Source organism: Diorhabda sublineata, chromosome 3, assembly GCF_026230105.1.
Source record: "Diorhabda sublineata isolate icDioSubl1.1 chromosome 3, icDioSubl1.1, whole genome shotgun sequence".
Classification (NCBI taxonomy): Eukaryota; Metazoa; Arthropoda; class Insecta; order Coleoptera; family Chrysomelidae; genus Diorhabda; species Diorhabda sublineata.
Window position 1 is genome coordinate 1,423,483 of NC_079476.1, and position 243,793 is coordinate 1,667,275.

At 33.1% G+C, this 243,793-nt stretch overlaps 1 protein-coding gene across 2 annotated transcripts; it reads left to right on the plus strand.

Moving 5' to 3' along the window:
* The first annotated feature begins 65,458 nt into the window (after window positions 1–65,458).
* LOC130441277 (nephrin) lies at window positions 65,459–242,804 on the plus strand. Of its 2 annotated transcripts, none has more exons than XM_056774879.1 (17): window positions 65,459–65,580; window positions 126,888–127,055; window positions 134,812–134,991; window positions 226,190–226,342; window positions 226,664–226,867; window positions 227,871–228,152; window positions 228,754–229,053; window positions 229,682–229,972; window positions 230,070–230,372; window positions 230,462–230,752; window positions 232,005–232,292; window positions 232,370–232,545; window positions 233,787–234,204; window positions 235,896–236,069; window positions 236,187–236,332; window positions 237,130–237,190; window positions 239,500–242,804. In XM_056774879.1, the coding sequence occupies exons 1-17, from the start codon at window positions 65,556–65,558 to the stop codon at window positions 239,841–239,843; spliced, it is 3,804 nt and encodes a 1,267-aa protein (XP_056630857.1). In that variant the 5' UTR covers window positions 65,459–65,555; the 3' UTR covers window positions 239,844–242,804. The 2 variants fall into 2 exon arrangements, with proteins under 2 accessions (XP_056630857.1, XP_056630856.1); XM_056774878.1 differs by having other exon boundaries at window positions 237,130–237,358; window positions 239,500–239,843.
* Window positions 242,805–243,793: the final 989 nt, after the last annotated feature.

Consider the following 243,793-nt stretch of genomic DNA (forward strand, 5'->3'; position numbering starts at 1 on the left):
TAAGATTAACTCCAATATAACAATTAAAGTCGTTCAAATCTATGCCCCAACAAGTAGTCATGAGGACGAAGAGATCGAGGTGCTGTATGATGAAATCACACAGAGCCTAACAGAAAATAAGACAAGATACACGCTGATAATAGGAGACTTCAACGCAAGAATAGGAGAGCAGTGTAATAGCTCACAGTATGTTGGACAATTTGGACTGGGGAAACGAAATGAAAGAGGGACGATGCTTGCAAATTTCCTGGAAAAAGAACAACTATACATAATGAATACGTTTTTCAAAAAAAGACCTCACAAAAAATGGACCTGGGCCAGCCCGGATGGAATTACAAAAAACGAAATAGACTACGTGCTGACACCAAATAAACATATCGTCCAAGAAGTTGACGTTCTTAATTCCTTTAATACGGGCAGCGACCACAGATTAGTCCGGTGCAGGATCGTATTAAACACAAAATTGGAAAGAGCAAAAAAATTCAACAGCACGCAATACCGTATAGATCCTGATACAATAAGAGACAACAAGTCAATATATAGCAAAAGATTGACAGAACGACTAACAAAGGAAACAACATCATCACACGAGAGCTTGGACGAAACAAATAATAGACTGGTAAAAGAACTGAAAGAAACAACTACAAGTTTAGTATCATCAAAAACTAAAAGAATAGAAAAGTTTACAACACAAACCAAACAGCTACTGGAAAGAAGGAGAGAGCTCATTAAAGACAACAAAAGGAATACAGTAGAGTATGCCGAACTAAACAAAACAGCAAGGAAAATGGCCAAGCAGGACATACGAAAGTATCAAGAAAATCGAATAGAGGAGTTGATACAGCAAAACAGAGGTCTGAACATCTTTAAAAAAGAAAACGCACATAAAAAAGAAATGATCAAATTGAGAGACGGACAAGGTAACATAACAGAAGATCGAAAAGAGATACTCAAGGTAACAGAGAAGTTCTACACAGGTCTGTACGAGTCCAAAATAGACAATGAGTATGTTAGAAAAGCAAACAGTGACCATAAAAACAGGATATGTAACGTTGGCTCCGAGGATCTACCTGAGATTGAAGAGGAAGAAATTGTAAAAGCTTTAAATCAACTAAAAAACGGAAAGGCGGCAGGTGACGATAACATCATACCGGAAATGTTGAAGGAAGGTGGAAGCCTACTGATAAGAGAGCTTAAATCATTATTTAATACATGCCTAACCGAGGGAAGAATACCACAGGATTGGAACACCGCGATAGTCATACTGATATATAAGAAAGGTGATCCAAGCAACCTAGAAAACTATAGACCAATCAGCCTGCTATCACAGATCTACAAGCTTTTTATGAGAATAATAGCAAACCGCCTTGAATCCAAACTCGACGCATACCAACCCTATGAGCAGGCGGGCTTCAGAAAAGGCATGAGTACAATAGAACATCTCCACACCGTAAGGACACTGAACGAAAAAGTAACGGAATATAACATCCCATTATGGATTGCCTTCATAGATTTTAGAAAGGCCTTCGACACAGTTGAATTTTGGGCAATTATCAGGTCAATGAAAAATGCAAGAATAGACCAACGATATATTGACATTATACAGACACTAAACGACAACTCAAAAATGAAAGTAAGGCTATATGAAGACACTGAGGAAATCATAATTAAAAGAGGCGTTAGACAAGGAGACATTGTGTCACCCAAATTGTTTACACTGGTGCTAGAAGACGTTTTTAAGAGCCTACATTGGGAAGACAGAGGAATTGATATATCGGGAGAAAAACTAAGTAACCTAAGATTTGCCGATGACATTACCATTTTTGCCCCAAACAGTGAAGAATTAGAATACATGCTTATAGAACTACAACAAGAAGCAAGAAAAGTAGGCCTAGAAATGAACATTTCTAAAACCAAATTCATGACAAACCAACGGACAAACAAAGAGAGTATAAATGTGCGAGGACAACAGATAAAGAAAGTGAACTCTTATATCTACCTAGGTCAAGAATTAACATTGGGTAAAACCAATCAAGAACTTGAAATTAACCACAGAATACATCTAGGATGGGCGGCCTACGGGAAGATGCGACACGTCTTCAACTCCAACCTACCCCTCAAACTAAAAACCAAGGTTTACATGGAATGCATTCTCCCAGTAACAACCTACGGATGTGAAACATGGGTCCTAACAAATCTTGAATAAATTAAAGGTACATCAAAGATCAATAGAACGGAAAATGATAGGAATAACGCTTAAAGACCATAAAACCAATGAGTGGATAAGAAATAGAACCAAAATCGAGGACATAGTGAGGCGAATAGGTAGTCTTAAATGGAACTGGGCCGGACATGTTGCTCGAAATAACACCAACTGGAGCGGAAAAATAACAAGATGGAGACCTTGGGGGGAGAAAAGAAGCACCGGCAGACCACAACAAAGATGGTATGATGATATCAAGAGAACAGCCGGACTTAACTGGTACCAAGTGGCACAGAACAGGGAAAACTGGAAAAATATGAGAGAGGCCTATATCCAAAGGATAGAAAACGGCTAGAAGAGAGAGAGAGAAGGCCTCCAATATTTGAGCAATTTCTCTTACTTTGCCATGGAAAACTGTGATAGAAGATGTTGGTCCTCGGTCATGCGATTTTAATCCCTTGGATTATACAGTTTGGTCGAATCTAAAAGAAAAAGTTTATGGTACAGAAGTAAATTGAAAGACTGAATTCCACGTCACCTCATAGCTAACTCCCAATCGTTTAGAAGATTAGAATGTGTATATTCAATGCTCTTTACCTTGAATACGGATGGCGCTACGAAAATTTTTTACTGAGAAAACTCCAGTTTTATATCTATCCTAGAGACGTGGTTCACCTTGTATAGTAGATTGCAATCACGAGTAATAGAAATATTTTTTCCAATGTTTGGTTTCTTCAGCTTCACATTTCAATTGCTTTACGAAAATGTGATAGAGACTTTGAGATTTTGTCGTACGTATTATTAATAATAATTCGACGGGCTTCCGGTGAATATACCTTTACAAAAAAGACGAACTTGATGACCAAGATGAGTTGGAAGCCGTAGTTACGATACACTGAGAAACAGGGCCGTAATCTTTATTATAAAGCAGAGGTGTCAAAATCAATTTTGCAGAGAACAATATTAAATTATGAATTCGTAGGTGGGCCAGATTGAAAATAAAAAAAAATTAACTGAATTATTCTATTTATTAAATTATATAAGTAGATAATATGCAGTTGTTAAAAGTCATATCAAAGTTATAAAAGATGGTAGGTAATTATGTTGATCATGAGGATCCAGATACCTGACTGACTGACTCTTGTTTTTGACAAGCTCATTTATGTCAGGTATCATATTAGTTGTAGTTATTTTAAGAATTGAGTGGAGATGTTTGTTCTCATTTATTTTCATGACGTAAATCATCTGCTCACATAAATAAGTGCTACCAAACATGCAGAGAATGCGTGCTGCATGCTTTTTTAATTCCGGGTAATTATCCAAACTCTTGTCTTGTATTGTGTTACAAAATGTAAGAGCGTTAATCTCATTAAATTTTTCTTTCAAAATATTGTCCGATTGAAGATCTATCAACTCCATTTGTAAATGACCTGGTGCCTGTGAAGCTTCAAAATTGAATAGATTGTTGAACATTGGGAAATCCATTTCATTCATTGTGTGAAAGTCTTTAAAAGGATTGTCGAATTCCGTTATCAAATTTTGCATAAGTTCATCCAATTTCTTTTGGTTCACTGTGCCAAATGATTTTAAAGAGATAAATGGTCGAAAGTTTGATTTTTTACCTGAATTTGTCACAGCCTCAACTTTGTTTCAAAGGCTTGAATATATGAATACATTTGAATGAAGATCAGATTTTTACTCTGTAACTTTATAGTTAGACCAGTCAAGTGTTTATTCATATCTACCAAAAAGGCACAATCAATCCACCAGTCATTGTCATAATCAATTGATTTGCCTAAAAGCTTGGGTTACGTAATGCAAAAATCTTTCTTAAATTGCTCCTCGACTTAGCCAACGAACTTCGGTGAAATAAGGGACATCAAAAAACTTTTTTCTGTCCAAATCTTGTAAAAATTGCGAATCCTGATGAAGTATACAGTGAATTCCTATAAAATTCGTTTTCTGTTTTAATTTTGTTACAACGCCCGAATGTTTGCCAGCCAAAACAGGAGCTCCATCCGCGGTTGAGCTGCTAAGTATATTCCAATCAAGTTCATATGCTGCTATCAAATGCTCAATATTTGCTGTTGTAGTACCTGTCAATTGAACGCATTTGAATAGTTCTTCAGTTATTTCAAAGTTACTGTTAATGCCTCGTATAAAAGCAACTAGTGAAAAGTTTGTGAATTTATTAATTTTCTACTTCAGTTGAAGAACCAAATTTTGAGATAAATCATTTATTCTTGAAGCAACAGTGTTTTTTGAGAGCGAAATATTCTGAATTATTTACTTTTGAGATGGAAATGAATCATTGGAAACTTTCAACATATTTAATAAAATCACCATCACTGAAAGGTTTCGATCTTTTCACGAATCATAATGCAATAATAAAACTTGATTTCAGGACATCATCGCTATCTGTATTAGCTTTAGTAATCATTAATTTTTGACCTTGAAGTTTCGATTTTAAACATGATAATCTGTTACAAACAACAACTATTCGACTACAATTCAAACACAGTGGTTTCCATTTCCATTCTGTGAAAAAATATACAATTTTCTATTTATAATGAAAAACTCCGCACTCACTATCAACTTTACGTTTTTGTGACATTACGCCAAACTCGTAATAATTACGGAACTCGACACAATTATGGATATCGCACGCGCACGACACAAACAAATACACAATACCTTCACAATCACTAGATTGCAATACAATTAAAATCCTTCTCCATCCGTATCGCTTCGATTACTCGACTCAACTGAGTCACGTCGCGGCGACGCACTCGTTTTATATGGTTAAGGAAGGTTCTAGTTTAGACTCGAAGCGCTTGGAATATTCTATCGTTCTCGACAAAAATAATAGGATATTTCCACTAACTGTTAAGAGATGGCGATACTGTCTCTCTGGCTTGCCTCAGCACACGCTGCCCTTGAAATTACTTATACACATCCGATAGAGGATAGTACTAGTATTTAAAACATCCGTAAAGGAATCGAATCAAGTCTTAAAGCTCTAAAAAACATTATTCTTCTTTTTGTGACACATTGCAATCGCGGGCCTTATTGATACGACCCAGGGGTCAGAAGCAGCCCGCGGGTCTTATCTTTGACATGACTGTTATAAAGGATCAACTAATATTTTGGTACTCGTTATATTTGTGTGAATACTGTAAATTCTATTTTTTGCGTTGTGGTACGATCGAATTTTGTTAATTTTGAACTTGTTTGTGCTATTTCTCTATTCGTATATATATTTAGTAGGTCTCACAGAAAGTAGTCAGTCATCATATAAGTTATCTTATTTCCAATGATATAGAAATTTCAACTAGTGAAACTAGTTATATAGGTAGTGAAATTTCAAATGCAAAATTTCGAAGTATAATTTGAAGTCATACTTTATTTTATTATGTAATCGAAATTGTTTATTAATACGAAAAATTGTAGATATTTACAAGTTATCTTCGTTGAGGATTTTAGAATATATCTACTTAAAATTTTTTTCCCGATAATATATACGTTAAGAACCGAAAATAATTTCCATCTGAATTCAAAACTTGCTAATTGATGATCCTTAAGATGTTCAGGTAATAATAATATTTGTCTTTAAAGTTTTGTTTGTTACACTTCAATTCCCAGGGATTATGACAATTTCTATTTCATATTGAACTCTGCTGTCTCAAATGTATTAATACAAGGATAATTTGTACCTACATCCAATTTGGGATCCCAGAAAAAGATTACAACAATACTAATTATTCATCGATATACTTCATATTTAGTTCTTCTAAAAATTACTGAAATTGTTTGATATTCCTTCTGAATGTTAACATATATTTTTAACACTGTTTCGAGCAGTTAGAAATGTCAATATATATTTTATATTGTTACAAAATACCAGTTTATTATATTTGTCCAGAAATAACAGCAGATCTTTTTTGATTGATTGATTAAGAGGTTCAAGTATGTTATAAAAAGATTATATTTTAAATTGAAACACTCCGTATATGTTGTATTTGATTAAAGTTTGCTAACGTGATCAATTTGATTTCTAATACCTAACAATTTGGGTTTTTAACACTTTGAGCCCCGGTGCGGTCCGTAGGCCGCAACAGAACTTTCCCCAGAGCCCAGAGCTATCCTTCACGACCTATTTTTTTTCAAACTTGTTCCTTGGCCCAATGGACTGTATTTAAATGTGCTTTACAGTTTAGGTGGACTGTCCTGGGATGATCTTGAAGCATTACTCTACACTTGGTCCATTTGCTTTTTTTGCATGATCTTCACCTCTATTGTAAAACAATTACGCTTGATGTTGTTTTCGAATAATATTTGACTAAAATTTTTCATCTGTGTCACCTTCACGTTACATTAATCTCATATAATATTTTTTAAAAAACATCGCACTTTTTGTGCACTTTACATAAAAGCATAAATCATCGTTCAAAGGATAAAAAAACAAATTTTGAAATATTGAAAATATTTATTTCGAGAGAAAAGTGCAATATAAAGTTTTTTGTATATGCTGCGGGCCCTGCGGAAAGTTTTGGTGATCAACTTTTAATTTCAAATAAATTTTCATTTGATTTTTCCATAAATCCACGCTCCATATAGAGTGTAAAAACACAAAAAAAATTTTGAGCCTATGGGAAAGTTTATCAAGTTTGGTTGGGACTCAACGTGTTAAGTAACAAATGCACATATTCCCTCATTTTTAATGTGTACTCTGGCCTTTTTTTGCCCAGAGGTGGGGTGGAAGCTAATGCCATTCTCACAACTGGCGGGTGCAAATGCTGTGAGTTTGTGTGGGACTCTCACCTACTAAACCACCCTCCTCAATCCTCGGGAGTGTCGTACGCCGGGAGGATTTTGGATTTTGGATTTTTGAGCTGTTTCTTAGCTTCACTCCTCTCCACCAGTCCGTCAAGACGGCACAAGAAGAGATAAAGTTACTGAGCCACTCCACCAACTTCAAGGTCTTACAGCTCCCAGGAGTGGGTGTACTCTAGCCTAAATACTCATTACTCCAAAGCGACAACTTTTTGTGATTTTTCTAAGGCTTTCGATTGTGTTAATCGTAATATTAATAACAAATTACAGTACTATGACTTCAGGTTAACACCTCTCTCATGGTTTAAGTCGTACCTTACCAAAAGAAGTCAGCTTATAAGGATTGATACAAAGATGTCTCCTTGCAATAGAATGTGGAGTGCCCCTAGACTCAGTACAAGGCCCTATTTTGTTTCTTTTGTTGCAGACGACAATAGTTTTTCTTGGAACAGCCCTGATATCACGGCACTTCATAGGACCATATCTAGTGACCTAATCTCCTTTAAATCATGGTGCGATTTTAATCTTCTCTGTCTTATCGTTTCTAAAACCAAAGTTTTATCATATAAAAATACACTGCAGCCTTTTGATTAAACAACACCACCATTGACGTCGTTTTAATCTGTAAAATTATTAGGGCTTGTTGTAGACAATTCCTCCTGTTTTGGGCTGAGTTCAGTTTCCAAAGAACTGAACTTATACACCTCATTAACAGTTTATGATGCCCTTATTGAGTCGAATCTTAGATATGCCCTTCCCTTCTGGGGTACGTGTGGTGCGTCTCAATTTGAGCGAATCTTCAGTCTACAAAAGAGAGCTGTTAGATATTTACTCGGACTAAACAGCAAGACTCACTGCAGGGACTCCTTTAAAATATTAAACTTGACATTTTCTTCCTTTTTCATCTTTGAATCCATTTGCCTAATTCGTAAGCACGGTTTTCCAATTTCAGAAAGATCGTTGCACGGCTATTAACTTCGCGGAGCATGACCTACCAATCTACCAACTCCACGTTCAGAATTAGTTAAGGGCTCAATATTTTAAAATGAAAAAAAATGCACAATCACTCGATAATTGAAATCAAATCGATTTTGTTACTCATTGTGGTTTTATTCTGTATATTGAAACTTTATTTTATTTGTATCTTTATTAAGTTATTTTTATGTTTGTTTTTTGGTTTTTAGAAGTTTTTGCTTTGCAATAAAGCATTTTTTTCTCTCAACCTTCATCGGATGATGTTTCCGTATTATCTTCAGGAGCTTAAAGAAGACTGCTAAGAAACGGAAAAGGTATTTATTTGAAATGCACTCCAAACCTATTGCTAGTTCAGGTTGTATCTATTGTTCTCATTTTTCCCTTTGATATTAACAATTACGTAGCGATTGTCATGAAACCTGAGACATTTCCTTTGTTCAATTGTCTACCATAGTAACATGTTATACATAAGAATGTTAGAGTTAGAAATAACTGTGCTGACTCTTTTAAACTGTATCCGCCTCATGTATTACCAAAAACATCGAGATGATTAAAACAAATTCACACGAAACTTCTGTTATCTATAATTCAAAAACTAGTACTGCTGAAAAATATATCGGCAATATATCCATTGAAAATGAGTTGTTGGTACAAATTTCTTTCTAATTGTGCTAAAATCGAATGTAACTCGAAGTAGACAGAGAAGGAGATATCAAAATTAAATCCATCCTCATAATGATATAATACAAATTCATATACAAACATAATCATAATTAAGCACGAAAACCAACATTATTAAAGTCAATAGACGCTATCGTCATTTTGGATTTAATAGTAGCGTGTAAGTTTGTACTACAGCTGTTGGTTCAATTAGATCTTGTTATGAATCTTGTCAATACTTTTCATTTAGTAGTAATTTGATAGTGATTTGAATTGATTATTTGAAATGATGTGAATATATGATATTTTTATATTGTTACTTTCAATGAACTAGTTACAACTGGTTACTAAGAAAATATTCATCAACCATTAAAGACGAATTAGATTATGAAATGAAAAAGCAACCAGACTAAAAAGTTTCGTCAACTTTGTATTCAATTAAATAGATACTTAATAATGAATAGAAAATCCGGTCAAACAAGTTTCAAGAATATGTTTTAACACGTAATATCTCAGTTTATGATCTCTGCGATCATCAACGTTGATACAAAACCTAGACATAAATCTGTGAACGTTTTCAAATTTTTATAATAATAATTATATAAGATTAATAATCATAAATGGATACAAAAGAAGCCCTTTATATTATTTTTCTGAGGAATAACAGTGAATGCAAAGTAAACACAAAGTCAGAAATCTACAAAGCTACATCAGTTTTGAGATATGGCAACACTGATGTGAATATGTCAGATCTGACATAAATGTCATAAAGTTTGACATTTTTAATGATGAACTTGTCATACAATTGCTATTTGAGTTGTTCATAGATACTCTTGTAGTATTTCAAGTAATTCAATCGCAAACAAGTTTGTGCAATGATTTTCTATGACTTTCAATGACGTGGATTAAACCAATAGAAGTGCTTCGATCAACTCACTTCGACTATTGGTAATGAAGCACCATCTCGAGCAACCGTCTTTCGCTGTTTTCGCAAATTCAATCCTGGTCGCACTTCGCTACAGAATGGATTTCGTTGGAAGTCGTCAAAAATCGTCTGTTGTACCAGAAAACATCGATGCTATGCGTCAACTGATATTGCAAAATCGTCATGTGACATACCGTGATTTTGAGGCATATTTGGGCATTAATTGCACTCGAATACATTCAATACTGCATGAACATTCAACTGTCAAAAAGATTTGTTCGCGGTGGATATCAAATAATTTTGACAATCGCTCAAAAGAGCTCGTACCAATTGGTGAATTACTGGTTATGTCACCGTTCCAATTGATCAACGTAGAACGGCAATTGTGCTTGTTACACCAGCATTTCTTTGCCAGAAATGTTTGGTAAAATCAGGGCTAGTGAGCTGGTGTATTGTCTTGATGAAACAACACCTTCTTCTAAGCCAAATGCAGCCGATTTTGCATGATTTCTTAGCTCAAACATTGCGCACTTTCAATCGACGATCATCCAGTACCGCTTTGTGGATTTTCTTCAACAATTCTGTAGTCGTCATCTCATTTGGTCGACCACTTCGATGCTGGTCTTCGCAGGTCGTACGGCCTCCTAGAATCTAGTTCAGCTTTTATACTAGTTGGGCCAATTTTTTAATGTTCACCGTAAACATTGACTATTGATGGCTGCCAAATAAATATTAAACAACGTAGCTTCTACAAACTTGAAACTAATACTGTATAGATTGTGTAATTTCGAATACAGTGGCATTTTTAAACCAACTACTACCATCTCTAGGTCAGGCAAGTTAATTCTGAACCATCATCATATATATAAAATTGCCAATATTCCACGGTGTGGTCGACTGTTAATTTAAGTTTTGCGAAAGGTCAAAGTCAATTTTTTTATATAGTTGCAGTTGCCTTATAAAAATTTATTTTTGTAATCAAATCTTAGCACTTCAAATCATTGAAACTTTCTAGAAACTTTTCTCAAGTTTCATTCATTTATTTTCTTTTTGTAAATACAACTGCCCAGATTTCTCAACTGTTTTTAATTAATAATGTTGAGTAAGTATCCAGATTTTGTCAATCTACATTAATTTCTGTTGGAATAGTATACTTACTGGTAATATTACTACTAGGCTTGTATTGATGAAACTTTTTTTCCGAAATAGTGTATCATTTAAACTGTTCATAGTTTCTTTGACGTAATTCCAGTAGAGACGGACCTGAAACAGATCCGATTGCAGAAAAATACAACAGCAGTGTTCCATTACAAGTTACCAAGAATCCGTTTTGAAGGAACAAATCTAATATGTGAGAAACAAGAATTCCCACGAAACAACAGACAATTAATATATCATTGAAGTATTTTACCTAATAAAAGTGTTAAATTAATGAAATTTTTTATAATAATACTCAAAATATATGTAAACAATGAAGAATTTTATTCATTTCATAGATATTATACGAGGATTGTCTAAAAAGTTTTCGATCTTAACCTGAAGTTGTCAGCCCTTAAAAATATAAGTTGGGAAATATATTTGCGCATGCGTTGAGATATTCCCACTGAAAATTCAGTCATTATAGACGTTTAATATCACCAAATCGTCGGCATATAATCTGCCTATGACTATCTCCGGGGGAGGCGGTCGATCACCGACCTTTTCGGGTCAGTCTTTAGTTTTATTGTTGATACATTAAATAACAAATTTTTTTGCTCATTATTTTTTATCTTCTTAATGCTATTTAAGGTTTTTGATCGAAAAAAATCGAACAACTTTAACGAATGACAGGTCTGATTAATAGCTTGAAACTGTTTTCTTTTTTGTAGTTCAAAAATGTAGCTCTCCGGCACCTAGCGTCCTAAAAATTTTTTTTTTATCAAAAGTGTGAAAAAACTTCTGGTCCTTTCAACCAGAAATTATGTTTGAAATCGTTATCGAAAAGCTTTGATAAAAAATACCACTTATCTTTCTGATCGAATATTAAAATATATTGTTGTTATAAAATAAAAAAGTTCCAACTAGATAAAGCGAAAGAACATAAAAATTTAACTAAATGAAAATTCAGTCAAGAGGTGTCAAAGAGTTTCAAGCTATTCATTAGACCTGTAATTTGTTAAAGTTGTTCGATTTTTTAGTTCAAAAACCAAAATGAATGTAATTTCATAGCATTTAATAAAAAAGAAGATAAACAATTATGAACAAAAAAAATTGTTGTATCAACAATAAAATTAAGGAAGAAATACTGACCTCAAAAAGTTCGGAGGTCGACCACCCCCCTTCCCCAGTGCCGGATTAAGCTAAGGGCTTCGGGGGGCTATAGCCCCGGGCCCCAGGTCCAAGAGGGCCCGATCATTTGGAAATCATTCTGTATTTTTGATGTGTTGATACCACAAATCTAACGTATTGATATTATTTTGTGAATTTTTCCGGGTTTTCGAATTCCTTAAGGGGGCCCCGTCATTATTTTAGCCCCGGGCCTTATAAATCTTAATCCGGCCCTGCCCTTCCCTCCCGAAGTTATCATGGAGTTTAAATGGTAACATGCTAAATCCTAAGGCCGGTTTCCTCAGAAACATATACGTGGAGCTTTAAAGCGCCTGACAAAAGTTCTGGTCCCTGGAAAGTATCTGAGACTTCATGATACTAGTTCGGAATAATATTCTACAAAATATATATAAATATCAGCCATTAAAATTCACGTCAAATTACTCTAGTTTTTAGTTACCTTTCCCACCTGGTACCTGCCCAGGTGTCACTCGGAGTTTGGTTATGAAGTTATGGAGTTTCATAAACACACAGGTATTTTAAGTACATGAGATACTACTGAGAACCTAAGGTTTCATCCATTACTAAAACCCTCTTGTCTGATCGCCCTGGGCGAAATATACATAAGTTATAACTATATTCTTTTTAAAACCAGGAAAAGCTCAACATCAATCGAAAATCTAATCATCCAAAAGCTTATCTACTTTTCCGAAGTGTAAAAATACTTTGACCTTGAAATTTTTGTTTCCCTTGGATGTTCCAAGAATTGAGAGTGTTGAAGGCTTTTGTGATATCGATAAAAGCTGCAAGATAATTTTGTTCATTCGCAAAAGATTCATGGATTTCGGATTCCAATTCAGCTACTTTAATCTTTTATTATAATGTCCATTAAAATATTTTGATTTATTACTATTATAACTATTTCTATTAACACATAACAGGTGCATGATGTACTAGCAAGATAACTAACATTTCCGTTTCCCTTTCAACAACTGGTTCTTTGCGTGACTGGTTCTTCAATTTGTTTCTTATTGATTATAATAAATCTGATCTCATTAACAAACACAAAACATTTTGTTTATTAAGTTCTCTATTGAGCAAAAGAGATCCGTTTTCATTTTATTTATCAAAATCAATCAAACTTTCCTATTGAACGATTTTTCTTTAGGTTCTAAATAGTTTTCAGTTTCATAAAATTTGATAATAATTCTCTACTTGTAACATATTTTCAAATTCGAAAGCAGATAGTTGTCGCTGGGGACCGGTTCTCAAGAAAAACACGGGTGCAAAATCAAATTCGATGTTGATTAGAGTTGTATGTAGTTTTTTCCATTTCTCTGTATCTTTTTCCATAGGTCCAACTATGTTATATCATAATGGTTGATTTCTCAAGATTTTGGTGTCGTTGGAAAGATGGTACTCCAAAATAAAAATAATAGAATTTGATGACCTCTATTCATCAGATCGTGGACTTAGTTCTACGCCTTATGATACTAGCAACTAATAAAATTTGAACAAAACAATTTGTTGCTCGTGAAAAGTATTCAAAATAACATTTATTGTTTGTTTAGATTAAGTTTGAGCTCGTTCCAAAGATTTTTGTAAATTTAGTACACTTCTGATGGTCCAATTTCCTTACATCCTGACTTAAGTTGCAAGGAATGATTTAACTTACTTTTACGATTAATTACTAAACTCGCATCATATTTTTTTTAGATTAAATGATTTTCATAAATGCCATATAGTAATAAATTAACATGAACCATCCAATTAATATTTAAACATTATTTTTTTTCTATTTCTGTGTAGCTTCATATGGTATGAGGACATGTTTAGGGTCTTTCTTATGGTCAGTCTATTAAAAATTAAGTTATTACAATAAACAGTGACGTAGACAGAAAATAAAATATAATTTTCGAACGTTTTAAATAAATCTGTATTGTATAATTTGAAAGTGATCAAAAGTTTTGTCTTTGGCTCATTTAGGGATATATAAACTGAAATATAAACCAAATGTTCAATGGTAACTAAGCCAGAAGTATAACAGGAAAACAGAAAGTGGTAACAACGATTCTTCAGAGCAAAATAAACCATGAAATACTAAAATTTCACTGTTTTATACACTAAGAAGCCTGAGTATTTCCTGTCAAAATAGTTGAGGTTATGAATTTGGTTATCAAAATTGTTAATAGCATCTTGTCAAAAGCCATCCACCATCGCCAGTTTAAAGAATTATTGAACGAAATGGAAATTCAGTATTCCCGCTTCCTTCATAATAAAGTGCGAAGGCTTTCCAAAGGTTAAGTGTTAAAACGCTTCCAACTTGAATAAAAGAAAAAATTGAGCATCCTAAATTAAAGAACGATAAATAGTTGCAAAATTTTAGTTCATAATGGATACCACAGCAAAATTAAATGACCTGAATCTTAAATTGCACGGAAAGGGGAACCTAGCCTATGTTTTGATAGAAAAATTGGTTTGTTTTCAAGAAAAATTGATAGAAGATAATAAGAGTTGTAAATTACTTCATTTTCAGTTTTTAAAGCAGTATCGCGATAAAATCAGTACAACTGTTGCCAAGAATTGCTTCAGCACATTTATAAAAGAAACTGAATATGAATTTGGTGACAGATTTGAGTGAATCAAAACCAACAAATCGACTTGAGTATTCATAGTAAATCCTCTCAACACAAATAGTAACGAAATATGTATTAAACTATTTGAAATTGAAACTGGATCTCTAGAAATGCAATTGATCGATTTAAAAAGTGAAATTTACAGAGTGAAAATTCAAGTTTGAAGAGCTGAAAGTCCAGAAATGTATGTACGTAATAAAAGTGGATAGTTTCTATATTCCAAAATCCTTCAGTGAAGTGAAGAAGTTGAAATTTGGAGTGTTAACTATCTTTGGATCTACATATTCGTGCGACGCATGAATATAATCAAAATTGAAGTAAAAATCAAACTAACAAATGAAAATTTGGAGTCATGTTTGAAACAAGTTATGCATGCAACGGGCCAACGGTCCCATTGTACTTGTTTGCTCCAATGTTTGTTTTTTGTTTTTTTTTTATTTTCAGTGAAAATTACATTGTTTAGTAAAGTTTAAATTTTCTTCTTGGACACCATTCAAAATCATCGCTCCCATTGAATTTATTTGCCCAGTTATTTGTTATTGTAGTACAAGTTATGTTTGTGAATAAATGTTAAATTTTTTAACTTAAATAATAGGTAATTATCTCATAATTAAATATAAATATATTTATTATCTAATTTGTTGTGAAAAACAATACAAACAAAACAAAAAAATATAAATAGAATAGAATATTTTTTCTTATAAATAAATGATTAGTTTTTTTTCCAAAAAAGTTTATTTACACAAGTACTGTTTCTAATTGGCATCAAAAAATTTAAACTCTATAAAAATTTTGCAAATTTCGTAAATTGTAATTTTTGGCTCTCAAAAGGCTGAATAAACTCAATCAATCTATTTGTTTCCAGACTTAACATATGTAGGATTATCTAAATAAATAATTATTGTTTCAGGTGAATATATATTCAGGCAATCAGTGATGCTAGAGCTGGGTAAGTTTAAATATTCTTTTTATTTAATTTATAAACAAACTGTTTTTTCCGTTATGTCAAGCTCTGTAATTGTGGGTGATGAAAATATTCATATGCCCTATTTATACAAATCTTCCAGTGAAAAATCTATTTATGAATACCCCACTCTAACATTTTTTAAAATACCAAGGTGCAACTGCTTCAAACACTTTCCTAATACGAATGTTCATATTATCAGGAGTAGTCGGTGGATTACTAATACGATACTTTCAACATGCCTTCATAAAACAAAACCATCAAAGTCAGATCTGGGGATATGGGTGGTCAACTACATGGACCTCCCCTTTCTATCGATCTATTTGGAAATTTTCTATCAAGACATTTTTCACAATTAACTGAAAATGCGCCATTTAACTGCAGCGACATATTCGCTTTAATACTTAAATATGCTTCAAGATATCCTGAATCGCCGATTCAAGAATCTTGGGAATTTTTATCTATTCAAATGCTACTAGAGATCGTATAAATACCCTGTACATCACATCTTGGATTTCCCAGGACGGTCCCGACTTCCATTCTCTTATCTCGTGTCCCGCTTTGTCTGACTTTGGGAAACGAATTGTCCCAGGTTTGGGAGATCAGCAGGTAAAGTGTTATTGAAGGAGACTTCGAGGAGGGATCCTAGATACAATAACTTGTACATGTACCAATTAGGTGGTTGTCATTAGGCCCAGCCCATGAAGAGATTTCCGAATTTTATCCCGCTCTCGTTTTGTATTTTCTTTATTCGAGACGATGCCCAAATTGCTCGGCTTGGAAGGTTTGGACCAAGATCAACCAGAATCAGAAACCGTTGTATGTCTAATTATTCTTGTTAATATATGCGCCATCCTGGAAAAACCGAATAAAACTTTTCAGAAAACATTATCGCTAAGAAAAAAAATAATTTTTTGGTTCCCATTGTCAAGAATTAAGCAGATGTAGACGTTTTTCAAAGAGCAGGTTCCGATTGAATTCTATCCTGCTCCTGTTTTGTATTTTCTTTATTTGGGAGACGATTTCTTAAATTGCTGGGCTTAGAAGGTTTGGACCAAGATCAACCAGAATAATTTCATCACTCAAAACCCTTGTATGTCTAATTTTTCTTGTTAATGTATGCGCCATCGAGGAAAAACCAAATAGAACTCTTCAGAAAAAAATATTGCTAAGAAAAAAAATAATTTTTTGGTTCCCATTGTCAAGAATTAAGCAGATGTAAACGTTTTTCATAGAACAGTTTCCGATTGAATTTTATCCTGCTCCTGTTTTGTATTTTCTTTATTTGGGAGACGATTTCATAAATTGCTGGGCTTAGAAGGTTTGGCTTTTTTCCTGTTAATATATGCGCCATCGTGGAAAAACCGAATAAAACTCTTCAGAAAACATTATCGCTAAGAAAAGAAACAATTTTTTATTTCTCATTGTCAAGAATCAAGGAGATGTAGACGTTTTTCAGAGTGCAGTTTCCGATTTCCAAATTTTTTATGACCACAATTCACACTGTTTAGACATTTTAGCATTTTTACTTCAGCAACGATAACTCTTTGAAGAAAATATCTTCTATTTATGAAAGAGGTTATTTCTTTTGAAATTCTTTTAGAGGCTGCCACTGCACTGGACATTGAGAGAGATCTTCTATTCGATAATCGTTTTGAATTGTCCTGTTTAGATGGATTTCTTTTGATCAAATCGATACAAAATGTCAGTTTGTTCTCCTGATTCATTTCTAATTCAGCTTAAACTATTAATTAGTCAATTTTTATTATGACCATTAATCTCATTGTGAATCCTTTATTACCAGAAATCCTCAGTGCCTTTGTCATTTATTGTGTAAACAAAAACTGTAGCATTCCTTTATCAAGTTGGGTGTGGGCATTTAATTTGAGGAACATGACGGACTTGATAGAATAGAAGATATATTAAGACACCTGTCGCTGGAAATATTCGAAAACCCGCCACTGGATACCTATAGAAGAAACGGTGCTCCGCTTCATAAGCTAAGATTAACATATATCTGTCTCCGTCTTTTCACCACAACTTCTACTGTGGGAACCCACTTGTGAATGAACCTTTGAGGCCACTTTTAATTATCAACCAGTTATTAAATATTCAAAGACTTGTATATATCGCTAGAAGTTGTATCAACGAGGTGGAAAAAAATTATGTGAAACTAGTTATCAATAAAAATGTCATAGTCGAGAGAAGCTGGTTTTTAGTGAGGATAAACGTTTATTAAAATATCATTGATGATCGCATTTTTCGTGATGTTTATTTTTCTTGATACTTCTTTGGTAAAAACTAGGTTTTAAGTACCGACATCAAGTCACGATTAGTTTATAAAAATGTAATAATTTTTTTTCGTTTGAAAGAAGTCACAAGTCGCAAAATTGATATCGAAAGTAATTTGTCTAAAAATTTTGCAACTATTATATCGTTTTTTTTTGTTGCAAAAACTTCCTCCATGGGTTATTTATAATTTTTCTATTTCTACACAAAAGCTTAAGTCTAAAAAGTACTTAAATTATTATTAAAGTGTTAAATATTCAGTGACAAAGAAACTCGAACACCCAGTAGTGTCATTTGGTACATTTATTAGAGATTTCATCTACTTCAATATAATAATCAGTGATTTTTTAAGAGGTGAAAGGATTTCATTTTGAAAAAACCACACAAAAATTTGAAAAAACTGCTGAAATCTTTTGGAATCGATAAAACGATCAGTATTATTAAATGTTTGATGATGATTTCATGCAAATGTTGACCGCGGATCCGCTTCAGATAACCCATGCGCAAGTTCCAATTTTTCACAATTTTTTTATTTCACGAATGAATGCTTCAATATTGGCATCCAGTGCGTCATTGGTCGCTGGTTTATCCTTGTAGACATTAATCTTAACATGGCCCTGCAAGAAATAGTCCAAAGGCGTTAAATCACACGATCTAGGCGGCCAATTGACGGGCCCCAAACGTGAGATGAACTGTTCACCGAAGGCGGCTCTCAATTTGGCCATTGTTTAGCGTTCCGTGTGGCATGTGGCATCGTTTTGTTGGAGCCACATGTCATGCATGTCCAATTCTTCCATTTTGAGCAAAAAAATCATCAATCATCACACGGTAGCGCTTGCCATTCACAGAAAGGGGCTGGCCATCGTCGCATTTAAAGATGATATCACAGGCTCATAATCCACACCAAACAGTGACTTTTTCGGAATACATTGGTAGCACGTGTAATGTTTCTGGCTGGTCTACACTCCAGATGCCGCAATTTTACTTATTGACGTATACATTCAACCAGAAATGAGCTTCGTCGCTTAACACAATTTTTCGATACAAAAATGGATCTCCCTCCAACTTTGCCAGCGTCTATTCACCAAATGCTAGGCGTTGTGGAAGATAGTGTGGCTTGACTCCACTCTAGTCGTTCTTTGCATCGCTGGAGACAATGTCGGTAATGTTAATGGAGAGAATCAACTGTATTCGGTATGGAAATAATACAAACCTACTCACCCGTCTAGGTTTTCGCTTTCCAAGAGCTCATTCGTGTTCTGTAAATAACTATTTGCTTCTGATGTCTTGCTGACATAATCTGGAAATAGTGGTCACAATTTTTCAGAATGATAATCCAATTTCTTTCGAAATAATTCAGATTTGTTTGTAAGGTAAGCATGATGAATAATAGTGAATGTTTGTACAGCAAGATTTCAATCCTCTTGAATGAATGTTTATAATGAAATTCGCCGATTCGGCCAATATTTATAAATTAGTAATTATCAAGTAAACGTGCTCAAATTCTAAATTTGTATCAAGACTGTTCATTATAATAAAAAATTTAGCATAGAGTTTTCAAAATAACCTGAAAATAACATAGATTCAGATTAGTTTACATGGAAAATACAAAATTTTAGTCAAGAAAAGTGGAAATAAAATAAACCTCGTCAATATAATCTTTCCCATACAAAAGTTTTTTGAGATACATACTTTCTTGTATTAATCTAAGATAGTACTACGTATTCTAAATGTATCACTCTTTGTTAAATGTTCAAGTTAACTACAATTCACGTTTCATTAAAAATACAGCTCGTAACTGCCCTTTCCACCAATCAAAACCAGCAATGATGAAGTTTATGTTTCCCTACCCTTAGAATGATATAAAAGAATTACTGGGACGAATGTAAATTCAAGTTTGTGGTATAATTTCCATTATTCTCTTTTCCTTCTTTTGGTTTGGGTCGGTTTAAATACAAAATTATGTACACTTTATTTTCATGTTTATTTTGTGAGGGCCGTAATGTAGAAAAGTGTGGTTTATAACTAGGGAAGTGAGGATTACACATTTGTATGCCTGTTAAATGTTTTCCATTGAAATATTATTTTTTTAAATTTTAACTTGTTTCGAAATAACTTGGAAGCATCATTGAAGATCTCATAGATCTATTGGACTTTTTGGAATTTTGAATGAATAATGTAGATGAAAAGTTTGATAAATTAACTTCTGAAGCTTTCAACGCAACTTAATTTTCATTCCACCTTAATATGCATTTTAACTTATGATAACTTTCAATAGTTTTTCTCAACAAATATCAAAAATTAATAATCTACGAGATAATCGTCTCGAATTCAAGAAAATATCAAGTGAAAATTCTTTCGGCAAAAGATGTTTTGAGGTGAATGGTGCTTGTTGAAAATATCTATTGAAAAACTTTTCTAGAGGAATATCATTGGAACAAGTTTTATTATAAAGTATCAAACCAAAATGAATAAGAGGATATTCTATTTGCTGATATAGGCACGTAGAGCTGCTGAAAGTAAATTAGTTCTGTAGTGAAAAACATCCCTTAAATTACGGGTACTATATAACTACTTTCTGTGTCTCTGGAACAACTTTATAACTAGGCCAGTTAAACAATATGATTATCCTAGGTTTTACCCTTCGCCTAAGTTGTTGCTAAAGTGGTATGGGGGGCCAGAAATGTACTCCCGAAGTGGTATTACGGTAATATCTCTTAAACATGGTTTCCATAAATGGTTTAGAACTTTAAATTCTGCATTTTCTTGACCACCACTGCACATCAAAGTTGGACCAGTTTTCCACATTTTTAAAAAATTATCGATTATCTTCAGGTTTTTGCTAATATCATCTAAGCCAATCCAACCGTTTCGTTTTCAATCCTTTAATGCAAACGTCTAAGTAAAGCCACCAAAATTTTTCACAACTTAATCACCTCGATTTTATCAGATTCTTTTATTATTAAATTTGTTATAATTGAATTTTCGATATGTTCAAAAGCTCTCGGAAAGAAATACTACGTCATAAGTCAACCAACTCCCCAGTCGCTTCTTTCTATAATTTCCTGCAAATGTAACAAGGGGTGTGCAGGTGGATGTGGGTGCCCTAACTCCCTACAACATGAAGATGTTGACGATCCAAAAGACCTGGACCACATATAAGATTCTACGGACTCCGAAGAAGATATTAATGACTTTGAGGAGTCGAGTGGTCTAAGGAATAAAACGTCGACGTTTATAATTTACTTCCCGTCAGTTTTTCATTTCATTTTTCCATTCATTTCCATCAATTTTTATTGTATTATTTATTATGCTGCTTCTATCTTATTATCAGTTTTAATAATATTAGTTTTGCATTAGTTTTATGTTTAAAATATTGAGCAAGAGCAGTTGAACGAACTGTAATCATTGATGATAAGTATAATAATAAATAGTCGAGAAATTTCACTTTTGGTTCCATTCTAAGCACAGTGTATTGCTCTTTAACTAACTCGAAGCTAAAAAGATAATTTCTCAAAAAGTGGAGAACTGGTCCAACTTCCATGTTTATAATATTGCGAGTCCTTTTTATGCGAAATTACCGTACATCCACAAAAATACCCCATCTAGAAGTAAATTCATCCCACTCCCATCACTTTAGTACAACTTCCCCAAGGGGGAAACTTAGGATAGTCATACTGGGGTAGAAATGAAGCTATTCGGGCAATAAAGCCTTTCAGAGCAATTATTTCCGATTTGAAGTTAAATCCTACTTGACTAAAATCTTGTTTGTTTGTTTGTTTTAATTTATGAGGGAGAAATTTGACAGTAAGCAGACAATTTAGATGGTTTCGTTGGTCTGTTTCTGTTGTTGATCTTGATGAATATCTTGAAAATGTTTTTAGATAATTTCGCGTCTTTTTGCGTGGTTATAACATTAACATCACTTTCTAAACTGTGAAATGTTTGTGACGGGATGTATTCAGCTGAAATAAATAAACTTTGACTCCACTTCCACTTTTCAGTTCTAGTCGTTAGTATAATAAATCTCCAACAGAGGGCAGACTGTAGTAAAATTCGATGTAAAGAGAAAATTTACATTGATAATTTCTACAAAAAATTTGCCACACGGGATTTAAGCCCACGACCTGAGAATCTGGAGGTTGACGCCTTAGCCAGCTCAGCTAACAAACGCAATTAAAGTGGTGGGATATACTAACAGTAATAAGTAGAGTTACAAATCCCACATACAAATGAAACGTGACGCCAAGAATCGAAGCAAAAAACTGTAAAAATGATCGAAACAAGGATAATTTCTTGATTCGAATTACGGATTGAGACAAGAAATTCATTAATCTATTCTTGTTTTGGTGATATACTAAAAATATCCGGATTTTGAAGAAAACCTTATAATTTATAGACCCAAAATGATCTTATATGGTAGTAAACAGACAGGAAATAGTAAAAACTGAATTATTATTTCAGATATGAAATTTTATAGCAATGAATAAAAAACCAGGTGTTCGAAGAATCGATTTAGACTGCTTTAATTTGTAATGTTACCAGAAATGAATGACACATCTTATAATTGGAATTAGTTCAATTTTAATGTCTTAATAAACTAAATTTTATGAATATAACTAATAAAGGAATTTTTCATTCCGAATTCGTCTTCGTTCATTTTTAGTACAACAATAAAATTTTTAATTAGTCTGTAGAGTGAACCACCATCTCTTTAGCATTATAAGTAATATGAATATTCATAAAATCTATTTTTAAAAAAGGTACTAAAGAGAAAATGAAATTAAATTTGATTCGTTATCACTCAAAGTACTGCCGTCGATATATTAATTATATGGCTGTAATCAATTATAAGTCTTTTATAAGTGGAATTCTAAAATAATTTTCACAGTTCTCTATTTATAAGGCAACGAAGGACATTTTGCTATTTATTGGGGATTTCTTAGTTCTTGAATCCACAAAGTAATGAAAATATTATTAAGCATCTCCATATGTTAATAATTCTGCTGTAATGTAGACCTATCCTGGTAATTTTTTAATGTTTTCATAGATTGTTTCATAATTATTAGCTAGCAATTTGCATCATATTTCGATGTCCTGGAAATTTTACGCTTTTTCGTCGCAAATATCTAAGAAAATATATCAGATTTAATTTTTTATGTTATATCACAAAATCGTTTCAGAGTCAAGTCAAGCATTTTATCAATTTCAATTAAGGAAAGAGTAAAACTAGAGCCACCATTTTTATAGGCAGTAAATAAATCAACGAAGAAGTTTCTTTATGATGACATTATTTATATATTCAAACATTTTTATCTCGGGTTTCAACCTCAAAAAAGTAGGAAGACTTTATATCGTATAGATTCCAAAGTCTTCTTGAACTAGTTAATCTGAAAAACATATTTCTGACTAAAATACTCCCCATTTTTGTTTTGGAAACTACTACAAATTTTACACGTTATGGAAAAGGTCGAAGAAGTGGCAAGGTTTCTTAAAATGATCGGAAAATAACTGCCAGAAAGACAGAAACCGTTTACTCGGGAAGTAAAGTTATGGTCCTATGTCTTGGGATTTGGAAAATTCAAAAAATGAGTCGCTATAAAACGATTGTTTTGCCGAACTGTGAGGAAGATTATGTCGAACAATAATTTTTTCTGTATTAGATATAATTGGTGATTATTTTATTAAGTCGTCCTCGTATAGTTTTTGTGTCTAGCACTTCATGCTGTTTACAATTTTTTCTCCCATGTAGACGCCCACATCGTCATACCTAATTTTTTGGTGGAATGCATCGATAATCACAACTTGCACTCTTTTCTTAGTAACTTCATGCACCTAATTATAATAAAAAAAATTTGGAAATTCAAATATTAATTTAAATTTCAACCACAATCTCAAGAAAAAGTCGATGAACTAGATTGTTTTATAACTACGGTTGAATAAGACATGCTTTTTGTTGAAGCCACTTTCTGATTTTATTTACTCAAGACAATTACTAATTTAAGTAAAGGCTGCTTCCTTTTGTTGTATGATTCTTGTTGAAATTGTTAATAATTGTCCAAATAAATGAATTGAATTCAAGGCAATTAAAAACGAAGTAAGCATTCTTCTTTACTAGTTTGAGAATATTGTTCCCAATACGATAAAAAGGTGGAAAGGAATTGGTCATCATTGGAAAGAGCACATCCAGTAGAAATGTTTTGAACAGAGTTGAACGTTTGCGAAGTATTTCATGAATTAAATTAATCATCTAAACCACAAACTGAACACACTGTTTGCACCAACACTCACAATTACACTGTCTGAGGCGCGTTTCGATAACCAATTTATCATCTTCAGAGTCTGGAGGTAAACATTTCTCTAAGCAAAGAGTATTTGGAAGAATTGGAAAGAAAGAAATGATTTGGTCATCATAGAAGAAAGGATCGTCCTATTTCCACATTAATGCCAAAATTGTGTACTTAAACAATAAAAGATGAATCAAAAATTTGAACTATTACACACTGCAGTTTTATTTGTTATGGATCAATATTTAGTTGAAGTCACGTCTTGAGAATAAAATTGATGAGTCTCTTGGATTTCTCACATTATTCGCAATAAGGACGATTTAAGGGTATACAGTTTGAAAAATAACATGATGTTTTTTGACCGATATGTTATTATTTGCTAAAACTATTTTTGTAATATTCACAATTACCCTACAATGGATTCCGAGAAACACCCAATTGAAAAGAAGCGAAGGCAGGAAAACCCTGATGGGATTTGTTGTATCAGCTATAGAACAATAGAAAAAGCATGGGAAAATAAGGTAGATGCGAGCAAAATCAATTATAGGGAAAACCTACAGGCAAAGAACTTCCTGGGAAACTATAACCAGAGAATATCTGCTATTGGAACACTGTCGACTCAACAGACACCTGAAGACGCCAGACTTAACAGATAATGCGGCGTGCAGATTTTGTTGCACAGAAGGCGAGACCTCCATTCACATTCTTTTTAAGTGTGAGACACTACAGAGCTCCAGAGCATTAGACCTGGGAGCATATGAAAGAAAAGACGAAGATCTCTGGCAGCAACGGCCATCCCACATTCTGAAAAGAGTGGAGTTAACAGATCAGTTGCAAACACAGTGTTCGCCAGTAAAATCCCAAATTCGTGACAGCTACATCCCAATAACAAAATGGTTAATATCTAGCGACGCGCAGTGGTTAAGTGAGTTGACAAGTTGACCACCACGAGAATTTACAAAAGATTTATTGAAGGACGTCAGAAATATCTCCAATATCATATGTCATAATGAAAATATCACGTTATGGAGTTGATAGTGGCAGACAATTGTTAAAATTTGAATGTGCAGATGGAGCATCAGAAACTGCTATCACAAACATGAACATTTTAAAATAGATCTTGATATCGTATTACAAGATTGTGAATACTAGACAAATAGTTAAAGATAGTTATTGGTCGCTCATACCATACGTTTTATGATATAAATAATTCCGACATCTAAAACTATCTGCGCGATGGTTTTAATGACATTTTCTTGGATTCTGTGATCCATCCATCACCAAAATACTTATTGAAGAGTGAGGTCTACAATCGCTTAAAAAGAAAGATATAATTCCAGGCGCTTATAATGACAATTCATTTCTAAGATCACGTAGATCGATATAAGAAAATGCCGAGGGACAACTCAGACATTGTAGTAGCTCAGGAAAACCTCGAATTAGGTGTGCCTTCACAATATATGCCAGATTTAGCACCCAGCGAAAACCTGCTTTTTTTAAAGGTCAAAGAACTCTTTCACGGTAAAAGATTTTCTACGGGTCATCAATGTACGATTAAATGATAGTTAGCAGATGTGGAGCAATTTTATTGAGGCGTATTATAAATGCGGATAGGGCGGGAAAATTTGTTAACCTTAATTGATACCAAACTGAAGGATAAAAATGATATATTTGCTAATTAGATATATTATAAATCGGATCGATCTTTGTATATACAATTAATTATTGCACCTTACATTTTTAAAAATATACAGGGTGTCCCGCAACGAGTTGAAACTATCTGTATTATGGCGAAATACTTATAGTAAAATTTCTACGTTTGGGTTTTCGGATACGATCTTTTTAACTAATATATTTTCAAAGGTTCTACCGGAAGTCGACTGTAGCTTTGTTATTTTAAGTAGAACACCCTGTATATTAATACATAATAATAGAAAAAACGGGTGGTGATTAAGAAATTTGATATTTAAACAGTGAAACTTTGAACACTTCTTACACACACCCTGTATAAAACGAGAAATTTTTTAACATAGATTCAAACACGTTCAACCTTTCTAAAAGCAACCGAATAGAAATCATTTTCATATCTTTAAGGGTATCCTCGTAAAAATATAACTTACGAGGGTCTGCGAGGGTTAAATTTTTTACAAAAAAATTAATAACTCAAAAAATATGCATTTTTCCAAAAATGTTTTTAGACAAAAATATACTAAAATTTTACGTTGATTTAAAAAATGTATTAATATACTGGGTGTTTTATTTAAAATAACAAAGTTGCGGTAGAGCCGGAGTTAAAAAGATCGTATTCGAAAACCGAAACGTAAAAATTTTCATATTTTACTATAAGAACTTTGCCATATGCAGATAGTTTTAACTCGTCGTGGGATACCTCTGTATATATCTACATATCATCAAGAGGTAGTCTGCTAAGAATTTCCAAAAAATAAACAGACTCATTAATTATGTCAATTTTATAATTGTGTATTGTTTTAACCTCCTTTTTATTTATTTTTGCGTTATTGTTTGATTTTTTTGTTCCACATACATAATAATGAATTGAAATTTCTAAAACTGTTGGTGATATTCATTCCGAATACATTATTTATAGTAACCACTACACCATACATACAGTTTTGAAATTTTTGTATTGAACTAACATCAATAATGTTTCGTTGAATACGTGAAGATCTCGTACAGTTGTAATTCACTGAAGATTGCGTATAGACTGCCAAGTTAATGTGTTACAATGGTGAGCCTGACTCTTCAAGCAGAGGAATGTGGCAGCTGAAGAAAACCTACCCTAAACCTAAACCAGTGGTCGACAAACTTGTTATCCAAAGTACCAAAATATGAAAATCACAACAATTTAATACAAACTAGAATTAAATATGCTTATTTAGTTAATTTATTACACCACAAAGTTGGAATTCCTGAAACCCTTGGTGATATTCATATGAACACACTGTTTTCAACACCACTACACCAACTGTCTTGGCCATCAAGAGATACAATAAGGAAAAGACCTTTGTTGAGGATATATCTGTACTTAACGGTTATGATAAAAACATTGTAAATATTAATTGATAGTCATCGTTAAGTTTAAAAAAAAAGAACTCTGGAGATATAAACGTAGCAAAAGGAAATAATGGCTTATCTACCCAAATTTTGGATTCAAGCGATCCGTCTTCCAGCATGGTCTAGGGCTGCAGACCACTTTTGGGTTTACCTGGGCAACCAGGCATGCAAACCAAGCGAGGGACATTGTCATCATCCCAGAGTCCCACCAAGTCTGGGCCAATAACGGCTTCCAAGCTAGGGCCAGAGAAAAATGCATGCAAGTGGTGATATGAATGAAATCATCTATAGTTTCTACCTGTTCCATAAGATAAAGAGAACTATAACAGGCCCAAACATAACACATGAAGGAGAAAGAAGAGCAAAGAAATACGAAGAAATAGAGAGAGAACTGGAGGAGGAGAATTTAGTGTGATACATAAAAGCACAAAGACCCAACTGGGCCGGGTACATAATGAGAAGAGAACCAATTGAAATGATCAAAACAATAACGCAATGGATCACATTGTGGCCAGGGAGAAGGCACAGACCGAGACAAACTTGGAGAAACGAAATAGAGGAGAGCATAAGAGCATTTATTAGTGAAAGCTGGAGAGCAAATTGCCGGAACCGAAAGTCGAGGAGTAATCCACCTCAAAAAAAAAGGATTTAAAGCGCCAAAAGCAATAGTCACAATCCACATGGGATTGAAAGGCTTGATGATGATGATGATGATAACCTCTTCCATATTTCTGTTATCAAAAAAATAAAAGTTTCGCGTTAATTGTCATCAGGAGTTTAGTTGGACGCTACCTACCTAATGTGAATAATATTATTTTAATCTTTGTATATCAAGTTATTAGTTTATTACTGATTTAAACAGCTCGTATATTTTTTAACTAATTTACAGTATGTTTCATTGACTAAACTCGTATAACTTTTGATAACTCGAGGTTTATTTTCTTGTTGATGTCAACGACATGTAAAGAGGCGTCGTGGGAAGGCAGACTATTCTTGAATTAAGTAAAATTCATTCTCCCATCAGAAGTTGTCCGATATTATTCATGAATCCCACTAAATTTTTCGATATTAGCAAGTCTAATTTCCTTCCTCAGTTTGAAAGATAATATGGCGTCGATAGTTATAAAATCAGAATTATAACTGGTTATAGATGTTGACGTTGAAAATATTGGCTTGTTGAATGGAACCAATAAAAATGTTTATATTTATAAAAAAATATTTCGGACTGATTAATAGCTGATATAATCGTATCGATAACTTTTTTATGGAAAAGTAAGATTTAGTTGAACTATTTAGAAATATATGTACCCTATTTAATATTTACATCATTTAATTATTTCATTAGCTAATAGCCTTGTTATATATTTATTCCATTTCAACTTTATTCAGGTTAATATATTGATCTATCAGATAATTTCTTTTCAACTATATATTAACCAAATCAGTGATAGAAATCAAATTACAACTGTGGTCACGATTCAAGTTAGATCGGCTAATTATTTCATCCGGTCATACATTTGAAACGGATGCATTTCGAAACCGAGAAAATAACATGAACTGATTGCTTATAATATAAATTCTTTTCAAGTTCACGTATTAGTATTTCTAATGCAGAGGCTTGCATACGTCCGGCAACGCTATGTTGACGAAATTCCAAAAATTTCCGGAATTTTCGCTATCAAATAATTCTACATTGTGTAAGACATCCCATAAGCTCTTAAGAACGGGCTCTGTTGTCGACGCGCCGCGTTCTGGACGATCGGTATCAGTACCAATTAAGAAAATATAGAAACAGTGGCATTGGAGTTAGTTGAGTGGACAAATCAATCTGCAGTGCGGCTATCGGGAAAACTTTAAATATATGATCGTTCTTTGAGGCGAATGCTGTAAAGCACGTAGTATCTCGAATACAGTCAGGATTATTTGCAATTCCAACATTCCATTTTGTGATCGTATAAAGCTGCGGTTAACTGCGTGTACTGAAAAGACCAGATGCGGAATGTCTGGAGGGTCACATTAGGGGCCAAAGTTACTTGGAAATTTTCAAAGGTTTCCGAGGACAAATGGACAACGATCCAACACTCACGAAGATCCGTTATTTCATGCAGGATCGATGGATCACCTTTATATTTATTTTGAAGAATGGATAGGCAGACGAGGATTCGTTTAGTGGCCCGCACGGTCATGTGACCTGGCACCATGTGATTTTTTTTGACGAATTTGAAATTTTTCGCGGACAATTTGAAACCTCAATTTTAATACTTTTTATAATTTCTTTTAACAAATTTTGACGCATTTTTTTCTCTTAATACAAATTTGTTGCCCGTCTTATTTCGACCTCTGTAATAGAATTTCGAATTTAAGTAGATAAGACAGTTTATCATCGAGAGAAAAGCAACTAAAAACTATAACTAATATCGAAAATTCCTGGTAATGACTTGATTATCTGAAAATAAAAATAAGACTATAGAATATATAAGTAAAGTTCGCTTTTTTTAATTCTTCCAAGTCAATATTATTTACGTATGAACAGTTTCCTTAATTTATTTCGAAAAGAAAAATTTCATTTTAATGTCTGCTTAAAATAGCTGCAAAGTCCATTTCACCATCTGCGACTCAATCTCGACAAACCACATTTGAAGATTAAACGGAAAAAATTAAAAAAACAGTTAGAGCTTTTTGTGCCCTCTCTATTGAGGTGGAACAATCTTTTAGTGAGAAATACTCTTGGTCCATAAATCATTTAGCGAACGAACGCTTCGAAGCGGTAATTTCAGTTTTCTTATGAAAGAAAGGTTCACAGAAAATAGATCAATTGAATATGATAGTTCATATATAAGATTTAGTGAACTTATGCCCAGAAATTGACTCACTGAATAATGCATTCCCGTAACGATTCAAAAATCAAATTGATTATCAGATAGAAATTGTTGCTGGTGATGTAAATCTTTAACTACATCCCAATAGTTCTGAAGCAGCGAACCTGAAAATAATTTTTAAAACTAACTAATAACTGCAAAAAGGAAATAAATCTACAAACAGAAGTTTACGTTAAAAACATTTGTTTATCCAACAAATTATCGTTTTTATATAATTTTGACAATTCGTTAGATTCACTAATTAGCTAGTTTGAGCACTTTCTAAGGGGTTGTTTGCCATTCTTTGAACAATAAAATATTAATATCAAAATGAATACGGGTATCAAAATGATAGCCCCTACTTCATCGATTCTTTACTTTGCTTTGTTGTTTGGAAATGAATCCACAATCTTGCGACATAATTTTAATTTGAGAATGGTGAAAATTCAGTACCTGTCATTAAATATTTATTCCAGAAACGTAAATAAAAAGCACCATCATAGAGATAGAAGAAGCTATCAACTTATCAAAAAAAGCCTTTGCTATATTCAGACTGCCATATTTAAGCACTTTGTACATTTTCCAGTCTTCATTGACGTGGTTTGAGCAAGATGTGTCCATTAATTAAGACAGTGGATTGCAAAGGGTGTGAAGGAAGACACTGCAAAAAAGCGATCAAGTTTGAAGGAGTTCGTACAATCACCCATAGTATTCACCAGATTTGGTTTCCAGCGATTTTTTCCTGTTTCCTAACCTTAAAGTTTCACTTATAAGAGAGAGATTTTCATCAAACGTGGACGTGATGTCATATGTTAACGATTAATTTAAGGAAACCCTTATTTGAAGGGATTAAAGATCTCAGATCATAGCTGAACTGATTGTATAGACTGAAAAAGAGACTATCATGAAAAATAAAATAATTTTTAAGTCTGAAATTTTTAAGAAAACGTACAACCAATTTTGGTAGATACCTCGGCAGGTGTCAATAATGACGCAGATTTATATATAATAATATAATAGGATATGTCAATTCCGTGCGAAAAGTTTATTAACACTAAGACTAGAAAATTCTGTTAGATAATACAACAATTCAAATGTAAAATTCAATATATTCAACTGATGTAATTAAAAAAATGCCTAATTTCAATAATAAATACTAGACCAGTCATTTTAGGTAGATTTAGGCAAGAATTTCGAAAAAATGAGATATCCAGCTATTAAGTCGTTTAGAATTGTTCATTTGACATCCTAAAACTCTTCTCAAAACTCACATATAATTCGATATGAGCAACTTTAAACATCGAGAGTCAAAAGTCAAAAAAATCGATTTTTTTAAAACATTTTTTACAAATAACTCGTTTCCTTTGGGATTAACGCTATTTGTATTTATTATCAATATTGTAGAGCATTGAATTCTCTACAAATTTTGATTACAAAATTTTTTCATACGGTGAATCGTTTGTGAGATAAAGGGCGGTTAGAATCCCGTTTGAAATCAACCGATCAAAATATTCTCTTATAAAGTTTATAAATTATTGCTGAATATACAATAATAGATAATTTTTTTTTTCATCAACAATTACATTATATTTAACTATTTTTTGTTTAATTACCTATTTCCAATCAAGTAAAAATTCATTCAATAGCACTTACCATTTAATCGTAGAGAGAAAATCACATTAATAAATTAAGTATTTTTGAATTCATAAATAAGTTCATTACTGAAAAAATATTTAAATATAATGTAATTGTTAATAAAAAATGGAAATTATTTATAATTATATATTTAGCAATAATTTATAAATTTTATAAGAGATTATTTTGATCGGGGCTACCAGTTGATTTCAAACGGGATTCTGACCGCCCTCTATCTCAGAAACGATTCACCATATGAAAAAATATTTCAAACAAAAGTTGTAAAAAATTTATTGCTCTACAATATTGACAAGGAATATAAATAGCACAAAACCCATAGGAAACGAGTTATTTGGAAAAAATGTGCAAGAAATCGATTTTTTTGAATTTTACCCCCGATTTTTGAAGTTGCTCACATCGAATTATATGTGAGTTTTGAGAGGAGTTTAAGGATGTCAAATAAACAAATTTAAACGACTTTATAGCTGGGTATCTCGATTTTCTTAGGTGAATTACCTTGAATGACGACTATACCTACTACTGTATCATTATCATTATACTGATAAAATTTCTTCTATCTGGACTACCGAATATATTGATTGAAACAAAAAACTAGACGTCTTTTACCGTATTTCCAAATAATCTTCTTCAATAGCCACTTTCTGGATCTAAATTATTAAATTTTTGGTTTTATGACTGTCAACAAAACATTTCCCAAAGTTCTCGCATCTTTTTTAAAACTATTAGAGTATTTTAGATCAAATTTCAATGGTTCATTATTCAATTTTCATAAATTTCCAACAGACAGAGTATAATACCGTCATTTCTTATTAATACCCACTAAAAAGCAAAGGAACTTACTACCATAATTTTTCATCCTCTCAATTTTGTTTAAAACTTTTTTCGACAACTGAACATAGAAATGCTCTCCAGAATTTTGCTTATAACTAACCATTATCCAATAATGACAACCTGGGATTGTTGATTTGAACGTCTCCCAATTTTTGCTTATTACAGAACAATTTAACTTGAACGAAAAATAATTTCAGTTGAAATATATACTGTGGATCAATTATTCAATTATAAATCAAATTATAAAAAGTAATTCGTTAAATCAAATACCTAGACTGACCTCCACAGTAGAAGCTTGAATATGAGTCACATATAAGTAGGAAAATTGATCATATCGATCTATGCGTGGTGATTGAATAGCTGCGTTTAAAAGAGTATCATATGACATAATGAAATTGCGATGTCGTGAATTTAAAATGGTAGACAGTCGTGTATAGACGATGACAAAGATGTAGCTAATGCAAGTATGTCACTATTAAATAGTTCAAGATACTGTTCTTTTATATAATGTGAACATAGCTGATCTGAAAATATTACCTGTTAACAGATAGGCATAAGTAAACTCGGTAAAACATATACACTCGTCTTCTAACGCAGTTTAAACACGTTTTACAATGGAGAAATTATCAATCCACGATAATGAACCAGAGGAGCCAAATGTCTGAGTGAGGAGTGGAAATATCGAGGGCCACCACAACCGAAAAGATTCAGCAAGAAGGTTTTGCTAAAAGGAAAAACATTTACAGTTGCTTGCTATGCCAATTTAGTGCCAAACTTATATAAAAAGATAAATGAAAAAATCTGGGGAACGAAACGCAAACACATTTAGGAACAGAAAGTATTCGGATTGAACCAGATTAGGTGATTATGACGTGGATACAATGAATTGTAACGATTTTCTGCATTAATATCAAAAGATATTGTATCGTATAGTAATTGACCAAATTTTTTTCTTAGATAAACTTCTTGTTGTTCATATGTTACCTTTTCATCAAAATAATACATACCGATCTATTTAAATATTTATTCTTTCACATAAATTCATTTGACTAACAATATAAACAGTTGAAATATAATAAGGGCTTCAACAATACGCTTATATTAACTTTGAGGTCGGTTTTTGAGCACATCAGAACGTCGGATTCACTTGAAACTTCGTATACTTTTTAATGACCGATGATAAAAAAATAATTTCCTTAAGACTCTTCACAGACTAACGAAAACGGCTTCCGAATATAGGTCTACGTGTTCAATGCATTCGGAGGTATTAAATATCTAATTACTTTGCTAATAAGCATGAAGCGCTTCTTGTGATTTTAAGGCGGTTGCTGACTAGTCGAGAAACCTCAAAGATGGTTACTATCGCAACATACATTGTTGGACTCACCGAAAAACCGAACTGATTAAATCACTTCGTCAAGCATATAATCGCTCATTTATATAGCGAAACTAGGATGAAATTATAATTTTTTTTGACAGTCTTGTCATAAATTATACAATCGCTATGCCAGCGCTAATCAAAACTCAATGTAAAGTAAACTATAGTGTGACGGGTACACAACTTCACGCTATCTAACGGCGCCCGTTATGATTTAATGTAATATCCAATGTACCATCCAAAATTGCGCATGGCTCTATATATAATACGGTTGCCATGAACTATGTTCTATATGTTTCTAAAAGACTAAGTTGATTTTAATTGTACAAAAGTTTCTAGAAAGAAATTGTCTATTACTATATATGTTAGAAAGTTTCTAGCATTATTTCACGAGCTTATATAACGCAGGAACTTATAGTTAGAGAAGTGGCAACGAAGTGATAAAACAGTAAATTATTAGTGACAAAGTGTTGTAATTAGTGCAATGAATGTTGTAATAAAGTTTAGAGTGTGAAATTGACTGAAATTTTATCCACGAATCCATCAATTTACTGCTTACAATAATTGCAGGATTTGAACAACTCCATTTAAAAAACTTATTACTTGAGCTGATGACCAAAAGTTAACTGTCACTTGCTTTGTAATACATCATTTTTAGTATTTTGAAAAATACGGCCCTGGTTGACTGTTTTCAACTCGAAGAACTACTTAAAAAGAGAGCCGGGAGAAGACATAAAGGGGAATTAGTAGCAAGTGCTCAAGTCGATTCCTGAAAATACATCTAAAATTGAACTGAATAAATGAATTATTTATCAGCGTAACTTTCGGAAGGGACTCACTTGAAAAGCGATATAAAGAATTTGGATAAAAATACATCTTACAATAAGTGCAAATCTTTATTTTCCATTATTTTGTAAGTGAACAGATAATTTTATTTTTATCTTATATTTTTTCATCGAAGTATTGCAGTCGGCCGCTTATATAATCAAGAAAAATTGATATTCTGTTCTCGGAATATATTTCTTCATTATGACTACATTCTGTATATTATTATTACATTTGTTCGCGGTAAATATCCTGAACGTGTTCGTGGAGCAAACATTTCTAATTCCTAACGTGTTTTGGATCCGCCAATATATCCTCGGACATGAGGAAGGATTTTTTATCTGGAACATGTGCATTCATCCTTTCTGTTATATTTACCACGAAGTAACCTCTAATCTATGTGGTTTTCTAAGTATTTGTTTAAAACAAAAAGTGGTAGAAAACTTTATACTTACAAATATCAAGAATAAATCCTCGACCATTTTATATTATATATTAAATACTTAGATCAGGAATCGTTCGTGGAGGATTGTATGTTCTGAACAAATTCTGAACAAAGCTGCGCGTTTGTCGCATCCAGTATAGATTCAGAATACATTCGGAATGTGTCTGAATTATCTACCGCGAACAAAACTATTGAAATTTTATACCGAATTCTGTGAAATGTAGAAACTTCTGTTGATATAAAGTTCAAGAATCGTTCGTGGAGGATTCTATGTTCTGAAAATATTCTGAACAAACCTGCACGTTTGATGCATCCAGAATATATTCAGAATACATTCGGAATGTGTCTGAATTATCTACCGCGAACAAAACTATTGAAATTTTATACCGAATTCTGTGGAATTTTGTAGCTTCTGTTAATATAAAGTTTAAGAATCGTTCGAGGAGGATTCTATGTTCTGAAAATATTCGGAACAAAGCATGCGCGTTTGTCACATCCAGAATATATTCAAAATACATTCTATGTATGTGTCTGTATGAATGTGTCTGAATTATCTACCGCGAACAAAACTATTGAAATTTTATACCGAATTCTGTGGAATTTTGTAGCTTCTGTTAATATAAAGTTTAGGAATCGTTCGTGGAGGATTCTATGTTCTGAAAATATTCGGAACAAAGCATGCGCGTTTGTCACATCCAGAATATATTCAAAATACATTCTATGTATGTGTCTGTATGAATGTGTCTGAATTATCTACCGCGAACAAAACTATTGAAATTTTATACCGAATTCTGTGGAATTTTGTAGCTTCTGTTAATATAAAGTTTAAGAATCGTTCGAGGAGGATTCTATGTTCTGAAAATATTCGGAACAAAGCATGCGCGTTTGTCACATCCAGAATATATTCAAAATACATTCTATGTATGTGTCTATATGAATGTGTCTGAATTATCTACCGCGAACAAAACTATTGAAATTTTATACCGAATTCTGTGGAATTTTGTAGCTTCTGTTAATATAAAGTTTAAGAATCGTTCGAGGAGGATTCTATGTTCTGAAAATATTCGGAACAAAGCATGCGCGTTTGTCACATCCAGAATATATTCAAAATACATTCTATGTATGTGTCTGTATGAATGTGTCTGAATTATCTACCGCGAACAAAACTATTGAAATTTTATACCGAATTCTGTGGAATTTTGTAGCTTCTGTTAATATAAAGTTTAGGAATCGTTCGTGGAGGATTCTATGTTCTGAAAATATTCGGAACAAAGCATGCGCGTTTGTCACATCCAGAATATATTCAAAATACATTCTATGTATGTGTCTATATGAATGTGTCTGAATTATCTACCGCGAACAAAACTATTGAAATTTTATACCGAATTCTGTGGAATTTTGTAGCTTCTGTTAATATAAAGTTTAAGAATCGTTCGAGGAGGATTCTATGTTCTGAAAATATTCGGAACAAAGCATGCGCGTTTGTCACATCCAGAATATATTCAAAATACATTCTATGTATGTGTCTGTATGAATGTGTCTGAATTATCTACCGCGAACAAAACTATTGAAATTTTATACCGAATTCTGTGGAATTTTGTAGCTTCTGTTAATATAAAGTTTAAGAATCGTTCGAGGAGGATTCTATGTTCTGAAAATATTCGGAACAAAGCATGCGCGTTTGTCACATCCAGAATATATTCAAAATACATTCTATGTATGTGTCTGTATGAATGTGTCTGAATTATCTACCGCGAACAAAACTATTGAAATTTTATACCGAATTCTGTGGAATTTTGTAGCTTCTGTTAATATAAAGTTTAAGAATCGTTCGAGGAGGATTCTATGTTCTGAAAATATTCGGAACAAAGCATGCGCGTTTGTCACATCCAGAATATATTCAAAATACATTCTATGTATGTGTCTGTATGAATGTGTCTGAATTATCTACCCCGAACGCAACTATTGAAATTTTATACCGAATTCTGTGGAATTTTGTAGCTTCTGTTAATATAAAGTTTAAGAATCGTTCGAGGAGGATTCTATGTTCTGAAAATATTCGGAACAAAGCATGCGCGTCTGTCACATCCAGAATATATTCAAAATACATTCTATGTATGTGTCTGTATGAATGTGTCTGAATTATCTACCGCGAACAAAACTATTGAAATTTTATACCGAATTCTGTGGAATTTTGTAGCTTCTGTTAATATAAAGTTTAAGAATCGTTCGTGGAGGATTCTAGGTTCTGAAAATATTCTGAACAAACCTGCACGTTTGATGCATCCAGAATATATTCAGAATACATTCGGAATGTGTCTGAATTATCTACCGCGAACAAAACTATTGAAATTTTATACCCTATTCTGTGGGATTTTGTAGCTTCTGTTAATATAAAGTTTAAGAATCGTTCGTGGAGGAATATATGTTCTGAAAATATTCTGAACAAAGCATGCGCGTTTGTCGCATCCAGAATATATTCAGAATACATTCGGAATATGTCTGAATTATCTACCGCGAACAACACTATTGAAATTTTATACCGAATTCTGTGGAATTTTGTAGCTTCTGTTGAGATATAGTTCAAGAATCGTTCGTGGAGGAATGTATGTTCTGAACATATTCTGAACAAACCTGCACGTTTGATGCATCCAGAATATATTCAGAATACATTCTGAATGTGTCTGAATTATCTACCCCGAACGCAACTATTGAAATTTTATAGTGAATTCTGTGGAATTTTGTAGCTTCTGTTAATATAAAGTTCAAGAATCGTTCGTTGATGAATATATGTTCTGAACATATTCTGAACAAAGTTTTGCGTTCAAAAGATATACCGTTGTGTTATACCGAATTCTGTGAAATGTTGAAGCTTCTGTTGATATAAAGTTCACCCCGTATATACCGTTTCGTTCTTGTCCGTACGTCAGTTGTGGGATTGCTCATCTGGTAGGCAGGTCTCTTGGGCTTCTCTCGACATCCTCTGATAACTATGCTAATAATATTCAAACAAGTGTATAGAATGTCGCAAATCTAAAGAGTTGTGATAGTTATTTTTAATAACAAATTAACAACGATACAGTTTTGTAAATTACTACTATCTATCTATGTATATATACGGAAAAATTGTTTTGTTGATAATATACATAACAAAATATGATTTCTAATAATGACTTATAGAATTATTTCGAAATTTAAATGATAACATATTTCATGAGTTCAGAATGTCTTGGCTCTAGAAATAGTAAATGTCGTTTCATAATACATTTTTAAACTAATTTATTTACGATTTCGTCGTCGTTGTTATCAACTACGTATTCAGATGGCATATGAAACTCTCTATTGATAAAATTGTTTTGATTTAGAAGAACAAATTTGGTGAAGGGGTTTTTAAGGCAATAGTGAACTTTTCGTTCCAAAAATTGATTTCTGCAAAGTATCAAACCGTTAAATAAATTTGCGGTGAAAAAAATTTCATGAAAGTAACATGAAAGTAACAGAAATGAAATGTTCCATCTCACCTCTACCAGATGTCTTAATCCCATGAGTCTATAGCAAACAGACATGTGTTTTTTGTATATTGTGTTTCATTAAATGTAATACTATATTTTGATAATCTCCCACAGAAGTAAAATCATACGTTCGCTAAAGATCTGCCCCCAGCTTTGCTGTTACGTTTATTTTTGTGGAATTCTCATACTGATTATTTTTAATTACGGTGAAAGATAGTTTACAAAGAATTCAACACTTGTGAACTAGGTTTCTATATACCAGCGGAATAGTTTTTTGTTAGTTGTCGAAATATTCTAATAATCTAATAATTCTAATAAAGAGATAGAGGAAAATGGTTTATTATCAAAAAATCTGTAGACAAAAAAGGGTTAAATTGTTGAGTAACTGATAAGCACAATACAGTAAGAGAAATAAAATAATAAAAACAACTTTATTTGACAAGGAAAGGTCACTAATAAATGGTACAATGATAATTCGAAAACAAAGTTTTAATGCTTGATAAAAAACTCTAATTCTCGAGAAATTCCAATGGACAACAGAATGTTTTTAAAATTAAAAACTCTTTCAATATGAATAAGAAATATGGAAATAAAAGAATAATAATCATTCCACTAGTCATACGGCTTTTGAAATGCTGAGCTTTTTTGTGATCGGTTCCGAAACGGTTTGGAAAAACTTCACGAATAAGGCAGGAATAAAGCAGTTACCCTAATGTGGATATCAAGACTCCCTGGGAAATGATGAAATGAAATAACTGATGAATTAGCTATGAGAGAGGACGAAACATCCTTTTGGACAACAAAAATTATTTATGGTATTGTTTCTAATAAGAATTGTTTGTGGAAAATTAGACAATCATTTTTCAAGGAATTGGCACACCTAACCTAACCTAACCTAACTTAAACTAAACTAACCTCACATAACCTAACATAATTTAATCTAACCATTATGAGACATATAATTTTCTAGATAGGTCAATGAGAGAACTATAACTAAAAATTTTCACATATAAAAAACATTAGTTCGTAACATTATTTAATAAAATTTTTGTATTTAAAGGATTAACGATCATAATGGATAAAAAAAGATGTTTCAATTATTAATTATAAGAAATCTAAGCTCCTAGTGAGTTGTCAAACAGACAGTTGCTGAAAAAAATGTGTTCTGCATAACGCCATAAAAGAAAATGAATGCCAAAATTCCTCGCATTCATCAGATTGCAGATACTATGTATGAATAATGAATAAATAAAAATAAATTGTAAATTTATAATAGATCAAATTATTTCCTATACAATCCTAACAACTATAATCGTACTAGAATGGATATAAGTTTTTGACTAAATATCGTCTCGAATTTTGAAAAATTTAGACTACGAAACAAGTGTCCTTCAACGTACGCCCCTAGCAATTAGAAACGTAAAAACGTATATAGAAGAGACGTAGGAGTCTAAGCTAGTGATTACCAAAGTGGTCCTGGTGAACCCCCAGGTGTCCACGCGTAGCTCTACAACAGGAGCGTACCGTACATCTTTTAACGAGTTGGTAATATCGTATAGTATCAACTAAAACTAGTAATAAATATTTTTGAAGTTGCTTTCGAGGAAAAACGTTTGGAAGGAGGAAAAACGTCGCTTGACATCCGTTCAGTTTGCTTTGAGTCTATCGTTTATATTGGAGCCCCTGGCTCGCGTTTTTACTATTACTAACTTTTATATTCAACTGATTTGTTCCATTTTTTAAACAATTGCAATTCATAATGTAATGAAGTAATTTCTGTTGAGTTATTTATCCATAAATTGAAAATCATATGAAGTAGTTATGCATTTTCCACATTTGCAAATTACTACAATAATACATTGTCTCCATTTCATAATCATAGTTTAAATTTTGATGGATTTTATCCATTGTATTCATATTCGAAATATTTTTATTCGCACTGGGTGCTTCATAATTGTACATTTGTTTCCATTCCAACATGTATTGTATCTAATTTTTTTTTTTTAATTCTAAATAATACTAGTAAAGAGGATCAGAATTGTATATTTGTTATATGTTTCCAAATTTGTCAAATTCCATACGCTGTGTTATTATATAAATAATTCGTCAATATCTGAAATCAAAGTGACAACATGAAAAAGCAAGGATGTAAATATATTTTCTAAAATTACTGAGCTTTTTATCTTTCTCAAATAATCTGATATTTCATAGCGTTTTTGGAAAGATATAACTTGCAATGAGACATTCACGATTTGGGTAACCAAGTCGGTGAGTTACTTTTTTGGTCCACTGACCATTATTTTTTCTTACCAGTGCGCAACGTCGCGTCTCCGTTAATTTTTCTGTTCATTCGTCGTCTACTACATTATCATGTCAGACAGCTGCTGTTGTCTCGGTTTGGGTTACATCACTATCAATATTCATCTGACTCGCTTTTACAGAGGTCTTTTTTTTCTAAATTTTATGAAGGCACCGTCAGAAGTCAAATTTTTTTACGGTTCACGGTCTAAAATCCATCATTAATCATCGTGTCCATTCACCTGATTTGTCTTCTGTCCACTGTTGTTGTCGTATTTTTCTAGAACGTTCGATGATTGCCGCATGTTGTCGTCCAAAATCCAAACTGATATTGTATACCATCCTACTCTAGAAATCCAGGAGATCCAGAGACAGTACGGTAGAAGCTGTTTCAATCCTCAGCGCAGTTTCTGTACCATCGTCATCACTTTGTAGTTTTTGGGGGCCTATGAACAAATCTTTGCACCATAAAGAGGAATCGAGAGGGTCGTCGCCATCAGTAGCCTTCGTGTAAAGGACCAGAAAAAATTCTTCTTAGCTAAGGTCGCATCTGGAGTCAATTCCGTCTGTTACTAACCTCATGAGCAGTCTGGTCTATATTCGTTTCGTCGGCTCATTTTGTTCTGTAGTAAGATGGAACCCGTGATCTATCATCTATCCTCCTTAGTCTTCACACCACCACCATATTATCGATGGCATTTTTACTATAAATTTAATTAAAAGTACCTCTTTTCACATTGACATTTTGTATCAAAGTGTAGTCTAAAACTGAGTTGGGCTGCAAAAAATGAAGTTTTTGGTAAAAATGGTAAAAAAGCCAAGTAACGCCTTCTTTTGTGTGAGCTATTGCGACCCATGCATTCTTTGATTCTAATTATGGCCTAGATTTTTGTCGAATAAGATTCTTCTCCTCTCCAACCAACAAAATTAATCACCAACTAAAGGAATAAAGGAGACATGAGAGAAAACATGTGTATGGAAAAAACTTTTATTAAACAAGTATTTAATTACAACTAAAACAATGAAAAATTGACCAATGAAAAGAGAAATTAAAAAAGAAGTTTTTTTCCATCGCTATAAAATCATTTCTAACAGTTTTAAGTGTGTATGATGAGTCAAATCGCAAATTTAATTTGCATATTTTTGCTTATTTTAGACATCTGAGCATATTTGGGGATTTTAAGCAAATTTATGCATATTTTTGATTTTCCACAATTAATGTAAAACTGATTTTTTGAGCTTAGGGGAGAGGAGGAATCTGGAGAACCTCGTTCGACAAAAATCTAAGTCAAAAATAGAATCAAAGAGTGCATGGGTCGCAATAACACACACAAAAGAAGGCGTTACTTGGCTTCTTTACCATTTTAAGAAAAATGATTCATCTTTGAGATGCTGTAGCTCGCTCCCTATAAAATTTGTAGGGAATTTAAAGCTCTACAACTTTGTATAGCAACTGTTTTTTGCTAGAACCATTTTTTTTCGAGATATTGCGAAAAAAACGAGAAATGTTTGAAAGTTTCAAGGTTTTTCGGCTACCGAAAGTTATGCCGAGCCCGAAATAAAAAAATAAAATCTTCTACCTCACCTTTTGTAAAGTAAAATCCTCTGGGAGCTGGACTACGAGTAATTCACTCGAAGAAATAAAAATAGTAAGCAATATTCTTGGCCTTTCAACGGAACTTGAATTTGATTTCTCTGCTCATCAAACATAATTCAATTTTTTAGTTTAAACTAAAACACTTAACAAAGGGACGAGGTGATATTTTTAACTTATCAATAACCATATATGTTGAAATATTGACATAATGACTAAAATAGTTAAAACTAAATCGAAATTACTTAAGTTATTAGTAATAAAGAACTGGTGAAGCTTTTGATATTGTACAATGTCGTGACTAATACCATGATAATGGATCTAGTGCTTATGAAAAAGTAGAGATGTCTGAGTATGTTCAATAATTTACCGAAACTAGTGGAAATTTTCTCATACAATCCCTCGTTTCTGACTTATTGGTCTTCGGTTATGCTAACCATCCATTACCGGGACAACCTGTACAATCTAAATATAGCAAAAATGAATTTATTATAGTTTTTATTTGATAAGTTACAGGCTAACCAACTAAGTTTTTCTACATGTCAATTTTTTCCTTATGTAAGCTTCAATTAACAATGTTTTATTGTATTTTAATACCCTCTGTAATAATTGAAATTCATGATAATTTTCTTCAGAATGTCTCTTTATAGCGAACGGTTTTCTTAGGATGTACAACGATTTACAAATGATATGAGTAAGTTTAACGCCTCATAACAAATTTAAACACGTAATTTGTAGAGTGGATTCAAGTAAAAATAATTATTTTCGTACCTCTGAACCAGGCTCAACACGCCTCGCAATCTTAGTAATTGAAAAGGCCTTTAACTTTGAAAGCACCATAGATTTGTTAAACGAATGGTTCCATTTATAAACTTGTACTCTCTATAATACAATAATAACTTATTAGTTCCATAAGTTCCATATTATAAAGACATGTATTCAGAAACAAAGTTTTTTCCTTTCAAAGGTACGTAGCAACTATGTTTATATAAATAAAGATGTAACCCTTATTCGTACAATCTATTCTAGCAATAATTATTGCCTGAAACATAGTGTTTTCACCCCTTGGTGAAACAACCCTTTACCTGAAAATTCGAAAAGATATACTACAACCTTCTTAAAACGAGACAAATACTCATTAGGGTTAATTTTCATATCGCACACCCTCTTAGAAGTGGTCGGTGCTGCAATTTTTTTGTAACCAGTTAAATTAGTCACCCAGTTGACCGTAGATAGGAAGTAAAACTCTCTTAACTACTCCAATTGTTTTTAAGGATCATTTTTACTCCTCATAATACAATTCTGAATTTGCGGGATCGCACACACTATCCAAACATGAGAAATGAATACAAAAAATGTCTACCCAAAATTGCAAGAACCCAATAATAGTGTTAAATAAATGTTAAAAAGTAGACAGGAAATCAACTTGATTCAATAATATATTGTCGAATAAAAAACTATCATTAATTATAACATCACCATCAGATAAATTATTAAATTAATTCTATCAATTAGCGAAACCTTCGAGCAATTTTTTCTATATAGTTTTATTTCGTTGGCTTGTAATCTTCACTATTTTGATTCTCTATTAATTAAATAATATTATTGAGATGACCCCATAGAAAAAGCACTTGATCTAGTAGACACAAAGGATCACAAGTGGCCTGGAATAGATATGGGTTAAGTGGATTCAATTATGCATACAAGCTACTTGGTCCAAGTATTTTAATACCACGTGATTTCGAGATAATTTCTTACTATGGTTCTGAATAGAAAACGAATTGTTCGTTGGACGTTCAACAGTTTCCCGACTTTATGCAAACTCAATTTATTTCCCAGTATGCAAACCAGATTATATAAATTGTTTTAGTGAATTTTTTGTGAGATATTTCGGACTGTTTCCAGGAAAATTCTTCGTATTGTTTTCTAGTTACTCTACTAAAAGAAAAAAATTGGGTCTTCATTTAACAATACCCATCTTTGATTTAGCAAAAGATTTTATCACCTACAATGCCAAAATCTTATTCAATCAGCTGTCTTTAGAATTAAATAGCAAATACGAGGATAGTCCCAGGAGTACCAGGCTTGACCTAGTGGTCAAGGTGGTAGACACTTGAATCACCATCTCACCATCTATAAAGAATTAGTTCCAAGTTTGAAGACAATACGTTTAGTATTTGTTTGGCAGCCATAATAGTGAATTTTAGAGGCCTTAGTCCAACCAATATGGAAGTTAAACTCGATTCTACTCTACTCTATTCTACTGGGTGAGACTGCTCTTTCGTTATTAATAGTAAAATATTGGTTAGCAGAGTTTGAACGAAGACCAGCTTCGTAGTGATCGACCAAATGAGGTGACGACTTGTTGAAAGAAATTCACAAAGTATTACTGGATGATTGTCGACTGAAAGTATGCGATCTAGCAGACGTAGTAGACATTTCAAAAAGTGCTGTACTTTCTGTCCACATTTGAATTGGAAATTTGGATATGAGAAAGCTGTTCACAAGTTGGATGCCGCGTTAACTCACATTGGAACAAAAACAGCGTCGTGAAGATGTTTCCATCGAGTGTTTTACGCAAATATTCACGCCGTTTCATGACCATGGGTCTATCATTACACACAAGAAATAAAAGAACCATCAAAACACTAGACTGGAAGAGCCGGCTCTAAATTAGGCATAGCGGGCAAGATAATGGCGTCGGTTTTTTGGGATGATTTCCATTCACTATATTGAAAAAGGAAAAACTATCATCGCTAGGAAAATTGCATGGAGCTCAAAGGATCATTCTTTACTATCCAATATACTTAAGTATAAAGAAGTGTTATTAGAATCAATATAAAAGCCAAAAGACTTTCAAAATACACTTATGAAACCAGCACAAAATATATGAATAGAAAAGAAGAAGGAAATCTTATTCATGTCGTAAACCGTCGTAAAAACTATGAAGATGAGCAAGAATTACGTATTCCAAATCTTGTGAATCGATTTATCGATTATATTGACAATCTGCTACAACTTCGGCTTCTGCAACTTCCCTTTTGTTAGATTATGTATAAAAACTTTTCCAATCAAATCTTTCATATAAATTATCATCGATAAATTCTGTTGAGTGGTAATTGATTGGTAAGTAGTTAGTATTTCACATTATCCTCAAATGTGCTATTTACTTTCCACTAGTAAACACAAAGTTCTCCCCATAATTTCTGCTTGCGTTGCTGTTGATCTATCTTTATGTATATCAGTCTTTAACTCCCAACAAAAGAGGAGATCGCTTCTATATTATCAAGGCTTGCGTTGGCAACGTTACAATCTGTCTACCTGTATTTATGGAACTTCATCTCAGTATATTTTTACCTAGTTTTCAGGACAGCTATTTGCCCTAAAACCTTATATATTACCTTACAATCCCGAAATTATCGGAAATTCTAGATAAAATCCATTTTCCCTCGTCTCTATGTTACATAAAGATGAATCGGTTCATTAAATATTGATTTGAAATTTGGTTAAAGAGTTTCTACGAGCTTTAGTTCGAAAATAGCTCCATAGATTACAGAGCATGGATGAATATCACATTCTTATTGAAATTATGTATAAAATTAGTTTTATTCAGATGAATTTTCCACTTTCATTTTCTAGTAATTAAATGGAAACAAATAGTTTTTGATTTTAGGTGTCTACTGATTTAAAATTAGTTCCATTTATAAGTTGAAAATTTGACGATTCGACTTCTTTCAGTCTTTATCAAAATATTTTAGATTAAGAAGCAAATATATATTTTCCTACAAAATCGATATTATTTTTTACTCCATAAATAAATGTAAATTGTATTCGTATACTCTAAATTTTAATTCATAAACTACCCTCATCCTCTTATCTCAGTTTTATGATATCCTCCGCTATAAGCGTAAAGTCATAGGTCTGGCAACATTGGTTGCCTATTCCCGAAAATATATTTTGTGAGTATTGAACTCTACCCTTCAATACTTTGGTAATTTTTAATACCGTACCAATTGGATTTTCAGCAGAATATTTCGAGAAGGCATTTGACATTAGTACTTCTAAAACAAAGTTCTTAATTTTTTCCAAAATTTGTCTTGCACAGTGTGGCCTTGCATGAACCTGGCAAATTGGCAATATACATCATATATTGATGATTTAGCCATGGAATGTACACCGATTTTTACCAATGCTAACGAGAATCCGATTAAGCATATTAATCATTATCACAAATCACAGAAGAGGATCTGCAAAAAGTTATAAAATACGTAATCAAAGAGGAAGAAACAATCTTAACATGATAGAGAAAACAACAACCAATTTGCACTTACTAATTAGTTGGAATTGATGACGTTTGGCCACTCCAATTGCAATAATTGTCACAAATCAGAAAAGAGGATCTGCAAAAAGTTATAAAATACGTAATCAAAGAGGAAGAAACAATCTTAACATGATAGAGAAAACAACAACCAATTTGCACTTACTAATTAGTTGGAATTGATGACGTTTGGCCACTCCAATTGCAATAATTGTCACAAATCAGAAAAGAGGATCTGCAAAAAGTTATAAAATACGTAATCAAAGATGAAGAAACAATCTTAACATGATAGAGAAAACAACAACCAATTTGCACTTACTAATTAGTTGGAATTGATGACGTTTGGCCACTCCAATTGCAATAATTGTCACAAATCAGAAAAGAGGATCTGCAAAAAGTTATAAAATACGTAATCAAAGAGGAAGAAACAATCTTAACATGATAGAGAAAACAACAACCAATTTGCACTTACTAATTAGTTGGAATTGATGACGTTTGGCCACTCCAATTGCAATAATTGTCACAAATCAGAAAAGAGGATCTGCAAAAAGTTATAAAATACGTAATCAAAGATGAAGAAACAATCTTAACATGATAGAGAAAACAAAAACCAATTTGCACTTACTAATTAGTTGGAATTGATGACGTTTGGCCACTCCAATTGCAATAATTGTCACAAATCAGAAAAGAGGATCTGCAAAAAGTTATAAAATACGTAATCAAAGATGAAGAAACAATCTTAACATGATAGAGAAAACAACAACCAATTTGCACTTACTAATTAGTTGGAATTGATGACGTTTGGCCACTCCAATTGCAATAATTGTCACAAATCAGAAAAGAGGATCTGCAAAAAGTTATAAAATACGTAATCAAAGATGAAGAAACAATCTTAACATGATAGAGAAAACAACAACCAATTTGCACTTACTAATTAGTTGGAATTGATAACGTTTGGCCATTCCAATTGCAATAATTGTCACAAATCAGAAAAGAGGATCTGCAAAAAGTTATAAAATACGTAATCAAAGATGAAGAAACAATCTTAACATGGTAGTGAAAACAACAACCAATTTGCACTTACTAATTAGTTGGAATTGATGACGTTTGGCCACTCCAATTGCAATAATTGTCACAAATCAGAAAAGAGGATCTGCAAAAAGTTATAAAATACGTAATCAAAGATGAAGAAACAATCTTAACATGATAGAGAAAACAACAACCAATTTGCACTTACTAATTAGTTGGAATTGATGACGTTTGGCCACTCCAATTGCAATAATTGTCACAAATCAGAAAAGAGGATCTGCAAAAAGTTATAAAATACGTAATCAAAGATGAAGAAACAATCTTAACATGATAGAGAAAACAACAACCAATTTGCACTTACTAATTAGTTGGAATTGATGACGTTTGGCCACTCCAATTGCAATAATTGTCACAAATCAGAAAAGAGGATCTGCAAAAAGTTATAAAATACGTAATCAAAGAGGAAGAAACAATCTTAACATGATAGAGAAAACAACAACCAATTTGCACTTACTAATTAGTTGGAATTGATGACGTTTGGCCACTCCAATTGCAATAATTGTCACAAATCAGAAAAGAGGATCTGCAAAAAGTTATAAAATACGTAATCAAAGATGAAGAAACAATCTTAACATGATAGAGAAAACAACAACCAATTTGCACTTACTAATTAGTTGGAATTGATGACGTTTGGCCACTCCAATTGCAATAATTGTCACAAATCAGAAAAGAGGATCTGCAAAAAGTTATAAAATACGTAATCAAAGATGAAGAAACAATCTTAACAGGATAGAGAAAACAACAACCAATTTGCACTTACTAATTAGTTGGAATTGATAACGTTTGGCCACTCCAATTGCAATAATTGTCACAAATCAGAAAAGAGGATCTGCAAAAAGTTATAAAATACGTAATCAAAGATGAAGAAACAATCTTAACATGGTAGTGAAAACCACAACCACTTTCCACTTACTAATTAGTTAGATTTGATGATATTTGACCACTCTGATTGCAATCATTATCACAAATCACAGAAGAGGATCTGCAAAAAGTTATAAAATACGTAATCAAAGATGAAGAAACAATCTTAACATGATAGAGAAAACAACAACCACTTTGCACTTACTAATTAGTTGGAATTGATGACGTTTGGCCACTCCAATTGCAATAATTGTCACAAATCAGAAAAGAGGATCTGCAAAAAGTTATAAAATACGTAATCAAAGATGAAGAAACAATCTTAACATGATAGAGAAAACAACAACCACTTTGCACTTACTAATTAGTTGGAATTGATGACGTTTGGCCACTCCAATTGCAATAATTGTCACAAATCAGAAAAGAGGATCTGCAAAAAGTTATAAAATACGTAATCAAAGATGAAGAAACAATCTTAACATGATAGAGAAAACAACAACCACTTTGCACTTACTAATTAGTTGGAATTGATGACGTTTGGCCACTGCAATTGCAATAATTGTCACAAATCAGAAAAGAGGATCTGCAAAAAGTTATAAAATACGTAATCAAAGATGAAGAAACAATCTTAACATGATAGAGAAAACAACAACCACTTTGCACTTACTAATTAGTTGGAATTGATGACGTTTGGCCACTGCAATTGCAATAATTGTCACAAATCAGAAAAGAGGATCTGCAAAAAGTTATAAAATACGTAATCAAAGATGAAGAAACAATCTTAACATGATAGAGAAAACAACAACCACTTTGCACTTACTAATTAGTTGGAATTGATGACGTTTGGCCACTGCAATTGCAATAATTGTCACAAATCAGAAAAGAGGATCTGCAAAAAGTTATAAAATACGTAATCAAAGATGAAGAAACAATCTTAACATGATAGAGAAAACAACAACCACTTTGCACTTACTAATTAGTTGGAATTGATGACGTTTGGCCACTGCAATTGCAATAATTGTCACAAATCAGAAAAGAGGATCTGCAAAAAGTTATAAAATACGTAATCAAAGATGAAGAAACAATCTTAACATGATAGAGAAAACAACAACCACTTTGCACTTACTAATTAGTTGGAATTGATGACGTTTGGCCACTGCAATTGCAATAATTGTCACAAATCAGAAAAGAGGATCTGCAAAAAGTTATAAAATACGTAATCAAAGATGAAGAAACAATCTTAACATGATAGAGAAAACAACAACCACTTTGCACTTACTAATTAGTTGGAATTGATGACGTTTGGCCACTGCAATTGCAATAATTGTCACAAATCAGAAAAGAGGATCTGCAAAAAGTTATAAAATACGTAATCAAAGATGAAGAAACAATCTTAACATGATAGAGAAAACAACAACCACTTTGCACTTACTAATTAGTTGGAATTGATGACGTTTGGCCACTCCAATTGCAATAATTGTCACAAACCAGAAAAGAGGATCTGCAAAAAGTTATAAAATACGTAATCAAAGATGAAGAAACAATCTTAACATGGTAGTGAAAACCACAACCACTTTCCACTTACTAATTAGTTAGATTTGATGATATTTGACCACTCTGATTGCAATCATTATCACAAATCACAGAAGAGGATCTGCAAAAAGTTATAAAATACGTAATCAAAGATAGAGAAACAATCTTAACATGATAGAGAAAAAAACAACCAATTTGCACTTACTAATTAGTTGGAATTGATGACGTTTGGCCACTCCAATTGCAATAATTGTCACAAATCAGAAAAGAGGATCTGCAAAAAGTTATAAAATACGTAATCAAAGATAGAGAAACAATCGTAACAACATGATAGAGTAACTACAGTCACTTTCCACTGATTATATCAGTTGGAACTGATGATGTTTCAAGCAAAGATAATTTCAACGTAATTATAAATATTAATATGTCGAATAAGTGATTCGATTTCTTTTAAATGAAATTTTTTGTGTTACTGATGAGAATAGATATCATCGTTGTTGTTTTATTAGAGATAGATAATTTGCTAAACGCGCTCTAAACGACTAAACAATTTTGAAAAGTCAATTTTGACAACAGATGAAAAAACATATAGACTTTTGATTGTTTGCATTTAATCAAATTTGAAAATAAACTTAATATTGTGATGGTATATCAAGTCAACCTATATGGCATTGTAATCTTTCATCGGAACTGTCATTTGATGAAAAATAAACAGAAAATATGCAAATAAGAAATACAAAACTCCCAACTCCAACTGACGCCGAAGTCATAATTCAAGAAATGAAAAAACAAACACATGTGTATAATATCCAGCGCCAGCTTTACACAAGCAGCAAAATAAACACAAAAGCTTTCCGGGAGGTCGTATAATCCCTTAGTCACAACTGAGCTAATAGCAGTTTGTAATATACAATGTGATTAAATCGTCCGTTTATATAATGATGACGAATAAAAAAATATTTTTTATTGTTATGTTTTCCAAGCTTCAGGAAAATTGAGCGTTTTGTTTGTTTCCACACGATTTGCTAAACCAGGTACAATTCTACTAAAATTATAGTTTCTTGGTAGACGATTTAACAAAAAATAAAACGTGGTGTTTGAAACTATGCGAAGATTTCATCAGAAACGTGGTGGATGAGAATTTTTATTTAAATACAATGTTCACCATTATTCACTATTTCCCCAGGTATTCTGGTATTAACCGTAAGCAGCTTCCAACGAATATCGATTGGTTTTGAGTGATTTGAACGAACAAGAGTTGCCTTAATCGCCGGACGGGTTCATCTTGGATCATACTTCTAACTTTTTCAATATTAAGCAGTAACTTAAGTGTAAAGCCTACCAGCACTTGCTTTAAGACAACGTGCAATGCAATGCAAGACGCAATATTTCTTGATCAAAAGCATACGCAGATGAAGTTATGTTTCATGTAAGATCTTGCACTTTATTGCAACATTATCGGTTTGGTCTTATTTTTATTTCGTACAAGCTGCAATTCTAGTGATAAATCTAGTTACTTTTTGCTTAAAAACCAACCTGTCCATCATGGTACAAAAGAAAGACAACAGCAGATATAATTATTGAAAGCGATTGAACAACAATTGAGGAGCATTTGTTCGCTTTTACTAATGGAATTTTTGTTGGTGGCAGCCATAATGCAATGGAAAGAGACTTGCATAATATCAAGCCACGTGCAATGTCTTGCATCATCTCAAGCGGTCTTTACCACCAAATGTGCGTTGCAACTGTTCAAGACCATCCTTGAAATCTCTTGAAAACATCGTATTTCGATGTCAATTCATATGTACGACTTTTACATTGTTCGCATGTCTGAAATAAAAACAACACAGAAAAACAGCAGAAATACGGAAAACGGTCGTCAAAACTACAAATTCTAGTTTTACAATGGTATTTACAATACTATTGATTCATTAAAATGGATATAACAACAAAACAAGAGCGAAATAAAGATGGAAAAAACTTGTTACGATAATATTGAATTTATCATTCACGAATGTGTATAAAGAGCCACTACAATCGTGATTTTTCCTTCAGCATAAATTGTTCAGGACTAAAACAGTCAAACTGCTTGACTGTCTAATAAAGCGTATTATTAAGATTTTTACAAATTTGAAATTATTTTAATTTTTCTACTTTTCCGTAGTTGGTCTTCTGAAAGACCAAGAAAAACAAATTTTTTTAACAAGAATCGATTTTTTTATTCATTGCTTCTACAATTGAGATCAATTTCTAACCAGCGAGCCTTTTTTTAGATCATCAAATAGCCAGTAGTCACTGATTGCCAAATTTGTGGCTAAGGAAGTAATTTGGAATGTAATTCTTTCAATTTAACCATCGTTACCAGCGACTTGTCAATCGGTGCATTGTCTTGGTGGAACTTTGGATTTTTCTTTGATATATGAGGCCATTTTTCCTGTATTTTTGCCTTCAAACGACCCAGAAACTAGTAGTATATAGTATTTGCTATTGATTGTTTCTTTTTGGACATAGTCAACGAACAATATACCAAAATACTGAAGTTATAACCTACCCAGCTAACTGTGGTACATTTGGACGCTTCGGACGTAGTTCACCGGCTGCAGTCTACTCAAATGTTGATGGTTTTGATTCTGGCATGAAATGATGGATCCATGTTCAATCTATTCTCACATATCGACGCAAAAAATCTGATTTATTACGTGTAAACATGACCAAACACTGATCTGAATCAACAACAAGTTGTTGCCTTCTGATATCTTTATGGTCTTCGCTATCTCACGCAATTTCAATTTATGATCAGAATTAGACAACCAGAACGCTCACCATCATCATTGTTTGTACCACCAAATGCGAATCGCTTTAAAACAATAAAAAAGCAAAGTTTTTGGACTGTCTGCATTCATATGACCATGCCTCTTTGTTTTCTCACAGAATGATCTCGTAGTTGGTACTCTAGTCCTTCACGTTCTATTTTTATAATAATCTAGACAAAGATGTTGAGGTAACGGCGACATTCATAACACAGAAAAACTAAGTTAATTAGAAAAGTTAATAAATGGACTTCTACTTTGATATTTTGCAAAGTAGAAATGTTATATTCGTTTCGGAATTAATTAAATGAGTGAATATAGACTGCTAATATTCAGATGCAAATTAGGAAACTACTAATATATAAATTATACAAGTTTCGGTAAGTCATAAAACTTATTTCCATTATTATAAGTTGCTACTCCATTTCCGCTGTTTACTTTCACAAGTTGTCATTTCAAAAGTAGATGATGCTCCGACTAACTTTTAATAAATAAAAGATAACATTGGTGCGAAGAAAATGGAATCGAAACAATATGTTAAAGAAGTACCATCAAAAGTTTGAAATCTGGTTTCACATAAAAACATTTTCGTGTAAAACATCAAAGAGCAATATTGAACTCGATGCAAACAAAAACATTTTTAAATACGATAGTGCGGTCTTGAATAACAGATAAATTAGTTGAAGTAAAAAACTTTGAAAAGGTTTGTATATTATATTATATAATATATAAGAACGAGAACTTTTGTTCGTTTTATAAAGAAATTGAAACATGTTAATTGTGATCTCAGTAAAAGTCTCTGTAAATTAGTTTTTGATTCTTATTATTTATCAATAATCATAAAAATAACGGTGAAAATATTTATAAAATCCAGCAATCGTCAATACGGGGTCTAGAAAAAATTGAAAATCAAATTACCGCCTTTTCCTGGCTAGTTTTCACATTTTCCCGATTGGAATTGCGTGAATTACATTACAAGTGTAATGAAACACTTTTAATTTAACTAGTTCTTGCTCCACTGTTGCACGCTTTCTTATAGAGATTATTTTCTCTCTGTTTTTCTAGTTTCCAGCAAATCTAGTGATTTTTTGTCTTTTTGTACTCCATCATATCGTGATTAGGGATTCCTCATAAACACTAAACACTAAACTTTCGCCTACAAGTGATTCTTCTTGTGAATTATCAACCGAAATCTTCTTTTTGACAGAAAATCCTCCCTCTCTTTGCTGTCACTTTACCGTAAAAAATTATTAGAAGAAGTTGTATCACTTTTTTTAAAACACTGTTTTCAATTTCGATAATATCCAAACATCATCGACTCTATCACATCTGGAATAGTTTTTTATCTTATTTAGAGTGATCTGATTCTGTAGAATATCTTTAAAAGTCATGTCTGCTTCTTCCGGTATAGTGACGTTGCAATGTTTCCAGTCAACAAAATGTCAAATGCTTCCGGCATCAGTTGCACGGATTGTTCTGTATCGTTTTTGAAATTAAGTAAACTTATTGTTTCAGTTAATTTGACTGCTAAAGGCCATTTTTCCAATAGTTTATACATCAAACAGTTTCTACAATCCTTGCGAAAAATCAAAATTTCCTTATCTTTCACCCCAATGCATTTTTCCAAGCCGCATATTCTAAATCGACATCTTGCATATTTTTGAAGTTGCAGAAGAAACCATTGGCATTATCCAGAAACGAAATGGAGTTAGTTTTAAAATTTTCAAGGAATGACTCTAGTTCTTCGGATAAGGACTGAAAGAATGGTAGTTCAGCCAATAATAGTTTATTATCCAAACATTTTTCCACGGTTTCAAAAATTTCGTCTGAATTTTTTGAGAAATGAGTGTGTTCTATAGCCATCGTACAAAATAGAATTTTGGAGAAAAATCAAAACAACCAGTAAAGGATAAAAATATTCCTTTTTTGTTTTAAACGACTTTTTAAAAATTACTTCGAAGTAAATTCGTACTCAAAACTTTTGGAAATTTTTTCTTAAAATACTCATTTAACAGAAAAATGGTACTTACGTGATGTATTGCTTAATGGTTGACTATGATTTTTCCTTTTAAGAGCAGAGTTTGAGAGAAAACTTCTGTTTATTTGTTTGTCATGACACAGAAAAAAACATTTCCAGGAACCACAAATGCTACTGACGTTCGAGGTCACTTCGTAGAAATGGAGTAAATCCAGAGCAAGATTAACATAAGTTGCTGGTCGGTGAAACAGCGTTAACGTTCCAAAAAAATTCAAATCAACCTTTATACAAAGAAGAAAAAATATTTTAGCGGTAACCGGATATCCAGATCTCAAACCTTGTATTTTGCTTCAATAGCTTCAAGAAACCTTATGAAAAAAAAGTCATCAAAGCTACAGAGAAGAAGAATTATTGAAGGTAGTAGTGCGTCTTTTATTAACAATACGAGGGTAGTTCCAGAAGTACCTGAAACAAAAAATTAAGTGTAAAAACTGCTGATATTATCTCTTCATTATTGAAAAATCTTCGACCACCGAGTCAGTTTTTCAAGATAATAATCCGAGGTTGCTGAAGCTGGCAAGTAGAATGCATGAGGTAGCAATTCATTGATTTGGCTATTGCAATAACGGCCGTTTTTGCTTGATTTCTTCGCTAAAATATTTGAAACAATAGGTTGGCATAATATTAGCCGTTGATAGTTCTTCCCTTTTCAAAATGAACCCAAACACATCCCAAAAAACCGACGCCATGAACTTGCCTGCATATGGAACGATGTTTACCTTCTTTGGAGCCGATTCTCCCTTTTCAGTCCATTGCTTTGATTGTTCTTTTGTTTCTGGTATGATGTGATAGACCCACGTTTCATCGATGGTTATGAAACGGTACAAAAATTCGACTTTATCTTTTTTAATACCTGTATCTATAATTTTCTTCTAGTATTATAGTGAATAGATTTTTTCACATATAACTTCTAGTATCCAGTTTTCTTATAAAAGTTTTCTTTTACTTCTTCAAACCTAAACCTTCATCTTCACTGTGTGCTTGCTGTTTTATATTTCTCATTGTTCAAATTATGTTGGTAATTAATCTATTGAAAATTAAAGGGCTCCTACTCACGAAATAAGTTGAGGCAACACGGTCTGTGTGAGCAAAAAAGTTTAATAATTTCCTAATTCGACGCTGCTTTGCGACTGCTTTTAATTCATTTAGGTGCACTATAATTTAAGTTTAAGCTAAGAGTTTTAATAGTACAGTTCAAACAAGACTCGAGTATACAATGAGTTTCAAGAGAAGTTGACAGAACGTAAACAGTAATTAAAAAAACAGTCTTGGCACTTAGCATTTCGTTAACTTTCTCAATTATTTAACATTTTAGACAGAGATATCCTATTTAGCACATCACGGTTCATTTGAAGTAGATACGGATTTATAATTAGCAATACGATACGTAATAACAGCATTATAAGATGATTTTGAGTAAATAATAAACTGGAAAATTTAACATCAGTAGGCTTGGCAAGGCAATCTTCTATATAAATTAAGGTTGAACGGTTTGTCTTCCTCACTTATTGACTGACTTAGTAGCGTTCTCAAAGATCGATCCATCCAGGTCCTATCGATGAACACACCAACACACCTCAGCAAGGTTTGAGATCAACGCTGGTATCCCCAAACATACGTAGATAGCAACAGACCATTATCATCAATTCTGATCTTGAAAACAATCTGAACTGATATGGAAGCGATCCGAATGAGTTGAATGCAGCTTTGCAGTCTACTAGTTCTACAAAAAGGTTTTCAACTCTGGATTTGGACATTTGTGGAGATGAAATATCACCATCACCGCAAATTCGTTTTTTTGATATTGAAACTGGGAGCAATTTTTGAAGTATTGCTCCCAAAAATACCGTTGGGATGCTTAGCTCAATACAAAACAGAACAATTCGACTTATAGGCGATCCAGACTTTTTTACGGATACCTTCCAACATAATCTCATTTAGAACATTGTTTCCAAGACCTACTCCATAGGCAGACGTTGTTCATGATCACCAGGTTCGCCAGAAATTCGATTTCTCTGGAGAAGTGTAAGCCTGTGAAATAAGCTATTAATGCACGTCTTTTCCGAACACTACAGCCTAGAGATCAAGCTCAATATCCACACATTCGAGTGTAAAAGGGTTTGTCGTCTGGTGCTCGCTTTCTACATGAAAAAATATGATTCGACGAGCTTCAAGTACTTCGGTATCAACATTACTAGTAGCAGAAATATATATATATATATATATATATATATATATATATATATATATATATATATATATATATATATATATATATGGATTTTTGCGAGAGATTATTTAAAGGAATGAGTAAGAGCAAAGTATGAGTTTATAGAGCCTGTGTGAGACGCCTACTTCGAACGGGTAAAATGAGAATATTGCAAGTTATAACAATCCTTTTACGGCCTTCTTGATCCAAAGATAGATCGATCCAAAACTGTAGTTAATGTCGGCAGAACGAAGAAAATGTTGCCAAATACTACAACAACGTATATCACGTCATATCACCAAAAATGTGACATAAACAGAAAATCTGCAACCACCATTAGATATTATAGAAATGACACAAATTCGGAGTTTCGCCTTTTATGTCCGACCTTGTATATCGCGATCAAATAAACGCTTGGTCTATGTACCACAATGTAGTCGTCAATGTTGATAATTAGTGTTTTTAAGGATACAAAATTTGTGACATATCCTGTACTTCGTTGTTGATATGAGAATGTACTGAATTCATATATAAAAACCTGAATGTCTAATTTATATATTGAACATTAATGATCTGGCACTGGTTCTCAGGTCTTCAATAGAACCGGTTCAGATTGTTTATAACAACTGTAGGACATCCGGGCCTCTGGCGTTATAGTCGAGTTCAGTTTATCAAAATATGTATATGAACGGTTATTTCTACAGGGTTTTTCGAAATATATCTATTATTGAAACAACATTTTCTAGTGTAATGCTTAATGGAATTCCCATTACTTTCAAAATATCCATATCGTTTCGTCGTAATCTACTTTAGTTACTTATTACGTCATATTTAGAAACTATTTTATAATTTCTGCCATTTAATTTTGGTTATGTGTGCTACATATTTTCACGTTTAGACATTGAATAGATTATTTGTTACGAAGATGATTATGCTAGTCAAGTTTTGCTATAGACAAATATTCATCATTGGATATAGCTTTATAATTATTCGAAATATTCTACTTTAAGATCAATACACTTCGGTATACATTTGATTCAATTGTCGAAGCAATTTTTTTTAGACGTATCAACCTTCCAATATCACTTGCAGATTATGAAAACCCTTGAATCCTTAAGAACGCAATATTTCTATTTATTTAAAGAAATTTATGAATTAAATAAATCGCATCAAGCTACGCCACGGCTTATCGCGGACTGTGTACTAGGAATATTTCAAAGGAATTGTGTACATACGACTTCCGACAGCTTCGGCCAATAGAAATGCATTTATGTTTACGCCTCGATGTTTTCATTAGTAAACAATGGAGATGATGAGTGTACGTGGACTGCCGGTTTGTTATACGGGGAATAAACAAATGCTGGTGTACCATTCAGAATGGATATGTCTAGTTATTACGAAAATTAGCTTTTGCTAATCAATACAATTGATTATTGTTGTCAGTTCATTTTTTCCGCATTTCTTGCACCAATTGACTCAAACAGTGTTTTTAGAAGTGATTGTATATGAAGAAAGACACGGCATTGATGAGTGTGACCCATCAATTTGATTAGAAATATCTACAGTTACTTTAGTACATATTCTACAATGAACGAAATAGATTCAGATGAATGTTTTGAACACAATGAATCGGGGCTTATAAGATTAACTTTTGAACTTATTAAGCAGAGACTCGACAAAACAATCAATAAGAAAACTTGATTGTTGATTAGATCAAGAAGCTAATCACCAGTTTTGTCATGGAATTTTGAAATTGGGAAAACGATTCTCTATATTATGTATTTTAGTTTTCTTGTATCCAGCCGACTGTATAAATTCTACCCGCCTTTTACTCAGATAAGTAATTTTTCAAGGTATCTGCAACTACGGTTGGTTGGTTGAGGTTATGTTGTTGACGTTCAACTATAGTCAGCGCGTAAAAAGTAGAAAATTCGTTAAATTCAACGTCAAGAGCGCGTAGAAGCGCGATCATAGTGTTTACCGCTTCAACACTTTGCGGTACAGTTGATTATCGACGATGTAACGTTCGGCAACTGTGGTTGATTTCCATATTCCCAATTTTTTTTACAGCTGTCATTTCACCACATAACATTTATGTCAAATTTGTGTATGGCGCATTTACCACTTCAGTCATTGTTGTTGAATTTTCTCATTAACCCTTAACTATAGACTATTGGATATGAGTGCATTGAACGCTCACATCATTCAACAGATTCATGAAAGAAAACCTAAAATGATACGTATGATGTTCTTGAAAGGCCTTGCTCAGTCTCTATGTGAACCTTATATGAAATTGCGATGCTACAATCAAAGACTGCTCACACCACTGCGAATGAGATTTGCAGCATTGCAGCAGCTCTAAAAAGTGAGTTGACAGAAGCGGAACCTTCTGGAGAGAAATAAAATTAGATAGAATGAAAAGAAAGCGATACTCATTCTGTTTGCCTGAAAAAGAGCGAAGACTGTGCACTTATGCACATATATATATCCAAGAATGGATATTGCATTGGCGATTAGGATCTAACATAGACCTTCTACAATTGCAGAGGCAATGCATTCTTCACATTCTTCAGAATTATGATTACGAACCACACCTACAGAAAACGATGAGCCTGTGAAATTGTGAAAAGAGAAATATAACAATTTACAGTGAGAAATTCAATGTTTTACTCCACAGGACATGTTTTTTTTTTGGGTACCATTGACTATAAAATATAGATTGTTGTCTTATATATATTGATAAATAACTTTTTTTAATTCAGACTGTTGATTAATAATGTTGTCATTACTATTTGATTAATTCAAAAATTTCGTTCAAATCCTGATTTGCTTGGTATAAATTACTCTTTAAGAGATTAGATTAGAAACAACTTTGTTACTAGGGTGTATTGATGATGATTTATTTATTCAAGACCATTTGCTCAGAACTGGAGAGAGCTACGATTACGGAATGTTCAAAATGCCTCTACTCGAGTATTTCGGCTAACGAAAAAAAAAAAATAAATAAATAAATCAAATTTTAAACGGAATTCTGAACCTTGCCGTGGCAGTTAACGTGTTAAACTTACTATTTCTCAAATTTTATTCCTAGACTATGAATCTACAAAGCGGGACATGGACAAGTTCAGTACCTATCTCACTGGCAACTTCCTCGGGTCATTAGCTACTCTCAAGACTACTTCTTCACCTAACTACGTATTTTTTCATTACCGCTTGTATGCTCCTACCTGCCTATGATGAAATTTAGAAGCATGAATGGATGGATGAGATAGTTGATGTTGATGTGTAATAAAGGAAATCGGAAATTATAATGCGTAGCATACAGAGGCAGCGTGTAATATATTTTTATTATAAAAAAGGAAGCAATTTGAATTTTTATTTACTTGGTCGATTTTTCCGATATGTCAAATATAATTTTTAGACGACGCCATCCGAAAGTTGTTCGTTCTGTATTCATTTACATACCGAAAGTGCGTTTTGAGTGTTCCATGTAGTGAAAGTGACAGTTCCGTATTGCAAAACACTTTCGGGACGCTCTGGAGTAACTCTAGCCACTTCAATATTGACAGTCGACAGTTTCACTTCGATGATTTTGCATAACCTTAAATTTTTAATTGTCTGAAATTAGTTGTTTTAACTGAAGTTTTATCTAAATTTATGAATAACAATGAATGATGATGAAAAATAAAAAAATTGATATTGTCATTACAAATATCATTAAGTAAATTATATTGTTCAATAAATAAAACGTTTATAATTCTCAATTATTTATTTCTTTCCTCAGTGTAATTGAAAAAGTTTTTGATCTCATGCGTCGTCTGAAAAATGTTGTGTGCGCTGCGGCCGAAATACTACTTTGTTAGACTCGTCAGTTGCTCGCCTCGCTTCGCTCGTCTCGCTCGTCCTTCAGTCCTTGGCATACAAATTTCTATTGTTTTTATTTTGTTTTCGAATCGGATCTAATAATAGGAGAATTCGGGATTTAATAAAGCGCGGTAGATACGGGGGGATACCTTGTACCCATTTAAGTAAATCTACCAAATATGAGCCCAAAATGTAAAGCCACCAGTTAAGGATAAAAGATCAGAATAATTAATCATCAGAACGAGTTACTTACATGATAAAAATTGTCTATACCACTAATCTGACAATTTGAGAGTGATGTAAAGAATATAGAAGGGCTACTGTCATCTTGGCATTCCCGAGCTTAATTAATTTTTTTGTTTTGAAGTAATTGATTCAAAAATAACGTAAAATGTATAATTGACGATTTCCACAAGTCGAAGTAACAAAAAATCCGTCGATAAAATTTAATGCGTGCAGCTGCGTGTATATTCTTCTCATTCTTTTTTCTATGTTTCACTCTCATGAAGCCATCACAGCAGATCACAGAGAATCTTTTGTGGAAGCCACAAGCAGTTTTGTTCGCAGGTCGTCGATTCCGAATCAGTTGGTAACCAATTTAGGATTGCTGGATTGCACATCTTGATTGCGAACCTATTTGGGTTCCTGATTAACCGATTTAGGGACATTTAATTACAAATAAAAACGTTTCCAGAGTTACAGATTTATAGTGAGATATTATTCACTTGTGAGGTAAATCGTCCTTATTATGGTGCTCTATCGTATCAAGAAAATACGCATCTGGATATTTCTTTTTTCTATATGTCTCTATTCAATTTTTGCTTAGTCGATGCCGTGCTTCCAATTCACAAAAATTTATGTTTTCCCGTTTATTACTTATTTTTTATATATTTGATAATCTATAATCGCTCCCAACAACATTCAAAATCTTCTTCTCTTTGTTTAACTGACGGTCATTTGAGAACCAGGGCGTTCTCAACAATCTACTACCAATTTTTGCTGTCCTGAGCGTGGTGCTTGCAATGTCCAACCATTAGTTGGATTGAGTCCGCCTCAACGTCCTCCAACCAGGGAAAGCGTGGTCTTCCTCTCAATCGCCGTCCTCCAGGAATTCCGTACATGGCTCTGAGCGGGTATTGACCAGAAGACATCCTCTTCACGTACCCCAGCTACCCCCCTCGGTTGAAGGTCACCAATCCGTCTCAGCTCAGTATTCCTCAGCAGATCCTTCACGCACCGTTCTCGCAAACAGGGCCTAAAATCTTTCTTAGGCTCTCACGTTCCCAACAGTTCAAAATCCGATCACTTGTCGTCGTCATAGTTTATGTCTCGCATCCGTATGTGACTAAAAAACAGATTATTGTGAGCTTTGACCTTCGTGAGAGCGCCCAGAAGCATATGCTCCACGCTCTTACCTTCATCTCCGTTATAACGGTATTATCTTCATTTATCAAGGCTCCAAGATGCCGCTTCTTTGACAGCCTTGTGGTGGTTCATGAGGAATTGGTTCCGTATAGACAGACAGTGATATATTTCGAAAAAGAGTCAACAAAGTGCACACAGATCTCTCGAAATTTTGAGTTAGATTATGCACTTTATTACTGCGCGTTCAGTTGGACGCAGTTTCCAAAAAATTACGGTGGTACCACAGATACTTTATCCGCTGGATTCACCAACTTCTTCCTCTTTCCCAAACAATAGTAACAAGGGTCGTAGTTTGTAATTAAAGACTTCTAGAACTACTGCAACGCCGAAAAATCTACCAAATTTAGATCGATGAATCATTCCTTCTAAGTAATGTCACAGCGTTTATCTTTCTCTCTCTTGAGTAGTAACTTTTTGATTGTATGCAAATTCAATTTGAAGCCACGTTTAATTTCCATTAAAAATGTTGATTAGCGACATTTTCATGATTCTCATTTCCGAGAAAATTTTTCCGTTAATGGAACGAACGAAGAATCGATAGTTAATTTTAAGCTGTAAATACGAGTACATTTGTTAATAAGGAAAGTTGCGATAAATCATCTTCCTCTAATACGTATGATTAGTAAAGTGCGTACAAAAATGAACTTTAGCTCATGAGTATCCTGAACTAATTTCTTTTTTGTAAAAGAATTAGGTACCAGAAATCAACAATAGAGCTTTTCGAAGCAATTTGATGCCGATAATAGACTTTTGGCTTTCGAAAACTCGATGCAGTTCTTCAAGGCATCTGTTTTTAGTCAATAGGAGCTACAAATATTGGGTTTGGTTTCGAAACATGCACCCAAAGGTGATTCTAAGAACGGATTTTTAGTTTTCAGAAAGAGCTTACGTTGAAAAATTTAGACGTATAATATATATATATATATATATATATATATATATATATATATATATATATATATATATATATATATATACATATGAAATTGAAGACAATACAGTTATATTAAGGAAAAATTGTAAGTATACAGGAATTTTGCATTTATTCTGTCGCAGCAGTAACTTCTGTTGTATAGCCACAACTCTTTAGGAATCAGAACTTGATCTTCCTCTGCAAATAGTAATTTAAACAAATTTTTGCTAATATGTTTCTTCACAGAATTGCTCTCATCCTTTGATTTGAACTTCTCCAGTAAGTTCTTTTTGTATCAAAAAAGAGGTGTGGTCATTGAACCTACTTTTTCGAAAGTGATGTCAACCGTGTCTGTAGACAAACCAGTGGCCTAAAAATAGACCAACGAATTTTGTTTGAAATTTCACTTGAAACTTGGAAAAACTTATAATTCATTGGTTTAACCTTTGTCAAGCTGGTCTAGAAGACGTTGAAGATGATTTACGTTCGCGTAGTCTTTCCACATCGAAAACGGATAAAAAAAACCAAAAATCGAAAATTTTAACATGCTAAAAGGGTGTGCAAAACTGATGTCCAAAATTCTCACTTTCGAACAACAAGACACTGGCAAAATTATTTATATTGACACTTTGAATGCGATTGAAAATGACTCATACTTATTAGAAAAGGTAATAATGTGTGACAAAACCAAATCAACATTAGAAGGAGCCCGTCCTAAAGGACCTGACAGAAAAAAATATCCTGCACATTATATATCGAAAAATATATATAGAAAAATAAATAGAAAATAAATAAACCTGCGTGGAAATTATTCAAAAGAAACAATGTAAATAAACCGCTTGGTATAAAAACTGATATAAAAACAAATATCAAACGAATTCCGGGTATTGCATCAAAAACGGCGTATTCGCCGAATTTCAGAATTCTCCTATATTCAAGCAGGAACGGCTTATCAATGAATGATATGAATGATATTAATAAATAAATAATCACGAAAATATGAATCCAAACAAAAAAATATACACAAACTAAATGAGTGATTACTGAAATAAAATTAATGGCACAGAAAGTCACGATAAAATGTTTTCCTTTGTGTATAAAATGATTAATTAGGTAAAAATCAAAGGTCAGAATAACAGGACAATATTTAAAAAAACATATTACATTATGGGTATCAAAATATTTGAAACAAAAGCTTTTAAAAAAAAAATTTCAACTGTGCACTATCATTCCCAGACCCAAAAAGCCGGCTTGTATAATTAACTTATATTTTTCAATAGCACCTGTATGTTGTAGAACCACAACTAACACACCAAAGTCATTTTTGTCTTCTACTCTTTTATTCTTTCAGCCCTACACATTTCCATCGTTTTTGTTCTAGCAGACCCATCAACTTAACAGGTGATGGTAGTTACGAAGTCCTTTCGTGGAAAATCGTTTCCACTCGCCGCGAAGTTTGCACGTGAAAGCTCCAAGAAGCAGACAGTAGACAGTACATTGCAAGCTTTTAGAGAGTTTGGTAGTCCGTGTTAAAACGTTGAAACTTCCGATATTTCAACGAAATTTACGAACAATTTATAAAATAAAAAATTTTAATATCGTTCGTTGTTATTTTCTTCAGTTAACGGTTTTTTCACGTGATTTGCAGAGTGTTTAAAGAAATTTCAATTCTATTAAGAGGAATACATTAAAATCTTTATCCAACTTCTCTGGATTTTGGCTAGACTTTTAAAGTGTTCATTTTTTTCTCTTTAATTTAATGGTGATTTATGCAAAGATTAGACGGAATTGAGAGTTCTGTGTTGTGCACAAGGATTTAAACGAATGCGCTAAGGAGATTACTGGCAGTACTTATTAAAATGTTTGTTTTTGTAATGGTTTAATTGTTTTAAGTGATTTATGGAGTGATTATTTCACGGTCATTTACTTGGATTACTTAGTTTAAACATGGATATTTTTCTCTGCAAAATGTGTAAGTACATAATCTGGATTTATTTGCCATGTAAATGTTTCATAATCGCACTTAACACGCAAACCTATGTTCGTTTTATTTGCATGCAACGAATGATTTACTGATTAATCTTAGATTGAGTGGCATTCATGTGTTTTCGAAAAGGTATATTTCTCTTCATAATTTTTTTCACTATGCTTTTAGAATGTGATCAGTTTAGATTAGATATTACTAGGACCATAATTAATATTTTTTTTGAAAAATTGTGGACTTTTTTTCAAATAGATTTTATATAAGATTATTTTTCTTCCTTTTGTAATGAATAGTAGGATTGCTAAAGTTTCTAAAATATAATTTTAGTATCATAGAAATTCCTCATTTTGTTGTAAACATTTTCCTGTTTCTAGATTGAAGTGAATTTTTTTAATTCTCTTTTGCTTCAAAATTTAATCCGAAGTATATGTATTCTTCAACTATATACAGTGTTGTATCGTTTATTTGTACATCTTGTTAATCTACCAGTTCGTTGTACATTACTTTTGTCTATAATTTGAAAATGAAAGGTGTTACCAAAGCCAGGGGTCTGTAATTTGAATAAAAAATACAATTTGAGTACCGAAATTAAATTTTTTATTATTTTTATAAACTTTGAAGGTTAAGAATTTAGTAAATGAACAATAATAAATTAAAGAATCAATTATCGTTATCTAATAATGTACTTAGCACTGTAATCATAATTTTTACTTATTATTGATTGAAATCTGTTGAAACGACTTTCAGTAGGGACGTTAAAACTTACACTGTAGAATCAGTCTCCAAAATAACTAGTTATTTCTAAAATATAGCAAAAATAGTATTTGAAGTAAATGTTTTTCTAGAAAACATCTACAGGTGAATTAAATTTTATTGCCTTTCAAAACTATGTTTGTATTGGACAGCTTCTGTACCACTTGATCCTTTGTAATGTCTGCCACATCATAATCATTGTATCTAACTATTATCACAGAGATTTAAGAATGTAACTTTGATTTCGTCATCTTCTTCATCAATCTTGTCAATTATTTTCACATATCCATATTCCCCAATTGTTTTGCCAAGCAATTTCACAAAAATATAATTTCCAGTTTTAAATTCTAGATTCAGCCTCATTCTTAGATTCGGAATCAGTGTACACAACTTCTACATTAAGTTTCGGCTCATTTTAAATAGCATATAACAATAGTTGTCGCAAAAAAGGTTGAATTTTTCATCACTATATCAAAAGAATTTGATTTTATTCCGGTTTGATTAAAGAATTTTCCGGTGACTTAATTGAATTTTTTATTGTGGTTACTTCTCAACGCTCCACGCTCATTTCTGGTGAAATGCTCAAAGTATTTGCAGCACATCTCTTTCCAATGTCTTCTACAAATTTTTTCAGATTTTCGACACCTCCTTCAGCAGCGACCAGGGTATCTGAAGTCCTCCAACTACGTCTGTAGCGTCTTTACCATAGTTTCCGTATAGTTCCAAGTAGAACTTTGCACATGTAAAAATCTTTTTGGTATCTTTGTCGCCAAAATGTAAAACATAGTTTTATTTCTGTACGGGATTCATCACTCAAAAAATGCAGGTGTTTAATTGGATTAAGATATGCCCAAATGGCAGCTGGATAATGAGAAACGTAAAAATTGTGCAGATTTTGCTGTGTCTTTCTAATATACTACAACTTTGTGCAGATTTATTTGTGTGCGTGAACTGTCAAAATGAAATGCTTCAATTTCTTGAGAATATTGAGTTGAATAATTCCCAGAAAAGGCTATGTTTTATTATCAAATTCTTTATAAGAAGGAATCTCATTAACACTCTTTTGACAAACATTTCTCATTATAGCGGTCACAATACCTCTTCTGAAGCAATCTCTTATAGCTGTTATAATTTTTTATTGAATAAACGATATACTTTATGACTATATTTGCGTGGGTCATGCAGAAAGTATCGTAGGTCGTAGTCTGAAAAAAGTTTGATAACCTAACCTACTATTACAATCATCCTCATAGAAATTAACAACACATTCATCTGAAATTTTGCTTCTTTCCTATTGAAGACCCATTTTCGTCTTTTTGATGTTTTTTTTTCGAAACTTATCACACCTGTGTTGTTATATATATACTATTTTTGTTGAAAGTCTTTTTTTTTCTGAAAAATAACTTTTCTGTTCCAATGCTTCATGAGACTGTATGATGAAACGATTGGTTATTAACAAGTTGCAATGTGCCTTCCAATGCACCAGCTCATCCTCTTGATTTACGACACGAAAATGACATTTTTAATGCACCTGAATCAGAATCAAAAGTCACAGTGAAGACAAAACGTCGTTTTATACTTTGCTCCATAAATATCATGATTGAGCGAAGGTATTCTTTATCCCATTTATTGAGGTGGGTGTCAAATCCAATCAATTCGCTTACCACATTAAAGAGTAATTTTTCAGATTCAAGAAATTAAATTTTTCATTTATTTTTATTGATTATTTGATTGGCATTCGAGGAATCAAAGTAATAAAAATGTTTATTATATTACTGATGAGTTTCATATAAAATAACGGAGGTTTTAATTCGGAGTTGAATCAATATAAATGAAATATAATGAATCTAAATTTAATACTTGACAAAGTCGTTAATAACCGTATGGTACCTTTTCAATAAATTTCAGTATTAAAATTATTGCTTTCCCGTCGTATTTTATCTTTTCTCTTCCAATACTTTGGCAAGTATATGTGAATATTTGAATACCCATGTTATTAAAAAAACTCAAATAAATCAAAGAGGTAATAACGCAATTTATATTACGAGGGTTGCAATTCTCAACTCATCAACCGCTTCTACAGGTGTCGAAATTTATTTTTGATCTGTGGCTATAAGAAAAAATCATCAACAAGATTTGTACGGAGAATGACCCATCGTTTTGACTGTTCAAGAATGTTTTTCCTTCAACTGATTTGTGGAGAATGATTCGTCTTCTTCGAGTGGTTTTCCTGATTCTTTCGAATATTTCTAGCAAACAAATTTGGTATACCATTCAGAATTCACAGTTCTACGTTGCTCTAACATATGTTGTGGGATTTGGCAAGTCTTGAAAGACTGTTGCAGTCGATTGTTGTTAGTTTCGGAGTTCATATGTAAAGATCCATGATTCGTCGGTTGATATGATCTTGCAGACGTTTTTTGAAATCTTTTTTACAGTCAAATGTTCATGTAATATTGAATGCGTGTCTCAACCTGACGTTTTTGGATGACCTTAACGAAATTCATCTTGTAACGAAGTGAGACCTTTACGGAATTAGGAAAAGCAGCACGGAAATAATTCCATTTTTTGAGTAAATTGAATGAAGTATCTCTAAACAAATGGTATGATAACACGATCAATATTGCCAGCAAGATTTGACTTATTCTTATCAGTATTGCCATATCTCAAAGTTAGTACGAAGTTGTATTAATTTAATTAGTGTTATAAAAATGAAAATGATAATATTTTTTTTTCTAGGAAACTGGTATGGATATTCTATACAATATTATAAAGAAATAATAATGTTCTCGAATTCTCAAATCGGCCCTTGTTTAACGAAACATTTTTATGTTTGTTTTTTAGTTTTTACAAGCTTTTGTCAACAAATTGTAACAATTTTCTGACAATAAAGCATTTCTCTCTCTTAAAATAAATGTTCGAATTTTGAGAAATAGAAACAACTATCAAAAACAACTTCTGAATTGATTGACATAAAATTGTTATACAATATGACTCACTCAATACAATTGTGGGATTCAATTGTGGATTATTATGTATTTTATGTTTCTATTATTACTTTTTGGTTTTGTAAACAATTGATGTTAATGTTATAAGAAGATGTCCGTAATATTTACGATGTTTTCTTTAAAGAACAAAACGGGTAATTAAGAAATTTGGACAACTTTATGAGGTTCTTAAAACAAATTATCGGAATCTTGATAAACTTTATGTGCCTTTTGATAAAAATTATTGGAATTTCGTTCCCTTTTACTTGATTGTGTAATTTATCAAACCGTTTTATCTGTCCCTTTTAGATGGGAATCGAAATTTTTGAGGAAATTAAACTAAAATACCACCCTTCCATTTATTGTAACATGATTTATGATAATTTTCCTTCATGAGAAGGGCATTTTGCAATATTTTATTATTATTATTATTAAAATTTTTTGTTGGAGTGTTGTGAAGTAGAAATTTATTGGAATTTATCTTTTATTGTCATATGAGGAACAAGCCTCTTGTAAAGTGTACCCAATGTTGCATCCCATTTCCTTTCTGTAGTCAACTCGGAATAAAAATCGAAATTAATTGATCACTACTTAGAGACAATTCTATAACCCCCAAGAAGTTGCTACATTACTTTAGAGTTACCAAAATTTTGAAAAGGTTGTTCTACTTGGTTCCAAAACGGCGGAGGGCAAAGCATGGAACTCCTAAAGTATATAGAGAAAAATCCGATTTTGTCTGTCAAGTTTTTATGCCGTGAAGCTCCCAGAATTTGGCATTAGTCATTTTTAAAAATAATGGGAGGGCCCGCTAACTTGCGTATCAAGACAGCGGGCCATCCCCTAGAAAATGAGTCTTATCATTACAGTAACTAAAAGTAACTACATAGGTCATTGCCGTTTGGTTTGCCGTTCAAGGGAAACGTCAGTATTCTGGGCAAAACGGGAAAAAACCATTTCTACTTATGAAGTCCGGAATGACTGAGGTTATCAATGAGGATGTTTAGGCTCCATTTGGACTGTAATTTTCAAATAACACTAGCCCACAAGATTTTTTGAACATAGGCGAGACCTTTTATTTAAAAAATGGAAATACCCGCCCAATAATAGAAAAAATATTTATTAAGCTCTAACACGTACCACTTTTCAATAGCATAATTATCCCTATTTACATTAGCAGGAAGGTTTTGCAAATAATCTGATAAGACAAAACGTTTTTTATTAAAAATTTGCTTTCAGTACACATCCTTAAACTACCTGTGCATATCTTGCTGAACACAGGCTTATATTCAACTCGATTTATTACAGAACCATCGTTGATTCGATGCTAAGAAATTCAGTCAAGCAAACAGCGGCTTTACCATATCGCCAAGCTAATTCAAACGCTGCTATGTAATAGAATTTCACTTGCAAGCCCTACAGGGCTATTTTCATTCCATAAATTTATTATTCTATGGAACTTGCAGTTTGTTTGTTTCCCTCGATTGTAGTTTTCGTCGTATGGGTTCCACATGGTTTTGACCGTAGTTTCTTGTTCAGAACCAAATCCTTTAAAATCTTCCGCCGTCCGATTTCCATTTAATCGATTCTTTATATTATTGCACCATAAAGTCCAGTCCATAAATGCTTACCATACAAATTTTTTACTATAAACGATATTTTTTGGTATGTTTGATTCTATAATTTCATTAACATTTTCTCATCAGTATTATAATCAAATCGTGAGAGTTTGGAATATTAAATATTTGCAACGTTAAAATCGAAATAAATCGATATTGATCCATGGTCATTTGATAAACTGGAAACAGTTCATGGGATCTGTTCATTATAATGTACTGATTGGCTTTTATTCTGAAAAAACACGAAGGATTGTGTTTTTCCATCGTAGCAGAATACATAGAGGAATCCATACAAAGAAAACTAGAAATATCAAAAAAATTTAACACTTGCAAAATAAAAACTCTGCGATAATCCAGGAAATACCGAAGGGACTAAATATGTTAATTATATTGTTGTTTTCAGTAAAATGTTATAAATAAATAATTGGTTCGTCTTATAATAATTAATTAAATTGTATTTTTTATTTCGCGCACTGAAACAAAATTCCAAATTACAACAAAATATAGTAAAAAATGAGATGTAATTGGGATTATGACGGAATGTATCACGGAAGGGAAGTTACGTGTATGGGATTTGAAGGAGAGGAAACACAAACAAGATTACAACAACACTACAGCTTTAACAAACATAGACCTATAAGAAGTTACAGGAAGTAGAATGCGGATTTAAGTCTACGAATGTAAATGCTTTGGGTTCATGGGTAAAACAAACTGGTTACACGCTAAATCGTTTAAGAACTGCCGTATTTCTTGACGGTGTTTATTACAATTAAAAACCGTTTCGACCAAAGTAACAACTCTTCGAGTCAATTATTCATGATGTTGATTGTGTTTGAGTGAAAAGGGGTTATTAGTACTAATATATTAGGTTTTTTTATGTTATTTAAGTGATGTTTGTGTTTCTACTTTATTGAATCACTTCCGTTTTATCAATACGTCCTTGTGGAATTTGTATTATTGACGCGCGTTTCGATAAGCAAGTTGTCTTGTCTTCAGACTTTTTCAGACGCGCATCGTTCGTTTTGAAATGGATGCCTCAACAATTTTCTTCTACTTTTACAATGGAATCGATTAATAAAAATTGTGATGTAAATATTTTTTATAACTATTCCAAAGGACACTCCATTAGGAACCATACTTACAAAAAATGTTGAAGAAAGTTTTTTTTATATTGTAAAACTCATAAAGTTTACTTTTGAGCGCCGACGCGCATCGTTCGTTTTGAAATCGATGCCTCAACATTTTTCCAAATTTTCTTCTACTATCACGCAGATTATTGAATAATGAATCGATTAATAAAAATTGTGATAACTATTATAACTATTACAAAGGACACTCCATAAGGAATCTACTAACAAAAATTTTTGATGAAAGTATTTTTTGTATTATTAGAAAACTCATAAAGTTTACTTACAAGAAAAATAATCAGTACTTCTTAACGTAGTTCTAAAAACACAAAATATATTGGGTGATCCATTTGAAATAACAAAGTTCATTATTTTTACAGAAAAAAAGATCTGACAACAATGTAAATCTGGTCGTATCACAAGACCCTTGCGCACAAAAATTTTTCTGAGATAATTGAGGCGTTCCATACCTAAAACTCACTCTGTATAATGTTCTAATATTGATAGTGAACGGAATTTTGTCACCATTGAATATTATTTATTAAAAATATCATTAAAATTCCAAAACGGAAATAACTCCCGAGTTGAATGTGTAAGAGCGTCGGTGAATTGTATGCATATTTCAGATGCTCCTTTCAGACTTCCATACCACTAACGCCCTCTAGGGACAATCTCCGAAAACTTTGCAGAGTCGATTTAAGTAAGCGACATGCTTGCAAAATGCGGTTCTATTTTACTACTGTTGTTACCAGCAGTTTTGGTGTTTACTCGTTTTTCTCTGTATGCTAAATTAAAACTAGGAAAATATATTTTATCGTGAAAACTCTTTGCACTTACTAAAGTTTTAATATTTATCTGCATCTTATTTTACGTACGTTCATTAAAAAAAATTTATTTATATATGTATTTACGAAGCTCTTTATTTTACCAGATCAACATAATAATAAATTTCATTTTCAATTTTACATTTTTTGTCACGATTCTTCCAACCTTCCCTTATGCTGGAGATTCTCGTGTGGGTAGTATTCTGCCCTCAAACCCATTTGAGCTGCGTGAGCCGATTCTGAACCGCCAAATTCTTCCTCAACACATTTAGTTTCCCTTCTTTTAGTACTCTTGCTATACAGTTACTTCAGGACGGCTCATGCAAGAAGTTGATGGTCTCTTATCAAACAAATAGACAATGGGCAATGAAAACAGTTAATTGAGTCAAGCAGCATTTGCCACCTTCTCGAAAATGCGAAACACAGCTGATAAATGCTACGTTCCACAGATATTCAAGTTTATTTACCACGTCTTTCATGCATTAAATGATTGTGGACAACATTGACATTTTCCCGTATTATTTTTACCCTTCAGTTCTTGTCAAACGGTGATCAGATTTCTTCTTCTTCTTCATCGTACATTAGAACTTAGTCCTGTGTTTGCATCAATGGTTGCCTAGCTGCAGCTGAGATGATGAAGACCAGCTTATATACCATCTTGTAGGTGGTCGTCCTGATGGTCGGGATGTATTCGGTTCTTCTTCCTTTGCAATTTTTGCCAACCTGTTATCTGACATTCTGTCCACGTGGTCGTCATTTATTTATTCCGCCAAATTACATATCTCAAGTACCCTGATATTAATGACGCTTTTGTTGTTTGAGCTCTCACTTCATTTTTGAGATTTCTATTACTTGTTTCCCTATTTGTTCAAACCTATACAGTAAGTTATATTCGTCTTCTGAGATGATCACTGCGTCATCAACATAACATATTATTTTTATTTCCTTGCTTCCCATCCGGTATCCTCTTCCAGATTGCTTTACCTAGTTTATAATCTCATCCATTATGATTCTGAAGAAGATGGAGCTGAGGCAGTCTCCTTGTCTGGACTCAGGCCAAAATCAATGGCATAACTACCGAAGAACTTCCTACGAAAAATGGTATTCGACAAGGAGATTCTCTTATCCCCGTATAAACATCGTTATAGACATAGTACTTGTAACCTGAAGGGGTATAAAATGGGAAAAAAGACGTCAAGATCCTATCCTTCAACACAACGTCAAAAAGTTCAATAATGAAGATATCTGTAGCAAAAACGAAATGCACGATCACCTCAAAAACACCTTTCAGATGCAAACTAATTGTAGATGATGGAATTATACAATACGAGATGAAATTTAGGCATAGAAATATCAGGAATGTCAGCTTACCTGAACGATACAATCTTCCGAAACAAACGTATCGGAATCGAGACCAAATCCCGAATCTACAAGGTTGTCATTCGGCCGATATTAATATACACAGTGGAAACCAGACCAGACACATCGAACACAAAGAGAATATTAGAAACCACCAACAAATTTTCTAACAATATAAAATATATTTAACATCTATTAAAAAATTTGGAAAATTCATTTCTAATGGGTTTTCCAATAAGAGGTGTTTTTTTGAACAGCCCGCTATTTCGGTAAATGTCACTTTTGAAGCTGTCATTTTTTGACATTTGACTAGTAAAAACTACGCCATTAATGAAAATGGAACGATACACGCTTCAACAACGCATTGAAATTATTAAAATTCACTATAAAAATGGTGAAAGTTTGGCAGAGACGGTTCGTAAAACTAAAACATTTTTGGGTCGACGTGAAGCATCTTCTCGGACCGCAATACAGAAATTGGTGGAAAAATTTGAGCTGTTGGGACAAGTTAGTGATGTGAAGAATAAAACCCGTGCACGTCGCTCAAGAACAACTTAGAATATTGCTGCTGTAGCCCAAAGTGTTGAAGAAAACCCAGGTTTGTCGTTCTTTGGAATTAGCCATTCCACAAACGTCATTACACCGTATTTTGCATAAAGACTTGGGTCTTAAAGTCTATAAAGTTCAGTTAACACAAGAACTCAAGCTGGCCGATCATCATCAACGTCGTGTCTTTGCTCCTTGAAATGCATGAAAATGATCCGGAATTTCATCGAAAAATCATCTTAACTGATGAGGCCCATTTCCACCTTTGTGGGTACGTCAATAAACAAAACTGTCGAATCTGGGGCTCAGAAAAATCCTCTCCATCCTCAACGCGTGACTGTTTGGTGCGATTTATGGTGTGGCGGTGTCATTGGACCTTACTTTTTCGAAAATGAGGCTGGAGCAACAGTTACGGTGAATGGATTGCGCTATCGAGAGATGATTAATGATTTTTTATGGCCGGAATTGGATAGTATTGATTTGGACAACTTTTACTTTACACAAGCAACGAAACCATCGATTTTTTACGGGAAAAATTTCCGGACCGTGTTATCTCTCGAAGAGGTGATCACAATTGGCCACCGCCAACAGTTCAGCATCGATTCAAGACCTCAAAGATGGAATTCGTGAGGCTATCGAGGACATAGGGCAGCCGCTTTGAAATTTGGTTACGGAAAATTTCATGAAAAGGATATGGTCCTGTAAGCGCAGTCGTGGCGGCCATTTGGCATTTCTCTTTGAATATCAAAATAACACTTCTTATTGGAAAACCCGCTACCAGCTTGACTCGATTAAGTGTAGATAAAACAAGACTCTTTCAGAACAAACTAAGCGATCATCCGTCACAAATAAACTATCAAGAAAAACAGGAAACGAATGTTCTTCATGGCAAATATATTTTCCTTATTAACTTCTGTCATAAAATATTGAAATTCTGTAATGGACATGTAGAATAAACATTTAATGATCCATAACTTTTCTATTGACGTAAGTTGAGTTCCAGGCAGTTAACGAATGTTTATTTGTTAATAAGAAGATTTGGAGTCTTGCATTTAGTTGATATTATTTCAAAACCCACCTTTATTATAATATATTAATCAAATTCTGACGAAACTGTTTGATAATCGTAATAATAATGTTAACGATTGGAATGTCTTATGCATCGTGGAATAGAACGCAGATGCTTTAAGTAAAACGATGTGATTAGGAGTATCTTTATGTTACAAAACTCTGTAAATCACCTGCATACTACATTAAATTTAATTACTTTATCAATACATTTTAGGAATGTGAATTCTCTCGACCATTCTTAGAAAGGTTTCTTCATAATATATCATCTGCTAATTGATTTCAAATATTCAGTTTCTTGTTCTGTTTTAAGATAACTATTGGAATATTCAGTCATTATTAAAAATTTGAACATCATTTTAGATGATAAGATAATTACAACATTTGCATAAATCTTCAAAGTATACCATCCATCATCGATGTGACGAATATATGTTATCGCAGATACAATTTTTAGCTTCAACATTGAAAAAATGTGACGAATTTATTCTTTAGAGCATTGTTTGGAGTAGTGTCGTGGAATCAATAGGATTTTTTTGTTTGATGGATCAAGTATGGAGTTCGGTACATACCTGCAATAAAACGGGGATCATTTTAGAGAACTGAATCAAACGAAATCCATAAAAAAAAAAAACAAAATTGCAAAGATCTTTCTACAAGGATTTGATTTCTGCTTCAAGTTACTATTATTCTACGTAATTTGATCGATTTAAGAAGGAAATTACTTATAAATCATATTTCCAGAAGACTATGCGTTGAATCAAGTCACAATATAATCCAGATCTGGATCCTAAAGAATTCTAGCATATTAGACAACAGTTTCGAATGAAAAACAAATCAGAAAAAGAAGTTTTAGTACCCTTGAAGTTATCTGATTGAATAAAGCAGAATGAGGTTAAAATCTTGTTTTCCATTAATTACACCGGAGACTTAATGGTCGAGGTTTTAATATACCACCTGGGAAAATAATGCCTTAATGTTGAATTTTATACTAATTGCAGCCGAAAACTTTTACATTATTTTGAATATTAAGAATACAGCGATTATCAACAAATCTCTATAACCGGCAGTAACAAATAATTGTTCAGCATTTATAAAGTTATTAAAAACATTTTATATAATTCAAATGTGACATTTTAAGTCACTCCTCGACACTAAGAAACGTCATAACATTCATCAGTTATGAAAAGTAAAAAAATTACGACACCGTTTAAGTTTAGAACAATAATTTATTAATTACTGTGAAAACTGACAATTATTTCATTATTTAAACTGATAATTAACTCATTCTTTTAAATCAATAGTATTTTAAGATTTATAAACAATATTATTATATACACTTGAAAATTCCGGTAATTATTTAGAATTGGGGCTCCACCCCAAACACACTCCAATAATTTTGTCGCGCATATAGGGTTGTTTTTAGTGCTCCGAAAGTACTCTAAGGGTGGGGGAGACACATATTTTCCGTCATAACAATATTTATCTTATGCATATTAAATGTCAATAATTATCCAATCATATCGGTTAGATTAAGTTAGGATAGGTTAGGTTAGGTTAGATAAGCTTAGGTTAAATTAGGTTAGGTCAATCTTCGGAAGCTCATCTTGAAATATTTATGTATTTCTTCCATTTAATAACATAGGTATCAAGGACGTGACGGTTAATCATACTTATAATTTCGTGGATTATATTAAATGTAACTGATAATTATTTTGTAATTGTTGATAATTCATATAATAAATAAAATAACTTTTTATTGATGTATAAACAAAACAGTAAACTGAAATTATGTTGAAAATGTTAAAAAATATTAAACTCACCATAACATAACTTATTTTATCCCCTAAAAGGATCTGAAGTGCAGCATAAAATTTTTGGAGGAAGTTTGGGGTGGAGCCCCAACTCTAAATAATTACCAAAATTGCCTTTTTTCAGAAAATAATGATTATATTTTTGAATTGTACCGACTTGACGTCACTTAGATTAGCGGAGGAATATGAACAGACAAAAAAAAAACAATAAGAATTATGTTTGTTTTTATTTTAAACGAATCGCTTAAGAATTTACAATTTGACTCGCATTACTAAACAAATTAAAAATAATTCTCAGCTGTCAACCATATAAACGAAATGATTGCACGAAATACCATACAGATACAGAAATATATTTAATGATTAATAAAAAATATTGCTATTCGTTGTGTGAGAATACCACATGTGTGACACTTTTTTCATTAAAAAAATTATTTTCCATGTTGTGTCAAGTTTCTTCTTTTTCTGAACATATAGAGTGAGCAAATTAACCAGTCGGTATGTCACTAAAGTTAGTAGACAGAAAAAACAATAAGCGGAAAATGAACTGATAATTAAGTGTCATATTTCAAAACGCAGAGCGTGCAAGTTAAATGTACAAACTCAAAAGATAATTGAAGTGGAATGCTTCCATTATTTAATGCTAATCAAATGCTCCGTTGTTCAATGATAGGACGTAGTGCCTATGTAATGAAGTACTCGACTAGCCAATCAAATGCTACAGAACAGATGAAATTTTCGGAGAATTCATGAAAAAAAATGGCTTTTCTCGAGTTTTCTTGGCAGATACTATCATTTGCGAAAAATTATAGGAACGTGGGAACTCGTTAGGGCCTATATAATCAAATACTGGACTAGTTCCAAATAAAATCTACAGAATAGATGAAATTTTCGAAGGCGTCACGCAAAAAATGCCGTTTTCTGAGTTTTCTTGGCAGACACTATCATTGGCGAAAAATTATAGGCTCGTGAAGACTCGTTAGAGCCGGCAAAATCACATTCTGTACTAGCTCCAAATAAAATCTACAGAATAGATGAAATTTTCGAAGGCGTCACGCAAAAAATGCCGTTTCCTGAGTTTTCTTGGCAGACACTATCATTGGCGAAAAATTATAGGCTCGTGGGAACTCGTTAGTGCCTATATAATCAAATACTGGACTAGTTCCAAATAAAATCTACAGAATAGATGAAATTTTCGAAGACGTCGCACAAAAAATGCCGTTTCCTGAGTTTTCTTGGCAGACACTATCATTGGCGAAAAATTATAGGAACGTGGGAACTCGTTAGGGCCTATATAATCAAATACTGGACTAGTTCCAAATAAAATCTACAGAATAGATGAAATTTTCGAAGGCGTCGCACAAAAAATGCCGTTTCCTGAGTTTTCTTGGCAGACACTATCATTGGCGAAAAATTATAAACTTGTGAAGACTCGTTAGGGCATGTATAATCACATACTGTACTAGTTCCAATTTAAAGATAAAATTTTTGGAGACATCACGAAAAAAATGGCCTTTCTTGAATTTTTGTTGACAGACACTATCGTTAGGAGACTCGTTAGGGGCTGTATACTCAAATATTCGACTAATGCCAAATAAATGCTGAAAAATAGATGAAATTTTCGAAGACGTCACCAAAAAAATTACAATATCTCCCGCCTATCATTCTCCCATAGAACAAACTCGAAAAGTCGCCAAATTTTTTATGTTCTCTTCGAAAAAGGTAAGAAAGTAAAACAACTTTTCCTATTCACTACAATTCATGAATTTCGTATATGTGAATTCCGATTTTTGTCTTTTTAAGCTCAATTCTTTATAACTGTACATATGTACAGTTGGACTAATTAATTTTCGTTTTTACTTTTCCTCTTCGACCCAATCAATTCCAACAATTCTGTGTTGTTATTTGTGGAACCTGAATATTGCTTCAAAACACTTGACGCCCTCTAGTATTAATCGTTCGAAATTCTTCCCTTCGCTTCGATTTCGAAATGAAGAACCGGACAGGATTCAACTTTGTAAAAACTCATTTCCTGCGTTGCTTCATCTTTTTTCTACGTTTTTTATTCACCTGCATGCAGTGGGCTTTAATATAATTGATCGTTCAAGGGTACATCCTTTCTAGCGACTAGCGAGTTGGTTTTTGTGGGACATGTGTGACTGGGAAGTCGACACCTTTTAATTGTTACCGGTTTTCGTCGAAAATTTATGGAGGCTTGTGTTTGTATAACTGAAGTTTCTACACTTATACAAGGCGTATCTAGTATACATTTTTATTTTTCGGATGTCGATGTATCTTAAATAGAAATATTTTAAAAAATTGTGTGTGTCAGCTCCGACGTACGACTGGAGTTTACTCCTTAAGTTCGACGGACGCAAAAAGAGTTTATTTAACTTAAAAAGATTGGTTGATTGCCAGAATATTTTGGGCTTCCTTCATTAATTTTTTTTTAATCTGTAAGCTCGCTGTCTCTCGGCTGGAGTTTTTGGAGGTTTAGATTTTTTCCTAGTCAAAAAATATAAAAAAAAATTAGAAAATTTATAAATGCATAATTATAAAAATTTTAACCGACTTTAAGAAAATTGATAAAAAAATGTTTATAAAAACAAAAAAATGTTTTATAAACATTTTTTTTAAATTATTATAATTAATTTTTTATTTAAAATATAATATTATCTTAATAATTAACAAAAATGGTTATAAAAAGATAATTATGTCACTAAATCTTTTACATACAATAATAAATAGTACATGAAAATTATTTAAATAAGCTAAAAAATAACTTTTCGAAAGAAAATTATATAAAAACATTATTATAATGAAAAAATATTGTCGATTTTTCTGATAATATTATCGAATTATTGACTACAGTTGTTAATATTTAAAAATTATTTATAAAATAAATCATAATAACGTGGAAGAATTTATAGACATCGACAAAAAAATTAATTTTTGGTTAGGTTAGAAATTTTCTATTTTATGTGGATGCGCTCGATAATCCATATTGGGTTGATTATCTAATTTTATGTGTTGTTTTCAAATATATATTTATATGAACTACATTGATAATTATTAAAATATTTAATAAATACAAATTGCACATGCTCATACATATAATACATGAATTATAACGTACCTTGCAACCACGTGTTTGTTAGATGTTCCGGCAATATCATCTACACCTCTTTCTGCCATAGTTATTTGAAAATACTTTCAGTTCACTTTAGCGGAACACAATGATAAAAATTAAAACTTCACAATAACAATATTAATTATTGATATTTATAATAAAAACAGCAATATAAGTATGTTGACACTGACAAATTAGAAAGTTGCGCATCATAGGGTGCGCACCAAAAACGTAACAAGGTCATTCATCGATAGATTTTACTCCTCACATTTTTCTCATACCGGGCCCCTTATATATGCAAATCGATTCTTAAGGAGTAAACTCCAAAAATGTAACCTAGTCACGTCAAATCAAATTTATATATATATATATATATATATATATATATATATATATATATATATATATATATACAATGCGATCTATATTGAATGAAATGAATTCCATTTAAGCGTTATTAGGTACTATGTGGAAAAAAAACTGAAACAGATCGATTTTTGTTCTTAAAATGTTATCCATCTCCACCTTACATTTTAAAAATTAATTGTCTCAGTTATAATTTCACTAAATTTTGAAAATAATTTTATATTGTTAAACGGAGGACTAAAATCTCTTTCCAACAAGGTGCCACATGACCCACTTGTATAAATTTCAACTGCTCACATTGAAATAATTGACATACCTTTAAAATTTCTAGATTTCTATTAGTAAACATATTGAATTGAGTCATTGCCAATTGGTTTATCAATGATTTCGAAAAAAATAATAATTATGGATGAATAAAGTTAAAATGAACAAAAATTCAAAAAGTTTTCCGTTGCTTTACATCGCTTATGGCTCTGTTAGTAACATAGATTCCCCTGGGAATCGTATTTATAAATTTTGACAACCTTGTGTTGTGAATTCGTACCATATTTCTCGAAGCTAGATTTTCAGTTCTATGACCTTCTTGCAGGAAATCCTGACACATCATTTATATCATAACGAACTAAATCAGCACAGATAACATTCTCGCTACGTGAAGATACATATATGTCTCACTATTATTTGTTTGGAGCGTTTGGAGAAGCTGTAAAAAACCTTTATGTCTCTGTCCACTAGTGATTCATGTTTATTAATTTTTGTCCTTAATTGACCAAACTGACTGCAGTTTTCATGCAAAAGAAAATAAATACAACCACCTTTAAAACTAACTAGCACCTCGTCAAACCTCAAAGCTGATAACTAGGCTCAGTATTGCTCGAAATATAACACGTCTGAGTCGTCTGTCGAGAAAAAGTTAATAATTTGATTAGAAAACAGTAGAAATCAATATTATTCATACCTAATGCTTATTTGAGTGAGGTTGTTTTATAGAAATTTTAATGCAAGATATGAACGAACTTCCGTTCGGCATAATTTAAGCCTAAGTACAGGTATTTAGCAGGTTTCTTCCAAACTGCGCTAACAGTTTTCTTTTCCTAACAGTCCTCAATTTCCTTTCCCAAGTTTTTCGAGTCCCTTTTGCCACTAGTAGTATCCTCTTCTTCGTTTCCTGAAACTTCGGAGGCACTCTCATGTTTGGATTGTAACTAGTCATCTTCTAGGATTTCGTCTATATCATTAGCGTCATCTTCGGTTTCATTAAAACACTGCATCACAGTTTCTTTAAAGTTTTAATCACCATAACACACCCTTCTTGACAGTCCAGTCTATTTTCCAAATATTGTTTAACATAATTAACTATGTTTTATAATCATTCTATTCAAACAAAACGGTACATTTAAAGAAATATACGAAATGTGGCGTTTAATTTTTTGTACTAATTGACAAATACGTCTAATGGAAATTAATTAACCCCTTTTATTGTACATACCCTCGTTTTTACGAATGTAGATTGTTTATTCACACTTTCGCCCGGAGACGAACTCCCATATTTTCAGTGTTATATTCTCGAAGCTGTTCGCTACAGGTATGTACAGTATAGTCTGAGGTTTCTTCGGCAACTAGAATTTAGGGTCGTTGCTTATAATTAGTTACGATGTGGACTAAATTGCTTAATTCTCCCCAAGTTTCTTGAGACATAAACAAAGGAAAACACCTAGTCCTTGAAATTTAATCTGCTCGTATGTTTGAATTTACTTCAGACACCGAGGGAATATTTCATGAGTCCCGAATTTGCTCATCAGTTTCGTCTACAAAGGGAGAAAACACTAATGCCGCTTGACAGAGGCGCTACTGCAGGGTAGTTACACCCAGATCGAAATGGTTAGTAGACATAGACAAGGACATGGCAGGAACTACAACATGGAAACAGAAAACAGGAGATAGGAAAAAATGCATGTTGTTGAAACAAGTAGAACGATTAACCGATTATGCGGAATTATTAACCCCGTTAAATAGATTATGATGAGATGTTTTATAATGTTTAAATCAACCAGAACTTTACCATATCTAACAATCTCATCTATGTCCATTCTTACTGTCTAATTTCTTATAAACTTTTGGTAGCTTATCTAATCTATAAATATCCTTGTCTATGTCTACCCCTCGCCAATTGTAAATTCAGCAATCGATTGAAAATATTCAATCATTCTTACTTACTTGACAGATTCATTTCGAAAGTGTTTGTCATCCAAACCATTCACTTTTACTATTTTACTTTAGGATTACTATTTCATAAATTCTTATTTTTATAATTTACCATAGTTCATTTTTCGTGGAAACATATGTCGACTTATATTTGAAATACGATTATTTTCTTTTCCCAACAACACAATATTAAGTATTCATATTCAGATTTCATCCTCCGTCATAATAAAGAAGTTTCAGGATTCGGATATATCTACTTCATTCTTTTCGAGTAGTTGTTTCTCATACAAGTGAATTATAAAGATAAACATGAAGTTTTAAGGATTAGAATTTTAGATTTATATGCATTTATAAGCATTATTTCAACATTGGTCCTGATATAGGAATTATTTTCATCTGCAGGACCCGGATAGCTCGACGAAACACACAAAGAAAGTATAGTAGTGGCTTTTGTGTACTTTTGGATATAACTGAGACTGTTTTATACCGTATCGTCGACGATTTGGCCTATTAAAGAGTTCACGAGGTTACAGGTAACACAGGTGGGTTTTTGGAATGAGTTTCACCTAATGTCTAAGGGTTTTTGAGGAAAGAGTCGTAATCCAGGGGGTGAGAAGGGTGTTTTTGGAAAGACGAAGCTCAGTCTCCTTGTTTTAATCGTATTTCTAAATGAATATATAATCTGGTTAATTCCACGTTTTCTCAAATCTCATTCCAAGTTTTATGGTTAGGAAATTGATAGTCATGTGTTCAAGGAGTTTATAATTAGATTATATACAAAATTAAAAGGTACAAATATTTTTATTGCATATTCTTCCATTCACAATATTTGTTTTCACGGTCTATAATTATATATTTGTCGAATTTCCACTCGGAAAATTTACTTATAGTTGATACCAGACCAGATCCTGCTTCCTTATCCTTGCTTTATATATCCTATGAATAGAAAATGTTGTAATGGTCCACAATATTCCAGAATATCCCACAGCGTTTGAGTGTGCACTGGATTGTTTCTAAAAATGTCTATAAGGTCAAAGGTTCAAATATTATAGCCTCGACAGTTCGCCAGTCATGGACGGTAGATAGAACAACATTCCAGAATATTTTAGTATGTTTTCGAATACTTTCTTATGTTCTGGACTACTCCAGATATGTCTAGAGAGTGAAACTTCCAGTTTTTATGTCTTCAGAAGCATATCCTCTACCCCTTTTCGCGCACAAAAAAATCTTTTATATCTCAAAAAACCGCTTAATCCAAACTGACTAAAATTCTTAAATTCAAGTAGGTACAATTATGTTTTTAAAAATCAGTCCTTATTTTTGAATTTATTTGCTCTAAACGGCAATATTGCCAAAAATAAATTGCTTCACGTCCTTTAAGAAATTTGATGAAGAAACGGAACAATGCATACAACAATAAAATATTTATTTTTATGTCAAATTTGCCAGCATCCACTCACTCCGGCATAAACATCTAGGGCTCAATCAGAAATTAAATTAACCATGGGTCATCTATGTAGCACGTCTACAGAAAAAGTGGTTTGTGTTGATATTCCGATACTTTCACACTTACTTTCATTATTTCAGCAGCTCTTAATATATGCTCAACAAACCGATAAATACGGTTCGGGTATGATAAAGTTAAGTAATACAAAACAACCCTTTTCACAGCGCTAACCTCATTAAGTTATCGTTACTATAAATTGTCTGTGTTTATTATTTCTGTCAGTTTTATTATTATTACTATTATTGTATAAGATAAGAACTAATATATAAAGAAGCCTGTAAAACTAATACTTCGTTCATTCAATTTGATATTCGTCTAGTACGCTAGTCAGATTAGTGTAACTACTTGTAACTTTAAATTATTAAATCCTCAGTTTCATAAATAAATTGTTTTCAAAAAACAATTTGATGAATTGAGTTATTTAATTATATTTTTGAATATAAAGTCTACATAGAAATGGTGCGCCACTGAAAATACGAATGTTCCTTCTCTCACTTTTATTTTATATTCGTAAATAAGCTGCTTTGTGTATTTAGGCTTAATAGACAGTTATTTCATCTACCTCTCGTCCTTCTTGATAATAAATTCATTTGTAGTTAACTTGGACGGAATCCACACATCTGGCTTCAGTCTATTGAAATTTACAACTATGTTTAGTTAGTATTACGAAAAAATTCTTTTATAACTACTCTAGTATAGTCTGTAGCACGTTCTAGGGAAAACCAACACCTCTATTTCCTTTTACCTGCACACCTCCTAGTTTTCACTTACACGAACCCAAGTAAATGTTTTCGATCCAAGTATCAAGCGAATTATATTGCATAGAACGCATCTCGATTAGCTAGAAGGGATACGTTGCTTCTAAAGATTAAGTACGCGCAGATTATTGCTTCAATATATGAGTTTAAAGTTGGACTTTTGGAGAAGGCAACTCCTTGAAGGACAGAATAAAAAATAACAGAATAAGTGAGATAATTGATGTGTGATAATCTGGTACGGTCATGTACAAACAATACCAGCGTACAGAATGAGTTAAAGTGGAAGAGGAGAAGAGGAAGACCATGAAGAAACTGAAGAGACTTCATAGATAAGAAATAACAGAAAATCTTTGGCGGGATAGAGACGGATTACGGTTAGATATCGGTAGACGTTGGAGAACCAATATTCACAGTACATACTGTATGTTCTTGTTTTGCTTCTACAATATCTATGTTGATATTTAGCATGATTTGCTTTACTTTGATCTAAACTCTTATCTGCAATTTCCACAGCCGTTTTGTATTTCAACAATTTTCCTTGTCGATCATATATTTTATTCTATCAAAAGTCTCAAACAACTTTTCGAACTTTCTTTTTTCCCTTTTCATTAATCCTTATCCTGTTTGTTAAATCGAACTGTCTTTCTTCGCGAAGTTCGTTCGGAAGTTCAAGTAAACTACTTTATATAATGTGACATCATTTTTGATATAAATTAGATACTCAATTCAAATTTCAATAGATTCAACTACGAGGTTTCCGTTAAGCCTGATACTGTTACACGGTATTCATGTTTGAGTTAATGAGATTTAAATTTTGACGGAAAATCTGATCATTACAAGGTATCACATTAAAAACGTACCATCCTTCACGAGAGTTGTCAGCACTTATCAATACTCGCTTACGTTGAGAGATAATCAATGAAATTTCAATAATTTTGAACGCTTAGTTTCTGTTTAACAATCGTTGTAAAGATTTTTCTGAAAATGTCATTAAATATTTGTTTTGAGAGACAATATGTCCACGCAAATAAAAAGGACTCACGAATAGTAAACGGAGGCTCATTTACGATTGTGATAGTTTGTGCAGCTGAATTCAAACATGGTTGTATTACTTTGATTCACTACTAGCGTTTGAGACGGCAAAAATCTGCGTCAACTAGCGATATTATTGAAAAAAATCAACAAATGGTAATGGTCGACCATCAGATTGAAGTTGGAGAGAACATATTTGCAATGTACTGACTGAAGCGGGTTTTTGTGTAGATTCATATCTATAGATAAAACTTTGATCCGTTACTACCTCGACCAACGAAGAAAACACAAAAATATTGGGAAAAATATATTTATTTTTCAATCTAATGTTGTTTTAGCTCCATACACTTTTCCCAGCGATGTTCAATACCCATTTTATAATAAGAATCGTCAAGCTCCTCAAAATAGCCATTAATTACTGACATCACCTCATCATTGTTGGAAAATCTTTGACCATAGAGTCATTTTCTCAAGTCATGGGAACAGAAAATAATCCGTGGGAGCTAAATCTGGTGAATAGAGTCCGTGAGGTAGCAATTCAAACTTTAACTCATTAATTTTGGCCGTAGCAATAACAGATGAGTGAGCTGGTGCATTGTCGTGTTTGTTGATGAAACAACATTTTTTTCTTAGTCTGTTTTTGCTTGATTTCTTCGCTCAAACGTTGCAATAAGTTCGCAAAATACTCACCGTTGATAGTTGTTATCCCATGGGTATCCCAAAAAGCCGAAGTCATGACCTTTTCTGCAAATGGAATGGTCTTTGCTTCCTTCGGAGCCGGTTCTCTGTTTTCAGTCTAGTGTTTTGATTTTACTTTTATCTCGGATGTGAAATGATAGACCCAAGTTTCATCCATGGTTATGAAACGACGCAAAAGTTGCCAAAAACTCGATGGAAACATCTTTACGATGTTGCTTTTGTTCAATCGTGGGCAAACGCGGTAGCCTTCTTGCTGGTCTTCGCAGGTGTTATAATGGTTGGGATAAGGTCTTTCAATGTTTACAAACTCACTGAAAATCTTCACTATTTTCTATTGTAGTGGTATATTTCAAGCAACTACCTCCAACTCTAGGTTAGGTACTTCTGGGACTAAGGATTGCAATTACGGGAACTGTGTTCATCCATTGTCATCAAAGTGATAAAATAATAAGAGAATATGTATCATTGCTTGATGAGGTCAAGGAAGAAAGTGCCAAAAATAGAACGCATTTGATGAAAAAAAATGCTTCTCACACATCAGCGATTTTCATGATTAAAGTTCATGACTTCAAATTTCTTGACAACTCACCACAGTATTCACCATAATTGACCCCAGGAAATTTTCCTGTTTCCTTACCACTTGCAAGAGAGATATTTTGATTAAATGCATACAAACTTTTATTTTGAGGAAGTAGACGGTAGATATTATTTGGAAATAAAAAAGATTATGGGAAAAAATGTCTGGTTCCTTCGTTAGGTCGAAAATTTTAAGACAATCCTCGTATTATCTACTCCCTATAGATAATTGAGAAATATGCAAACATAATTATTTTAAATGGAATCGTTTGTTGGCTGGATTTCAAAAGCTCCCACAACCTTTTATTTTGTAATGAGTAGTTGGCATATCTACCCTAAATACTAAATTTCCTTCAGGATGCTTTTCCTTCATAAACTGCATTAATTTAGATCTACCACACTCTTTTTCATACATTTTGGCGGTTACAGTGCTTCCTAAACGACAAATGTATGCTGAAGAACAACCACGAAAAGAAATCGGCAACCATACCAATACTTTCGAATTGAACTTTTTGTGTCTTCTGAAATATACTTCTGAATTTACTTCCTCGCCGTTCCACTCCCGTCAAAAGTAAATAATGACTCGTCAACGATTATGATATCCAAATTTTTAGCGACTTCTAAGTTTTGATTTTTTTTCATTTGTTGGTTTTCACAATATTTGGGTGCAGATTTTCTGGATTCTGTTCCTTTAGGATCGGTTTTGAATTTTTTACTGAATTTTCGCAAACTGACTCCCAGTTTTGTGTGTGTCGTTACCTAAACAAAGCTTTTCTCTTCTTTTCCTGACTTTCTTGCAATCGAAATACGTCGATAGATATCATAAATTGTTTATCTTAGTCCAGTCATTTCAGTAAATCGATATATCCAGCTATAAAGTCGCTTAAACTTGTTAATTTGACATCCTAAAACTCCCCTCAAAACTCACATATAATTCGATGTGAGCAACTTTAAAAATCGGGGGTCAAAATTAAAAAAAATCGATTTTTTTGCACAATTTTTCACAAATAACTCGTTTCCTATGGGTTTTACACTATTTGTATTTATTATCAATACTGTAGAGCATTAAATTCTCTACAATTATAGATAATTACCATTCTTTATCAACAATTATATCATATTTAAATATTTTTTGCTTAATTATTTATTGCAAATCAAGTATAAATTCATTTAATAAAACTTATCTGCCCCGGGTAGTTTCAAAATCGTATAGAGAAAAATTTTAATCATATTATGATTCAAATCTTATTTATAATAATTATTCTTAAATAAATAAAAAATGATAGGAAATAAATAAAAATGTAATTAATGCTTATTAAAAAATGTCATTCGATATGTTGTTAAAATTAAAAAAAAAAAAAACAAATAAAAAATAATTATAAGGACAACGAATTTTAATTTCAATTTACTTCTTCATCGTCGTGTCTTCCCGCTGAACTGGAAAGTTTTCTTCTTCAAAAGCTCCAAATTATTATTATTTTGACCGGAATTACCAGTTGATTTCAAACTAGATTCTAACCGCGCGCACTCTGCCCTCTATCTCAGAAACGATTCACCGTATGAAAAAATTTTTAAATCAAAAGTTGTAGATAATTTAATGCTCTACAATATTGATAATAAATATAAATAGCGTAAAACCCATAGGAAACGAGTTATTTGCATAAAACTTGGTTATTATTTTACGTGAATCTTTTTTTTTTTGGTTTTCCATACTTGAAACTAAATTTTTGCAAAATTACGATAAACATTAAAATTTTGTCAATTAACGCCTATTTTACTTGCAAAGCTATTAAAAATGTACAGATTTTTGTTTTTTATCCCCACAACTTTATATTGTTTGATTAATATAATAGTTTTGAAATTAAACTCCGATTTGTCGACATAGAAGTTCTTTTTTTATTTGTACGAATTCATGTGTGCGTAAATTCAAATTAGTAAATAAATATTTCTATTTTCCAGTAAAGATACAAATTTTGACCCTTTATTTCAACCGAAATTACGACAGCGATAAGACAAAGTGAAGAAAGGCGGTATAAAAGACACGATAATAACGTCCAAAGAAGACAAGACATCGCTATCCATTAGTCATATTTCTGAAAAGGACTCTCTGGCAATTATTATAAAAAATAACGTCTAATTTGACGGTTTGCGGCATTTCACTTGGTTTAACATTTCGGTTTAACTGTTAACGAGATTCATTTAATTGAATTAAATGGATGCTTAATTTTACAAATTAGTTTCTTCCAACGGTAGTAATTTTAGTAATTTCTCTTGTAATATTACATTTCCAACGTTCCAGAATATTATTTTCCTGATTTCATTAGATCTAATAATTTACGCAATAGAAAACGTGAATACACACAAAGAAAAGGACTTTTCTTGGAATTCCATTCCATGTTTTAAGTACTTACTCGATACAAATTAGATTCTTTCATTTATACGTATAATGTATTCTCAAAATTTCCTTCTAATTTTGGACTGTAAACAGCTAAACATAATATGAGATATGATAAAAAAATATCTTATTTAATATATTTCCCTGACTGAAGTTCAAGCTATAAGTGAAAACATTTATACAAGGCTTCTTTTCGAGTGGCTTCCTTCTGGTTAGTCGTGGTCTTATCAATGTGAGAAATAATGTCAAAACACCCTCTTTTCAGCACACTACTTGGTGCTAAATCCGCTGATTAAGTTGGATGATTGTCAGACAGACACATTTCGATTTTTGGACTAATGCCATATATGAAGTAGAACTGCAGGATTTCGGTCACATTTCTCAATCAAAATAAAAGTCAGTAATTATTGTTTAGCTTTTGTGAAATATTTTAAAATTCTTTTAGCAGGTTGTTCGAAAATTAACAACGTTAATTAAAGTTATTAAAGTTGCGGTTGAGGAAGAATTAAATTTGATCGATATACACCGTAAATACACGAAATTACGTCCCAATCATATTCCACATAAACGTTTTTTTATCAATCACCCGTTTGCTAAAATATTGTTAAATATTGTTGTAAGTTTAATTATTCCTAATTACTAACTTTCTCAATGTTAACCGATAGTTTTAATTAATTATTAAATGTTTTGTGCTTAAATTACGCTTTTTATTTTCCCATACCCAAATAAAACTTTTTTTCCATGAATGTAGGAAAAATATAGTATGAAACTCGTGCGAAAAGTGAGTATTTATTGCACTTAACGTGTGCTCAACCTTGGCTTAACGACCTCGTTAAACAAATTCACGTCACGTGCTATAAACATTTACTTTTTGCACTTGTTTTATAAATAATTAATTTCATACAAAATTTCGAAATTTTGTGTCCTCAATATTCTCAATTGTTTTAATATCAGAAGTCTGTTAAATTTCCGATAGGATGTGTCAGATTTACTTCTTTGGATGAGATAAAATACTGGCAGTTGAAAAATCTGGAAACTGAATTTGAAATGAGGAAATTATTCCATGCGAATACAATATTCTAATTTAAGTTTTAACATGATAAAGAAAAACGTAATAGCGCAATGCAGAGCACCTGTTTAAGTACCAGAATGTAAATTAGGATTAACGTTTTATACTTTCGGGTTTTACAGAGACTGAAATCTGATGCTACTAATTGCGGATTTCAAACCGTAATTGTTTTAACATATATAAACTTGATGGAAAAACGTTTTTCATACTCATTATCAATACTAGGTAGTTTACAACAAAATCATTCTGATATTTACTAGTTCTAGAATAGTTTTTTGGATACAAATGTTATCAAAATAATATGAAATGAATTTTTTTACGTTCCACAAGTTGAATTCATAATAAAACAAGAAAGTACACTTTTCATATCGGAAGTGGGATTGTTCTAAACGATGTTTGTTTTTTTTTAAAGCTTCAATGTACTTCATTCAGTAGAAACAACCCAACGGACGAACGCCAATAAGGCAAAACATCTATGAAATATTGAAAATATGGAAAACTCGCAAGAAAAAAAGGAGTAAGCCGTCCCTGCTACCAATAAAGAAGACAAAAGAATGAAGAAAAAAGTGGGAATCGCAAAAATGAATCGACAGAAGTTTCCAAATGAAAGACTGCCTCATGAGAGGAGAATAAACAGATCAACAAAAAACATAGGAAGAAAGCGGAGAAGTAATCCTCCGAAGAAAAAGACACCGCGGATATAAATATACAAGAAGAACTCGAAACAATAAGCAGAGAGAAAGCGAAACCGGAGAGAAGGCCACTTCCAATAATATTGAAGTCTTCACTCGTGTGGACAGAAATATGAAAGCAGATAGTGCAAAGAAAAATTGTTGCCCAGTATAAAATGAGAAAGCGACCACACCAAGAGGACAAAAAAATGAAGATACTCCTAAGCGAGCATAAACAGATTGAATGGTTTACGTAACTACTCAACGAAGAGAAAAAAGGAAGCTGTGGTTGAGCAGAAAAGGCACCTAGGACCTGCAGAATGTTACAGATTTCGGAGGAGAGCTCCCGGCCAACTATGAAGACGATTGAAGCAAATAAACCAGCCACGAACACCAATCAAGCAGGAAGCAGCTACGCACTAGCTGCTAGGAAAATGCCAACCCCAGCAGGACAAGGAACGCTCGAACTACTGAGAACATGCAGATACTCAAAGGAACATTCATCGTCCAACAGGTCAAGTGAAACTGAGGACAGCAGGATGACTAGGTTAAGTTAGATTAGTAAAAAAAATTCAGAAAAACACAAAAAACAAAGAAAAGGACACGAAAACTCCCCCCAACGAGTTAATTTCCACTAGGATTAGATAGTGTATAGCGGAAGTGTTTACCCAAGGCAGCGAAAACATACACTCACATACATTAAGACGTTCAAAATAGCCAACAGGCTAACTCTTAACAAAAAGTAAAGACTTCCTAGAATCTCCCATAGAACTCAGGGGAGATGAAGAAGTCTACGCGTGAAACTGCGACGCGAAAGAAGATGAGGACCTGTAGAAATGACAGGGGGTAGTAGGATTTTCTTCTTCACAATTATACGCGTGGCTAATACGTCAGTAACAATATTCATATTAATTAACACAAAATTTCTGACGATTCAGTAGATATAATCATTACGACTAACAATCCAAAGGTAGGACTTTTAGGAGTTAGTAATTAGAAAGAAAATTAATTATTTGTAGTTAACATCGACATATTTAGTCATCTCTTTCGATAAAGATATCGATATACGGGGTGAATAAGTTATAAAATCCGAAATTAATATAAACCATGTTGCTTTATTATGGGAGACCCATTTTCTGGAAATATACTAGTAGTTAATATACCTTAACAAGTATAATCAGATACTTGATTGATGTAATTTTGAAAATCCTACAGATATTCACTAATTAGTAGTAAAATAAAAATTCTAATCTTCCCGATCTCACGGCATTTTAGCTATTATAAAATGTCAGAAATTTACAAGTTGATGATGTATTATATACGTTATTATCGAATAAAAAGTCATATTAGTTTTTAAAAGAACTGATTTTAACAATAAATACAAGTTAAATCCAATAATTTCTTAAAAACAACACGGTAAACAAAGCACACGTCGAATTCAACATTTAGTACGGTAGAAAGGACTGATCAAAGCCCTCTCACTAACTGCAGTGCTTTTGATCATGGACTAAAAATTGAATAGTTTTGTATGGTATCTGAGTACATAAGATCAAAGTCAATCCGATGAAAATCGGTCAATACGATTAAACACAACGTTTATGGGGGTGTATAACTTCATTATTATTCATAATAGCGTATTGTTATCAAAGATGCAATTAATATTAGGCATGGTTGTTGGTGTTGTTGGTGAAGTTGATATTAAATCCAATTTTGGAACCACAGAGATATATATCATCCTCAACACACCTTTGTCCGACGGTTCTTACGAAAGATACAAATCCTCAAGTTTCCATTCCATTTTCCCTTTATTTTTTATGACAGACATATCTTCCTTTTTTGCCCAATCAACCGGCGTATTGTTGAAGAAACTTAGCACTTCAATCCCTCTGCTATTTGAATCCTCGCATCTTGCGCGCTTAGTGAGAGTCCCCAATCATAGCACTTCTGAAGGCTTTCAACTGATGCTTCCTCAGTGCTGCCATCTTGCACACTATCTACCTGGAAAATCTCCTGTTAGATCAATGACATCCCTTATGTTCAAAGTCACCCCAAAGTTTACGGTTGGAACACATTTTGTTCAGGTTAAGGATCATTAAATTACTATAAGAACCTGATTTGTCTATATTTCACTTAATTGATTAAATAAGGACTCTCACAATAACCATTTTGTTTAGAAACATAGACAAAGTAATATCTAGTACCTAATTTTGCTTGACCAATCACGGCACAGTGGAACAAAGATAGCTCTACTTTAGACTAGAAGCTGTTTCTTTTTATAATTAGTACTTTGTCTATGGATATAAGAAATAACATTCTAGTGATCCATCCAAATATTCATGATGTGTAATAATTATACTTTTATTTTATTGAAACAAAAATTTTTTTCTACTTTTAGACTCACTATTTATTTTTAAATCTCAAAGGAGATAAAAGAAATTGATTAAATTTTGTCTCGAATGTCCCTAAAGACATACTAAGGAGAAGATAAGTATAAAATCTGAAATCATCGAGATAGCATGGACTACTGTTCCGGATAATAACAGGTCTCGGAGTTTGAGAGGATTTCACAACCGCTTCGAACCCGTTCTCATATTTTTTTTTTATATACTCACGTACCAGTCGCTCAGTAAGAAGCTTTTAACTAGTTTTTATCTTTATGGAACCGGTTTTGTTGTTTATTGGAAGTAAATTTAGAAGAAGACAGAAAAATGTTAAAAACATAACATTTTTCAATAATCGTAGGTAATTGGACTAACCATTGAGTAAATAAGATGGAATGCTGATTTTATCTCATAAAGGGCTCTTAATCAACATTTTTTTAAATGAGATAAGGTATCAGCCCACTATGCAAATAAGTTGGAAGCTTGCTTTATGTGAGGTTTTCTTATTATTTCACACGGAAAGTAGAATTTACCATTTAATTTATAGACTAAGCTTGATTTTTTTGGTATTTTTGAATAAATCAAACAGAGAATTAAAACGCGTCAAGATGGATCATACAGAGCGTTCAAAATCACTTGATATCAAGACGGTTTACGAAATATTGATTTACTTTAGTGAAAAAAAAATAGTTTCCATCTTAATCATTTTATAACTGGTAGTCCAGCAATATTTTGAATTAATTCTCGTACAGTAAATAAAGGTCGCATCATGCCCTCGATTCTGCCGGGATTCTTTTTTTAATTGTCAGGTATTGATGGGTACTTTCAACCCTAAAATTATTTACCAGATGTGGAAGGCACCGGGAAAATGGACCAAAGTTCCAAAAACCCGTTTTTCGCCAATAACTGCTGAAATATGGCAGTTAGGGCTTAAAATAGAGGTCATTTCATTATCTACAAAGATTGTCTTGATAACTCTTTTTGAAAATTTGATCATTTTCGAGATAACAACCCCAAACGCACTCCGTATTTGGAGCGCTGCCGGGGACGCAGTCCACGCGTTCTCGTAGAAGCAGGTGGACAAATTATTCAATAACTCGTGTAAAAATAATTATTTTCTCATGATTTAAAATTCATTTGAAAGGGAAAATCCATAGCTATCACGAAATACTGAATATTTTTTCGAAAAATTTGTTTTTAAGATTGAAAACCCTGCCCAAAGTTCTCTTTCCTCGATATTTTTCGACTATTATCCAATTCACCCATGTTTTTGTTAATAATAGTTATTCAGTTTAATTTTTTTTGGATTCTGGGGCTTTGAAAGGTGTTAAACATGTTCAGAAAAATTCATTTCATACTATCTGAGTGTATTAACAAACAAGGTATTTTTTAAGTTCTTTTTCTTTGGATTTTTGGAGTTTTTAAAAATCCTGGGGTCTTTAAGGAATTAACAAATAATTAATAATCAAATCGCCTTCAAATGCACATCATTGGAAACTTGAGGATGTCTCCTTTTTAGTACCTCTTTCCTTTTTTTTTTCCTCAAGTTCCGTGGTTTTCTAGAAAATTGAAAAACCACCGACTCGAGGGAAAATTGTATTTTTTTAGAGCATTTCTTCAGTTCAAGAATGTTACTTTCTTAAAGGCCACGTTCTGATCTTTCCATTGATATACATTTCAAGTATATTATTTAGAGTACGAAAAAAATCCCTGCCTCCAAATAGATGGAATTGCGCCATATATTTTTTCATGCTGTGCGTGCATCCAAGCGGCGCCCATAACCTATAGCGTCGTACGGGCTTTTCAGTTTTTCTGATTGTTGTTGTTTTGATGTTCATAATAAACATTCTTTGCTTTATAAACTGAAAAGTGGTTCTGCCCAGTTTTTTAAACTCCTCGGCCTCAAATTCGAGCGGAAACCGCCATATTCTCACAGTGTTAGAATTGGGAATTTTCTAAAGCTCGTTTTTGCAAAAAATACTGATGTTTCCAAAAAAACCATTGAAGCCATTTTTGTAGACAATGAACTGATCTTCATTTTAAGCCCAAAAGGAACCTCCTAAGTGCCATATTTCGACAGTTATTGGTAATAATCAGATTTTTGCAATTTTTTTGGCCAATTTTCCGGCCCCATTCTCATGTTATCACTGTTAGGATTTGGTGATCCAACTAAGATAGCCAAAGTGATTATTCCGGAAGGAAATAATCACATTTGCACCCCGAGAATTGTTAAGAAATGGAACATTCCTAGGGCCCTCGCCCGGGGCCGTTATAATTTCGCGAATAGGAGGAACGTGGTGACACCATCTACAATAATTGGTCTTTACACTTCAAAACATCGGTATCAAATTGTCAAAATTGGGGATTTTCGAGCCCCATTTTCGCCAAAAATATTAATGTTGCGAAAAAAGTCATCAGGACTATTTTTGTAGATAGTGAACTAATCAGTTATAGGCGAAAAACTTTGTGCCATTTTCCCGGTGCCATTCACACGTTTTTTGTAAATAATTTGAGGGTTGTAAGTACCAATCAATACCTGCCAATTTAAAAAAATTAATCCCTTGAACAATCCTTGCAGGGTTGGTATATTCTCGACCTTTATTTACTGTATTATCCAATATAAAGTTCTGTTTGTCTCTACATTCACCTCTTCATTTGTTTCAAATCGCTTTCTATGAAATTACTTTTCCAAATTTGGAATCAGAAAGTGAAGGTAGTCAGCTCAGATAAATAAAGCGGATGAAGGATCAACTGCAACAATTTGATAATTTTCAGGTACCTGATACAGATATAGGTAATTAAGACATTATAGAAAATCAATATTCACAAAAAAACTATCATAAATACGCAATCGCCAACAGAATCAGTCGCTATGAATCCACGTATAGTTATAAAATTCAAAATTTCTCAAAAAAAAAGAATCGAAAAACTATTTTTTGATACCAAATTTCAAGACGATTCGATACGATTAGGGAACGTCCATAAATTGGCTCCATTTGTAAAATTTAAGGTACATCAACTTCAAGACCTCGAGTTTCCACATTTATTCAATATAATCAATCAAACTCATTAACCTAACAATAATGAAGTGAAGTTTTCAATTGGAAAAATTATCCCTAATTGCATGAGGAACGTAATCGAATGTTTATATGGATTAACAGTTATGGAAACTCTCGTAATTGATGGTACAAATGGTGGAGTTTTACATGCATTCCCTTGTTTTCACACTAATATTTTCAATTTTCTGGCATCATCCACTTTTGGCTACACAATGATTAACCTATATTTTTACTAACATACTAATATTCGCTCGTTTGTGTGTTTTCTTCGGCAGTTGGCAATCTCTACCACTGAAACATAGTTGTAGTTTCCCTTCAAACTCAAAAATATCAATCTCCAACATCTCCGAAATTTATTTTTCAGAATATAATTTGTTACAGTAGTCGTGAAAAACAGGTTTGATAATGATAAACCACAAAATATTCCCTACTTTTTATACTGAACGCCGGATCTTTCGCCTTACAGTCAAGGGTATTTTTCAGCTATAAAGTATTCGCGAGGATACTTCATCACATGCATTATTGATGCATCCACTGCGTTTTCATCATTTTATTGCTCAGTCGAATGTAATATATACATACTCAAATATATTTGCGACTATTATTTTGATATATTGAACGTCAAAATATTAATTTGCTTTAGAGTTCCATTTCCTCACCATTAACAATAACAATTAATTTAAATCCCATACAATTCAATTATATTGTAAATGCTACATTTAATTTCAAAATCTATTTTTTAATTAAATAAACAGAACTTCAAATATGACCGAGCACTGCTTGTATTTTTAACTATATATTCACTCCTTTCATCTGCTCGTTTTCCCCCAACATTAAGGGGTTTTTTCCCTACAGAATAATCCCTTAGAAGTATACTACCGGTCAAAAGTTTTTCCACACTTTATGGTTTACGAGATACACAACAATTTAAAAACCAGAAGATAGATAAGAATATAGTTAATAACTTTCCTATCCAATTTGTCCCACAACAACTCAATCGACTTACTGTAGCGGCCAAATCATCATTTTTAGTTTAATCTCCTTCTCCAATTCTTTCAAATACTATTTGCACAGCTAAAAGGAATACTTGGAATCGATAAATTTAATACCAATAATGTGTTGACCCCTAAAATACCCCTAATTTTTACTAGATTTCCTGTAGCTTTTCCTTCAAAAATCCCCAAACTATCACCAAATCTCGGTCGTCTTCACACGGTCAAAAAACTCAAACTTTGACTCGTCACTAAACAGGACTCTCCTTTCCCATTATTCATACCTCTAATTTTGAGTTTTATATTCTGCTGTCTTGAAAGAGGTCATCTTTTAAACAAGTCAATCTTTCTCAAACTCTTTTTCACTGTAGAAGGTAGATCCCTGCTTTAAGCTCTTATCTCAGGGCTCGTCAGTCGTTGATTACGTTTACTGATCAATACCATACATTTATCTTCAGTGGTTGTGGTTTCTTGAAGATACCCTGAACGTCTTCCTTCACTAAAGCTTCTAGTAGATTTAATGAGTGATATATGGGAAGCTGCTTAAATTTTGAGATGGTTGCAGGGAAAAAATAATAAAAACATACATTTAGTTACTGAAATACACACAATTAAGTTTAAAAAAAAACGACCAAGCCTTAGTAGGGAATGATTCTTCTTCTTCTTCTTCTTCTTCTTCTTCTTCTTCTTCTTCTTCTTCTTCTTCTTCTTCTTCTTCTTACGTTAGGACTAGGTCCTGTATTTTCATCAAGGGTTTGCCAGGAGTAGTTGGGATGGGAGGACCAGCTTTCATACCACCTTATAGGTGGTAGTCCAGGAGGTCTAGTTGTGTCTGGTTTCTTTTCCTTTGCAATTTTTGCTAACCGTTCATTTGGCATTCTGTCAACATGGTCTCTCCATTCTCTTCTGCGGTTCCTTGCCCATGTTAGTGGTTGTTTTCCCCGCTCTAGTTTCTATTGCATATGTCATGACCGGCCTTACGCAGATTAAATCTCTAAGGTATCCTGATATTAATGCTGCCTTCGTTGTTTGTGCTTTTACTTCTTTCTTTAGATTTCTATCGCTTGTTATGTTTGTCCCTAGATATTTGAAGGACATCACTCTGATCGTAGATCGCTAGTTTATATCTTCTCGGTTCTTTAGATATTGTTAGAAATTTTGATTTTTTGTGGATATTTGCATGTTGTACGTGTTCGCTATTTGTTGGAATTTATATAAGAGCTTCTGTAAGTTATCTTCGTCTTCTGAGATGATTACTGCGTCATCAGCATAGCATATTATTTTTATCTCTTTGTCTCCCAATCGGTATCCTGTCCCGGCTTGCTTTACTTCGTTGATGATTTCGTCCATTATAATATTGAACAGGATTGGGCTTAGGTTATCCCCTTGTCTGATACCAGTTGCCACAGGGAATGATTATTAATGGTAAATATTTCAGAAGTGATCAGAAGAAGAAGATTTTTTCAGAAGAAAAAATATTAGAAATTTCCTTTCTATTAACTCCTCTCAAATCATCCTACCTACGTGGACCCAGAGTAGAGAGGGAAAGAGATGTACACACTCTAGACAACTTTCTAATTTGTCACATGTTATATTTTTTCATGCTGTAGCCCACGGTACGTCGAAGTATCTCCAATTCGGCGTTATTAATGTAATATTCCACACAAAAATATCTTGGTCCAAATAGTATTAATCACAAGTTATATAAAAGGAAAACTGGGACTAAACTACAATCATGAACACCGAAGAAATAGAGAATAATGCTTCCATGTTTTAAATAAGACCCTGTCAATTTTGAGTTTACTATTTGGAATTTACAGTTTTCCGGAGATTATCGCAGGCAGAAAATCAAGACGAAATGCTTGAAATAAAACTTCAAAAACATTTTAAAATCACCTACACATCAGAATGGATCTAAAGTAACTTTTTAATGAACCTCAACTTAGTCATACACATATTAATGACATCACGTAATAAAAACAATAATTGGCCCATTTAACTAATTCAATAAGTCATTTATTAATAAACAAAAGTAATGTGGGTACCTTTGATGTGGAGCTACAATCTAAACTTGAATCTAATGAAAAACACCGAGTCAGTAGATTTTTATTAACAAGTGAGGTTAAAAGTTAAATGGACAAGTTAGTTGTTAAACTTAAAGATGTTCGTTGAGAGATACGATGAAAGCCTTTAATTTTTTCGCATTGTTAATTTTGGTGGCTTAATTAGCGATTACATTTTTTTGTAGTACAATTCAATTATTGGTAATAGAATACACAATGTATACGATACATCGTCAAAATTATGTCAAATCCTATTTGAAAAACCTCAACGCATTTAACTTAAAATTACCCGGAGAAGCTTCTTTTGAATCTTAAGTCATATGATATTCATGTTTTTTAGAATAAAAACGCATATTTTGGTTTACTAATGAATTTTGGACCACGGATTTCTACCACGAATCCTTTCTAACAAAATAGTTTATGGGATTAATGGTAATAAAGGGTTGCTACTAGTTTGTGAGTGAGGCTAATAAAAATACATATTCATAATTAAAATAAATCATTGTTTTTAAATATATTTCCTATTAAGATCAATACACTTTTGCAATTGAACCAATCGTCCAAGAATTTTTTCTATCGAGATACTTCCAAAACATATTTGAACGCATCAACCGCTTATTAATGCGTAGAAAAACATTGATATCTCAATTTATTTTCGATTTGCGTGAATAAGAAGAAATCATTGAGTGCCAAACAAGGACTGTCCGGTGGATGATCCATCAATTAGAAATTTTGACTATTAAAAAACGGTGGTCCTTCAACAAGAGTCGAAGTAACTTGAAAAAAACTCAAATGGGATTCGTATGACAACGTTTACCATTGAAATTGTCAATTGATATATCCACATCAGTGTTGCCATATCTCAAAACTTAGTAGCATTTCTCATATAACGACGTTATAATAGGCTATACTCGTATAATTTTACTATAAAAAATTGATACGATTCTGAATCGAAACGTACAAAATAGAAAAGAAAAATTTTCAATTATCACAAATTTTACCTAATTGGAAAAAAGTTAACCATAAATTTGATGTAATCACTTTCTATAACGCTAAAAAAGTTTACGTTTCAGCGCTGACGAATATCGTTCATTTTGAAATAGAATCCCCGAATTTTTCAAAATAAATTCAAAATAAATACGCATTATGTGTTGTATGAAACAATTGTCAAGTTCTTAGACCGTATCAAACGTAATCAAAAAGTGATTCCTTGATCTTTTTAACAACCTACATCATAAATCGATTTCACAAGGAAAAAAGGAAAATACAGTAGTTTAAGGCAAGCCGTGTATTCGCAATTCCTCGCGATATAAATAAGACGATCAAAGAAAAAAGTTCTAAATAAATACACGACTAGAAATTGCTTCCTCTACCGGAAGGGTCTGCGTCCATCCGATCTGAACTGATGAAGGTTTTCTTTTGCTCTTTATGAAACGTAGTTCAGATAAAAACTAGTTGATGGGTAAACGAAAGTCGTTTCTTTTGAAAATCTACGCTACACTGTAAAATATTATAGAAGTTTCATTAACAATTGTAGTTTTAACTCGATAGATGTTTGCCAGAATACAAAATCTTCAATATTCAGAAGGAATAGAAAATGCAGAGTAGATAGAAAATGATTTATTCTCATTATTTCAATCATTTTATGATTTATTGTAATTTATTATTAAAATGAAAAATCTTTTCTATATTCGTTTTATTATTAAATCCAAATGAGTTGTTTTATTTATTAGACAAGGTCTTGTCGTTTCAGATTTTAATTTTTATTTGTGGACAGTTTTACTGCTATTTTATTGTTGACCAATCGTAGTGGTTGATATTTTCCGGATACTTCATTATTCTCAAGCTGATTTTTATAATTTTCCGTATCCAAACCTAACAGTGTACCGTGTACTTACTTAAACTAAAAATCTGATGGTGAGGAAAATTCCTGCTCTCACCGACCTATTTTGTGACGTTTGTCCCTTCTTGATTTCACATTTCGCCGAAAGAAAAGTCAAAACTTATTTCGGATCCCGTCTGAGCGATATTAAAGAGATTGAACGAAACGAATGAAGGGGATAAGGCAATATATTTTTATAAAAAAGCAAAGGAGACAAACAATTTGATAGTGAGGAGTTTTCTGATTTATTTATTGAAAGTAGTAACTTGAAACCCAAAGTACAAGAAGTTGGTTTGAAAATTATTATGAAAATTTTTTGCTCCAGTAGAAATCCAATGAAATCAAGTCTGATTGCAGACTACAAATCAGTACAATATCATACTGGAAACTGATCCCATAGGTTGTTTTCAATTTATCATCTTGCCATGGATACATATTGATTTAGTTCGATTTTGAAATTCCGTTTAATATTTCAAAATGTTATAGTACTGACGAAAATATTAATGAAATTATAGAATTAAACATATCAAAAAATTTATTTACTTTTGCAAAGATAGAAAGTTTCAAGAGGCAGAAGGAAGATTGGATTGTGAAAATGCGAAGAAAAGATGGTACAGAGTTTAACGAAACTACTGTCAAAACCAAGTGGAACCCAACAAGTAAGCTGCCACAAGAAGAATATAAAGAAATTAAAGTGATTATCGACCCATTCAAAAGTGTTTTATTTCAACAATTGCCATATGTCCGTGATTCTATACGACGAAAACTGCAATCAGATCCCTGTGAAAAAGAAACAAAATTCGATGGCATTAAGTTCCGTAGAACTAACGGAAATTATAAATTTATGGAATGAAATTAACCCTGAAGGGCTGCAACGAAAAGGTGTGGAACTTGCTGACTTATTTGTGTACTGAAAGCAAATTTTTGATAGAAAACGGCATCAGCAACGATTATTTAATAAGCGTTTCCGTGCTGCCGTAGCTTAAGACCGCTAGGGGTGAGCTAGTCCGGCGCTTAGGGATAGTTTTCGGGTTTCGGGACCCATGCCATCTTTTAGCAATTAATTAGCAATAAATTACCGCGAAGAGCACGCATCCATAACTATTTTCGTCGCCGAGATAGCGTTTCTGGGCTGCCGTAGCTTAAGACCGGTAGGGGGTGAGCTAGTCCGGCGCTTGGGGATAGTTTTCGGGTTTCGGGACCCATGCCATCTTTTAGCAATTAATTAGCAATAAATTACCGCGAAGAGCACGCATCCGTAATTATTTTCGTCGCCGAGGTAGCGTTTCCGGGCTGCCGTAGCTTACGACCGGTAGGGGGTGAGCTAGTCCGGCGCTTGGGGATAGTTTTCGGGTTTCGAGACCCATGCCATCTTTTAGCAATTAATTAGCAATAAATTACCGCGAAGAGCACGCATCCGTAATTATTTTCGTCGCCGAGATAGCGTTTCTGGGCTGCCGTAGCTTAAGACCGGTAGGGGGTGAGCTAGTCCGGCGCTTGGGGATAGTTTTCGGGTTTCGGGACCCATGCCATCTTTTAGCAATTAATTAGCAATAAATTACCGCGAAGAGCACGCATCCGTAATTATTTTCGTCGCCGAGGTAGCGTTTCCGGGCTGCCGTAGCTTACGACCGGTAGGGGGTGAGCTAGTCCGGCGCTTGGGGATAGTTTTCGGGTTTCGAGACCCATGCCATCTTTTAGCAATTAATTAGCAATAAATTACCGCGAAGAGCACGCATCCGTAATTATTTTCGTCGCCGAGATAGCGTTTCTGGGCTGCCGTAGCTTAAGACCGGTAGGGGGTGAGCTAGTCCGGCGCTTGGGGATAGTTTTCGGGTTTCGGGACCCATGCCATCTTTTAGCAATTAATTAGCAATAAATTACCGCGAAGAGCACGCATCCGTAATTATTTTCGTCGCCGAGGTAGCGTTTCCGGGCTGCCGTAGCTTACGACCGGTAGGGGGTGAGCTAGTCCGGCGCTTGGGGATAGTTTTCGGGTTTCGAGACCCATGCCATCTTTTAGCAATTAATTAGCAATAAATTACCGCGAAGAGCACGCATCCGTAATTATTTTCGTCGCCGAGATAGCGTTTCTGGGCTGCCGTAGCTTAAGACCGGTAGGGGGTGAGCTAGTCCGGCGCTTGGGGATAGTTTTCGGGTTTCGGGACCCATGCCATCTTTTAGCAATTAATTAGCAATAAATTACCGCGAAGAGCACGCATCCGTAATTATTTTCGTCGCCGAGGTAGCGTTTCCGGGCTGCCGTAGCTTAAGACCGGTAGGGGGTGAGCTAGTCCGGCGCTTGGGGATAGTTTTCGGGTTTCGGAACCCATGCCATCTTTTAGCAATTAATTAGCAATAAATTACCGCGAAGAGCACGCATCCATAACTATTTTCGTCGCCGAGGTAGCGTTTCCGGGCTGCCGTAGCTTACGACCGGTAGGGGGTGAGCTAGTCCGGCGCTTGGGGATAGTTTTCGGGTTTCGGAACCCATGCCATCTTTTAGCAATTAATTAGCAATAAATTACCGCGAAGAGCACGCATCCATAACTATTTTCGTCGCCGAGGTAGCGTTTCCGGGCTGCCGTAGCTTACGACCGGTAGGGGGTGAGCTAGTCCGGCGCTTGGGGATAGTTTTCGGGTTTCGGAACCCATGCCATCTTTTAGCAATTAATTAGCAATAAATTACCGCGAAGAGCACGCATCCATAACTATTTTCGTCGCCGAGGTAGCGTTTCCGGGCTGCCGTAGCTTACGACCGGTAGGGGGTGAGCTAGTCCGGCGCTTGGGGATAGTTTTCGGGTTTCGGAACCCATGCCATCTTTTAGCAATTAATTAGCAATATATTACCGCGAAGAGCACGCATCCGTAATTATTTTCGTCGCCGAGGTAGCGTTTCCGGGCTGCCGTAGCTTACGACCGGTAGGGGGTGAGCTAGTCCGGCGCTTGGGGATAGTTTTCGGGTTTCGAGACCCATGCCATCTTTTAGCAATTAATTAGCAATAAATTACCGCGAAGAGCACGCATCCGTAATTATTTTCGTCGCCGAGATAGCGTTTCCGGGCTGCCGTAGCTTAAGACCGGTAGGGGGTGAGCTAGTCCGGCGCTTGGGGGTAGTTTTCGGGATTCGGGACCCATGCCATCTTTTAGCTATAAATTATCGCGCTAAGCTCGTTTGACTCGATTGAGCAATAAAATAACAAATTAGCAATTAAATATTAGAAATTATGGTACCAGTCCGGGCGCTCCCCCATAAAAAAGCTGCCGCAACTTAATATACGTACAAGTCGAAGATAATTATAGATAATATCTTTGATGAAATCAATAAAGGAATATCTATAATTCCCAACAATTTATTTAAAATCTTCACCATGTTAGATGAATATTTGAAATCTTTTGTTTGTCGAAGAATTATTTACCCACATTGATTGAACTAGAAGTAATTTCAAATGAGGTTACCGTTTGAGCTAATGTTATAAACAAACTACACTAGAAACCGCGAATAACAGTTAAAACTGTGTACCAATGTACCAAATGACTTGATGAACTTGATTCTTACCGAGACTTTTGCATGAAGATATAAAATTAAATAAAATGATTGTCACAGATAATTACATATTATACTATACTATAAAAATGTGGAACATAAACAGAATTTGGATATTTTATATAGTGTGGAACAGTGTGAGGGCAAAAAAGGATCAGAACTGTCTTAAAGGGGCGCCAAAATCTTTAAATGCACATAGGCGCCAGTAGCCCTTACGGAGGACTCTCTAAATTGCGCTTAGAGACTGCAAAAGCAAAGAATTAATTAGTATATATTTCATGAAATCATAAAAGCTGAGTAGGATTTATGAAAAGAGACTGAAAATAGTGGATACATCAACACCTGAAAGGTTAAAGCATGCAAATAATAAAACAGATGATTGATACCTTATTGTTATTAAATATGGCGAGGTTATCAAATTACTGTTAGAACGTGTTGTTTATTAGGCACTAATTTCGTGTTTGATGATATTATATTTCTCAGATAATGAGTTTCTAGTAGCAATCAAGACATCATTGAAGTGGTGCTGACAATATTACAAAATTGATTAAACATCAAAGTGTTTCTATGGTAAAACTTGTTAATTTGTTCTTATTTACGCGTTTTAAGAAAATTAATTTGTTCCAAGATTCTTTGCGAGTCTCGAGGAAATCAATCATAAGTTATATACCGAATACGGACAAATAAACAGACATTTATTGTCAAACGAACCCATTCCAGTCAATAAAATTGTAGTCACAACGATTTAGAGACACAGGACGATTTTTTCCCTACCAAAAAAGCTTCTAACACAAAGTATTCGTCTTTTGCCTCAAAATAGTCTTCAGTTTCAGCATTTTTTGAGATCAGCGAATAGTCAGTAGTCACTAGGAGCCAGATTTGGACTAGACTGTGGATAAGGAAACAATTCGAAGTGTAATTTGTTAAATTTAACCATCGTTCCTATCGATTTGTGAATCGGGGCATTGTCTTGGTGAAACAGTAATTTTTTCATCGACATATGAGGCCGTTTTTCCTTGATTTTGCATTTGAACGATCCAACAACTCTACGTAGTATTCGCTATTGATTGCCTTTCACTTTTGGTGATAGTCTATGAACAATATTCCATGCGCATCCCAAAATACTGAAGACATAACCTTCCAAGCTAGTTGTTCTGCCGTTGGACGCTTCTAACGTGGTTCACCGGATCGTTTTGACTCCGGAGTGAAGTGATGGATTCACGCTTCATCCATTATCACACATCGACGCAAAAATTTTGATTTATTACGTGTAAACTTGGCCAAACTCTGCTCTGAATCATCAACAAATTGTTGTTTTTGATCTTGGTAAACGCGGCACCCATGTTGGAAAAAGCCTTCTAATGTTCAAATGTTCATTGTTTTGAAAATAAGTGGCTTCATTTACATGGCTGTATACACCACCATGGATTATAAATCCATTTGATAAAAAGAAAGTGAAGAATGTGATATTACAAGAGGAGCTACTCGATCCTAGCACTGTGGAGCTTACAGTGACATTTAGAAGAGGGTATCAAACATTTTGGTTGATGGTAGAGATACTCGAAAAATATATTGGCCTGTGGAGAATTGTACAAAAGCTTCTGATTGCGTTTCCCTAGTCATATCTTGTCAAAAAAAGTTTTAGTGCCGTTACAAACTTATTAATAAAAATAGGAGAAGATTGAGTATCACAGAACGTGGATATTTTAAGTTATTTCCAACAAATCTCAAACCAAATATTGATAATTGCTATCAATGATCAAGTACATCCCTCTCATTACAAAATTATATATATTTTTAAATAATAATTAATAGTGTAATAAATTATATATTTCACTAAATATCTACAACACAAGAAAATATAAAAAATTTTTTTTACCATTCCGAATGGGAAGTTTTATGAATGGAATTTGTGAAAATTTTGAGTCACTGTAGATTTTAAAAAAGTAAAGTTGTGTTGAGTCACTTTTTTTATGTCCCAACTGTGCTTTATTGATACTCCATCACAGATCACATCAATTCAGATTTAGATAAGTGAAAGTTTGTTTAGTTGATTTCACTATCAATCAATTAACCCCCTCAAGATTTAAATTCTTATCTTTTTTTTTTCGAAAACTGTTAATTTGTCATTTAAACTCAACCACACCGCCACCACAAGTTTCCATAGATAAATATAATCTTATAATCTCAGTTTTGGATTTGGAAATTAGTAGTAATGTAGCTGCAGGTCCACCGGATGCAGGAACATTTTGAAAATTGTCTATAAAACAAAAAAGTTTGGGAATCATTGCAGTAAATCATCCAGATAAACAAAAAATAAATTGAAACTTTCCCTTGTTCAATACCAATGAATACAGAAATTATCCTGAGGGTTTTTCGATTTTCTACAATGTACAAAATGTCTATTTTCACTCGGTTAAAAACAATGTGTTTACTAGGTTAATAGAAAAACTTCATTGAAAAAAATAAATAAATAAATACTCGTATGTGTGGGCAGTCAAAAGTTTATTCTTGTAAGCGTAGGCTAAACCTACTTGTTGAAATCGGAAATACGTTTTCTACTATTAAATTGAGTAACCTGACATATATTTTAATTAGTTGTACAGCACCGTATCATACAATTTTTAAAGGTGCGCGATTAAATAGTACATTACAATATAAATATATCTGGCGGTGGTCACATAAAAATAAAAAAAGAAAATGTATTTGGAACAAACTCACAAAGCAGAAACAAAGTTAGTGGAATCATTCGATAGTATTTGATGTTCAAATTGAGTCAACAAAAATTACAGAAGCAGCTCTAGAAATTCAAACTACGAACTTATAAATTCCTTTCGCTTATCTTCGACGTGTAGATATACAGCAACCTCCAGACTTTCAATAACCATATGCATTGGCTCTCTTTCTTCCATACTGTCAGTTAAAACCATTTCCATTGACAAATATTTCATAAAGTCATTGCTCATGCTTAAAAAATTTGATAATGATCTGAAGAGTTACTTCACGAACCTAATTCATGAATCTGGGTGCGATATATGTACGATAAATAAATAAATATCTTCGTATGGATACCGAAAATGTATCCGATCCGATTCTGTGCAGTTTGGGCTGCAAGAATCCACCAAATATGGTTACCCTAAGTATACTACCCACATTTTTTTTATTAAATAGAAGTTAATATCGTCAAATTATAAAACAGAAATATGATATTCATTTTATTATGCACATAAATATTCAAGTATGAGATACAAACATGGATATTTTGGTTAACTTCCTACACGTTTTTACTTCATTCAAATTGTCCTCTTTATAGTGTGTATCGCAATAATGATCAGTGAAGCTTCAATTACACCTACCGAATAGTGCACTGGGATCAGTAAGTCGAGATAATACTCGCCCAAACGAAGGGTGTCAATGAAATGAAATGACCAGAAGGTCACTGTTCCAGTCTTCCACTAATTCTCCTATTATCACGTGGTTCTCCCGTTCTTCGTTGGATTTATTTGCCTAAATTGTTAGTACATAATGAAATAAAAATCAAATTTATCCGGGTATGACATAATTAATGCCAAAGTCTTGAAGGAATTATCAAATGAGCTCGAATAATACTACTCGATAAACCAGGAAAACCTACTGAAGCAATTACATTTTACAGACTAACTAGCCTATTACCTGTTATGTCAAGACTTTTTACTGATAAGGAACCGACTCTAAAAACCAGTAAACTAATACCTAATTACCAAATTTAGATTTAAAGAGCAACATGCCCCAATTGATTCACAAAATATTATATCAATATTTGAAGATAAAGATCATATTGGGCTGTTTTTTTAGATATCTCCTAAGCATTCGACAAGGTCTGGCACGACGGACTACTAAGCAAAATTAATAAAAACGTCACGCGATACTGGCAGGTAAAAATCCGAGACCAAATCACAACTTCACATCCAATTAGCAAGAAATTTTGGAATTCGTCTGGACCGATGACTAACCTGGAGCCTACATGAACTAAGCAATTGGGCCTAAAACTCCGAAGAAGATCCAAACGAAAACTCATCTGAAGTTTTGGAATTCAACTATGGGACACTGTATCCAACTCAAATATAGCAATTTTAGAAACATTTCAGTCAATAGTCTCACGGCAACCATTTGCTTAGTGTAAATTTTATATTTCAGTTTTATATCTGCGAGATATTGAGACAGGAACAGGAAAGAAGCTGATGATGATAACGATGATAACGTAGATAAAAGCTGAAATATTCCGACGCACAGCCATTTTGTTGACGCGTCGATTTGAAAACAGTTCACAAACGACGAGGACCACGGACTGTCTCATGCTTAGTTCAATTACTTAGTAAAGCACCAAGTAAATACCTTGATCGAGCTACATAGAAGATGCAATGGGGCTTTTTGTTAACTTTGATTCCACGCGAATGCAAGACGGTTTTTATGGTGATTAACAAGCAATTGTTGGGTCAGTTTTTTCAAACTAAAACTCAAAACAGTGAAACATTAAGTTCATTGCCAATAAATCGGGGCAAATAAAATTCACAACAAAAAAATCTTTTCGTTCACAAATTTTCATTAATAATATTTTTATCCCGATGCAACCAGTTGAAAAGTACTTAAGGTTGCATCTAGGTGGCACTGGCTACTTAACAAAATGTTTCAACTAAGTCTTGAAAATAAATTGCTCATCTACAAAACTAGGTTAGGTTAGGTTTGGTCGTATGGAACTGGAGTATAGAATATGGGGCTCTAGTAGCTCTTAGATATGAAGATACTCCAAATATTCCAATCTAAAACAGTCCGAATGTTAAGTAAAGCCACTTGGCACGTCCTTTAACAAACAATTTGTGAGATACGAATATTTCAACGACCATAATAATGGAAAAATCATCTATTCAGACAACCATTAGCAGAGAGAAGATTGAAGAGAATATGGCCAAAAGATCTGCCACAATAAATACTGACTCACGTTAATTTCTATTTGATCATTACTCTGTTTATTGAGTAGATTGTTTGAGTGAATTGTCTCAATGAAAAAAATAGTGTAAGTAAATTCTACATTGAGATTATCCATAATACAATAATTTCGTTGCTAGAATGAGATTTTTCAAAATAGAATATTAGGGAAAATACAAAAACAACCATTTTGAGTGAGTGTTTCAAGTTTCAAAGAAACAAATCAAAGTTGTGTAGCAAGGTTCAGATTCACTCACAAACAATAAGAAAACGCAAAGGGAATTTAGCTAAAGGAATAATTTGGTTCTGTTGATATTTCAAAGGACAGAACAAAAATTATAAAACCGGAAAACGGATGTATTTCTGAATGTTATCTTTATAAACCGACCACGCTAGCTTGCGATTTTCCCATTGTATTTGAAAGAAATTTGGAAAACCCCACAGGGCATCCGTTTGAAAAACTGGTTCATTTGAATTTAAAAATATTTCTTGTTAAATTTCGAATTTTGATCTCTCAATCACATCAACAGTTCTGATGAGGTTTGCTCCATTCAGGTAATCATGTATCCAATGATTCGACAAATTTTGAAATTAGAAAAACTTATATTGAATACTAGTCATTTTTGATATTGACTTTCTTCCTAATATGATATTTCGAATGGTGTCGTGGGTTGAGTACTCAAAATAAAACTATCTAAGAGTTTTGTCTTTAATGCCAACGTTTCGATCATTATAATTCAAACGTTGAGAATAAGTAATAAAAATCGTTTTTATTATTTTTATTGCAGTCTAAACAATTTATAAATCACCTTGAAATGGGTGTTTTGTCTTTGATATGTGTAAATAAGTTTATTGAGTATAATGCCAGCTCATAATTATTTGATTCTTCTTCAGGTGCCATCTCCATTTAATGAAAGTTGGCGACAATTCCATATCAGTCCAATCGCTTATATTCTTCAACCATGAATGTTGTCTGCGACCACGTTCATGTTTTCCTTCTATTTTCAATTTCAGTATATCATACTTGTTGTTACAGTATATTTGGCCCAGATAAGCCGGTCTTTCTTCTCTTTATTGTTTTAAGTAACTCTATTTTCTTTACCATACGACTAAGCACTTCATCGTTCGGTATATGTTGACTCCATGATATTTTTAGTGGTCTAAGGAAGATCAAAAGCTTCGAATCTGTTCATGGTATCCACTCTCAATGTCCATTCAAGAGAAATGAGTGCACATACGCCCTTATAAAACTTTATCTTGAGTTTAAGTTCAAGGTTGCGTTATATAAAAGGCTTTTTACCTCTAGGAATATGGCTCTAGATTGTTCTATACGTGATTTTATTATATTTAAATTTCTCAATTTTCTCTAGTGCAGTGTCATAGATGTTTATGTTCAGTTGTTGGCCATTACTTTTGTTTTTGTTATATTAATTTTCATGCCTAGTTAATTTCGCACTTCTACAACTTTGTTGATTAGGCTTTGAAAGGCTCTAAATCTCTAATGTAAGAAATTTATAATACAATTTAGTTTCGTATCAAGGTACCCCTATTATGTTATGATTGCTCTCATTTATAATTTTTTTAACTAACTCCCTTTGGTAACCATTAACTACTTAGACATTGAATCCTTTGGTCTATTTTTACTTCCGATTATTATTATTAGTGATAGTTTTAATTGGTTTCACATCAAACTAATATTGTGGATTTTTTGATAGTGGATTACTAACAGGTTTTGAGCAATATTTTTGCCCATTTGACGCTTCCAATTTTATGTAGTTAAGGTTGAAAATACATTTGAGAAGCTCCTAATAAACAAACTAATGCAAAATAAAATATTCCACTATTGAAATTCTAGGTATAAAGGAAAACAATTTCCTGCTCAATTCTTTCTAGGTATGTATCGATTTTGCTTTTTATACTGTTCCGTTTCTTTGTGAATGACAAATAAAACTGGAATAAACTTTCCATTTGAATTCCGGAGTCCACGAATACGTTACCGAAAACACAGTAAGGAATTTGGCATTCATATTAAATTCTTAGTGTACGACCTTAATATCATGTGTAATATTTTCGGAAAAAAAACGACAAAAAAGGAAATGTGAAAAGGTATAGCGAATTTTGCGCGGCGTTATACCGCAACAAGCAACAATACCCCAAAACATATTCCGCATATATTATGTAACCTTCCCTATTTATACTTACACGCAGTTCCATATTCTTCTCTTCCTAAACATATTTTCGTATTTCCGGTTTACTCGAGACGCGAATCCTCAGAATATTAAAATTTCGGGTTTATGCTGTTTACGTACTAAAAGGAAATGAACTCGCCGTAAAAATTGTTGTGGAATTTCTACCTATCAAAATCTCTTCAATTCAATACCAAGTAAACTTTGTTATTAATCAAATATGTTTATCAGAAAGTAAATTTTCATGTGTCTATTGTATCTATACTAGGGCTTCTCAGAAATTATGAAAAGTAATCCGGATTCACTATCGTTAGTGAACTTAATGAAGTTTATATGCAGACCTAACCTAACGTAACCTAACTACTCGATTTCTTTAGGTCCCTCGCTTTTTCTCTACAGATCTGGATGTTTCTTTCTTTAAGTCTTCTTCCACCACTTCCCTCCGCCGTTTTTTTGGTCTACCTCTTTTCCTCTTGCACTCTGGTATCTTCCATGCAACTCGTTTCAAAAGCCTGTCTTCGTCCATTCGTTCTAAGTGTCTTAGTAATATTTTTGTCTTTATAAACACGCCGATTGAAGCCTCATTGAGAAGTGTATAAATTTCGTGGTTTATCTTCCCTCCTATCTGCTTTCCACCAAAAATTCTTCTTAATATTTTTCTCTCCCGGGTATCCAAGATATGTTTGGTTTTATTTGTCATTACCCAAGTTTCACAGGCGTTTGTCATGAAGGATCTCAAAACTGTTTTATAAATTCGAACTTTCGTAGATCTGGATATTTCTTTCATCCAAAATCGTTTTGCTAAAAAAAGAAGACTTTGTTTTTGTTTGGAAAAGAATCACATTTTTCGAAAGCCTGAATAAAAAACAGGTAACATATGATAATGAAAGTTAACCTACTTTCCCAAGTTAATGTCTCTATTACAACAAAAATTCATCACATTCTTTCTAATTGCTTCACGTAAAAAACTAACATTTAAATTCCTAACTAAAGTGTTTTACATACAGAGAATGAGACCGCAATAAAAATTGGTTCTGCTGTGTGTCTACGTTCTATTAAGTTGTTTTTTTTTTGTTTGCGTTGGTAGCAATTTCGTTGCTTTTGTAACAAAAATAAACTTGGTCCCCACAAGCAGGAGCGGAATTACAAATTAAAGGAAATAACTTTTGCGATGGCCGTTATTTTGTGGACTCTAGAAAAATGCGACTATAGCTCACTGAATATCTCTCTTTGAGTTTTCCCACTGTCTGCTCTTTTCCCAGTGGAATTAGTTTCCGTCGCTTTTTTTACTTAATTCCAAATAAACTTCATTTATCTCAATGTATATATCTACTACTAAACTGCAGTTGAAAATAGTAAATGTATATTTGAAACAGTTGATGTGCTGCTATTATTTTCTCACAACAAACAAATTATTCAAATTGTGAAAATAAACAATTTCAATACTGAAAACATCAGAAAAAATATTATCATCAATCTAATTTGACTTGGAGTATCAGTACATGTTTAATTTTTCTTTTATTAGCTTCATCTATATGTGCATTTGATTGTGAGCTTGTTTGTAACTATCATTTGTGGCTTTTTACTGTTAGTATATCCCACCACTTTAATTGCGTCCGTTGACCAAGCGGACTAAGACGTCAACCTCCAGAAACACTGGTCGTTGGTTCAAATACTGTTCACGCTGAGAATTTTTTTTTAAATTTTCACTGCAAATTTTATTTTTACATGGAAACAAATTTTACAACTTTCTGCCGTCTATTGGATATTTACTTTATTACCTGCATCAGCATTACTTTGGAATTTAACTCCTTAAATTTTATTATTTGTTTGAGAAAAATTCTACATCGGTAGAGAATTAAAATACTAGAAATGAGTAGAACTAATAAATCGAACCGTAACGTGGAAAATATTTTTTTTTTTAAATAAGCTTAAAACAATAATGAATGAGTCAAATCGCCTCACGCTTTTTCCAAAATTCACTTTAACACTATTATTTTTCATTCATTATTGTTTTAATTTTATTTTAAAACTAAATTACTTTCAACTTTTTAATTTGATGTGCTATGAAAGCGTGTTATCTATTTTTTTTAAACTAAATTTTTTATAAACTTTGATGTTATTTGAAATATTGATTGCGTAGAAAATGATTCTATGATGTCTGATAATAAAGTTCAATGCAAGCATGAAGATCAATGGAAACATTATAAACAATCTTCGTTGCGCAGATGATACCGTGGTAGTGGTCAGAAGCTACCAGAACTTCAATCTCATATGAACCTTATTGTAGAATATAGCGAGCAATTCGGCCTTTATATGAATACGTCCAAGACCAAACTATTGGTATTCTTAAAAATACAAAGAATCGCTACTCTAAGACTCCATGAAACTCCTGAAACTCGAAATCAGATCAAGAATTGAGCAAGCGCGGAAAACTTTGAACAACATGGGGATACTTCTAGCAAACCGCCTGGATCTCCGGACCAGAATGCTTCGCTGTTACATTTTTTTTGGTCTTCTGCACGGATGCAAAAGTTGGACCACAGAGAACCAAAGAAAATTGTTGCGTTCGAAATGTACGTCTACAGGTGAATGCTGCGGATATCTTGGATGGAACATAAGACAAACATAGGGATAATTTAACGGAAGATCGAAGGAAAACGGTCGGCCGTAGACAAAATTCAAGCCTGATAGACTTGCGCAGATGGCTTGGACAGACGTCTACAGAAATTTTCAGAGCTGCGGTTTCTCGTGCGACAATAGTCATTTGGATCGCCAACTTCCCTAGGGAGACACCGTCGTAAGAAGGTAAGAAGAAGACAATAAAGTAATGAGGCTGATTTTTTGCTTCATTTGAGGTAACAACAAAAGTTCTTCCGTGTAATCTAGAACGCGATCATTAGTTTTCTGTTATCTGAGTCACAAAATTGAAGAAGCTAATTTTGTGTCAAGATGGATCGTCAACTAAAAGCACAATAAAGTATTAAAAGTATCTGGTCATTATTCAAGCCGAGCACAGGTGATTCTTTAGCATAAAATCGTCAAACAGATTTTAACAAAAAACTTAGACGAAGTTCTGGGCAAAAATAGTTCTCAAAAAGTCATCGAATGTAAATAGCAAAAGACAGTAATGCTATGCTGCTCGTTTACTTTATGACGGGTGATGAAAGTCAGTTTTTTCGATGTAACTCCGAAGAGTTATAAAAAAATCTGAGACAAAAGAAAGTCCGTATGACTAAATCTAATATGAAAAGGAGGCTCATCAGCTTCTTTGACAGTCGTGGAGTGGTCCATAAGGAATTCATTTTACTGTGAAACAAGATATATTTGATAGACTGATAGACTAGGTAAGCAGAGACATTGCGAAGAATGGGATGCTGCACCATCATCATGACAATTTACGCTGGTGTATTACTGCGAAAGAAAATTACATGTTGTCAGGGAATAATTTTATTAATCACAATCTCTACAGCATCAGTTTCATCACTGGATTTTCTCGTATTTTTATATATACAGTTTTCATTATTTTACAAATATACCAACACCACTTATATTATTAGTAATTATGAGAAAATCTAGGGAAATTTATCTTGCCCTTCAGCCCATGTAGACAGTTTTTCATACAATTCAAATACTTTATATCAAATTTTTTACTTGATTTAACTTCTTTGTGGGCGAGTTTAATGAATCGCTTTAGAAACTTGAACCATGATTTCACTGCTCCAACCATAAAACCAAAAACTGCAGCTTTCGGAAGACAAATGCCACCATTTTCTACAATTTAGTGTTGGAGAGAAAGAGAATCTGACAATATAAATCAACTTTTAAGTAGCGACGATCTATTCATATTATTGTTCCGACTTTGAACGTAACCAACATCGTATTTTTAAAGCGTTTGTGTAACAATTAGATTCTACGTTTTTAAAAAATGAATGGTTATAGCTTTATCTTATAGTTAGTTTGTTGAAATATATTTAATGTGAGATGTTAAACATAAAAGTTTAATTGACTTCAATTATAACTTTTGATTTTGATATTAAGTACTCAAGTTTTTTAACTTTGTCACTGCGATGTCCTGCTACGAGGTCTGGCTATTAAATAACGAGACTGTGCGTCTAGAAGGCGCCCTAGACAACGTATCAATCTCAAATTTCTTGTTAAATTGAAAAACACTTCGACGGAGTGCTACAAATTGTTGCAGGAGGTTTATGGGGACAATTCTCTCTCGTGGGCGTGCTTTTGAGTGGTGTAAGCGCTTTGGTGAGAGTCAAGAGAGCACTAAAGATGAACAGCGCCCAGGTCGCTCTGGGACTGTTTTAACTCCGGAAACAGTGACCAAAATCAACCAAATTGTGCGCGTAGATCGTAGAATGAAAATCCGGATGTTTGATGAGGCTGTCACCGCGGAGAAAGACACGGTTAGAAAAATTTTACACGAGGAATTACACATGACGACAGTTCTGCGAAGTTGGTGCCAAAAAATCCGACTCCAGACCTAAAGCTCTTGCGTCAACGGGTCTGCTCAGATTTCTTTGAAAGGTTAGAAAAATATCTGCTTTGAAAGGGACCAGATTTGAGTCGATGGAAGCGATAAAGTAAAAAATGACAGAGCTCCTAAAGACACTCATCAAAGAAGACTTCCAGCACTGCTTCTATCAATGGAATAAACGTATGGAAAAGTGTGTGGTGACGAGAGGGGAGTATATTGAAGGAAAGCATCCAAATGTAGGAAAATTTTCATAATAAAACCCTTTTTCGTAATTTAATAGCCAGACCTCGTATACCGAGTGAAGCTTTTCAAACTTTGCCCCGTTTTAGTAGATCTAGACGAATATTCTGTGCTGGCGAACCATGCTTGATAAAGTAATACCAGCAGTGAAAAGGTTAAACCAAATTTCGTTTTATTTATGGAGAGGCAAATAGTTTGCCGTTTTCCTAGTTTTTTCTTCGAACATCTTTACCAACAATTTCCTCATTGGGTAGATTATTCTTTCCTTAAGGATTTTATCAGGTGTGAAAATCCCCAGCGAATGATGGGATACAGATCTGGAGTTTATGGTGGAATCAGAAACAATCGAAGTTCAATTCGTTCCTTTTAACGTCTTGTAGGGTCAATTCTTCATAGTTCCATTGTTTTATTGAGCACAAAGTACAAAAATAGCCTTTCTTTTCCATTTTTCAAATAGTTGTTAAACAATTTACTCCAAAATAATCTTTCCAACCGATTGATGCATTTTTGCTCGCTTGGACGACGCCAGTCCAATGATATGATTACAATTTTGATTTAGGTTTCATCTATGGTCAAATATCGATGTAAAAAACTCTTTTTATTTTACCTAAACAGCTTCAAATAATCAATTTGTTTTTGGTGTTGTCTCATTTTGAAGAAACTAGACAACCAAAATTCCGTTTGATACCCAAATGATGCATGAATAAAAAAATAAATTACCCTTGCCATTATTTTTGTTGTAACCGTCTCTTATCGGTTCCTTTTTCCATTCAACAAATTATACGAACGAGTTAGACCAAATTTGACATCTGTCGAAGAGAATAATGACACTTCAAAGAAAAAATTTGAAAACATGTTTTGCGGAAAACTTTATGAGACCAAGGAGTTGATCGATGTGTTTTGTTTGTGAGAAATAAAATTAGAAAAATATGAATATCAATTTTTATATAAAAAACTATGTATAATGACTTAGTAGGCGCAGATCTTTTATTTTCCTTTATTGTTTTTGCTTTGACATTTTGTTTTCAAAAACAAACGATTAGGGTACAAAATGGGCTCAGTTCATGTCTGGTAACCTGCTTAAACCAAACTCCCTTACATGCAGGTACATTTACTCGTCTATTTACGATTTATAATTAAATATTCATTTGTAAGAAGTTAATAAGGTAGGATAATGATAATCTGCAATTGATATCGCTGAACTATACCTTGCTAAGAAGGGCGAATGTGACATAATTTCTCAAAAATTGTTTTCAGCATAGTAGAAAGGACAGTATATGACCCAAACTAATAAGGTGGAAATCCACGTCCAGCAGAGGTTCATAATGATGAGTTTTATTTAATTTACAGTGGAAAACCTCAACACAACTTGTCATTATCAAGTGCAATATCAAAAAAATAGATCATTAAAACCCTTGGTGAGTTTATATACGCCGTTCATTTTAAAAAAATGTTTTAAATTGATTGTTAAATATTGTTATGTATCGATCTTTTCTAAATATTTCCGTTTATAATAAGAATTTGTATACAAATTTATTTTTCGTGGGATATTAGAGTCCAAAATTAAGATTGGCGAGGTCATTAAAATAAGAATTTCTTTTTAAACTTGCATTTCTGGAATCAAATCACTTCTTCTTCAGGTTTGGATGCAACAAATAGTAACTCGAGTTTGATAAAAATTTAGATGTACTAAGATAGTGTATTGATTCAGACATTTTAAAAAAAAATTTACTTTTCAATGTATGTAACAAAAAATTTTCACGTATAAACTGAATAGGAGACTTTTACTGAGGCTTAATAAAGCGAAAATTTTGAAAGTATAATTTTTGATGAAGTATTCTCTAATGGAATTTTTGGTGTTCTTTTTAACTACTTCACAATTCTGTTCAAACTTTTGAAAGGAAAAAAATACGGTAATATGTGTGAATGAGATTGTGATTTTCCTGAACATTTTAACGCTGATCCTTTTAAAAAAATGAGAACTTTTTTAAATTCATTTTTACGAAAAGATCTTGAAGGGAAGGTCAATTGAAAACTGGAGGTTTCCAAGTAGTCTGACGATGACATCTTATTTGTGAAGACAAACTCTGTTCTTTTCAACTTTACCTTATATTTTAAATTGAGGAACTTGTGGGAGGAAATGTACAAAGCTCCGTTGATTGAACTTTGGGTATTTATTCATCAAAATATACGATAAGAATCATAAATATTGTTGTAACCAAAGTTCATCACAAATTCACGACGTTTTTCGACACACTAGATGATTATACTAACAATATATAAATAGTTAAACAAAAAAAAGTGAATACGACCATAAATGTACCTCAAAATTTTAGAATTTTCCTCTTATATTGCAATAAGTAGGAAATGATTCACTTTTAAGACTGGTTTTGTAAGCAAAAGAATGGTAGGTTCGCGTATAGAGTTCAACGTCATCGCACTCTGCTCTGGTGTATACAGAAAATTTAGTGGGGTCATCTTCAGTAACGAATTCCACTTTTCACTGTGAGTACACGATGATCAAACAAGAGTAACTTGGACCTACAATTTGATATGGATCCTCAAATGTACCTCCACTGTATGTAGATCACTTTTAGAGGCAACAGGTGCCGGTCCAAACCCTCGTACAACAGAAGATTTCTTTGTCTCTGTGACATGATAGGTAGTTGAAGTTGAACCAAGGCCAATCAAAGTGTTCGGTAACATTATAACGAATCTTATGATTGCTGCGTTCGCGATTGAGATCCTGAACATGTTCTTTTAGATTGTGCGTTCGCGTTTCGTATTTTCATAATTTAAAAATTCACCAATTACCACAAGCGTGTAGCCATCTTATGTCATTTTGGTGACAAGATTGATGGTCACATTTCCCACTAGAAAGAATATAGGATAACATTTTGTCACTAGGTATTTTTTCCGTGTTATTCATTCAAATATTTTGGTGATTTTTCTAAACTTGGTTCAGTGTTTTATGTGTATAAACTGCAGTAAGTTATACGTATGGCAAATTTTTTGTTTCTCATATGTTTACACGTTTATGAAACATTTCCTCTCCCTCTAAGTTGTTTTTCCGCCTTTGGTTTCCAGCTTTTCTGTTCTCTTGACAAAATGGTGGATAAGAGCGTCGTCTGTGATCGTATTAATGTTTTTTGAGTCCAGTTCAATTAATATTTTTCCAATATTTTGTTGATATATTGCTCCACAATTTTTTTTATCCATTTCTCATGTAGTGCTTATAATTTTCTTCAAACTTAAAGCTACACACTATCGTTTCACCTTTCAGTCTGTAGGCAGATTCGATTGGAAAACAAATATCACACTGTAAATATACCAGTTGAATAATATAAAACTGGACATTTCGTGGAGAAATGCATGTCCAGTAAATATTCTGAATAAAGCATGCGTATTTGAAATGTTTAGAAGATGATCGGAATTTATTCGGAATATGTTCAAATCAACTACCGCGAATGAAATTAATGTTTGCTCTTTACTGTACTCTTTAAATATATACAATTTACAAAATAGAGTCACTATTTATTTTTGGTTTTTTATCGATATTAGTTCAATCTGAAAAAGTATCGTAACGGATGAATAAATAAGCTACAACCGGTTGGTGCACTCCATTATCTCCGGGTATCTCATTTAATTGGAGCATCGATTATTAAGTCTACAACGTGCCGTTGTTGTCTGATATCAGGTGGTTTGTTAAGCCTTTTTTTTTCTCTTTATAGTTCCGTCGACAAAAATACTTATTTTCAAGCATCTTGTGCAGCAACGAATCTAGTGTTTTTGTCTCAAATTCAAGGCAAGTTTTAAATTTTTCAATATTCATTAGATTTGTTTAAAATATCTCGTGTATTGGAAGACTTGTGAAGAGAAAAATATTTTGTAAAATGGAAAAATCACTTCAAAACAAGATTTAAATCCCAGCTAACGACTTGGAAATGATAGTATATAACTGTGCAAAACAACTTTTTGGATTTTAGGTGACTGAAACAGTTTTTGAAAGAAATACATTTTGGTTATTAATTTCTCAAATTTTTAAAAATGACGCAACATAAGATGATACTTAGATATTACATGTAAAAAAAGAGTGTTATACAATTTAAAGTGGAACTAGTGAGACAGGGTTGATCTGGCATTCTTGGTTCTGCAGAGGAAGTCCCACCAAGACCAAGCAGTAGGAGGATGGTTCCAGAAGTACCTGGACCAATAAAGAAAATATAAAAATTTTGGAGAAAAGTGTATTAATCTTTCAACGTAATCTCCTTTTAGCTCCATACACTTTTCCCAGCGGTGTTCAATAAGTTCGAACCCGATACTCAAAATATTCATTAACCACCCACATCATCTCTTCATTGTTGAAAAACCGTTGACCAACGTTTGAGATTAGAAAATAATTTAAGATAGTCAATGAAAATTATCCCACGCGCATTTAAAAAAACTGACTCCATGACCTTTCCCGCAGATGGAACGATCTTTGCCTGCTTTGGAGTCGGTTCTTCCTTTTCAGTCCATTGCTTTGATAGTTCTTTTGCTTCAGGAGTGAAGTGATGGATCCACGTTTCATCCATGGTTATGGCTTCATTTCTTTGAAACATTGCCAAACAGTCGATGGAATCATCTTCACGATATTCCATTGTGAGCAAACGCGACACCCATCTTGAGCACAGCTTTCTCATGTCCAAATTTTTAATCAATCTGCGATGTACCGCACTTTTTTGCAACTCCTGGTATATCTGCTATATTGCGCACTTTACGTCGATGCTTTTTCGATTTTCTTCATCATTTCTGGAGACGCCACCTCATTTGGTTTATTACTGCGATGCTGCTCTTCGCAGGTCGTACGGCCTCGTTCAAAATCTTCTACCAAATATTTTACTGTTGATAACGATGGAGTAGTCTCAGCTAGAGTAGAATTTTTTTCATGTTTACCAATTCACTGAAAACTTTAATAGTAATGGCTGCCAAACAAATACTAAACAACTTGGCATCTTCAAACTTGAAACATATACTGTATAAAGTATTTACTTTCCAATACAATGGTATTTTCCAAGCAACTTCCGCCACCTCTAGGTGAGACCAGATACTTCTAGGACCATCCTCGTACAAGACTCATGCAAACCAAAACCTAGTAGTCCAAGAATCTTCTACCATTGCGGTTTTTTTGCGGTGCTCTTTAGCTGAAGCAGGTTTCCAAATCGAACTTAGTATTCAATTATTTCATGTTGAATATTTGATTAAAATATTAGTATGTATAAGGTCTATAAGGTAAATAAATTAGTATTTAATATCTTTATTCTCACTACACTGTGCAAAGAAATTTACGAATTAAATAAACCTCACTGAGCCACGCCAATGCTTATTGCAGACTATCTCTGGCAGAAATATTTTGAAGAAATTGTGTACATACGGCTTCAGCTAATAGAAATTGATTTATGTTTACGATTCGATATTTTCATCAGTAAACAGTGGGGATGATGCTTCCACGTAGACTGACGGTTTGTTTCTTAATTTGGTATGTCGGGCGTATTTATGAAATAATGATTGTTCCTCCCATAACTGTCTTCTGCAATTAATATTGGACGAACTATAAAACGGTTTGAAATCACTTTCAAGAAGTGGATATCCATACTTTGGATTCGCTAGCGCGATGTCTTGATCTCAAGCATATTGAATACTAATGGGTAAAGTCGAGTCAGGTTTAGATATTGAAACATTCACCTAGTCGTTGGATGAACTGTAATTCAGACTAACCGGAGTATTAGATTAAGTGGATCAAGTTGCAATCAGAAAGTGAATTGAAAGTTTGCCAAGAAAATGTACAGTAGCAATCCAAGCAAAGGGTGGTAATAAGCCTTAAGTTTATCAACAAAATTTTGCTTACTTTTTGATTCCTCCAGTATTTTTATTTCCATGTTTTATATTCTAAAACACGCATTTAATAACAGCATGGAAAGTGGCTGAAATTTTAATTAATGAATAATGACAATTTCAGATTGAGTTGAGGAAAATTTTCAGACAGTCCTCGTACGTACAATTATATAAATTATTATTCCGCATCACTTGTGGTGTCACTTTGTACTCGTATAAACTCCACAAAAAATTTAGTGATGATGAAAAAGAAACTCGATAACGTCCTTTCGTCCTATTCAAAAACTCACCTCCTGTAGATGTTGTAACCAAATGTTGAATTGTTACATTGTAGAGTGTAATAATTTACGAACAGTAATGTTTTTCCCGGATTCGACTTTCTATTTTATTTTTGCCATTTTCATTAATTAGGCTCAGCTCGAAACCATTATCTAGATTAGGGTGTTCATAGATGTGTCTTTTTCGCATTATATTTGTTTTGTCATAGTTTATATATAGTGTGCGAAAAATATAAAAACTAATAATTATTGTTATGTATACGGCTTTTTGGAATAAAATAATTTTTTCTCGGAAAATAGGTTAATATTTGCAATTTTATTTTTAAAAATATCTAGGTATCAAGATTTCCAATTAAAATTATTTTTTTTTTCTATATATGGCTCTCAAAGTCAAGCTGGTATTGCATTCAAATACTGTATTTATGAGGGGTACTACTCAATTTTTGAGAAAGTCTAATAAAGACAGTCGCTAACCTTACATATCAACTCAAAAATAGTTTCAAATATACCAAAAATAAAACTTAATAAAATAATATGGAAATAATGCATAATATCAGAAAATAATATTTTGAAGAAACCTTTTTTAGTGACGTGATGTAGTTGAGACAGTTACAAAACATTTTCACCAAGGTGGGGCTAATTAAAATCATGAATTAAAACAATTTTTTTCTCTTTTATTCAGAATCACATAACAAAATAATATAAAAGTTTTCTCAAAAATCGAAAGACGTATCTGCTTTTAGCAAAAACAACAAAAAAGAATTACATAATTCCAAATTCTTAAACTAAATGTAACACCTAAATTTTATTACTGTTTATTTTCAGTCTATTTATTTTCGTTATACAATTTAAACAAACACACGAGTTTTCGTCCTTTTTAGTCGAATTTTTCAAGAAAAAATTAGACTATTACGGTAGACATGACTAGAAGAAAAATGGGGGGGCACATAATTTTTCCCATGTTTTGAGACCTCCTGAACACGATTATGATGGTTTTTCGAATGTCTGTAGTTTAGTTATATATCTATATATCTGTTTAAGCTACAATTCTTATTTTCGTCTCTCGAGCAATTGCTATGGGTCCGATTTGGTTCAAAATTAACATACATTGCTTTTTTGGATTTTTTGACCTTTGCTCACCTCTGCAGGTCAAACGAAAAGCGACTGTAAAATGAGATTTCACATGTAGGTTCAATTAGTTGCGAGATGATTTCCTCTATAAGGTCGAAACTTTCCATCTCCACCCCTCTCCATTTTATGGTCATTTTTGTTATATTTTCTTATTTTTTGGTCAGAAAAACTTTAACTAGAGGGTTCGAACTTCGCATGCAAGTAGGGGTGATGTTGAAGAATTGTCTTTCTCAAGTTCAAAGTTTTTCTAGCTCAAAACGCCCGAAATCATTTTGATCGTTGTAATTGTTGAACTGGACCGCCTCCTATTTAATGAATAATACGAGTATGATCGTTGCTAGGGTGATTTTTTTTACTTCCCATTTTCGAAATTTCTTGTCATTATGACAATTTTTTCTTTGTTGTCAATTGGAATTGAACAAGAGGGTTCGAGACCACCGGGTCTATTGAAATGATGAATTTTCATTCGAGAGAGAGAGAGAGAGAGAGTTAACTTGTGAAATGAAAAGTTATAGAGAAATAGTAAATTTTCCATGTAAAGAAATAAGATAGATAATTGATATCATTTCCAAGAAATTCATTTTGTGGAAAGATTTTTTTGTTTATTTATTTAAATTCTTCATTCGACGAAAAATTCGACTTTCGTGATGGAGCTCTGCTGCTCACGGCTTATTCTAAACTTAATCTTCTAATATCCGAGTGTATAAGACCAAAAGAACTAAATATGCGTTCTACTGAAGTTGAAAAAGCAGTTGAATACAGAAACTGTTTTATTATTGGCAACTGTTTCAAAATTTCCGGCTCATCATTTTGTGATAACCACCATTGTTGACCGTACATTCCATTGTTTTCATATAACTCGTTTATGATTTCTAAAGCTATATTCTTTTCTTCTGGTATTAACTGGTATTTTTTTTTAACTTATAATTAATATTCACAACTTTTACTAAATTATCTCAAAAATAGAGAATCAACAAAAAACAACAAATCTAACCACGCGATCATTCCCGAGTTAATAATAAAAATCTTTATTGAATATTAATTAAATTAAATTAATAATTTAGTAACCTGTATTCCTCTCTTGATAATTACACAACATCATGGTGTGCTTTAAGTCTTCGGACTAACCGTTGAATATCTTTCTTGCACTTTCTACAAATAACACAAATTTATTTGGATTTATTGTCTTAATATACAACTTCCATATTGGAACCTCTTTTTGTTGCACTCATTTTACTTTATTTATATTTTTTTACTTCACTTAACTAATTTAACTAGCGAAATGTGTGAAATTGTTGGGCAACGTCAATTTATAGGTTGAGAAGGAAAATAAGCTTCGACAGGAAGATCCTTACAAAAAGCACAACAAACGCGTTCGTCACTCACTCGGCAGTACTCGGCACTGTATAGGACAGAAGGAAAACAAATCGCGACAAGAATTTTCTTGCAAAAAGCGCTATAAATGCGTTGTCACAAGTATTTGAGCCGCAAATTGTTTTACAATAATTTTTAGAATTAAAATAATTTCAAAGAATTAAAATTTTATATTCAAATTTTGGTTTTGCATAACAATGCCCAACGAGTATCAGTTTTTTGTATAAATGAATAACTGACTGACGTGCTGGTCCGTCTCATTGAACTTATTTTTCAGTTTCAAATTCGATAAATTCCTTAATATGTCTAAAACGAATTTTCTTTTGTTACAGTTTACCTTGTAATTGTTATAATAGCAGGCCAAGTAAATGCTCAACAACAATATTTTCGGGTCTTGCCTAAGGACGTTATAGTACACGAAGGAGGCGAAGCTATGCTGGAGTGCGAAGTTGCTAATTTAGCCGGTCAAGTTCAATGGACCAAAGACGGATTTGCTTTAGGTAAGCCTATAATAATAGCACATCACTATTATCTACCTAGATTAAATCACCTTTAACTGTATAACAAGATTATGAAAATTTCAAAGTTGTAAGATATTTCATCCTATAGAAAATCGAATATTTTCAGTATTAAACTAACTTGGAGTATTTGCTGGAATACAAATTAATACCTTCCGTAGTTCTTTTCAACCTTCTAAGTTTATTTTCAATTAAACATTCAAATAACTTCGAAAACGAAAATTTATTTCAACATGTACTTAATTCTTTGATGACAGAACGTTATGTTTAAGAGAGTTTTGTGATTAAACTCAAATAATGGGGAAATTCGGAGCAATTAACATTTGAAAGTACATCTTTAATAACTTGAAAGTCTCGTGGTTAGTAAATATGAAAGGTAGGATTCCAGATGGAATTTTTCATCAATTCGCTGTTCCAACCATTTCTAAAGATTCTTTGCTCTATTCAAGATGCTCGCTTAAAAAAGAATTTTCCACACTCTTTGTATTTTAAGCCATATTTCAGAAATTTCGGAACCGGCTTCAAAGACTGAAGATAAACAGTTTACGTTCAGTCTCTGAGGAAGGCATAATACTTTTTTCACACACCTCGTAACACATTGTATGGTACATCCACGATTTAATGAAGAGAAATTTCCAATTTTCAAATGAACGAGCGACGGTCTCTCTACTCGCCTTTGAAATCAAATTGTGTTCACTGTCTTCACTTAAAACATCGACATCATGGTCATCCAATTAGATTGAAGAGATTGAGAGGAGTATACCAAATGTTAGTTTACTCTCTAACAGCTGTTCGGACCCGTTTGAACACGCACCATACCTTACTCTATCTCTATCTTCAATATTAACTCTATTCGAATCAATTTACCTGTCATAGAATTGAAACGATTACAATCAAATCAAATCAAAACATTTTATCGTAAGATTTATTGTTTTTTTCTATAAAACCACTATAACTTTTCAACCAAACGTCATATCGTAATAAAATCTGATATAATTCTATTTTTTTTTGCGGTGTCATCCATGATTTCTTTCAACATTCTATGGTCTAATTCTCAGTAGAGATCTGCTGGATTCTGATGTATCAAGGGGTATTTTTGGCTTACGCGGATTTTCTGCTGGTCCTGGGGATTTGTATAATCACTCATGGCTTCGATATCGTGGCTCTTGGCCTTCAGATCTCTCTTGGAAGTTTCTGGAACATCTCTCTGTCGATCAAGATGACTCCCAGGATTTGACCTTGATGGTTTATCCTTCGATGGTTTATTTCTGTTTTTTTTTAAGTTGAGTATTCTCCTCGATAATGCTGATTTCCTACCTATTGCACCAGTTAGCGATTCGGTCCTTTTCTTCTCAAAGTCTTTGCGTCAACATCGCCGACAGGGTGCTCCTGGATCTACTTCCGACATTTTATATCATCAATTTCATTTTGTTTAGGTATATGCACCACTTCAAAATAAAATAAGCATCCTAAGTAGTTTTTTTGTGTGACAACAAATATTTAATGGAATTTATACTTGAATATCACTCAGAAATAAGGCCCAATTACGAAGTATACGTAGGAATTATACGATTTGAAACCGGATTGATATACGCAACCCACGCAACTATTCTTGTATACAAGAGTTTACAGATTCCTTCGGTAAACTTAATTTACTAGTTAATTGGTGTGTCACAGGATCGGCTTAAGAATCTATTTTACATTGTCGAATAATTTGAATATCATATTATTCAAACCGAGATTACATTTATATACAAGTAGTAGAAGCAAGTGTTAATTTATACGATAGGCAATCGGTTTCACATATACCACATAGTGGTGTGTGTCTAAGTTTACAGTTATGTATTATATACAAATTTGCAAAATTATTTTTTGTTAAGTATTTTATCTATTGCTTTTCACCCACGTTTGCTTCCCGCTCTCTCTTCAATGGTCTTGACTCCTCCATTCTTTGTAAATGACCCCGTCAACTAAACTGTCTTTGTCCAATGTCAATCCCATAAGTGTCGAAGTTTCGCAGCCATAGCTTGATTTTTTTTTATAAACTTTAAATTTTGAACTCCTTGAGAGTTCTTTTTTATTTATTTATTAGGCAGTTGTTTATGGCGTTTCTAATTCTCTTGACAATTTCTGCGTCTTCATTGCCTGTATTTTCTATTTCTATTCCGTGGTATTAAAATGTTCTAATTCTTTGTCCCTTTATTTCTATGTTTATTTTTTTTTGAGTGTCATTGGTCTCTCTACTTTTATTATCATGCCAAATTACTTCAGTGTGTTGTTCCAAATGTCAAAGTTTGTCTGTGGATCTTGTTGTTATCTATAATAAGAACTATGCCATCAGCATATGCTTCTTCAGATATTTTCAATATTTGCAGTTTTTTGTATCAATCGCACACAAATATTCATTATATCATCTAGAAATATGTTGAAAAGTAATGGAGGCAATCCCCCACGTTTACTTACACCTTCTGTGGTTAGGAAATCCTCAGAAATTAGGTTTTTACCAATAACATGGTTATCTTTTTTTTATATAAACTCATGATTTCGTAAATACACATCTATTTTTCTTCTTTCTAACTTTCCTATATTTTCACCCTCGGTACTCTGTCGAAAGCTTTCTCCTTATCAATAAATCTCAAAAATGAGCTGTACCTCGTCGGCCAGCTTTAGCTATAATTTGTTTAACGGTAAATCCTGTACACTACCTTTGGGGAGTCCACTTGTGCATTTTTTAATGTATTGTCTACGTTTGGTCTCAGTTGTTTATCTGTGATTTTTTCGTAAACTTTCATTGAAGTACACAGTAATATTATTCCTCTATATGTTTTTGTAAAAAGGTCTATACCTCTCCCATAGCTTTCAACATTCCAGGTGTTATTTTGTCGCTTCCTGCATTGCTTTTTCATTTTTTAGCAATTTGATTATTATTACTTATTACTTCGTTATAGTTTCTTTGTTTACGTCGTGGTCCTCTTTTTTACTGATTTTACTATTTTCCTCATTTACTTCATTATCATCTTCTGTTTTTATCAGTAGTTGCATAAAGTATGACTTCAATCTTTCCATTGTTTTTGATTCTCTCTCTTTTTAAAATTCTACCATTTTCATCATCTATCTAATTAATCTATTTCATATTGTTTCTCGTCCTTTCTAAGGATTTAATTGTTTTATGAAACAGTTTCTGGTTTCTTTTGCTGTCTCTTTCCAGCTTCTTACCGAAGTCTATTCAACTCTCTGTCTTTCTCTTTCATAGTTTTCTATTGTTTTGAAACCGGTTCTGTTTCTTGTCATTTCTCAAGGATTAAAATTGTTTTATGAAACAGTTTCTGGTTTCTTTTGCCGTCTCTTTCCAGCTTCTTACCGAAGTCTATTCAACTCTCTGTCTTTCTCTTTCATAGTTTTCTATTGTTTTGAAACCGGTTCTGTTTCTTGTCATTTCTCAAGGATTAAAATTGTTTTATGAAACAGTTTCTGGTTTCTTTTGCTGTCTCTTTCCAGTTTGTTACCGAAATTTGTCCAAGTGCTTCTTGTCGTTTCTCAAGGATTTAAATTGTTTTATGAAACAGTTTCTGGTTTCTTTGCTGCCTCTTTCCAGCTTCTTACCGAAGTCTGTTCAACTCTCTGTCTTTATCTTTCATAGTTTTCTATTGTTCTGAAACTTCTGAAAGCAGGTTTGAAAATTTCTTGACACGAAATAGCATCGTAAAACTCATTGAGGACCTCATTGTACTTAGTCTTGGATGTTTAGTTTGTCACCGAGTTACTATTAACTGTTAACTTACTACAAAATATGATCTCGATTCTATGCGGATTTTTCTAGTTACAACAGTCTTTGTATGAAGTAAAACTTTCGTTGTTGTAATCTCTATACTTTAAAATAAACCATATTAATCTCTATTTACTATATTATTTTCAAATGGTGGTTATATTTTGGGTGTAGTTAGTAAACAATTTGCATTGCATTTAGAAATTTCTCATCCAAATAAATCCTAATCCGGATCTGAGGCATCAGTGAAGAAGATTTCTGCAATTGTTCAGGATCCGCCTTATGTACATTCGTGCCGGAACTAACGGCCATAAACCTAATCTCAAATAGCTTGCGGTATCATTTAAGTTGTGGCAAATTAATTTAGCATTTACTTCGGACACATAGGTTCTGCAGCTTCGTTATGCTAAAGGGCCGCTTTGTGTATTCTCCACGATAATATCAAAATCATGCAAAGGCATACGTTTAATTGTACGTTTGTAATGAAAGTCAATTATCATGACCGATAAACGTGGGTGCTATTTTCAAAGCAATCATTACTCTTCAGTAACGATACATCCACCCACTCAATTGGGCTCTCAACTATAAGTTTAATTTGAGTATATAACAAAATAAACGATTAATTGTTGCAGCCGAATAATCAATAATAATCATAAAAACATTTACTTTAACCCTAGGATTAATGAGCTCTGATATAGGAATTTTTTTCCTCTGCAGTGCCGGGGTTGTGTTTGCAAACTTTCCTTGAAGAGGAATACCGCAGAGATTTCGAATTTTTGGAAAGAAGAACTCGTTTTTTTTTATTTTTGAAACATTTTATTTATATTTTTGGCTGGATAACCGGTTCACTAGGTTGCAGGGAAACCGCATAAAGCCTGCAACACCGACGATCGACTAAGAGTGTGTAGGGTGGAAGTGGGAGGTCGGGCTTTACCTAAAAGATTCGGCGAGGATTCTGCAGGCAAGGTTGTACTTTAGTGGGAGGTACTTGGCTTTTGGGTAAAAGCGTAATGGATACGGTTACCCACGCCTCTAGGGACGGTACAGTTGTATCCGTAAAAGGGGGGAATGAGGCGTTGTAGTGTTTCGGCTACTAGGACGCGAGAAGTGGAGATGGCATTTATCCTGTTAGTTGCCAGGATTTCGATAAGGATTTTGGTGTTAGCTGTGATATTACCATACAAACTGGAATAATTAAATGAGTCGTGTCAAGTAAAGGATCCTGCAGAGTTAAAAGTGGTGAACGTTTCAGTAATGTATCTTTAGAGTCAATATGTTCGTACACCACTTGCTTTATCTCATTACCCCTAAGTTCAGCTGAGCTAGATCTGTGCTATTTGGTGGGTGTTTTATCTCTGTGAACCCACATTCGTGTAAAGTAAATTTGGAAAACGACGCAATTTGGACTGGAGCATTGTCATGAAGCAAAAGCACATCTCGGCTGATTTTGCTGCGCTTTTTACCGATAATATTTTGACACAATTGCCTCAGTAAGTCAGAGAATATGCCGCGTTCGAGGATGTATTTGATTCCTTATACAGACGTCGGTATTATAATCCATAATAACGGTTTTTCGAGTCGAATTCTTCACGAAATTTGACAAAAATTATATAATTGTCTGTGGTGTACTCCCTTTATAAGGGTGGTTTGAAAGAAGTCCTTCGTACAACGCACAGAAATAACTCTCTTTCGACGACACAGATGGAAGAGAGCGTTTAACCGACTCTCACAACGATTCTTCGATGGAGAACTGCCAACTTAACATCACCACTAATTATTTTTTTTTTGAACTATGGAACCAAAATATATGTAAAGAATTTTCGACCAAGTTTTCTATAATGGATACGTAGTGTAAAACTGAGGTTTTATAAACGCCCAAAAGGGGCCAACTTTGCGATGACGTCGTGTTTAAAATTGCTCTTCATCCCTTAGTTAAAATTATAATCTTACCAGCAAAGATTTTTCTTTCCTAATAATCTCTTGCGACATCAGAAGGTACCACAAGCTAGTATCTCAATTTTTTTTTTTTTCAAATTTATTTGCAGCTCATATATATCTGCTATATTCGATACATCATTGCCATTGACATCATATTTTCTTGGTTTAATCATCTGGTTTTCACAAAAAGGTAGCAATAATTAGGAATTCAGAAATTAATTCGATCCTGCTTCTGCTAAAATGATGACAACGGTTCCCGGTGAAAAATTTCATACTAATGAAAATGTTTTCGTAAATACTATGAATAAATAATTAAAATAAAAGGTGTACATATTTGCTCCAGGATCCTGTCGACCTGCGGTTTATTAAAATCTCGAATAATGTGGAGTACCAAATACCCACTCATTAATCGAGGGAGAACCAGTTACACATTTCATACGAATATATACAACTCTTTAATAACACTTTGTAGATGTAAACCAGTCACAGTTAAGCGAAGGTCAACATTGATTCAATAACCTCCAAGACGACGAACAAAAAAAAAATAAATCGCAATATGCATTCACGTTCTCTTTTAATATTCCATACAGCGTAAATTGACTTATTTGTTATTGCTTTATAAAGTCGTGGTTATACTTTACCTAATCTGAAATTATAGAAACATTTTTTGTATTTATCTCGAAAATTATTGGATTTTTTTTATGTAAAGAGCAAGCAAGCAAGAGGGTAAACCTTATTCTGTGGCTTGTCGTGTTCAGGAAGGAACCACCTTGGTCGTTGATTGCACTTTTCCAAAGAAAGGAGCTCTAGGTATCTGGAGGCGAACTCGGTGTTCACGAGCTACGTCTGCTTGTCGAGTAGGTTTTGCAAATACAGCTCTAAGTGGGATTATGTTTGTAAGGTCAGCCACTTCTCTTCTATGCTTCAAGTCCACTCTGGATCGCCTATCAGTCTGTATTAAATCTAGCATCCTCAGAGTATGCTTGGGAGTCCGAATGTGCGAGCGATAGAATCTATGACTTGTAGAAGATTAGAAGCAGATGCGGAATATGAAGCTTTTTGTTCTTAAAGGGGGGTTCAAATATTTATGAAGCTGCCTCAACTAATTCGGCACGTAACTATGCCAGGATGTACAGCTCTTGTAGCCTTCTTTGTAAAAACAGCAGCCTGGGACTTTGCTGCATAAAACTCGAATTAGATTGTTGCTGCCTACATATTTTGGTGCTAGTCGAGTTTATCGGGGCGGCCTATTTGAATGACGATACCTGTAGGGTTTGTAGTTTAGACGATATATCCCTGGGTAATACCAAACCTCGAAGTTTTCTGGGGTGTATTCGTCGTTAGCGACTTGAATGTTTGCAGGCGTTCGAATAGCGACACCCTTTTGCTTATAACAACCGCATCCACGAAATTATGAGTGTATATCATACAGAATTGTATTAACGAAGCAACTAAAATGATACCGTCATGTCTAATGAATGATTACCAAAATAAATTCTTCATTGGAATTTAGCGGAACATCGGGAGGACGGAAAAAGATAAGACCAAGGATAATGTGACAAAAATCAGAGGGAAGATGATAGGACAGCGTGGACTAGAAAAGGATATCTGGATAGATGGAGATCTATACTGACTGTGGGACAAATTTTGTAGATACTACCAGTAAAAAGTGACATTATTACTTTCAATTAAAAAACTATTACTCTCAGCAAAAATGTATCTTGCTTTTCATACTTAAATAACTCTTAATTAGCCAGGGATATTTAGTACCGAATTTTATTAGTTCATATATGAAAATTATATTGGATGTTATGTTTGCATATGCGATATAAAAATTTTAGATCTTACGACAGGCATATACCTTTTTACGACGACATTAAAACCTGACACAGATTTACTTTCAAAATCAGATGTGTGTTTCGTTATTGACCGTCTTGAGATGTTTTTTCGTCATAGTAAAAAAGCCGCTCAATTTCCAATCGATAATTTCAATTTATTCTCAGTATCCTCCTGAAGATGTTTACTTTTATGTAGGTTTTTTGGCTGTAATTCCCGGATTCCCTCGTTACTCTGTGATAGGGGACAGAAGACATGGAGTTTACAATCTGAGAGTGAGCAACGCTTCCCTAGAGGATGACGCCGAGTACCAGTGCCAGGTGGGACCGGCGCGACTTCAAAAGGCTATCAGAGCCAACGCCAGACTCAACGTTATTTGTAAGTGTGTTATTTCTTTTCTATAATCGTGATACTTGTATCAAGAAATTATGAATAGTGTACCAATATCCGATTTAGTTTTTATAATCGTGATATCATTTATCTGATATCAATTACTTTGTATTTGAAGAAAATATAATTGGACAAAGATTAAACCAGCGCATCTTGTGGTAAATCGGGTTATAGAAAAAGAAAAAATGGCGGATACGGCTATGCAAATGACTACGGATATTATACGGTGAGGTTCGGTTTTAACTTGAAAAAAAATTCGTACAAAATTATGTTTATGCATTTTACGTAGAAAAATATAGCCACACAAATCTACTTCGACTATTTTTTAATGCAAAATACCATGCATGTGAAAGTAAATTCATCTGTAGCCTAATGAAACATAATTTTGCACTAAAAAATACTGAATTCCTATATTTTCATCTATTATGTATGGAAAAGTGCATCGTCGATGAATTCTGTTTTAATTCTGCGTGAATGTTGACGATATTTCTGTAAATTTACTGACTAATAATTTATTTTCTATACTTCTTTGAATCCTACACTCCCAAGATTATTCCATTTGGTCATTTCTTTGATTCTAATAAATGATGAACTAGACGCGAGATAAGCGTTTGTATAACTCTCCATTTACCTAGAATTTCTTGAAATTGAAGTAATCCACTAACGTGGTTATTACGATGATGGTCCCAGAAGTTACCAGACCTGACAAAGAAAACACAATTTTGGAAAAAAATATATTCATTCTTCAACTTATTTTAGTTTGATATCGTTTGTAAAATACGAATCGTCACGCTCCTCAAAATTGCCATTATCTCCTGACAACACCTCTTCATTATTGGAAAATCTTTGACTACCTTTTCAAGTCTTGATGAAGCAAAACTTTGTTCTTAGTCAAATGCCCGCCGTTTTTGCTTGATTTCTTCGCTATAACGTTGTAACGAATTCGCATAATACTCGTTGTTGACCTCATTTTTCAAGATAGTCAATGAAAATTATCCCACGCACATCCCAAAAAACCGACGCTATGATAGCGCCTGAAGATGAAACGGCCTTCGCCTTGTTCGGAGCCGGTTCTCCCTTTCCAGTCTATTGTTTTGATTGTTGTGTTGCTTAGGGTGTGAAGTGATGGACCCACGTTTCATATATGGTTATGAAACGGTGCAAACACTCGATGGAAACATCTTCACGACGCTGTTTTTGTGAACAAACGCGACACCCGTCTTGCGCACAGCTTTCCTATTTCCAAATTTCCAGTTAATATACGACGAACCGAACTTTTGAAATACCTACAATGTCTGATGGCTCGCGCATTTTCAATCAACTATCATCTAATACAGTTTGTGGATTTTTGGAATCGTCACCTCCTTTGGTCGATTACTGCGATGCTGGTCTTCGTACGGCTTCGTTTTCCCAAAATAGAATCTAGTTCAGGTTTCATATTGGTTGGGATAAGGCCTGTCAAATAAAAGTATTGAATCACATAATATTTTCGCTGAAAAAGTTCAGTATTGGTGGCTGTCAACCAAATACTAAGCAACGTGGGGTCTTCAAACTTGAAACTGTACTGTAGAAATTGTATACTTTCTAATATTTTTCAAGCAACTACCATCATCTCTAGATCAGGGGCTATCCTGCTAAACGTTACATCGTCTGTTATGGATCATAAAGTAACAATATGATTAACCATTTCTGATTCATAAGCGTATCACTTCTTTCAGTGAATAGTTCAAATATTTTTTCAAGTTACATTGATAAATAATAATTTTAATACAAAAACTCACAAGTATAAGTAGGTATCGCTTCTAAAAACTATAATTTGATAACCTAGTTTCATTTTCAAAACACCAATGGGGCTAAAAAATATTGTTAAAATAATCCTTGAGATCGTAATTTTAGTCCAAAAAAAAATAATGCATATTCTGTGAGCATTACACGTTCCATAAACCGAAATTTCAAATGTTCGGGAAATTTAGTATCAATATTTGATTCTGGAGGGCAAACTTTCGTACGTTTTGTGCAATGTAAATGTTTTGAATCATAAATGAAAACGTTGATAAATGGCATTCGTAGTACATAACTCAACCAGATATTTCCTTCTTTTCTGGAATGGGGAATAAGCTGTGGAATAATTTTTTCATATTTACTATGAGCAATTCACTCCCAAGTTTCATAGTGTGTTCATAAAGTAACGTAATATTTCGATTTTTATTCACAAAAAAATGTTGGATACCATAAAAAGTTCTCAAATAATTCATTGTAATACTGTAATATAACCTATTAAGATATTTCTCTTTTGTTTTATACCAAACGTCATTAACCAATGGTTACCATCTCTTTTTGCACATTCCTACAAAGAAGGATCCAACAATGGTACTAATAATACCTGCTGAATACACTCACAATTACACGCGTTTCGATAAACCAGTTATCGTCTTCAGATACTGAAGGTAAACAGCGTACCAATACTAATAATACTTACTGAATACAATCACAATTGCACGCGTTTCGATAACCTAGTTAACGTCGTCAGAGACTGAGGGTAAACAGCGTACCAATACCAATAATACTTACTGAATACAATGACAATTGCACGCGTTTCGATAACCCAGTTAACGTCGTCAGAGACTGAAGGTAAGCTGTGTTTACCTTCAGTCTCTGAAGACGATAACTTGGTTATAGAAACGCGCGTCAGACAGTGTATTCAGTATGAATATCACCAAAGGTTCCAGAAATTCCAACTTACCAATAACACCCAACGAAAGATATTGATTTCAATATAAACATGGCATCTTCGACAAAAACTATCTTGTGAAATAAAAGTTTGCATCTATTTTTTGCATGATTGATTCATATTATGTATTCATGATTATCTTTATATAATTTTCTCACTTGATAACAATTATTACAGAGGGTTCATATATATAAGGATGGGCCAAGAAAAACAAAACTTTTCTTTAGCTACTAGGTACGAAAATATTGTCCAAGATGACGGAAAAAAGTCTGGTAGAGTTTATATCAATATTTAGAGGTGCCGCATGTTGATTTTTGATTTTCCATTTAAATTACACTGGATTTTTTTGGAATTTTAATATATTACAACGAATTATTGTGTACTAAAAAGAAATAAATATTTTTGTAGGAAATTAAACGGTCTAAAATATTTTTCCGCTAAATCAACTTGGTTAAAAGTTATTCACAGTTAAAGTTCAACCTAAAGTAATATATGACGACTTCCACTATCTTTTATAGTTTTCTATGTCTTAAAAACATATTTTTTGTGTTTTTTCTCACTTCAACTTCCAAAATTTATTGAGAAAAACTTTTGTTGTATAGCTCGATTCGAGTAAAGGCGTTAAAACTGATTTTAATGTACTGTAAGCATTTTTGATGCGATTATATCCATCATTCAATTATTTGTTATTTTGAAATCGGTTACATTGAAGTCAGTTTTCAAGAAAAAATGGGAAAAGACATTTTCCTGTAGAAAACCATAAAATATTGTGAAAATCATATGTTAGGTTAAACTTTAACTGCAAATAACTTTTAAGTTGTCCTAGTGAAAAATTATTTTTTAGGTTGTTTATTTCCCTACAAAAATATCTTATTTCTTTTTACCATACAATAATTTGTTGGAAAACATTAGAATTCCAAAAAAAATTTTCTTCTTTAATTTTGTATTGTTGTAGTACGAGGCATAATTTTTAGGTAAGTACCGTTTTGCGATTCCGCCGCCGCAACCCCAAGGTCGGCGTTTCGCACATGCGCGCTAGTTACCTACATCTGTCTACGCACTGACGCCATTACAGTCTGATTCTTCCTTGTGTACGTTGTTTACTGAGTGTTTAAGATGCCTCCGACAATCGTGAGTCCCGCCGATTGTGAAGTACGGGCTGTTATACGATTTCTTAGTGCTAAAGGCGTAAAACCTATCGATATTCATCGTGAGACATGTGAAGTTTACGGAGTGATCATCACCCAAAAAAGTAAAGTTTAAGCAAACAATTTCTGCCCGGAAAATCATTTGCACAGTTTTATGGTACAGAAAAGGAGTATTGCTAGTGGAGTTTCGGCCTCGTAATGAGACAATCAATGCAGGGCGTCTTATTGTGAGACATTGAACAATCTGCGTCGTGCAATCCAGAACAAAAGACGTGGCAAGTTGAGTAAGGGTATCGTTTTGCTGCATGACAATGCCCGTCCACATGTGGCTAATCGGACCAAAGATCTCATCAAATCTTTTCAATGGGAAACTCTACATCATCCTCCCTACAGCCCTGATATGGCGCCCGGCGACTACCATTTGTTCCTGCACCTGAAGAAACACCTGGGCGGTCAGCGTCTTCAAGACGATAACGAAGTCAAAACAGTTGTGATATACGGTGGTCAACAAGAAATCAGGCGGCAGAATTTTATGAGGAGGGTATTCAAAAACTGGTGCCACGTTATGACAAGTGCCTCAATAATCACGGGAATTATGTAGAAAAGGAGATTAAGGTACAGGCTTTCATGTGAAAATAAAATTATTGCGATATTTTTGCTTTTTTTTAATTCCAAAACGGTACTTACTTAAAAAATATGCCTCGTAACAAAAAAATTCGCACCTTACATACTTCTAATCGACTTTCAAAATATTAGCGAGTTTATCGATCAAAAATATTCAACGTTATTTGGAAATTAGCACATCACATGAATATTTAAAATTATATCATTCACAGGAATCTAATTTTGTGAATAAAACAATTAATTAAACATGCTATTCCTGTATAAGATGAATTGTGTTATATTCAGACACTTTCTTTGTTAAATGGTGTAATTGGTATCATTTAAGTTGCTTCCTCCTTCATTATTCCTATTGAATTACTGACTAGCTGACGGCTTTAGCCTTCCGAAACTCTATTATGAATTTCACTCTTAAATCCTATCTTAACACTTTTAAGAACAATGAAATTAACACGAAACTGATGATAACAAAATTGACTATGCTGTAATTTTTATGTTAACAGTAAAAAGTAATATCAAACTAGATGTCGATGTCGATGGGTGGAATTTGTCGCAGCGCATCTGGGAATTCAAAATTTCCAATACCAGGACGTTCTGGTTCAGCATTAACAGATTTTCTACAATTACTTCTAAGAGTGTCGAATGTTTATTATTTTCAATTCATGTCTAGAACCAATGTACTTATTATTTCACTTCGTATATTAGATATACTTGACATGTTTTTTTTATGGAAAATTATATTTTTCTTTTTTTAAATACCCAGGAGCTGGGATGAGCAAATAATTTCAAACGCAGACCGGAAAGAAATTTTCAAAATGTCTTTCGCGCCGGAGGTCTTATATCGGATATTTTTTAACAAAATCATTATAAGTGTCATTTCAAAGGATTATAATAATTAAGTTTCATACTTGGGTGTACATTCGAACAATTTGTACCCAGTTTTTTTAATAAAAGTATTTCCAGAACATGGCACTATTTCCTTTAGACGAACAAATCTTCATTGATGATTTATTGTCCACTATATCTTTATTTGCATGAACAAATTTCCACTTTTCTTCAATATCCATATCCGATATGCGCCCTAATACCAGCAAATATTGAGATATCTTGAATCAGCTTACATCCCCAAATATGAAGGCTTTTAACATGGTTTGGCATGACAACCTTCTAAATAAATTGAGATCGTACGGTTTGTTGTCCACACTTATCGACTGACTTAGTAGTTTTCTCAAAGACTGATCCATTCAGGCCGCTGGACACATCTTAGAAAGGTTTGAGATCAACGCTGGTGTCACTCTTGTCTTCTTCCTCTTCTTATGCCGTCTTCTAATTGAAGGTTGGCGAGCACGGTTTTAAACGCATCTCTGTCCCTCGCAACATAAAACAATTCTCCAACCCTGAGATTTGTCCATTCTCTTATATTACGAAACCGGGATTTCTATCTATAGTTTTATCGACGCTACCAGACTGTTGTCGTCGTTCAAAATAACCGCCCCAATAAACTCGGCTACTACTGAATTCGGTAGGGAGCAACAGATCATTATCATCAATACCGATCTTGAAAACATTCTGCAATGGAGTTCAAGCAATCTGATTGAATTTAAAACAGCAAAGACCCAAGCAACAGCTCAGGATTTGGTCCTGCCTGAAAGCAATACGTCCTGGCATGGTCACATGGACGATTCAGCCAAGCCAGCCTCACAAAAACTTGGAGCTCTCTTCAACAACAAAAAGCTATATATTCCGCAATAGCTTTTAATTCTCTACAAGACCCAGATTCGTCTATCTTTAGAATATTGTTCGCACATTTGAAGTTCGGCCATCAAGCATACTCTGAAGATGCTCAACTCAATGCAGAAAAGAGTAATTCGACTTGTAGGCGATCCAAAGTTGACCAGACATTTGGGCAGCTTATATCGTCGACCTGACTCTGTTTTACCGATACAACCACGGTAATTGCTCTTTCGAGCTGACTAACATTATTCCGCAGTTTTTGCAAACCTACTTGACAAGCAGACGTGGTTCATGAACATCGCCTGCAGACACTCAGACCGTCAATTTATCAGTATTCATTCTTTTGGAGGAGTACATCAACTGCCAAAGCACTACTTTTCCGAACACTACAACCTAGAGAAGTTCAAGATCAATATCCACACGCAAGTCCCGTTCGAGCTGTTCGAGTGTAATAGAGTTTACCCTCTTGTGCTTGTTTTTTTTGTGATTTTACGTTCTTCTTTGGATTCGATAAGCTTGGGCGTTATTATCCAAAACCTGCTGCCTAATCTGTAAGTGCATTCATCCAGGGTCTAATGAAGTGCCAGGAAGAACAGAACTGAGGAAAACTACTTGACAATCGACAATCGGAAAACTGAACATTGAAAGATTGTATAGTTTTTTAGAAATATGTGTTGCAACCTCTCGAATATGTTTTCGCAAAAGTTTTTCTATAGAAAAAATAGAAACAACAATGTATAGCAAACAATATAATTCCAGTTCTGCCGCATCGTATTTTTTGTTAGATGATTTTCAAGTCCTGGTTCATATGTCTTTCTTCGGTTTAAGTTATTTTTCAAATGGATAAATTTTCAATTTAGTTAAGGGACGCCTTTATGCACCTGTGGAGTCATAACTTCTACAAAATGTTCTTTTTAGCAAGGAAAAGGAGACGTTTTATGCGGGCTAATAAATTGAAACGCATTTTACTAATATTCGATATAATTTTATTTTCATATCAAATTTGATGGGAAATACATAAAGAACCATATTTATGCTACCTTTTATTCACATTCGCGTCTCATTTGTTTACATTACAATTTGAAAATAAAGGCTAAAAGTATAAAAAAATGTGAATTTTTTTCATGTCAAAAGCAATACACTCGAGCAGCTCAAACGGTGCCTGTCGTGTGGAGATGTCTGTGGATATTGATCTTGGAACTTCTGTAGATTGTAGTGTTCGGGAACAACGTTATTTGGAAGCTGATTCAACAGTCTTGCACTTGTCCAAAGAAAGAAATCCCGATAAATCGAAGCTCCGCCACGTCTGCTTGTCGAGTAGGCAAAAACTGCTCTAAACGGGATTATTTTAGACAGCTCGGAAGAATATTTGCCGTGAAAATATTGATAAAAAAGAGTCAGGTCGACCTTCCTTCTATGCTCTAAGCTGTCCAAGTTTCTGGTGAACTGTGGATCGCCTATAAGTCGAACTGCTCTCTTCTGTATTGAGTCGAGTATCTTCGGGGCATGCTTGGGAGTCTAGCTCCAAATATGCGAGCAAAAATCTAAAGATGGACGAATTTGGGCCTTGTAGAGACCTTGGCTAAATCTACTACGTGACTATGTCAGGACATATTGTTCCCAACTGACTTGCAGCGCCGGTATTCTTGCTGTTCTATCGTCGGCAAATCTATAGATCGTGTTTGTAGTTTTATCGAATATATCGTTGATGTACGGGAGAATTAGAGTGACATCCCTGGGAAAGTGTTCCAAATGGCCTCTGTTTTGACAAATATAAAAGGCTATCCTGTTTCCTGATGAATTCATTCATCTTCTCAAATATACAAATCACACACACCACAACTAATTTTGGTGATAACATTTTAACCTGTGGAGCTCTTGGAGTTGTCACTAATTATAAGGATGTGACTGCTACTCTTCACGTATCCTCCGAGAACTTAAAGCCATATTTTTTACTCTAACTCTTGGGTCAACTAAATTTAAAATAATATTCCTCTTTTTAAGGTTTTTCTTTGATCTTGAAAACGTCGTCCAATAAATTTTCACTTTATAAGGTTCTTTTAATAAATTCCGTATAAAATTTCCTTACAGTGTTGCCAGTGGTTTCAGCAAAATTTGTATAAATACCTGTATGTTTTTTCATTTTAATCACAATTTTTTAGCAGAAATGAGTGAATTTAAGCTCCCTTCAAAAAATTCCGAGTTACTACAAGAGTAAACGTCTAATTTAATTGGGTCTTTACTTTCCACAATTGTGGAATAAATAATTTTGTTAGTTTATTCGTGTTCAATCCAATATCTTGTACCCTCATCAATGAACGAAAACCTCCTGAAACTGTACAATAGGGAAAGCTAAGCTTATCAATGGGTACTCATCATTATTTTGTCCCAAACTAAATCATATGATGATATTGAATAGATTCAAACTTATCCATCCACTTTGACCTCGCAATTGGGTGCCAAACAAGGACTGTACGGTCTATCAATTTGACAGTTTAAACACGTTTTCATTTGAACTGATGTTTTCGAGCTCACGTTGATGTGGTGTAGAATGATTCGCCTTCTGCGTTTGGTTAGGTTAGTTTGGTTTCCCTGACTTCTGGCTAGCAATTGATGAACCATTCAGAATTGTGAAAAAAGTGAAGAAAGTTCGAGCACGAACAACTATTTTTGGATAACCACGATCTTATGTCTTTTGAAGCAGGGCTATTGAATTTTTTCAGCACTACATGAGTTTTTTTTGAACAATAGTCAAATTAAACGTTATCTAAATATTTTTGAGAGCTCATGCAATATTGAATGTATGGGAGTGGAACTAATGCACAAGTATGTTTCAATCTCAAGGTATGTCACATCTTGCAATAATCAGTTTACGCACAACATCTGATTTTAGACGATTTTCACGATATTTATCTTGTAGTGGGATCCGACCAACGTAGGAAAATGTTTGTGATTTAATATCCACTTTTTGTTCAAGAAGAATGTTTCAAGTAGATTTGATACATTCACATCAGTGTTGCCATATCTCAAAACTCAAGTAGCAACCCTCGTAGTTATATAATATTATTCAGTTATACCATATATACATATACCAAAACAAACAGTATACCGGTACCATCATCGAATAAGATACCCACACACAAAGTCATACAACAATCTAGTCTTCAATGGAAATTGTAACATAAAACTAACTAGAGAGGACAATTATATTGGGTTACTGAAAGTTTCGCTCCTCCATTATGATATCCAATGTCAAGTGTGGTTAAAACGATGGTTTACACACAAATGTCACACACTTCTGGCGAAAGCTTCTAAATTCGACCGTGATGACATAATCAATATTCCCGAAATATTAACTGTCTTTGTCAGATGTTCGAAGACTTCTGACGGAATTCCGGCAATACAATACAAACGGTATAAATTTCGGGACATATTAGCAAAGATTTTAAATTTGCGCGAACCAAACATTTGAAAATGAATCATTTTTTTCAATGTTTTAAATTAGTTTTTATTATTACAGTGAAATTAGTCATATAATCTTCTCTTCAACTGAAAACTCTTAGTCATACTCACTAATTTAATATATAATTGAGATTTGTTTTGGTCTAATTATATAATTTATCGCGGGGTTGACCATGATCTTTAAATAAAATTTCGAGCTTCCAATCAAAAACTAGCGACTTTCCTCGTTCTAAAACGTCCTTTGAATCGAACGTCGAAATCAAGAAAACTGAAAAAGGTGTCGTGTTTGTAATTTTGGCCAGTAAAAGTCTTCCTATCCATCCACATCTACCTTAATCACCAGATTTAGTCCCATGGATCTTCTCATACTGAAAAATAATAAATTGGCACAATTTTTGACATCAAGAAACAATGACAGACCAGATGAAAGCCGTTCACGAAGAAGCTCATCAAAAATGATTCCATCAATGGAAGGAATGGAACGTTGTGACTAGCAATCGGAATACTATGAAGAAAAGTAAAATGGATAACTGTTGAGAAGTCCATTTTGAAACTATAAGGATATAAATTGAAAAAGGAAGAAGTAGAATTACCGAGGCAGTTGACAAGCCGTACACAAAGAAATCAGGACAACACACGAAAACTACTACCTATATACATGGTAGCAATAGAACCGAAAGAAGAACCAACTTATAAGAAGTTGAGATACCTCTGCCACACAAAAATAAGTGTGATAGAACAAAAAAGGCACGACGGACCTGTACAATGTTACAGGTGTCAGGGATTCCATCACGGACAAAGCACGTGCAACATGGACGTGCACTGCGTGAGATGCGCGGGAGCGCACAGAGCGGTGGAATGCACGCTCAGCAAGACGGAAAAACCGAATTGCAAGAACTGCGGAGGAGAACACCCCGCAAACTACAAGGGGTGCCCGAAACACCCGAAAAAGACGGAGAACAACCAAGCAAGGAACACCACGCAAACAGGACGCACTTACGCACAAGTTGCGAAGAAAACAACAAAGACAGAAGAAAAAACACCGGAGCTACTGAGTATGTTGCAAAATATGCAGATACTCATAGCAACACTCATTGCCCAACAAAAATAAACCACAAGAGGACACCCCCCGACACGGTTATTCTGCATTTCACAAGGAAATGTAGAGTTATACATCGGGGACAGCTATAGAGAAGGCGAAGGACCACTCGAATTAGATCTTTTCCTATCGGCAGGAGGTAGGAAGAGGTTTACCCGAGGCCGCGAAACACACACACACACACGAAGACGTCCAGAACAAGAAGCCAAGAGTGTATAGCCAACAGGCTAATCTCTTTAATAAAAAGATAAGACATCCCAGAATCTCCCATAGACCTAAGGGGAGAGGAGGGATTCTACACGCGAAACTGCGACGTGAAAGAGGATGAGGACCTGTCGGAATTGACAGGGGGTGGTAGGAATGTTCTTCTTCGCACCCACTCGTGGATTTATCCGGGGGTGGATGCCTAGAGGGACGGGCTCGTCTCAAGGGAAATGTGTGTGTGTGTGTGAGAATTACCGAAAATATACGAATTAAACAACTGAAAAATTTTTCGGGAGACTTTGAAGAAACGTGGAATGTTTGCGAAGTAGCGATAAGCGAAGCAGTAAAACAAGTATTTTGAACATGCAAAACAACAACCAACAAAAAATTTACACCATGGGGGACAAACGAAATAAAGAGAAATAAGGCACATGGAAGCGATAACTAATAAGCAGAATGATGATACGAATAACAAAGAAACAAGTGAAATAAGTAACAAGCTGGAAAGAGACAGCAAAGGAAATCAAAAACTGTTTCACGAAACATTTAAATCTTTCAGAAAGGATAAGGAATAAGATGAAATATACATGAAGGATAAAAATGGTAGAATTTTAAAAGAAGAAGCGAAAGATAGGAGTGATATAAGATAAGAACAGAAGATAATAATGAACGAAATGAAGAAACTAATAAAGTTAGTAAATGAAGAAAAGATAACGAAGGAATTCTTATGAATACTGAGAATTGTCGCAGTGACTGTTTATTTCGCGGCCCATTCAACATGGTATGCAACATTTTATTTGTTTATGAAATATATAAGTAAACTAACTATATTTGAATATAGTTTTTGATGTTTATTATTGCTTTTAAACATAATGTAATTTTGGTCTACAAAAATAACAATGTTTATAATAAAACAACCGAGAAATTTATAAAGAAAATAATTCATGGAACTCCCTAGTTATTATCTTGGAATACTAAAATAGAATTTAAATTTATTATTCCTCATTGAGAATCAGCAACGTTCCAAAAGCCATAAGCACAATCATAAATTCTCTTTGAACCATATTGAGCGATATAATATTTAGACGCAACCTTTTCAAACTGGCATATACTTTTATAAATATTCATGAATACATAAAAAAAAAGTAAATTCTGTTCTGTTCTATTTAGCTTTGTTAGAAGTTAGACCGTGATTTTTAATTTGATTACAACGAAAACTTTTCGGGTCGGTGGCAACCCACGTGATTTGGGTAGAAATTTTCCAAATATACACGAAAGTATTGTCGATAAAACTTTTGTATATTAAACAAAAAAGAGAATACAAAATTTTATTTTAATTGGGCCACTAAAAATGAACAATATTCAATGATTATATACGTGTCTTTGTTTTTGAAAAATAATTTGTTTTCTTTTGCGTATTTCATCGAATAATAATTTTATGATTGTGACTTCATACTTCAATTGAAGCAGTTTTGAACTATGTTAGAATATAAGACGAATCATTTTCATTGTTTTAGACCATCAACCGATAATGTCTCTTGCTTCAAATGATACAAATTTTCTACAATTTTAAAGTCTAATAGATCGACGATTTAGAGCATTGTTTCCCAATCTAAGCAATAAAAATATAAATCAAAGATTCACTGTAGATGTTTAACATTGTATCTAACTTCAGACTACTGTATTATACGTTGGATGCGTTTTGGCGTAAATTTTGTATAATTTGAAAAACATCTATTGAAATATTCACATCAAATTGAAAAGTGGGATATGGAGGAAAAATGGAATCAAAAGTTATTCAAAGTAACACAAAGGAAGCTACTTCAAATGACAACCAAGTTTTCTCCAAAGCGGTAGAGATAAGTTGGATAAAAATGTTTTCATTTTGTTGTATTTATCTATTCGGGAAATGACATTTCTTCGGAAGTTTGCGAAAGCTTTCCAGTTATTTCAAATATCCTGTTAATAATTACACTATTATACTTATTGCATGCATGACGAATAAAGAAATATATAAATAAACGGTATCGTATATTGCAAAAAAAAGATGAAAAATGTGATTGACCAAAAAATAATGCCCAGCAATTTAAGCGTCATCTTTCATTCATAATTATCTTTTTATCAGCTAATTTCAAGTGTATTCAATTTCCTGAGAATTCAATTAAGTTAAATTGTATCCGAAAGCAATCCAAGTGTGGTGGTAGATTTGCCCCCCTCTGAATAACCACAAACATTCAAAGCATCGAAGCATTGTTTTAAATAGAATAAATAACAAGTAGAAATTAAAGAAGTACCCAGCATAATTGCAATCCTATCTGTGAATCGAACCTATTACGTAGGCAACCATTCAAATGTTTTCCTGTACACTTTCGAGCCCCTCGAAACTATCTACAATAACGCTCAGACCCCCAAAACACGATGACTAACTTTCTCTCTACGCTTAATTGAATTGAATCATTAAAAATAGAAACAACTAAGTATATTTAGATATTAATTAACCTCACCTTTTATTTTGACAGAAAACTTGGAAATTCAGGAATAGTAATTCGAAATACAAGGTGCAAGGTATTTATTTAATGGAGCCTAGACGACTCCGTAGTCGCCATTTCTTTTAATTGTGCCAAGGAAGTCTATTCGTTAGCGTAAACTTTAGATTGGAAATAAAAAAGTCCATAGGTGTTGAATCGAGATTGCGTGGAGTCCAACTTATGTCACCTCTCCTGGTGATAAATTTGCAAGAAAAAATATGACGCACCATTGGTAGAGATCTTTGGATGTGTGTGAAGTTGCCCTTTCCTACTGGAAACACGATCATTGGTTGTAAGCATTGAAGTTGAAGTAATTCCTTTCGCTGACATCGCAGCCTATACGGTCACTTCAGGCAAACGTAGCGGTTGGTTTTGAAGATTGGTTGCACTCCAGTTGATAAATTTTTGGCTACATTCACAAAGTAATCATTGAAGTTATAAGGTGAAGTAGAGATTATTCTCGATGAAGAAGCCTTAGATCATTCACAATGGACCATGTTTCTTTAGAAATATTACGAGAATTGGGGAGTCCCTTAATATAATAAATATCTTTGTAAACTTTTATTGTCTTATGATAAATATTTCTGTATAGTTTCAAGTAATTTTTGAAGAAGAAACTATCCTGCTTATTTTCAATACGCCTCAATGATAAATAATTGGATGCCAGACTAGTTGGTGTTTTTAGAAAATTTAAAGACCACATCACCAGAGAGCATGATCCAGTCAGTTGTTTGATAACGGTGTTTGAAATTTTGAAAACTTTTTCTGAAGCATTTCTAGTACCGAATTTTACCGAGAATTTTGTTAATACTTCTTCATATTCAGAGAGACAATTTTTAGACATACATTTAACGTTATCTTTTTATATTTACTTTGCATAAATCTTGTTTTGGTAGAAATAAATCAAAATTATTTGATGCAACACGGGAATTTGTTGAAATATGAATCCATCTTATATCCGGATCAGTAGATTTATTATAGAATATGTCTGTAAGGGTTCAACAATGATTTATTTCATTTTAGAATCGAACGATTTCACTGTGAAGTTTCCTATATATGAAATACGTCAATAAGGTCTTTAACTTGTCAAAATATCAAATCTAGTTGGAAGCTCACGCAAACTTTCATTATAACGCCAAGGGAATTCAAGGTAAACGAACGATATTACTTATAGTGGAGAAATTTCTAATTTTCATAGCAATATGTTCAATTATTAACGATATTAAAATGATTAATGGTGGTTTGGATACAATCTTGAATAATTTTTTATATAAACTTTCTGATAGGGCCTTGAACTTTACCTTAATCGTAATAAAACGCTAGGTTTTGTGTGGTGAATACAAATTATTATGTTTAACCTAATCCTTACAGACTATGTTTGAAGCATGTTTGTATTCCATCAGGATAACGGCATTAATTAATTAATTAAATGATTTCGTTGGAAAATTTGAATGAACCCACCGTTTCGTCCGAATATTGAATCTCGGTATGTTCTAATCTTTTAGTTCGAGGGCCGACAATCTCAAAAGACCCGTGATCGCGGAATTGCAAAATTTTTATAAAAATCGTCAGCTATTAATTAGAGGAACACAATGCACTCGGTAAGCCTCGATTTATTTAGACGAAAGTATGAAAAAAAAATTATTATTTAAGAAAAGCAAAAATGTTTTACCGTCATCGTAGATTTCGATAAAAAATTGTCTACTCGATAGGAAATTTTGAGAATTGATGGAAAAAATCAACCATACCAATTTTTTCCAGCCGGAGAGGCCCGACTTACCTATTTAAAGGGTTTGATTGGGGAATAAAATTTCCCCATCATTCCGGAAAACCTTTTTTTTCTTTAATTTGCTTATTTTTATGTAAATTTTAAAAATATCGTGGTATGCGTGCCTAAACGGCTGGAAATCTCGCGCGTACCAGTTTTATTGTATACGGACTCTATTCTTCAATTAAAAGTCTTCAATCTTTCATTCATTCATCATTTAACAATAGAAAATCTTATTTATATCTTGAAACTAAAGTTGTAAAAGGATAAATCCATCCACATTCAGTGGGATCATATGAAATGCATTTTGGTGCCGTAACATTTTGCCAAATTTTATATGCGAAAAATTTTTTATGACAATCCTTTCCAACAGGGCGGAATTTTACTAGAATCAAAATACATCATGTCTTTATAAAATTATTCTTTGTCACTTGTACTTGCAAAGAACTTCAAAAGAATTCAAATCTTGCAGCATTCACATCACTATTTTGTACATTGTACATTTCATTCGTAAATCTTTGTATTCTTTGTTTTTTCCGTATTATTAATGTCTTTTGAGTCCGTTAAATGCTCAAAAATATTTTGATTCTATTCATTTTGTATCAATAAATTGTATGGTTCAAATGATCTAACCGAATGTGGATGGTAATTCACGGAAAATCATAAACTCGAACCTTTGTGGTATAACGGCCCAGCGGCACCAATAAAAGTTGAAGAAATTCTGACTCAACATGAAAATAATGAAGAATGTGACAAATAAGAGGATGAAAAACATTATAATTGTAATGATGATAGCTTAGATGAATGATAATAACTATGTTCTGCTTTAGTATAAAGAATTGTTTATTGTATTATCTGAAATTAATAAATTTATGACGATATTTTAATCAACTGAGATAAAAATGAAAATTTCCTTCAATTCTATTTATCTTTTTACAAAATTTCCTATCGAATAGACATAACAGGAAAACAGTTTTGCTTTTTTTAAATAATAATTTTTTTTTCATACTTACGGCCAAATACGCTTGAGGTGCATTTTGTACCTCTAATTAATAGCTGACGATTTATATAAAAATGTTGCAATTCCGCGATCATGGGTCTTACCGGCTGCCGGAGTCTTTCTTAATGGAAAAAACTGTACAAGAGGACGTCAAAAATTATGTCGCCAAGTTTTTTACTTTTAAATCCCAGCAGCTCAACACCAACTGGCGGCTAGTGATGCAGAACAGTCAAAAAATTTGAGAACTTAAAAAATGTTAATCATGTCAATCATTGTGTGTTTATTTCATGAGAATAAGATCGTCCAAATGTAAAACGTTGCGCTTATGGCATTTAGTTAATCGACATTAAACTTGCCTATGACGGCTCGTAAACTCTTTAGTTTTGACATAACCACACAGAAAAAAGACTTGTATGAAGTTGCTCCGTCCTACTGGAACAATATTCTTTAGTTATAAGTTTTGCAGCTCAGAAAAGAAATGAAGAAGAAGTTTAAATAGCTCCAATTTTGCTAGTTAACGTGTCCATTTGAATAAAAATGAGCTGCATCCAAAAACAAAACATTGGTAAGCGGTGGAAATCATCATCTGTAGTCATCAAGCCTCTGATCACCATCCTGAAGCTTCAATTATTATATAGACTGAATTTTGTAATCGTTGTGTAAAATACCAAGTAATAATGATCTATGTACGTTTAAAACAATAGCAAGCTTCCGAATAGACAAATCAGGCTCGTCACGAACAGACGAAGTACCAGATTTTGATTCGTCCAGTGTTGACTCATTATAGTCGCCGAATTACCATTACGGAATGATTGACATACTTTCCGCCCCCCTCTGATCAGCTGCATTTTTGTAATATTCCGCAGTCGCCTTCTAATACCTTAATAAAGAACTATTAGCAAAGTTAATTAATTGAATAATTCAACTACCTTTTGATTCACGCTGTTTAATATTATTATTCATCTAGTATACACGACGTATTCTGCGCGCTGTTTCCATGACTCACGTTATAGTCCCAGCAGTTTAAAATAATGGCGTGGCTTCAACTAGAGAAGTATGTTAGTTAGTAAAGTAGATTATATCGTTTCTTCAGCTCACTTTTTGGTGATGATTAAGCTTGGAAGGAGGAGGCATGAACAAATATGTGGAAGGATAAATATATTGTCATAAATTCTCAACTTCATGTAATTTAATTGCGTGGCATAGACCTTGTATATTTCACGGCTGACATAAATTTAACAACGTATTTATAGGAATACCCAAAGAAATATAATCCGGTCAATTTAGACATTCGAAATTACATAAATTCCCATCAAGCTGAAAATCAGTAAGTGTATGGAAAAAATTTTATTCAAGGTCAAATATCAAAAAAATGAGTTTATCGCCATTTTCAGCAAAACGGTGAGTTTTGCCATAAAAATACCTTAGACGAAAATTGTAGATCATAAAATTACCTACAAAAAACGTATGAATACTTTTTTCCTACAAGCCACTGTTTCTGAGATATAATGACTCAAAAAATTGTGAAAGTTGTCGTATTCAATGGTTTCACCAACATATTTCCACCAATAAACTTTTCTTACATCTTTTCATTGAAATGAACCAAGAGTTATTGTGAGTAAGAAATTTCTGTTGACTGGTTGGAACTGTCATAATTCATCAAATAAATTATCAAATGACGAAGATGTTGCTAAAGTTTGACGATGTTGTTCTGCAGGTATTTCTCAAGAAATCATTATAGCCATTAAATACGACAGTAAATCTGAAACATTATAACTTTTTGAATCGTTATATCTCAGAAATGGTGGCTCGTAGGGAAAAAAGTATTGATACGTTTTTTATAGATAATTTTATGATCTATAATTTTTGTCCTGAGTATTTTTATGATAAAACTCACCGTTTTGCTAAAAATCGCGGAAAACTCATTTTCTTTACCTTTGACCTTGAATAAAATTTTTTCCATAAACAGGAATGATTGGGAACTTTCAAATTTTATTTTTAATTATAATTTCAACAATTTCACTGATTTCCAGCTTGATGGGAATTTATTTAGCTTCAATCTTATATTTTGCTCTAATGTGACCGGACTAATACAGTACAATCTGTTAACAATTTTAATTGTTATAGATCCTTTCATGCAAAAATCTACAGATTGTCCCTGTAAAAGTTACGGATTGTTAACCATTGGACATGAGTCATCGCGGACCTTCAGATAGTAGAGTAGAAGCACTCAACTTTTTGGTATAATAAATACCGCGAATAAAAACCATTCCAGTAGCAAACAAACTCCGGAAAACACTGTTCTCTTCTTTCCTTTTGAACGTAAACTATTTCTCTATTACCCGACTATATGTTTCAACGTCGTTTTCCACTTTAAGCGTTTTGAGTTTTAATTGAATGGAAAAATTTCATCAAAGCAAACAAAATTCTACATCTCTTTTATCAATACTGTTTAATAACCGTTTAAGTAACCGAGTTACTATTTTCAAAATTGATTTGTAATAAATTGATAGTTGGGTGTTTCGTCGAAAAATATATTGTAAGGCAAACTTGTCAATTTCTTCTCCTTGCGCTTCATCTAATATTTTTTAACAAGTTCTGCATCATGTCCAGTATTTGATAATACAATACGTGATTATTATTCATAGCCGGGGCTAACTGAATTTTTTAGGGATCGTATTGGAGACGATTGAAACCTACCAACACCGCGAAAAACTTGTCAACATATTCGTTGGCATTAAATATTTAACATATTTTGGTGTTTGGTCAACTTAATCGTAACTTAATGGTTATTCAGGATAAGATAGTTGGCTTCCTAATTCTAGTCTGGTAAAGAGTGTTATCTAATGTTCTATGTTGCCTACTTGAATAGTACTACCAAACCTAGTTCTTCGTGTTACCTCCGTTCACGTTTTCGCGTACTTTCACTTGTAATTTGCATCAATCTCACTCAAAACGTTGTCATCTATGGTTGATTGGGAAAATTACGTCTACTATTAATTATATTTCGAAAATACAATGAGGATAATGATGAAATTTTTGCTCTATCCAACTTATAATGTACTAAATTTGAAATAGAATTAGAACTGAAATTTCTGATCCATTTTTTGTGAAATAAAATTGAATTTCTGAATTAGAACAGTTTTTTATACAGGCAGATAGGAAGAAGTCGTAAGCAAGTGACAAGGAAATAATGATCCTCATTAAAATGATGAATTCGATCCCGAGCAAAGTGTATAACAAAAAAAGTCGGTGTAGGCTCAAGCTAAAACTTCCTGACAACAAAAAGATTTCAAACAGGAAAGACATCCTCAAACATTTTTCATAAATATTTCCTTTTGAATATTTTTTTCTTTAAGAGGACGATGATATTTCGTGTCTATTTATGGGATTAAATTATTAAACTTAAATTGAGAGAAGCTATTTTACAGGTATTCTTCATTAATAGCCTAGTCAACAAGGTCAAAAACGTGAAAAGTAAAGATAAAGGTCCTGAAAATATGAGCCATACCTCCTTAAAGTTGGAATTCCCCAAGCAAAATGTTTTTGAAGGATTTTGGTACAGATCAAAAATTGCAATTGTTATTAATAAAATGAGATGAAAAAAAAATATATTTCGTTTTTCTTGTTAAAGAGGAAGAAACTTCCGATAAAAAATGTCACGACTCCCGGAACTAATTTGTTTATATTGTATATTGCATTGGGTCATACCATTTTCCCAGCCTAGCTGAGAAAATCTTGAGCAGCGAGGAAACTGAAATGTACGTACCGTCTTTTAGGAAAAACTTATCCAATTCATAACATTCGGAACCATAATAAATTCCGCACGTCTAAGAAACTAAAAAGAGGCATTTCGGCCTTTACGCGATATCGCGCCACCTCAAATTGCTGCAAGAACAGAAAAGTTTCAAGGATTTGTTTAAAAGGAATAACTTGGACGAATATTTTTCTACCGATAAGGAATTTGAACACACCATATGCAGAAAAAATTGGTAAATTTGCAAGGAAAGAGGATGTGTTGAAAGGAGACATCATTTGTGTAATCTAAACAGGTGGAAACCATTTTTATTATGAGCCTGAGCTTACCACATTTTGTTGACAACTTCATATTATGGACATACAAAACATTTACCAGATTCGTCAGAGAACACGTCAATTGGACTTATAAAAAGTAAGGCTCCGTCCTGGAGAAAGATTCATGCATAAAAGAAAACGTGGGTTTTGGTTGAGGCTCCTGCATGTTTCGACGGTAATTTCAAGTAAAAACCGCGCTAGAACTGGTGATGGAGCGCGAGGATTAACGGTGAACCGAAGAAGGTCATAATTTCATGCTAATGCAGGACAATACCCGTCCACGTACGACTGTTTCTGTGAGGCAGGACATTTTCAGGATATCGAAAATGCCGTTATGATTTGTCCAGCAAGAAAAAGTTCGACTTAGACATCTTGAACCAGCCACGAAATCCGACCTCAAACGGGTGCTGAAGAATGTAAGATCGAGCGAAGAAACTCATGCTACTGGAATTGATTTTTTTGCTGTGCGAATGTGTTTGAATATATGAATTCAATTCAATTAAAATCTAGTTTTTATTTGTTGTGTTTCTAGATACAGTTCTCCATGCTTTTTCTACAATTCTCCACAACTAATATATCAATGTTTCTTCTCATTCTAGTCTAGTCTAGTATCGCTTTTTTTCATGTTTGATTATATTTTTTGCATCAGTTCCAAGATCATCCATAAAATTTATTCGTCCATGACATTGACTCCCAAGTTGATATTATTCATAAAATAAAATGTTATCGACTGAAAACAAAGTCGATTTTGTCGCTCTAATGATGATTTACGAGAGATTTGAAAGATTACATGTTTCAATTTCACTCGAGCTTCAAAACTATAACCGAAGAAAATGGATCCTTAAAAGCGAATTCTGGGTAAGTGCCTGAATTTTCAATATAAGTTACTTTGTAGTACCCGAAATAGATTTCTCGAGAATTTTTTCGTAAGGGCACAAAAAATTAATAAGAAGATGTATATCGTTCATTTTTACAGAAAAAAGTTTTTTACCACTACAGATATTTACAGAGGCTGGAGCTTAACGTATGATAATTCAAAAATTTATTTATTTCCAACGAAATTATAACAAATTAATTTCATTGTAAATATTTAGAAAATATATAAAAAACTTCTATTAACTGTAGTAGGTTAGGTTAGGATTCTACACTACTATCTTGAGGTCAGGGGCGTACTTGTATGTACAATAGCAAAAATTATTTTTTCAATCGATTTTCTAACAAAAAGGTACTCTTTGTTTAACTCGATAAAATTGATGGTTTAGGAGATATGTAGATTTTTAAAACGTTGTACGTTCGTCATAAAGAAAATCACGATAAATTGTAATTATTTTTTGAAAATACTCAGAACAAAACAGTCATAACATTCTAATTGAACTACATACTGTCGAAAATCGAGTTACTTACATAAGGAAAAAATTGAATCCATTGTATTTAATTCACGGGAACTTGGTGGCCATGCCAATGGACCTCCCCGACTAGTCGACTTATTAGGAAAAATCTTATTAAGACAATTTTTTACATCATTTAAGAAGTGGGGAAGGGTTCCATCGAACACGAACCACAAGTCGCTGCGAATGTTTAGAGGAATATCACATAATATAGAGGGTAGACCATTCGGGTTATTCTCAACAAATAAGGGCCTACTATCGAGTACCTTTTTGTTAAAAGTTGTTAGAAACATTCATTTTTGTTATCTTTATATTGTACAGGTTATTTGTGTAAAAGTTACGAATGGTTAACTATTGGACATAAGCCGTCCCTGGCCCTTAGATAGTAATTTAGAATGATTCATTTCGTCGATATCAACTACATGGACATACCTAATCATCCATTAAAAATTCATAATGTTCGGATATATAATTTAGAAAATATACTTAAATATAAGTTCTGACTTCGCAACTTTGAAGGCGTATAACTCAGAAACGTCATCTATTCACTATCGAATTTTTTGCTTCAAGTTTCGGAACACCATGTACATAAGCCTTTATTAAAAAAAAAGTATGCTAGTCCGTGTTATAAATCGACTAATAAATCATAAAAATATAGCGTACATTTTAACAGTATAAATGCACAAATCATTCTTTTAACTTTCTTATTACCTCAAAGTTAGCGTGACACCGAGAAGAGGGCATTGCTGTGATAAATTATAAATGTAATCTTGTATCAGAAAAGACTAGTGAGAAATAAAAATACAAAATGATAGCGCCTTTCGAGTACGTGTCCTTGCAGCTATATCCTCGAAACTTGTCGCTTGCATATCATGACTGCAACCGTCCATGTAATAAGCAGTTTTCCGACATTATAACCTCAAATATTACCCGGTTCTGGAAGTGAATAACAGATGCCGTTCGTGAAATAGTTTACCATTTATGAAAATGGCAAAGAGGCGCTCTACTTTCATGTTATATAATGATAGCATTTTATTAATAAATATTAGTTGAAATTTAGAAAAAGATATCTACTGTATTAAAACAAAAAATCTATACTTGCCAATACAATTAGTCCCAAGAATAACCCGTCAATCACGTTATTTTGAAAAATGTTTCTTCTTTTTGACCAAGAAAGAATTAATAACAACACAAATCAAAAACAGAATGGAGGCTATTTACGCTTACGACTTGAGTCCATCGTTTTAAACAATTGTTGATGTTGCGATAAAATTTATGGCTTAGGAGATATGTAGATTTTTCAATCGTTGTACATGCCAAGAAAACCGTTCGTCTTAAAGAAAATCATGATAAATTGTAATTATTTTTTGAAAATACTCACAACACAGCACAACAACACAATCAAAAATTTCTAATTGAACTATATACTGTCGAAAATCGTATTACTTACATAAGGAAAAAATGGAATCCGTTGTATTTAATTCAGGGGAACTTGGTGGCCATGCCAATGGACCTCTTCGACTAGTCGACTTATTAGGAAAAATCTTATTAAGATCATTTTTTACATCATTTAGGAAGTGGGGAAGGGTTCCATTAGAGGAATATCACATAATATAGAGAGTAGACCATTCAGGTAATTATAAAGACCTACTATCGAGTTTCTTTTTGTTAAAAAATCTATTGAAACATTCATTTTAGCTATCTTTATATTGTACAGGTTGTCCCTGTAAAAGTTACGGATTGTTAACTATTGGACATAAGCCTCCTCGCCACTGACTTGTGTCTATCATTTTAAACAATTAAAATTTGATCCAAGCTGCTCCACTGGAGACGTTGCGATAAGATTACATGTGATCAAAATATATAATATCATTATTTTCATTAAATAACGTCATCAATATGTCATTGAAGTCGTTAGAGCTTAATTTAGAAACAAATTCTATTTTGAAGAAGGCAATAATACAACTCAGATGTTTCATGTATACAGGTTGAATCATCTATTTTTAACAGTGTCTGATTGTATCAAATATTGTTACGAAAAATGAACTAAATTAAATTCAATAGATCAATCAGCATCATTAGCGGAATCTCCATCTTTTGGTAAAATTATTCCCAATTACATTGAATTTTGAATATACGAACTTGAATTTTGAAAGTCCAGTTTTCCTACAATAATCAATAAAATGTTTATTCAAGTGTGTATATAGATTCAGAAGAAGGTATATACTATAAAATCGTAACCTCAATCTCCCCGCTCATTTTATTCATCCCAACTCTTCAATTTATTTCCAGAAGGTTTCAAGTTATCTCTGAGTGTAATCGTTAAAAACACTTGAGTACCGTTAGGGCATTAATGAGGTATATTATCCGAACGTTTTGTTCCAAGCACCAATGACAGAGAGGCTTAATAACCGCATTCACTTTTCAAACATTTCATCTATATCTGTACATAGCAATCACTCCACGAAGTAGTTCCGTTGACACAAAATCATATCCTGTCTCATATTGAGATTTGCGTCATAATCTTTGATTATACGAGGGTAGTTCAAATATAAACCGGAATTCTCTAGTGATATGAAATCGTATGCACTGAATGTAAGACTGGTTCGCTACGAAGCGAGCCGGGACCACATAATCTCGATTTTTAGTGTACTTATAGCCACCATAAGCGAGTAGGATGTACTAGTGTCAGTTGCGCATCGCATAATTATTCGTTTTTTGGTTAAAAATAATGTAAATTTTTCAAAAAATACTAGAGTCCAAGATTCGAGTATATGAATGGCGTTTCAATTTTCGAAAAGGCCGAGAAGCGATGGCATATTTGCCACCTACGGGGCCCCAGAGCAAGTATTACCGATGAGAACGTCAGTGCTGTAGAAAAATTTATTTGGAGAGATCGACGCAATACTGTACTCGATATGACTCAAGCATTTGGCGTAGGTATTGAGCAAAGAATTTATGAACGGCTAGATTACCGCACAACTTCAGCCAGATGAGTGCAAAACTTACCATACGTACAAGAACTATCCAATTATTTCAATAAATTTAAGTCATAAAGGACATAATACATCATCCCTATATTTAACGAAACTAAGATCTAAAACACCAAAAAACAACAGAAGTAATATCATATATCAATTGCTTTGTGATGCTACCTATATAGGGCAGACATCTCTGCATTTAGAAAGTAGAATAAAAGTTCATTAGTACGATAAAGAAAATAAAATTTAAGATCCAACATTCTTGGAAAAGATTGCTAGATACACTAGAGAATGAAGTAAAAGGACAAGCAAACAAAGCCAGCCAGGCGCACTCCGAGACATTATCTGGAATAATACTAGTATGAACCAGCGCTAGATCCATATTGACATATGCTATAGATACAAGAGCGGACAACAAAAGACCTAAAACCATCATTCGAACAATAGAAATGAAACTACTCAGAAACATATGCGAATACACCCTAAGATAATGAAGTGAAACACAGACATAAGACACGAATGTGAGGTGGAAGACATAGTACGTAAACGTAGAAGACACGTGGACACGATGACCAGAGAAAGATTAGCAAAGATCGCACGACGACCTTCAGGAAGACCTTCAAAAAGATGGATGGATTCATGGGCATCAACATCTCAAGGATGACAAGCTGGAAACTACAGGCCTAAGGCCTACAATACGTTGAAGAAGAAGAAGAAGAAGGAACGTAAAGTTTTCTCCAATAAATCGATATTTCTTGCTTCGAAAAAGGCTTACGACTCATCCACTTGGAGAATCCATTGTTTATACAAAAATCCCCCATATATTTTCATTGGATTATGCCCGAGGAACGCGGAAGCCTCTCGAATAAATCGATATTTCTTGCTTCGAAGAAGGCATACTACTCAACCGGATGTTTATACCAAAAAAAAATTAAATAGAAAATAGCTCAACTCGAAAATCTTTATATTAAAAAATCATAAGCTTTCAAGAAATTCTATTACGAAAGGTGATATAACCAGTATGTAAAACGATGTAACAATAAAAGAAATATTTATTCCCGTGTAGTAATTCAAATGTAAACAAAGTTTATTTTGTTTATAACCCGGAAATATACTATAGCGGTCCGACATCATCGCTAATGCGGCGTATTAAACAAGATGATAAATATTCTATTCCATTTAAATGTCACTGTATTTTCTTGCACTCCGAATAAAATTTCCAGCACACCGAAACTATATTTGTTTCCAGACTTCTTATCTATTCGTATGTTAATTTACGCTCAAAGTCGCTTAAATTTGTGTTATCGACTATCCGAATAGAATATAAATTACACATTGACTGAAATAACACTGTTGGAATATTATAAGAAAATTGGTTGATTTCGCAAAAGCTTGTTAATATTTGGATCAATTCGATGATGTTAGTAGTGACACAATTCCGGAAGCAGTGTACTACTGTCTGGCTGTAGGCCAAATGTTAGAAGTCACGTACACGGTCATCTGTAAAGTCACGCCGCGCCCGGCGTCCTCTTTATTGGCCATAACAAGCCATTTCAGAAACCGAATGCATTCCAGATGCGGACTTGACTACCTCCATTTTAGGTTTCTATCGGGTTTCCATCGACGAGAAAGGAAATTATGGAAAATTTATAAACGATCGATGTAATGTACAATTTCCTTTCTCTAACTGTTCTCAATGTTCATTTTTGCCACCGAATTGGTGTAGAACCATGTGGTTCGAACAACATGAATATATTCAGAAGATAATTTATTTTTATACTACTAGAATACAGCAGACAAACCTATCAGTTGTTTTATTTATTAAATCGAGTGTAAAAAAACATACAGGAGAATAGGACGAAAAGAAAAATTCAATTAATAGTTCGAACGCGAGATGTTTCGAATAACCTCAATCACTTTTCTTTTTCCCGCCGTCGTGACAGATTCGATTCATTTAATTTTCCCTGCCAAATCAAAGAATGTGATATGTAGCTTCAAGTAGCTTCTTGATTTTATGTCTACTATCCCACTAGGATCACTGGATAACTTTTTTCCTAAAACTTAATCTCAAAATTTCCAATTTTATCCTAATTATTCTTGATATTATTTTCTATGTAACATCCATCAGGGAGATACCTCTGTACGAGAATGGTCCCAGAAATACCTGGCTCAACAATGGAAACATAAAAATATGTTTAATTTTCGACATAATCTCCTCTACATAATCCATCTAGACTAGATTCACGTGGACCTGAAAATGCCCACTGTACAAGAAGTTATCCAAGAAAGGATCATCAAATCAAACATCACAAAACTTCAGAAACCCATCCAATTCCGCTACTAGAGACCAAGAAAAGCAATGAGACTGACAAAATTGGCTAATGAGGTATTAGAGGTAACATAATTGGATGTAAGCCTCATCAAGACATTATATATGTTAAATTAACGAACACTCGCGAGTGAATCAACTAAAAGAATGTAAATAAATATTCCGATTGTTGATAAAAGACGCAACCAACGTGTCATCTTACCGTCCAAAAAGCCTTCTTCCTACAATGTCCAAACTCCTTGAAAAATTACTTCTACATAGAATAACTGAAGACTTACCTCAACAGGATTAGATCCTCTGCCATCAATTCGGATTCCGACAAAAACATTCGACAGTTTAGCGACTCACGCAGAAAATAAATAGAGCCCTAGAAAACAAAGAATACTGCTCTGCTGTTTTCCTTAATATCGGACAAATAGGGTGCATGAGGTAGAAATTCAAACTTTAATTCAATAATTTTGGTTATCGTAATAACGAATGTGTGAGCTGGTTCATTGTCTTGATGAAACAACATTTTATTCTAAGCCAAATGCGGACGTTTTTGCTTGATTATTTCGCTAAAACGTTGCAATAAGTTCGCATAATATTTGCCGTTGATAGTATAATCTTTTTCAAAATAATAAAAGAAAATAGTCCCACTCGCATTTCCAAAAGACATCTTGCTTGAGCTGGTTCATTGTCTTGATGAAACAACATTTTATTCTAAGCCAAATGCGGACGTTTTTGCTTGATTATTTCGCTAAAACGTTGCAATAAGTTCGCATAATATTTGCCGTTGATAGTATTATCTTTTTCAAGATAATAAAAGAAAATAGTCCCACTCGCATTTCCAAAAGACATCTTGCTTGAGCTGGTTCATTGTCTTGATGAAACAACATTTTATTCTAAGCCAAATGCGGACGTTTTTGCTTGATTATTTCGCTAAAACGTTGCAATAAGTTCGCATAATATTTGCCGTTGATAGTATTATCTCCTTCAAGATAATAAAAGAAAATAGTCCCACGCGCATTTCAAAAACACATCTTGCTTGAGCTGGTTCATTGTCTTGATGAAACAACATTTTATTCTAAGCCAAATGCGGACGTTTTTGCTTGATTATTTCGCTAAAACGTTGCAATAAGTTCGCATAATATTTGCCGTTGATAGTATTATCTCCTTCAAGATAATAAAAGAAAATAGTCCCACGCGCATTTCAAAAACACATCTTGCTTGAGCTGGTTCATTGTCTTGATGAAACAACATTTTATTCTAAGCCAAATGCGGACGTTTTTGCTTGATTATTTCGCTAAAACGTTGCAATAAGTTCGCATAATATTTGCCGTTGATAGTATTATCTTTTTCAAGATAATAAAAGAAAATAGTCCCACTCGCATTTCCAAAAGACATCTTGCTTGAGCTGGTTCATTGTCTTGATGAAACAACATTTTATTCTAAGCCAAATGCGGACGTTTTTGCTTGATTATTTCGCTAAAACGTTGCAATAAGTTCGCATAATATTTGCCGTTGATAGTATTATCTTCTTCAAGATAATAAAAGAAAATAGTCCCACGCGCATTTCAAAAACACATCTTGCTTGAGCTGGTTCATTGTCTTGATGAAACAACATTTTATTCTAAGCCAAATGCGGACGTTTTTGCTTGATTATTTCGCTAAAACGTTGCAATAAGTTCGCATAATATTTGCCGTTGATAGTATAATCTTTTTCAAAATAATAAAAGAAAATAGTCCCACTCGCATTTCCAAAAGACATCTTGCTTGAGCTGGTTCATTGTCTTGATGAAACAACATTTTATTCTAAGCCACATGCGGACGTTTTTGCTTGATTATTTCGCTAAAACGTTGCAATAAGTTCGCATAATATTTGCCGTTGATAGTATAATCTTTTTCAAAATAATAAAAGAAAATAGTCCCACTCGCATTTCCAAAAGACATCTTGCTTGAGCTGGTTCATTGTCTTGATGAAACAACATTTTATTCTAAGCCAAATGCGGACGTTTTTGCTTGATTATTTCGCTAAAACGTTGCAATAAGTTCGCATAATATTTGCCGTTGATAGTATAATCTTTTTCAAGATAATAAAAGAAAATAGTCCCACTCGCATTTCCAAAAGACATCTTGCTTGAGCTGGTTCATTGTCTTGATGAAACAACATTTTATTCTAAGCCAAATGCGGACGTTTTTGCTTGATTATTTCGCTAAAACGTTGCAATAAGTTCGCATAATATTTGCCGTTGATAGTATAATCTTTTTCAAGATAATAAAAGAAAATAGTCCCACTCGCATTTCCAAAAGACATCTTGCTTGAGCTGGTTCATTGTCTTGATGAAACAACATTTTATTCTAAGCCAAATGCGGACGTTTTTGCTTGATTATTTCGCTAAAACGTTGCAATAAGTTCGCATAATATTTGCCGTTGATAGTATTATCTTCTTCAAGATAATAAAAGAAAATAGTCCCACGCGCATTTCAAAAACACATCTTGCTTGAGCTGGTTCATTGTCTTGATGAAACAACATTTTATTCTAAGCCAAATGCGGACGTTTTTGCTTGATTATTTCGCTAAAACGTTGCAATAAGTTCGCATAATATTTGCCGTTGATAGTATAATCTTTTTCAAAATAATAAAAGAAAATAGTCCCACTCGCATTTCCAAAAGACATCTTGCTTGAGCTGGTTCATTGTCTTGATGAAACAACATTTTATTCTAAGCCAAATGCGGACGTTTTTGCTTGATTATTTCGCTAAAACGTTGCAATAAGTTCGCATAATATTTGCTGTTGATAGTATAATCTTTTTCAAGATAATAAAAGAAAATAGTCCCACTCGCATTTCCAAAAGACATCTTGCTTGAGCTGGTTCATTGTCTTGATGAAACAACATTTTATTCTAAACCAAATGCGGACGTTTTTGCTTGATTATTTCGCTAAAACGTTGCAATAAGTTCGCATAATATTTGCCGTTGATAGTATAATCTTTTTCAAAATAATAAAAGAAAATAGTCCCACTCGCATTTCCAAAAGACATCTTGCTTGAGCTGGTTCATTGTCTTGATGAAACAACATTTTATTCTAAGCCAAATGCGGACGTTTTTGCTTGATTATTTCGCTAAAACGTTGCAATAAGTTCGCATAATATTTGCCGTTGATAGTATAATCTTTTTCAAGATAATAAAAGAAAATAGTCCCACTCGCATTTCCAAAAGACATCTTGCTTGAGCTGGTTCATTGTCTTGATGAAACAACATTTTATTCTAAGCCAAATGCGGACGTTTTTGCTTGATTATTTCGCTAAAACGTTGCAATAAGTTCGCATAATATTTGCCGTTGATAGTATTATCTTTTTCAAGATAATAAAAGAAAATAGTCCCACTCGCATTTCCAAAAGACATCTTGCTTGAGCTGGTTCATTGTCTTGATGAAACAACATTTTATTCTAAGCCAAATGCGGACGTTTTTGCTTGATTATTTCGCTAAAACGTTGCAATAAGTTCGCATAATATTTGCCGTTGATAGTATAATCTTTTTCAAGATAATAAAAGAAAATAGTCCCACTCGCATTTCCAAAAGACATCTTGCTTGAGCTGGTTCATTGTCTTGATGAAACAACATTTTATTCTAAGCCAAATGCGGACGTTTTTGCTTGATTATTTCGCTAAAACGTTGCAATAAGTTCGCATAATATTTGCCGTTGATAGTATTATCTTTTTCAAGATAATAAAAGAAAATAGTCCCACTCGCATTTCCAAAAGACATCTTGCTTGAGCTGGTTCATTGTCTTGATGAAACAACATTTTATTCTAAGCCAAATGCGGACGTTTTTGCTTGATTATTTCGCTAAAACGTTGCAATAAGTTCGCATAATATTTGCCGTTGATAGTATAATCTTTTTCAAGATAATAAAAGAAAATAGTCCCACTCGCATTTCCAAAAGACATCTTGCTTGAGCTGGTTCATTGTCTTGATGAAACAACATTTTATTCTAAGCCAAATGCGGACGTTTTTGCTTGATTATTTCGCTAAAACGTTGCAATAAGTTCGCATAATATTTGCCGTTGATAGTATTATCTTTTTCAAGATAATAAAAGAAAATAGTCCCACTCGCATTTCCAAAAGACATCTTGCTTGAGCTGGTTCATTGTCTTGATGAAACAACATTTTATTCTAAGCCAAATGCGGACGTTTTTGCTTGATTATTTCGCTAAAACGTTGCAATAAGTTCGCATAATATTTGCCGTTGATAGTATAATCTTTTTCAAGATAATAAAAGAAAATAGTCCCACTCGCATTTCCAAAAGACATCTTGCTTGAGCTGGTTCATTGTCTTGATGAAACAACATTTTATTCTAAGCCAAATGCGGACGTTTTTGCTTGATTATTTCGCTAAAACGTTGCAATAAGTTCGCATAATATTTGCCGTTGATAGTATTATCTTTTTCAAGATAATAAAAGAAAATAGTCCCACTCGCATTTCCAAAAGACATCTTGCTTGAGCTGGTTCATTGTCTTGATGAAACAACATTTTATTCTAAGCCAAATGCGGACGTTTTTGCTTGATTATTTCGCTAAAACGTTGCAATAAGTTCGCATAATATTTGCCGTTGATAGTATTATCTTCTTCAAGATAATAAAAGAAAATAGTCCCACGCGCATTTCAAAAACACATCTTGCTTGAGCTGGTTCATTGTCTTGATGAAACAACATTTTATTCTAAGCCAAATGCGGACGTTTTTGCTTGATTATTTCGCTAAAACGTTGCAATAAGTTCGCATAATATTTGCTGTTGATAGTATAATCTTTTTCAAGATAATAAAAGAAAATAGTCCCACTCGCATTTCCAAAAGACATCTTGCTTGAGCTGGTTCATTGTCTTGATGAAACAACATTTTATTCTAAACCAAATGCGGACGTTTTTGCTTGATTATTTCGCTAAAACGTTGCAATAAGTTCGCATAATATTTGCCGTTGATAGTATAATCTTTTTCAAAATAATAAAAGAAAATAGTCCCACTCGCATTTCCAAAAGACATCTTGCTTGAGCTGGTTCATTGTCTTGATGAAACAACATTTTATTCTAAGCCAAATGCGGACGTTTTTGCTTGATTATTTCGCTAAAACGTTGCAATAAGTTCGCATAATATTTGCCGTTGATAGTATTATCTTTTTCAAGATAATAAAAGAAAATAGTCCCACTCGCATTTCCAAAAGACATCTTGCTTGAGCTGGTTCATTGTCTTGATGAAACAACATTTTATTCTAAGCCAAATGCGGACGTTTTTGCTTGATTATTTCGCTAAAACGTTGCAATAAGTTCGCATAATATTTGCCGTTGATAGTATAATCTTTTTCAAGATAATAAAAGAAAATAGTCCCACTCGCATTTCCAAAAGACATCTTGCTTGAGCTGGTTCATTGTCTTGATGAAACAACATTTTATTCTAAGCCAAATGCGGACGTTTTTGCTTGATTATTTCGCTAAAACGTTGCAATAAGTTCGCATAATATTTGCCGTTGATAGTATTATCTTTTTCAAGATAATAAAAGAAAATAGTCCCACTCGCATTTCCAAAAGACATCTTGCTTGAGCTGGTTCATTGTCTTGATGAAACAACATTTTATTCTAAGCCAAATGCGGACGTTTTTGCTTGATTATTTCGCTAAAACGTTGCAATAAGTTCGCATAATATTTGCCGTTGATAGTATTATCTTCTTCAAGATAATAAAAGAAAATAGTCCCACGCGCATTTCAAAAACACATCTTGCTTGAGCTGGTTCATTGTCTTGATGAAACAACATTTTATTCTAAGCCAAATGCGGACGTTTTTGCTTGATTATTTCGCTAAAACGTTGCAATAAGTTCGCATAATATTTGCCGTTGATAGTATTATCTTCTTCAAGATAATAAAAGAAAATAGTCCCACGCGCATTTCAAAAACACATCTTGCTTGAGCTGGTTCATTGTCTTGATGAAACAACATTTTATTCTAAGCCAAATGCGGACGTTTTTGCTTGATTATTTCGCTAAAACGTTGCAATAAGTTCGCATAATATTTGCCGTTGATAGTATTATCTTCTTCAAGATAATAAAAGAAAATAGTCCCACGCGCATTTCAAAAACACATCTTGCTTGAGCTGGTTCATTGTCTTGATGAAACAACATTTTATTCTAAGCCAAATGCGGACGTTTTTGCTTGATTATTTCGCTAAAACGTTGCAATAAGTTCGCATAATATTTGCCGTTGATAGTATTATCTTCTTCAAGATAATAAAAGAAAATAGTCCCACTCGCATTTCCAAAAGACATCTTGCTTGAGCTGGTTCATTGTCTTGATGAAACAACATTTTATTCTAAGCCAAATGCGGACGTTTTTGCTTGATTATTTCGCTAAAACGTTGCAATAAGTTCGCATAATATTTGCCGTTGATAGTATTATTTTTTTCGAGATAATAAAAGAAAATAATCCCACGCGTATTTCAAAAACACATCTTGCTTGCAGCTGGAACGGTCTTTGCCGTCTTTGGAATCTGTTTCTTCTTTTCAGTTCATTGTTTTGATCGTTCTTCTGTTTGGAAACATCTTCACGACGATTTTATTCCGTTGTGATCAAACGTGGCACCCATCTTACTCACAGCTTTCTCATATCCAAATTTTCAGACAATATGCGATGTATCGCACTTTTTACAATGCTTACTATGTCTGGTAGCTCACGCACTTCTAGTCGACGATCATCCAGTACCGCTTTGTGGAGTTTCTTCCTAACCTTAGATTTCTGCAGTCATCGCCTCATTTCATCGACCTCTACGATGATGGTCTTGGCAGGTCGTACGGCCTCGTTTAAACTCTGCTACCCAATATTTTAGTATTGATAACGAGGATCAGTCTCACTCATAGTAGAATCTAGTTCAGATTTTATATTAGTTGGGCTAATTCCTTTTGAATAAAAGTATTGTATCACATAACGATGACCAATTTGTTCTTTGTTTATAAATTCACTGAAAATTTTCATTATTGAAACAAATGCTGTATAGATGGTATACTTTCTAATACAGTGGTACTTCTCAAGCAGCTACCGCCATCTCTAGGTCAGTCCAGGTACTTCTAGTACCATCCCCGAAATTCACAATTCACAATTTTCTGCTCCATAGGTTCTTAGACATCTAGACTTTTTCGATCTTAGTTTCAGCAGTTTATTAAATTGGTCTGTATGTAAAAAGAAATGTTCTAATCATGACTATGAAGATATAATTTTTCTTTACTTTTCTTGAACATCTCTCGGGTTGTCACATAACTATTCTAACTATTAAAACTTTTGTATAAAATATGTTATGTTGATATTCACAATTAAAAATATTTAATTAATAATATTTCATGTGCTCCCCGGTACAAATCGACTTCGCCTGTTCCTAATAATGACGTCTATACACTTTGACGTACTAATAACACATATAATCTCTTTTTTTTTGCAAAATCTCTTTTATTATTCGCACACGCCTTTCAATGAACCTGTTAGATTGCGGATAGGTTCGAATCCTGCTGACTGTGCCATGTTAGGTTGGTTTTGAAAGCTGTGTACAGTGTATTCACTGTTTTAATAAATTAAACTCTTCGAATAAAGTAGACTGTATCAAAATTAAGGATTGAAAGTATACTAGAAATACATTTTCATTCTATCTAACTTATCTAACCTTCAATAAAACTATCAGTAACCTTAAACACAAATAATTAGAAATCTTCAACAGGCTGTTATAGTTACTAACTAAAAAATACTTAATACTTGTAAAAGTATATTCTTTTAGTTATTTAGGTCTAGAATATTCTTCACTTTTTAGTGAAGCATAAGGTGTAGGTACAAAGATACTAGGCTTTTACCACCACTACTACCATTACAAAAATTGATTCTCGAATAGTTTTGTTCAAATTTTTTGGAGATAATTTACATCAGTTCGATTGATGTCTACATTTTGTGTATCATATCTTTGAATACCAGATAAATTAACTGTAATGGTTCATACTTTGCACCAAGACAACATTCTAATCATACTTTACTTATATTGAGATGTCAGCGAGAGGTAAATTCATTCAAACGCTTAATACTTTCTATCCAAGTGTCATTTAAGTCAGTTCAAAGTGGGCCACTCTAGTCTTATCTCTCGTAGTGTTTACGTTTCATGTCTCAAACGATGTTAGTTGTGAGTTTCTGATGAGCGATGAGTAACGATCTGAGTAGTTGACACAAAACGTTGATTGCCAAATTCGTCAAAACAAGTGCTTCTGACAAGCTTCATCAGAAATATACACCAGCTCCAAAATCACATTGTTACTGACTAACTTCGATACAAATGTGTGCCGAAAATTATGACAAACGAAAGGCTTATTATTTGTCCTTTTTGGAGTGGGATTACAAGGGTGATAACCCTTCTATTAAACTCGTGTTAGTAAGAAGGGGGATGAACAACAAAAAAGTTATTTCTCTTCGGAATGCATGGTCGTTTGAGGGGTGAATTCGGGACGGGAAGGGTTTGGTCGCGTATTTGTTTGCTTGATGTGTAATGGCTAAAAAAATATATTTTAATTTCGATGCAGAAGATATTCGATTAGTCAATTAATTTGCAACTTAGTACTCTATTGCCTATTCTATATCAAAATTTTTAAGAAATATGGTTATAAAATTTGTGAAAGCAAACAAATTAATTGCTAAGAGTCGAGAGAAATAAACTGAATTTAGAAGTTAATTAGAACTCCTATTTATATTTTGTATAATAAACGTAACTTTTTCTTGTGACTTTCAAAAACATGGATGGAAAAGCCTGAAAATAAAACTTGTTGACTTGCTTCGCGCGACTTTCTGTAAATATGTTAATAATTATTTAATCTGAAATAAACTCCAAAGTTTCTAATGTTAAATAAATATAATGAATATTCAGTATATAGTCATCTTCAAGATTTCGAAAACGATGTATCATAACAGAAATTAAATAAAAAAAGTTTTGTGCCTGTTATACGAAACTTTCATTTTAGGTACAGGGTGCGGCAGCATAACTTCCTTTTTTCAAAAGTTAATAAAACTTATTGTATGAATCAGAAAATTTTTATTCGTTTTTTATAATACAGGCACATACATAAAGTTTTGTTTTACTGAGTTTTGAAGATCAAATCAGTTAGGTGATGTCCCCCATTCTCCATACACTGAGTAAACCGATTTCTGGCGTTTGTCATGACTCTTGCCAGCATAGCAGGCGTTATGTTGGCAATTTCTTCCTGGATGTTCGTCTTCAAATCTTGTAGGGTCCTTGGACGGTTCACATACACACGGGATTTCAAAAAACCCCATAGGAAATAATCACAAGGGGTCAAATCGGGAGAGCGGGCTGGCTACTCCAAATCGCCCCTAATTGAGATAAGGCGCTCTGGGAAGTGTTCCCTCAAAACAGCCATCGATGTTCTTGAAGTGTGTGCCGTTGCTCCGTCTTGTTGGAACCAAGTGTCCCCTAAGTCCAACTCATCTAGCCGTGGGAAAAAAAATTCCTGTAACATGTTTACATACCGGTGCGAATTCACTGTCACTGTGACTTCATTTTCCTCAAAGAACCAGGGACCAATAATTCCACGTGAGTAAATTGCACACCACACTGTGACTTTAGGTGAATGCAAAGGCCGTTGATGCAATTGTCGAGGATTGATATCAGCCCAGTAGCGCATGTTTTGTTTGTTTACGGATCCACACAAATGAAAATGGGCTTAATCACTAAAAAAAACAATAGCGTCCTCAGGAACGACTTCCAGAAAAACCTCACACGCGTTCCTCCGAGAATTGAAGTCACGTTCAGAAAGTTCCTGCACAATTGCCATCTTGTATGGATGAAAATGAAGATCATCATGAAGTATTCTCCTCACAGAACGATCGGAAAGTCCAAGGGCAGACGCATGTTTGCGCGCAGAACGCCGTGGTGATCGCAACACTGAAGTTCTAACTAACTCAATGTTCTCCGGTGATCTAATGGGCCGAGGGACTCCAGTTCTTCGTCTTGTCACACTTGCAGTTTGTCTGAACGTAGTGACCCACGTAACAATTGATTTCCGGTCCGGGACAGGGGCCAAGGGGGCTAAATTAAAGCGATTCCGAAAGGCGCGCTGGGTTGCGATCACAGAACATCCGCTCGAAAAGTAAACCTCAACGGCAAACGCACGCTCCTCACTGTTCCAACGCATGATGGCGACTGAACTGTGCCGGGACAAAACTTTATAGTCCCCCCTCTCGAACGAGACCACTAGCACTCCGTTACGACATCTACCGACTAAATGGCGAACTTTTTAAAAAAGGAAGTTATGCTGCCGCACCCTGTATTAATACCAAAAAACGAGGCGTTGCAATTGAATAACGAGAAAAATCATATTAACGACTTCGAAATCGCCATGATGGACTGAATCAACTCCGATGCCTTTCTTTGGCTCTTTCGTTTTAGAGAATTGCAAAAAACGGCTAAAATATCAACGCTAGCGCGTTGTTTTGATTAAATATCCACCCGTGTCGTAACTCTGGCGGCACAGGGGTAATCTAAACCAACAATTGCTTGATAAAATCTTCCTAGGAGGTTTCAATCACTCTGGAGTGGACTACAACCTTGATTTAAAAAATACCAACGAGCGTATCTTGATTTTCGATCACAATATTCTGGATTTTTGAGAACGTTCTCCACTATTCTAAATTTATTGATAATTCTATCGTTATATTGGATAATCATTGCACTCTTCATCTAGTGCCGTCCATCGGTTTGACTACAGTTCAGAAAATCATCAAAAATTGAACAATTCAACTATTTTTGTTTGGTAATTTTTATTAAAATTGTTAAACGTATCAACACTTGTAAACCCTCACTGTATGCACTATGCTCGATGCACTAGATCTTTCGCCATCTTTGTCCACACAAACACCCAAGAAGTCTTCTCCTTACTATTCTTTATTTACTGGTGGCCCTAAGTTTTTTGGAAGTTTAAACATTGTTCATTCCACACGTCAACCAATTTACTGAAAAGCAATCTACAGACACTTCACTTACGGTATGTAGACAGTAATTTAATTGGAACAGCTGTAGGATCTATGGCTGCTTATTCGATCTTTTCGAAGAATAAAACGAAAACTTATGTTTTTTCATTACTTCGAGTAGCAACTTTTCAGGAATATCCTGTATTCTTTAAGATAAATCAAAATGTTCATCTAGTACAAATAACCCGCTTCAGATCGTCAGTTTGCTGCTATAGTTATGTTTGCAGTGATTATTAAGCAACATATTCCATAAATCGATTTTCTTTATCAATGTAATTTCGTTCAAGAACAATACAATCATTTCAACGCTTCTCTAACTTCTCGATGCCGTGCTCGTAGAAGGATTTGTCTTTTGCCTCAAAATAGTCTTCGGTTTCAGTAATTGCTTCTTCATTTGAGCTGAATTTCTTACCGGCGAGCATTTTTCTGAGATCAGCGTCGTCATTGGGGTAAAGATCTAGACTATACGGTGGATGAGGAAGCAATTCTTTTAATTTAACCATCGTTGTCATAGACCTATGAGTTGATGGATTGTCCGTTTTTTATCTTGTTTATTAAATTCAAACGATTCAACAAATCTATGTAATATTTTCTATTGATTGTATCTCCTTGCGCATCCCAAAATACTGAAGCCATTACACCGAATCATCAAGAAGTTGTTCTATTTGATCGACTGTGAGTAAACGCGGTAACCACTTTGAGAAAACGCTTTCTCATTGTCTAATGTTAATTCATAATTATAAACATACTGCCTTTTTATATCTTAAAGGCATCAGCTATCTCATGCAATTCTAATTTACGATTAGATATAACCAATTTGTGGACTTCTTCGATCTTTTCTGGAGTAACCACTCGGATTCGACGACCAGAACGTTCACCATCATCGGTGTCAGTACGACCACGTTTAAATTCAGCAAATCAAAAACAAATGGTTCTTTTCGATTGAGCCAAGTACCGATAATACTTTAAAGCCATTGCGGAACTTGTACAGTATTTTTTTCATCAGAAAGCAATGATAAATTAACACACGAAAAGTAGCTTCACTTAAATGGCTGTAACTTGTTTCTGACTAATCAAAATGTCATGAAATTTTACACATAGTCTTTCGAAAGTTGGTACTTCATAAAGATTTGACAATAGCAGCGCCATATCTTGAACATCGCATTAACATTCAATAAGCTAAGATACAAAGGTATAACTCAGTCAATAAGGACGCGGGGAGTTTAAAACCGGAAAAATGATCCCCTTCTGGCAACGCGCCGTTTCACCTTTGTTTCGGGAGTTCCAATCCTCAAAGTTTTCAAATTCTATTTCACCTTTTTTCTTTCTTTTTAATGAAATAATTCACCGTTTTCGATGATTACACTTCGTGAAATTCGAAGCTTTTTAATTTAAATTGGAAAATTAAGAACTTTTGGCTCTGAACAGCCGATCGTATACATATTGAAATCATTCATTTATGTAAATTGAATACTGAAAATATATACCGAGACATAAACAAAAATACAATTCATGAAATGAACAGAAATACTTAATATTCTTCACTAAATCTGCTAAAATATTTTCATCCCTTAGGTAAAAATAAATATAACGCTTGTGTTGTAATGAGTAGAGGAAAACCTCTTGCCCGTCGTTTCCACAAATTTCCACTGTTTCATTGTTTGGTAGAGGCAGGAAATTATTACCCAAATATAATTACATTTGTGTAGGAAGGGGATAGAACATATAGTAGAATATGTAATACCCAAAGAATGTGAATAATTATGCAATTTACGGCAAGGCAACACGAAAATATTTTTCAAATGATATGTTATGGGTTTCTACGCTCCTTGCAAAATTATTGTTGATATCTCGTATAAATGTGTATTATTTCAGGCGATAATATCTTTTTTTGAAAAAGAAAAATGGAAAGGTTGGCATGAGAAAGCCCGTTTTCAACACGCTTATATCAGCTTCACATATACATGGGTTTGTTTGTTTGTAAATCTACTTTGAATTAAAAACAAGAAGTTTATTTGATGAAAATTTCGAGAATTCGAACCTCCGATCTCCATGTTGGGAAAGAAGCATTTCAACCACCTTACCAACTACACTGTTACGGCTCGATATAAGTATATAAGCAGCTAAACCAAAAAGTTGAAAATTATTTTATAAATATAAATTATGTACAAAAACACTTTTTTTATACATTCAATCGTCAATTTCTTTTAGTAGGATTCTTATATAAGTTTTGAAATGTGAATGAGATATGACATTATTAATGATGGACGTGTTGTCATAATTAAACATTCAACAAAGCTCGTGTCGGTTGATACAAAGAAATGTTGAAACAAATTAAATCGCGGTGTTTCATAAGACATCTATAATATCCTGACAGGCATATTAACAAGAAACTAAACAACAATCGACTGTATGGGACTTTCAAGAGGAGCCAAATCCAACAAAAGTTGTTTGCGCACAAAACACTTCAAAGCAAATGATTTCTAAATAAATAATTTTGATTATCTTCATGTTTCGTGGGAACAAATTGATTTTTGTGTGTGTTTCTTTAAGATTTCTAGAATATACAAACAAAAGGGAGTGGACATTTTCCAAGAATATAGGTTTCTGCGCAATTTTTTTTTCTGAGAGTATTGTAAATGATCTTTATCACAGTTTTCTGCAACACAAAGATATTGTTTACTGTTGATCACTTACCCCACAGTATAATAACATGAGTTTTCAATAAATTTGTAGGAAGTACAAGATCTTAACTACCGAATCACAAAGATTTGGTTCGCTCATTTTGGGTAAAGATAGTCGAGAAAAGATCAAGAGGAAGACCACAAAAAAGATGGCAAGATAGCTGGTCATCAGAATCACAAATAAGATTAAACATCACTCAGTAAACACAAGTCATTGGACTTAACGCAGGAATAATAAGAAGAAGAAGATAGTCGATTTGAGGTGACCAAACAAAATTAGTATCTAAGTAAATGCCCAGTAGTTTCACTGGCCCATTTGTCAACACTAAAGAGAAGATGTTTCGTTTCAAGTTCCAATTTATTAGTCGCGAACCATTGATGTGTATAATCACTCAAATGTATACCATCTGATGAGATTGTCATATCTTCCACGAAAAAAATATCAATAGCTTCCGGTAAATCGTTCTCAAAGATATTAAGTAGGTGTGGCTCCAAATTAGAGCCCCACAAACTATCCATTGTTTCCTATCAGTTAAATTAGACGCCAGTAATTTGTAAGCTTATCCTCTGCTACCATAAAATTCTAGTTTGTCGAGGAGCAAGTCTGCGGAAACGCAATCGTCAAGTCACATAATGTTGCAAACGAATTGACTTGTTCTAAGTACATAACTCTATCCAATTCCCCTCCAATTTTTGTTAAATTCTGTGAATTCCATCCTACTACTTTTTTCTTCAATTTCTTACCATTTTCAAATACTTTAGATCCGGTCTATTTTATTTGTGACAAAGTTTCATCACCCAAATTCATTGTATCGTCGGCTTTTGTAGATTTTTTTGTTGAAGTGATCTCAAGAAGTACTTAAATTGATATCATGCAGTACAGTTTTTGTAACTACTGCGACATGAGAACTATAAATATTTTCCCTACAAGGGATGATCACATTTACTTTAATATGGTGTGATTCTCGTTTCGTATCTATGCAGAACAAATTTTTGTTTTAACAAGATGGAAAATAATTTGAAAAAAAAAATGATCAAAATCAATTGATCTACATAAAAAATTCAATTAGATAGAGCAAGCTCAAGACAATCAGCTACATTTGAAGATTTTGTAATGATAGTAGCAAATGAAATTGTAGATCCAAATGTACACAAGTAAAATGTGTGCTCATAAATCGAATGGCATAATAATAATAGAAAAACTATCTTCGGGAAAAGATCCTCTTCATTCCAGTTTTGTTTATAAAAGAAAAACAAACTTAGATAGCAGAATTGATAAATTTTGTGAAGGGCGAAGGTCGACATCGATTTCGTTAACTACCAGGGTGTGGAAACAGAAGACATGCTGACGCTTTCAAGAAATTTCGGACTGAACGCGTCAGATAAATATGAAACGTTCGAGAATTAACTGGAAATGTAATTAGACTATACATACTATAATTAAACACGTACTCGTACAAACACTATATTGTCAATTGTATCATACCAATTTTTTATTTTTAATTATTAGGTCGTTAATTCCATTCCAATAATTAAATATTTGTTAATTACTCTTTTTGATCATTGTTAATTAAGTTGGTTTTATCGAACATTATTTCAATTTAAATGTTTTGTAATTCTATACTAATTTCACTTAATTGTAAACATTCTAATTCACTTCTATGATTAGCAATAAAATATTTATTTTAACAATCATCTGTCGTTGGTTCATTTGAAAATGAACCCATAACAGTAAAAAAGAAAATTGATGATAAAAGGACTTTCACAAAAATCGTGTGAATATTTTAACCAAAATTTTAGTCCAGATGAGATGATGTGGTATGCTAGGGAGACAACAAAATTAACTTTTGATTGTATCTAAGACATTTTTACGAAAGTGGGAATACTTATTAAGCAACCAGAAGTCTGAAGATAGTTCAAAGAGTGAGTGAAGTTTTGATTGCGTTACTATATTCTAAAATCAATGGTTTACATGGAAATTCAAACTTACTTATCTAACCTCGATCCTTATCTGAAACAAATTCACCCAAAAAAATATATATATAATGGAAAAGAGAAAATGCTGTGTCAATATTGTCAGAAAGATCAATCTAAACATTTCTTAAACATAAGTTGTGTAATTTGGTGAAGTTTTCTTTAGAGAAAATCCCCATCAACTGCGTGAGACCTAAATTAATTACGAAGTGATTATGATAAGTTGTTTTAATAATTGGAGTTGGTGAATCCACGTGCATATTTAGCTGAAATGACTCAAAAATATTTACCTGAATTGCACAATCATTAGTAAAGTTAATGTTAAAATCATCTACTCTAAAGAACTGGAAATTGTATTTAGACCTTGAGACCTTTCAATTTGTTGTTAACGTTACATTTTTTTGCTATCCACAACAGCTTTCCTGTATTTATTTCTTTCCTGAAAGTTATCATTATTATTCTGTTGAACTATTCAGGAAGTTTCTAATTGAAAGAATAATATACATAGTATTATCGCTCTATTTTTATACGAGATGCCTTTAGGAGCTTTGCCGTTGTTTGCTTTACCACTTCCATCGACTCAAATCGGTTCCTTTTCAAAGCAGATTTTATCTTCGGAAACCAAAAAAGGCGCAAGCTGCCAAATCTGGTGAGTATGGCGGGTGCTCAAGTACTGGATTGCATTTATTGGCCAAATACTTTTAGTCAAAAGTTAGTTTTTTTGGCACCAACTTCGCACAGAGTTTTGTTATGTGAAATTCCTCGTGTAAAATTTTTCTAATCGTTTCTTTATCGTCGTTAACAGCCTCGGCAATCATCTGCATGATTCGATGATCTGCACGCACAATTTGGTTGATTTTTGTCACTGTTTCCGGAATTGAAACAGCCACAGGGCGACCTGGGCGCTGTTCATCTTCAGTACTCTCTCGGCCCTCACTCTATAGGACAAGATATCTAGATACCCAACGCACTACTCGTATATTCCTATACTATTAAAAAATTCTTCTTACGGAAACTAGGGTGTGGTATTTATTCGAATCGCTAAATAAATACAATTGCAACGTCGTTATTGACTCTAGCTTCCTGAAAGACTTCTTATTTACAAACATCTGTAATTAAAGCTGAACGAACTCGTTCCCACAAACTAATACAAATATTAACTCGACTTCGATTCAAACAATTAACCCCTATCCAAGTTAAAAAATGTACCCGTAAGGTACTTCAAAAACAAACCAAGCATTTCTATTGACACGAAAAACCATTGAATTTAAATCCTGTACACAAATGACCGCGTCTGCTGTTTTATATTTACGCCATTCTGTTGTTGTGTCTATGTACTCTAAACAGAGATTAGAATCGTAAATTTGAAAGGCACTTATGCACCGTAGAGGAAATACGTCGAGAATACGCCATATTGAATTGTGTAATCGAACGATCGCGGGGCATTTAAAACAATCCTTAAGTGGTTTGTTGAGAAACTCGGAGCTCCAGTTCCAATAAGTAAGGAATAGAGAGATTAGTTCAGTAGCGTAGACCACTGCAACTATCCAAAAACACAAGAAGCTCTTGAGGACTTGAAGATTGTTGTTGAGGTTAATGGAGTATAGAGTGACAGCACAAAATTACAGCATAACATACAATGCAAACCACATAAAGAAAGTAATAACTCAGTTGCTGGAGGCCACGGGTACAAATTATAAGCAAAACGGCTGAAATTTCTTTTTTAGACGACGCCGTCTGAAAGTTATTCGTTCTGTATTCATTTACATACCGAAAGTTGCGTTTTGAGTATTCCATGTAATGAAAGTGACAGTTCCGTACTGCAGAACGCTTTCGGGACGTTCTGCAGTAACTCTAGCCACTTCAATGTTGACAGTTGACAGTTTTACTTCGATGATTTTGCATAACCTTAAATTTTTAATTTTCTGAAATTATTTTTCTATCCGAAATTTTGTCTAAATTAATCAATAACAATGAATGATGATGAAAAAGAAAACATTGTAAATATCATTAAGTACATTATATTGTTCAATAAATAAAATGTTTATAATTCTGTATCATTTATTTTCTTTCCTCGGCGTAACTTATGGGTTTTGGTTAGATTATTTGTTAATGTAAACATCTTGTTTTATAAATTAGAAGCTTTCGAAATGTAGATTTACAGTAGAAGTACCTTGTACAACTAGTATAACAAATTAAGAGATGATAAGACGTGTTAACAAACAACGAAATCTCTTTGAAATTATAAAAAAACAATACGGTATATCAATTTTTGCAACTGTTAATGGAGATCAAGATCGTACGCCAGAGAGGGATTGGAGGAAAGAAAATGTCTCAGATGCGATGTAACAGACAATGGACAGACCTACAAGGTATACAGTCGTTGATACAGCCGTAATTTTTACAGCAAGTGCAGCCGTAATTTGCCAATAACTATTTGAATGATGATCCCCTGTTGTTCAATTATCTATGGTTTATGGTTTTAGACAAGTGATACAATTTCCAAGGTAATGATCCAAAGGTCAAATCACACAATTTTATCGGGTAAATAATTGTGCAATAATTTGTATTGATTCCTTCATTAAAAATTTGTTTGAGTGAATCAAGTGTTGCTGTTCTGTTGGAATCAAATGTCCAACAGATCAATTCTAGCTAAATAGGGTACGAAAGAAAATCCAATCATGCGTGTTCAATTGTCTATGGTTTATGGTGTTGGACAAGTGATACAACCTCCAAGGCTAAATAATTGTACAATAATTTGTATTAATTCCTTCATTAAAAATTTATTTGAGTGAATCAAGTGTTGCTGTTCTGTTGGAATCAAATGTCCAACAGATCAATCCTAGCTAAATAGGGTACGAAAGAAAATCCAATCATGCGTGTTCAATTGTCTATGGTTTATGGTGTTGGACAAGTGATACAACCTCCAAGGCTAAATAATTGTACAATAATTTGTATTAATTCCTTCATTAAAAATTTATTTGAGTGAATCAAGTGTTGCTGTTCTGTTGGAATCAAATGTTAGTAAGATCAATTTTAGCTAATTAGGGTACGAAGGAATATCTAATCCTGTCCATATACTTTTCATCATTGTGAGTAAAATTTTAACAATCATTTTCAAATGTGGATCAATGACTACACCATTCTGCTTTTCTACGTACCCAATACGAAATATCAATTCTGGCAACTGTTAGGTTAGATTAGGTTAGGTTAGGTTAAGTTCGAGAAGGAAAATGTCTTGACTGCGGAGTATCAAACAATGGACAGGCTTATAGAAAATGCTATCGCAAATATCCAAGAATTGTATTTAAAAGAAGATATTTTCTGTTTTTGTGTGTGTGTGTGTTAATGATTGGTGATTATTGATAAATATGAGTAATAGATTATAGAGTATCGCATCTCCTTAAAACTAACATTTCAATTTATTTTCCGATGAATGAAATTCTCGCAAATAATGGACGTTTTCCTTAACCGTCTCTTTATTTCCTTTTTCGAGTTTTCTTGGAAATGAAAGGCTGCCTTGGTTATTATCGACATTATTCTGATCGGAAGTGTGTTATTGAAGTTTATAACAGTTGAAAGGGTGCAACGGACCCGATTTTCTTTTATGTTGGCACTTCTAAAACCAATAATATTCTATTCAGAGAGTTGTGACATTGGCTTTTGAGGGAATATTTGCAGTATGGAACTAAACTGTTGTTCTTCAGTACAGAGGAGCATCAAAGTGGAATAGAAAAAGAAAATGAGTCTTTATAACGGCTATCTTTGAAAACTCGAAATCAATTTGAAATCTCCGATAGCCGACCGTATGTAAAATTTAATAATATTGCTAATAAAATATCCTGGTTAACGAGGAACGACCGCACAAAAGATAAAAGTAATAAAACTTTGGTGAAGTTTGCCTTTTTCTTTTAAAATATTTTTATATTTCACATTTTATGAAGCCAAGATCGTCGTAGAAATTTCAAAAAACTGATAAAAGCATTAACGTTTTCATGTTGTAGACTAAAATCATATTAAATTTGAAAAAAATTATAATAAAATCATAATTTCTACGTTAGAAATATCACTAACACACCATAATTTTGGTATTTACCTATATTTAGGAGGTATAATTGCCAATTTCCTTACAACCGCGAATGCTAAAAAGATGAACAAACATCTAGATGTGTTCAAGGCAACAACTTAATTAGAACGTTTCAACAAATAAGTCAGTTAAGAAGAAAATGCAAGGTCAATTCACACACAATACCAAATTGTGCTTTTTTGCATATCAATCAAAAGGTGTGTCCATTATCATTCACTTACATCGTTGCGCTCTCCATTTATCACAAATAAGGGGTTTTTTCTTTTCAGCTCAAAGCTTTTAAATATCAATGAAACTTTATGGATAGGAAAGGAATTTTATTACAAAAATGTGGCTGCTACGGATAACACTTACATACGTACAATCTGCAACACCAAATTTTGTGTTCACACAAGGAAATAATCCAACTAGGTCAAATCACATGATATTAGTGGCCATATAATTTCACTATTAGTTGAATTAATTTCTTCATTAAAAATTTGTTTGAGCGAATTAAGTGTAGCCTATGGCGCCGATTAATTCTAGCTAATTAGGGTACGAAAAAAATTTCTAAACATGTCGATGTAGCGTTCGTCGTTGATAGTACCTTTCTAAGTATCATTTTCAAATGCATAACCAATAACTCCGACATTTTCTACGTACCCATTCAAGAAAAAAAGGCTTCGTGAAAAAAAAAACAGAATTTTTAATGGAAATATGGAAATTCAATATCAATTTGAGCTTCGGTTCCCTGATAAAGAAAGGAAACAATTAGAAAACTATTCAATAAAATTTGGAAAAAAATAACGGAGGATTGGGAAATGGGTGTAATATTACCATGAATTGTAACAATTATAGACGGATAACATTATCAAGTACCGCATTAAAACTGTATGAATAAATTCTAAATCGAAGATTAATTGAGCAAGTAGAACACACACTAACAGAAGCACGGAGTGGATTCCGGAAAGTATAAAGTACTCAAGACCATATTTTTATATTAAAATAAATAATCGATAAGAAAACGGATAACACACAAAATTCGTATCTTGCCTTTTTAGACCTAGAAAAGGCATTTGACAATGTAGCTAGGTCGCAGATATGGGAAAGTCCATATAGAAGAAATGTGAGCGCAAAGCTGATTAGAAATATTAATAAAAGAACGAACGATTATGTGATTAGTAAAAATATGAGATCAGATACATTTATGATACACGACGGACTGAGGAACGGAGGTGGGCTAAACCCAACACTATTTATTTTATTTATGGACAATACCATTCAAAAGTGGAGCCAAATCACCGAAAAATTATATGTCGGACACCACAATATGAAAAGTAGGAGAATGCGCATTTGCTGATGACATCGTCATGATGGAAAATACAAGAAAAAACCTACAAAAAAAATTTTAACATATCGCATGATTCGCTGAGGAAACATGGAATGAAGATGAACGTGAAAAAATTGTGATGGCAATTACAGAAGATCATCATGAACTACACATATGTATGAATAAGTCGGAGATAAAACAAGTAAATGATTACCAATATTTAGAAGTTATATTTGAAAATACTGGCAGACAGGAATTAGAAATTAATACACGAATTGACAAAGCCATTAAATGTTATTATGTAATGAATAACAAATTTAACAACAGAAAGAAAATATCTAGGGCAACAAAAATGAAAGTGTACCACTCCATATTCTGACCATACGGATGCGAGACATGGATCATAAACGACAGACAGAAGAGTAAGATACAGGCGACGGAGATGAAATATCTACGACGAGTGAGAGACCAGATAACAAAAGAAAAAGAGGGAGCCCAAAAATTACCTGGGACAAAACAATTGCAAAAATATTTAAAGATCTGACATGAAATGATGCAAAAGAAAAAGCAGAAAATAAAAAGAATGGTGGACATTCGTACATGGATAAGAGGAAAATACCTCCCAACAGCATACTATATGGTAGAAGTGATTTTGATTATTGGGAACGTGGCAATGAAACACCAAAGTGGACTAACTTTGATATATTTTCCGAGCTTTTAAATACTCATATATTCATCGCCTGGGAAATAATAAATTAAAAATTTTCGATGGTTATGAAATGTATTAATTCTTGAAAAAATTTTGAATTCATAGGTTTCAAAATTCAATATATTTATACATTCGCTGAATTGACCTCGCTTACTACGATCGTTGAATCTTGAAAACCGACCAAGTGTGTTCGCTTAATGAGTTTTAGAGCAATTGAAAACTGACATAATAACATTGTTTTTATTTTGTATGGATTTTAGATTGGTCGCGCTATAGGTCCATAATTTTTTATAGAACGACTTTGACAAGGCCATCATCGACAACGACTATGAATCCATGATGCTCAACTTGTTTTGGATGGAGTGCTATATACGCCACAAAGCAAATAGCATATTGGACATTTTCCAAAAGCGATTTGAGGTTATAATCACCTTACGTGGATGTGATGTGAACTGACCATCGAGATCTCTCAATTTGACCCCGTTAGACTTTTTTTCGATAGATTGTCGAAACTTGCAGGTCAATGTGAACATGCAAAAACCCCAGCGGTCCTCAAAGTTGACATAACTTATGCTATATGTTTAATACAACATGATTTAGTCATGAAAGATTGGACATTTCAATTTTGGATACGCGCCACCCAAAGAAGCCGCGACGTGGATTTTGGTGGTCTCTAATATTTTTTTTCTCACGGACAGCGGTCCAACAATTCTCCATTACAAAAATTTTCTCCTTTCTGCTTTCGTTTTTCCAACTGATTCGCTATTGATGTGCTTTAACTCTTCATTCATCCTCACGACGTAACGCATCCTCGTAAGTGTTATGTATTGAACAAATTATTTTCTTTTAATAGTACAAATAACTTCTTCGGAATTGTTCGTTTAAAGAGTTGCTGCTCTGTAGCCTTCACCAGCTTTTATAAATTAGAATTGTACATATGAAGACTTTTTAGACAGATACTCTGGTTAATCAAGATAATGAGCGGCTCTTCATAGAGTCCGTCATAGCTTCTATTCCGAGGGTCACCTCTTAGTTGATATCGCTATTAGTTGTTAACACTGAACCTAAAAATTCGAAGCTATTAACTTTGTGGATATTATAGGTTTTGGTTGAACTGGCGGGCATCGCTTACGATTATTATTTATCTCATATTTAGGTATATGAAGATTCAGTTGGTATTTGATTAATTTTAATACAAAATAATATTATGTCACAACGAAATAATGGTAAACATAAAGTACTAATTAACTAGTAGTATATAAAAAAAATAGATTTTCTCAATTTGGATGTGGTTATCAATTTGAATTTTTTTCTTGTTGATGTATAGGAGAAAATTCTTTTACCGATTCCTGTTTGCACAGTATTTGGAAAATCTACAGATTATACAGAATTACTATTTACCGAAATAGCTGGAATTTCTCAGGTAGGCGATAAAAATAATAAAAAAGATACGGAAGTTCATTCAATTACGACTCGGGGGAGATTCTAGTAAATTGTATAAAAATCACGTTATTGGTAATACCTGTAATAACATCAAGTAATCTTGAACGCCATCAATCAGCAGGAAAACCCATTAGGATTATAATAGAAATTTATTATAAGAATTACAATGAAGATCATAAATGTTATCAGATGAAACGTCATCCATAAATAAATCTCTTTACATAGGTGAGTGGTTATTGTGATTCGATAGTCACTTCTAAACATAAATTTATTTTATGTAATTTATCAACTCCCAATATCAAATCGTCTTATTTCAGTTTCAAATTCGGTTAATTATACTAAATAATAATGAATTCGTTGAATTTGAATCTTCTAGACCATGGCTAAGTCCATCAAACACCAGACCTTAGCTGAGAGCTGTAACATCCCAAACTGTTTCAAATAAATTAGTAACATGTGAAAAGATATACAAATCGAAAAGATAATTGCCGATTTTTGAAGTAGATGGTGTTATTGGTGATGAACGATAACCGTTAGTTCGATTGAGATTGAAGTTTCTCACATTTTTCAAAAGCTTACGAAATATTTGGATTATTCTGTAATAATGTTTAGAATGAAAGTACTAAATTTTGAATTAGTACCTAAATAGGTTTTATTAGTATCTCATTCCTATACAATACTTTGTTATCAGGACCGTGCTTCATATATTTTGATTGAATTCAATATCACTATGGTTATTTTCCAATTGAAATCAAATGCACGGCTGTTGAATTTATACATATTTATTGGTTTAATTTCTTATTTCTCAGATCTTTTGATATATTAATACATCTAAATGTTTTTCATTTTAGGTCTCTTCTGTTTTAAAATTAGTTTTTTCTAATAATTAATTTTTCCTCATGTCCTTACATCTCAAATATATAGGAGAAGTTAATCAATCAAATTATTTGTGGTTTTTTTTTTAAATTTACAAAACTATTTCTGAAAATTCTCTTTTACGTGTATTAGATTCCATTCCAAGAATTTTTGAATTATTATAATCAAATTTATGAATTAAATATCTTTCATAGTGCGTTAACGCAATTTTATTTTTTTTATCATATTGATGACCTTTTAGTCTATTTTCTAAATATTGAGAGGTCTGTCCTATGTAGGCAGCGTTACAATTCTGATAGTTGGATATATTTATCAGCCTAATGACATCAAGAAAAATGATTTTATTATTTTGTTCGTTTTCGATTGGGAAATCAATTTTTTCTTATTATAAGAATTGAATTCTTATTTATGACAGTTTCCTCGAGATCTTCCATTACTAATTGTGCTATAACACTTGAAATGGAAGCTCAATAGCACAGCCATCAATTTGTTTGTATATTTCATTTTCATATCTGAAGTATGTTGTTGTTAGTGCGAGTTCTATAGCTTTTAAAATTCGTTTTAATGTATATTCTTCTAATTTTGTCTCATTTTTTTTATTAATATATTTTTCAGAATGGTAATAGGAATATTTGTATATAAAGAAACCACATCTAACGAAAGAAATACATATTCGTTAGGAATTTTCATAGTTTTCAAACAGAAGAGACCTAAAAAATCATGTAGATTTCCAAGCAGTTTTCTCCATTATTTTTCAAATAGATTACCGAATGAGGGAGACGTTGCTTGTTTGTGTTAACTTTTTCCTCCAAATTTATCGTAAAACATAATTTTGAAAGTTGAAAGTTTAATAAATGTTCCAGTTCAATATAACTTTAAACATCAATTTGTGTAATTTTCATTTAGAAGATTTAGATAACCATATTGCAAATAATAATACCGTAATTCTTTCTCTGCTGTTAGACACTTCATGTTTATTGCTTGAACGACCTTTTCGGACCATTATATACGCTCGCTTCGCATTTTATGTTTCCGAATAAGAAGCCGAGAGTAATAAATCGAGGGAATATAAGCAATGAGTCATTAATTTGATGTTGTTATTGGCCAGAAATCTTGCGTTGTGTACACGGTTGTACTTTTATGAGAAGTAATTAGGTAGTTTGTATTCTCGATTTTTATTACAATAATTTCCAATAAACAAACCAATTATAATATTTGGAATTAATCAAACGCGGCCATATCCACAAGAATTAAAAAATTGAAAAATAAACCTTTTTCTAAATTGAATAAAAACTTTACCACTTTATTTGCCCATAATTACGTATTTTTAATACTAAAACTTCACACCTCAATTATAAATTCCTCCCACTTTTGTCATAATCCCAATTTTATAGAAAAACCGTGTCACATTTTGATGTTATAATTTAGAATATTTAGCATTTTCTTTTTCCTCTTGCTATCACAATTCAACAAGCGTTTATGTATATAATTATACTATGATAAAAACTGGAAGAATCGATAATAAGGGATAACGTTCTAGTGTTAAAAATATATAAATATGAACTTATCATCATCATCATCATCATCATCATCATCATCATCAAGCCTTTCAATCCTTTGGATTTTGGCTATCGCTTTTAGCGCTTTAAAATCCTTTTTTGAGGTGGATTACTATTTTTGCTTTCTCTATAATTTATTGTTATTCTTGACTGATTTTGTTATTATTTTTTATTTCTTTCCGTTCCGGCATTTTGCTCTCCAGTTTTCTATATTTAGTGCTTTTATGTTTCTTCTAATCTTTCTCTGCCTGTCTCTCCTCCTTTGCCACAATTGGGTCCACCGCTTTATTCTTTTGATCTTTTCAGTTGGTTTCTTCTCATTATGTGCCCAGCCCAGTTGAGTCTTTGTTGCTTTTATGTATCTCACTATATTTTCCTTCCCCACCTCTTTCTCTATTTCTTCCTTGTTCTTTGCTCTCCTTTCTCCCTTCCTTGTTATTTTTTCTTATTCCCTTTGGTTTATTACTGTTGTTTCCAGGTCTTATTAAGACTTTTTACATTTTTATTTTGTTTTGTTTGGTTAGGTTTCTATTTTTGACTCCTTTCCTTTATCCTGTCTCTAGATGTTTATCTCAAAGTTACGCCTAGATAGTTAAATATCGACACTGTTTCAAAATTGTACTTGCAGTTGGTTTGCTCTTTCTTCTGGTTTTTCCCCCATTTTCATTTCTATTATCTATTTCCAAACCATAGTTTCTTGCTTTTTCTTCGAATTTGTTTTATGTTTATTTCGTTTTTCTCCACTATATTTTAGAAGTTCCGGCTCTATTCCATCTTCTCCTGGTGCTTTATCATCTCCTTGTACCTAATTTTCTGTTGGGCATTTTACTTCGTCCTCTTCTTCATCTGTTAACATTATTTCTTCATTTACTTTCCTCAAAAGGAACGAACTTTTTCTCCCAAATGTTTCGGAGTTTCATATTAACACCATCCAAGTTACTAGTCAGGACGAATCGAATGATCCCAAACTCTATTGGTTTGCGTCATCTTTTGATTACGTAGTTTCCATGATAGATGAGCAAATTTCTCAACTACTCATGCTTGACTTCTCGAAACTATCTACACAACGTTAAAATCGAAAAAAAAAAAAAATAAAGAGGCATAAGTTGTTCATAAACGATACAACAACTCTACACAGGAAGTTGGCTGTTAAAGATAAAACACAGATAGGATCGCTGATCTGGACCGCCGATTCTGTGCACATCCTCAGCAACTTTAAAAGAACTTACTTCCAAGCCACTTTCGAATTCTGGAGAGCTTTCCCAATCCAAGACAAGGGCAATTCCAAAGAAAGGGTTTCCCTATTCTCATTAATAGCAAAATATTCTAATTCATTATTCCAATATTGAAAATCTGACTTTAGGTTTTCATTCTAATAATTTTGTAATTGTGTTATTTGATGTTGAAATATTTCAGCCAATCTTCCTTAATAACATCTGATCGTTCTGTTTCTCTAAAAAAAAGACAGTTACATACCGGCTAATAAGTTGGCAGGCCACCGTATCCCTAGACACAGACTCCGTCGTCCGTAATAAAGTCTGCTTTTAGTGCTAGCGAGACGTCTGTTCCAACGATGCCCAACACGTCGCCGATGGCAATTCACTAAATTTAATTTAATGAAAATGAAGGACAACCAAACCGGGATAGCTACATCCGAGGAACATACTGAATTCAGCACAAGTGCTGTATAACTAGGGATATAAAGGGAAATGGTACTAAAAACAATATTACATGTCCAACATTCTGATGCATTTAACGTAGACGTTGTGAGAGTGTGAGAAACTTAGTAAATTAAGACGTTTAATACAAAAAGCTATAAATACATCATTTCATCTAGATTGGGAGATTAATTAAACTGTGCACATAATTTTATTACGTCAAGTTCCAAATGAATTATTCAATTAAGCAAATAGCCTTTGCAATTTTAGCTGGGGATCAAATCTTAATCTCCATTGAAGATTTTCCATTTCTTTCTAAATAGACTTCACTTGGAGGTATTGAGTACATAAAAATAATTCAGGAATCTTTAATGATTTCTTCATTTAAGTTCAAATCTAAATAAGTATAAATCATCCTGGAATCCTTAATAGATTTCTTCATTTAAGTTCAAATTCAAATAAGTATAAATCATCCTGGAATCCTTAATAGATTTCTTCATTTAAGTTCAAATTCAAATAAGTATAAATCATCCTGGAATCCTTAATAGATTTCTTCATTTAAGTTCAAATTCAAATAAGTATAAATCATCCTGGAATCCTTAATAGATTTCTTCATTTAAGTTCAAATTCAAATAAGTATAAATCATCCTGGAATCCTTAATAGATTTCTTCATTTAAGTTCAAATTCAAATAAGTATAAATTATCCCGGAATCCTTAATAGATTTCTTCATTTAAGCTCAAATTCAAATAAGTATAAATCATCCCGGAATCCTTAATAGATTTCTTCATTTAAGTTCAAATTCAAATAAGTATAAATCATCCTGGAATCCTTAATAGATTTCTTCATTTAAGTTCAAATTCAAATAAGTATAAATCATCCTGGAATCCTTAATAGATTTCTTCATTTAAGTTCAAATTCAAATAAGTATAAATTATCCCGGAATCCTTAATAGATTTCTTCATTTAAGCTCAAATTCAAATAAGTATAAATCATCCCGGAATCCTTAATAGATTTCTTCATTTAAGTTCAAATTCAAATAAGTATAAATCATCCCGGAATCCTTAATAGATTTCTTCATTTAAGTTCAAATTCAAATAAGTATACATCATCCTGGAATCCTTAATAGATTTCTTCATTTAAGTTCAAATTCAAATAAGTATACATCATCCTGGAATCCTTAATAGATTTCTTCATTTAAGTTCAAATCCAAATAAGTATAAATCATCCTGGAATCCTTAATAGATTGCTTTATTTAAGTTCAAATCCAAATAAGTATAAATCATCCTGGAATCCTCAATAGATTTCTTCATTTAAGTTGAAATCCAAATAAGTATAAATCATCCTGGAATCCTCAATAGATTTCTTCGTTTAAGTTGAAATCCAAATAAGTATAAATCATCCTGGAATCCTTAATAGATTTCTTCATTTAAGTTCAAATTCAAATAAGTATAAATCATCCCGGAATCATTAATAGATTTCTTCATTTAAGTTCAAATTCAAATAAGTATAAATCATCCTGGAATCCTCAATAGATTTCTTCGTTTAAGTTGAAATCCAAATAAGTATAAATCATCCTGGAATCCTTAATAGATTTCTTCATTTAAGTTCAAATCCAAATAAGTATAAATCATCCTGGAATCCTCAATAGATTTCTTCATTTAAGTTGAAATCCAAATAAGTATAAATCATCCTGGAATCCTCAATAGATTTCTTCGTTTAAGTTGAAATCCAAATAAGTATAAATCATCCTGGAATCCTTAATAGATTTCTTCATTTAAGTTCAAATTCAAATAAGTATAAATCATCCTGGAATCCTTAATAGATTTCTTCATTTAAGTTCAAATTCAAATAAGTATAAATCATCCTGGAATCCTTAATAGATTTCTTCATTTAAGTTCAAATTCAAATAAGTATAAATCATCCCGGAATCCTTAATAGATTTCTTCATTTAAGTTCAAATTCAAATAAGTATAAATCATCCCGGAATCCTCAATAGATTTCTTCGTTTAAGTTGAAATCCAAATAAGTATAAATCATCCTGGAATCCTTAATAGATTTCTTCATTTAAGTTCAAATCCAAATAAGTATAAATCATCCTGGAATCCTTAATAGATTTCTTCATTTAAGTTCAAATTCAAATAAGTATAAATCATCCCGGAATCCTTAATAGATTTCTTCATTTAAGTTCAAATTCAAATAAGTATAAATCATCCTGGAATCCTCAATAGATTTCTTCGTTTAAGTTGAAATCCAAATAAGTATAAATCATCCTGGAATCCTTAATAGATTTCTTCATTTAAGTTCAAATCCAAATAAGTATAAATCATCCTGGAATCCTCAATAGATTTCTACATTTAAGTTCAAATCCAAATAAGTATAAATCATCCTGGAATCCTCAATAGATTTCTTCATTTAAGTTCAAATCCAAATAAGTATAAATCATCCTGGAATCCTCAATAGATTTCTTCATTTAAGTTCAAATCCAAATAAGTATAAATCATCCTGGAATCCTCAATAGATTTCTTCATTTAAGTTCAAATCCAAATAAGTATAAATCATCCTGGAATCCTCAATAGATTTCTTCATTTAAGTTCAAATTCAAATAAGTATAAATCATCCTGGAATCCTTAATAGATTTCTTCATTTAAGTTCAAATTCAAATAAGTATAAATCATCCTGGAATCCTTAATAGATTTCTTCATTTAAGTTCAAATTCAAATAAGTATAAATCATCCCGGAATCCTTAATAGATTTCTTCATTTAAGTTCAAATTCAAATAAGTATAAATCATCCTGGAATCCTCAATAGATTTCTTCGTTTAAGTTGAAATCCAAATAAGTATAAATCATCCTGGAATCCTTAATAGATTTCTTCATTTAAGTTCAAATCCAAATAAGTATAAATCATCCTGGAATCCTCAATAGATTTCTACATTTAAGTTCAAATCCAAATAAGTATAAATCATCCTGGAATCCTCAATAGATTTCTTCATTTAAGTTCAAATCCAAATAAGTATAAATCATCCTGGAATCCTCAATAGATTTCTTCATTTAAGTTCAAATCCAAATAAGTATAAATCATCCTGGAATCCTCAATAGATTTCTTCATTTAAGTTCAAATCCAAATAAGTATAAATCATCCTGGAATCCTCAATAGATTTCTTCATTTAAGTTCAAATCCAAATAAGTATAAATCATCCTGGAATCCTCAATAGATTTCTTCATTTAAGTTCAAATCCAAATAAGTATAAATCATCCTGGAATCCTCAATAGATTTCTTCATTTAAGTTCAAATCCAAATAAGTATAAATCATCCTGGAATCCTTAATAGATTTCTTCATTTAAGTTGAAATCCAAATAAGTATAAATCATCCTGGAATCCTCAATAGATTTCTTCGTTTAAGTTGAAATCCAAATAAGTATAAATCATCCCGGAATCCTTAATAGATTTCTTCATTTAAGTTCAAATTCAAATAAGTATAAATCATCCTGGAATCCTCAATAGATTTCTTCATTTAAGTTCAAATCCAAATAAGTATAAATCATCCTGGAATCCTCAATAGATTTCTTCATTTAAGTTCAAATCCAAATAAGTATAAATCATCCTGGAATCCTCAATAGATTTCTTCATTTAAGTTCAAATCCAAATAAGTATAAATCATCCTGGAATCCTCAATAGATTTCTTCATTTAAGTTCAAATCCAAATAAGTATAAATCATCCTGGAATCCTCAATAGATTTCTTCATTTAAGTTCAAATCCAAATAAGTATAAATCATCCTGGAATCCTCAATAGATTTCTTCATTTAAGTTCAAATCCAAATAAGTATAAATCATCCTGGAATCCTTAATAGATTTCTTCATTTAAGTTGAAATCCAAATAAGTATAAATCATCCTGGAATCCTCAATAGATTTCTTCGTTTAAGTTGAAATCCAAATAAGTATAAATCATCCTGGAATCCTTAATAGATTTCTTCATTTAAGTTCAAATCCAAATAAGTATAAATCATCCTGGAATCCTCAATAGATTTCTTCGTTTAAGTTGAAATCCAAATAAGTATAAATCATCCTGGAATCCTTAATAGATTTCTTCATTTAAGTTCAAATCCAAATAAGTATAAATCATCCTGGAATCCTCAATAGATTTCTTCATTTAAGTTGAAATCCAAATAAGTATAAATCATCCTGGAATCCTCAATAGATTTCTTCGTTTAAGTTGAAATCCAAATAAGTATAAATCATCCTGAAATCCTCAATAGATTTCTTCATTTAAGTTCAAATCCAAATAAGTATAAATCATCCTGGAATCCTCAATAGATTTCTTCATTTAAGTTCAAATCCAAATAAGTATAAATCATCCTGAAATCCTCAATAGATTTCTTCATTTAAGTTCAAATCCAAATAAGTATAAATCATCCTGGAATCCTCAATGGATTTCTTCATTTAAGTTGAAATCCAAATAAGTATAAATCATCCTGGAATCCTCAATAGATTTCTTCGTTTAAGTTGAAATCCAAATAAGTATAAATCATCCTGAAATCCTCAATAGATTTCTTTATTTAAGTTCAAATCCAAATAAGTATAAATCATCCTGGAATCCTCAATAGATTTCTTCGTTTAAGTTGAAATCCAAATAAGTATAAATCATCCTGAAATCCTCAATAGATTTCTTCATTTAAGTTCAAATCCAAATAAGTATAAATCATCCTGGAATCCTCAATAGATTTCTTCATTTAAGTTCAAATCCAAATAATTATAAATCATCCTGAAATCCTCAATAGATTTCTTCATTTAAGTTGAAATCCAAATAAGTATAAATCATCCTGGAATCCTCAATAGATTTCTTCGTTTAAGTTGAAATCCAAATAAGTATAAATCATCCTGAAATCCTCAATAGATTTCTTCATTTAAGTTCAAATCCAAATAAGTATAAATCATCCTGGAATCCTCAATAGATTTCTTCATTTAAGTTCAAATCCAAATAAGTATAAATCATCCTGAAATCCTCAATAGATTTCTTCATTTAAGTTCAAATCCAAATAAGTATAAATCATCCTGGAATCCTCAATGGATTTCTTCATTTAAGTTGAAATCCAAATAAGTATAAATCATCCTGGAATCCTCAATAGATTTCTTCGTTTAAGTTGAAATCCAAATAAGTATAAATCATCCTGAAATCCTCAATAGATTTCTTCATTTAAGTTCAAATCCAAATAAGTATAAATCATCCTGGAATCCTCAATAGATTTCTTCGTTTAAGTTGAAATCCAAATAAGTATAAATCATCCTGAAATCCTCAATAGATTTCTTCATTTAAGTTCAAATCCAAATAAGTATAAATCATCCTGGAATCCTCAATAGATTTCTTCATTTAAGTTCAAATCCAAATAATTATAAATCATCCTGAAATCCTCAATAGATTTCTTCATTTAAGTTGAAATCCAAATAAGTATAAATCATCCTGGAATCCTCAATAGATTTCTTCGTTTAAGTTGAAATCCAAATAAGTATAAATCATCCTGAAATCCTCAATAGATTTCTTCATTTAAGTTCAAATCCAAATAAGTATAAATCATCCTGGAATCCTCAATAGATTTCTTCATTTAAGTTCAAATCCAAATAAGTATAAATCATCCTGAAATCCTCAATAGATTTCTTCATTTAAGTTCAAATCCAAATAAGTATAAATCATCCTGGAATCCTTAATAGATTTTTTCATTTAAGTTCAAATCCGAATAAGTGTCTAGGAAAACGAAAATATGAATATACAGCTGTTGATGTCAATAAAGTTAGCAAAAAAATATGAACAGACAAAAAAACAGATCAGACAATTTATCAAAAATTAGCACAGCGGAAAATTTCTTATTATAAGACTTACTATATAATATGGGAGTGAAACCTGGTTTCTGAATAAGACGTCAGAAACAAAATTGGAGATGTGTGAAAGGATATTTGGGAAGAATCGACAGTGGGAAAAAGACAAATGAAGAATGATTGAGTTGAACGAAATGTATGAGTCATATGATGTAGTGGTAGTTTGATGCAAAATAATATGAGAACAAGGAAGCAAAATTGGAACAATAATAGAAACTGGAAAATTCTAGAGTAGACAAAGTAAAATAGAAAAAGATTACCAGGTTATTCGTTCAAGATTCAGCTAAACAACTACATTCCATTTCTCTATATTATTACTTTCTATATTGTTTTATAAAGTGTCAACTCAAATGCTGGATATATTATTGTTACCAACTAGTCCATTAACATAGATCGTAAAGACGGCCCTGTTTGATATAATTAGAATTCAAAATTTGGTTAACGCGCCGGGTACAAAAGCGGCATCCTTTGTAGGATGTTTACATCGTTGGTTACTATTATTATTTAGAAATCTGTTGTATATAAATAGGCAATAGCAGCGAGAGCAGTAAATAATTGGTTGTCATAGTGAACAAATCGCATTAGTAAAAAGTAAACCAAACGATAAATTCGAATAAAAATTATTGAGTAATAAGTTAGTGCATAGTGTAGTGAATAGTGAGTGGTGTTTTTAGCGTTGGTATAAATTACGTAAGTGAGATACACCGTGTGTATAAAATCGCCCCACAGTTAAAACAAAGAGCATTACGTTAACCAATGTCTATTGTTATGTTTGAGGCCTAATCGTTTTCGGTTATGTTTAATTTTTCTTCTTTGAGGGAAAGTTTTTCGGACACCAGAAATTAAAGTTTGAGCGGTTTTACAAGATTCGAAAAGCAACGACATCTGGTGAATGATGCAAAAAGTATATATGTTGTTGTAGGGGTACACTTTAATTGATTAAAAGAAACTTATATACTTCAGTGGACTGTAACATTTCATTTTGGACATAAAATATAATTCTCCGATACAACATCCTACGTCGCTGTTTATTTGTAGTAATTTGAACTTTTATTTTTAAGCGCTGTTGCCGCTTTTACAAACGATGTTTTATATACACCAGTTGTTATTTGGAATATCAGTAGACTAGATGAGATGCAAGCCAGACACAGTTTCTTGTGATATAACTGACATTTTTTTGGTTTAAAGTTATCAAATCTATACACATACACAAATAGGTCAATATTTATTGTCTCCATCGATATTAATATATAAAAAACACTGTCCATTCAAGAATTTATTTAGAGTAAGCTGGAATAAATTCTGCACACACTGTTTACATTACCATTGAACTCAAGGTAAAATTTTGTCTCTGAAGACGTCAGGCAGTTTGTATTTTATATGGGGAATATTATAAATAATGCCGACCAGAGATTGTTTGCTCCCCCTTTTACTGTCAAGAAAACGGACCAGTAGCAATCCTTTGAATGTCTGCTTAATATCAATCAACATTCTTTAAAATCTAATTAAAATGAAATGTTATTTTATATGGGATTGCACGATGTGGCGTCCTGTTTTCTTACATAATATCTGGGAGCTCACCCCGTGCAAAGATTCTAAAAAAAATTATTCGATTGTGTACGCGATCGAGTGAACCTTAATCGTACACCTCTCATTGACGGCTTCTTTACGTTGATCCGGGTTGCAGAGCGTTGACGCTGCGTTTTTATACAGAAAAATTCGAAGTTTATCAAAATGATAAATATAATCAGTGTGTAACTAATATTCTCGAAAAACAATTGTTTTTTATCGGAGAATATCTTTGATGTACCTCGTACATCGCGTGTCAGCTGAACGTTTTATATAAAAACAACAATTCAAGGAATCCGCATTCTTTTGTTTCGTTATCTTCTCATACTCTTTATTTTTAATTTTCCACGTGATTAGCCGCCTCTTGGACCATTTATGTTAGTTGCCAGAACTTCATATAAATTTCTTTCCATTATATCCGATGGATTTATTACTTGGAGATATCCAGAACGCGCGTCTATTTTTATAGGAACAAAGAATGCTGTTTATTCCAGCGTTGTTTTTATTATTGCTGAAACTTGAGATTTCAATCTTATCAAGTTGGATGTGGAACAAAGCTGCAGTTGTTTTTTTTTTCATGCGCAAAACAGAAATTTTACATTTTAGTATTTATATACAAATTTGGCTACCAAATTAATGCTGTTAAATAGATAGGTTTCTCATCTTCAATATTTTGTATACAAATTTATAGAAAGAAGTGGAGAAGAATGAAAAAATAATTTTATTTTGGTACACGATACTGGATGTTATATTAGCGCGCTATGATAATAATAATAATAATAATTATAACGTTTATTCATAAATTTAACAAAATACATTAATAAATACAATTAAAAAATTGAATAAAATTGAATAAACATCTAGACATCCACAGAAGTATTGTACATACTTGTATGTGGTGAATATAGGCTGGTGTGCCAAAATTAAAAAAAAAAGAAAAAAATTATAAAAGAAAACAAAAAAATGCAGTTAAAACCTTATAAATACATTTTTACATGATTGTGTTCCAGACATACATTTCGTACATGAGTTTACTCTTCTCTGTTTTTGTTTCAGCATTCTATCATTTTGTGTATTTTTGTTTTGTCTGTTTCTTTAACAAATGTTACTAGTTGAGTTTTGAAGCGTTTAAAAAAAGTTTCATCGATAATTCTTTGTGGTAGTTGCCCGAATAATTTAGGTGTCAAGTAGGAGTAACCTTTTTGACCTTTTTGTTTTATGAGCTGTTGGTATACAGTATTGATTATTCGATTTGGTGGCGTATCTATGATTGTGAGTGGTAAGTTCGTATTTATTTTTATATTGATGGCATCCTATCTGAATAATGTATAGTTGTCTAACATCCAATATTTGCGTTTCAGTATAGAGTAGTGAGCTTGAATACCTTGTTGGTTTGTTGAGAATCATTCGGAGGAATCGCTTTTGAGTCACTTCGAGAGCATTTAGATAGCTCCTTGAAACTCCTCCCCAGCCAATTATGCCATAATTGAGGTGTGACTCAACCAAACTTTGATACAGTATTTTTTTACATTTAAACCTCAAAAATTGGCTTACTTGCTTAAATCGAAATAGGATACTCCGAAGTTTTTTAGTTAAATATTCCATATGATGGTTCCATCGTAAGTGATTGTCAATGTAAATGCCCAAATATTTAATTTTTTTGCAGGTTTTATTTTAAAATCTTGTTGGATATTAAGATTGTATTTTGACAGAGACGTTTCATGACTACTGAAGGGTAAATATACAGTTTTGTCAAAGTTTATTGAGAGTAATCTGCTGTCGAACCAGTCTTTGAGTTTTCCAAGATCACTCTCAATATTTATTTTGAGATTATACCAGTCATCATGTTTGTAGTAAATCACAGTATCGTCCGCGAAGCTGATTATTTTTCCAATTGTTTCCTGTTCAAATAGATTATTTAAGTAAATTACGAAAAGCACCGGCCCCAATACTGTTCCTTGAGGTACACCACATTTAATGTTGATCTCTTCACTCACATGATTTTTGAATTTAGTTTTTTGCGTTCTGTTTGTTAGATAACTTTTGAATAAATTATGAGCTAAACCCCTTACACCCATATCTTCTACCGTATCTAAAAGCATGGAGTGGTCGACAGTATCGAAGGCCTTTTTTAGATCCAAAAAAACCCCAATAGATGGAGTGCTTGAATCCAAGGATTCGTAGATGGTTTTTGTCAAGGAATGGATTGCATCATTGGTAGATTTTTTTTCTCTAAAGCCATACTGGGATGTCGACAACAGATTAAAATTTGATAGGTATGTCGTAAGTCTTGTTTTTATAATTTTTTTCAAAGACTTTGCTTATTGAAGATAGAAGTGAAATAGGCCTATAGTTTGAAATATTTTCTGTATCCCCATTTTTGAAAATTGGAGTTATAAGAGATTTCTTTAGAATCGACGGAAATATGCCTGATTCGAAGGATTTATTTATGATGTCTGTCAAAGGTTCACACATGAATTTTGTAATAATCTTTTTAGAGTTTCAGCTTTCATTCCATCAAGCCCGGGAGCCTTTTTGTTTTTCAAGCTAATTATTGTATTTTCAACCTCAGTAGTATTCGTCGGTGTAAGAAGAAGTGAATTTTTATTTATATATTTTTTACTATTGTAATTGGGATTTCGTCGTATGTTCTTTGCCAAAGTTTCCCCCACATTCGCGAAGAAATTGTTAAATATATCAGCAGCATCTTTTGGATCTGTGACGATCTCATTTTTTCCATTCCTAATATTATTTATTATTCTTCCTGTCTTGATATTCAAAATTTCATTAACAGTATTCCAGAGTTTTTTACTTGCATTTTGTTCTTTTTCAACTAATTTTTTATAATAATTTTCTTTGGCAGTCTTTATTTTCTTTCCCGTTTCTTTTTTCTTCGTTAGATAATCATTTTTCAAGTTTACATTATTTGGATTTTTTTTCATAATAAAAATGAATGATTTTTTTGGTTGATGTGTTTTATCAATGATTTTGTTATCCAATTTTTTCTTTTACGTTGACTATTTTTTAACCGGAAGTATTGAGTTGATTTTTCTACACATGTGTTTATGATGTTGATGAATTTTTCTGTTGTCGATTCGATATCATGCATTGGGTACAATTCATTTTTCCAACTTAAACTATTAATTGTTTTTTGTAATAATTGTTCGTCTACTTTTTGAAAATATTTTTTGGTTATTGAATTATTTTCAGTTTCATTCAGTACAATTTGTAACAACGTTATGTAGTGGTGCAGATGCAGATGCTTTTTTCATCCAATATATTTAAAAAAAATTACTCTTTTAATTCAAATAAAAACATTATTCAACTATAAGACCCTATTTATTGTTTGGTCCAATGAGTACGTCTACTACAAAATAAAAATTTTAATAAAGTGGCGATGATTTTTTCAAAATAGCCTCTTTTTAGTTCAATGCAACAGTCCAATACAACTCAACAATGCTTTAATTTAATTCAACCGTCAAATTATCCGTTTTCTTGAGGTCTGCAAAGTCAGCCTCCAGTAGCGATGACCTCCGCTTTCGATTTAAATTCTCGTGACTTTTTCATGTTTGGGAACAAAAAAAAATCGACTGGAGCCTAATTTGTAGAATCGCTTCGTAGTCCAATTCGGTGATGGCGCTTCTTTGAAGTACGTTCTCTAGTGAAATTCACTATTTCCACTGATCCTTGGTCTCTGGCATATACCACTAGTCAACTATCACGAAACGACGTCAAAACTGCTTTAAATTGCGTCAAAAGCTACACTGAAGTAAACTCACAGTTGCGCTTGTTATCTGGACTGAGCAAATGCAGCGCGTATTGCACCGACAGCTGTCTCATTGTTAATATTTCATTCCAGATATATCCCACGTGATACTTATCAGAAATCGTTGGTTTTTGTTACGTTATTCTTCGTGGTAGCTACATTTGCACATGACTGATCAAGAACTAGTATACGACCATATACAAACTCTTTATACCAGTTTTTAATGGTCTTCATTGGAGAAGAAGAATCACTTTACACATCCAAACGCTCTTTTATTTCGTTTTGCAAGAATCGAATTAACGATATTCATCTTTTTCCAATTTTCTAAAATGAGCGCCCATTTCTATGCAACTATGTTAGATCATTTTGAGATTTAGACACAGAACGTGTTCTCTTCATTGCTTCTTTAAGTATTTCAAGCTCCTTAAAATAGCCATTGAAATCCTTGACCACTAAGCCATTCTCTAAAGTCCTGGAATCCGAGGGAGCTAAATCGAGCGAATAGGGCGCATGAACTTTAATTCAATAATTTTGGCCATTGCAATAACGGATGTGTGAGTTGGTGCATTGTCTTTATAAAACAACACTTTTTTCTTAGCCATATGCGGTCATTTTCACTTGATTGCTTCGCTCTAACGTTGCAATAAGTTTACATAATACTTGTCTTTGATAGTTCTTCCTTTTTTAAGATAGTCAATGAAAATTATCCCACGCGCATCCCAAAAATCCGACACTATAACCTTGCCTGCTGATGGAACGGTCTTTGTCTTCTTTGAAGCCTTTTCTCTCTTTCCAGTCCATTGTTTTGGTTATCCTTTTATTTCGAGATTTCGAGTGTGAAGTGATGGACACACGTTTCATCTATGGTTATGAAACGGTGCAAACATTCGATGGGAACATCTTCACGACGCTGTTTTTGTTCCATTGTGAGCAAACGCGGCACCCATCTTACAACTTTCTCTTGTCTGAATTTTGAGTTATCACTTGTGTTAACAGAACTTGTTTGAAAGCTTGTGGGTGCAACTAAAATTCGTTCTAAAATTCGTCGACCAAAGATCGCGAGTAATGATTTAAATTTCTTGACTGTTATCCAATTTTCGTAGAAAATCCTCGTCAAATCAGAAAACAGCATTACAACTTGATGCCCTGCCTAAAACATTATTGAGAAGATAATAACAGATTTATATTTCATAAAACCATAATGCAGAGTCCCATTTTACAAATCAGATAGTCATTTCCGATGGAAGCCTCTGTTTAATGATAACAGTTTATCGCTCCAATTGTGAATATTGAAGTGATATTAATCCTAGATGGATCCTGGAACATAAAAACATATTTTTTTCCAGGCAGTTGGATCTGAAGAAGGGTAGAATAGAATGACCAGTCAGATCTCCCGATTTATCCCTTTCAGACTGTTTTTTTCTGGGAATATAAAAATCTTCTACACAAAACAAAATCTGATAATCAATTGTTTATAATAATACAATGTGTACTGAAAATTAGGAGAAGTAAAACAGTTTGAACAAGTAATTAACGTTAATAAGTTATTTGTTAATGTTTCTAGTACGAGTTTTGGTATTTTTCGATCATACGCTAAAATTAGGCAAATAAGTCATTGAATTTGTAAATGATGTTGGTCTGTTTTAGATTTTTTTGACATCTTTAGCATTAGGTATTCTTGAAATTGATATCTTCGTATAGCTTCAAACGAATTCTAAAATAATCCAATATTGGAATATTCTGTGTTAATTTGTGAGACATTCCGTTCTCTATCTCAATTAGTCAACCTAATTAGCACACAATGAACGGAATGGACATTGTTCTTTAATGGTCTCTCCTAATGTAAGGATAATTGTCAGGATCTGTACCGCTAGATCTAGAACAACAGTATGTGAATAACTTCATTGTATTCTCATGTCTATTTCACATTCAATTATAGGGCGAACTCTGAATACTTGGTGAATGGATTTGTGGGGTGTAACCACCGTTTAACCTAAATGAATTCAAAACTTGGATCCTATGAAATAATTTTAAAGAATACGCCATTTCACAGAGAATAAAGTTGTCATCAAGAAAATTGTCCTAATGACGTAAAATATAAATTTAAGCGATTTGAGGATAAAGTTTTGGTTTGGTGTGCCATATCCGAAGCAGGCATTTCACATCCTTATGTGAGGGGTGGAGGAAATAACTTCCAAAATTGGTTGATTTTATTAATACACATAATCGCAGCGACGAAATACTTTTTTGGCCGTATAACCAGAAATTGTACCCCATATTGAAGAGATATTGTGTATAAGAATGTTTGATAAGTGCTAGGAACTCGAAGGTTTGGAGCTACTGGCTTCAGTAACTTGCTTTAGCTACTTGATACGTGTAAACTCTGCTTTATAGACGAACGGTAAACCCCCAAAAAACACTTAGAAACACGAAAAAGTGACTATATTTGTCCTAATGATCGATCTATATGTATTAGAGGCGGCTGAATCCAAATATGAAGTTTGTTTTTAATGAAATTTGGGGGAACCTTCTCAAAATCGAATTTTAACAAAAATTTTCGTAAACATTGAATAATAATTGTTTGCGTTCAATTCACGGCAACTCAGCGAAAAATCAATATTTCTTTATGAAAATTTGATAACATATTCTTCAACCATTTTCCGGCCTAGCGGAAAATTGTGGAAAATTTTTTGCATGGATACATTACGACTTCGCACATGAAGAATTTGAGTTACAAAGTTTTAATCATTCAACAACACTTATATAGTCTAAAAGTACGTAGTTTGAAGAAGGATGCTTCTTGTAAATCAAACAAGTTATTTATTTAAGATAAAAAATTTAATCAAAAACTTTCAACACAATTTATTTGAACTGTCCCATCATGATTTATTGTACTTTGACATGGTTCCCCAAAATTTAATCAAAAACAAACTTCACATTCGGATTCAGCGACCTCATTAGTACGAATCTGATCACTACTATACATTTTTGGGGGTGGTGGCCTCTCGCCTATTAAATCTATAAGAAAAAATTCGAATAAGTGAATCACCTCAAACGTCTGTACATTTTATTATCGAAATTATTGATTTACAATCGGGGCATATTCAACTGGGAGTTATTGTGTTGTGTTAATGGCCAATTCCCTTCTCTGATTTTGTAAATAAATCGACAAACCCCTATCAAATCCAAAGTAAACTTACGTCTCTAATGAAAATTCCCAGGATTGCAAAGTAGTTAACGCAAGAGAAAAGCTTAATCGGTAAATGTATTTCGTGATGTTTAGTATTGAATCTTCTATATCAAAATAAAGGATAGAAAATTTAGAGGTGAGCTCGTCGCATAGTCTTACGTATACAGGGAATGTAGTTGAGTAGGTACTATGATATTATTGAAATCCATATTCTATTTAATTGAAAGAAATGGTATATGGTAATAATGATGACAAAATTCTTTCTTATAAAGCGAAAATAGTGGTCATACCATTTTTCTAGTGAGATTTATTTTAAGGCCCAAGATTCCTATCAAAGGAACATTCTCTTTAGATCTCAGAAAATGTCTCTAGGGTACCAGATCTGGAGAATACGGTAGTTGCGGAATCAATTTGAAGTCCTAGTTTGTCATAGATTCCATTGATTTGTGACATGGTGCATTGTCTTGTTGAATCAGAATTTTCATCTTTATCGAATGAACCGTTTTTCCGCGATTTCATTTTTCAAACACTACGTAACAGTCGCTCTTGATGGTCTTCCTTCCACCCAATTTGAACAAAAATGTTTCTTGAATATTCAACAACTCTAAATAATTAGAAGAATGGATGAAATGTCAGTTGCAGTAAAACAGTAAGTGGTTACAGTTTTAAAACAAAATGAGGAGTGTTTTTCACTTCAATATTTGATGAAAGTACTAATCTATTAGCCTTTGTTAGGTTCGAGTTTAATGAAAGCATATTAGAAGAATTGCTCTTTTGCAAGTATTTGTCGTCAAAAACAACAGGGAAAGAGATTTTTAACTATCTCGATGATTTTATTACAAACAACGAAATAAAATGGACAAAATGTGTTGGACTGACGACTGATGGTGCGCTTGCTATATACATGGGTTTTATTGCCAGAGTGAGGGCAGTTGGACCTCATTTCAAGTGGACGCACTGCTGCCATAGTCCATAAATGTCATACCATGCGCGTCTAAAAATACTGCCAACTTTTGACGCTATGAAGTCGGTTGATCTCGCGCAGTCAACTCAGTTTTTGCATAAATGAGTCGTTTTTTCGAAATAATCGAAAATTTATTAGTGTAACGATCACGATTTAAAATATTCTCCACCTCTACAAATTGTGGAAATCGGATAGCTGAAGGGTGGAAGCTTTTGTCTCGGAGGAAACAGATCGGTGTGTCGTTTTAATACCCCAATGTTAAACATGTTAAAATTACCAGTAGTAAACTTTAACCCCACGAATTCATACAATTTTGTTAACATTTTAACGGTATTAGCACCCAGTACTTTAGAATATTATGAGAAGTAAATCATTTCATTATTTGAATTGTAAAAAAACTAATCAACAAGTCATCCTTTTGTGACAAGTTCAGAATCAACTAGAAATGCCCAATGCACTAAACATTAGCCAGTCTAGGGTTTACTGTCGTTACCAACTGGCATTGTAGTTGCGGTGACTCATTCATCCATGAAGAGTCAGAATAAGACTTAAAGCAGCTAATCTTGAACTAAAGAGACCAACTATCGCCTCCAAATTAACCCCAGCCCACCGAGCAGCTCCTCTACGATTTGCCAGAGTACATGGGGCTCCATTCTCTTCTCAAACGAAAGTAGAGTGTCCTTCATGATAGCGATAGAAGAGGACAAGTCTAAAGAAGAGCTGGAAAAAGATTCGCGCAGTGTTGCATAAAAGAAAACGTACCTTTTGGAGGAGATTCCTGAAAAAACTTTTATTATAAAATAAATCAATTGTTGTGGTTTCTTTGTTGGAACGGGTACTTCTCGGAACATTTTTCTAAATTATTTTTCCGGTGCATATTAACAAATTTAATCGAATGAATTTTCAGTCTTTTTAGTATTTATTGTTTCGTTTATTGGAAATTCTTATGCCTATACGAATTGATTTAATTATAACTTTAAACTACGATGAACAACTTGTACACCACCGGAATACCATCGAATGTAAAATAAACCTCTAAAAACTGGTCTCGAGCCCGGGGAAACTATGTAAAACTCTAATTAAAGTTTACAGGGCTCGTTAAAAACGTGCGAGCCATAGAAATCGTGAAAATTTTCTCGAAAACAAATAGTTTCCCAGTTAGTAATTTGAACCACACACAAAAGGACTGTACACCACTTGTCAAAACGAATTACGACTGACGAGCTTCACGTTATATTTCGCACTTTTTTGGACGTTAAACGAATGTGATTGTAACGAAAATATTTTCCCTCTCGGGTCTTTGAACGCAATTGTCAGTTTTTCTTTTCATTTGATCATTTGAAAAGGTTTTCTTTTTTTCTCATATATACGTTTTATTGACAACCGTTGAAGCTAACATCCATCGGATGGTGTAGGAGATTAACTAGCAATTACTCGAAAGGTGAGTTTTCAACAAAACAATTTTTTTCAAATGAATTTTGGAACGAGGGGATAAAGTGAACTTGTAAAACGAATTTCAGCAACGACTAATGGAAATATCGCTAAAAAACGATGACGATTGAATTTCCACAAACAAATGCTGAAGAAGAGATCTTGATATGAAAAATATCTAATAGCATATTCATTTAAAAGTGCTTTCTATTTAATGTCTAGTAAGGCATATTCTTATGTTGCTTCATGAAAACAATAAAAGTCAAACTAAATTGAGTACCATCAGGATGGAAAATACTATTTTGAAACCTTCTTATGAAAATCAGGACGAGAATTTGAATAAGTGAATGATCTTTACAATAAATATGTACTTAATCTAGTTCTTGTATATGAGAATTGACCTATTAATTGCCTTGAACACTTTTATTTTTGTTTCTTCGGAGATTTCTTGTGTATGAGCCACTTGCCTTATTCTAAATCCTGTTTTCCTGTTTCTTCCAGCATAGTTCCTAGGTATTGGAAGCTACTAACTTTTTCTATAAGTTCCTCTTCAACCCTGATTTCGATTTTTTCTTCTATATTCGCCACTACTATAATTTTGGTTTCTTTTGTTCATTTTCATTCTGTTTTCTGTCAATATTTCGTTCCAGTTGCTTAAATTTTCTTGTAGATCCTTCAGATTTTCTACTGTGATCATTATATCATAGTGATTTAGTTTTTTTTTCTGCACTTCTAATTAATCCATCCATGTAAGCTACGAATATTAATAGACACAGTTGTCTTCGTTCCGGATTTCTTGTGGACAACAACAAAAAATAATTCAAAATGACAAATTTTGGTTAAATTCTTATAGTACAAATACCCAATGACGTTCTAAGAAGATCTTTAAATCTTGATGAAAACGCTTTCCCTATTCATCACTCATATATAAATAAAAAATGTGAATGCAGTAAATTGATCTGCAATGGCATATTCACTCATATCTGTTTTTCAATAAATCAGCCACAACATCCTCATAATTTTAAATTTTTTTACCTCCCAGAAACTCTCCAGTGACCTTTTCAATGTTTCAATCTTTTTAAACTCAATAACAACCCGATAACATTGAAGTCGTTGCGCACTTTCTATTGTTATGATTCATACTTTATTAATTTCATTAATAAAAGCATTGATATAAACAGTATCTCATTCCCGTTTTGCAATAAAATAGCTTTCAGTTTGTATTTTGAAAAATAAACATTTTTCAAGTCCTGACATCAATAACAGTAAATCCATTCTCGTCTGAAAAAATTCGAGTAAAATCAAGGAACTGTCGTATCTGGTGCTGATAAACGAGGCTCCAGATCTTGATCAGCTAATATCCAAATACTTAGACAGATACCACCATCAAGATCGATTTTTGAAACATTCTGGAATAGGTTTGACAAAATCTGATAGAGTTTAATACAATAAAGACCTTGTCTTTTGTTTTGACAAAGAATATCAAGATTTAGTCCATCGGGAAATAAAATATCGCTACAAATTTGCTTGTTAGGTGTTGTGGTTGAGAGCAATATGTCCTGGCAAGGCAACTGATCGAATTAGCTACACCAGCTTCACAGAAACTTGGAACCCTCCTTAAGGACAAAACTATATACACCGCAACAGTTTCTAATCCTCTACAAGGCCCAAATGAACACTGAGATCGTTTGCAGGTGCCCAGAACGTCAAATTGTAGAGACTCCTTTGTTTGGAGAAGTACAAGCCTTTTAAGTCAGCTACAAAGGCACACTACACCTACAGAAGTTTCAAGATCGATATACACAGGCACCTTCAAACACCAGGTATCAATCTAACTAACTAACTAACATCTTCACCATCAACTTCGCAAATTAAATTAAAGCTCAATGAAAAAGTATGGAAACAGAGGTTATGCAGGGATTTTAGAAATGAATATAACATTGACGATAATAATTCAATCACATGAAACGCGTGAAAAATGTTTTGATTAACTATATTGTTGTTAAAATTTAAAAAATACCTGGAATATTTAAAAAATTTTTGAAGTTAATTTGCATATTTCAACAATTCTTTCAAAACTACGCTATGCTTTTTTTTTAATGTAGTACATATTCAATTGATTAATAAAACGTAATTAACAAAACAAATAAATTTTCAATGGCTACTCAATTTCGTTGAAACTTTGGTTTGAATTGTCATGGAAATAGTGAAATTCTACTTTCCGCAACAAATAGACAAATAATTATTGATGATTTTTTTCAACAAATACACAATTAATTTAATAATAACTATGTATTCGAAATACAACCATCAATAGTAAACTTTACGACAAATGCAAGATTTACACAGAATTATAGATAGTAATAAAATTGCTGATATGTCCACAATATTTTAGTTTTAATCTCCAAAACTGTTCTGTTGTTGTATAATGGTGAATGAATAATTCATAACATTCTCTTCGATATACGAGGTCTGGCTATTAAATAACGAGATCGCGCACCTAGAGGGCGCTCTAGACGGGGAATTGTTGTAAGAGGCCTATGGAGACAATTCTCTATCTCGGAATTACGCGTCTCCCGCATATACAATTTATGCTTTTTGCGGTTTCTGTTTGTTCAGGCAGTAAACTGTAGATGCTTCTTCAATCACTAACTTCTTCTTTATTAAGACTTGGAGGTCTGTTAACCTTCAGGTTGCCTCTGAATTATTTGAAAGGTGGATGGCTAACAATCGTTCAATCCCTTACGTGGTCTAACAGGTAGTCTTTTACTTTGTTATTTTCCTTCTAAAACCAAACATGGATTATTAGTTTTTCTATAAATTCAAAATGTGAAAGCTTTTGGCTTTTACTTTGTCTGTTTCATCTTGGACAGTTTTTGATAGATTGAGCAACCGAAGAAAGCTAATTTGCTCACAAAATAAAAGACTATCAGTCAGAATCCGATCTATCAACAATTTCATTTTGAGGAAAAATTAAAACTTAGATTGGATTTTTACTGTGTAAACCTGCAGCTGTTTTCTGTTCACATACATGATCCGATCTCCCAAAATGTTCCACCGAAAACCCTCGCATATAAATTATTGTATCTTGTTTCGTAGTAATAGGGACCTTCTGTAGAGAATTCCTATTTAAATTCGTTTTCTTCATATTACATGAGATAAGAGATGGTGCAGATAGGATATATTACTGGAAACTCTTGTTCGCTATTCTGCGCTCCAGCGATATCCACTTCTGTGTTCCATCATTTGAATTAAACGGAGGCATAAAATACGGATTTCGGAAGGTACGGGGCAAAACGAATATTTAAGGAAATCTCCCTTACAAGATTGCGGCTGGATAAAACTGTCAGGGCATAAAAAAAATAAATATACAAAATATTGATTCAAAACTAAGAAAATTAGTGAAAATAAGTTTTAAAAACTTTTTACTGAGCACACTATTCACACTACACCAACACTCATAATTACACTATCTGACGCGCGTTTCGATAACCAAGCTATCGTCTTCAGAGACCATATTAAAACGTCAGAACTACTTTGAAATAAACTATTTATTAAATAATAAAATAAATAGTTTCAATAATTCGATGACCATACTCGCGAACGCCAAAATACTAAGTCATCTATTTGCTCACAGACCGCTCTTAATTACTTTTAGTAAGAAGGTTATAACTATCTATATGTATGGTTGTCATAGCCACATCGATACAAAATAAAGTACGTAATTTAATACTTTAATGGAACTCAAATGTCCTAGGGGGAATCAATCATCTATTGCGTGGGTCCCCATTAGGATCGTGTACCCTAAATCTTAATTAATTCAATAAACCTAGAATTTAAGTAGTTAAATATATGATTTTTCACAGTCATATTAATATAAAATAAAAATTTAGTAAGAGAATTGCATCTCTGTCTGCGTTACAATGTTTTCAAATTTTGAATGGGAAATTATTATGTCAAAACGTTCGTCCTTAAATTTCCTATTTTCTGTGTACTATCATGAACATATTCATCCACGAACCAATAAATGAAATTTGTTTTGCATTTCAATTGAAAATAGGGGCTTAATCGAAACGTAATTAACCATTCAACATTAATGAAATCCATCGTATCCGCCACACTTGTGTTTGTGTTAGAACTAAATTATCGCTGTAACAAATATTATATCCACACTTAATAATTTCGAAGTGAGAACCTGATAAACTCGTAGCAATATTTCATTTTTCACATATTTCCTATCGACAAGTGCTAACAGTTCAAGTACTAATATGTGTACACGACCTCTGTTCATCTTTATATCTGACTGTGCAATCAAGTTACTTGAATCGCTAGCAGTTTTCCAAACATATCAGCAATTTTGTATCGAGCTATAAAACTAAAACATATCTTCCACTTCTCAGAAATTAAATTTGAACTCTTGCTGACTACCTCCGCTCGGAATTTTGATTTTCTCTTTTGGCAAACTTTGTGTTTGATCTCAGAAGTATTCAGCAACTTATTTTTCAGCGAAGATAGAAATTCGTCTGAATTCGACAAGCGTTAAAATGAAATTATGGAAGTGCTAGCCCTAACAGTTCGTGAACTTCAGGACCGTCTGGTATTTTCATGTGGAAATGACAAAATGTATTCAGTGCGGGCTCTTGTATGTCAAAACCCCGGAATCGAATCTTCTTGTCCCAAGTTTTTATATATAAAACAATCTATCCATGTATGGTCAGTTATACGTAAATCAATTTTTTTATAAGATAATTAAAAATTGAGAAATATCAATACATATTTCTGAAGTAGAAGTCAACAAGAAACGTGTAATATCTTTAATAATTTATATCCTAACCGAAATCTCATAACACGATCTACTGTCAGAAAATTAGTAAAAAAGTTTAACGAAACTTCAGAGAGATTTATCCACCAAATCAGGGCGCAGAAAAAATGCAGCAAACTGAAAACCAATATTTAGATGTTTGTGTCCTGTTAAAAGACTTGAGAACTAGACAAATATCCAGGAAACTGGATATTTTGCAAAATATCCGTAATGAAAATTTTATTTGATAATATATTTCATTCACAAATCCTACAAATACAACATTTATATGCACATTTAGAAGCATTACCTTCATCAACCGTATTAGCTTGACATGATCTTGAGTCCTAATCTTAAAAAAAAAACAACAAAATCAAGCAAATTTTGTTGTTTTAAAAAATAATTAGGAAGGAAACGTTTATTCCAAAGCTATTTGCTTAAGAATTGTTTTTTTATTAATAAAAGCGGAGTAACACCTCATTTTAAGGTTTACTTGCAACAACTAGATGTAAACAAGGCCTTATAATAGTCTTTTAGAAAAAGCGGTAGCCTTTTAAAGATACTCAATCAATGTCTTTAAGCAAAAGTGATTGTAAATATCAAGCTTATCACTTAGAACTGCCAGAAAAAAGGTTTACAAGAATATCATTGCAACTAAATTTGGTTCAAAAAGCTCCAGGATTCGTCCTTGCTATAGGAGAAATCCGGTAGCTTCCAGGAAAAGGTTTCCAAATCCTGACTAAGCTATTTAAAATAGGTTACTTTGTATCAAAGTGGAAATTAACATTAATAACAATGAAGCTAGGAAGAGAACCTGAAAGCGTAAGGTCTTATCGAGCTATTAGTCTCTTCCTGTAATGTCCAAGTTTCTCGAGAAGTTGATACTTAACACAATAATGCTCATACTAGAAAGCAAAAAACTTCTTTCATCATACCAATTTGTATTTTAACAGCAATACTCAACTAATTAACAAGTGCATAAAGCTATGGAGCGAATCAACGAAGACTTTGAAAGTAAGAGTCAGGCTTTTAAAGGAAAACCTCCTATATTAACTAAAAAAGAATTTGCCAACAAATTATCATGAAATTTTCAAATAATGCGTATACAAATATTCAATCAGTACACGCTGTCGAACCCCAAGGAATCGTATTGGGCATCACTACTACATTCGCCGTTGATACAACAATCCTTGCATTTGACAAAATTTTCTAATGGCCTCCGACAATAGATAATAAAAATAAACGAGAACAAATCACAACGTTACATTACGTATGAATACATGTACACCTATAAAAAGAAATGCCACTAGGTGACGAAGTTAAATATCTAAGTATAATAAATAAAATAAAATATTCATTTAGAAAACAATCTTAAAACCAGCCTGGATCTATGGACTAGAATTATAAGTAGGAACTGTAAATTCGAATATTGAAATTATTCAGAGATATCAGTCTAAAACCCTAAGAACGATACTAGGTTTATAACCAATGAAGCAGAATCCAGGTCTTTCGTAGGTCAAAGAAGTACACGAAAAAACATATAGAAAAAGTAGTGCATCTAAATACGTTCTCAAAATGTATAGTAAATAAACAACATTTAGTGTAAAGTTTGAAACTAAAAATCCCATTAGATTTATTTATTCATGCTAAGAACATATCATCATCATCATCAAACCTTTCAATCCTATGTGGATTATGGCTATCGCTTTAAATCGCTTCAAATCCTTTTTTTTTTGAGGTGTATTACTCCTCGTTCTCTAATTTTTATTTTCTTTATAGTTAGTCGTTTGTTTTGGCTGCTTTTGTTATTATTTTCCATTCTTTTCGGTTGCGGAATTTTGCTCTCTAGTTTTCTATATTGAGTGCTCTTATGTCTTCCTCTATTTCGTTTCTCCGAGTTTTTCTCGGCCTGCACTTTCTCCTTGGCCACAGTGGGATCCATTGCGTTATTCTTTTGACCATTTCAATTGGTTTTCTTCTCATTACATGTCCAGGCAATTTGAGTCTTTGTGCTTTTATGTATCTCACTATATTCTCCTTCCCCAGTTCTTTCTCTATTTTTTCTTTGCTCTCCTTTCTCCCTTCCTTGTTATGTTTGGACCTGTTATAGTTCTCATTATCTTTCTTTCGGTTCTTACAAGTTCTTCTTCTTCTCTTTTGTTCATTACTGTTGTTTCCATCGCATATGTGATTACTGGTCTTATTAGGATTTTGTACATTTTTATTTTGTTTTGTTTGGTTATGTTTTTGTTTTTTAGTAGGTTTTTGTTTCTTCCATAGGCTTGATAGCCCTTTTGTATCCTATCCTTTATCCTTTCTCGGGTTGTTTGTCCCAATGTTATTCCTAGATAGTTAAAGGTCGATACTGTTCCAAAATTGTATTGGTTAGCTCCAAATATTCAAAAGAGTCATCAGTGTATTTGTAACATAACCTCAAACTTCTTTATATGTCCTATTTTTCAACTTAATATCTATCTAACATTGTTTGAGTTTTATAACATATATAACAAAATTCAGCACTTCTCAACATCTAGTTAACAATATTCACAATTTAAATTATACTTCAAGGGCTAATTTATTCAATTGCACTATCCATGATCACAACTCTGTTCTTCTCAATGCGGTAACATATCGGAATTCTATGCAACTGATCTTCAGAATATTTTGGACATTTCTTACTTTCTGATATGTAACTCGCTTTCACTTTAGTTCTCGATTGAACGACCTGTGGGAAATTTACCTTCGTCTTTTACAAATTCCACTAATCTATTTGATTGGACATTAGTCAAAGATTTAGATCGTCCACTTCTTGAAAGGTTCTAACAAGGTATTCCTCGTCGACCTTAACTTATTCTTTTATAAATGGTCGAAATTGCAGTAGTCTGCTTTCTAAATATATTCCCAATGTCAGTTTTTGTCAACTGTCCATTTAAACTTTTTCGGATATCTAAACTGGGAACTAAATTCTAATTAAAACTTGATTTAGAATCAAATTGAAGTCGAATAACATGTGCTAGATTATAATACACTTAAAATTGATTAAAAAATGTTTCTGATTATTCTTATAATTTGTGGGATATACCTTAAAGATGAAAGCGAATTATTTTTCTTTCTATAAATTCAAAAATCTGCTTATCCGCAATCATTTCATTATCATAAATGAACTTTCAAAAGTTTAAAAGCTCCAATAAATCATATTTTCGCCCCTCAAATTCCGAACCTCACCTAAAATATATCAGCGTTTCCCTTTTCCCAATAGATACTCAATCGACACAACCCTTTATTAATTTTTAACCTTAAAAAGAAAAAGATAAACTTCCAAGAGCTCTCAAACCATTTAATCTCGTGGAATCTTTTTTATGGCCTGGTTTTTCTTTTTTTACGGTTGAAAAACGTCGAGTAGGATCACAGACGTGAAAGGCACTAAACCGAATCAGCGTATTTAAGAGTTTCATCACGTGTACTCAATCCTTGGAGAAGTTATACGGACTAAAATGGTTTCTAAGACAAATATTGGCTCAAAATTGAGGTTTGAGGTAAATTGATGAAGTTTGAATTACTGACTTGAGTGAAAAGATGGACAGCTATTAATTTCAACCGAAAAAATGGTCTAGACAGTTACTACTTCCAATTTACACACCTATAGATGTTCTGAAAATTGTGAGAATTGAAACGTGAGATCTTATTAAATTGATTTTCGAAGAATCTTTATAGTTTATCATTATTTAGAAATAGTTGTTCGAAATATCTCTTCTTTAATTTCCAGAGTACTTTTAGTTAAGTTTCCGGTTCATAGTCAGTAGTAAGTTGTGAGCTGTGGGTGTATTTAAGTCAAATTATACTAAAATAATAGTTTTATGAACAACACATACTGTGGCTTCAAGATCAACCGTCAACAAGTCGATTTGCAGATTCGGTAAACGTTCTACATGAGCCAAAGAATTCAAATAGTTGAGAAGAGAAAACAACAAGCAATAAATGCTAAAAAAGTGATTTTAATTGTTTCCAACCAACTTGGTAGTCTAGGAATGTTCAGAAGAGATGCTATTCAGGAAACAATGCTTTTGACAAACATTTTTCAGACTACAATTGACAAAAATGCAAGGCAAGGTGTCACAATGAGACGAAATTTTAAAATCAAACCACAATATGCGAGGCAATTTACAGTTTGACCCGATCTGTTTAATTTTACTCAAATTATCTTCGCTTGTACAATTCTTAATAAATGAAATCATATGTGATGAAATTTTTGCTATGTGATGACCGTCATTATATTATGTTGAAATATTTTTTAGAAAATGATTGGTGTTTTGCGCAAAATAAATATAACAGACAACTTGAGTTGAATGGTTGGTTTATCGGCTTCGATAAGGTAAAACTTACCTTTTCGTAATAAAAGTGGAACGCGAAAAACCTGTTTTGAAGTGAGTAGTGAAGGAAATAATTAGTTATTTACCTTTGGAAAGTCAATATGCTTTTCAAATTACTGAAAGTGTTGAGGAGTCATGATATACATTTTAATACAATATTTAATTATCAAAAACAACGGGGTCAGTGTTTTCAAAAATCAAGAACTGGAAGTGATTCTACAGCAGCTACAAAATTTTTTTCAACAGTAACTTATGATGCAACGGTTGAAAATAGTTTTCAAAACATACGAGAAAGGCTTCTTTTGTTAATATTTTTAATCGATGCTTTATAAACAAAATTTTTGTCTATATCCCAAAGGAGCTTTGGAGTGATGAAGCCAGATTTGATGTATGACTTGGTACTAGTAGAAATCATCTCATTTTTTGTATCTTTCATTTGTTAGCAATCAGAAAACATTGAGGCCAATCTGTTAGAACTGTCAGCTCTCAGTGATGTGATGAGATCTGCTTCAGATTTCCTTCTGATTAACCATTGATCTTGAAATATATTTGTTTTCGTTTGTTAGCAATCCGCTCAGAATGACTGTCTTTAGATGACAATCAAGTTTGCAGCTTCTGTTATCATTTAAGGATCCAAGTCTGCTAATGAAGTCACAGCCTGCTCTTCGTGGCAGGTATTACGAATGCTGCTAAGCACCTAAATGTGCTTCAAAATAACTTTATACCTCAAATTGAAAACATTTTCATATGACTATAAAAGAAGAACATTAAATTTGAGAAAATGATATTGCAGTGTTAAAATAAACGTCCAGTAATCCAGATCTTACTTCTATTGAAGCCTTGTGGCTAAACATGAAGAAACAGCTCATTTTGCTTAATCTCAAGACTAATAAAAGCAGTAATCAGACGAAAAGGCGATGTGGTGATTTGATTTTATTGGGTTCCGTTGATATTTCTTCTTCCCACAAATAACTGTTGTAGATTAAAATTCAATAGTGTATAAATATGTTATCGACACTCTTAATCATTTTTCAATTAGAATGTAGATAAAACAGAATGTAGTATTCAAACCAGTAGCCAAAGCAATTGTGAAACTATAGTCGCTTTCCCAACTCGTACAAAACAACTACAAGTCATTAGAAGCGTCTCATTTCTTCGCAAAATAGAGCGTTCTATCCGGCTAAACGGAATTAATACGGCAACAAAATGAATATTGCAACAGGCTAGAACGAACGAATGTTGAAATATTAATTTCGCTTGTTACATTCGCGTCTAGCGACACAGAGATCGTTGAGAATGTTGATAATTATAACTCTATGGGAATTACAGGATGGCTCATCATTATATAGAAACATTTGTACAATATTTAACAATTCTAAAACGGTGTGGTCAAAATATGATTATATCAAAGTCTACATCCGAGCTTCAGATTTTTGTTGTCACGTCCTTTCATCGATACGTGTCGGTTTGATAACCAAGGTACGGGATTGCCAGTTTTTTCTAGTGGTATGCTATGAGCAGTTTAGTGAAGAAGAGAATCCGGTCAATATTCTGGTGACCAACAGGCGGAAGCCAATTAAACAGTTTTTACTGGCTATCTTGAATTGGTATCTCGTGAAATAACTGTTGAATATGATACATTTTATTGATAACTAAAAAAACTATACATAAAGACACATCAAATTTACGGGTTCTTAGCAACTAACAGTTGCTAAGTGGTGCAGCATTACGAAAGCAGGTGCGTGAAGACAAGCGCGTTTAGGTGACGTGTAAAAACTAAGCTCTAGCAACTCTACGCTTGTCAGATCTCGCTTTAGCAAACTACCACATGCACTTTTATGAATTCTCTGTCTTCGGTAACAATGTTTGAAGTTTGAAGTTTTCCTAATTGGCTGGCTGAAGACCCAAACATCGCCACTACAGATATCCCAGCTCTTTCAATGACAGTTTCGCGACTCCTATTGAAGCGTAAAAACTCAGTTCTTCCAGTAGCAATTTCTTTACCTTCGGTATGAACGTTTGGCAAAAGCTGAAAACTCCGCTCCCTCAATCGAGGAGAGAGAGAGAGACTCCTTGGATATATTTTAGTGGGATAAGAAATTTTTTATAGAGAAGAAGGTTAATTGGAATTGGCCCTGATATGAGTTGCTTCTCTGCAGGGCTGTGGTTGTGGTGATTGCTTAGTGATCGAAATGCTTCAGACTGCAAAAAGGAAAAAACGGACAACCAAAGTTTTAGTGTAAGAAACACACGGTTCCTTCCAGGTTTTAGGAAGTTTTTTTTGTATTTGTTGTTGTTATTTTTTGTTTGTTTGCTTTTTTATGTCAATATTTTTTTCGTTATTTTTTTATTATATCGTCGGGCTGGTAAACCGGTTCACTAGGTTACAGGGAAACCGCAAAAAACCTGCTACATCAACGATAACCTACCTCTCACAGTTCTTTGACTTATATCGGCTTTCTTCGGTGTCTACCACTTAAGTTCGGACGAACCTGCCCAGAAAACCTTTCAACAGACCTAAACACATTCAATACACTTACTCTACTCTAGATGTTATCTTTGCCATAGGCTGCGTGGTGGACGGTCTGCCGGCTCTTCCAAATTTTAAGGTTGCTACCCTTTTACCAAACCGCTAGACATGCGTCGGATTCCGATGGTTTTACTTGGTTGACTTCTCACCTTGATGAGGACTACGGTTCGACGTTTTTTCTCGATTCGGAATAATTTTTTTTACTGTTGTAAACGTTTTTTTTCTCTAACGGTGTTATTGGTGTTGTTGTCTTAAGTTTCGGAGTCTCTCACTTGAAATCACCTAGAGTCTAAGATTATTCTCAAGTCTCATTGTAGGTTATATAAAAGAGTGTCACGGCAAGATTTTAAGATTGGCACGACACTATTTTATGTAAAGTTTCAAATATCTTGACCTTGATATATATATATATATATATATATATATATATATATATATAAATGTTTGAGAAGACCGTGTTTATATAAAGAATATAAATTATAATATTGTGCATATACAATTAATTTATTTCCACCTGATTCCTATATCCAAACATACTGTCACCAACCATTAGTGTTGACCCTGGATACATTTAAAAAGCAAATATTATGAGCAAACTAAAAACACCTGTCGAATCGTAAATGTACTCACGTGAAGTGGACATTTTATGTACATACAATTTTGTGTTAAAATAATGTCTCTCATAAAATAACCGTTTCATTGAATTTATCTATTTTGTCTGCTATTTAACAAACTATTTCCACTATATCTCTGATGTTTCTTGATAAAAAAAAATAACACATATCACAACTCAAAACACAACTAGGTATAACAAATATATTGATATGGTTTTAAACTAAGACAGACATTATTTGCTCATTTAATATTAGAGTAAATTGTATGTTAAATAAGTTATCGGTAAACTAAAACTCCAATCCAATCACCAGTAGCGGAGAATCTCAATTTTTTATAAGGGGTATGCACGTTGGAAGTTACGAAACGTCTTAACAACCAAACCTGTTTTAATTTGAAAATGCGGCTTCAAGATAATGGATTCACTCATCGAAATTCGGGGAACATAACAAGCTCAGTAACAGTAGAGTGTACCGTGAAAACATTCCTTAGTCCATCAAGAGTAAATAGCTTGAGCTGCTGATAGAGGAGTGATTTGGCTCTACGAAAATGTGCATCTACACGTTACCACGTAGATCAAGATCAAGTGGGAAGAGCTTGAGTATCTGCTCTACGATACCGCGACTTCCATCTAAATAGTTTCCAACAGATATACATGTCAAAGGAAAGCGCTTCACCTCTTTCGACAATTTCACATACTAGAGGACTGATTTCTGGGAACAGCGAATACTTAAGCTCGTTAAAAAGTGAGATAGAGATAAAGAGACCTCTGATGATTACTTTTGAATGAAGATTTTCATTATACTCATAGTGTCTTTTCATACCTTTTCGTTTGAATATCTAATATTAATTATCTCTTTTTGTATGTCCAATGTTAACCGGTGTATGTTCTAAATAGTGAATTCTTTTTGTTCAAAGTTTCCACCATTTTGCGGACTTATTTTCTTCTCCAGATGATTATTTTCTGTTTTTCTACCAATTCCGATTTCCTGTTTAGCTTAGCCAAGATAAAGTTACGTTTAAACCATTCAAACATTTGCATAAACGTAATCATTGATTTCAACAAATATCTCAATGATAGTCGGAATTTCTTAGACTTATAGATTTTCCATAAAAGTTAAGTTTTGCTTTATATTGATTACATAAAACATTGATTATGATAGGAAGCTATTTTCCCTAGTGATTTGTGATGTCGTTATGAAAAAACAAGCACAAAATGGTAAACGTAAAGTCGAACTGCTCTCTTCTGTGTTGAGTCGAGCATCTTCAGGGTATGTTTGGAACCCGAGCTCCAAATGTGCGAGCAAGATTCTAAAGATGGGCGAATCAGTTGTGGGGGTGTATAGCTTTTTGGTCTTGAAGTTCTTGTGAAGCTACCTTGGCTAAATTGGCCACGTGACTATGTCAGGACATATTGCTTCCAACCTCATCACCCATCAAGTGAATATGCGGTGATGGTGATGATTTTATGTCCAGAAAGGACCAAATCCTTAGTTGCAGTGCCAGTATTCTTTGTAAAAATAGCGGCGGGGGTCTTTGCTTCATTCAACTCAACCAGAATGCTTCCACCCATTCCAGAATGCCTTCAAGATCGGTATTAGGTGACAAGAAGCATCCCTGTGGAACACCAACGTTGATCTCTAACCTTTCTAAGGTACTAAGCCAGTCGACAAGTGGAAGGTTGTCATGACAAACCTGTCAAAAGTCTTTTTTATAGCTTCAGTCAGAAAATTCGAGAAATTATATGACAAATCATTGATTCTTTCTAAAAATTTCGATAATATCTGATAATATTCTTCATTTTCATTAATTTCTTCTTGAAATGTGACAAGAATTCTAAATACTCATTATTAACATGACGGTAATTAACAAATCTGCGTATAGATAAAATATTAAATTCCAATTAAACGGAATTATTGTATTGGTGAGCTTCACCCCTCGACTTTAAAGAGCACTATCGACTTCAGGTATAATGGAATAAGTTATTGGAAACGTATTGTAATTTAATTGCTTTTAGAAACTATTGTGTCCCAGCTGGGACGTTCATGTATATCGAATGGACTTAAGGTAAAACAAAGCTTTAAATTTCAATTTAACTTCGAAAATGAAACAAACTGTTTTCTATAATTGTTGTTTTTGCCAAATTCCTCTAACAAAATGCCGTTGGAAAAGAATCTACGTAAAAGTTAATGTATTTTACTGTTTCTAATTCTGTAAAATCGTTTGGCAGTTTTGTCTCTTGTTGTAATGGATAATCAATTTTGTTATACCTCTACATTTTCGTCTCCTTGTACAAAAGAAAGAAGATATTTAAATTTTCTTTTTGGTCTATTAGTAACACATCTGTTGGTATTTATAAGTTAAAGAAATACGTCCAGCAACGCAGTATCATATTAATGAAATTCATAGATGAATAAAACTTTTTTCGATTTAAAAATGTTTTTCTTCTTATTGACGTGTGTCCTACTTTTCATTTTCGTGGAAATTTTCTGTTTTTATTTGTATTTATGGACGATATTATCGAAAATAACGAAGATAAAACAAGCAAAGCCAAAAGACCACCATAAACAAACAGAAAGAGAAACAAAATAACGTGATAAACGTAAACGGATGTAATTGGCTCTTTTCTATTGATAGTGCGAACGGCCAACGGGACAAGATAATGTTGAAAGTCGCCAACGATCTGCAAACAGCGACGTCAAACGGCAACTATTTACTTATTTAACAGCAAATGTCAACGGCAACGCCAAACGGAAAGTCTAGTTTATGAATCGGTCTCAATACTCATTACTGTTTAACATAGGATAAAGAAATGTGCTCCAAAACTTAACGAGTTACTTAAATTCTTCTTATGAGTATAATTGAAGAACTGACATTCTTAATTATAATAATACATATCCACTCGTTCAAGGCCCAGAGGAACGTGTTATTTACCGAGGAATTTTTCGATTTAGTTTAGTTTGTTTTGATTTGATCGCTCGTATTGATATCAGCGAAGAAAACCCCTTTCTACATCGAACCCTCCCGAAATCGGGGAAATTAATTTCGTTCCCCCAGTAAAAAACTCCGAATTTGAACATATCTTTGAACGTAGTTGTTTCCGTTTTTTTTCAAAATTTCCTACAACCAATCAACAATAACGAAAAAACAAATAAATAATCACACTATAAAAATATGAGTATGCTTCTAAATGTTCTGCATTCTAGGTCTCTTCTGTTTTAAAATTAGTTTTTTCTAATAATTTTCGAAAAACAGATAAAAATTGACGTTTCAACTTATTTCAGTTTTTATCAGTATATAATATTGACACTGAAAATTTGCGTATTTATATCAATCAATGAATCATCTGCATCATGATCAAATTTTCAAAATAAGAATCAAATCAAAATAGAAATTTGTTGTATTGAAAAAATTAATTTTTGTCTTTACATTTACCTCCTTACATCTCAAATACTTAGCAGTAATCAATTACGTCGTATTTATGTCTTTTTTATCATTTCTAGCATTTCCGTTTTTATGATGACCTTTTAATCTATTTTCTAAATACTGAGATGTCTGCCCTACGTATATATAAGTTTAGTCATCATGGGGCAAGTTATGGAATGATTGACAATCAGCTGGTGATACCATTTTCAAATCCAGTAAATGCTTCAATTTTGAAAATGATATTGGGAACTCATTGGAATGAAATTGGTTCCAGATAACTTCTTTAGGTAGATTCCTCATCCAAGTTTATTTTGGACTAACTAGTAGAATCTGGACTGTAAATTATAGCTCGCAGGTCCACAATCGTTGTGTCTCCATCTGGACGTCCAGGACGAATTCTTTTATAAACTCATATATCAGGGTCTGGATAATTCTTGAAGAAACTGTATTCTGCTGGTATAACCTCGAAGGGATTTCCATTTGTACTAGCTAGATAATTGGCAAAGTTTTCGGATGAAGCTCATTCTTATCTTAATGGACACGTCAACAAACAAAATTCTGGCTACTGGACTGCAACCAATCCACAATACAAACATCATGAACCACACATATTCGCCTGAAGTGGCCGTATGAAGGAACTAGAGGCCCTTTTTTTAAATTGAAAGGAGACACGCAGTGAATTCAGAGCTTTAGGTATAGATATTAGATGTTATAAACAAAGCATATGGTTCCAGCTGAATGGAGCTACTTCACACAGATCCACGCTAAGAGTTCCTGCAATTATTTCTCTAGGAGGGGTGACATAAATTGGCCTTCACACAGTATCCATTTAACACCTATGCACTTTTTTCTATGGGGTTATGTCATATCTAAAATTAATGCTAAAAAACCGACTTCCTTGGCACAATTGAAAAAAAATATCCGCCACAAAATGCCATCATTTGCAACAGTTTACATTTGGACGATATTAATTTTAAGAAATAAATGCCCAGGCAATGTATTTTAATACTTTTCTCAAATTTTTTTTGTGAATGTGAACTTTCAAATTTCATGTTACCATCTTTGTGATCGTACACAGAATATCAGATTGCATTTAATTTGAAAGCATATTTTACTAGATTTGATGTTTTGAAAAGATCTGGTTTTCCAAAAATGAAAAAAACTTCATCCGAAAGAAAATAATGAATCTCATAAATTATATATAATTTAATTAATGATAATGAGGATGAAATTAATATAGGCCATTTCGAATAATTGCTGTCGAATCATTTATTTTTAATCGTTTGTTACTTTCATATACACTACCACTGTAAGTACAGTATTCGTATAATGAGCTCGTTACATTTGTATAATATACATTTCGAATCGTTTCAGCTGTGTATTTGTAAATAAAAAAGGTGAAAGGAGAATTTGAATGAGAAAAAAAAATACTTTTACATCGCCGTTTCAAATGCGGGAATATGAATAAACAGACTTAAAAGGTTTTAAAACAAGATAGTGCATTAGACGTGAAATACGACAAAATCGTCGAGAGTCTCTACGATTTTACTATTATTTAAATTACTTTGATAAAAAAATTATGTTAATGATGCCCGCTCTTCGATACTGAATCAAAGCTTTTCAAATAATCACTAACATGTAACGCTCATTCATCCAGAATATCAACATACAAAAACACTGTTAATTTCTTTCGAATACTTATACGAATTTTGTATAAGGTGATAAAATCTTGCACTTAGTCACAAAATTAGTAAACAGACTTTTTTATCACTTTTTTTGTCACTAAACACCATAAACAATTTTAACAAATAGCATATCAAAATAATTATGCTTGCTATGGTAGTAAAGAGGAAATACTGAACACACTGTATACTACCACTACATCATCACTCATATAGTTCGTGGTAGCGTTGTTACCAAAGACCGATGTCCTTTGAGAAGCCGATCAGAGTACACGTTTAAGACATTTCACAACTTACAGACTGCACTGAATAGACAAATCGGCAAAAAATTTGGAAAATGAAAGCAGATTTTCAAATTTTTAGTCAATCTGCGTGCAGTGTACTGCCTTTTTGAAATGCCTACTACGTCTGCTAACTTGCGCACTTCCAGTCGACGATCTTCTAGTTGATTTTCTTCAACATTTCTGGAATTGTCAACTCATTCGGACGACCTCTGCGATGCTGGTCTTCGCAGGTCATCCGGCCTCGTTTTAACTCTGCTATCCAATATTTTTCTGTTGATAACGAAGGAACCATCTCACCCAGAGTAGAATCTAATTCATCTTTTATATTGGTTGGGCTAAAGACTTCAAATGAAAATAATGTATTATCACATAACGATGACCACTTTAGTCCACTATGAATGGCTGCCAAACAAGTACTAAACAACGTGGTGTCTACAAATCTACCGTCATCTCCAGGTACTTCTGGAACCATCCTTATAAATCAATTCGTATAACAATCAGAAATAGTACAGATAATTGGTCTTCTGTAAAATTTACTAAGTCAATTGGCATACATCTTGAATCTAGATTAAATTGGCAAAAACTTGTATCCTTCAAAATGTTATTGCTCAAGCCCATCTGGACATATGGTATCCAATTATGGGGCACTACAACCAAATCTAGCCATTTTGGAAAGATTTTAAGGTAAAGTGTTTCGAAAGATAGTGAACACCCAGTTATATATTCCAAATGACGTAATTGCGAATGATCTAAGTATTCAACCAGTAAAGGAGAAGAAGTTTGGTAAAAAATATAGTCAAAGTACATCTTGATGTGCTTGTCAACCAACCAATTCCGAGATGAGGAGATTGAAGCGCTGTAGGTCAACATATCTGTAATATGTATATAGGTGCTACACGCAGGCCTTTTAGGCTCATAGCTTGAAAACGATTTATCTGTTTCCTATTTTTCGCTTCTTTTTTCCAGTCCTCAGTTTCTCTCTCTCTCTCTCTCTCTCTCTCTCATAAGTCTTCAATTACCTCCGCGTATCATCTTTTTCTTGGTCTTCCTTTTTTTCTTGTTCCTTCTTGTTCTTTTTTTTTTTTCTTTTAAAATTTGGCATCTATGTGACCCAGCCTTTGGATCTGATTTTTTTATTCGTGTTTTTGTTATTATCACATTCAGTGTTTACTTCCCTTCACAGTCGTCATTGATAACCACCCCAAAATATATAAAACTTTGAACTTGTTCTAAGTTTTTGAAATGGACATATTATGTATTTATTCGAGACAATATCCATGACAAAATAATAAATTTAAGCTTCTTGTTGTTGGAGCTTGGCCAAGAAATATTTCTTCTTTTGTGGCTCAGAGCATTCACTAGGGATGAACCGATACTTCCCTAAAAAAAGTGATTAAATCTGGAATATCCATTAGGATGATATGCCCAAAAAAGTTTATCTCAGACAAACAATAAAATGTGAAAACAGATGGAGTCAAAACAAATACTATACTAGAAATGGTACAAGGATGGTTCCAGAAGAGAATAAAGAACAGAAATTGGAATGTCGTAGCTAACACATTCACATTCATTTATCTATATACATAGTGAAAGGGTGAAAAAACAACCTCACTTAGAATGTTGATAGAAGGAGTCATCTGGTATAAGCCGAAACCTTCAACAAAAAAGTTACTAAATCTGGAATATGCATTCGGATGAAATACCCAAAATATTTTAGCATTGAGAAACACTAAGCTGTAAAAACGATTGGAATTATAACTTTTTTTTTATTCAGTTGTATTGGAAGACTTCTCATTGCTCTTTTCCTTTGTGGTGTCATTATCATGAACTTCGATTTATCCCCGTTGACTCTTAGTTTCACTACTCTGCTGTTTCTATGAAAGAACTGCAAATTTCATTAACCAAAACTTTGGATTCTGTTAGGGTATGTTTATTGGAACAATCACTGTCATGTTTTTTCTTAACATTCATACCATATACTTATTGCCATTCATAAAGACAGATTGTATAATAGATGGGGTTAAAAATGTATGTATTCATTTTATATTTGAAAATATACTGAAAATAATTGTTTGCTCAGCTTTCATGTTACTTTAGATAAACTTAATGCCTTTGGGATAAATAATATTGCGTCTTTTCTTCAAGTTAAAAGCTGTTATTCATTAGGTAGCAGCAGATCGTCAATTTTTGTCTAACTATCACATATTTTAAAATTTTGATTCCCAATTCTCCATATATCATTAATTTCATCAATAAAAAATTGTTTTTTTTTGTTTCAGCCCCTCCATCGTCGGTAGAGATATTAGATCATGCTTCAAATTCGAAAATTGAGATAAAAGAAAATCAAGAATTTGCTTTGGAATGTAGGGTTAAGAATGCAAAACCTGCAGCCAAAATTGTTTGGTACAGAGGCAATGTGGAGATCAATATACGTAAGTAAATATAAGTAAAATAATATTCAGTATGATTATATGTATATAAATATAAACTGAAATATTTTATTCAAACTTCTTCCACAAAAGAACAAAAAATCTTTCCTTCTATTTCCGATCTTAATAGAATAAAAGATCTGGGTTATACTAAAAATGAGATGCCTTGTGCTAAGTGTTTGGTTGAGATTAATCCAGAAATATTGAAAAAAAATCTCAATGTTCAGTTGTAAGAATAGGAAATAGCAATACTACCAAATTGAAAATAATATTGAACTCTAATTATACGCAACAACCTCGCCTTTTATTGATTTTTTTCTGTAGCGAGTCGTGAAGACCAAGTCATCGAGGTTTTGGCGCAGAACAAAGACAAACGTGTAACGCGATACGATACTCATTCAAGAATAACTCTTAAACCAACAGCTGAAGATGATTTTGCAGAATACACTTGTGAAGCTAGACATGAAGCATTATCGCAAGATATTCCCTTCAGAACAACTGTTCAACTTAGCGTTCTATATCCACCAGGTATGTGATATTTCAAATTTCTTTCGTCAAATAGAAATCAACAGCTTTATAGACTAAAATACGGAGGCCGTTTTTTTTTCAATCTCCGATCGCTTCGTGCAGACACTACGCGGGCAGAAGAAAGCGGACGTGCGCTGTAAACGACTGCGAAGCTCTCGCACTAAACACTCCGCCATTTTTGACATTTAGGCGTCAGTCGGCGTTGTTCTACAACGTCTGCCATTATTGATGCTTCCGCCAAGTGTGAATTGCGAAATGTGATTCGTTTTCTACAGACTGAGGGTCATAGTGCTGCAGAAATCTATCGGAGAATGAGTCGTGTGTATGGAAAAAACTTCATGAGTGATGGTGTTGTGCGTGAATGGTACCCAAAGTTTAAAAATGGCCGTAATGATGATATATGAATGATGAAGGGGGCCAAGGACGCTAATCTGTCGTTTCAGATGAACTGGTTAAACGAGTTGACAGAAAGGTTAAAGAAAATCGCAAATTCACCATTTCTGGTTTGTCTATGGAATTTCCAAAAGTCGCAAGGTCTGTTTTGTACGCTAATTGAATTCAATGGTGGCAAATTTCTTTAAAGATGATATGACAAATGTCTCAATCTCTTCGGTGATTATGTCGAAAAGTACCAATCTTTTGGTAATAAAATTATTATTTTATATGAACTTGTCTTTTAATTCTAGTCTATCGGAGGGTGTAAATAAACGGCACTCGTATATGCATAAAGTGTAATTTTTTATATTCTAAATTCTTTGTAATATACACTTTCATGTCCAAATAATTACTTCTATCATTTCATCTTCAGCATCATCACTATTATCTAATTAATAATAATACATGAAAATCTGTTTGCTAAAAATTGTATTACATTTTAGTCGAATATCTAAATTTATCAAAAGTGGCAACTGGAGCAGCTTCGAGCCTCTTCAGTTGAAAGCTCTGCTCTCTCGATATATTCGAGACTATTTTAGACGAATTCATACATATTAAGTTTTCACAGCTATGCCCTACATCGAGGGATATGGTGAAGGGGAGACAGTTCGAAGGGGGCAAACTGTTGGACTCGTATGTAGATGCAGAGGTGGAAACCCTCCAGCTCAACTCATTTGGTACAAAAATGGAGAACAAATTAGAATGGCTTATAGGACATCAGGAAGGATATCAGAAAATATTTATTCATTTACTGCTGATGCCAGTGATAATAAGGCCAAATATAAATGTGAAGCCAGCAATATAATGTCAAAATCACCATTGAAGGCAGAAGTTCAAATGACAGTTTTATGTAAGTCCTCATTTATATTTTTGTATTTACAATATTTGGAAATAATTCACAACATAGTATTTTTTGTTTTTGTTATATAACTAAGAATTTGTTAAATTGGGTTTTTTTTTTAATTTTTTTTTGCGCGTCCATGATATAAACGTACAAAAGTTTTAGCGAGTTGTAAGAGATATAAGACAAGTACCGAAGATGATTTTTATGGTAGTATATGGCTCAATATAAGCTGCCTTAAGTCTTCTTCTGTCACTCACAGCACCTTATTCTTCCGAAATCGCGGCTTTGATGACTCATCTTCAGCGCATTGGATATTTCTCGTTGAGTGACCGCTTGAGCTGTTTTATCACTTATTGTGTCCATTTTCAAGAAGAATTCCCATTTGGTCTTCATGGAGATATGTATTGGTTGATGTTTGATATCTAACTGACAGTGGTGGAACAGATAGATAACCTTTAATAAGGATCAGATTTCCCTAATTAGCACGTATTGTAAATAAGCTTAAAAAGGTTGTTTATATCATTTTGAAGCCAATTCCATTAGGATATGCATTAAATGCAGTTTACAGCTTATAAACCTTGATTTTTTGAGTAAAATATTTTTGCAGTTTCTCCAGATCATGTTACCATATCCGGGCCTACAGAAGCAAGAGTAGGTGATCCGGTACCATTAACTTGTACCACAGCCAATTCCAATCCGTCTGCAGAAATTAAGTGGGTAGTAAATGGAAGAAATATTCGTAACGCTACATCAAGACAAATTATTTCACCCGAAGGCGGATGGATCACTACTTCTAATATTACTGTTGTTATTGAACCACATCGAAAGTTTTTATTGGTAAATTGTCAAGCTTTCAATATGCAACTTACGGAAAATGTCGGATCTACTCATCATGTTAATGTTTTATGTAAGTATAATCATGATAAGGCTAATTTTTCTTTATTTTCATACTCGTGGACAAATTTAGTAGGTACTTGAGACAACAAGAAACTTTGGGTAAGTGGCTGGTAGGTGGGGTTTCTACTCCTAGTCGCGCGCAACGTTTTACGTGTCCTGGGAGTTATAAAGACCCGGTGGCACGGTCTGTTAACCTCAAAATATATTTCTTTATTTGCAAATATCAATCTGTACAAGTTTCAGCGTGCCTCCAATACATTTTATTGAATTAAAAAATTATAAACGCAACTGACAACATTTTAGACACGTTGATTTTTCATTTTGATAACCATCAAGGTGCACAACATAATAAATCTAAAATAACCCAGGAACGAGCAAAAGAAAATTGCTAGAAATGTTTGACTGTTGATAATGCCCCGCCACTTACTAACTAGGTCTTCAATTTTATATTTAATAAATTTTAGAGGAAACTTACACAAAGTTTCATGTTGCACAAGAACCAGCTCTCGACTATTAAAGCTTTAATAGCACATTAAAAATTGATAAGATTTAAGTAATCTTATCGAGCTCCACTTTTCATTCAATACTTCAGTTGCCAGTGCTAAGACTCCTAACTAATACATAAATAACTATTTTAGATCCACCTGGTCATCCAATAATCCAAGGTTTCACAAAAGATTCACATATCCCAGCTGGTACAATCCAAAAGATTTCTTGTACTTCCTCTGGAGGAAACCCATTAGCTACGATCACATGGTATAAAAACGATAAGAAAATTCATTCCACTGTACGAACGAGTGATAAAATTACAACAGCAGAAATCACTATCTTGACAAATATCACTGATAACGGAGCCGTGTACAAATGTGAAGCCGCCAATTCTGCTACTGAAATCCCTTTGATTGAAACTTTGAATATGAGTGTATATTGTAAGTATGTTAAAATTCATCTATTTCCATTAATTTTCTTGCTTCCTTCTGCAATTAATCCTCATTTTGCAACTGGAATTTTTCAAATGATTTTCAGTTCCCCCCGATCACGTCAGAATTCGGCAGGAACCGGAAGAACTTAAGCCCAACGAAGAAGGAACATTGATCTGTGATTCAAGCTCCAGTAATCCACCTGCAAAGTTATCTTGGTGGAAACAAGGCATTCCCGTACTTGGTTTGATGAATACTACTAAACCTGGACTACACGGTGGTACGGTATCTACCATTGAAATGAAAATTAATGTAACCGAACAAATGAATGGTATAGTGTATACTTGTCAAGCGAGCAACGAAGCTCTATCTCGATCCGTACATGATGCTATAACTCTTCAGGTGTTGTGTAAGTCTATATTGATTTACTAATTATTACCAAATCTAGTTACCAGTTGAATGAAATTATATTTTATTCATGCAATTTGAAATTTTCAGATAAACCAGTGTTTGATCCAAACAACGAAGTCACTGTTACTGGCATTGAAAACGAACCACTCATAATATATTTAAAAGCTGATGGCAATCCTGCTAATATTGCATACACTTGGACTAAAGATGGTTTACCAATAACTCCACAAAGTTCTGCTAATGGAATCGAGAGGATTATTTCAGAGGGACATGTTTTAAATATAACCAAATTGAGTAGGAATGATGCTGGAACGTATATGTGTGAAGCTTTGAATTCTCAAGGAAGTAGCATCGCCACTGTAAATGTTACTGTTCAATGTAAGTATTATCCAAATGGAATATTTTTCTTTACCTCTTTAAATGCGGCAAAATTTTCAACATTTCACTTCTGCAACCGACTAAAATAGACACTCAACTCAACCCTTAGATATTTTTAAAAATCCTTATCAAAAGTCGCAATTGGTTATGACTATATATGAGTAGAAATATTCACATTTCAGAAATTGACGAGATATTGGTGGAAGATTTGCCATTGAACAGAAATATTTATGGATAAAATCCATCACTTACTAGTACCATTTTGAGTTTTTCTATTACTTCTCTTCCTACCAAACGTTGTCAATTCTGCTTTTAGTTCTGCCACTATTTATAATACCCCACTTCTGGCACCAATGTAATGTAATACATGTAATACAAAAATTAGAAGTAATCCAAATGATACGTTAATGGAGAGTAAAATATTGGGCATTTTGTTTCACTTAACTAGATGATAAACAGATACCAATGGTTCCCAACACAATAGGTTTTATCTCTGTCTGGGTTACATTTGTGTAATTTTGCCTAATTGTTAATTATTATGTCATAACATCGTAGTGCTTCATATTTCAAACGGGTAGGTTAGGGCCCTTTCACACCAAACGAATCCGAATCAATCAGAATCACTCCGAATCTATCTGATTGACCAAGATTAGGCTTCGAGCGCTCCGTTTAAATGTGAAAGGACTCTTTTCCCGCCTTCAGACCGGACGAATCTGGTTCAATCAGGTTTGATTCGAGGTCGCACTTGATTCAACCTGTCAGATTACTCGTCCGGTCAGTTTTGAATCAACAACCATACGAGATGGACGAGGAGTTATTAATTTCAAAAGTTAAAGAAAATAGTGCGATTTATGAGGACGGTGATAAAAGTCACATACCAAAACATACCAAAATCCTATTTATGTGATGTATCCACACTTTTCTCGTTTTCTGTTTCCGCCGTTGCCTTCTACGAAAGAGGCCTTATATGTACTCTCAAAAATCGACTATCTATAGTCTTTGACAAGTTAATATAATATACGAGGTACCTACTATAATTTTAGTCTGATTCTATTCATACTGAGGTTAGATTCTTTATAATTATTCATTTAAGAATGTCTTCCAAAATAACTTACAAAAAATTTATGGATATCTATCCATAGATATTGAAATTTCGAGGCAAAAAATTTTCTTTTCTATTCTCATTTGTCATCAACTCGTATTGGTATTCCCTTATTTATATAAACCCTTAAAAAATTACATTATCCTTCAGATTCTGCATCAATAATTCAAACTAGTGGAAACGTTATTGCTGAACCAAAAGAAGATGCGACACTTTCTTGTTCTGCTGATGGTAACCCTCTTGCCGATGACACAATTACGTGGAAAAGGGACGATTTTCCCGATTTTGCAGCTAGAACATCCGTAATGTACGATAAGAACGGAACATCTTACCTCCGAATAACAAGTGTTACCAGAGAAGACCTCGGTAATTTCATTTGTACTGTTAACAATGGAGTTGGAAACTCTTCCTCCAAAGAAGTTATGTTGATTGTTAAACGTAAGTAGAGTTGTCAAATAACATATAAACCTTAAAAAAATATATGAAGAAGATTAGGAATACGTGTCTTTTTCCAGATAAGCCCGAAATTGACACTAATCCTCAATTCATCAAATTCGCCAGTGATGCAGGTGAAACTGGAAAATTAATTTGCAGAAGTCAAGCGTCGCCATTGGCGAGATATACTTGGGCCAGAAATGGATCACCCATCAATCCAAATACAACTGGAAAGTATTATACTACTTATACACAGGTTAGTATTTTATTTTAACCCTTCAGTGGTAAAATAAAACAAACATTATTAAGTAAGTTATCACAATAAAATCCCAGGTATATGAAAAAGTTTATATAAAGTTGGTTAGTATTATTCAACCTAACTTTCTTTACAACAAAAATCTAAAACAAAAACATTGCTTGAAAATTTATTTTTTGAAAATAACAACATCCAAATATATAATGTCGCGCTAATGACATTCTTTCAATTGAGCACTAAAATTGCTTGAGATGGCTCGGCAGCATTGGTTAGTATAAACTTTAGATGTGACATAACTCTGCAAGAAAAAGTTGGAGTGTAAAAAAATTTCACGATCTCTTGGCATAGTTCTATTGAACGTGTGTTAGGTGACTCCGACCTCCTGGAACCACGTTCTGCAGCTCAGGCACGAAGAAGTCGTCTATAATCAACACATAACATTTTGAATTCACTATAACCGTGCATCCTCTTTCATCTTAAAAAAAGTAGGGGCCTATAATTCCTCGCGTTGATATCGCAGCCCATACGATCACATTAGGCGAATGTATGGTACGAAAACAAGATGTTACTAAACGTCCCTCAAACATCTGGTTAACGATGTCAAGCCTCCGACCAGTATCTTGAAACTGCACCAACCGAATTTTCTAAAGGTACATCCCTAAATATTTGTGCAATAATATGGTATATTAATTGAGAAATCAATCTCAGTTACTTGGCGAGTTTCACCCCAATTCATCAGAGAATAAGTTGTTGATTTTAGGTGAGGTTTAGATTGCCTATACTTAGAGACTGTTTCTTTGAAAAACTTCCAAACCATAAATGTCAAGTAAACAAATCATGTATACCGGCTGTCCTCGTAAGCTGTTACACTCGGTATATTCAAGCAGCGGCGGGTTTAGGTAGTGTTTAGGGGGGGGGCTAGAGTCCCAAGCCTCGAACAGGTACTATTGGATCCATAGCATTTTTTCCACAAATTTGATTTATTTTTTTTTATAATTTATATTTAATTTAAAACTATTATATTACATTTTGGAAAGTTGATTTTTTTTTATTCTGAAGTAGGCCCCTCGTCGCTTTTAGTCCCACTACTTCTAATCCAACGCTGTGTACTCAAGATATGAATGAATTTATTTGAAGGTATTATTTTAAAAACATTGGTTCCCCATCAGAATGACCTCGAATCCTCTAGAGATATTCCTTCGTTAGTTTGATTATTGTAGGGTTACTTTTTTTTATTTTAGATCGATCAACTAGTATCTGAATCAACCCTATACATCACGCACGTAACTTCCGCTGACTACGGTAACTACGAATGCGTAGCTCGAAATGAAATAAGTTTTTCTACAAAATCATTACGCCTAGAAGTAACTTCTGCACCTGATACTCCCACTCTTTTAACTGTGCTTAATGTAACACATGATAGCGTCACTTTAGGCTGGACTCCAGGATTCGATGGTGGCATGAAGGCTTCTTATAGAATACGGTATAGGAAAGTTGATGACGAAGGATATAAATATGAAGATGTCGTTGGCGATAACGTCACCACTCACGTGGTTAAAGATTTGGATATCAACACACAATATGTGTTCTCGATAATGGCGTCTAACAAATTAGGTAGCAGCAAGTTTATGCCAGATTTATTATCAGCAAAGACTTCAGGTGAGTTATTCAAAATCATATAAGTAACCTGCTATTGATTCAAAGATTTGTTTTTAACTACATTAAGAAAAAGAAGTTTTTTTATAGTTTGTTCAGAGATAAAGTTTCTAAACAATCGATTTATTATAAAAATGATTTAAACTTATAAAAGTATGAAGATAAAGGAGGGGATCTCACAAGTCTGGGTAGCGTGAAGACGAGAGTTTGTAACCAATCTTAAAGCGATCGGTAGAAATAGACATCAATAAACAAATTATAAACTAAAAACAATCCTTATAATTTTAACAAAGGAGTATAGAAGAACATTTAGCCAGATTTAAGTAAGAGCGAAAACATTGGACCAGTCTGTCGATATGGATGAAATAGAAGAAGAATAGAGAAGAATTAGCTTAACAGACAGGTTTACATTAGGTAAATGTGGAAGACGTCGAAGAAATAGTTCAAGCAATTCTAATGATGAACCCAGGGAATTAACTGAGCAAGAAGAAAACAAAAATTGTATTGATAGTAGTAATTTCGAAGAAAAGCTTTTGATAGCGTTTGTAAAAAGAAGTTGGAGCACTATAACTGAAATTATGGACGAATTTGTTGAAAATGATCCAAATTTTGACAGTTCATAAGCAAGACGGGGTGTTATAGATGCTTTATCCACTTACCAACAATTTCTAACAGAAGGCAAAAGAAAAACGCAAAATACATTAGATGCATTTTTGAAAAAAAGGCAGAAAATTTCGGCGTACTATTTGAACATCAGTACATTCTTCAATTAATAGATTTCTGATCGCAAATTGTCATCAATAAACAATAATTCAACTTATCATTAAATTCCTATTAACAGCCTATTTTCATTATTTTATTAAAAACCATTCAAAGTTCAGAAGTTGATAAAATACAAATTTAGGTTAGGTTAGAACGAGTTTCAAAATTTGAATTGAAAACTAATTCACAACAAAATAGAAGAAGGATAATGGAGATGGATTGGCCATGTTATGAGATTGGGAGAAGAACTATTAATAAGAAAGATATATGAATCATGAACTTATCAAAAAAAGAAAGGAAGACCGCCGAGGAGGAAGCTAGGCAGAAGAAATTAAGCAGAAAAAAATCGAGGAATAAGATGGCACAAGATAGGAGAGAATAGAAACTGTTGTGGAAAAAGGAACCCACGTAATATCTCAACTCTAACATGCCATAAAGGCTTCAGGATTAAGTTAAACACATAGAATAGACTGAATAATCTAACTGACATGGAATTTTATTCGTTTTTACAAGTATATTCGTTTATATTGCTTTTATTTTTCTAAGAAATAAATTTTTGGTTCTATTTTTATTGATTTCTACCCATCTTTTTCCATTCCTATTTTTAAGATTTATATTAAGATATCTTCGTTTAGCGTTGTTTTACATTAAACTCTACCAATACATTGTATGTTTGAACTAAATATTTTTCATTGTTTTCCATGCTAACTGTTATTACCAACTAACTACTAACAGATGAAGTCCCTCCATCTTACACCTCCTCGAGTCTGGATGAAAGGAATATAAGAAATTTTCCTGGATTCCTCATTATCCTCGGAACTATCGTTGGTGTCTTATTGATTATAATGAACATCCTTCTTATTGGATGTTGTTTACACCGACGATCAAAAAAACGCCTCACAGGTAATTACTATTGATTTTTTTTTCTTTAGTATTTGTTGGAAATGAAGAAGCTCAGAAAGTCATTCCTGAGGATATTTTAGAGAAACAAGATTTACCTAGAATAGTCATAATCAGCGTGTCTGTCATAGGCGTTATTCTTTTGTTTATTAATATTGCCTTGGTTACTGGTTGTATGTTAAAAAGGAGAGCTAAAAGAATGAGAGGTTTGTTTTATTTTTTGTTTATTTTAATTCAATAATTACTTTTCTAATTACTGCCATATTTTTTATTTCTCGCCTAAATGTATAATTTAAATACACTTAAGAAATACCAATTTCCAGAACAAAATAACCAAACTAGCAAATCAGCAACAATTGAAATGTATGCCCCCAGTAGCTACAATGATACCGTCACAGGAGAGACACTGTCATCAGTTAGCGAGAAGAGTGAAACCTACAGTAACGAGGAAATTAATCACGAATATTTAGTAAGTACCACGGTTTGGTATCTAAATTTACGATCCATTTACATCCAAACAGTGCCTGTTTTTGATCGATTATAATCATGTTTATAAACATGTACGTACTCAAGAAAAATCTACTGTCATACATTATCAACATTATTAGTTTAGGCATTAATTTCAACATAAAAAATAACTTTTATTCTAAGCATTGAAAATATCTGTGAGTTTTTTTTGCGGGACTGCAAGTCATAGCTTCTTGAAGATATTTTAGAACCAAAATGTTGTTGCAATAAATCTTCTCACCAGCATATTAAAACATTTGTAGCCGATATAGCTTCGTCACAGCTGACAGAATGTTTAGCGTTCGAATGCTCCTCTAATGTTTCATCTTCAAATAGTTGTGATTCCTTTTACTATATCTTCGTTTGTAAAGTCGGCGTTCAAGTTATTTTCTATCATCCATCTTCTAAGGTCTTTTGTAGCAACGTTAATTTTATCGAAAAGTGTGAGGATGTCATGAATAACTTCGTTGCTATCATGAGCATTCTCTTTTTCGTTATCATTTCGTGTAAGCATTGGATTTTCAGGTCAAATATTTTTTCAGGATTTAACTAGAGTTGACAGTTTCACTTTGTGCCATGCAAATTCCACATTAATAACCGCGTCTTCAATACCCTCGCCTGCAGCTGACCTTTTCCTGGGAAGTACAATTTGTAGTTCTACATAGTCGGTCGTAAATAGCTATTGAGGAATCTTCTTTACATATTCATAATCATGAAATATATTTCATTTGTATTAAATAGAATTGTTTTTATTTTCAGGATGATAACCGAAAGCCAACAAGCAATTCATACTTGATTGAGCATCAACCGGATTACCCAGGTGCGTATCCTACATACGAAATGCAAATGCCAGCTCAGACCGGCATCAACATGGCCCACAAGACTCACACCCTGCCCCATCCCCATCACCATCATCATCACCCCGCGCATGATCAGAGACCGAGGGCCAGGGATGACCAAAGTCTAGTTTACCATGGTGGCATGTCAGGTAACTAACCACTAACAACTGTTTGCACTACAAATAATATTTATCTATCATATTATCTATGGAAATACCGGATGGTTGCAGCCCTCAACTGAATTCCCAGTTGTTGGAGTTGAGTTGAATTTGTTTGTTTGTGGTGTACCGATTGAGTCCTATGGGTGTTGCTGAAACTCGAACCTGGCAACTGCGGGAAAAAAATAGAATGAAGAAAGAAACGATAACACATATGAAAATTATTGAAGAAAGAACGAGAAGGTAGAACAGATTTGAATAAAAAGAAGATTATGCTCTTACTGAATTTTTTTTTAAATGTAACCAAACAGAAATCTGTTCTATTCTATCCGTGCTGTTCCCCCCAATAAAAAGAAAATACGAATTTAGATGAAAACTATCATACAAAATTTGCTTATGTCAAAAGGAAATCTAAAAAGATAACTGGAATTTTTGTGAGCACAATAAAAAACCAAAGAAAAACTTATCAGCCAAAATAAAGAACGAAATCACCACAAATTCACATAAATTTACTTTGATTTAAAGTGAATTCGAATACATTCAGTCCGAGGTTTTATTGAATTTTTTTTAATGAAGTAGGAGGTCGAAGCCGAATGATATGTTACATTGGAACATTAACTTCTTGTCTTCTTCTTCAATTCAACATATCCATGGTTGGATGGTTGGTGTCTCCAAAAAAGGTTTCTACTCTGAACCAAGTATCTTTAGAACACTTCGAATACAGCTGAATGTCTATGTATCCAAATGAGAAATTAATAAGTGATAAATAAGTAATGAGTCGTTTAGTTCTTATTTTTCCTCAAAAACTTCAATTACAGCATCTGGAAAATGAATTATTACATACCAACAAACATTAAATTTTAGGATATTCTCTAATTGAAAAGTAAACAACGACAAAAATAATTCTTTTTGGTAGAGCCAACACTTTTCTATTCAGGTATTTTAGGGCACATATATGATTATTAAGGCATTAGAATGATTTATAAATATTGCCACAGGTATTTAAAACTAGCTGTAATATATTTTGTGTTTATTACAAACATAAAGCCCCTAATTTATTTAATTTAATTATTGTTGTTTTTAGTTTGCTGTATTGCAAGCAGTACTAACATAATTAGCTGCTTGAAAATGAATTCTATAACAAAATTTTGCTTATTTTCTCTAACAATCTAAATGAAATTCGTATATTTTTTGAAATTTTTTTACTTGGAGTGACTTTAACTATTACAAATTAATTAAACTTTGTTAACTCCCAATGAAGCACTTCACCCAGACATTTATATACCATACTAATCATTTCGAATAAAAACTTTGAGCTTTGTCTCTTATCTTGGCCTAAGCCTCGAAGAATATCCTACTTTGAAGAAGTAATTTATTTATGATAGTTTTCCCAATTTTGGTTCTTCTTCTTGGCCACCATATGAAAGTTGTATACCTTACAATAAGTCGATTCGTACATTCAGTTTATTATTTTGAGTTTTGGGACCCAGGCTTTTCCGACCATTCTACTGCAGTTGTATAAAGCAATTCGTGCTGTATGGCTTAATACCCTTCAATTGTTATCAATACTTCTAATGGATAGTAAGGAGAAAGGCGAAATCCTTGAACTAATTCCAAGATAACCATCTCTTCGTAGCTATAATACAGCTAATGATGTGGGTAATGCGTTTTGAACGGGTTTATATATTTGTTTTCTTGTTAAAATGTCATTAGAGTTAATAGAAAATCACAAAAATGCAAATAATTTTGTACGTGAGGATTCTATTGCCAATGAACTACAATTAACATATATTAAACTGCACAAACAAGTAACATGAAGCATTCAATAAGAGAAGGAGTTTTATTATTTAGTTTAATTCAAAGTTTGAGCCAAAATATGCATTATTTTATTAACAATATATGTGTGTATATCTCCTCAACTGAATAAGTAGACCAATTAACTATTAACCATTAATATACTAGCCAGATGTCTTAACCCCCTTCCCTTTTTCCCGAATACCCAAGTATATACTGCTCAAGGTTATTTCAAGTATTAAAATGTCTACTTCAAGTGATCTCTGGTTTATCATTCATTAATCAAAGATAAAATTTATCATATTAACTGGTAAGTATACATTTTGTTTTTGTTTCAGGTAAATCTTTCGTCGCTGCACCATCGCCAGCTCCACCAGCAGACGGTTCCTACTTCAATATGTCCGATCGTTACTTATCGTATCCTCCACCATTAGACTTTCAAACTCCGCCTCCCATACCAGCTCATCCACACCTGACGCATACACACGCGCCGATGACTCCACCACTTCCATCTAACGGCTCACTTTTACGTCATGCAAGAGCTGTGCCACCCCCAGATGTATTGCATAATACCAATACAAACAACCAAATACTCCAAGCTCAAAGTTTGTCTCAAAAACGCGAGCTCACAAGTTTCGGTAACGGTTATGGTGTCAACGAACAGGAAGGACATCTTGTTTGAGACCAGGGGGAAATTTTGTACGTTTTGTAAAGTGCGTTGGGGTGTGTTTGTCCAATACTTTTATATATAAAAAAATACGAGAAAAGACTGTTGTGTAAATATTTTAAATGAACTCGATGAATACTTAATTAATGTGATTTTAATTAATATCATTGCAATACTGTGTAAAGGACAATGTTCATGCAGGTAGAAAATATTCAGGTTTTATATATTGATAAGAATCAATGATTATTTTGTTTTATATTTTACGTTGATTTAACTTTCTAATCATTAGGAGGAGTTCAAACAGTTCAATTCAGTTTTTTTTATAAAGTGCCTTTTACGTGGTCAGTTCAGTTTTCATTTCCGTCTCCGTTTCAGTCGAAATGTCAGTTCAATAGTTTTGAGGTCCTTTTACATAGTCAAATCAGTTCTCAGTTCAGTCTCAGCCCGTTTTAAAATCCAGAGCCATCATAAGTCGGGCTTTAAGGTCTGCCCCCCACCAAGCAGTAGATATTTCTTCCATAACATCAACTCCTTTTTGTGCTTTTGCTACAATATTATTTATGTGTTTTGTACATTTTATTTTTTCGTCTAGTAAATATTTGAATTATGTAAAAAACTTAATAGACTCTTCATAATTTTTTTTTGTTGTGTTAATATTGAAGATTTTTGAATCGAGAGCTGCAGGTAATTCAATCCATCTTACCATATTATAAAAAGACTCATTTATATCCCTCATTGTTTGGTGGATGTTTGTTCGTTCATTTCGCTATTGAGACTAAGTCATCATCGAATGCGAATAACTTCCTCTGCCGTCAAATCAAACATTTAATGTAATCCTCTACAAATTTCCGTTGGTCTTTTTTTTATTACAAAATTCGCATCAACCCTATACTGGTTATTAGAGATTCAGTTTTTTCTAACCGGAAAAATTAAGTGTTTTATCTACAGATATTTGTTAAATTAAGTTTATGATCGAGATCCTAAAATTCCACGTATTGTTCCAAGTGGTAGATTTGATGATGATATTTTTGAGTTGAAAGATGGACATTCTGCGATTATGTCTTTACAATTGTAGTTACTATCTCTACTTATAGCTTCCTTAGAGGCCAGGTCTGCCTCTTCGTTTCCTTTTAATGCAGTTGCTGCCTGATTTTGATTGCTAAGGAATTTGTGGTGTGAATTTTTTGAAGAGTGTGGATGGACTTAAGAGAATATGTGACTTTGTGGTTCGTTTGATGAAGCGGCGATGTGTGTAGTTCGATATATTGCATCAGTGAAAGTGGATGGGGTTTCGTCTTGAGATTTCGATGGGTAAATGTGTTCAAAATTTTTGTACTCACTGAGTATGTTATTGGTGTGGTGTTTGTTGAATAAGATGAGCTGGGTAGAGAACTTGATGCTTTCTAATGTCCATGATGGAGTCTGAGAAGATTCGATAGGAAGGCATGCAGGAATAATATGATCTAATACGAGCATAGAAAGGTTTGGGGTTTCTGGGTTTATTTGAAAAAAGATGTGGATATTCCTTGGAGAAGTAATTTTGGAGAATAGGATTGGAATGATCCGTAGGTCTTGATAGTCTTGCTAGAGCTTGTTTATTAAATCGATAGTTTTTGTGGTATTTTTAGCTTTGCCAGTTTATTTAATAGGATAGATCACATTATCGTAGGCTGCTTTGATATCAAGAAAAACAGCTGAGGAATAACTAATAATTTTTTATTTTTTTTTAAATGAAGCTTTTCCAGTTTTTAGTACATCCCGTTTGAGTTTGGGTTTTCTTTCAGTTTTTATCTTTTCACACCTAGGAAAAACTAACAGTTCGACTGAGGCTGAAAATGAACTGAGGAATACTAAGACCGTTATTTTTACATGAAAGGTCAGTTGTTCGTTTTAGTGATTCATTTCTCGACGTTCGGATCCTTCTTATCTCATAAGCAAGGGTTTGATTTGTACATTTTGATGAATTCACAAGTAAAATCTTGTTGTTTCAACATAGTTTAATATTAATACTGACATCTCTTCAATTTTCTCTTTCCTTTTTTCTATCAGTTTCTACTTTTTACACATTTGATAGAGCGACAGATACTGAGATGCAAATGAAAACTGAAATGACCGTGTAAAATTCCCTTTATATATCTAAAGAATAGAGAAGTGGCACAGGAACTTCATGAGGAAAATTATTAGCTAAAATGCGTTAAAAGGAAACTTGACAAAATTCAGTTGCAATGCATTTTTCTTGGTGGTCGTTAAAGTTCATCATTACTCTTTGCAACCTATTGTTAAGAATTGTGTACTTGATATACTTTAGATTCCTTGTACCTTCGAAGAAAGAAATAACAAGGAAACATCATAAATTCATAAAATAACTCAAAGTCGTTCGTAAAAAGTCCTGTTGAAACCAGTTTATTGCAGCTAATAACTTTCTGTAGTAGGCTATAGATTGGAAAAGCAAGAAACCCAAAAACACGTACCACGTGATAAATCTTTAGTTTGACTACCTGTTATTATAATGGAAATGTATACTGGTTGTCACTTTACTGAATAGAACAATAAATTTAGGAAATTTTGAGACATCAAAACTGATTATTATGACGTTTAATTTGAGCAGCACACATTTTGTGTGCTGCTCAAATTTGGTAACTACCTGTGTTTATTAACTGTGACGAGTGTTGCCATACCATTATGGTTGCCATTGCCTAAAGTTTACCACTGAAGGAAAGTGGTTGGGTTGTTATATGAATAATTCACTACTTAATGCATTAAGTGATATTACTTATTAAAGAATATTTACTCCTTTGTTTTTGAGGCTATTGAAGTATTTTCTAAATGCATGAAATATTTACTTAATTTCTAATAGCCCACAGTGAAATTAACGAATTAGGGTCGAATTTGTCTCAAAGGATATAGACTGATGGATTTTGGCTTTTTAATCACCAATAAAAGTAGAATGAAATTCAATATTGAAATAAAGAAAAACAAGTTTTGGTCCTTTGAGCGAAAAATCCCTAACTATTTCGGTTGAAACCGAAAATGTAATGCTAACTGATAATCAGTTGTTAATAAATCTGACTAATGTGATCTAAACAATATTATTATTCAAACCATCCCACCAATCGGTTGTGAAAATTATTTTTATTAAAATGAGTGAAAAATTTAATTTAATTCTATAATAATTTTTTTCAATACTTGAACTACCACTTTTTTTTTATTTTCCTAATAAATGTAGTAGTTTATATATGCGTTACAAAGTTTATTTCAACATCTTCTTTTCTAGCTTTCATTTAATAAATCAATCTATCTCCTAGTTTATAGCCTTATATTTTCCATAATATTAGATGGAAGCCAAATCTATATTGTAACAAAAACTATAGATTGCACCTTTTTACTTAATTATTTATTAAACAAGATTCCCAGATAAAAAAAGTTATGCTCGAAATTTCATTTCATTCACCAAAAAAAAATAGTGTTGGAGGAAAATTCTTTGGCAAAACTGACTCAATATACACTACCCGTCAAAAGCTTTTGCTTACCCTATAGTTTGCTTTATATTTAACAAATAAAAACAATACGATAAAAAATATATAGATATGAATATAGTAATAAGAAAACTGTCTGTAGAAGTTACATATTCAATTTTTGATTCATCGATCAAACTTACTTTTGCTTTTATTATGTCAGTGAACAAATTCGACAAATTTTCAGTACATTATTCCTTTCCAATTCTTTCAAATACTCTTTGCTCAGTTTGGAGGAATATTTAGGATCGTTGTCATGCTTCAAGATACATTTTTTTGCACCGGCGAGGACGTACTACATTTTCTATCTATCTAATATTCGTTCCTCCTTTCACCTGAGCACCAAACATTTTCCTCTTAGACCTAAAAACCTGTAATTTCGACTCATCACTACATAAAATACTTTGCCACTCTTGTTGCGTCCAATTTTTTTGACATCTCAAGAAAAGT

Bases quoted from the DNA above. Each gene is read 5' to 3' on its own strand.
- LOC130441277 (XM_056774878.1), top strand. From the start codon at position 65,556: ATGGATATTTTTCTCTGCAAAATGT. The intron at 134,992-226,189 runs GTAAGTGTGTTA...TTTTTGTTTCAG, and splicing joins CGCCAGACTCAACGTTATTT to CCCCTCCATCGTCGGTAGAG. The intron at 226,868-227,870 runs GTATGTGATATT...AAGTTTTCACAG, and splicing joins TAGCGTTCTATATCCACCAG to CTATGCCCTACATCGAGGGA.